Consider the following 288,358-nt stretch of genomic DNA (forward strand, 5'->3'; position numbering starts at 1 on the left):
AACTCCATATACAGCAAAATGAAAAATACCCTATAATCCTGACTACGTTGCAAATACTGTTTCAGCTTCTTAAAACCCAGTACTAATAGAACCTTTTTTATGCTTCAAAGGTTGGGTCTATTGGTTGATGTAGAACTTTGAAGAATTTGGAAAGAAAAAATAAAGGTGTACCTAATATACATTTAGATGCACATTGGGTCTTAAACATGGCCGCCAAAGCTAGCTTGAAATGAAAATAGAATGTTGTAACGAATGTTGCATTTTTAATAAGATGTTTTCAAAACTTAGATAATTTAAATGTGCTTCTCCTTTAACCATAACTTACCAAAAAAACAAAAAGATTGTTTATTCTAGAAAATCTTCTCTGTAAAATATTTTTGAGTTTAGACTCGGGGCTAAAACGAATAGCTGTCAACTCACACAAAATAAAGGGGACAGTTTAGACTAAGGGCTTAGACGAATAGCTGTCAACTCGCACAACATAAAGGTGACAGTTTAGACTAAGGGCTAAAACAAATAGCTGTCAACTCGCACAACATAAAGGTGACAGTTTAGACTAAGGGCTTAAACGAATAGCTGTCAACTCGCACAACATAAAGGTGACAGTTTAGACTAAGGGCTAAAACAAATAGCTGTCAACTCACACAACATAAAGGTGACAGTTTAGACTAAGGGCTAAAACGAATAGCTGTCAACTCGCACAACACAAAGGTGACAGTTTAGACTAAGGGCTTAAACAAATAGCTGTCAACTCGCACAACATAAAGGGGAATAAATTTAATTATTAATGCAGTTTTTCAAATATTCATTTGACAATTTAGAAAGTCAGCTTAAAAAATAATTCACTAATTAAATCATTAATGACAAACTAATATGAGATATTAATGAAGTTTTTGATATCATGCCATATTTTGTTTAATAATTTAATTATCAATACATCTATTTGTTAGACCAATGTATTAAGTTGTTTAATTTGGATTATACCAAAGTTAGTTTGCCATATTAATTTAATAATGCAAATAATCTTCCAACCTAATTTGGTAATTTAATGCCTAATTGGGTTTGAATGGAAAGCAATTTGTTTTTTTCAGATATCAATGCAAGATCACAAAAACCAAGATTATTCACTTTCATAATTAGTGCAATTTTAAATTATCAATTAAATATCAACTTAATTGCAATTTTTGCGATTGCCCTACGCTACCCCCGCTACCAACTATTGCCCTACGCTACCCCCGCTACCAACAATTGCCCTACACTACCCCCCTACCAACTATTGCACTACGCTACCCCCCTACCAACTATTGCCCTACGCTACCCCCGCTACCAACTATTGCCCTACACTACCCCCCTACCAACTATTGCACTACGCTACCCCCGCTACCAACTATTGCCCTACACTACCCCCCTACCAACTATTGCACTACGCTACCCCCCTACCAACTATTGCCCTACGCTACCCCCCTACCAACTATTGCCCTACGCTACCCCGCTACCAACTATTGCCCTACGCTACCCCTGCTACCAACTATTGCCGTACGCTACCCCCCTACCAACTATTGCCCTACGCTACCCCCCCTACCAACTATTGCCCTACACTACCCCCCTTCCAACTATTGCCCTACGCTACCCCCGCTACCAACTATTGCCCTACGCTACCCCCGCTACCAACTATTGCCCTACGCTACCCCCCTACCAACTATTGCCCTACGCTACCCCCCCCCCCCTACCAACTATTGCCCTACGCTACCCCCCTACCAACTATTGCCCTACGCTACTCCCGCTACCAACTATTGCCCTACGCTACCCCCGCTACCAACTATTGCCCTACGCTACCCCCGCTACCAACTATTGCCCTACGCTACCCCCCTACCAACTATTGCCCTACGCTACCCCCCTACCAACTATTGCCCTACGCTACCCCCGCTACCAACTATTGCCCTACGCTACCCCCCTACCAACTATTGCCCTACGCTACCCCCCCCTACCAACTATTGCCCTAAACTACCCCCCTTCCAACTATTGCCCTACGCTACCCCCGCTACCAACTATTGCCCTACGGTACCCCCGCTACCAACTATTGCCCTACGCTACCCCCCTACCAACTATTGCCCTACGCTACCCCCCCCCCTACCAACTAATGCCCTACGCTACCCCCCTACCAACTATTGCCCTACGCTACTCCCGCTACCAACTATTGCCCTACGCTACCCCCGCTACCAACTATTGCCCTACGCTACCCCCGCTACCAACTATTGCCCTACGCTACCCCCCTACCAACTATTGCCCTACGCTACTCCCGCTACCAACTATTGCCCTACGCTACCCCCCTACCAACTATTGCCCTACGCTACCCCCGCTACCAACTATTGCCCTACGCTACCCCCGCTACCAACTATTGCCCTACGCTACCCCCCTACCAACTATTGCCCTACGCTACCCCCCCCCCCCTACCAACTATTGCCCTACGCTACTCCCGCTACCAACTATTGCCCTACGCTACCCCCGCTACCAACTATTGCCTTACGCTACCCCCCCCCCTACCAACTATTGCCCTACGCTACCCCCGCTACCAACTATTGCCCTCCGCTATCCCCCCCTACCAACTATTGCCCTACGCTACCCCGCTACCAACTATTGTCAAAGTTAAAACTATCCAATATCTTAGTACACTAACAACCAAATTTTTTAAAAATTCAAGCCAACAATTTCCCTGCTCAAAAAGAAGATGCCAAATCCAATAGTGCCTCTCCGGCCTGTTATTCATCGGGCCAGAGAGTGACTATCAGGACAAACACTTTGCTTTAGACAAAACACTATTTTTACATTGAATCTCTACAACATGATTAACACTTTGAAACATTCTTTTGTATATACAAACAGGTTCTCCCTGATCCTAGACTATATTAGACTTGTATATACAAACAGGTCTCCCTGATCCTAGACTATATTAACAACTTGTATACACAAACAGGTCTCCCTGATCCTAGACTATATTAACAACTTGTATATATAAACAGGTCTCCCTGATCCCAGACTATATTAACAACTTGTATATACAAACAGGTCTCCCTGATCCTAGACTATATTAACAACTTGTATATATAAACAGGTCTCCCTGATCCTAGACTATATTAACAACTTGTATATACAAACAGGTCTCCCTGATCCCAGACTATATTAACAACTTGTATATATAAACAGGTCTCCCTGATCTTAGACTATATTAACAACTTGTATACACAAACAGGTCTCCCTGATCCTAGACTATATTAACAACTTGTATATATAAACAGGTCTCCCTGATTCTAGACTATATTAACAACTTGTATATACAAACAGGTCTCCCTGATCCCAGACTATATTAACAACTTGTATATATAAACAGGTTCTCCCTGATCCTAGACTATATTAACAACTTGTATATACAAACAGGTCTCCCTGATCCTAGACTATATTAACAACTTGTATATACAAACAGGTCTCCTTGATCCCAGACTATATTAACATCTTGTATATACAAACAGGTCTCCTTGATCCTAGACTATATTAACAACTTGTATATACAAACAGGTCTCCCTGATCCTAGACTATATTAACAACTTGTATATATAAACAGGTCTCCCTGATCCTAGACTATATTAACAACTTGTATATATAAACAGGTCTCCCTGATCCTAGACTATATTAACAACTTGTATATATAAACAGGTCTCCCTGATCCTAGACTATATTAACAACTTGTATATACAAACAGGTCTCCCTGATCCTAGACTATATTAACAACTTGTATATATAAACAGGTCTCCCTGATCCTAGACTATATTAACAACTTGTATATATAAACAGGTCTCCCTGATCCTAGACTATATAAACAACTTGTATATATAAACAGGTCTCCCTGATCCTAGACTATATTAACAACTTGTATATACAAACAGGTCTCCCTGATCCTAGACTATATTAACAACTTGTATATATAAACAGGTCTCCCTGATCCCAGACCATATTAACAACTTGTATATATAAACAGGTCTCCCTGATCCTAGACTATATTAACAACTTGTATATATAAACAGGTCTCCCTGATCCTAGACTATATTAACAACTTGTATATACAAACAGGTCTCCCTGATCCTAGACTATATTAACAACTTGTATATACAAACAGGTCTCCTTGATCCCAGACTATATTAACATCTTGTATATACAAACAGGTCTCCTTGATCCTAGACTATATTAACAACTTGTATATACAAACAGGTCTCCCTGATCCTAGACTATATTAACAACTTGTATATATAAACAGGTCTCCCTGATCCTAGACTATATTAACAACTTGTATATACAAACAGGTCTCCCTGATCCTAGACTATATTAACAACTTGTATATACAAACAGGTCTCCCTGATCCTAGACTATATTAACAACTTGTATATATAAACAGGTTCTCCCTGATCCTAGACTATATTAACAACTTGTATATACAAACAGGTCTCCCTGATCCTAGACTATATTAACAACTTGTATATACAAACAGGTCTCCCTGATCCTAGACCATATTAACAACTTGTATACACAAACAGGTCTCCCTGGTCCCAGACCATATTAACAACTTGTATATACAAACAGGTCTCCCTGATCCTAGACTATATTAACAACTTGTATATACAAACAGGTCTCCCTGATCCTAGACTATATTAACAACTTGTATATACAAACAGGTCTCCCTGATTCTAGACTATATTAACAACTTGTATATACAAACAGGTCTCCCTGATCCTAGACTATATTAACAACTTGTATATATAAACAGGTTCTCCCTGATCCTAGACTATATTAACAACTTGTATATACAAACAGGTCTCCATGATCCTAGACTATATTAACAACTTGTATATATAAACAGGTCTCCCTGATCCCAGACTATATTAACAACTTGTATATATCAACAGGTTCTCCCTGATCCTAGACTAAATTATCAACTTGTATATATAAACAGGTCTCCTTGATCCCAGACTATATTAACAACTTGTATATATAAACAGGTCTCCCTGATCCTAGACTATATTAACAACTTGTATATATAAACAGGTTCTCCCTGATCCTAGACTATATTAACAACTTGTATATATAAACAGGTCTCCCTGATCCTAGACGATATTAACAACTTGTATATATAAACAGGTCTCCCTGATCCTAGACTATATTAACAACTTGTATATATAAACAGGTCTCCTTGATCCCAGACTATATTAACAACTTGTATATATAAACAGGTCTCCCTGATCCTAGACTATATTAACAACTTGTATATATAAACAGGTCTCCCTGATCCTAGACTATATTAACAACTTGTATATACAAACAGGTCTCCCTGATCCTAGACTATATTAACAACTTGTATATATAAACAGGTTCTCCCTGATCCTAGACTATATTAACAACTTGTATATACAAACAGGTCTCCCTGATCCTAGACTATATTAACAACTTGTATATATAAACAGGTCTCCCTGATCCTAGACTATATGAACAACTTGTATATACAAACAGGTCTCCCTGATCCTAGACTATATTAACAACTTGTATATATAAACAGGTCTCCCTGATCCTAGACTATATTAACAACTTGTATATATAAACAGGTCTCCTTGATCCCAGACTATATTAACAACTTGTATATATAAACAGGTCTCCCTGATCCTAGACTATATTAACAACTTGTATATATAAACAGGTTCTCCCTGATCCTAGACTATATTAACAACTTGTATATACAAACAGGTCTCCCTGATCCTAGACCATATTAACAACTTGTATATATAAACAGGTCTCCCTGATCCTAGACTATATTAACAACTTGTATATATAAACAGGTCTCCCTGATCCTAGACTATATTAACAACTTGTATATACAAACAGGTCTCCCTGATCCTAGACTATATTAACAACTTGTATATATAAACAGGTCTCCCTGATCCTAGACTATATTAACAACTTGTATATATAAACAGGTCTCCCTGACCCTAGACTATATTAACAACTTGTATATACAAACAGGTCTCCCTGATCCTAGACTATATTAACAACTTGTATATACCAACAGGTCTCCCTGATCCTAGAATATATTAACAACTTGTATATACAAACAGGTCTCCCTGATCCTAGACTATATTAACAACTTGTATATATAAACAGGTCTCCCTGATCCTAGACTATATTAACAACTTGTATATATAAACAGGTCTCCCTGATCCTAGACTATATTAACAACTTGTATATATAAACAGGTCTCCCTGATCCTAGACTATATTAACAACTTGTATATACAAACAGGTCTCCCTGATCCTAGACTATATTAACAACTTGTATATACAAACAGGTCTCCCTGATCCTAGACTATATTAACAACTTGTATATATAAACAGGTCTCCCTGATCCTAGACTATATTAACAACTTGTATATATAAACAGGTCTCCCTGATCCTAGACTATATTAACAACTTGTATATACAAACAGGTCTCCCTGATCCCAGACTATATTAACAACTTGTATATATAAACAGGTTCTCCCTGATCCTAGACTATATTAACAACTTGTATATATAAACAGGTCTCCCTGATCCTAGACTATATTAACAACTTGTATATACAAACAGGTCTCCCTGATCCCAGACTATATTAACAACGTGTATATATAAACAGGTCTCCCTGATCCTAGCCTATATTAACAACTTGTATATATAAACAGGTCTCCCTGATCCTAGACTATATTAACAACTTGTATATATAAACAGGTCTCCCTGATCCTAGACTATATTAACAACTTGTATATATAAACAGGTCTCCCTGAGCCTAGCCTATATTAACAACTTGTATATATAAACAGGTCTCCCTGATTCTAGACTATATTAACAACTTGTATATACAAACAGGTCTCCCTGATCCCAGACTATATTAACAACTTGTATATATAAACAGGTTCTCCCTGATCCCAGACTATATTAACAACTTGTATATATAAACAGGTCTCCCTGATCCTAGACTATATTAACAACTTGTATATACAAACAGGTTCTCCCTGATCCTAGACCATATTAACAACTTGTATATATAAACAGGTTCTCCCTGATCCTAGACTATATTAACAACTTGTATATACAAACAGGTCTCCCTGATCCTAGACTATATTAACAACTTGTATATACAAACAGGTCTCCCTGATCCTAGACTATATTAACAACTTGTATATACAAACAGGTCTCCCTGATCCTAGACTATATTAACAACTTGTACATACAAACAGGTCTCCCTGATCCTAGACTATATTAACAACTTGTATATACAAACAGGTCTCCCTGATCCTAGACTATATTAACAACTTGTATATACAAACAGGTCTCCCTGATCCTAGACTATATTAACAACTTGTATATATAAACAGGTCTCCCTGATCCTAGACTATATTAACAACTTGTATATATAAACAAGTCTCCTTGATCCTAGACTATATTAACAACTTGTATATATAAACAGGTCTCCCTGATCCTAGACTATATTAACAACTTGTATATACAAACAGGTCTCCCTGATCCTAGACTATATTAACAACTTGTATATACAAACAGGTCTCCCTGATCCTAGACTATATTAACAACTTGTATATATAAACAGGTCTCCCTGATCCTAGACTATATTAACAACTTGTATATATAAACAGGTCTCCCTGATCCTAGACTATATTAACAACTTGTATATACAAACAGGTCTCCCTGATCCCAGACTATATTAACAACTTGTATATATAAACAGGTTCTCCCTGATCCTAGCCTATATTAACAACTTGTATATACAAACAGGTCTCCCTGATCCTAGACTATATTAACAACTTGTATATATAAACAGGTCTCCCTGATCCCAGACTATATTAACAACTTGTATACACAAACAGGTTCTCCCTGATCCTAGACCATATTAACAACTTGTATATATAAACAGGTCTCGCTGATCCTAGCCTATATTAACAACTAGTATATATAAACAGGTCTCCCTGATCTTAGACCATATTAACAACTTGTATATACAAACAGGTCTCCCTGATCCTAGACTATATTAACAACTTGTATATATAAACAGGTCTCCCTGATCTTAGACCATATTAACAACTTGTATATATAAACAGGTTCTCCCTGATCCTAGCCTATATTAACAACTTGTATATATAAACAGGTTCTCCCTGATCCTAGACTATATTAACAACTTGTATATACAAACAGGTCTCCCTGATCCTAGACTATATTAACAACTTGTATATATAAACAGGTCTCCCTGATCTTAGACCATATTAACAACTTGTATATATAAACAGGTTCTCCCTGATCCTAGCCTATATTAACAACTTGTATATATAAAGAGGTTCTCCCTGATCCTAGACTATATTAACAACTTGTATATACAAACAGGTCTCCCTGATCCTAGACTATATTAACAACTTGTATATATAAACAGGTCTCCCTGATCCTAGACTATATTAACAACTTGTATATATAAACAGGTCTCCCTGATCCTAGACTATATTAACAACTTGTATATACAAACAGGTCTCCCTGATCCTAGACTATATTAACAACTTGTATATATAAACAGGTCTCCCTGATCCTAGACTATATTAACAACTTGTATATATAAACAGGTCTCCCTGATCCTAGACTATATTAACAACTTGTATATACAAACAGGTCTCCCTGATCCTAGACTATATTAACAACTTGTATATATAAACAGGTCTCCCTGATCCTAGACTATATTAACAACTTGTATATACAAACAGGTCTCCCTGATCCTAGACTATATTAACAACTTGTATATATAAACAGGTCTCCCTGATCCTAGACTATATTAACAACTTGTATATATAAACAGGTCTCCCTGATCCTAGACTATATTACCAACTTGTATATACAAACAGGTCTCCCTGATCCTAGACTATATTAACAACTTGTATATACAAACAGGTCTCCCTGATCCTAGACTATATTAACAACTTGTATATATAAACAGGTCTCCCTGATCCTAGCCTATATTAACAACTTGTATATATAAACAGGTCTCCCTGATCTTAGACTATATTAACAACTTGTATATATAAACAGGTTCTCCCTTATCCTAGACTATATTAACAACTTGTATATACAAACAGCTCTCCCTGATCCTAGACTATATTAACAACTTGTATATATAAACAGGTCTCCCTGATCCTAGACTATATTAACAACTTGTATATATAAACAGGTCTCCCTGATCCTAGACTATATTAACAACTTGTATATACAAACAGGTCTCCCTTATCCTAGACTATATTAACAACTTGTATATATAAACAGGTCTCCCTGATCCTAGACTATATTAACAACTTGTATATATAAACAGGTCTCCCTGATCCTAGACTATATTCACAACTTGTATATACAAACAGGTCTCCCTGATCCTAGACTATATTAACAACTTGTATATATAAACAGGTCTCCCTGATCCTAGACTATATTAACAACTTGTATATATAAACAGGTCTCCCTGTTCCTAGACTATATTAACAACTTGTATATACAAACAGGTCTCCCTGATCCTAGACCATATTAACAACTTGTATATACAAACAGGTCTCCCTGATCCTAGACTATATTAACAACTTGTATATATAAACAGGTCTCCCTGATCTTAGACTATATTAACAACTTGTATATATAAACAGGTCTCCTTGATCCCAGACTATATTAACAACTTGTATATACAAACAGGTCTCCCTGATCCTAGACTATATTAACAACTTGTATATATAAACAGGTCTCCCTGATCCTAGACTATATTAACAACTTGTATATACAAACAGGTCTCCCTGATCCTAGACTATATTAACAACTTGTATATATAAACAGGTCTCCCTGATCCTAGACTATATTAACAACTTGTATATATAAACAGGTCTCCCTGATCCTAGACTATATTACCAACTTGTATATACAAACAGGTCTCCCTGATCCTAGACTATATTAACAACTTGTATATACAAACAGGTCTCCCTGATCCTAGACTATATTAACAACTTGTATATATAAACAGGTCTCCCTGATCCTAGCCTATATTAACAACTTGTATATATAAACAGGTCTCCCTGATTCTAGACTATATTAACAACTTGTATATACAAACAGGTCTCCCTGATCCTAGACTATATTAACAACTTGTATATACAAACAGGTCTCCCTGATCCTAGACTATATTAACAACTTGTATATACAAACAGGTCTCCCTCATCCTAGACTATATTAACAACTTGTATATATAAACAGGTCTCCCTGATCCTAGACTATATTAACAACTTGTATATACAAACAGGTCTCCCTGATCCTAGACTATATTAACAACTTGTATATATAAACAGGTCTCCCTGATCCTAGACTATATTAACAACTTGTATATACAAACAGGTCTCCCTGATCCTAGACCATATTAACAACTTGTATATATAGACAGGTCTCCCTGATCCCAGACTATATTAACAACTTGTATATACAAACAGGTCTCCCTGATCCTAGACTATATTAACAACTTGTATATACAAACAGGTCTCCCTGATCCTAGACCATATTAACAACTTGTATATATAAACAGGTCTCCTTGATCCTAGACTATATTAACAACTTGTATATATAAACAGGTTCTCCCTGATCCTAGACTATATTAACAACTTGTATATAGAAACAGGTCTCCTTGATCCTAGACTATATTAACAACTTGTATATATAAACAGGTTCTCCCTGATCCTAGACTATATTAACAACTTGTATATATAAACAGGTCTCCCTGATCCCAGCCCATATTAACAACTTGTATATATAAACAGGTCTCCCTGATCCTAGACCATATTAACAACTTGTATATACAAACAGGTTCTCCCTGATCCTAGACTATATTAACAACTTGTATATACAAACAGGTCTCCCTGATCCTAGACTATATTAACAATTTGTATATATAAACAGGTCTCCCTGATCCTAGACCATATTAACAACTTGTATATAGAAACAGGTCTCCTTGATCCTAGACTATATTAACAACTTGTATATATAAACAGGTTCTCCCTGATCCTAGACTATATTAACAACTTGTATATACAAACAGGTCTCCCTGATCCTAGACTATATTAACAACTTGTATATATAAACAGGTCTCCCTGATCCCAGACTATATTAACAACTTGTATACACAAACAGGTTCTCCCTGATCCTAGACCATATTAACAACTTGTATATATAAACAGGTCTCCTTGATCCTAGACTATATTAACAACTTGTATATATAAACAGGTTCTCCCTGATCCTAGACTATATTAACAACTTGTATATAGAAACAGGTCTCCTTGATCCTAGACTATATTAACAACTTGTATATATAAACAGGTTCTCCCTGATCCTAGACTATATTAACAACTTGTATACACAAACAGGTTCTCCCTGATCCTAGACTATATTAACAACTTGTATATATAAACAGGTCTCCTTGATCCTAGACTATATTAACAACTTGTATATATAAACAGGTCTCCCTGATCCTAGACTATATTAACAACTTGTATATATAAACAGGTCTCCCTGATCCTAGACTATATTAACAACTTGTATATATAAACAGGTCTCCCTGATCCCAGCCCATATTAACAACTTGTATATATAAACAGGTCTCCTTGATCCTAGACTATATTAACAACTTGTATATATAAACAGGTCTCCCTGATCCTAGACTATATTAACAACTTGTATATATAAACAGGTCTCCCTGATCCTAGACTATATTAACAACTTGTATATATAAACAGGTCTCCCTGATCCTAGACTATATTAACAACTTGTATATACAAACAGGTCTCCCTGATCCTAGACTATATTAACAACTTGTATATACAAACAGGTCTCCGTGATCCTAGACTATATTAACAACTTGTATATATAAACAGGTCTCCCTGATCCTAGACTATATTAACAACTTGTATATATAAACAGGTCTCCCTGATCCTAGACTATATTAACAACTTGTATATACAAACAGGTCTCCCTGATCCCAGACTATATTAACAACTTGTATATATAAACAGGTTCTCCCTGATCCTAGACTATATTAACAACTTGTATATATAAACAGGTCTCCCTGATCCTAGACTATATTAACAACTTGTATATATAAACAGGTCTTCCTGATCCTAGACTATATTAACAACTTGTATATATAAACAGGTCTCCCTGATCCTAGACTATATTAACAACTTGTATATACAAACAGGTCTCCCTGATCCTAGACTATATTAACAACTTGTATATACAAACAGGTTCTCCCTGATCCCAGACTATATTAACAACTTGTATATACAAACAGGTCTCCCTGATCCTAGACCATATTAACAACTTGTATATATAAACAGGTCTCCCTGATCCTAGACTATATTAACAACTTGTATATACAAACAGGTCTCCCTGATCCTAGACTATATTAACAACTTGTATATATAAACAGGTCTCCCTGATCCTAGACTATATTAACAACTTGTATATATAAACAGGTTCTCCCTGATCCTAGACTATATTAACAACTTGTATATACAAACAGGTCTCCCTGATCCTAGACTATATTAACAACTTGTACATACAAACAGGTCTCCCTGATCCTAGACTATATTAACAACTTGTATATACAAACAGGTCTCCCTGATCCTAGACTATATCAACAACTTGTATATACAAACAGGTCTCCCTGATCCTAGACTATATTAACAACTTGTATATATAAACAGGTCTCCCTGATCCTAGACTATATTAACAACTTGTATATATAAACAGGTCTCCTTGATCCTAGACTATATTAACAACTTGTATATATAAACAGGTCTCCCTGATCCTAGACTATATTAACAACTTGTATATACAAACAGGTCTCCCTGATCCTAGACTATATTAACAACTTGTATATACAAACAGGTCTCCCTGATCCTAGACTATATTAACATCTTGTATATATAAACAGGTCTCCCTGATCCTAGACTATATTAACAACTTGTATATATAAACAGGTCTCCCTGATCCTAGACTATATTAACAACTTGTATATATAAACAAGTCTCCCTGATCCTAGACTATATTAACAACTTGTATATATAAACAGGTCTCCCTGATCTTAGACTATATTAACAACTTGTATATACAAACAGGTCTCCCTGATCCTAGACTATATTAACAACTTGTATATATAAACAGGTCTCCCTGATCCTAGACTATATTAACAACTTGTATATATAAACAGGTCTCCCTGATCCTAGACTATATTAACAACTTGTATATACAAACAGGTCTCCCTGATCCTAGACTATATTAACAACTTGTATATATAAACAGGTCTCCCTGATCCTAGACTATATTAACAACTGGTATATATAAACAGGTCTCCCTGATCCTAGACTATATTCACAACTGGTATATACAAACAGGTCTCCCTGATCCTAGACTATATTAACAACTTGTATATATAAACAGGTCTCCCTGATCCTAGACTATATTAACAACTTGTATATATAAACAGGTCTCCCTGTTCCTAGACTATATTAACAACTTGTTTATACAAACAGGTCTCCCTGATCCTAGACTATATTAACAACTTGTATATACAAACAGGTCTCCCTGATCCTAGAATATATTAACAACTTGTATATATAAACAGGTCTCCCTGATCCTAGACTATATTAACAACTTGTATATATAAACAGGTCTCCCTGATCCTAGACTATATTAACAACTTGTATATACAAACAGGTCTCCCTGATCCTAGACTATATTAACAACTTGTATATATAAACAGGTCTCCCTGATCCTAGACTATATTAACAACTTGTATATACAAACAGGTCTCCCTGATCCTAGACTATATTAACAACTTGTATATATAAACAGGTCTCCCTCATCCTAGACTATATTAACAACTTGTATATATAAACAGGTCTCCCTGATCCTAGACTATATTAACAACTTGTATATACAAACAGGTTTCCCTGATCCTAGACTATATTAACAACTTGTATATACAAACAGGTCTCCCTGATCCTAGACTATATTAACAACTTGTATATATAAACAGGTCTCCCTGATCCTAGACTATAGTAACAACTTGTATATACAAACAGGTCTCCCTGATCCTAGACTATATTAACAACTTGTATATATAAACAGGTCTCCTTGATCCTAGACTATATTAACAACTTGTATATATAAACAGGTCTCCCTGATCCTAGACTATATTAACAACTTGTATATACAAACAGGTCTCCCTGATCCTAGACTATATTAACAACTTGTATATACAAACAGGTCTCCCTGATCCTAGACTATATTAACAACTTGTATATATAAACAGGTCTCTCTGATCCTAGCCTATATTAACAACTTGTATATATAAACAGGTCTCCCTGATTCTAGACTATATTAACAACTTGTATATACAAACAGGTCTCCCTGATCCTAGACTATATTAACAACTTGTATATAAAAACAGTTCTCCCTGATCCTAGACTATATTAACAACTTGTATATACAAACAGGTCTCCCTGATCCTAGACTATATTAACAACTTGTATATACAAACAGGTCTCCCTGATCCTAGACTATATTAACAACTTGTATATATAAACAGGTCTCCCTGATCCTATACCATATTAACAACTTGTATATACAAACAGGTCTCCCTGATCCTAGAATATATTAACAACTTGTATATATAAACAGGTCTCCCTGATCCTAGACCATATTAACAACTTGTATATAGAAACAGGTCTCCTTGATCCTAGACTATATTAACAACTTGTATATATAAACAGGTTCTCCCTGATCCTAGACTATATTAACAACTTGTATATAGAAACAGGTCTCCTTGATCCTAGACTATATTAACAACTTGTATATATAAACAGGTCTCCCTGATCCTAGACTATATTAACAACTTGTATATACAAACAGGTCTCCCTGATCCCAGACTATATTAACAACTTGTATATATAAACAGGTTCTCCCTGATCCTAGACTATATTAACAACTTGTATATATAAACAGGTCTCCCTGATCCTAGACTATATTAACAACTTGTATATACAAACTGGTCTCCCTGATCCTAGACTATATTAACAACTTGTATATACAAACAGGTCTCCCTGATCCTAGACTATATTAACAACTTGTATATACAAACAGGTCTCCCTGATCCTAGACTATATTAACAACTTGTATATATAAACAGGTCTCCCTGATCCTAGCCTATATTAACAACTTGTATATATAAACAGGTCTCCCTGATTCTAGACTATATTAACAACTTGTATATACAGACAGGTCTCCCTGATCCTAGACTATATTAACAACTTGTATATACAAACAGGTCTCCCTGATCCTAGACTATATTAACAACTTGTATATACAAACAGGTCTCCCTCATCCTAGACTATATTAACAACTTGTATATATAAACAGGTCTCCCTGATCCTAGACTATATTAACAACTTGTATATACAAACAGGTCTCCCTGACCCTAGACTATATTAACAACTTGTATATATAAACAGGTCTCCCTGATCCTAGACTATATTAACAACTTGTATATACAAACAGGTCTCCCTGATCCTAGACCATATTAACAACTTGTATATATAGACAGGTCTCCCTGATCCCAGACTATATTAACAACTTGTATATACAAACAGGTCTCCCTGATCCTAGACTATATTAACAACTTGTATATACAAACAGGTCTCCCTGATCCTAGACCATATTAACAACTTGTATATATAAACAGGTCTCCTTGATCCTAGACTATATTAACAACTTGTATATATAAACAGGTTCTCCCTGATCCTAGACTATATTAACAACTTGTATATAGAAACAGGTCTCCTTGATCCTAGACTATATTAACAACTTGTATATATAAACAGGTTCTCCCTGATCCTAGACTATATTAACAACTTGTATATATAAACAGGTCTCCCTGATCCCAGCCCATATTAACAACTTGTATATATAAACAGGTCTCCCTGATCCTAGACCATATTAACAACTTGTATATACAAACAGGTTCTCCCTGATCCTAGACTATATTAACAACTTGTATATACAAACAGGTCTCCCTGATCCTAGACTATATTAACAACTTGTATATATAAACAGGTCTCCCTGATCCTAGACTATATTAACAACTTGTATATAGAAACAGGTCTCCTTGATCCTAGACTATATTAACAACTTGTATATATAAACAGGTTCTCCCTGATCCTAGACTATATTAACAACTTGTATATACAAACAGGTCTCCCTGATCCTAGACTATATTAACAACTTGTATATATAAACAGGTCTCCCTGATCCCAGGCTATATTAACAACTTGTATACACAAACAGGTTCTCCCTGATCCTAGACCATATTAACAACTTGTATATATAAACAGGTCTCCTTGATCCTAGACTATATTAACAACTTGTATATATAAACAGGTTCTCCCTGATCCTAGACTATATTAACAACTTGTATATAGAAACAGGTCTCCTTGATCCTAGACTATATTAACAACTTGTATATATAAACAGGTTCTCCCTGATCCTAGACTATATTAACAACTTGTATACACAAACAGGTTCTCCCTGATCCTAGACTATATTAACAACTTGTATATATAAACAGGTCTCCCTGATCCCAGCCCATATTAACAACTTGTATATATAAACAGGTCTCCTTGATCCTAGACTATATTAACAACTTGTATATATAAACAGGTCTCCCTGATCCTAGACTATATTAACAACTTGTATATATAAACAGGTCTCCCTGATCCTAGACTATATTAACAACTTGTTTATATAAACAGGTCTCCCTGATCCTAGACTATATTAACAACTTGTATATACAAACAGGTCTCCCTGATCCTAGACTATATTAACAACTTGTATATACAAACAGGTCTTCCTGATCCTAGACTATATTAACAACTTGTATATATAAACAGGTCTCCCTGATCCTAGACCATATTAACAACTTGTATATAGAAACAGGTCTCCTTGATCCTAGACTATATTAACAACTTGTATATATAAACAGGTTCTCCCTGATCCTAGACTATATTAACAACTTGTATATACAAACAGGTCTCCCTGATCCTAGACTATATTAACAACTTGTATATACAAACAGGTCTCCCTGATCCTAGACTATATTAACAACTTGTATATACAAACAGGTCTCCCTGATCCTAGACCATATTAACAACTTGTATATATAAACAGGTTCTCCCTGATCCTAGACTATATTAACAACTTGTATATACAAACAGGTCTCCCTGATCCTAGACTATATTAACAACTTGTATAAATAAACAGGTCTCCCTGATCCTAGACTATATTAACAACTTGTATATACAAACAGGTCTCCCTGATCCTAGACTATATTAACAACTTGTATATACAAACAGGTCTCCCTGATCCTAGACTATATTAACAACTTGTACATACAAACAGGTCTCCCTGATCCTAGACTATATTAACAACTTGTATATACAAACAGGTCTCCCTGATCCTAGACTATATTAACAACTTGTATATACAAACAGGTCTCCTTGATCCTAGACTATATTAACAACTTGTATATATAAACAGGTCTCCCTGATCCTAGACTATATTAACAACTTGTATATACAAACAGGTCTCCCTGATCCTAGACTATATTAACAACTTGTATATATAAACAGGTCTCCCTGATCCTAGACTATATTAACAACTTGTATATATAAACAGGTCTCCCTGATCCTAGACTATATTAACAACTTGTATATACAAACAGGTCTCCCTGATCCTAGACTATATTAACAACTTGTATATATAAACAGGTCTCCCTGATCCTAGACTATATTAACAACTTGTATATACAAACAGGTCTCCCTGATCCTAGACTATATTAACAACTTGTATATATAAACAGGTCTCCCTGATCCTAGACTATATTAACAACTTGTATATATAAACAGGTCTCCTTGATCCTAGACTATATTAACAACTTGTATATATAAACAGGTCTCCCTGATCCTAGACTATATTAACAACTTGTATATACAAACAGGTCTCCCTGATCCTAGATTATATTAACAACTTGTATATACAAACAGGTCTCCCTGATCCTAGACTATATTAACAACTTGTATATATAAACAGGTCTCCCTGATCCTAGACTATATTAACAACTTGTATATACAAACAGGTCTCCCTGATCCTAGACTATATTAACAACTTGTATATATAAACAGGTCTCCCTGATCCTAGACTATATTAACAACTTGTATATACAAACAGGTCTCCCTGATCCTAGACCATATTAACAACTTGTATATATAAACAGGTCTCCCTGATCCCAGACTATATTAACAACTTGTATATACAAACAGGTCTCCCTGATCCTAGCCTATATTAACAACTTGTATATATAAACAGGTCTCCTTGATCCTAGACTATATTAACAACTTGTATATATAAACAGGTCTCCCTGATCCTAGACCATATTAACAACTTGTATATAGAAACAGGTCTCCCTGATCCTAGACTATATTAACAACTTGTATATACAAACAGGTCTCCCTGATCCTAGACTATATTAACAACTTGTATATACAAACAGGTCTCCCTGATCCTAGACTATATTAACAACTTGTATATACAAACAGGTCTCCCTGATCCTAGACTATATTAACAACTTGTATATATAAACAGGTCTCCCTGATCCTAGACCATATTAACAACTTGTATATAGAAACAGGTCTCCTTGATCCTAGACTATATTAACAACTTGTATATATAAACAGGTTCTCCCTGATCCTAGACTATATTAACAACTTGTATATACAAACAGGTCTCCTTGATCCTAGACTATATTAACAACTTGTATATATAAACAGGTCTCCCTGATCCTAGACCATATTAACAACTTGTATATAGAAACAGGTCTCCTTGATCCTAGACTATATTAACAACTTGTATATATAAACAGGTTCTCCCTGATCCTAGACTATATTAACAACTTGTATATACAAACAGGTCTCCCTGATCCTAGACTATATTAACAACTTGTATATATAAACAGGTCTCCCTGATCCCAGACTATATTAACAACTTGTATACACAAACAGGTTCTCCCTGATCCTAGACCATATTAACAACTTGTATATATAAACAGGTCTCCTTGATCCTAGACTATATTAACAACTTGTATATATAAACAGGTTCTCCCTGATCCTAGACTATATTAACAACTTGTATATAGAAACAGGTCTCCTTGATCCTAGACTATATTAACAACTTGTATATATAAACAGGTTCTCCCTGATCCTAGACTATATTAACAACTTGTATATACAAACAGGTCTCCTTGATCCTAGACTATATTAACAACTTGTATATATAAACAGGTCTCCCTGATCCTAGACCATATTAACAACTTGTATATAGAAACAGGTCTCCTTGATCCTAGACTATATTAACAACTTGTATATATAAACAGGTTCTCCCTGATCCTAGACTATATTAACAACTTGTATATACAAACAGGTCTCCCTGATCCTAGACTATATTAACAACTTGTATATATAAACAGGTCTCCCTGATCCCAGGACTATATTAACAACTTGTATACACAACAGGTTCTCCCTGATCCTAGACCATATTAACAACTTGTATATATAAACAGGTCTCCTTGATCCTAGACTATATTAACAACTTGTATATATAAACAGGTTCTCCCTGATCCTAGACTATATTAACAACTTGTATATAGAAACAGGTCTCCTTGATCCTAGACTATATTAACAACTTGTATATATAAACAGGTTCTCCCTGATCCTAGACTATATTAACAACTTGTATATAGAAACAGGTCTCCTTGATCCTAGACTATATTAACAACTTGTATATATAAACAGGTTCTCCCTGATCCTAGACTATATTAACAACTTGTATATATAAACAGGTCTCCCTGATCCCAGCCCATATTAACAACTTGTATATATAAACAGGTCTCCCGGATCCTAGACCATATTAACAACTTGTATATACAAACAGGTCTCCCTGATCCTAGACTATATTAACAACTTGTATATATAAACAGGTCTCCCTCATCCCAGACTATATTAACAACTTGTATACACAAACAGGTTCTCCCTGATCCTAGACCATATTAACAACTTGTATATACAAACAGGTCTCCCTGATCCTAGACCATATTAACAACTTGTATATACAAACAGGTTCTCCCTGATCCTAGACCATATTAACAACTTGTATATATAAACAGGTCTCCCTGATCCTAGCCTATATTAACAACTTGTATATATAAACAGGTCTCCTTGATCCTAGACTATATTAACAACTTGTATATACAAACAGGTCTCCCTGATCCTAGACTATATTAACAACTTGTATATATAAACAGGTCTCCCTGATCCTAGACTATATTAACAACTTGTATATATAAACAGGTCTCCCTGATCCTAGACTATATTAACAACTTGTATATACAAACAGGTCTCCCTGATCCTAGACTATATTAACAACTTGTATATACAAACAGGTCTCCCTGATCCTAGACTATATTAACAACTTGTATATATAAACAGGTCTCCCTGATCCTAGCCTATATTAACAACTTGTATATACAAACAGGTCTCCCTGATCCTAGCCTATATTAACAACTTGTATATACAAACAGGTTCTCCCTGATCCCAGACTATATTAACAACTTGTATATAGAAACAGGTCTCCCTGATCCTAGACCATATTAACAACTTGTATATAGAAACAGGTCTCCCTGATCCTAGACTATATTAACAACTTGTATATATAAACAGGTCTCCCTGATCCTAGCCTATATTAACAACTTGTATATACAAACAGGTCTCCCTGATCCTAGCCTATATTAACAACTTGTATATACAAACAGGTTCTCCCTGATCCTAGACTATATTAACAACTTGTATATATAAACAGGTTCTCCCTGATCCCAGACTATATTAACAACTTGTATATATAAACAGGTCTCCCTGATCCCAGACTATATTAACAACTTGTATATACAAACAGGTTCTCCCTGATCCTAGACCATATTAACAACTTGTATATATAAACAGGTTCTCCCTGATCCTAGACTATATTAACAACTTGTATATACAAACAGGTCTCCCTGATCCCAGACTATATTAACAACTTGTATATATAAACAGGTTCTCCCTGATCCTAGACTATATTAACAACTTGTATATATAAACAGGTCTCCCTGATCCTAGACTATATTAACAACTTGTATATACAAACAGGTCTCCCTGATCCTAGACTATATTAACAACTTGTATATACAAACAGGTCTCCCTGATCCTAGACTATATTAACAACTTGTATATATAAACAGGTCTCCCTGATCCCAGACTATATTAACAACTTGTATATATAAACAGGTCTCCCTGATTCTAGACTATATTAACAACTTGTATATACAAACAGGTCTCCCTGATCCTAGACTATATTAACAACTTGTATATATAAACAGGTCTCCCTGATCCTAGCCTATATTAACAACTTGTATATATAAACAGGTCTCCCTGATTCTAGACTATATTAACAACTTGTATATACAAACAGGTCTCCCTGATCCCAGACTATATTAACAACTTGTATATATAAACAGGTCTCCCTGATCCTAGACTATATTAACAACTTGTATATATAAACAGGTCTCCCTGATCCTAGACTATATTAACAACTTGTATATACAAACAGGTTCTCCCTGATCCTAGACCATATTAACAACTTGTATATATAAACAGGTTCTCCCTGATCCTAGACTATATTAACAACTTGTATATACAAACAGGTCTCCCTGATCCTAGACTATATTAACAACTTGTATATATAAACAGGTCTCCCTGATCCCAGACTATATTAACAACTTGTATATACAAACAGGTCCTCCCTGATCCCAGACTATATTAACAACTTGTATATATAAACAGGTCTCCCTGATCCTAGACTATATTAACAACTTGTATATACAAACAGGTTCTCCCTGATCCTAGACCATATTAACAACTTGTATATATAAACAGGTTCTCCCTGATCCTAGACTATATTAACAACTTGTATATACAAACAGGTCTCCCTGATCCTAGACTATATTAACAACTTGTATATACAAACAGGTCTCCCTGATCCTAGACTATATTAACAACTTGTATATACAAACAGGTCTCCCTGATCCTAGACTATATTAACAACTTGTACATACAAACAGGTCTCCCTGATCCTAGACTATATTAACAACTTGTATATACAAACAGGTCTCCCTGATCCTAGACTATATTAACAACTTGTATATACAAACAGGTCTCCCTGATCCTAAACTATATTAACAACTTGTATATATAAACAGGTCTCCCTGATCCTAGACTATATTAACAACTTGTATATGTAAACAAGTCTCTTTGATCCTAGACTATATTAACAACTTGTATATATAAACAGGTCTCCCTGATCCTAGACTATATTAACAACTTGTATATACAAACAGGTCTCCCTGATCCTAGACTATATTAACAACTTGTATATACAAACAGGTCTCCCTTATCCTAGACTATATTAACAACTTGTATATATAAACAGGTCTCCCTGATCCTAGCCTATATTAACAACTTGTATATATAAACAGGTTTTCCCTGATCCTAGCCTATATTAACAACTTGTATATACAAACAGGTCTCCCTGATCCTAGACTATATTAACAACTTGTATATATAAACAGGTCTCCCTGATCCTAGCCTATATTAACAACTTGTATATACAAACAGGTCTCCCTGATCCTAGACTATATTAACAACTTGTATATATAAACAGGTCTCCCTGATCCTAGACTATATTAACAACTTGTATATATAAACAGGTCTCCCTGATCCTAGACTATATTAACAACTTGTATATACAAACAGGTCTCCCTTATCCTAGACTATATTAACAACTTGTATATATAAACAGGTCTCCTTGATCCTAGACTATATTAACAACTTGTATATATAAACAGGTCTCCCTGATCCTAGACTATATTCACAACTTGTATATACAAACAGGTCTCCCTGATCCTAGACTATATTAACAACTTGTATATATAAACAGGTCTCCCTGATCCTAGACTATATTAACAACTTGTATATATAAACAGGTCTCCCTGATCCTAGACTATATTAACAACTTGTATATACAAACAGGTCTCCCTTATCCTAGACTATATTAACAACTTGTATATATAAACAGGTCTCCCTGATCCTAGACTATATTAACAACTTGTATATATAAACAGGTCTCCCTGATCCTAGACTATATTCACAACTTGTATATACAAACAGGTCTCCCTGATCCTAGACTATATTAACAACTTGTATATATAAACAGGTCTCCCTGATCCTAGACTATATTAACAACTTGTATATATAAACAGGTCTCCCTGTTCCTAGACTATATTAACAACTTGTATATACAAACAGGTCTCCCTGATCCTAGACTATATTAACAACTTGTATATACAAACAGGTCTCCCTGATCCTAGACTATATTAACAACTTGTATATATAAACAGGTCTCCCTGATCTTAGACTATATTAACAACTTGTATATACAAACAGGTCTCCCTGATCCTAGACTATATTAACAACTTGTATATACAAACAGGTCTCCCTGATCCTAGACTATATTAACAACTTGTATATATAAACAGGTCTCCCTGATCCTAGACTATATTAACAACTTGTATATACAAACAGGTCTCCCTGATCCTAGACTATATTAACAACTTGTATATATAAACAGGTCTCCCTGATTCTAGACTATATTAACAACTTGTATATATAAACAGGTCTCCCTGATCCTAGACTATATTACCAACTTGTATATACAAACAGGTCTCCCTGATCCTAGACTATATTAACAACTTGTATATACAAACAGGTCTCCCTGATCATAGACTATATTAACAACTTGTATATATAAACAGGTCTCCCTGATCCTAGCCTATATTAACAACTTGTATATATAAACAGGTTCTCCCTGATCCTAGACTATATTAACAACTTGTATATATAAACAGGTCTCCCTGATCCTAGACTATATTAACAACTTGTATATATAAACAGGTCTCCCTGATCCTAGCCTATATTAACAACTTGTATATACAAACAGGTCTCCCTGATCCTAGACTATATTAACAGCTTGTATATATAAACAGGTCTCCCTGATCCTAGACTATATTAACAACTTGTATATATAAACAGGTCTCCCTGATCCTAGACTATATTAACAACTTGTATATACAAACAGGTCTCCCTTATCCTAGACTATATTAGCAACTTGTATATATAAACAGGTCTCCCTGATCCTAGACTATATTAACAACTTGTATATATAAACAGGTCTCCCTGATCCTAGACTATATTCACAACTTGTATATACAAACAGGTCTCCCTGATCCTAGACTATATTAACAACTTGTATATATAAACAGGTCTCCCTGATCCTAGACTATATTAACAACTTGTATATATAAACAGGTCTCCCTGTTCCTAGACTATATTACCAACTTGTATATACAAACAGGTCTCCCTGATCCTAGACTATATTAACAACTTGTATATACAAACAGGTCTCCCTGATCCTATACTATATTAACAACTTGTATATATGAACAGGTCTCCCTGATCTTAGACTATATTAACAACTTGTATATATAAACAGGTCTCCCTGATCCTAGACTATATTAACAACTTGTATATACAAACAGGTCTCCCTGATCCTAGACTATATTAACAACTTGTATATACAAACAGGTCTCCCTGATCCTAGACTATATTAAAAACTTGTATATACAAACAGGTCTCCCTGATCCTAGACTATATTAACAACTTGTATATATAAACAGGTCTCCCTGATCCTAGACTATATTAACAACTTGTATATATAAACAGGTCTCCCTGATCATAGACTATATTACCAACTTGTATATACAAACAGGTCTCCCTGATCCTAGACTATATTAACAACTTGTATATACAAACAGGTCTCCCTGATCCTAGACTATATTAACAACTTGTATATATAAACAGGTCTCCCTGATCCTAGCCTATATTAACAACTTGTATATATAAACAGGTCTCCCTGATTCTAGACTATATTAACAACTTGTATATACAGACAGGTCTCCCTGATCCTAGACTATATTAACAACTTGTATATACAAACAGGTCTCCCTGATCCTAGACTATATTAACAACTTGTATATACAAACAGGTCTCCCTCATCCTAGACTATATTAACAACTTGTATATATAAACAGGTCTCCCTGATCCTAGACTATATTAACAACTTGTATATACAAACAGGTCTCCCTGACCCTAGACTATATTAACAACTTGTATATATAAACAGGTCTCCCTGATCCTAGACTATATTAACAACTTGTATATACAAACAGGTCTCCCTGATCCTAGACCATATTAACAACTTGTATATATAGACAGGTCTCCCTGATCCCAGACTATATTAACAACTTGTATATACAAACAGGTCTCCCTGATCCTAGACTATATTAACAACTTGTATATACAAACAGGTCTCCCTGATCCTAGACCATATTAACAACTTGTATATATAAACAGGTCTCCTTGATCCTAGACTATATTAACAACTTGTATATATAAACAGGTTCTCCCTGATCCTAGACTATATTAACAACTTGTATATAGAAACAGGTCTCCTTGATCCTAGACTATATTAACAACTTGTATATATAAACAGGTTCTCCCTGATCCTAGACTATATTAACAACTTGTATATATAAACAGGTCTCCCTGATCCCAGCCCATATTAACAACTTGTATATATAAACAGGTCTCCCTGATCCTAGACCATATTAACAACTTGTATATACAAACAGGTTCTCCCTGATCCTAGACTATATTAACAACTTGTATATACAAACAGGTCTCCCTGATCCTAGACTATATTAACAACTTGTATATATAAACAGGTCTCCCTGATCCTAGACTATATTAACAACTTGTATATAGAAACAGGTCTCCTTGATCCTAGACTATATTAACAACTTGTATATATAAACAGGTTCTCCCTGATCCTAGACTATATTAACAACTTGTATATACAAACAGGTCTCCCTGATCCTAGACTATATTAACAACTTGTATATATAAACAGGTCTCCCTGATCCCAGGCTATATTAACAACTTGTATACACAAACAGGTTCTCCCTGATCCTAGACCATATTAACAACTTGTATATATAAACAGGTCTCCTTGATCCTAGACTATATTAACAACTTGTATATATAAACAGGTTCTCCCTGATCCTAGACTATATTAACAACTTGTATATAGAAACAGGTCTCCTTGATCCTAGACTATATTAACAACTTGTATATATAAACAGGTTCTCCCTGATCCTAGACTATATTAACAACTTGTATACACAAACAGGTTCTCCCTGATCCTAGACTATATTAACAACTTGTATATATAAACAGGTCTCCCTGATCCCAGCCCATATTAACAACTTGTATATATAAACAGGTCTCCTTGATCCTAGACTATATTAACAACTTGTATATATAAACAGGTCTCCCTGATCCTAGACTATATTAACAACTTGTATATATAAACAGGTCTCCCTGATCCTAGACTATATTAACAACTTGTATATATAAACAGGTCTCCCTGATCCTAGACTATATTATCAACTTGTATATACAAACAGGTCTCCCTGATCCTAGACTATATTAACAACTTGTATATACAAACAGGTCTTCCTGATCCTAGACTATATTAACAACTTGTATATATAAACAGGTCTCCCTGATCCTAGACCATATTAACAACTTGTATATAGAAACAGGTCTCCTTGATCCTAGACTATATTAACAACTTGTATATATAAACAGGTTCTCCCTGATCCTAGACTATATTAACAACTTGTATATACCAACAGGTCTCCCTGATCCTAGACTATATTAACAACTTGTATATACAAACAGGTCTCCCTGATCCTAGACTATATTAACAACTTGTATATACAAACAGGTCTCCCTGATCCTAGACCATATTAACAACTTGTATATATAAACAGGTTCTCCCTGATCCTAGACTATATTAACAACTTGTATATACAAACAGGTCTCCCTGATCCTAGACTATATTAACAACTTGTATAAATAAACAGGTCTCCCTGATCCTAGACTATATTAACAACTTGTATATACAAACAGGTCTCCCTGATCCTAGACTATATTAACAACTTGTATATACAAACAGGTCTTCCTGATCCTAGACTATATTAACAACTTGTACATACAAACAGGTCTCCCTGATCCTAGACTATATTAACAACTTGTATATACAAACAGGTCTCCCTGATCCTAGACTATATTAACAACTTGTATATACAAACAGGTCTCCTTGATCCTAGACTATATTAACAACTTGTATATATAAACAGGTCTCCCTGATCCTAGACTATATTAACAACTTGTATATACAAACAGGTCTCCCTGATCCTAGACTATATTAACAACTTGTATATATAAACAGGTCTCCCTGATCCTAGACTATATTAACAACTTGTATATATAAACAGGTCTCCCTGATTCTAGACTATATTAACAACTTGTATATACAAACAGGTCTCCCTGATCCTAGACTATATTAACAACTTGTATATATAAACAGGTCTCCCTGATCCTAGACTATATTAACAACTTGTATATACAAACAGGTCTCCCTGATCCTAGACTATATTAACAACTTGTATATATAAACAGGTCTCCCTGATCCTAGACTATATTAACAACTTGTATATATAAACAGGTCTCCTTGATCCTAGACTATATTAACAACTTGTATATATAAACAGGTCTCCCTGATCCTAGACTATATTAACAACTTGTATATACAAACAGGTCTCCCTGATCCTAGATTATATTAACAACTTGTATATACAAACAGGTCTCCCTGATCCTAGACTATATTAACAACTTGTATATATAAACAGGTCTCCCTGATCCTAGACTATATTAACAACTCGTATATACAAACAGGTCTCCCTGATCCTAGACTATATTAACAACTTGTATATATAAACAGGTCTCCCTGATCCTAGACTATATTAACAACTTGTATATACAAACAGGTCTCCCTGATCCTAGACCATATTAACAACTTGTATATATAAACAGGTCTCCCTGATCCCAGACTATATTAACAACTTGTATATACAAACAGGTCTCCCTGATCCTAGCCTATATTAACAACTTGTATATATAAACAGGTCTCCTTGATCCTAGACTATATTAACAACTTGTATATATAAACAGGTCTCCCTGATCCTAGACCATATTAACAACTTGTATATAGAAACAGGTCTCCCTGATCCTAGACTATATTAACAACTTGTATATACAAACAGGTCTCCCTGATCCTAGACTATATTAACAACTTGTATATACAAACAGGTCTCCCTGATCCTAGACTATATTAACAACTTGTATATACAAACAGGTCTCCCTGATCCTAGACTATATTAACAACTTGTATATATAAACAGGTCTCCCTGATCCTAGACCATATTAACAACTTGTATATAGAAACAGGTCTCCTTGATCCTAGACTATATTAACAACTTGTATATATAAACAGGTTCTCCCTGATCCTAGACTATATTAACAACTTGTATATACAAACAGGTCTCCTTGATCCTAGACTATATTAACAACTTGTATATATAAACAGGTCTCCCTGATCCTAGACCATATTAACAACTTGTATATAGAAACAGGTCTCCTTGATCCTAGACTATATTAACAACTTGTATATATAAACAGGTTCTCCCTGATCCTAGACTATATTAACAACTTGTATATACAAACAGGTCTCCCTGATCCTAGACTATATTAACAACTTGTATATATAAACAGGTCTCCCTGATCCCAGACTATATTAACAACTTGTATACACAAACAGGTTCTCCCTGATCCTAGACCATATTAACAACTTGTATATATAAACAGGTCTCCTTGATCCTAGACTATATTAACAACTTGTATATATAAACAGGTTCTCCCTGATCCTAGACTATATTAACAACTTGTATATAGAAACAGGTCTCCTTGATCCTAGACTATATTAACAACTTGTATATATAAACAGGTTCTCCCTGATCCTAGACTATATTAACAACTTGTATATAGAAACAGGTCTCCTTGATCCTAGACTATATTAACAACTTGTATATATAAACAGGTTCTCCCTGATCCTAGACTATATTAACAACTTGTATATATAAACAGGTCTCCCTGATCCCAGCCCATATTAACAACTTGTATATATAAACAGGTCTCCCGGATCCTAGACCATATTAACAACTTGTATATACAAACAGGTCTCCCTGATCCTAGACTATATTAACAACTTGTATATATAAACAGGTCTCCCTCATCCCAGACTATATTAACAACTTGTATACACAAACAGGTTCTCCCTGATCCTAGACCATATTAACAACTTGTATATACAAACAGGTCTCCCTGATCCTAGACCATATTAACAACTTGTATATACAAACAGGTTCTCCCTGATCCTAGACCATATTAACAACTTGTATATATAAACAGGTCTCCCTGATCCTAGCCTATATTAACAACTTGTATATATAAACAGGTCTCCTTGATCCTAGACTATATTAACAACTTGTATATACAAACAGGTCTCCCTGATCCTAGACTATATTAACAACTTGTATATATAAACAGGTCTCCCTGATCCTAGACTATATTAACAACTTGTATATATAAACAGGTCTCCCTGATCCTAGACTATATTAACAACTTGTATATACAAACAGGTCTCCCTGATCCTAGACTATATTAACAACTTGTATATACAAACAGGTCTCCCTGATCCTAGACTATATTAACAACTTGTATATATAAACAGGTCTCCCTGATCCTAGCCTATATTAACAACTTGTATATACAAACAGGTCTCCCTGATCCTAGCCTATATTAACAACTTGTATATACAAACAGGTTCTCCCTGATCCCAGACTATATTAACAACTTGTATATAGAAACAGGTCTCCCTGATCCTAGACCATATTAACAACTTGTATATAGAAACAGGTCTCCCTGATCCTAGACTATATTAACAACTTGTATATATAAACAGGTCTCCCTGATCCTAGCCTATATTAACAACTTGTATATACAAACAGGTCTCCCTGATCCTAGCCTATATTAACAACTTGTATATACAAACAGGTTCTCCCTGATCCTAGACTATATTAACAACTTGTATATATAAACAGGTTCTCCCTGATCCCAGACTATATTAACAACTTGTATATATAAACAGGTCTCCCTGATCCCAGACTATATTAACAACTTGTATATACAAACAGGTTCTCCCTGATCCTAGACCATATTAACAACTTGTATATATAAACAGGTTCTCCCTGATCCTAGACTATATTAACAACTTGTATATACAAACAGGTCTCCCTGATCCTAGCCTATATTAACAACTTGTATATACAAACAGGTCTCCCTGATCCTAGCCTATATTAACAACTTGTATATACAAACAGGTCTCCCTGATCCTAGACTATATTAACAACTTGTATATACAAACAGGTCTCCCTGATCCTAGACTATATTAACAACTTGTATATATAAACAGGTTCTCCCTGATCCCAGACTATATTAACAACTTGTATATATAAACAGGTCTCCCTGATCCCAGACTATATTAACAACTTGTATATACAAACAGGTTCTCCCTGATCCTAGACCATATTAACAACTTGTATATATAAACAGGTTCTCCCTGATCCTAGACTATATTAACAACTTGTATATACAAACAGGTCTCCCTGATCCTAGACTATATTAACAACTTGTATATATAAACAGGTCTCCCTGACCCTAGACTATATTAACAACTTGTATATACAAACAGGTCTCCCTGATCCTAGACTATATTAACAACTTGTATATACAAACAGGTCTCCCTGATCCTAGACTATATTAACAACTTGTATATACAAACAGGTTTCCTTGATCCTAGACTATATTAACAACTTGTATATATAAACAGGTCTCCCTGATCCTAGACTATAATAACAACTTGTATATATAAACAGGTCTCCCTGATCCTAGACTATATTAACAACTTGTATATATAAACAGGTTCTCCCTGATCCTAGACCATATTAACAACTTGCATATACAAACAGGTCTCCCTGATCCTAGACTATGGTAACAACTTGTATATATAAACAGGTCTCCCTGATCCCAGACTATATTAACAACTTGTATATACAAACAGGTCTCCCTGATCCTAGACTATATTAACAACTTGTATATACAAACAGGTCTCCCTGATCCTAGACTATATTAACAACTTGTATATATAAACAGGTTCTCCCTGATCCCAGACTATATTAACAACTTGTATATATAAACAGGTCTCCCTGATCCCAGACTATATTAACAACTTGTATATACAAACAGGTTCTCCCTGATCCTAGACCATATTAACAACTTGTATATATAAACAGGTTCTCCCTGATCCTAGACTATATTAACAACTTGTATATACAAACAGGTCTCCTTGCTCCTAGACTATATTAACAACTTGTATATACAAACAGGTCTCCCTGATCCTAGACTATATTAACAACTTGTATATACAAACAGGTCTCCCTGATCCTAGACTATATTAACAACTTGTATATACAAACAGGTCTCCCTGATCCTAGACTATATTAACAACTTGTATATATAAACAGGTCTCCCTGATCCTAGACTATATTAACAACTTGTATATACAAACAGGTCTCCCTGATCCTAGACTATATTAACAACTTGTATATATAAACAGGTCTCCCTGATCCTAGACTATATTAACAACTTGTATATACAAACAGGTCTCCCTGATCCCAGACTATATTAACAACTTGTATATATAAACAGGTTCTCCCTGATCCTAGACTATATTAACAACTTGTATATATAAACAGGTCTCCCTGATCCTAGACTATATTAACAACTTGTATATACAAACAGGTCTCCCTGATCCTAGACTATTTTAACAACTTGTATATACAAACAGGTCTCCCTGATCCTAGACTATATTAACAACTTGTATATACAAACAGGTCTCCCTGATCCTAGACTATATTAACAACTTGTATATATAAACAGGTCTCCCTGATCCTAGCGTATATTAACAACTTGTATATATAAACAGGTCTCCCTGATCCTAGACTATATTAACAACTTGTATATACAAACAGGTCTTCCTGATCCCAGACTATATTAACAAGTTGTATATATAAACAGGTTCTCCCTGATCCTAGACTATATTAACAACTTGTATATGTAAACAGGTTCTCCCTGATCCCAGACTATATTAACAACTTGTATATATAAACAGGTCTCCCTGATCCTAGACTATATTAACAACTTGTATATACAAACAGGTTCTCCCTGATCCTAGACCATATTAACAACTTGTATATATAAACAGGTTCTCCCTGATCCTAGACTATATTAACAACTTGTATATACAAACAGGTCTCCCTGATCCTAGACTATATTAACAACTTGTATATATAAACAGGTCTCCTTGATCCTAGACTATATTAACAACTTGTATATATAAACAGGTCTCCCTGATCCTAGACTATATTAACAACTTGTATATACAAACAGGTCTCCCTGATCCTAGACTATATTAACAACTTGTATATATAAACAGGTCTCCCTGATCCTAGACTATATTAACAACTTGTATATATAAACAGGTCTCCCTGTTCCTAGACTATATTAACAACTTATATATACAAACAGGTCTCCCTGATCCTAGACTATATTAACAACTTGTATATACAAACAGGTCTCCCTGATCCTAGACTATATTAACAACTTGTATATATAAACAGGTCTCCCTGATCCTAGACTATATTAACAACTTGTATATATAAACAGGTTCTCCCTGATCCTAGACTATATTAACAACTTGTATATACAAACAGGTCTCCCTGATCCTAGACTATATTAACAACTTGTATATATAAACAGGTCTCCCTGATCCTAGACTATATTAACAACTTGTATATACAAACAGGTCTCCCTGATCCTAGACTATATTAACAACTTGTATATATAAACAGGTCTCCCTGATCCTAGACTATATTAACAACTTGTATATAGAAACAGGTCTCCCTGATCCTAGACTATATTAACAACTTGTATATACAAACAGGTCTCCCTGATCATAGACTATATTAACAACTTGTATATACAAACAGGTCTCCCTGATCCTAGCCTATATTAACAACTTGTATATACAAACAGGTCTCCCTGATCCTAGCCTATATTAACAACTTGTATATACAAACAGGTCTCCCTGATCCTAGACTATATTAACAACTTGTATATACAAACAGGTCTCCCTGATCCTAGACTATATTAACAACTTGTATATATAAACAGGTTCTCCCTGATCCCAGACTATATTAACAACTTGTATATATAAACAGGTCTCCCTGATCCCAGACTATATTAACAACTTGTATATACAAACAGGTTCTCCCTGATCCTAGACCATATTAACAACTTGTATATATAAACAGGTTCTCCCTGATCCTAGACTATATTAACAACTTGTATATACAAACAGGTCTCCCTGATCCTAGACTATATTAACAACTTGTATATATAAACAGGTCTCCCTGACCCTAGACTATATTACTTGTATATATAAACAGGTCTCCCTGATCCCAGACTATATTAACAAATTGTATACACAAACAGGTTCTCCCTGATCCTAGACCATATTAACAACTTGTATATATAAACAGGTCTCCCTGATCCTAGACTATATTAACAACTTGTATATACAAACAGGTCTCCCTGATCCTAGACTATATTAACAACTTGTATATATAAACAGGTCTCCTTGATCCTAGACTATATTAACAACTTGTATATACAAACAGGTCTCCCTGATCCTAGACTATATTAACAACTTGTATATACAAACAGGTCTCCTTGATCCTAGACTATATTAACAACTTGTATATATAAACAGGTTCTCCCTGATCCCAGACTATATTAACAACTTGTATACACAAACAGGTTCTCCCTGATCCTAGACCATATTAACAACTTGTATATATAAACAGGTCTCCTTGATCCTCGACTATATTAACAACTTGTATATATAAACAGGTTCTCCCTGATCCTAGACTATATTAACAACTTGTATATAGAAACAGGTCTCCCTGATCCTAGACTATATTAACAACTTGTATATACAAACAGGTCTCCCTGATCCTAGACCATATTAACAACTTGTATATACAAACAGGTCTCCCTGATCCTAGACTATATTAACAACTTGTATATATAAACAGGTCTCCCTGATCCCAGACTATATTAACAACTTGTATACACAAACAGGTTCTCCCTGATCCTAGACCATATTAACAACTTGTATATACAAACAGGTTCTCCCTGATCCTAGACCATATTAACAACTTGTATATACAAACAGGTCTCCCTGATCCTAGACCATATTAACAACTTGTATATACAAACAGGTCTCCCTGATCCTAGACTATATTAACAACTTGTATATACAAACAGGTCTCCCTGATCCTAGACTATATTAACAACTTGTATATATAAACAGGTCTCCCTGATCCCTGACCATATTAACAACTTGTATATATAAACAGGTCTCCATGATCCTAGACCATATTAACAACTTGTATATACAAACAGGTCTCCCTGATCCTAGACCATATTAACAACTTGTATATACAAACAGGTCTCCCTGATCCTAGACTATATTAACAACTTGTATATAGAAACAGGTCTCCCTGATCCTAGACTATATTAACAACTTGTATATACAAACAGGTCTCCCTGATCCTAGACCATATTAACAACTTGTATATACAAACAGGTCTCCCTGATCCTAGACCATATTAACAACTTGTATATACAAACAGGTCTCCCTGATCCTAGACTATATTAACAACTTGTATATACAAACAGGTCTCCCTGATCCTAGACTATATTAACAACTTGTATATATAAACAGGTCTCCCTGATCCCAGACCATATTAACAACTTGTATATATAAACAGGTCTCCATGATCCTAGACCATATTAACAACTTGTATATACAAACAGGTTCTCCCTGATCCTAGACCATATTAACAACTTGTATATACAAACAGGTCTCCTTGATCCTAGACCATATTAACAACTTGTATATACAAACAGGTCTCCCTGATCCTAGACTATATTAACAACTTGTATATACAAACAGGTCTCCCTGATCCTAGACTATATTAACAACTTGTATATATAAACAGGTCTCCCTGATCCCAGACCATATTAACAACTTGTATATATAAACAGGTCTCCATGATCCTAGACCATATTAACAACTTGTATATACAAACAGGTCTCCCTGATCCTAGACCATATTAACAACTTGTATATACAAACAGGTCTCCCTGATCCCAGACCATATTAACAACTTGTATATACAAACAGGTCTCCCTGATCCCAGACCATATTAACAACTTGTATATATAAACAGGTCTCCCTGATCCCAGACTATATTAACAACTTGTATATATAAACAGGTCTCCCTGATCCTAGACTATATTAACAACTTGTATATATAAACAGGTCTCCCTGATCCTAGACTATATTAACAACTTGTATATAGAAACAGGTCTCCCTGATCCTAGACTATATTAACAACTTGTATATACAAACAGGTCTCCCTGATCCTAGACTATATTAACAACTTGTATATAGAAACAGGTCTCCCTGATCCCAGACTATATTAACAACTTGTATATATAAACAGGTCTCCCTGATCCTAGACTATATTAACAACTTGTATATACAAACAGGTCTCCCTGATCCTAGACTATATTAACAACTTGTATATACAAACAGGTCTCCCTGATCCTAGACTATATTAACAACTTGTATATACAAACAGGTCTCCCTGATCCCAGACTATATTAACAACTTGTATATATAAACAGGTCTCCTTGATCCTAGACTATATTAACAACTTGTATATATAAACAGGTCTCCCTGATCATAGACTATATTAACAACTTGTATATATAAACAGGTTCTCCCTGATCCTAGACTATATTAACAACTTGTATATATAAACAGGTCTCTTTGATCCCAGACTATATTAACAACTTGTATATATAAACAGGTCTCCTTGATCCTAGACTATATTAACAACTTGTATATAGAAACAGGTCTCCCTGATCCCAGACTATATTAACAACTTGTATATATAAACAGGTCTCCCTGATCCTAGACTATATTAACAACTTGTATATACAAACAGGTCTCCCTGATCCTAGACTATATTAACAACTTGTATATATAAACAGGTCTCCCTGATCCTAGACTATATTAACAACTTGTATATATAAACAGGTTCTCCCTGATCCCAGACTATATTAACAACTTGTATATATAAACAGGTTCTCCCTGATCCCAAACTATATTAACAACTTGTATATATAAACAGGTCTCCCTGATCCCAGACTATATTAACAACTTGTATATATAAACAGGTCTCCCTGATCCTAGACTATATTAACAACTTGTATATATAAACAGGTTCTCCCTGATCCCAGATTATATCAACAGCTTGTATTTATAAACAGGTTCTCCCTGATCCCAGACTATATTAACAACTTGTATATATAAACAGGTCTCCCTGATCCTAGACTATATTAACAACTTGTATATACAAACAGGTCTCCCTGATCCCAGACTATATTAACAACTTGTATATATAAACAGGTCTCCCTGATCCTAGACTATATTAACAACTTGTATATACAAACAGGTCTCCCTGATCCTAGACTATATTAACAACTTGTATATATAAACAGGTCTCCCTGATCCTAGACTATATTAACAACTTGTATATATAAACAGGTCCTCCCTGATCCCAGGCTATATTAACAACTTGTATATATAAACAGGTTCTCCCTGATCCCAGACTATATTAACAACTTGTATATATAAACAGGTCTCCCTGATCCTAGACTATATTAACAACTTGTATATGTAAACAGGTTCTCCCTGATCCCAGACTATATTAACAACTTGTATATATAAACAGGTCTCCCTGATCCTAGACTATATTAACAACTTGTATATACAAACAGGTTCCCTGATCCTAGACCATATTAACAACTTGTATATATAAACAGGTTCTCCCTGATCCTAGACTATATTAACAACTTGTATATACAAACAGGTCTCCCTGATCCTAGACTATATTAACAACTTGTATATATAAACAGGTCTCCTTGATCCTAGACTATATTAACAACTTGTATATATAAACAGGTCTCCCTGATCCTAGACTATATTAACAACTTGTATATACAAACAGGTCTCCCTGATCCTAGACTATATTAACAACTTGTATATATAAACAGGTCTCCCTGATCCTAGACTATATTAACAACTTGTATATATAAACAGGTCTCCCTGTTCCTAGACTATATTAACAACTTGTATATACAAACAGGTCTCCCTGATCCTAGACTATATTAACAACTTGTATATACAAACAGGTCTCCCTGATCCTAGACTATATTAACAACTTGTATATATAAACAGGTCTCCCTGATCCTAGACTATATTAACAACTTGTATATATAAACAGGTCTCCCTGATCCTAGACTATATTAACAACTTGTATATACAAACAGGTCTCCCTGATCCTAGACTATATTAACAACTTGTATATATAAACAGGTCTCCCTGATCCTAGACTATATTAACAACTTGTATATACAAACAGGTCTCCCTGATCCTAGACTATATTAACAACTTGTATATATAAACAGGTCTCCCTGATCCTAGACTATATTAACAACTTGTATATAGAAACAGGTCTCCCTGATCCTAGACTATATTAACAACTTGTATATACAAACAGGTCTCCCTGATCATAGACTATATTAACAACTTGTATATACAAACAGGTCTCCCTGATCCTAGACTATATTAACAACTTGTATATAGAAACAGGTCTCCCTGATCCTAGACTATATTAACAACTTGTATATAGAAACAGGTCTCCCTGATCCTAGACTATATTAACAACTTGTATATAGAAACAGGTCTCCTTGATCCTTGACTATATTAACAACTTGTATATTTAAACAGGTTCTCCCTGATCCTAGACTATATTAACAACTTGTATATACAAACAGGTCTCCCTGATCCTAGACTATATTAACAACTTGTATATATAAACAGGTCTCCCTGATCCTAGACCATATTAACAACTTGTATATAGAAACAGGTCTCCTTGATCCTAGACTATATTAACAACTTGTATATAGAAACAGGTCTCCTTGATCCTAGACTATATTAACAACTTGTATATATAAACAGGTTCTCCCTGATCCTAGACTATATTAACAACTTGTATATATAAACAGGTCTCCCTGATCCTAGACCATATTAACAACTTGTATATAGAAACAGGTCTCCTTGATCCTTGACTATATTAACAACTTGTATATTTAAACAGGTTCTCCCTGATCCTAGACTATATTAACAACTTGTATATACAAACAGGTCTCCCTGATCCTAGACCATATTAACAACTTGTATATATAAACAGGTCTCTTTGATCCTAGACTATATTAACAACTTGTATATACAAACAGGTCTCCCTGATCCTAGACTATATTAACAACTTGTATATACAAACAGGTCTCCTTGATCCTAGACTATATTAACAACTTGTATATATAAACAGGTTCTCCCTGATCCTAGACTATATTAACAACTTGTATATACAAACAGGTCTCCCTGATCCTAGACTATATTAACAACTTGTATATATAAACAGGTTCTCCCTGATCCCAGACTATATTAACAACTTGTATACACAAACAGGTTCTCCCTGATCCTAGACCATATTAACAACTTGTATATATAAACAGGTCTCCTTGATCCTCGACTATATTAACAACTTGTATATATAAACAGGTTCTCCCTGATCCTAGACTATATTAACAACTTGTATATAGAAACAGGTCTCCCTGATCCTAGACTATATTAACAACTTGTATATACAAACAGGTCTCCCTGATCCTAGACCATATTAACAACTTGTATATACAAACAGGTCTCCCTGATCCTAGACTATATTAACAACTTGTATATATAAACAGGTCTCCCTGATCCCAGACTATATTAACAACTTGTATACACAAACAGGTTCTCCCTGATCCTAGACCATATTAACAACTTGTATATACAAACAGGTTCTCCCTGATCCTAGACCATATTAACAACTTGTATATACAAACAGGTCTCCCTGATCCTAGACCATATTAACAACTTGTATATACAAACAGGTCTCCCTGATCCCTGACCATATTAACAACTTGTATATATAAACAGGTCTCCATGATCCTAGACCATATTAACAACTTGTATATACAAACAGGTCTCCCTGATCCTAGACCATATTAACAACTTGTATATACAAACAGGTCTCCCTGATCCTAGACTATATTAACAACTTGTATATAGAAACAGGTCTCCCTGATCCTAGACTATATTAACAACTTGTATATACAAACAGGTCTCCCTGATCCTAGACCATATTAACAACTTGTATATACAAACAGGTCTCCCTGATCCTAGACCATATTAACAACTTGTATATACAAACAGGTCTCCCTGATCCTAGACTATATTAACAACTTGTATATACAAACAGGTCTCCCTGATCCTAGACTATATTAACAACTTGTATATATAAACAGGTCTCCCTGATCCCAGACCATATTAACAACTTGTATATATAAACAGGTCTCCATGATCCTAGACCATATTAACAACTTGTATATACAAACAGGTTCTCCCTGATCCTAGACCATATTAACAACTTGTATATACAAACAGGTCTCCTTGATCCTAGACCATATTAACAACTTGTATATACAAACAGGTCTCCCTGATCCTAGACTATATTAACAACTTGTATATACAAACAGGTCTCCCTGATCCTAGACTATATTAACAACTTGTATATATAAACAGGTCTCCCTGATCCCAGACCATATTAACAACTTGTATATATAAACAGGTCTCCATGATCCTAGACCATATTAACAACTTGTATATACAAACAGGTCTCCCTGATCCTAGACCATATTAACAACTTGTATATACAAACAGGTCTCCCTGATCCCAGACCATATTAACAACTTGTATATACAAACAGGTCTCCCTGATCCCAGACCATATTAACAACTTGTATATATAAACAGGTCTCCCTGATCCCAGACTATATTAACAACTTGTATATATAAACAGGTCTCCCTGATCCTAGACTATATTAACAACTTGTATATATAAACAGGTCTCCCTGATCCTAGACTATATTAACAACTTGTATATAGAAACAGGTCTCCCTGATCCTAGACTATATTAACAACTTGTATATACAAACAGGTCTCCCTGATCCTAGACTATATTAACAACTTGTATATAGAAACAGGTCTCCCTGATCCCAGACTATATTAACAACTTGTATATATAAACAGGTCTCCCTGATCCTAGACTATATTAACAACTTGTATATACAAACAGGTCTCCCTGATCCTAGACTATATTAACAACTTGTATATACAAACAGGTCTCCCTGATCCTAGACTATATTAACAACTTGTATATACAAACAGGTCTCCCTGATCCCAGACTATATTAACAACTTGTATATATAAACAGGTCTCCTTGATCCTAGACTATATTAACAACTTGTATATATAAACAGGTCTCCCTGATCATAGACTATATTAACAACTTGTATATATAAACAGGTTCTCCCTGATCCTAGACTATATTAACAACTTGTATATATAAACAGGTCTCTTTGATCCCAGACTATATTAACAACTTGTATATATAAACAGGTCTCCTTGATCCTAGACTATATTAACAACTTGTATATAGAAACAGGTCTCCCTGATCCCAGACTATATTAACAACTTGTATATATAAACAGGTCTCCCTGATCCTAGACTATATTAACAACTTGTATATACAAACAGGTCTCCCTGATCCTAGACTATATTAACAACTTGTATATATAAACAGGTCTCCCTGATCCTAGACTATATTAACAACTTGTATATATAAACAGGTTCTCCCTGATCCTAGACTATATTAACAACTTGTATATACAAACAGGTCTCCCTGATCCTAGACTATATTAACAACTTGTATATATAAACAGGTCTCCCTGATCCTAGACCATATTAACAACTTGTATATATAAACAGGTCTCCATGATCCTAGACCATATTAACAACTTGTATATACAAACAGGTCTCCCTGATCCTAGACCATATTAACAACTTGTATATACAAACAGGTCTCCCTGATCCCAGACCATATTAACAACTTGTATATACAAACAGGTCTCCCTGATCCCAGACCATATTAACAACTTGTATATATAAACAGGTCTCCCTGATCCCAGACTATATTAACAACTTGTATATATAAACAGGTCTCCCTGATCCTAGACTATATTAACAACTTGTATATATAAACAGGTCTCCCTGATCCTAGACTATATTAACAACTTGTATATAGAAACAGGTCTCCCTGATCCTAGACTATATTAACAACTTGTATATACAAACAGGTCTCCCTGATCCTAGACTATATTAACAACTTGTATATATAAACAGGTCTCCCTGATCCCAGACTATATTAACAACTTGTATATATAAACAGGTTCTCCCTGATCCCAAACTATATTAACAACTTGTATATATAAACAGGTCTCCCTGATCCCAGACTATATTAACAACTTGTATATATAAACAGGTCTCCCTGATCCTAGACTATATTAACAACTTGTATATATAAACAGGTTCTCCCTGATCCCAGACTATATCAACAGCTTGTATTTATAAACAGGTTCTCCCTGATCCCAGACTATATTAACAACTTGTATATATAAACAGGTCTCCCTGATCCTAGACTATATTAACAACTTGTATATACAAACAGGTCTCCCTGATCCCAGACTATATTAACAACTTGTATATATAAACAGGTCTCCCTGATCCTAGACTATATTAACAACTTGTATATACAAACAGGTCTCCCTGATCCTAGACTATATTAACAACTTGTATATATAAACAGGTCTCCCTGATCCTAGACTATATTAACAACTTGTATATATAAACAGGTCCTCCCTGATCCCAGGCTATATTAACAACTTGTATATATAAACAGGTTCTCCCTGATCCCAGACTATATTAACAACTTGTATATATAAACAGGTCTCCCTGATCCTAGACTATATTAACAACTTGTATATACAAACAGGTCTCCCTGATCCTAGACTATATTAACAACTTGTATATACAAACAGGTCTCCCTGATCCTAGACTATATTAACAACTTGTACATACAAACAGGTCTCCCTGATCCTAGCCTATATTAACAACTTGTATATATAAACAGGTCTCCCTGATCCTAGACTATATTAACAACTTGTATATATAAACAGGTCTCCCTGATCCTAGACTATATTAACAACTTGTATATATAAACAGGTCTCCCTGATCCTAGACTATATTAACAACTTGTATATATAAACAGGTTCTCCCTGATCCTAGACTATATTAACAACTTGTACATACAAACAGGTCTCCCTGATCCTAGCCTATATTAACAACTTGTATATATAAACAGGTCTCCCTGATCCTAGACTATATTAACAACTTGTATATATAAACAGGTCTCCCTGATCCTAGACTATATTAACAACTTGTATATACAAACAGGTCTCCCTGATCCTAGCCTATATTAACAACTTGTATATATAAACAGGTCTCCCTGATCCTAGACTATATTAACAACTTGTATATATAAACAGGTCTCCCTGATCCTAGACTATATTAACAACTTGTACATACAAACAGGTCTCCCTGATCCTAGCCTATATTAACAACTTGTATATATAAACAGGTCTCCCTGATCCTAGACTATATTAACAACTTGTATATATAAACAGGTCTCCCTGATCCTAGACTATATTAACAACTTGTATATATAAACAGGTCTCCCTGATCCTAGACTATATTAACAACTTGTATATATAAACAGGTCTCCCTGATCCTAGACTATATTAACAACTTGTATATACAAACAGGTCTCCTTGATCCTAGACTATATTAACAACTTGTATATACAAACAGGTCTCCCTGATCCTAGACTATATTAACAACTTGTATATAGAAACAGGTCTCCCTGATCCTAGACTATATTAACAACTTGTATATATAAACAGGTCTCCCTGATCCTAGACTATATTAACAACTTGTATATATAAACAGGTCTCCCTGATCCTAGACTATATTAACAACTTGTATATATAAACAGGTCTCCCTGATCCTAGACTATATTAACAACTTGTATATATAAACAGGTCTCCCTGATCCTAGCCTATATTAACAACTTGTATATACAAACAGGTCTCCTTGATCCTAGACTATATTAACAACTTGTATATATAAACAGGTCTCCCTGATCCTAGACTATATTAACAACTTGTATATACAAACAGGTCTCCTTGATCCTAGACTATATTAACAACTTGTATATACAAACAGGTCTCCCTGATCCTAGACTATATTAACAACTTGTATATATAAACAGGTCTCCCTGATCCTAGACTATATTAACAACTTGTACATACAAACAGGTCTCCCTGATCCTAGCCTATATTAACAACTTGTATATATAAACAGGTCTCCCTGATCCTAGACTATATTAACAACTTGTATATATAAACAGGTCTCCCTGATCCTAGACTATATTAACAACTTGTATATATAAACAGGTCTCCCTGATCCTAGACTATATTAACAACTTGTATATACAAACAGGTCTCCCTGATCCTAGACTATATTAACAACTTGTATATATAAACAGGTTCTCCCTGATCCCAGACTATATTAACAACTTGTATATATAAACAGGTCTCCCTGATCCTAGACTATATTAACAACTTGTATATACAAACAGGTCTCCCTGATCCTAGACTATATTAACAACTTGTATATATAAACAGGTCTCCCTGATCCTAGACTATATTAACAATTTGTACATACAAACAGGTCTCCCTGATCCTAGCCTATATTAACAACTTGTATATATAAACAGGTCTCCCTGATCCTAGACTATATTAACAACTTGTATATATAAACAGGTCTCCCTGATCCTAGACTATATTAACAACTTGTATATATAAACAGGTTCTCCCTGATCCCAGACTATATTAACAACTTGTATATATAAACAGGTTCTCCCTGATCCCAGACTATATTAACAACTTGTATATATAAACAGGTCTCCCTGATCCTAGACTATATTAACAACTTGTATATACAAACAGGTCTCCCTGATCCTAGACTATATTAACAACTTGTATATACAAACAGGTCTCCCTGATCCTAGACTATATTAACAACTTGTACATACAAACAGGTCTCCCTGATCCTAGACTATATTAACAACTTGTATATACAAACAGGTCTCCCTGATCCTAGACTATATTAACAACTTGTATATATAAACAGGTCTCCCTGATCCTAGACTATATTAACAACTTGTATATACAAACAGGTCTCCCTGATCCCAGACTATATTAACAACTTGTATATACAAACAGGTCTCCCTGATCCTAGACTATATTAACAACTTGTATATATAAACAGGTCTCCCTGATCCTAGACTATATTAACAACTTGTATATCTAAACAGGTTCTCCCTGATCCCAGACTATATTAACAACTTGTATATATAAACAGGTTCTCCCTGATCCCAGACTATATTAACAACTTGTATATATAAACAGGTCTCCCTGATCCTAGACTATATTAACAACTTGTATATACAAACAGGTCTCCCTGATCCTAGACTATATTAACAACTTGTATATATAAACAGGTTCTCCCTGATCCCAGACTATATTAACAACTTGTATATATAAACAGGTTCTCCCTGATCCCAAACTATATTAACAACTTGTATATATAAACAGGTCTCCCTGATCCCAGACTATATTAACAACTTGTATATATAAACAGGTCTCCCTGATCCTAGACTATATTAACAACTTGTATATATAAACAGGTTCTCCCTGATCCCAGACTATATCAACAGCTTGTATTTATAAACAGGTTCTCCCTGATCCCAGACTATATTAACAACTTGTATATATAAACAGGTCTCCCTGATCCTAGACTATATTAACAACTTGTATATACAAACAGGTCTCCCTGATCCCAAACTATATTAACAACTTGTATATATAAACAGGTCTCCCTGATCCTAGACTATATTAACAACTTGTATATACAAACAGGTCTCCCTGATCCTAGACTATATTAACAACTTGTATATATAAACAGGTCTCCCTGATCCTAGACTATATTAGACTTGTATATACAAAAAGAGAACTCAAGTATCAAATAGAGTAAGTAGTTTGTTCAAACCATAGATATATATATACCTAGATTGGCCAATAGGGAAAAAGCCTGTCAGACTTAAATAGCATGACGTAATGTCATTGTATTGTACCTCACGCTTGACTGCACTGCTGGTAACAATGAAGCTTATGAGGAAAATTTGACAAAATTACATTTATTTTCACATAAAAACCTTCTTGGATACTTAATCCAGTAAACTGAAGCATTTCTGTGATAATATCTGATAACCACCTTAGATTAAAACTATAAAAGTTATGAATTGTTGTGAACAAGTCATGAGCCATCAGGGCTTTATTTGCCACCCTCTCCTATCCCCATTCTCTCTTTTCCCCTTCTCCAAAGAAGAAGTGAGAAGGGGAAAAGAGAGAAGGGAGAATTGAGAGGGGGGGGCAAATAGCCCACCCACTCAAAGATCCAGACTCTGGCTAGCTGAATAAACTAATATCATGTTGAACTAAACATGACAAAATATGATGAGCCTGTGAAGTTTTGATCTGATCAGGGAAATGGAACCAACGGCTTTCTCAGCTAAAGCTGGAACAAGACCAAGGAATGCAGGGTCGGACCAGACTCGGGGTCAGCAATGACGGCCAAGATCGGGTCGGACCGGGTCAGCATGATTTTTTATTCATTTAAGGTTAAGAGATAGTTCTATTACAGCCTAATGTTGTTACATCAATAAACTGAAATAGAAGAAACTCTTATCACACCAATCATTATATTTTGTGGCTTGGTTTATAGATGCAATCTATAATTTATGGCTAGACATTGGTGGATCAATGCTATTCAATGGGTGATAGATTAATGGCATGATTAGGCTATTGTTTTTATTACAAATTTTATTTTCAACTGCAATTGTAATCAACAAGAGATTAGTTAAGAAATACTTTACAAATATAGAAATAGATAACCCAGCATAGTGGAAAACAAAAATCCATCACTTCCCTAAAACTTCTGGTATTAGTGAAAGAAACTAAAAATAAAATAAATTTGCTGGATTGAAGGTTCTTAGACGCGCTTTTAAATTCCTCAGGATGCCCTCGTTGTAAATGCCTCAATAGTATTGAGGTGGATCGTTCTTCGTAGCTTAAAGGTTGACTTGCAACAAAATTCACATTACAGTTATTTGGTATCAAAATATTCACCATGTTTTACTCTGTTGTGTTGTAGGTGCCAAATACGTGAAAAGATGATTACAAGCATTTAAAAGCTCAAAAACGAAAGGCCGCCGTAGATTGGAATCTCTTTATTACGATGACATAGACATTACAGTTTGGTTATCATTTTGTCACGTGATGTTCTCACGTGAATTGAAAAGCCAATAAAAAGCTAAATATAAAACTTATCGTAGCACTAGTTTATGACAAACACTTAGGGTTTTACCGAATACCCTGTATCAAATATAGATGCTCGCTACTTTACAGTTTTGTTTCGGCATTATTAAATCGTCAAGTCGTCATCTGATCGCGTGACTCGATATTTCAAAAATAATCTTTGCAGCATTTTTCGATTATCACAGGTGACCAAGAGGCTCGTCATGATAATCAGACAATGATATGTACTCCTTCGAGCTAAGGTTAAAAAGTTTAACGATTTTTTACGGTAAGTTATAAGATATCAGTGCTAAAAGTGACAGCATTACAATGACGATAAAACAGACGCGTAAGAACAATAGACATGGTTTTATTGAATGCGTGAAGTATATTTATAAAAATATTTTGACGAATAAGGTTGCATGAAAGTGTAAACAGAAACCATCTTGTAACAACTACGTCCTATTTGAGCCATTTGGGAAAGCGAATCCAAACTACAGCGGTCTCGTATGGCTGCGATTAACTGTTCGTTTTTTAACTTTTAAGAGCCTGTAATCACATTTCCACATATTTAGCACCTACAACACAACATAGTGAGACATGGTGAATCTTTTGATACCAAATAACTGTAATGTGAATTTTGTTGCACGTTAACCTTTAAACAATAGCATGATGTTGAACCTCAGCAACTTCTCCATGGTAGCACTTAGTGCTAGCCTGGGAAAGTTTTTCACCAATCCAGCACTACTAAGCAACACTCTCGTCGCTTTCTCACTGTGGTTGCAAACCTCAATCACCACAGGCGAAGACAAAGTCAAGCCACCACGATTCTTAACTGTGATTAGGGAATTTGTTGCTTGGTTGACATCATAGTTGGTAACATCTACGATGCTAGTGATACAATCATTACATTTCAGCTTTGGTGACCTAGCCAGCTACATAGCCAGCTGTAAAATAATCATTCTGTCTCATTTTTGACTTAAGACATACTTGCATACTCATCATATTTAGTCATGTTTAGTTCAGCATGATATTAGTCTATTTACCTAGCCAGGGTCTGGCTCTTTGAGTGGGTGAGCTATTTGCCCCCCCCCCCATTTCCTTTCTCCCTTCTCTCCTTTTCCCTTCTTCAAAGAAGAAGTGAGAAGAGGAAAAGAGAGAATAGGGATAGGAGAGGGTGGCAAATAAAGCCCTGATGGCTCATGATTTGTGTGCAACAATTCATAGCTTTTATAGTTTTAATCTAAGGTGGTTATCAGATATTATCACATACAGTAATTGCTTTAGTTTACTGGATTATGTATCCAAGAGGGTTTTTATGTGAAAATAAATGTAATTTTGTCAAATTCTCCTCATAAGCTTCATTGTTACCAGCAGTGCAGTCAAGCGTGAGGTACAATACAATGACATTACGTCAAGCTATTTAAGTCTGACAAGGCAATGGGTAGGAATAGCTATTATTGGCCAATCTAGGTTTATATATCTATGGTTCAAACTTTTTAAAGGATGTGGTGTTTTAAAGGTAACTGAAGAAACAATGATTGCTGTACACTGAGTCTGTTAGAGTGTGTATATTTTTATAAATAGCAAAACTAGTTGTAGTATAATTGAGCTGTAATTGAAAAAAAAAGATGTGTAGCTTTGTCTATCTTTGATCCAAATGGTAAAAAGAACTTCAATCAGTCTGTCATTACAAACTAATGTTCCGTCAGCAGCCATCTTTCATTTTTCAGTCGGTTAGAAGTGCCTTCCGTATTCCAGTGATATCTCAAAAACTAATATCTAAATCGACTTGAGACTTTAAAATTATATTTAAAATGTATAACACACAAAACAACAAAAAATCGTAATCCTATTTTACTCAGAAGTACAAAAAAATCAAAGTGAAACTAGGCAGCCGAGTTACTGAGGTGTGGGATCAGATGGGAATACAACTCCCCTAATTATCTCGGGCTCAAGTTTGTAAGCGTTAAGATGGCCTTAATAAAGTTGATGAGAGTCTCCGTACACTGGTTCCATTAATGTATATTTCAATAAGAATGGAAACTCTGCATAGCTGGCCAGCAAGTGCGACTGTATTATATGCATTGTCACACAAATCTTTTCCATCATATATTACTAAATGTTAGAGAAGGTGATCATCACAATTTGGAATGTACAAAGTATCGTTGTAAAATTAGAAAATAGTGCTATGAATACAGTTCATAGAAAAAGATTTTTAAATAAATAAACACAAATGTGGAATGGTCATTATCAAAAGGATGAATCATTATCAAAGCCTTGATTGGAATGTTTTAGAATGAGAGCGAATAGCATAGGTTAATGGAATGCAATTACTAGGCTATGGCACGGATATTACCAAAATAATAATATGTAGCTGTAGAAATTAAATGGATAACGTCATGAAAACAGAGCGCATGCGATGTTGGAGCCAGGGCGAGGAGGCAGTACGGAACGACGAAGTTAAAAGTCTGTTTCAACTGGAGGACCTCGCTTATTCCAATCATCGGTCATTTCACTCATGTCATCGACATCAATGTCCGTCTCACTCACTCGCCTGCTCACGAACACTGGATAGGCACCAGCGTGGCCATAATCTTCATAGTACCTTTGCTCTGGCCCCGAGGGCTCATAATACGAGGGCGCATTTCTTGCCAAAGGTGAAGGTTGGTGGAACCGAGGGTGATGCTGAGCGCCTGGGTATTGTCTATGGTAGTCAGCAGAGGCATCTGGTTTGTCATATGTGGAGTCTGAATACATCGAGTCAATATCGGTCTCAAATGGCTTTTTCTCATCGGAATGCTGTCGGTAGTGGTCATAAGGGCGATAGCCTAAAGGCAGCTTGCGAACGCTCACTTCACTATCATACGAGTCCAATGATTTGGTGTCTAATGTGCTGAAGCTATCCTGCTTAGCGACGCTGTAATCGCGCTTATAAGAATGGGGGGGAGACAGGTTTGGGCGTATCCGTGTTGAAGGTCTTGGATCGTTGCCTCTCATAGCAGTTGCATAGCTGGGGGGCTTTTGAACGGTATTTGAAGCTGGTGGGCGTGGAACAGGATTGGATGGTTGCTTCGAAACAGGAACGTCTGCTTCCACAGGGAAGGTTTGTTGTTGATTGCAAGTTGGCCTTCTTTTAGTTTCTGGCACATCAGTCACTGGCTCAGGCTGTTGCAGCGTCTGCATGTTAATGTAGGCTCGGTCAAATGGGGTGGGCTTGGGAGAACCGCTCCCTCTCGGCATTGACTGAACAGTGGTGGACTGATAGCTCTCTGCTGATGGTTCAGCTGGAGGGTGCTTTGGAGAGCTGTCAGTACTGTAACCTTCATTGTTATATTCTGCTCGCGCAGGTGCATCTAGTTTGTACCGGTTATAACTAGAAATTGGCCTACTCGGTACACGGGGTGCAGTTTGAGGCGCAATTCGAGGCTGGCTGAGTTGTGTTTCATGTTGGATGAGCGGGGCAGGGCTTTCGTACCGCACTGGCTGTGATACCTCGCTGAGGTTATCTCTGGATTCCCTCTGAGAGCTGTCCACAGAGCCTGCGTAACCTTCAGAACATAGACATAAGGATGTTGACATCTTACCTGAGAGTAATTGAATCTATAATTATTAATGTAACAGCATGCTCGCCACAATGAGAAATCCCAAATTGTTACCTGTGTAGTGTACTTGTCAGATTTCAAGTACGAAACTGACCACATTACCTGATGATATGAAGCATTACTACATAGGATATCTTACGTACTACATAGTACATCTTATGTAGTACATAGGGTATCTTACGTAGTTAATATGGTATCTTACGGACTACATAGGGTATCTTACGTACTACAGAGGATATCTTACGTAGTACATAAGATATCTTACGTACTACATAGGGTATCTTACGTAGTACAAAAGATATCTTACGTACTACAAAAGATATCTTAGGTAGTACATAGGATATCTTACGTACTACAAAGGATATCTTACTACAAAGGATATCTTATGTAGTATATAGGGTATCTTACGTACTACATAGGACATCTTACGTACTACATAGGATATCTTACGTACTACAAAGGATATCTTACGTACTACAAAGGATATCTTATGTAGTATATAGGGTATCTTACGTACTACATAGGACATCTTACGTACTACAAAGGATATCTTATGTATTACAAAGGATATCTTACGTAGTACAAAGGATATCTTATGTACTACATAGGATATCTTATGTACTACAAAGGATATCTTACGTAGTACAAAGGATATCTTACGTACTACATAGGGTATCTTACGTAGTACAAAAGATATCTTACGTACTACAAAAGATATCTTAGAGACCACATTACCTGATGATATGAAACATTACTACAGAGGATATCTTACGTAGTACATAAGATATCTTATGTACTACATAGGGTATCTTACGTAGTACAAAAGATATCTTACGTACTACAAAAGATATCTTAGGTAGTACATAGGATATCTTACGTACTACAAAGGATATCTTACGTACTACAAAGGATATCTTATGTAGTATATAGGGTATCTTACGTACTACATAGGACATCTTACGTACTACATAGGATATCTTACGTACTACAAAGGATATCTTACGTACTACAAAGGATATCTTATGTACTACAAAGGATATCTTACGTAGCACAAAGGATATCTTACGTACTACATAGGATATCTTACGTAGTACATAGGATATCTTACGTACTACATATGATATCTTACGTAGTACATAGGATATCTTACGTACTACAAAGGATATCTTACGTACTACATAGGATATCTTACGTACTACATAGGATTTCTTACGTACTACATAGGATATCTTACGTACTGCATAGGATATCTTACGTACTACATAGGATATCTTACATACTACAAAGGATATCTTACGTACCACATAGGACATCTTACGTAGTACATAGGATATCTTACGTACTACAAAGGATATCTTACGTACTACATAGGATATCTTACGTACTACAAAGGATATCTTACGTACTACATAGGTTATCTTACGTAGTACATAGGGTATCTTATGTACAAGTCTATTTGATGGCTAGCATTAAAGTCGACCGCTACTAAAGATGGCTAAAATGAAAGACGACTAGATAAGAAAAGAAGTGCAATCGGATCTAAAAATCATCTGACATGAGATTGTCTCATTACTTGATCAATATGTTAGGCAAACATGTGAGGATTAGTGTAAGGTCAGACAATCCAAGCCCGTGTGGAAAGGCTGTTGAAATCAACCAGCGAAATCAGCAGCACTGTCTTTCATCATAGGACAGACTTCAGCATCATTATTTAGCAGCAAATTTACTAGGTGTGAACTGATGATTTAACAATCATATCTTTTCTGCATGGCTGGTAAAATGCTTCTTGAAGCGATGTCTTCTTTGGTTTACAAAGATAATAAAAGTAGAATGGTTTCCAGCAATCAAGAACTAGCGTTATTAAGATATGAATGCATGTACAAAATAGCTAGCTAGGAAAAGGGCTGTAGTAATTGATAACAAACAACCTCAACAAAGTAGAAGCAAGAATGAGACAGAAGAGAAAATTAAGGTAGTAGACAAGCAGCTGAGCAAAGAAACTTGCAGTTGTCGGGAAAGGGGAAGACAATGGCCTAGCGTATGTCTAAATTGAACTCAAGACTATTGGTAGCCTCAGGCCCTCAAGTACCTTTTGCCCCACAGCCTAGTCATATGTGTATTGACTTTTGAGATGCGGATAAAGGAGTTTTCTCCCCCACATCACTATCACCCTCATCAGAGCTCCCTGTCAATCAGACATAGACCTCGCTCCAGCTATGAGATTTCATCAAGTTTAAAAAATTTACATAGAATTCATGTTTTATATACAAAATAGTCAATGCAGGAGAGGAAAACTACTTCTTCAACAAAAGGTTACAGCAAACAAAATCGAATTGTTTAGGTAGAACGATAAATCTTATCAAAAACTACACGCAAGATTGAAGCGAAGACAACCGCTAGACCCAACCTCAACATTGATTCTCTCTAGTCTGCCCACGAGCTGCATCATTAAATTCCTGTGGAATACTTAACGTTATCAGATTAGACGGGTGTAATAAATTACACTAGTATGCTGGCAGCCGTGTGCACCGCGAGAGATTATCATGTGTAATAAGTATGTTCACAATTATTCCCCAATGCAGCAAGGTGGTTGAGTGGTGCAGTTGATAGTGTAGTTGGCTGGGAAACAGAATATCCGGGTTTGATTCCCGTGCAGTACAATTTTTTCTAACACTATTAGCGTGTTTCAGATGGATGGACAAGGCGTTTGCGATAGAGCATTTCGGACGGACGGACACGACGTCTATAATTGTAAAGATTAAAACGTTAATCTTGTCTCCCTTGTCAGTTAATAACACCAAAGTTGTTCTTGCAAGCACTGAAACTTAGAGCCAGTATTTGAGCCTTGATACAATAGGCATCTATGACGTATCTATTGATACAATAGACATCTGCGACGCTTCTATTGTTACAATAGACATCTATGATATGTCTATTCATGCAAGTAAAACTTCGCTGAAGAGATAAATGTCTGATTGACAGCTCTATTGATCCTTCATGCACCGACAGCCTTTTACGACCTCTGACCTACCCGTACTGGTGTATCCATTTCTCTTCATTTGGTCAGGCCCTGTATCGTCATCTAGGTCAACATCAGTCTCTCCTATTGTAAATTCTGTCAGAGCAATGGAATGAGTTGCGTCTCTGGCACTGGCTCGCCCTCTTGCCATTGGACGATTTGCCAAAGCATCTACAACATATTAGATTCTGTGATCAAGTAATCAAGTAAATGAGGCATGCAAGTAGTACAAAAACATTTACTAGTTTACTACCACATATGATAGATAATACAGTAGACTTCCTTACAATAAAAATGATCCATTCCAAAAGGGTTTACGTTAAATGGATTTTACGTTAAAGGGATTTTACGTCAAAGGGAATTTACGCTAAACTATAACTGTCACGTACAACTTTTATTGTATTACCTAATTAAAAATTGGTCTACTAACTTTCAGAGTAATGATGGCTTGTTTACAGCGTTTTAATATTGCTCTCGAAAACAACACGATTGGCACAACAAGCTCCGCCCATAAATACGTGATGTAACCTAGTGTTTTAGGAACGGAAGTTACCAGTAAGTAGGGATGTTTAGGCCGATTTAGAATATTAGAGATGGGTGTTTTAAAATCCATTAATATCTAAATTTAGCCTTAAAAATAATATCAGTCTTCTCTGAAAGGTAGATAAGCTATTTAACATTGCATATTTAAAAAAACGCGGTAACAACGCTAGCTTGTGATAAAACCGCGCTTTTTGAGCTAATTTTTCTCAGCGTTCAGCCTATTTAAACATCATGTAACAAGCTACGAGCAATTTTAAATAGTTTATACCTTTCATAAAAGACTGAGATTATTTTTAAGGCTGAATTTAGATATTAATGGATTTTAAAACACCCATCTCTATTATTCTAAATCAGACTAAACATCTCTAACTTCCGTTCCTGAAAAAGCTAGGTTTCGTCACATATTTATGGGCGGAGCTTGTAATGCCGATTGTGTTGTTTTCGAGACGGATATTGAAATGCTTTAAAAAAGCCTTAACGACTTTGAAAGTTAGTGGACCAATCTTTATTTTGAGTAAAAAATCGGAATCAGCGTGTCTGACTTACCTAGCAAATACAATAAAAGTTGTACGCGACAGTTATGGTTTAAAATCAATTTACGTTAAAGGGATTTTACGTTATACGAAGCATAAAATGCATGTCAATAGCTAATCTGTTAATCTGTTAATCCATTCCAAGATTGTCCCAAACTCATCGCTTTGATTCTTCAAAAAGGATAAAAACTTAACTTCTTAATTTAATGTACAATAATTAGCCTATCACGTAGTTTAGAGTTCGTGATTACGATATTTTTCTATTAAGGGAGTGCCACCTTCAATTGTCAATTTAAATCTATTTTTCACTTTTTTTCTCGACAGCCAGTTCTATGCTGCAAAAAATAAAAACAATCTATATATATTTCTCAAAGTATGTCAAAGTTATGTGTGTCTGTCTAGCTATAGCGCACGCTGATTATTTATACACACAGTAGTGTATAAAACACTGTCTATGACACACGGTAGTGTATAAAACACTGTCTATGACACACGGTAGTGTATAAAACACTGTCTATGACACACGGTAGTGTATAAAACACTGTCTATGACACACGGTAGTGTATAAAACACTGTCTATGACACACGGTAGTGTATAAAACACTGTCTATGACACACGGTAGTGTATAAAACACTGTCTATGACACACGGTAGTGTATAAAACACTGTCTATGACACACGGTAGTGTATAAAACACTGTCTATGACACACGGTAGTGTATAAAACACTGTCTATGACACACGGTAGTGTATAAAACACTGTCTATGACACACGGTAGTGTATAAAACACTGTCTATGACACACGGTAGTGTATAAAACACTGTCTATGACGCATGGTAGTGTATAAAACACTGTCTATGCACATAATACTATATACACCACCATCTATCGTGCATTATATAAACCACTGCTTTTTTCTATTAAGCATTTAAATGGTAAAGCCCTAGCCACCAGGGTCCAAGCTTCTCTAAGTATGCAGATATAATATGAAATACAATGGAAAGTTACCAAAATATCCCCATTCAATTTATTATTAAACATGGCTTCTGAGAAATCATGACTTAATCAGAACTAACCTGATGATACCACAAAAAGGCAGGTCATAAAAACATGATGCGACGGCGGGCCGAAAGTGCCAGTCACTAGTCAACGATACATTGAAGTTTGTACTACTGGCCACCGACTATGCCAGTGTTTGCCACTTACTTCTGGATCCATAGAGGGAGGTAGCGAGGTTGGTCTGACTCCCTTGGGTAAGTGCGCCGTTGTTGATGGCGTACTTGTTGCTCCTGATCGACGAGCGTAGGGATGCTCGCCTCTCAAAACGTTGCTCTTTTCTCAATTTTGACTTGCGGCACCAGAAGACAACAAAAATAAGGCCAAGGAGAACAAGGAAGCCACCAATTCCGATTATAATCCACAAATAAAGCCAGTCTCTCCATGTAGACGGAAGTGCTCCAATTTGGTCTAAAATGGAAAAAGTGAGAGTTAAATCTTTTATAACGGTCAAAACAATCTCTGTTTTTATCTGAGCACCAAGTTACGCTACCAAGTTGTGCCTGCCTCACCATCATAGCACGCTACCAAGTTGTGCCTGCCTCACAATCATAGCATGCTACCAAGTTGTGCCTGCCTCACAATCATCTTACAACTATCACTTACTGTCAAAAATTTCTAAACTAGACCAAAAGAGAAAAAATAACGAGCAAAGGCGGAAAAACTAAAACAATAAAATAAAATTGCTTCAGGCAGTGCTGCCTTTGCAGCAGCATTGCCTGAAGCAGATTTACAGCAGCACTTTACTAGGATAGGAAACAAGTAAAACATTCATATGCCATGTGTGGTATATATAAATTTGTACATGCGCTTTATACCATATACACAGGCCAAGTGCTGGGACGATATCAAAAATTCGTTTCGGTACGATATGATGGCGTAGTCAACCGATATATCGAAATATCGGTTATGTTATTCGGAGTTGTCTTACCTGTTAAAAACCGCTGCCACGGAGGAACAACTCCATAATGAATCTATGTACCGGTATAATTCTTTGAAGAATCGGGTATCAATTAGAGTAGATTATCCTTCGTTTTTCGGGACGTCATTCTATCGTTGTCCGCCATATTTATGGAGAACTTCTATCGTTAAAAACACGAAGCTTCTGCAAATAATTATTTCAAGCAATGCTTTTGTTTGCAAATTTTTTATTGTAGTATCAAAACAACATCAAAAAATACTATCAATCATGTAAACATCAACGATACTTACACAGTCAGATGGTACAGACTAGTGCTGGGCACGAGTACTTCTTGGTCAACGGGTTGAGACCCGCCCCCTTCTGTTCGGGTTTTTCGAGTATCGGGTAGCTAGTAGTGCTAGGCTCGGGTATTTCTTTGCCTTCGGGTTTTGCGGGTATCGGGTTTGTTGATATGGATTTTATGTTTAAATTTTCTAAACAGATATATCTTCAAATTTACAAAGCAATTATATTTATTTTCTATTTATTTATCATTTTTCAGTTTTCATTGACTGATATTCGTACTCGCAGCGTTAACAGGTGGATTGTTAAACAGTCAAGATAGTCTGGGGCTACAGGGCATTTTCGTGTCAACAGGCGGCAGAAGATAGGGTCTATGGTAGCTTAATACTTAAGCATGTTCTATGTACCTCTCTGAATTTTGTAGATGGTGCTCCAAATATCATAAAAAACTTTACATTATCGGTTTTTTCCGTTAGTAAGACTTGTTGGCTTAGTAAAACTTGATTATAATGAATTATGTAATCCATAATAGCTAGCTGTGGTAATCAATTTAAACAGAGTTATTAAATTTTCACCGCTACTATCAACGCTGATAGCTGTTTCTAACAAGGCGATAGCGGAAACAGACTAAGGACCTATGTTTTATCGGTGATAGCGAAAGTATTAAAAATGGCATGGATTTGTTTACGAAGCCGATTTGGCTAATTGTGCAAATAAAATTTGATGTAAGTATTTCTACTCACCTTTTAATGACAAGTAATCACTGCTTGACTACAATATTTCTAGTAGGCATAGTAAATAAGGTATGATATATTTTATGCTATCTATTAAATTAAAGACTCGTTAAACCCTATTGTCATGCCTCCTTAGCAAAAATGACACAGAAATGCCCTGTGGTCCCAGACTAAGAGCGCAGGGTGCAATAGACCGAGTTTTTGTTAACACTACCCGACGGATCCGTGTACCAAAACCCGAACTTGAAAGTCAAAACCCGAACCCGAAGGACCGGAATACCCGAACCCGAAGGACCGGAATACCCGAAATCTCTATTACCCGATACTCGAGAGAAGATAAACCCGCGAGTTCAACGAGTATTACTACCCGTGCCCAGCACTAGTGCAGACCATATTATAATCATCAAATTATTAATAACAATTAATCCTGCCACAATCAATACTCATAAAAGACCTATTCTTCAAACCTGAACTCTTGTATATAGTTTCAATCAATTTATTTTTGTAAAAGTTATCCTGCATTACTTATTTGAAGTCATTATCTCATGTAAATTTTCTTTTAATTTTTACACCAATAATCTCAAACTAAACATGAATTGTTCACTACTATCTTGCATTCAGGATACTTTCACAGGTTCCATTTTATTTGATAATATGCCTGAAAATAGAGGCTTTTTGTTATCAGCAAAATTAAATATTACTAACTAACATACTATTAATCAAGAGAATGACGATAGTTTTCTACAAAGATGGCGGCTTTTTCGTGGACGAGTGCGTTTGTAAACAAGGCGATGACGTCAAAAAACCGATCGGATATGTATTATTGTCGATATTCGATATTTCGATATGGGCAGAAAGCACTCGGTACGGTCGGTATCAGAAAGTGATATCGACGATATACCGAAATATCGTAATATCGTCCCAGCACTACACAGGCCATGGGTGGTATATATACATGTGCTTCATGCCATATACACAGGCCATGGTTGGTATATATACATGTGCTTCATGCCATATACACAGGCCATGGGTGGTATATATACATGTGCTTCATGCCATATACACAGGCCATGGTTGGTATATATACATGTGCTTCATGCCATATACACAGGCCATGGTAGGTATATATACATGTGCTTCATGCCATATACACAGGCCATGGGTGGTATATATACATGTGCTTCATGCCATATACACAGGCCATGGGTGGTATATATACATGTGCTTCATGCCATATACACAGGCCATGGGTGGTATATATACATGTGCTTCATGCCATATACGCAGGCCATGGTTGGTATATATACATGTGCTTCATGCCATATACACAGGCCATGGGTGGTATATATACATGTGCTTCATGCCATATACACAGGCCATGGTTGGTATATATACATGTGCTTCATGCCATATACGCAGGCCGTTTAAAAGTTGTTAGTGCATTTTGTAAGATTTTTCCACGTAGTTTTGTAAACAACCGAACACTAGGCGTAATGATGTAATTAGTAACATCAGCGGAGGGGTAGAAAGTAGATGAAAGTAGATCAGAGGTAGAAAGTAAATGAAAGTAGATAAGAGGTAGAAAGTACATGAAAGTAGATCAGAGGTAGAAAGTACATGAAAGTAGATCAGAGGTAGAAAGTAAATGAAAGTAGATCAGAGGTAGAAAGTAGATGAAAGTAGATCAGAGGTAGAAAGTACATGAAAGTAGATCAGAGGTAGAAAGTAGATGAAAGTAGATCAGAAGTAGAAAGTAGATGAAAGTAGATCAGAGGTAGAAAGTAAATGAGCATTTTTAATATTTCATTGAAATTCACGGGGAAACAAAGAAAGACAGCAAAAGGAAAGAGGTGATCCAACCTGATTCACAGACAAATGGCAGCCTGTCTGAACAGTCCGCCTCATCATATCTGCTGTCTATAATCACTGAGCATTTGCCTGCTGGTCGCCCTTTCTCAGGCTCATTCACCCATGCCCTCACCTGCTGGCTGTAGTCCTATAAAATAGACATGTTAAAACAGGTGAATTCAAGCCACATCATAGCTATAGACAAAAAGAGTAGCAGATGCAGTTTATAAGGCTTGATTCAAGTAACAATACTGATTAACAAGAAATCTAGAAAAATGAGTCCATCTAGAGAATATCAGAAGAAGTAACACGTGTCACAGGAATGTGTCACTCCAATGTGCTTCCTCAATGTGGAAGTGCATCAACCAAAGACCACACATGGCGTACCTAGCTGAAAAGTGACTACATAAAATTCAAACACATGTTTCCCTCTTTAAGAACTGTACCAAGGTATTCACCGATGTGGATCCGCTATAGCTCTATACTCACTGATAGATACTCACTGTACTTGTATACTGAATGATAGTGACACACTCTAGCTGTATACTCACCGATAGTGACTCACTCTAGCTGTATACTCACCGATAGTGACTCACTCTAGCTGTATACTCACTGATAGTGACTCACTCTAGCTGTATACTCACCGATAGTGACTCACTCTAGCTGTATACTCACCGATAGTGACTCACTCTAGCTGTATACTCACTGATAGTGACTCACTCTAGCTGTATACTCACTGACAGTGACTCACTCTAGCTGTATACTCACCGATAGTGACTCACTCTAGCTGTATACTCACCGATAGTGACTCACTCTAGCTGTATACTCACTGATAGTGACTCACTCTAGCTGTATACTCAATGTACCTGTATACTCATCGACAGTGACTCACTCTAGCTGTATACTCATCGACAGTGACTCACTCTAGCTGTATACTCACTGTACCTGTATACTCATTGACAGTGACTCACTCTAGCTGTATACTCACTGTACCTGTATACTCATTGACAGTGACTCACTCTGGCTGTATACTCATTGACAGTGACTCACTCTAGCTGTATACTCACTGATAGTGACTCACTCTAGCTGTATACTCATTGACAGTGACTCACTCTAGCTGTATACTCAATGTACCTGTATACTCATCGACAGTGACTCACTCTAGCTGTATACTCACTGTACCTGTATACTCATTGACAGTGACTCACTCTGGCTGTATACTCACTGTACCTGTATACTAATTGACAGTGACTTACTCTGGCTGTATACTCACTGATAGAACCCACTGATAGTGACTCACTGTTCCTGTATATATTTGCATTGATAACAAAAGAGTTAGAGCTTACCAAAGCTCCCAGTAATGTGCTCCGACCAAACAATCAAAAAAGTTAGAAAATTTGAAATATTTGAAGTAGGATTGGATTTGACCACTAATCCGAAACGTCAGATTTTCCTCAGCGCATTAGAGAAGAAAGAGAAATAGGTCAGAGCTAACCTACTAACCTGTTGTGAATACGTGACAACCTGTGCTATCTCTACCCAAAACTGGTTGTTAGGTTTCACGATGGTCGAATTCTCAAGTGCACAAAGCTTCCCGGCCTCATCATATGTGGCTATTCCACCGTAGTACCTGTAGCACCTGCGACTAACTGTCAGCTTCCAGCCTACCAGGCAGTAACCTATCAATAAAACACGACAAGAATAACTAAAACTCAGCATTCACTTGCACCTCTATTCTAGAAATAGACAGGCATCAGACATGAAACAGACAAACTATTATTTGGATAATGAAACGATTTCGTCTATACATATATATATATATATATATATATATATATATATATATATATATATATATATATAATAGATAAGTGGTCAGGCCTACTGCTAACAGCACTCTACGCTCTAAAAAGTGCGGAGTGTTATAACTAACTAGGGTGTGGAATAGGTTAATTTTACTTATCTTTATTCCAGATTGATGATTTATTCTGGGGTCACGACAGGTCTGTTTCGTGCTGGTGCACTCTTCAGGTGACTTGTGTTGAATGGCGGGTGGGATTGCCTCTCCTGATGTTGTTGGTTGTGTCTGTAGCTCCAGAGGCGGAGCTACAGACACAACCAACAACATCAGGAGAGGCAATCCCACCCGCCATTCAACACAAGTCACCTGAAGAGTGCACCAGCACGAAACAGACCTGTCGTGACCCCAGAATAAATCATCAATCTGGAATAAAGATAAGTAAAATTAACCTATTCCACACCCTAGTTAGTTATATATATATATATATATATATATACCTACGCGCTGCCAGTAATAAGATATCCAGCAGGCATAATAAAGTGGACTGAGGAAGCCATCAAGGAAAAAGATATAGTGTAGCAACTCGTAAACTGCTGACCATGCATGGAGCACTCCACCCAAAATCTGTTACTGCTAGATTGTATCTCGATAGGAAAGACGGCGGTAGGGGACTCAAAAGTGTACAGCAGACAGTGAAAGAGGAAGAACAAAGCATCAAAGCCTATGCAGCCTCCATGGCCACTTCAGATAAGTTGCTAGCTGAATTTCAATCAGCTGCTCTGACAATGGAGCTTCATCCTGATGATGAGGAAATTGACTGGCACACGAAACCTCTTCATGGTGCTTACCACTGACAAATATCTAAGGGTGGCGATATTTACCAGACATATATGTGGCTGAACAAAGGAAACCTAACGGCCAATACAGCGTCGCTAATCATGGCAGCCCAGAAGCAAGTGCTCCCAACAAGGCAACTCCAAAAAAAATCTATCACACTAGAGACGATCCTAAATGCAGAATGTGCAAAGAAGCACCTGAGACCATCCAACACATCATCAGTGGATGCAAGCAGCTAGCAGGAAACGCATACACTGAGCGGCATAATCATGTCACAGATGTTGTGTATAGAAGTCTATGTGATGAGTATGGCATTACTAAACCAAAACACTGGTGGGAAGCTCTTGGTAAGGTCAATGAAAATGACCACGCTAAGATCCTCTGGGACTTCTACAAACTGTCCTAGCAAACCAACCAGATATAGTAGTGGTGGACAAGGAGAACGAGAGGGCTACTATCCTTAATTTTTTCGTGACGTAATTTTATCATTGTCGGTCATCTTTATGGACAATTTTATCATTAAAAACACGAAGCTTTTGCAATAAATGATTGAAAACGATGCTTTTGTTTGCAATTTTTTTATTATAGTGTGAAAACGACACCAAAAATTACTAATAAATAAAAGAAAATCGATCATTTCCACAAATATGGCGGCTTTTTCGTGAGAGAGCACATGTGCAAACGACTTGATGACGTAAAAAAAATAATGGATAATAGATATAGCAGTACCCAATCAGGGCCGTATCCTCCTATACTGCAGCTATTGCCATGGCAGTACCATTTTTTGAGGCTCAAAATCCCGGAATTCACGTCATTTTTGCTTGATTTTAACACTGGCTGAGGCAATGCCCAAAATGTCATTTATCGGTTGCGTGGGGAAACGGAATTTATGTCGCTTTCGGTAGACGTTTATAAGGCTGCCGTCTCGTAACGTTAAACAAAGGATATGAATTCTAGTAAGTTGTAAATATCATCAACAAGATATTAGTCGATAAATTAAGATATGAAACGATTATCCAAAAGGCGTTGCTTTGTGCTAAAGAAATCACGCCTCCTTGGAAAATAATAAATGCTGGAAATACCAGTCAACATCGGCTCGACTTCCAAAACGGTAAAATAAAATATTATTTGATCCTCCGATCGTAAGCAATTTTTGGTGTGATTAGAAAACAATAATTCAGATGATAGAAGTGATGTAAACTTTTTAGACTTTTATTATACTTGGAATATACAGAGAAAAACGATCATTATGGTAGCTCGCACGGCAACGCTATAGCGTTGGACTCTACCGAAAGGAATGCTTCCAAGCATTTCATACAGAGACAATTGTACATGGTTGTATTTTTCGTAGTAATAGATATGTAAATGAATGCTTATGTACAGAAGATTTTGTTCATAGAAATAAATTTAAGTTTGTGCTATGCATGTAACATGCATAGCACAAACTTAAATCTACTACTACTTGCTCAGTATTATAAACTATAGTGTAAGTGCATTATTTTTTAACATGGTGCTCTATTGATTTTACTTTTTAACTCTACTACAATATTATTTAATTAAATTATTTCATAGGAGACTACTCGTCTCCTACAGTATTCAGCATTGTACCCGGTGATAATTCTACCTCATGCTAACTGTGGCCAACCCCTTTAGCAGCTCTCATTCACATTATATTTTTAATAAGCATTGTTAAAGACAATCTCAATAAACAGTTTCATATTTAGAAAACCGGATTATAATGTCAAATTTGCTGTTAGAACATGCGCCCCATCAAGAGCCAAGGGTGCTATATTTGCACCATTTTGACTAGTTATACCAAAAATTTTCCCGGGGGAGAACCCCCGGACCCCCCACCGAGAGGGCGCTCGGTGCCCCTCTTGGACTTTCCCTGCAGTACCATTTTCAAACAGGTGGATACTGACCTGTACCCAATGACTACAATATAGCCAGCAAAGAAAAAGATATGTATATATATAATTTTATATGTATATACAACTAAATAGGTATATACAACTGTAATTCCAGTAGTCATTGAGGCACTGGGCGCAATAACACCGGCGCATAACATGTGGCTTGTCCAGATACCGACAGCAATCAACTCAGGTGAGTTGCAAAAAAGTGCGCTATTGGGAACAGCTAAGATCTTGAGGCGAGTGCTCAAACTCCCAGGTCTCTGTTAAGAGACTCGAGTTAGAGCAGAAATTACCACCCATATGGGTTAACCGGGGTGAGGAAACAATTTTTTTTATATATATATACATCTTATGGGTATATATATACATGTGTGTGTGTATATATATACTATATATATATATCTTGTGGGTATATATATAAATTATATACTAAGTGAATGCCCGGCATTGCTCGGGTAATAAAAAGTCTTCGGACAGAAAATTTATTTTAATTTAACATATACAACATTTACCATTCTAACTTTCAAACTTCTTATCATCGAAAAGTTTTTTTTGCAGTTTAAATGAAGAGTAAAAAGAAAACAACTGTAATAGTTTTCCAACTTTTTCAAACAACTGTAATTTTCAAACTTCATAACTTGAAAGAAATGTTTTTTTAAAAATAAATTAGGATTAAAAATAAAACTGTAAAGGTGTTTAAATGTAAATGTGAAATCATTAGCAAGTAATGGCTAAATATAATCTGTTTTGCTACGATTACAATGAAAAATTGCTTGATATACGATTATATGATTTTGGTTCATTTCATTGTTGGCATCATAAGGCGAAAATATTGTAAAGTAGTATGGAAACCCATAGTAATTATATAATGCAATCAATGCCTGGTAAAAGTCATCAAAATCATCATTAATGATGATTTTGATTTAATTAAAAGATAGTAACAAAAAATATGTTAAAATTAGTAACTATAGTTACCTACAATAACTTTAGCGCATTTTGTGGTTATGATCTGGAAGAAAATGTAACATTACAATGTACTATGTACAGACTCCTTACCTTCAACATACACTTGTAACATAAACACTGAATCTAACTTGATTGAATTTAGCTTACTAAACACATACTTGAAGGAAGTTTCAGTATGTATTTTAGAAAACTTTGAGCTAAAATTTTATCATTTATCTGTTTTTTAACCCCATTTTACCATAACGGATGATGCTGAACTGAGATACAATCGACAAATTTTAATTTCGAGAAGAATGTTTTTCAATATCGTTTTGCGGAAAACAAAATAGCCCTGTAGGAGGAATTTAAGTATTGCGCTTCATAGATTTAATAGAGTCTCAATTAATACGCCATTTATCGCGTGCAATCGAGAAAGGCGTGTATACAGTATATAATAAGAGCTATGAATCGTAAGAGCCTTGACAGACTTGTGGTTAGGCAATTGGATTGTCTATTTGCGGTTGTGATCATTGTGAGTTCAAATCCAGCAGAATGCGAGCTGCTCATTCTAAGATTTTAATAGCTATAGCTGGACATATCGAATTACATACACACAGACAGACAAACACTGAGATCTATATAGATATATATGCAGTAAACACTCCTATAGCTTATAATGTAAATTCCAGATAATGTAAAAGATTTATGAGAAGTTTTTGCTTCGTGCTACGTAAATTCAATATAATGTCAAGTCGGGCGAGTTTTGAAGTTTGATTTGATTGTTAATTTATCTCGTGGCTATTGCAAAAGTGAAAATGACGTACGTATAATGTTACATTTCTTATATATACAACTTCCGCAACAATACAGTTCATCGTGATAGATTGTCAGATGCGTCGACAAAACAGAGTAGGATAGCTGCGCAAATACAAATTGCAAAATTATACAAAATTTATACAAATTTATACAAATGTTCATACATACAAAGGCGATCAATTGGCGCAGGTGTTACATCGTTGGTACACCAATCCGAATGTCACGAGTTGCAATATTGTCGAAAGTTCTCTTTTATCCTAACCTTGACCCCTGGATACAGATAGACGACAGAGCAGGTGGTACCAAATTTTGTGAATTATTTGGGTAGACTTTGCTGTTAAGAAACAATAAGCGAATCGCTGTAAATGAACCTCAAAGGTGTGTACTCTCCATCAACTTATTGTAAAATTACTTTAATAGTCATGGTCTATAAAACCGGTGAGATTGATCATAAAAGAAGATATTTTGTCGATGCAAACTAATATTGCTGCAGTTACGGTATTAGTTACGGTATTAGTTACGGTATTAGTTACGGTATTAGTTACGGTATTAGTTACGGTATTAGTTACGGTATTAGTTACGGTATTAGTTACGGTATTAGTTACGGTATTAGTTACGGTATTAGTTACGGTATTAGTTACGGTATTAGTTACGGTATTAGTTATGGTAGCCCACAAATTAACAAAATTTAAAAACTAATACAAAAGTTTTTCCTTTTGTATGCCGAAAGGGGTAAGTTTGGAAAAATGTTGGAGCGGATTAGGCAACTTACATATATTTTACTGTTCTTATAAATGTAAAAATTCCTGTAACGAATTATTTACGTTGTAAGAGCACCTACTGTATATATATACGTATACGGTAAAACCTGTATTTGAACGCTACCTTTATTTGAAGGCCACCTCGATTTGAACGCCACTATAATAGGAGAAGGGTTGAAAAATAGAGCGCTGCTCTTTGTTTGAAAGCCACCTATATTTGAGCGACACTTTGACATTTATCAAGCTAATTAGTAGTAACCAAAAGTGCCTAACTAGACAACTAGTCAAAGACTAGACTAAAAGACTGGCGGACTTTGAGTTTTGTGGGCTAAGATTAAAGTTATTGAGCACCCATCAAACACTTGGATAAAGCCACCTAGATCATGATGCCTGGAGATTGAGCCTACTACATTGAGACCTTGGCATTCAATTAAAACACCCTTGAGTTGTATTAAACTTCTTCAGAGCACTACAAAATGTACCTAAAAGCTTTGGCAGACATGTTGAGCAGGCACGAATCCAAAGATACTAACCGTCAAGTCGTTCAACGGATGTGGACTTACCAACGCTCTAGACGGCTCTGAGGATACCAACATAGTTTAGGTCAGACGGCCCGATTAAGATTGGACCAGAATGTCTCCAGGAAGCGCCGCCGATGCTGGCATTACTAATAAAATCACATTCAACTATTCGACTCTGATGAGCAAGTTCTAGAGAATGACGAGGACTGTTGCATTAGCAACAGTTTATTGTATCATTTGATTTTAACAGTACAAATGTTTTTACTTACCAGTTATCATTGTGTTATTTGTATTATATGTCTTTTTATTATAATAACATATAATTATTGTATGTTGGTTGTTATTTTATTGTTAGTTATTCATTACATTATTTTGTGTTAGAATTTTATGTTGGATATTATGTTATCGTCCATTTTTCGCTAAATGAAATTTAACTTCCCAAAATTCTGAGCAGCTAGTTGCAAAATTGAATGCCACCCTTTTATTAGACGACACCTCTAGTTAAACGTCATCATAAAAAAACGCCATGGCGTTCAGTTAACAGTTTTATGGTGTCTATATTTCTCAAAGTTTGTGTGTGTTCGTCTGTTGTTGTGGTTGTCCAGCTATAGCTATCATTTTAGCATTGCGCCCATGCGTTACGTTTGTGTGTGTCGTCTGTTGTTGTGGTTGTCCAGCTATAGCTATCATTTTAGCATTGCGCCCATGCGTTACGATGCCTCTGTTAAAAAATATTTTGGGACCCAAGTATATACAACACGATGCTTCTTCGTCCTTTTTTCGTTAGGGCTAATTTATTCTGCCCTAATATCAACAACATTTTATCTCGAACTTAAAGTTTGGCCATTTGTGTATGATATATTTGTGTATCTTTATATATAAAGTTACAGGTATATCTATATATATAAATATATATATATATATAGGTATATCTTTATATATATATGAAGATATACCTCGCTGAATTCGCCATGGCGAGTTATCCATATCCATTTTCTAATATTTTCGGTATTCATTATGATAAAAACGATTTGCAAACGTATAAATACGTTACAAACTTCAAATTGTTACAAGTTTGAAGTTTACTAAAATACATACTAAAACTTTCTTAATGTATGTGTTTAATAAACTAAATTGATTTAAGTTAGATTCAGCGTTTATGTTACACTTCTGTCTCGAAGGTAAGAACATTCCATGTAGTACACTGTAATGTTATATTATCTTGCGGATCATAACCACAAAATGCACTTAAGTCATTGTAAGTACCTATAATTACTAAAGTTAACATAGTATTTTGGTACTATTTTCAATGAAGATGATTTTAACCAGGAGGTGATTGCATTAGATAATGACTATGGGTTTCTAGACCACTCTATGTACGTCTGAATGCCAACACTGAAACAAACTAAAATCATATAATCGTATACCAAATAATTTTTGATTGTAATCGCAGCTAAACAGATTATATTTAGCCATTACGCTCTACTTGCTAATTATTTTACAGTTAAATGCCTCGACATTCTATTTTTCCATCTAATTTATTTTAACGAAACACTTATTTCAAGTTATGAAATTTTAAACTTAGCCAACAATTGTTTAAAGATGCGGTTGCGTCAAAAAATTCGATTTAATGAAATTAAGACCCATAAAAGGCTAAAACAACAGCTACAATTTGATGCCATTTTTGTCTTTGTAGACCAACCCTGTCCAAAGATATATGCGTTTGAATGAGGCCCTCTTTTAAAAAGCTCGCGTTTCAACCGGTGCTTCTTTCGTGACGTCACAAGCAATATATCTGAAAAGAAACCGCGAGCGATAAATATGAGGTCGCTTCCTTAGCCAATCATCAGCACGAAATTTTTATATAGGCCGTAATAAATGTTATCACTCATAAAACGCGTTGTCTGTGATCTCAAATTTAGGGATTTTACTCTATTATTAATTCGCATGGACATCGATATTCACTGAATTAATTAACATCGTTACTTTAATGAACTACTCGATCGACACGCTTTATTGGCGAACAACATATATGTAATTGTAAAATTGCTGTAAAGTTACTGCGAAGGTGACTCCGAGTTTTCTTGGCATCAGGTAGTTAAAGTTCTACGGAGGAAGCTCGGAGAATGGAGGTAAATTTATCTTTTACTTTGAGTCTCCTATAGAGTTTCCTGTTGAGTTTACATTCAGATTATATTTCCCTGTTTGAGGCTAAAATGCAATTTCCTGCACCTGCGAGATACGTATGTACAGTGAGTTCTTGACGGCTTTTTTTTAATCTTCAGCATCTAGCTATACAATGGCTTAGATTGATGAATATACTAAAGGTAATATTTAGTACTCATTTATACATGTACTAATTAATAAAATTATAACTTTTTGCTATCACTAATCATCGTTCTATATTTTTTAATGGTTCACCTAGCTACATTTGCTTCAAATTTTCTGTGGCAGCTTTATCTAGTAAATTAGATTTATGATTTGACATTAGATGTTCACTTTTCACTTGTAGAAAGTGAAAAAAGTCGATTAATCAATACAAATCTTTAATTTCCAGAACCAAAGCTTCGAATCGTTGGCTTGGCGTACTTGTGCCTTTGTTAAACGTTTATTCGTTTTTAAAATTACACTCGCAATCTATTTAACTCCCAATTTGAAAGCTTTCAATAGATACGCTTTAGAATGACATATCTATGAATGACATATATTTATTGCATTTCTTTTACTGATTACAGAATGTTTATGTGGTCCCACCAGCCGAAGCAGCTTTGTCAGTGTGGAAACTGCCATAAAGGGGAAAGAGAGACTTGAATGTGTGCTGCATAAACCATTATGTTTTGTTTGAGTTTGTTGCAGTAGATGAATTTGTCTTATTGTATCAGCTAAAACTATGTGAGTGGCCACGAGTTGATGAATATTTTTAGTAAAAGCTTTATGCCGACATGAAAATATTTTTGCTTGTAAAAATTATATAATAAAATAATATTGTTGAAGATAATGCAAAACATGATTTGCAGAATATTGTAGTGAATTGGATATGGTATATGGATGTCCGCAGAACTGAAGAATGTGAGTTCAAATCCAGTTTGCAGCAGACTTCTCATCCTTAAAACTCTATCCCTATGTATATTCTTTCCAAAGACACGGCGTGCTTATTTTACTTCAGTAGTATTCGGTAAGAATACTAGTAAGAAACTAGTCGTAAGAAATGTCTAGTAGCCGGTGAGGGCAATGATATACAGCTCCGCCCAAAGGATAGGCGACGGACATAATGTGGGCGGGACTTATGGGAGGCTGTATATCATTAGTATGGGTAGCGGCGGAACTGTGATGATACAAAGACCTCGTTCTACATAGTTAGCTTGACAGAATTACCGTAGACCGGTAGAATTGGTAGTCGGTATCCAAATGTTTACACAACATTTGGAGAAAGTGAGTAGAACAAATTTTCAATTTTCGTTATTTGAGGCCTTTGAAACATTCATCATAATGCATCTGTAGCTGAATTAAAAATTTTATTCTAGCCAACATGAGCAAATACAAAATAAGATAAATGCCAATACAGCCGCGTAGGACTAGACTTTTATCGCAAATAGCCGATGTGAATACGAGAGATAGAGACAGGTTGTATAACGCGTGACATCATTTTGGGCAAGTCTGGGCACGTTTTTGTGGCCTGAGCGTTTTTACGGCGATCAGATTTTTTCGATTTTAATCTTCAAATATCGTGGCAATGAGATCGCGTAACACAACAAACAACATATCAACTAATAGAGAAAAAAAATGCTTTCTTTTAAGATCAACTCAAATTTGACGCAACCACATCTTTAAAAACCTTTATAGTTGTTTTATTTATCTTTAACTTAGTTGTCCTGCACAAAACCTTTTTCTCATGATATGAAGTTTTAAAGTTACAGTTGGTTGAAAAAGTTTGAAAACTTTTACAGTTGTTTCTATTTTCTCTGTCAATTTATTTTAACTACACTTCTCTCATAATATGTAGTTTGAAAGTTAGAGGGAGCCGCAGTGAGGGGATGAAAAAGCCATTTGCCGCTCCGGTCGAGTTACCCTAAATTGTTTTGAAACAGGATTCTCCTTCAAAGATGTGAAGTAAACGTGCCATTGCTATTTATATTTTCTTTTTCTACGATTCTTGATGTAACCATTCTGTTGCATTTCTTTGCTGTTTCATTATCAATTTCTGCAATTTTTGTCATTGTATCTTAACCTTCAATGTTTATGATGATTCAAAAGCAAAACATACGAAACGTTTACTTTTGTTTTCTTTTTCTATCATCATAAATAGACAACCTTTCATTAGAATTAAACACGATCTATATCTACCCGTTTTTATTTATAGTATGCAGTATACACTACAGTTAATGTTGTGAAATGCAAAATACTTTACCAAAGTTGTTTTCTCGCCTTGGAATGGATTAAAATTTACTTAGATTCATTCTAAAGGGAAAAATTGTTTTAGATTTCGAAAAACATTCTGGAACGGATTATGTTCAAGAACGGAGGTTCCACTGTACGTTATTAAAATACATCGCTTAAAGTTATGAAATCTCAAATTTACAGTGGTTTGAAAACCTTTATATTTGTTTTGTTTATTTTTAATTTAGTTGTCATTCACAAAACCTTTAGTTACAGTTGTTTGACAAAGTTTGAAAAGCTTTACAGTTGTTTTTATTTTCACCCCTAATTTAATTCAACTGCACAAAACATTTCTCTCATATGTAGTTTGAAAGTTAGAATGGCAAATGTTGTTATATGTTAAATACAAATCAATTTCTGCCCAAAGACCTTTTTATTATTACCTGGGCAACGCCGGGTAGAACAGCTAAAATATATATATAAAGCACAAAGTTTGTGTGTCTGTACTTCGGTATGTCTAGTTATAGCTATTGAAATTACGCGAGATTGTTGGATTCATTGGGCAATATATGTCGCTACGAGGGTGAAAACACGCTACCGCTCTCTGTTACATCGCTCTTTGTTACATCGCTCTTTGTTACATCGCTCTCTGTTACATCGCTCTCTGTTACATCGCTCTCTGTTACATCGCTCTCTGTTACATCGCTCTCTGTTACACCGCTCTCTGTTACACCGCTCTCTGTTACACCGCTCTCTGTTACATCGCTCTCTGTTACATCGCTCTCTGTTACACCGCTCTCTGTTACACCGCTCTCTGTTACACCGCTCTCTGTTACATCGCTCTCTGTTACATCGCTCTCTGTTACATCGCTCTCTGTTACATCGCTCTCTGTTACATCGCTCTCTGTTACATCGCTCTCTGTTACATCGCTCTCTGTTACATCGCTCTCTGTTACATCGCTCTCTGTTACATCGCTCTCTGTTACATCGCTCTCTGTTACATCGCTCTCTGTTACATCGCTCTCTGTTACATCGCTCTCTGTTACATCGCAATGTCATTCTGTATATTAGTAAAAGCCATAGATAAGGCCACTCATTTTTGATAATTAGGTTCACGGATCCGCCGACGCGAGATAAAAACTACCGCTGAAAGAATAAAAAGTCTATGTGTACTTATATTTGAACCGCCGAAACTTGCAATTTGTTGATTAATGTTTTTTTGAAAACGTAACAGTAGCTTTCTTGTTACAGCATTATATACACAGTACTATTAAACAGATCTACTGCATTCGGTCGAATTCAGTTAGGAAATTCCTACTGGTATTACGAGTATACATTTGGGTTTGGTCACGACGCGCAACAATCTAACCGCAGATGATTTGCAAAGGGTCAAGCTCGGTATCGGAAAAAATGACTTTCCCAGTTTGACACATATGACGACACACAATAAAAGTACCAGCACAATTCAACATAGTACAGATGATGCAGCTGCCTAACTTGCGTTACTTTTGGTTAGTGAGCACGATACTAGCAGCTTTTGCAATTTATATAGTCCAAGGGAAATAACGTGACACGCAAAAAAAAAATTACTGACAATTCGCCATAGTAAATGCGATGCATCTAACTTGATTGCGCCGACGATGGCAACTCTTTCTACTACGGGATTTTTGCTGCTAAAAAGAAATTATTATTATTCAAAAAAACTATTTGTAACCATGCTGCCAAACAATTAGGAACTAACAATAGCGCAATTAAGGCAGCTGCATCGTATGTACTATGTTGAATTGCGCTGATACTTTTATTGTGTATGATGGTACAGGTCTTGGACTATACCAATTGCAAAAGCTGCTAAACTCGTGCTCGCTAAAATAAAAAATTGTTTAGCCAATTAAAAGCGTTTCGTCGACAAATTCGGTGTGCATGCACAGCTCAGATAATTCTATCATATTCGGCCAAATAAATCTGTGAATTTCGTGATTTCGGTTAGATTGAACGAATAATTCGTTACGTGAGGTCTTACCTTTAGCTGGCTTTGGACAGACAATTGTTATAGTAAAGATTTAGACTAGCTTAATTTTTTTAATTAATTAGGTAAAGACAAGGCCAATGGCAACTACACCTGCAACTGTCTATAAGCTGTTTTAATTCTTCAACAAATGTGTAATAAAAAGCAAGAAATGTTTTCCAACAATCCATTTTAGCATTTAGCATTTTAGCTCTGCCTCGAGCATTCAAATATTTGAATTATGCATTGGCCGGAGACCCACCAAAATAAAAAAAACACCTTTATTTAAAAGTTGGAATGGTAAATGTTGTACATGCTTATTAAAAATAAATTTTCTGTACAAAATATTTCATTACCCATGCAATCCTGGGCATTCATTAGTAATGAATAGACACTCATAATGTCCAGCTTCACCCATGACAAACAGAAGTGAAATGGTAGAATTAGATCTATAGCGCTCTAGCTACATCAAATAGAAGTCATAAAGTTACACACCTTTCTCATAAGAACCTTCCATCTGAGGTAGAGATATATTGTCAGGGTAAAAGTTGGCGTAGTTGATCATGCTGAGGTTAGTATCATCTCTATAGTCATGCATACGAGCGCGTATTACCAGCTCCGTGTTATCCACCCCTATCTTATGACCCCAGTAATTATACTGCGCATCCACCTGCATACTCGGGTCTCTTGTCGGCTTTTCATTAGTACTAAAACACAGGGAATCAGAAAATAACGTGTGACAATCCAAGGCTTGAGATGGCAGTACAAGTTTTCATATGAGTACTATGGACCCTGTTATCATATTCACATTATAGTCTAGCCATAAGTACTGTCATTGTTAACATCCCTCTAGTATCCAGGAAATAGTAAAAGTTGACGGCACTGTTCCGCTCTTCTATTGTTACAGATTTCCACAAAAACATAAATAATTTTCTCTAACTGAAAGGATTAACTACTAAAAGAATTGCATTTATTTTCTTCATCTATTTTAACATATCACTAAACAATAATAATAATAATAGACACTGAAAGGTACGATATGTACTCTGTGACAGACAAGGTGGCTAACAGGATACATAGCCTCAGTATCTATGAATAGCTCCTCACCGAACAAACTAAATTTCACCAAGCTAACCTTGTCCTGTCGTGGGTGGAGACTAACCTTGTCCTGTTGTGGGTGGAGAGCTCAAAGTAGAAGCGATTTTCAAACCAGTTGTTACGAATCCTCTTGTTACTATAGTGTCCAGCAGAGTAAAGCATTGTGTTGTTGCCTCCATGCTGTGAGTCCTGTTGTAAGATAAATATTACCAATAGAGTTATTTCATCACACCATGTTATGCTACTAGAGTTATCTCACCACACTATGTTATGCTACTAGAGTTATCTCATCACACTATGTTAGGCTACTAGAGTTATCTCATCACACTATGTTATGCTACTAAAGTTATCTCATCACACCATGTTATGCTACTAGAGTTATCTCACCATACTATGTTATGCTACTAGAGTTATCTCATCACACTATGTTAGGCTACTAGAGTTATCTCATCACACTATGTTATGCTACTAGAGTTATCTCATCACACCATGTTATGCCACTAGAGTTATCTCATCACACTATGTTAGGCTACTAGAGTTATCTCATCACACTATGTTATGCTACTAGAGTTATCTCATCACACCATGTTATGCTACTAGAGTTATCTCATCACACTATGTTAGGCTACTAGAGTTATCTCATCACACTATGTTATGCTACTAGAGTTATCTCATCACACCATGTTATGCTACTAGAGTTATCTCATCACAATATGTTATGCTACTAGAGTTATCTCATCACATTATGTTAGGCTACTAGAGTTATCTCAACACACTATGTTAGGCTGCTAGAGTTATCTCATCACACTATGTTAGGCTACTAGAGTTATCTCATCACACCATGTTATGCTACTAGAGTTACCTCATCACACCATGTTATGTCTGAGTAAGCATTGTACTGTAATTTTTATTTGTCATTATTACTGCTATTAATTCTTTGAAGAGCAAATTTATTTATGGAGCTGCCCTTTTCATGGAAAAAATTTTTCCGAAAAAATTCTCGATTTGTTTTACATTCACCGTTTTGGTCATAAATAACCGGACATAACCATTTTGGTCTAAATTATAATGCTTGCAATTAACCATAGGTTAATTGCAAGCATTATAAATCAATTGGTAAGAGGTATCTCTCTTTCCAATGCATATTTATTTAGAGATCTACGTTAAGTTGAAAGTAAGTTGTAGCAAATTTCTTACATCTAAAAGGGTTAATGCCACTCTGCCCAAAAGAGAGTGCAAAATATAGTTAACATTCGCTTCATCTTTTGAAACTCGTTAAATTTATCTTCCCAAAATTCTGACGAGCTATTCAGAAATACTTTGCCACCCTCTATTTGAACATCACCTCTAATGAAATGCCACAGTAGGAGAAGGGTTAAGGAATAGAGCACCATGGCATTGAAATTAGGGTTTTACCGTAGGTTATAATGGTCAATAAAACCTATTTAGAAGATTTAAAAAAATTGAGCTGCCACCCCAACAGCATTTGGTGAAATTAAAAGTTACCGGGTCTTTATCTCAATAACTTAACTCTATACTTGTAGTTAGTACAGCTATGAAATTATTATTATCCTTATATCTGGAATAACGTAAAATAATTTAGAAATAAAAGTGTCTCAGCGATAATTACAGCTTCTCAGTAGACCAAACAGCCCTCGGTGCCGCATCATGGTATGGAGTGAGCGTCTGTGAGTCTATCTAGCTGTCAGTTAGTGACCACTAGCGCTATTAAAGGGTTTTAATGTCTTACATAAATTACTGTAATTTTATCTTAGCGTTTTTGAACCTAAAATCTAGTCATGACATCTACCATAACAATCCAATTGTGTTGGAGCTGTCTTTAAATTCTAAAAATGGTTCGATGTGATTGTGGTAAAGGACATTTTTAAATTAAAACTGTTTTGATAATGTTCTCATAATGGTAAAGTACGTTCTTTTAACTCTTACTGGATGATTAATCTTCGATGAGGGCAAGTTATAATCACTGTCTACTTATCATGTATGTACTGTAAGTTATAATTACCGTCTACTTATCATGTATCTACTTTAAGTTATAATCACTGTCTACTTATCATGTATCTGCTGTAAGTTATAATCACTGTCTACTTATCATGTATCTACTGTAAGTTATAATCACTGTCTACTTATCATGTACATATTTATACTTGCTAAAATGCTGCAACAAAAATTTAAAAGTTCCAATGGAACTTATTCTTTTGCTACTCACGTAAAAGAATGCATTACTAAATGACAGACAATGAATTTGCTATGGCCATAGGAGGGAGGGTGTGACTTACCCTCTGCAAACAAGAGAGTCAGTAATAATGGTGTCAATCTTGTTAATCAATTGTTAATCTCTCTAACTACTCATGGTGTGGTGCTAATATCTCTAGCTATTCATGATGTGGTGCTAATCTCTCTAACTACTCATGATGAGGTACTAATCTCTCCAACTACTCATGATGTGGTGCTAATCTCTCTAGCTACTGATTCAGTGTTGCTAACTCTAAAATGTTTCACAACATAATACTAGTACTCAGCCAGTCAGGCAGTTCGTCATGTGTGATGACTATCTGAACAAATATTATTATAGCGAGAGGGTGATGAGTAAAAAACAACTTATAAACAATGGCAGGTAATGTAGTTGCCTGCCATTTGCCATTAGCCTGGCACATTGCCAATGACTAATTTAAGTAAGCTACTATCCGTATTGCTAAACTTACTAATAAGAGCAGTGAGAGCAAGCTTTAGTGACATTGTGCAACGCAAAGTGTTACGCATGTTTTAACCGAGATAGCAACTTATATCGCCTAATGAATCCATTGCATTTTCGAGTAGCTTAATTGGTTCGGTAAAGTTGGTTAATTAGTTGGTTAATATTCCAGGGTTAACGGGAGGTTGAGATCAAATACAGCACGAAGCGGATCTTTCATTCTTAGATTTTAATAGCTATAGCTGGGCAGACTGAACGACGACAGACTTTGAGATATATATAGGTTGGGAACTTTCCAGATGATTGTGACATAGTGGTAATTTCACGATGCAAAACACTATACTGCAGCAGCACTAACTCGGTGATTATTAGTTGAAACAATAATAATAATAAACAATAATGAAATGGTCTGCCAACATTTTCTTTCCAAACCATAGCATAATTAAAAATGCCACTAAACCCTACAAATAGAACACTGCTCTGCTGTTACCTACAACCAGTATACAGAGATTCTACTAGCTATGAAGGAACATCGACGGGTGAACACGTTACAGGCTTCAATAATAGAAACTGGAAAAAAAAATTACAAAGAGAGCTACAGACATACCTTAAATTTATCCCCAGGATAATTGCCGTAGAACTGGTTTAACTCTACCACCTGCTTTGCAACCTCCCCTGACCAAATGTCCATGCCATGAGCCCCCTGGTTGTGGTATAACGTGTTTCCTAAAAGCAGTTGACAATGGAAGGTCATTATAATGGAATGATCTACATGTTAACAATGTTAGTAGCTTCCTGTGGGAATACGGGCATTTAAACAACATAGTCAAGTGAAAACAAAAACAGAAAAATTTCAAACGGTTGAAAACAGCTTGAATGCTATAGGTCGAGAGACTGCGATGAAACCATAGAAACGGACACACACCTGTGAAGTTGAGGGCGGTGTATCGGAGGTCGACAGTGTTGAGGTTATCAACAACATTGTCAGCTATGTAGTTGAAGAGTACAAGCACTTCCTGGTACTGATTTCCATATACTCGCAGGGCTTCACCATTAATAGTCCGATAGAATATATTGTTGGAGACGTTGGCCCTGACCACCCGAGATGCCTCTATGAATCACAGGCTATATGTGAGAAACAACTACAGAGCTGACACAAAGGGTGATACCACAATTACAAAAAAAGAAACATCTAGAGAATCCAGCGTAGTATACTAGCTTATATACTCAAAGATGTTGTACTTTTTTAATCAAGAGTTGATCATAATTAGGTGGCGTAATTTATCCACGGGACGTGAATGGTAAACTCTGTCAGACAGTCGCACCAATCGAAGATTGCAATGACTTGCAAATATAACAGTATGAGTTTGTCATAAGCTTTCAAAGCCTTTTCTATGCATAAATACAATACATACATTTATCAAAGATTTCTACTGACCTACTGATAAAAATTTCCTAATTGCACCAGTGTGTTAGTCCTATTTTTTTTTTAAGCATTGTCACCAATGACGCGCAGTGAGAAACCTTCACCTTTTTACTAGTTTATGATTTTCTTTCTACTATCGGCGCGCATGAAATATTTACATCGCATAACATAATGCAATATCATAAAATATAGTTTATAGGCCTATAAATTAAGTATTTTATATGTATAAGCTTTTATTACTCCTACCAGCAGATCGCATCAATTTGAGCTTAGCTCAGACTACAGCACGACCTATCCGTGGTTCAAAAACTTTGAAAATTGACAACTAGGGTCGTGACCTATGTATTGGTGCTACCTATATAAAAGTATATACGGTAGCTTTCTTCCCACCAGATGTACACACAGGTATCTGATGTCTGATCATTTCCAAACAGATGAACACACAGGTATATAATATCTGATTGTTCCCAAACAGATATACACACAGGTATACGATATCTGATTGTTCCCAAATAGATGTACACACAGGTATACGATATCTGATTGACAGCTTGTTCAATTTTAAAGTGAAGTAAAGATGATTTGCCTAACTTTTTTCAGAAGAAGCTGATCTTACTTACCATAAAATCTCTAAGTGAAGGCCACCTCTAATTGAAGGCCACCTCTATTTGACTACCACCACGAGAGCAGGGTTAAAAAATAGAGCGCCACCCTCTATTTGAACAAGACCTCCAATTGACCAACACTTTGACTATCTTTGATCTTTATGAAACCCATAATATCAAGTGATGTGGAAAAGTGTCCACAAATCATATTAATAATTAATCGTTTATATTAATAACACTCAATTCTCTCGTTGTGTAACACCTAAGCTTTTCACTTTTTTTTCGTTAAAACTTTGAAAGCAACACCACAGAAATAATCAATAACAGTCTCAGGCTAATAGTAAATCCTTGTTTAATGCAGTCTTTTTACTTTGAAGTACGTGTACCTATATAAAAAATGGTATAAATTTACGTTGGTAGATGAACTTTGAAAGCAACACCATGGAAATAATTAATATCCGTCTCAGACTAAGAGTAGTTCCTTGTTTAACGCAGTCTCAATACTTCGAAGAACATGCATATGAAAACCGGTTTGCAAATTTTGGGCCAAAGGTTACATTTAGCGAGCAAACTTTTACGCGTTGCATTTGGGCTAAATGCAGCGCGTGAAAGTTTTGCTTTCCCTAACAATACCCTAATATTGACTAGCTCAGCAGTGCAGAAGAAAAGTTAAGGCCAAAAGATATTGTGGAAGGTATTGGACAACTAGAAGATGTTCGTTCCATCGAAAGCAACAAGCAGAACGCAGCTATCCGAGTAAACGATGAAAATATTTTTGTTTTAAAAACGTCAATTTTTTTCTGTATGTAATATAAGTATGGTTCGTTTATGTCACTTGATCATGACTATATATTTGTATCATTTGATAGATTATCATTATATAACTTACAAATATGCAGATTTGTAGCATGTTATTTAATAGCATCCTTGCGGCTATCTTAACGCGGCTTACAATGGATAAATGCTCCTAACTCAACTTCTATTTCACATAAAAAGCTAGTTTTGGCTGCAAACTGTAGCAAACATATCAATGAATGTTATGCAACATTGTTAAATATAGTTATAAAACAAAAATATGTCTTCAAATTTAAAGAAAAGTTCATAGAAAAGTAACTATAACTATAACTGACAACCCATTGATGATGAGCTAAATTTTCACAACTAAGAAGGCTGGATAAAACGAGAATAGGCGAGATCTTTGTTGAACAGTATGAGTGAGATGCGTGGAGGCTGGATGAAACAGGAGCGGTAATAGGAATAGGCGAGATCTTTGTTGAACAGTATGAGTGAGATGCGTGGAGGCTGGATGAAACAGGAGCGGTAACAGGAATAGGTGAGACCTTTGTTGAACAGTATGAGTGAGATGCGTGGAGGCTGGATGAAACAGGAGCGGTAACACGAATAGGCGAGACCTTTGTTGAACAGTATGAGTGAGATGCGTGAAGGCTGAAAATTGAGATCACTGAGAAGTCGAAACAGACATCTTCACCGACCGGTGAAAAACCAAAATGAGTTAGAGCATATGATGATCTGTTAGAAAAACTTCTATCACTAAAGGATCAATCCTGAAAAGAAAGAGAATGCGTTTGACTTCTGTTCTGACTAGATGACCAATAGCGATGCTACTCACTGCCATCGGCGCTTAGCCACACAGTGCAGCTACCATTGTTGTCGACAAACATGTTGTTGCTGATACTAAGGGCTCCAACATTTTGTGTCTCGATGAGAACATTGGCTGTCGAGGTGAGATTGAGGACATCTAGGCCGTTCTCCCTGAACACATTTCCTGTTAGAATGAAACGAGTTTTGAGATGCCAGTTTTTTATTAAAAGAGTTTAGTAGTAAATACAAGTAGTCATCATTTGACTACACCTATGGCTCACTTAAGGACTACTCAGAGTTACGATGTCATGATAAAAGTAGTCTTGATTTGACTACACTTATGGCTTAAAGACGGCTCGGCGTTATGTCATGTTAAAAGTAGTCTTGATTTGACTACACCTATGGCTCACTTAAAGATGGCTCGGAGTTATGATGTCATGATAAAAGTAGTCATCATTTGACTACACCTATGGCTCACTTAAAGACGGCTCAGAGTTACGATGTCATGTTAAAAATTGTGCAGTGTAAAAAATGTATAAAGAGGCTAAATCTATACTATAAGAAGAGCACTGTCCATTCGTCTATCCAAAGCCATGCCAAGAGCATTAAGAACAAATTAGCCTCACACGGGAATTGAACTCGAGTACAATTTTCAATTCAGCACTCCAACCACTACACCACAAATTACTATATCATACCTGTACTTAAACGAAAGGCAATCCAACCACTACACCAAAAATTACTATATCATACCTGTACTTAAATGAAAGGCACTCCAACCACTACACCAAATTACTATATCATACCTGTACTTAAATGAAAGGCACTCCAACCACTACACCACAAATTACTATATCATACCTGTACATAAATGAAAGGAAACAATCATCTGCATGCGTTGAGCCCGTAGAACTATTGACTACTCTAACTATAGTATTATTATACTATACTATTAGGTATAGTTAACCCTTTCGCGGGCAGAGCGACGTTTTTGTCGCTTTGCGATACGGCTGCTAATGGGCAGTGCGACATTTTTGTCGTTTCGGTAACGTACTTTATTATTGCAGTTTCTGGTTAGCTAAATGCCGTTTTTTGTTTACTTTTTTTACCAATAGCAAGCTAAGATATAGTAGTTTCGGTTAGCCTCAAAAATTGACTTCAAAGTTGAAAAAAGAACGATCGTTTTTAGCAGTGATGAATAAATACACTTTCAAAAAAAATTAGAAAATTGTTCCAAATAATTTATCAACTTTTATTTTTCTTGGTTCGGCTTTAGCTTTTCTTTACCGAATTTTTCGAGAGTTTGACTTTAGTTTACCGTCATGGCGACTTCTAAAAGAACCTCCCGAGATTATTCTAATAATGCCAGTACTAGTACCGAAATTACTATGAGATTCAGAGCTGACAGTGACTTTTTGGATTTAGTAGCAAGAGATGACAATGAATCAGGTTTGGATTGTGATTGGAATAACTTTACATCTGGAAGTGACAGTGATGAAAAGGCTGGTAGCAGTAATGATGAGGATGTGAGTAGGAATGATGCCGGTGCCTGGAAGAATATAACCAACATAAACAGAGATAAATCTCCTACAATTCAGCAGTTTATAGCAGTGACAGGCCCAGTATTTACTCCAGTAGATGCTCAACCAGTAGAGTATTTTGAAAAGTTTTTTGAGCCGGTCAATCCAGGAAGTAGATCTTTGTGGGAGCTCTTTGTTACACGAATAAGTACATGGTGCAAAGACTGTGATGTGGGCCTTTGTAAAGGAGAATGCTTTAGAAAATATCATTCGTAAATAGACAATTATTATGAAAAGCATATATGTTATGTTATACATTTTTATTTGTTTATAATATATATATATGCCTATAGACATATACATGTATACATATGCACCTTTAAACATAGATATATGCACATAATAACACACAGAAAAGTGTATAAACCTTTTAAATAAATTGATTTTTTGGAAAATTAATTCGCCCATGGGAGTCTGATTTAGTTTTGAAAATTCGCCCGCGAAAGGGTTAATAGGTCTATGATTGAGCCAATAAAAATATTAGAATATTAGAAAATACTAGAAGTAAAAATATTAGATATTATTGAATTAAAAACACCAAAGGTAACGAAATGCCGCTGCTAAAAATCTACCCTAAGTTAAATCAACCTAGGACACAGACTGCTTTGACAAAACAGACGCATACCATGTGACCTACCCTCCACCGATTCACACAATTTAGTAGTTACCTGTGACAACTATGCCAGGATTTGTCTCCCCAACCGTAGAGTAATGCATAGAGCTGCCATAATTCTTGTAAAACACATTTCCAATCACCTTGTGAACACCGTCATCACCTAATACAGACACAAAACACTGAGATTGTGACACCAAATGGACAAATCAAATGAGCATGGTTGACAAACACAAACAGTGATACGTTTTATACAAAAAATCCCCTGCAATTTCCGTCAATGTGGCTCAAAAAAATTTTTTGTAAATAACATTTAGCCTGGTCTTCAAAGCTTTGATTTTACATTGTACATACTTGAATAAATGCTACACGAACCACAGAGATATAGCATATACCTGAATGATTACTTGCGTTCCTACATAAATCATTAGAGAGACAATATATACCTGAATAACTGCTTGAGCTGGATGTAATTTCAGCTATGAAGCCATGCATCCCAGAGGCAGGACTAGCATGCAGATGCAATCCCATCTGATACTGTGGTTGTGTTTGTTGAAATTCTACATTATAATACTCGGTTGTCTTGTATACACTCTTCTTTTCCTACAAAACCTGATCCCTCAGTTACCTAGACAACAATAATGCAGTAAACTAGCGAATAACTACCGTAAACCCTTTATTTTTCAGCCCTTTCCTTAAAATGCCGCTTTGTTAGAGGAGACGTTCAAATAAAGGGTGGCCATGTATTTTTCAAACAATTTGCGAGAATGTTGAGAGGATAATTTTCAATTTTCGATTCACCCTTTCACGGGCAATCGAATGTCGCCTATATTTTGCACTCTCCTTCAGGCGGTGTGACAACCATTTTGGTTGCTAACTCATCTCCAACTTGTCATACTTCAACTCCCTAAATAAATATGCACAAGGAAGCTGATACATGCCTCTGCTAGTTGATATCTATTGCTCGCGATTAATCTACGGTGATCTGATAGCCAGCGTTGCAATTCTCAGATCACCGTAGATTAATCGCGATTAATCTACGGTGATCTGATAGCCAGCGTTGCAATTCTCAGATCACCGTAGATTAATCGCGATTAATCTACGGTTAATCGCGATTAATCTACGGTGATCTGATAGCCAGTGTTGCAATTTGCGTTGCGGTTTGTTGGAGCTTTAAATTTTTTATTTCTTTCTGAATTTGAAGGCATATTTCCATTTTATAACTATACTTAACACATTGCACTCATTGATATGTTTGCTACAGTTTGCAGCTAAAACTGGCATTTATGTGCAATAAAACAGGAGTTACGAGCGTCGATCCGTTGCAAGCTGAGTTCGGATTACCGTAATAATGCTACCAAATAATATGCTATAAATCCGTAAATTTATAAGTTTCATAATAATAATAAACCATCAAACGCTAAAAATATATATTCAAGAACAAGTGACATAAACAAACCATAATTATAATACATGCAGAAACAAAAATTAGCATCTAAAAACAAACTAACATTTTTAAAACAAAAATATTAGTTTGCTCAGCCAGTTGTGTTCTGATTGTTGCCTCCGTTTGAAACTATTTCATATTCTTATGGCTGTTCAGTAACTTCTACAATGTCTTCTGGCCTCAAACCGTCTTTTGCACAGCTGAGCTAGTAGATATTACCGTCCAAGCATTTTTTAGCAAAGCAAAACTTATAAGCGATGCAATTTTGAATAGAAACTTCTAGCGCTAATAAAGAGAAAATGCGTGTACTCAAAAGAGCCTTAAAATGTTAGCCTCAAAATTCATAAGAGCAAATTTTCCATTGTAAATGCGAAAACTTTTCCCCGCATTCATCGAAGTATCAAGACCGCATTAAATAATAACTACTATTAGCCTGATACAGTTACTAAATATTTCTATAGCAATGCAATCCAAATTTTCAACAGAAAAATCTAAAACCTTGAAAGTTTGAAAACAGTCTTCGATACAAACAAAAAGAATGAACGAATTAATTGTTATCAATGTAATCGAGTCATTATTAGAACGGTTTGGTGGAAACCTTTTTACTGATTACTTGCTATTATGGGTTCGTAAGGATAAGAATTTCAAATAGTTTTAATCAAATAGAAGTGACGTTCAAATAGAAGTAGCGTTCAAATAGAAGTGGCGTTCAATTAAAGGGTGGCGCTCTATTTTTTAACCTTTCTCCCATAGCGGCGGTCAAATAGAGGGGCGGGCGTTCAAATAAAATTGGCGTTCAAATACAGGTTTTATGGTAAGTTGCAGGGAAACCTGCAAGATTCAAATATGTAAACTGACCTGAAAGCAAAGTTGATTGTCACAATTTTATAAATGCACTTGACAGGTGATGCCAGAAGATTAACCTAAATTTATAAAAGCACTTGACAGGTGATGTCAGAAGATTAGCACAAGTTGCAATGTGAAGCTCAAGATATATTTGGCAAACAGTGAGTTGGTTTGTTGCAAAAGAATTAATAGTCATTTAGTGCTCAACACCTTTATGGCTATTGTTTCATCTGTAGTGTTAAGCAATGATCATGCTCTAAGACTATATATTTTCTCTACATACGCTTGGGACAATTTGATGGATTAGATATTAACTGATGTACCTGGTCAGTTGAGTTAGCCCTAATATCCTTAAGAAGGAGATGATTTACAAAGTCGGGACCATCATATACCTCCACTGAGTTTCTGCTGAAGTCATCCGAGAAAAGGTTCACCTTTGAAAAATACAAAATACAGCCTAAGACATGTATGCTAAAACTGAAGTTTTATTTTATTTTTTAGAAACTCTGTAAAGTTGATCAATGAATAGATGAGTTAAATATGTCCACAGACCTCTAGAATGTATCTAGCCTCTCTCCTCTAATTTTATATAGATGCAAGACTCTCCCCCTAACTTTATATAGATGCTAGCCCTTCCCCCCTAACTTTATATAGATGCTAGCCTCTCTCCTCTAATTTTATATAGATACTAGCCTTTCCCTCCTAACTTTATATAGATGCAAGCCTCTCCCCCTAACTTTATATAGATGCTAGCCCCTCCCCTAACTTTATATAGAGGAGTGAAATATGTCCACAGACTTCCAGAAGGTATCTATATGTGCTAGCCCCTCTCCTCTAATTTCATATAGATGCTAGCCCTTCCCCCTAACTTTATATAGATGCTAGACCATTTCCTCTAACTTTTTATAGATACTAGCTCCTCCCCTCTAACTTTATATACATTTTGCTATAAAATTGGGTAAATAAGAGCCTGCCTCATGTGTCACCATGTGAGTCACCTGACCTACAGCTGAGTAGCAATTAACATCGTCAATAAACTTCCAGCTGTCTGCATGCCAACGATTGAATCAATTTTGCTCACCTGCAAAAACCTAATGTTGAGTCGAGTTTTACGAATATTCCGAAAGACTTTGACACAGCTAACAGAGTCAAAGTCATACTTGTAATAGACTAGGACTCTCTCCTCTATGTCTATCACTTTCTCAGAGTCACACATGTCTACCATGCCAAAAACTCTGTACGGCAGACTTGAGGAGTTGAGAGTCTTGAACTGCGATTCATCTCCTCCCATCTCCCCGCTGAGCACTAAACACACAATTCAACTGCCTCATCAACATCGCCTACCAACAATCAACTGCTTATATGGTGTCAATAACAATACTAACCTGTTGTTAGGGGTGAGATCCTCATCAACATCGCCTACCAACAATCAACTACAGTCATACTTCAACTTACGAGCTTAATGCGTTCCGAGACTGAGCTCGTATGTCAATTTACTCGCATGTTGGTGCAATTAATTTATATATAGAATAATTAAATATATATTGATTGGTTTCCATACTCTAAAAAAGCAAATAAAACACTCAAAACAAGATATTGTAACAGAAAGAACATGTTGGTTATTGTCCTTACGTACTACATGCTTTCAAAAAGCAACAAATAAAAAATAATGCAAAGAAATGTGATTAATTAAAATGTAAAATTAAATACATACAATAGCAGTTAACACTCGCATTTGCCAGGGAGGGAGATATAAGTTATCCTTCGTTACAACAATTGACTTTGATAAATTTGGAATTTATCAGTGTTAAAAGACAAACTTAGAAGCAAACCTAAAAGCAAACTTTCATTTTCAACTGAACGTAATTAAAATTTCTTCGGCGTTCATAGTTTCAAGTTTCTCGCTGGTTAGCGAGAAATTTTTCCTTCTTTTCGCTTTCACGACTAGCCGGCCGTTTTAAGATAAACCTATCTAAGGACGTTTGCCTTTGTCGCCCTTGCAACATGTTGCGATTAGGACGAACACAAGTGTCCGTCACAAATGGTTAATGCACGACCACTAGCCAACTTGTCCGAATGTCTATTAAACAGTTTGGATAGATAGCGCCGGCCTTTTCACATAGCATCGTTTCAGTTACGCTGTCACCGGCCAATTGTTTGTCCAATGCCATCAGCGGTCGTGAAGATCGCTGCACCGTTTAGAAACTATGGTTAGTCCTTTTGCGAACTAAATGCTCTGAATATAATCCTTCTGTTTGATAATTATGAATGTATTTCTGTCATATTGCCGAGCTAGCTCAATCACGCATACACATTTCACATATTTTTCAATATTTTTCCGTTTAATATCGACTGTTACCATTTGCTTTTTCTTTGTATTATCTTTCATTTTACTGGCAAACTTTCGGTCTACGCACAGTACTTTTAATTCACATAATTCTGCACAGAAAATCGTGCACAAAAACACGGTACAACAGTATAACCTGAGCAGTTGAAAAATACAGAGTGAGCCTGTTCTCATAAAACACCTCCGGCATACTTGGCAACTGACTCAAATGCTCGTAACTCAAACATGGCTCGTATGTTAGTGCTAAAACTTGCTTGAAAGCTGGCTCGTATCTCAAGTTTCTCGTAAGTCGGAGCACTCGTAAGTTGAAGTATTACTGTACTCATATGGTATCAATAACAGTACTAACCTGTTGTTAGGGATGAAATTTTCTGTAGTTAACTGAAGGACATAGAATCGGAGAAGCATTCATATTCATTTGACGAAATACAACTGTTCAATACAGAGAATTTGTACTCACTTTTCATTTTAGATTGAAACAAAAGAAAGAGCAATTCATATATTTGAGTTTTATAGATAGCAAAAACAAATGCTCATAAATTTTTTCTGACCCATCTATCATTGGATTAAATAAACTTGTTAAAATTTTGCCAAACTTTCCTGACATCATTTTATATTTTCCAAATAATAAAAGTAACATTTATCACCTACAGCTGAACTAAAATTACTGCAATGAGATGAAACTCAGCTAAAATCGAGTATTAGTAACGGTCAAGCAGCATGGCTGCATATGAAAGGCTGCATGTTAAACAGCAGTTGGACAGCGTCCATGACAAACAAGTTGATGAGATAACAACATTAAATAATAATTTTATAGTCATAAAAGTAGATGAGAAAACTTTAATTCCTTCTGGAAGACTGCCAAATATATATTGAAGTAAGTTTTTAACATTTCACTCAAACCATGGAGCCAGCCACAAGTGATGAAATTGCCTGTAGACGCATAATTGTGGTTGCTTATACCACATTTAGTAAGGAGGTGCAACTAGAATGCTCCCTCATTAGTTAGGAGGTGAGACTAGAATGCTCCCACATTTAGTTAGGAAGTGCGACTAGAATGCTCCCACATTTAGTTAGGAGGTGTGACTAGAATGCTCCCACATCTAGTTAGGAGGCGCGACTAGAATGCTCCCACATCTAGTTAGGAGGTGTGACTAGAATGCCCCCACATTTAGTTAGGAAGTGCGACTAGAATGCTCCCACATTTAGTCAGGAGGTGTGACTAGAATGCTCCCACATTTAGTTAGGAGGTGTGACTAGAATGCTCCCACATTTAGTTAGGAGGTGTGACTAGAATGCCCCCACATTTAGCTAGGAGGCGCGACTAGAATGCTCCCACATTTAGTTAGGAGGTGTGAGTAGAATGCTCCCACATTTAGTTAGGCGGTGAGACTAGAATGCCCCCACATTTAGTTAGGAAGTGCGACTAGAATGCTCCCACATTTAGTTGGGAGGTGGGACTAGAATGCTCCCACATTAAGTTAGGAGGTGCGACTAGAATTCTCCCACATTTAGTTAGGAGGTGAGACTAGAATGCTCCCACATTTAGTTAGGAGGTGTGACTAGAACGCTCCCACATTTAGTTAGGAGGCGCGACTAGAATGCTCCCTCATTAGTTAGGAGGCGCGACTAGAATGCTCCCACATTTAGTTAGGAGGTGAGACTAGAATGCTCCCACATTAAGTTAGGAGGTGGGACTAGAATGCCCCCACATTTAGTTAGGAGGCGCGACTAGAATGCTCCCACATTAAGTTAGGAGGTGTGACTAGAATGCTCCCACATTTAGTTAGGAGGCGCGACTAGAATGCCCCCACATTTAGTTAGGAGGCGCGACTAGAATGCCCCCACATTTAGTTAGGAGGTGAGACTAGAATGCTCCCACATTTAGTTAGGAGGTGAGACTAGAATGCTCCCACATTTAGTTAGGAGGTGTGACTAGAATGCTCCCACATTTAGTTAGGAGGTGAGACTAGAATGCTCCCACATTTAGTTAGGAGGTGTGACTAGAACGCTCCCACATTTAGTTAGGAGGCGCGACTAGAATGCTCCCTCATTAGTTAGGAGGCGCAACTAGAATGCTCCCACATTTAGTTAGGAGGTGAGACTAGAATGCTCCTACATTTAGTTAGGAGGTGAGACTAGAATGCCCCCACATTTAGTTAGGAGGTGAGACTAGAATGCTCCCACATTTAGTTGGGAGGCGCGACTAGAATGCCCCTACATTTAGTTAGGAGGTGAGACTAGAATGCCCCCACATTTAATTAGAAGGTGAGACTAGAATGCTCCCACATTTAGTTAGGAGGCGCGACTAGAATGCCCCCACATTTAGTTAGGAGGTGAGACTAGAATGCTCCCACATTTAGTTAGGAGGTGGGACTAGAATGCTCCCACATTTAGTTAGGAGGTGAGACTAGAATGCTCCCACATTTAGTTAGGAGGCACGACTAGAATGCCCCCACATTTAGTTAGGAGGTGAGACTAGAATGCCCCCACATTTAGTTAGGAGGTGAGACTAGAATGCTCCCAGGAAACTAACCAAGAATATTGAGAGCCGAGCCAAGATTATTTTCAACTCTGCTGTTGAGAAGGAAGACATCAGAAAGAGGGGAGATGAAATCCAGTCCTCCGGACGCACAGTTGTGAATGTTGAGATTGTATGTAGATGGAGTCTGGTAGGTGGACATGATGGCCGAAACCTTGTTACCGTGTAACACTCCTGTCAAACCATTATTCCAGTGATTACCAACAGTTACTTGGCAGTGTTAGTCTGCAGTATTAGTAGATTTATATGCAGCCTAAACTCACACATGGTATAGAAATCTCACACATGATATAGAAATCTCACACATGATATAGAAATCTCAAACATGATATAGAAATCTCACACATGATATAGAAATCTCACACATGACAAAGAAACAGTGGAAACGCAAAGCTGACATTGCATATAAGTTTCATTGTAATACAAGAGGAAATAGAGCAACTATGTTGATGTGGTTATTTGTAATGTTAGTGTGATCACCGTGTTGGTGTTCATATGATTGCCACTATTGTCGGTGAGATCATCACGTTACTGTTCAAATGAGCACAACGATTGTTGGTGTGATCACCATGTAGATGTTTACACAAGTATGATCCCAATTATTGTTAGTATGATCACCATGTTGGTGTTCATATGATCATGAATAATGTTGATGTGAACACCATGTTGTTGTTGATATGATCACAAGTATTGTTGGTAAGATCAGATGTGGAAAGTGTTATTTTTGTAAAATCTTTTTACCTATAAATATAATAATGCGGGGACCAACAATATTCTACTTATATGATAAAAAACTCGGTCAAATATAGCTTCTATTGATGAGAAATTGAACATCTTGTCTGCTACACATTTTAAAATAATTCCTCCGCAAATAACACAAGTTAAGACTAAAAAACATAGCCCTTCTCTCAGCAACAAACCGCAATGAAATCTAGCAAATGCAACTTATTCCTTCTATACTAAAAGAGACTAACATCTGTCGATGAGCAGAAATTTGTAACAAAAAGCTTACCAGCTCCCATAATTTCTACATTTCGTAATGCAGACCTGGCCAATTTATTCCCATTGACTTCAGTAGTCTCTGTAGCAAATCGAATATTTCCCCAGTAGTCGTACTTAGAGTCAAGGTTGCGATCTCCACATCGGATAAAGACATATCCACGACGCTTGGAGCACTTCTGAAGGTTGTAGTTGATCTTCTGATCACAATCATCGATGTGATTCTCATCACCTAAGAGAATAAAAAACTGTAACACTATCCATAGCATCATCACCTGAGAGAGTGAAATACTGTAACACTATCCATAGCATCATCACCTGAGAGAGTGAAATACTGTAACACTATCCATAGCATCATCACCTAAGAGAGTGAAATACTGTAACACTATCCATAGCATCATCACCTAACAGAGTGGAATACTGTAACACTATCCATAGCATCATCACCTGAGAGAGTGAAATACTGTAACACTATCCATAGCATCATCACCTGAGAGAGTGAAATACTGTAACACTATCCATAGCATCATCACCTGAGAGAGTGAAATACTGTAACACTATCCATAGCATCATCACCTAAGAGAGTGAAATACTGTAACACTATCCATAGCATCATCACCTAACAGAGTGGAATACTGTAACACTATCCATAGCATCATCACCTGAGAGAGTGAAATACTGTAACACTATCCATAGCATCATCACCTAACAGAGTGGAATACTGTAACACTATCCATAGCATCATCACCTAACAGAGTGGAATACTGTAACACTATCCATAGCACCATCACCCGGGAGCGTGAAATACTGTAACACTATGCATAGAATCATCACCTGAGAGAAAGAAATACTGTAACACTACCCATAGCAAAATCGCCTAGAAGGATAGAATACTACAAGCTAAAAATCTACCATTCCCATCGGGTGATGTAGTGTCTGCTGCGGTTTTATACATATATTAACCACTACTCCATTTTGCACAAACAAGCGCAAAGGCGGAAGAGAATCAAAATCTGACAACTCAAGCAAGCTGTTGCCGAAGAACTGCTTGAAACTGTGCCAATTCGTACATGGCTGCTTTCTGTTCTGAGATCAGAGAAAGAAAAACCATGGATATCAAATCTAAGGTCTTCATTTGTCTAAAAAGACTTCCAGTTCGGGTTATGTCCTCTCTCAATACTTGTACGGACAAGTGCAGTGAGGTAACTATAAAAACATAAGGTACTTGTATGAACTAGTGTAGTGAGGTAGCTATAGAAACATACAAGTGCAATGCTTTAGCCTCCCTTTGTCTGAGTGGAAAGCCAAAGAGAGAAATTCGAACATAGTTTTAACAGAGATGGTAAAGGAGATCTTTCACCAATGACTATCTAGAGCAATACTAATCTTATGAGATGATGCGGACAGAACAAGAATTAAGAACAGCTGATGACCAGCATAATTGTCTAAGAACAAAAACCTATTGAAGTAAATAGCGGACAGATCCAATGCCTCCAGCAGCAAACACAAACAGGAAATGTGATTCACCATTGCAGAGATAGGTCCGAGTCCAAAGATCCTTATAGAGGTCTCTGTCCCTCCCGAATGTAAAATATTCGTAGAGTTCACTGTATCTGACAGCTACATTGCCTGAGTAGTAATTCATCGTACGACAGAAAACCTGTGGAAGAAGTGACTCAAGAGTACTTGGTGATGCAGTCATCATCATAAAGGTGAGTAGTATAACAGTGAGTAGTATAACAGTGAGCAGTAAAACAGTGAGTAGTATAAAGGTGAGTAGTATAACAGTGAGTAGTATAACAGTGAGCAGTATAACAGTGAGTAGTATAACAGTGAGCAGTATAACAGTGAGTAGTATAAAGGTGAGTAATGTAACAGTGAGTAGTATAACAGTGAGTAGTATAACAGTGAGTAGTATAATAGTGAGTAGTATAATAGTGAGTAGTATAACAGTGAGTAGTATAACAGTGACTAGTATAACAGTGAGTAGTATAACAGTGAGCAGTATAACAGTGAGCAGTATAAAGGTGAGTAGTATAACAGTGAGTAGTATAACAGTGAGAAGTATAACAGTGAGTAGTATAACAGTGAGAAGTATAACAATATGTTAACCAATAAAGTACAGACTAGTAAAGAGTAATGGGCAGCATAAATCACCGTACTAACAAGCTTACCTCAGCTGTTCTATCGTTAAACTGTGGATCACAGACTAAGCTCCAAGCGTTGATGGTTGTGTTATACATTTTAATAAAACCTTCTTTCTCATTCTCCCCTCCACACAGTCTCAAGCCTCTCACCGCTGTGGCCCAACATAGTCCGTCTGCAGATGTGATGTTTGACGGGGCGAGGTAGATATCTTGTTGCCGCCTGTACCGAACTATACAGATACAAAATAGAATCAGCAATATCTTAAGATAGAGATCACAGCAAATATAAGCGAAAGTCATATTCGACAATAAAACACGAGCTTGAAGAAAAGATTTTCAAGAGAAGATTGACGTCATCAATCTTAACTATAACAAAAACAATGTCCTTCTGAAGTTGTGCCAGGAGTGTTAACAAACGAATTGCACTACATGGGGCTCAAAACTAAATATTCGGATTTCGAGTCAAGCAATCTACCTACCACCTGCGCCATTTAACAATCTTGCTGCATCATGGAATAATTGGACACATACTTACTACACAAAATGATCTCTTACAGGGCACAGAACTTCTCAAGTACTTGTAATAGTAAAATCTGTTGTGCTAGCATAGAACTTTAAAACAATTTTGGTAAATAGTTCGTTTTCAGTTTGACTCTTCGAACACAAAATTAAATCATGCTTAGATGAGTCAGAGGGAGACAAATTTCTTGTAAATCGAATGAAGTTGTGACGGAGTTTAAAGGAATGTTTATTATTTTGCTTGATATTTCTCAAAATTGTATTTTGAGAAAATCTTTGTCACATTTAAACACCACTAGAGCCACAAAAACATTAAAAGTTAACAGTAAACGTCTACAGTAAACGTCTACAGTAAACGTCTACAGTCAACGTCTACAGTAAACGTCTACAGTAAACGTCTACAGTAAACGTCTACAGTAAACGTCTACAGTAAACGTCTACAGTAAACGTCTACAGTAAACGTCTACAGTAAACGTCTACAGTAAACGTCTACAGTAAACGTCTACAGTCAACGTCTACAGTAAACGTCTACAGTAAACGTCTACAGTAAACGTCTACAGTAAACGTCTACAGTAAACGTCTACAGTCAACGTCTACAGTAAACGTCTACAGTAAACGTCTACAGTAAACGTCTACAGTAAACGTCTACAGTAAACGTCTACAGTAAACGTCTACAGTAAACGTCTACAGTAAACGTCTACAGTCAACGTCTACAGTCAACGTCTACAGTAAACGTCTACAGTAAACGTCTACAGTCAACGTCTACAGTAAACGTCTACAGTAAACGTCTACAGTAAACGTCTACAGTAAACGTCTACAGTAAACGTCTACAGTAAACGTCTACAGTAAACGTCTACAGTAAACGTCTACAGTCAACGTCTACAGTAAACGTCTACAGTAAACGTATACAGTAAACGTCTACAGTAAACGTCTACAGTAAACGTCTACAGTAAACGTCTACAGTAAACGTCTACAGTAAACGTCTACAGTAAACATCTACAGCAGGTTCCATTTTGACATGCATGTTGTGATGCACACCTGGCCAAATCAGCACTATGTTATGGTATACAATTTTTATTGGCCATTGTGATACTATAAACATGGTAAATCATATGGAGAGAAAAGCGCAGTTTATTTTGGAAGATAATATTTGCCACAACAAAGGACATTTTGTAATAAGGCAAGAGAGGATGACTCTATACAAGCTAACTGTAGGCAAGCTTTAAAGACGAGCCTAGAAAACTTGGGAAAGTATTATTAAAAACTATCGGTATCTTTCTACCATTTGCGATTGAGTTTGATGTTTGAGGTGATCTGACTGCCAGCATGTTTCAAGATTAAAATCGACAAAACTTTATCACGGTTAAAATGGTAAGTAAAGCATGAGCAAAATGACATCACTAGTCGATATCAATGCTATAGTTGATATCGACTCAAGTATCAGCGTTCTGCGTATCTATCATGACGGTCTCTTTGCTGCAATAAATGGCATAATCAGACTCTCGCTTGATCTATGCGTTTTAACCGTAATAAAGTTTAGTCGATTTCAATCTTGGAACATACTGGCGGTCAGATCACCTCAAACATAATATACAATCGCAAATGATGGAAAACTACCGATACGCTCTGATAATATCTACTAATACTTTGTGTAATTTCATCTTTAACATTTGAAGCATTTTATAATGATTGATAAAAAGAAGGTCAGCTGAAGACTAGACAGACCTAGAGGAGCTCCCGAAGGTTTCTCTACTGGAAGAAACTTGATGGTACTCTGGCTCATGCCATTGGCTAGCAGCCTGCCGAGAACGAGGAAGCCGATGTTTGGTTTGATCCGGAAGGTCACACCAGGGTCAATTTTCACTGTTACTCCTAAAAAGCCAAAGTTAAGCTCCAAAACTGGGACAGCATAGAGGAAACTTATGTCATATGAGAATGTGCTTAGCCCTGCAACATAGCCACTCGTGATATACCAACTATTAGAGATAACTGATTGGGAGTCATGTTACCTTGGTGGCGAGAGATAGCATGAAGAAAGCGCTCTAGACCCTGATTATATTACCAAATAAGCAATACTGCAACATGCTGCAAGAGGCGTCTCATCTCTTTGGTTGACACATAACAAAATCCCATCCCTTGGCTTTTATAAAAACTCAAGGCTTCTTGTTAGTCTACCATCATAATACGAGTTTAATCATTTCATTACTGAGAGACCATCAATTTGACTGGAGAAGATATCTTCATACACAAAAATGATAAAGATGTACCTAATAAATATTATGTACACAGACACACAGACATATACATGGTATTATGTACACAGATGCACAGACATGTACATGGCATTATGTACACAGACGCACAGACATGTACATGGTATTATGTACACAGACACACAGACATGTACATGGTATTATGTCCACAGACGCACAGACACACAGACATGCACATGGTATTATGTACACAGACGCACAGCCACACACATGGTATTATGTACACAGACACACAGACATGTACATGGTATTATGTATACAGACGCACAGACACGTACATGGTATTATGTACACAGACGCACAGACACACAGACATGTACATGGTATTACGTATACAGGCGTACAGACACATACATGGTATTATGTACACAGACGCGCAGACACACAGACACGTACCTGGTATTATGTCCACAGACGCACAGACATGTACATGGTATTATGTACACAGACACACAGACATGTACATGGTATTATATACACAGACGCACAGACACGCACATGGTATTATGTACACAGATGCACAGACACACAGACATGTACATGGTATTATATACACAGACGCACAGACACGCACATGGTATTATGTACACAGATGCACAGACACACAGACATGTACATGGTATTATGTACACAGACACACAGACATGTACATGGTATTATGTACACAGACGCACAGACACACAGACATGTACATGGTATTATGTACACAGACGCACAGACACACAGACACGTACATGGTATTATGTCCACAGACGCACAGACACACAGACATGTACATGGTATTATGTCCACAGACGCACAGACACACAGACGAACAGACACACAGACATGTACATGGTATTATGTCCACAGATGCACAGACGCACAGACACACAGACATGTACGTGGTATTATGTCCACAGACATAAAAAGGTGTACCTGGTCTAATGGTGATATCAGAGACAACTTCATAGGCTTCCTCTCGGTAAGGAATTGTCAGATGGGCAGAAATAATACCACCTAGCGGGCGACTCAAGTCAAATACAACTGTCTCTATCTCCTCACCAGACACCTGTATACACACATACATGTACCAACATACAACATACCATGCTGTTTTATGGTGTTTATAACTTTGCATAAAACTGATACAACCATCTCAAACAGACAACATATTTATATAAAGGTTCAGTAAAACTGAATTTATTGTTTGTAAAATGTTGCAGTTTTTGCAGCAAAAATAGATGATTCTCAACTCTTTACTTTATCTTCTATCATGAGAATATCTCTACGATATCCCTACGATGTCTCTACGATATCTCTACGATATCTCTACGATGTCTCTACAATATCCCTACGACGTCTTTACGATATCTCTACAATATTTCTACGATATATCTACAACCTCTTCACGATATCTCTACGATATACATGTACCTATGACGCTTTTATGATATCTCTATGAGGTCTTTATGATGTGGTAAGAAACTCCAAGAAGGTAGGACGATCACAATTTTAAAAGAGAAATCTCAACTTGTATTAATGACTAATGAACAATTAGTGTTCAAAACAAACTAAAAATAATTCTTTGACTTTTTCCCAAGAAATAATACATTTCTACTCAGTTCACTTTGACAAAAATATTACCAGTGTACATTACCATATTGAAATTGTCTTTTGACGACATAAGACTAACACAGCACTTAAGCAAACAAAAAGCAAAACAAATGATCCTCGATGTAAACATTATACATACTTATTTATAAGGACAAAGAGGCACGAGCTGTAATCAAAATGAATGTCTGTGTATTTGTGCTACAAGCGCCAGAGAAAAACCTTTAGTTATTGTATACATAAGAGTTATATTCCCATGCATGTATAGGGGTTTGCTTTACTGGCATGTCCTAAAAACGATGACACGGATGACTGTTTACAGACGGAGTATATATGTGTACATATACTCAGGCCATGGCCTAGTGTTCTAGAACAACCAACCTGCAAACAACAGGTTGGTTCAATTCCTAACAAAGACCACTGGTGACAGAAATGACATCTAACCTTAAATTGCTCTCTGCAACTGGGTATGTCTCTAGTTGTCAAGGTTACCATGTCACCGGACTCAGAAATGTCCGGCCAAGATCCAAGAGTCATAGTTTGTACAACAATGACTCTTGAAGACACACATAGCCTATGCTTGCAGTAAACTAAGCGGACATCAAACTCGATCTTCAAGAGACCACTCATGCAAGCATGCACACACGCACACACATCGTATGTACAGTATAAGATGTTAGATAAATGGCAAAACCTAAACTCGAAACAGGAAGTCACATTTTTCATTACTAATACAAAATGAATGCTTGTTAATATACGAAAGGCGGACACACTAACTGCTTGAAGATATAGATGACTCTCATCGTAAATACACTATTTTATTTTATTCTATAGCAAGTGACAACCACTTCCAGTATTTTTAACAGTACCTGTAACGATACTCAAGAGAAATATTATAGTGCTGACAACTCCTGCTCTTATTCATAGAGCTTACACTGCAACAGTACTCTACATAAATATTAAAGTGCTGACAACTCTTCTTCTTATTCATAAAGCTTACACAGCAACAGTACTCTATAGAAACATTATAGTGCTGACAACTTCTCTTCTTATTCATAGAGCGTTTAATATCCTTCATAAACTGATGAACATTCCATTATTACAGGGAATGCGCATACACTACAATGTGATTGGTTGTCAGAAAAACTGAGGCGATATGGTTAGCTGTCATAAGACCAGAGAAGTGATCGCCTGTCAGAAGTAAGAATATGTGATGTGCTGCCAGCGGAATAACGACATGAATGCCTGCTGGTGGCACAAAGACAATTTTTTTAATTTTTTAACTAACCTGTGAATCGAAGCTGTTAGACAACAAAAAGCCAGAATAGTTAGCAATTGCATAACTGCTCCAATCACTGAAGTCGAATATCTTCTCTCTTATTACTGATTGGTTGGTAGTGCCCCAATAGTTGTAGCGAACATTAACTTCTGTCATCAAAGATGTTGATGGCAAATCAGCGACAAATATGAATGGAAGTTCGTCGGTGAAAATATTTCTTGTGATGTTTACCTATAAATGTCGAGAGTATAATGAAATATAATATATAATAATATAATTTATAAATTTAAAGAAATCATAGCAAGAAGCCATACTGAAGAGGCAAAGGCCAAAATTTATCAAATCATAAAAATCATAATACAGCCATACCTCGACGTACGAGTATTCCAACATACAAAAAAATTGAGATACGAGGAAAATTCTGAGCAAATTTTTGTGTTGAAATACGAAAATTTAAACAAATTTGAGACATTAGCATATGAGAGAGTTCTTGATGCAGCCGCTAGTTTGCTGAGTATGTAAGAGGCAGCTTACAAGAACAGCATCGCATGGTCTCTTTCGTCAGATCAAAAAGGATTTACATAGACCAGCTAAAATTGAAGGTGAACGCAAGTCCAAATGCAAGGCAAAGGAGCCAAGCCAAACTCATTTTAAGCGTGTACATACCGTAATAAGTTAAACTCGTTTAAGTTAAATTTAAAGTGTACGTTACGTAACGTCACAAAAGTGTAGCGAACATAATGTGTTGCCATCAAGTCTCTCTCACACCCCTGTTAGCCACTACCGTCTGTCTCGAAGGTAAGAACTTTGTGTAAGAACTAAGCACCGTGCATAGTAATGTTACACATTATTGCAGGTTGTAACCCCTAAATAGGTATTTGTTACTTTGTGAGTGCAAGTGGTGAATTGGAACAACTCAAACACATTTTTCCATTGTAATACCCTGTTTTTAGGTGGTTTTTCAGAGAGTGGGTAGGAATGGACCGACTTGTATTTAGTTATCCCACGATCAAACACGAGCGAAGCGATTAGTTGGGAGATGTATGATAAATGCACACATGCACACAACTCCTGAAAATTATTCATTAACGGCCGTTGCAAACCCTTGTACTGAAATCTCATCAGCAAATTTAACAATTTTTGTGTAGAGTCGTTTAAATATAATACAATACTAAACACATACAAACCTTTTTAAATATGTTACCAAGTCTTTGAAAGGTTACTGCAAAACCGTGAAACTAACTCATCTAATCGGATTATACATAAATAGACATTAATTTGGCCTAAAATCGCCACAAAACGCTTGAAAAGCTTGGTTTAATAACAGTTATGACCGGCCTATGATACGCCAACAAAGCCGTGTGATAAATAGTAGAACTATTTAGCAGTGAGTAATTCACGAGAAAAACGAGCTCATTTCACCAGTCTATGGCATTGTTTAATTGCCGAAGATTTGTGTAATTAACGTAGACTGTTTGAGGTGTACACCGATTTACAGGTACGAAAATGTGGTACACAGTTTATCAGGCTGCGTTTTAGTCCAATTACCGAGGGTTTTTCAAATTATCTAGAACATCAGCCAGATTTCTTTACATCTTATCTACAATGTAGGGCGTTACTACAATGCCCCTTCATGACAAGAATATTTCTTTATTTCACTCCAGTTTGCATAAAACTTCCAGACGCGTGAATGCCAACGCTTGCTTTCTGTTACATATCGCTATCAAAACCATTCTACATTCACAACACAACCGACTTTCAAACTGTATATTACACGCCAGCTTGCCGTTTTACTTTTAATATTGCATTTCAGAGATATAATAAACATATTTATTTATTGTTATTGTTAGTTAAATTACGTACAGTAGGTTTAACTTGTATGTATGTATGTTTTATTTTAAAACATAAGTTCGAGATAGTTAAATATTTATTTTATTAATATTTATTTCTGGTACATATCGCTGTCAAAACCGTTTTACATTCAACACAACCAACTTTCAAACTGTATATTGCAATATATTTTACTTTAAATGTTGCATTTCAGAGATATAATAAAAATATTTCATTATTGCTGTTGTTAGTTTAATTACGTACAGTAGTTTAAGTCTACAGCTTGAATTAATATTTATTTTAACCAACAACCAACGTTCAAATTGTATATTACACGGCAGCTTGCCATTTTACTTTTAATATTGCATTTCAATATAATAAGAGATATAATAAACATATTCCATTATTGATGTTGTTAGTTAAATTACGTAAAGTAGTTTAGGTCTACAGCTTGAATTAATATTTATTTTATTATTGTAAAACATAAATTTGAGATAGTTAAATATTTATTTTCCCACGAACACACGAGCGGAGCGGAAGTGTGGGAGTTTTATGATAAATGCATGTGCACACAACTTACGAAAATTATTCATCAACAATGAGACGAACCCTCGTCAAGAAATTTCATCAAAAAATTTAAGCATTGGAATGTAAAGTCGTTAAAGTATAATAACGATACAAAACACATTTAAACCTATTTAAATATGTTACCAAGTCTTTGTAAACCGTCGGTATTATTTTAAAACTTACCCATCTGATCGGATTATACACAAATAGACAGATTAATTTGAACGAAAATTGCCACAAAAAGCTTAAAAAGCTCGGTTTAATAAAAGTTAAGACCGAAAATTTAAACGCCAATAAAGCCATGCGACCGATTGTAGAACTATTTAGCAGTGCACATTTCAGAGAAAACCATGCTCATTTCATCAGTCTATGGCCATTTTTACTTGTATTCGAATTTATTCGAAGGTTTCTGTAATAAAGGTAGACCGTTTGAGGCGTAGACCGATTTACAGGTACGAAATTGTGGTACACAGTTTATCAGCCTGTGTTTTTTGTCCAATCACCGAAGGTTTCATTATTTGAAACATTAGCCGAAATTCTTTACAACTTATGTACAAGCTAGGGCCGAACTACAACGCCCCTTCATGACGAGAACATTTTTTATTTTGCTACATTTTTATACATGTGAATGCTCCTACCCGCTTTATGTTAAAGATCGCTTATCAAAACCATTCTACATTCAACGCAACCAACTTTCAAACTGTGTATAGTACACAGTAGCTTGCCATTTTACTTCTAATTTTGCATTTCAGAGTTATAATAAACATATTTCTTTATTGTTGTTGAATTACATACATTACAGTAAATTAGGCCTACAGCTTTATAACACTTTTATAACAGCTTTTATTTTGCTGCAGTTTGCAGAAATCTTCGAGACGCATGAACGCTCATAGGTTTTCTATTATTGCTGTATTACTATATTAACAATATTGGTTATTTTAATAATATCAGTGCATTTTACTTATAATATTCGCCAACATTGCATTTCTCCTATTGCAAGGGAGAGATATAAACGTGTAATATTTTCCTTTCATTGTTGTTGTTTGTCATGACATTGTTTGTTTGTCATGTTTGTTATAACAGATACTGTATACTTATAACAGATATTGTAATATTAAAAATTAACCAATTACTCACATACCTGGTTTCAACCCAACTTTACCTCCAAAATAAATTGTTAGTTGCGCCTTTTAAGAGTCGTGCTCCCTCAAATTTATTTTATATCATCTCAAACAAGTCTCATTTACACTATACTCTGTCAATTCCTGATGAGAACTACTTTTTCAACAACCAACAGTACCCTTTCTTGTTTCCATTATTACTTTGGTCGTTGGCTGTATGACAGTGGAATTTCTAGTTTTATATAGGAAACTTAAATTTGAGATACGAGAGAATTGACAGACTAGCTCTGTGTTGGAATGCAATAAGCTCATGTGTCAAGGTATGTCAAGGTATGTCAAGGTATGTCAAAGCGTATCAAGGTGTGTCAAGGTATGTCAAGGTGTGTCAAGTTATGTCAAGATATGTCAAGGCCTGTCAAGGCCTGTCAAGGTATGTCTGTATCTAAAACCTAAATACTCTAATTGGTTCTTCGACTATTTGGAAAATTAAATTTGAAAGTGATAAAGTCAGCTAAGTTTCCTACTCTTTAGTGAACAACTTTAGAAGGGAACCATTTAAGATTAAAATCTAGTCATCTCTGAATGTGAACCACTTGCAATATGTAGAATAATACAGTATTATTCTACCTTTTGAATGCCCCTCAGAGCCAGTGTATAACCACTGACAGCAGCCTCTTCACCCCTTGTTCCTTGTGACCAACCTGACAGAAGGCTATTGTCTCTGAATAGACTTCTGCTAAGTACAGCCGGCTGGTAAACTCCAAACTCACTAAAACAACCCAAACAAACTTATCAAACAGCTTAAGGTAGAAGCAGGTGATAATTTATGAATTTATTAAGTGACAACTAAATAAAGTGATTACTTAATAGAGTGATGATTTAATAAAGTGATGATTTGATAAAGTGATGACTTAATAGAGTGATGGCTTAATAAAGTGATGACTTAATAAAGTGATGACTTAATAGAGTGATGGCTTAATAAAGTGATGACTTAATAAAATGATGATTTAATAAAGTGATGACTTAATAGAGTGATGACTTAATAAAGTGATGATTTAATAAAGTGATGACTTAATAAAGTGATGATTTAATAACGTGATGACTTAATAAAGTGATTATTTGATAAAGTGATGACTTAATAAAGTGATGGATATAATGATGATTTTAATAGCTCTAGGTAGATGAAGAAGGGATGGTTCTATGTAAATGAAGAAGGGACGGCTTTATGTAGACAAAGAAGGGATGGCTATATGGAGATGAAGAAGGGATGGCTATATGTAGATGAAGAAGGGATGGCTCTATGTAGATGAAGAAGGGATGGCTATATGGAGATGAAGAAGGGATGGCTCTATGGAGATGAGAAAAGGATGGCTCTATGGAGATGAAGAAGGGATGACTCTATGTAGATGAAGAAGGGATGGCTATATGTAGATGAAAAAGGGACGGCTCTATGGAGATGAAGAAGGGATGGCTCTATGTAGATGAAGAAGGGATGGCTATATGTAGATGAAGAAGGGACGGCTCTATGGAGATGAAGAAGGGATGGCTCTATGTAGATGAAGAAGGGATGGCTATATGGAGATGAGAAAGGGATGGCTCTATGGAGATGAGAAAAGGATGGCTCTATGGAGATGAAGAAGGAATGGCTCTATGTAGATGAAAAAGGGATGGCTCTATGTAGATGAAAAAGGGACGGCTCTATGGAGATGAAGAAGGGATGGCTCTATGTAGATGAAGAAGGGATGGCTATATGTAGATGAAGAAGGGACGGCTCTATGGAGATGAAGAAGGGATGGCTCTATGTAGATGAAGAAGGGACGGCTCTATGGAGATGAAGAAGGGTTGGCTATATGTAAATGAAGAAGGGACAGCTCTATGGAGATGAAGGAGGGATGGTTCTATGGAGATGATAAGAGAAGGCGGGGAGGGGGAAACAGAGCTGCATTGAAGTCTAAAGTCTAAAAGTCTAATATAGTAGGCTTAATTGTCGATACAAACTGACGGCAAGAGAGGACGAGAGCTAATTATGTAATATAGGGCTTGTGATATTTTATATTCATAGCATTAAGTATTAAGCATTAAGAGGAACGGGTTAACAAGGGTGTAAAGTAAGTACAGGAGTTGACTAGTGAATAAGCCTACCTTCGTTATGACATGGGCAATCAACTGGATGCAGCATTTGGTTGAATACAACCTTCTCCCATCAACAATTATCCAATCAGGCCAATAATGAATTACAAACAATCTCTTAACAGTGCAGCAGTGCATACCATATTTAATTACACAGAGGGCTGTTAATGGACTATACCTTTGGAGAGTATTATTTGGAGGGTCAACCAACTGGTACATGTATATAAATGCCTTTACAGTTACATGTTACAGTTTAGCCTGTCTTGACAAGCTGTTGTTATTGCGTAGTTGTCCCCCCGTCGAGCGGCGAGCAACAACAGCTTGTCACAAGACGTACTGCACCTGATGCATCAGCTGCACTTATAAGGAGTTGTTCTCTTCCGTCTACGCGGCTGGGCCGCGATGTTATTCAGGTCGCTCCATTGGTAATCATAACGGATTTCACGCAAAAATTTCTGTAGAAAAAAACAAGATTACAACGTTTAACCAAAGACCAGTTTCTGCAATAAACTTTAGTAGAACTTAAGAATAAAATAAACTCAAAATAAAATCCATAAGAACAAATAAAACTGACTGATACAAAAATAGAAATAAAACTGACTGAGCGCACAAATAACGACATGTTTAGTCGCTGTTGTTGCCTAAGTTCTCAAATTCTAATAAAGTTTACTGGAGAGAGGGGTCGCCAGTTAAACGTTCTTATTTTAATTTTTCTACATAAATTTTTGCGTGAAATCCGTTATGATTACCAATGGAGCGACCTGAATAACATCGCAGCCAAGCCGCGTAGACGGAAGAGAACAACTCCCTATAAGTGCAGCTGATGCATCAGGTGCAGTACGTCTTGTGACAAGCTGTTGTTGCTCGCCGGGGGGACAACTACGCAAAAACAACAGCTTGTCAAGACAGGCTAGTTACAGTTACGTGTAGATGAAACAAGAATGAAAACTAAGGATTGTTTATACCTGTGACTGCATATGTCTATGTCCATCATGAAGGCTCCAAGATTGTCTAGGATCTCATTGCCATATATGTACATACGCTTCTCCATGCCTGACAGTGAAATCAGCCCTGACAAGCATATAACGATGTCTTCACAGCGGGTCAAGGACAAGCGTATCATATAGTCATAGTCAAGAATAACATAGACAGCAAATGACAATGCACTGCATGTGCTCATAGCAAAGAACTGATAACATGGGACATGGTAGTTGCACTTAATATTGCAGATAAATAAATACATATATATATACATATATATACATATATACATATATATATATACATATATATATATACATATATACATATACATATATATATACATATATATATACATATATACATATACATATATATATATACATATACATATATACATATACATATATACATATACACATATATATATATATATATACATATATATATATATATATATATATATATATATATATATATATATATATATATATATATATATATATATATATATATATATATATATATACTAGAAATTCCCTAGTCATACAGCCCACGACCAAAGTGATATTGGAAAAAAGAAAGGGTACTGATAGTTGAGAAATGCAATATTCCCAGTCAAATGGCACTGCAGTGCAATAGGATAACTGCAATGGTAGCTGTAATGTACTGGGTGTGGGTGTTATTATATACAACAAACAGCAATAATGAAAGGAAAAGATTATATGTTTATATCTCTCCCTGCAATAGGAGAAATGCAATATTGGCCAATATTAGAAGTGAAATGCACTGATAATATTAGAATAACCAATATTATTAATATAGTAATAATAGAAAACCAATGCACAATTTTGTTTACAATTCCAAACGTCATAGCTAACAATATCAAGAAGTTCTGATATTTATATAGAGTTTTAGAAAATCGATTTAAAAAAGTGTTTGGTCATGACAAACAGCAATAATGAAAGGAAAAGATTATATGTTTATATCTCTTCCCCTGCAATAGGAGAAATGATATATTAGAAGTAAAATGCACTAATATTATTAGAATAACCAATATTATTAATATAGTAATACAGTAATAATAGAAAACCAATGCACAATTTTGTTTACATTTCAAAACTTCATAGCTAACAATATCAAGAAGTGATATTCCCACGACCAAACAAGAGTGAAATGGTTGATTGGAAGAATTATGCACATGTGCACACAACTCGCACACAACGAAATCCTATCAACAAATTTAACTAATTTCCAGTTAAGTCGTTTAAGTATAATAATGATACAAAACGCATATAAACCTATTTAAATATGTTACCAAGCCTTTGAAAGGTTACCGCAAATTCCTAAAACTAACCCATCTGATCGGATTCTACACAAATAGACAGATTTTTTTGGACGAAAGTCGCCACAAAACGCTTGAAAAGCTTGGATTAATAAAAGTTAAGACCGGAAATTGAAACGCCAGGTGACAGAGAATAGAACGATAAAGTCTTGCGCGTTTCACGAAAAAAAAAACGTGCACTTTTCACCAGTCTATAGCATTGTCGAATTGCCGAAGGTTTCGGCAATTAACATAGGAGTACAGAAATCGTTTCATTCTTGCAGATTTCAATTTTTTCATTTTCAATTTCATTTGCCGACATATTTGAATACTTTCGCATTCTAGCTGATGTCCAACGCAGTGTCAGTAAAGCAAATGACGATGATATTTTTTTAACGTTTCTTATGAGATTATTACAATAATTAATTATAAGTTTGGAAGAATACGGAACAATGACTACGTAGTACAGATTTTCTAAAAATCTATATAAATATCACAACTTCGTGATATTGTTAGCTATGCCGTTTTGAAATGTAAAAAAAATTGTGCTTTGGTTTTATATTATTACTATATAAATAATATTGGTTATTCTAATAATATCAGTGCATTTTACTTCTGATATTAGCCAATATTGCATTTCTCTTTTTGCAGGAGAGATATAAATATATAATCTTTTCTTTTCATTGTTGCTATTTGTTGTATAAAATAACACCCACACCCAGTACATTACAGCTACCATTGCAGTTATCCTATTTGACTGCTAATATTGCATTTCTCAACCATCAGTACCCTTTCTTTTTCCAATATCACTTTGGTCGTGGGCTGTATGACAGTGGAATTTCTAGTTATACAGATTTTTAGAAAATCTATTTAACAAAACTAATTAGAAAAAATAATAACAGTAACATATTGCCCATCATCGATGTTGTTAGTGTGACTATAAGACTTCAATAGTCATCCAAACTTATAATTAAATATTGTAATAATCTCATAAGAATCGTTAGAAAAAAATATCATTGTCATTTCCTTTACTTTCACTGCTTTGGACATCAGTTAAAATACCAAAGTACTCAAAATTATCCAAAATGTCAGTTACTTTGAAATCGGCAAAAAAACGATTTTGTACTTCTACGTTAATTACAGAAACCTTCGGCAATTCGACAATGCTATAGACCGGTGAAATATGCACGTTATTTTTTCGTGAAATGCGCACGACTTAATGGTTCTATTCTCTGTTGCTCGGCATTTCGTTTGCCGGTCTTAATTTTGATAAAAAGCTTGGCAAGTTTTCATAAAGATTTTTGGCCGAATTAATCTGTCTATTTATGTATAATCCAATCAGATGGGTTAGTTTTAAGATATTGCGGTAACCTTTCAAAGACTTGGTAAACATATTTGAATAGGTTTATATGCGTTTTGTATCGTCATTATACTTTAACGACTCTACAAAAAATGGTCAAATTTGTTGATGAGATTTCGATGCAAGGGTTTCCGACGTTGTTGATGAATAATTTTCGTAAGTTGTGTGCACATGCATTTATCATAAAAACTCTCAAACTTCGCTCCGCTCGTTTGGTTGTGGGATAACATGGGACTCAAAACTGAATATTCGGATTTTGAGTCAGGGAATCTACTACCTGCGCCTGCGTATATATATAATTTGTTTCACACAAATATAGATCTGATCTCATCAGGTGATAACTGGAAAAGATGGAAATCCAGATGGCTACCAGAGAATGTGATAAGGACTTAGCAATCACCTCTCAATGATCAATGGGTAATCACCACCAACCAATGAAAAGTGCCTAAAGGGTTCCCTCTGTGAAATGAATTTACAGTGTACCCTCGCCAAATGATTTAAATTCGTTCGAGTGTTATAGAAACCGATAGTAACTATCTAATGCAAACACATCCTGCTACAAATCATCAAAATTTAATATACATAATGTACATGTAAAAATTAGGAACAAAATGATATGTTAACCTTAGTAACTATAGTTACCTACAGTAACTTTAGTGTATTAACTGTATTTAGTGGTTAAGAACTGCAATAAAATGTAACGTTATCATGTACGATGTGCAGTACGCACCATAGGGAATTCCTACCTTTGAGGCAGACGTATAACATAAACGTTGCATTTAACTTAAATGAATTTAGCTTACTAAAACATACTGAAAGCCAAGTTTTAATGTGTTTTTAACTATTTTACTAAACTTCAGCTTTTTCATCGCTAATATTTTAGCACCTATCTGTTTCCGGTTACATTTTCACAACAACTAATAACCCCGAACTGTGCGAGATGGAGTATCGTATCTCTATTATTTGTTGTTAGAGGGATTTCGGGGAATACCATATTGACATATTTGAATTTCGAGACAAACTTTTGTTGAGACCGTATGGCGAAAGTATTGCTTATGGAGAGTGTGAAAAATCATCGTGTTTCACATGGTAGGGCCAAAAAATCGTATAACAGGATCTTCGTAACCTGATGGGGTACTGTACTTCATTTAGTGTCATATTTATTCCCTTGAGGACAAGCCTACAAAGAATTAACTTCTGCTGCCAAAGGTAAATCAGGAAGGGAAGGGAGCTATTATCTACATACAGTACTGTACACTATTTAACAAGTACCTGCTGAGCAGTGTCCTAATACAGTAGAAGGAGCTATCATCTACATGCAGTACTGCACACTATTAAGCAAGTACCTGCTGAGCACTGTCCTCATACAGTAGAAAGAGCTATCATCTACATACATTACTGTACACTATTTAACAAGTGCCTGCTGAGCAGTGTCTTCATACAAAGGCTCATATAATAAAACAATGGACACACAATGCTCTTGCCCTAAAATTAATGCAGCCAACAAAAAAAAACTGAGCCTTAGGTTTTTTGCTACACTTAAAATCAATCTAGTCAAAAGATAAACTGAAGAACAAGCGGCAAAACCTAGGCCATAAGTATGTATACAACCACATGAATACCCCACCTTTTCTGGCAGTATTTCTTTCAAAGGAGTTCTGGTATATGGTGAGATTTGCAAACCCTCCTTTCACTGTGAAGGCAAACAGCTGATTATCCTTAAACCTATGACAAAGAGAGCGAGCAAGTCTGATGCACCATATATAGAGAGTAATACAATAGAAAGACAGAGTAGATACAGTATGCATTGGAAAGTGATGTATCATATATAGAGAGAAATAGACGGAGTATGCATTGGAAAGTGATGTATCATATATAGAGAGTAATAGACAGAGTATGCATTGGAAAGTGATGTATCATATATAGAGTGTAATAGACAGAGTATGCATTGGAAAGTGATGTATCATATATAGAGAGTGATAGACAGAGTATGCATTGGAAAGTGATGTATTATATATAGAGAGTAATAGACAGAGTATGCATTGGAAAGTGATGTATTATATATAGAGAGTAATAGACATTTGTATTTTCAGTTTATCAACAGCAGCGTTTGGGAATACTTGGAATTTAGCGTGTTGAAAATTACTTGGTATGTAGACATAAGTATCTGCTCACATTTATGTGATACATTAATAAAATTTGCATTTAATGGTGACCACAAGCCAAGGTGTGACAGTACTATATATAGTACACGCAACAAATTACTATGCTATACTGTTATTATTATACAGTCATACTTCGACTTATGAGTGTCCTACCATAGGAGAAACTTAAGATACGAGCCAGCATTTAAGTAAGTTTTAGCACTAACATACGATCCACTTTTGAGATACGAGCATGCGAGTTAAGGTATAGGTCAGAGGTCAAGTATATCTTATGAGAACCACATCACTCTCATTTTTCAATTGCTCAGGTTATACTTTTTAATGTGTTTTGTTTCGCGTTTATCAGCACAGAATTAGGTGAATTAAAAGTACTGGGCGCTGACCAAAAGTCAATCGGTACAATGAAGGATGAGGCAAGGAAAAAGCACATGATAACAATTGATATCAGGCATGAAATTATTGAAAAATATGAGAAAGGTGTATGCATGATTGGGCTGGTTCGCCAATGTGACAGAAATACATCCCCAATATGCATAATTATCAAACAGAAAGATAATATTGAATGGCATTAAGCCTGCAAAAGGACCAACCCATAGTTTTCAAACGGCGTAGCGATCTCCACGTTGAGATGGAGAGTCTGCTCATGCTTTGGATAAAAGACAAACAATTGGCCAGCGACAGCGTAACTTAAACGATACTATGACATTCGGACAAGTTGGCTAGTGGTCGCGCATTAGCCCTTTGAGACAACACCTGTGGTCATCCTTTTCGCAACATGTTGAAAGGCAAACGTCCTCTGATACGTTTCTCTTAAAACGACCAGCTGATAGTGAGAACGAAACAAAGGAAAAATTAGCTAAGCCGCGAGAAGAAATTTAAAATATTTGCTAAAAATTTTGTAATTACATTCAGTTTAAAATAAAGGTTTGCTCTTAAGCCTTTGCATCAAAATCCAAATTTATCAAATTTTAAGTCAAATGTTGTAATAAAGAATAACTTATTTCTCCCTCCTTGACAAACGCTAGCAATAGCTGCAGCTGCTATCGTATCTATTTACTTCTACATTTTCATTGATCACATTTCCTTGCATTATTTTTTATTTGTTGATTTTTAAAAACACTTGATAAGTCAGAACAATTACCAACATGCTTGTTTTGTTCCCATATGTTGTTTTAAGTTTGGTTTGTGTTTTTAGAGTATGGAAACCAATAAATATATATTTAAGTGTTCTATATATATAAATAAACTGCAAATACATGCAAGTAAATTGACATACGGCTCGGTGCCAGAACGCATCAAGCTCGTCAGTTGAGGTATGACTGTACATGCATGTACATACATGTAGATATATTATGTATAATATTAATGTAAGAATTAGATCAATGGGTATGCAGCCCCAGCATTCGTTCCTCTAAGCAGAGACGATCATGTAAAATTAAAACATTATTAAGAACGCTGACCACAACTTGACCTTCAAATAAATACATCAACTTTTATGGCGTGAACTACACCCACAATGATCACAAACACAGTAGCAGTAGACTCATTCTACCTGCTGGTGTTGATCTCAATGCTGTGGTTTCCACTGCTATATGGATCAAGTATAAGAGGAAGCTCTATCTCCAAACCTCCTGCCAAATTGTTGGAGACGAGATTATCTTTGAACTTCCACCTCCACATGTTGGTGGAGTAGTCAACATGGTTGTGCTCCGCAACTATGCCCATGCCTAGAACGGTAGACAATAAGAACAGCCCCAAGTCACCACCTTCACTTAAGCATTTAACAAATATTTACGTAAAGGATTCAGTTTCACAGCCTGTAAAAACATTGGAAACCTGACGCTATCATGGTAAATGTGAACACGATAATTACCATTGTGAGAAAATGTGCTCTGCTGTATATAGTATGTGATGTTTGCCATTCTATAAGGAGCCTCCAGAGTCTGCACTGTCGGCATGTAGATTTCATTGTACTTGGTAACACTTGGTACTAGCATGGCCTCCTCACTGTTCCCTGTTATTGTTATGTTCTCAAGTATTACCTGCTCATATCTAAAGAATAGACTTCCATAAGTCATGCCTAAACATGCCTAAATCAGTATAAAGTAAATTAAATAAAAATTTGTTTAAAAAAAGCCATGAAGAGTTGAGTCATATCTTTAAAAAAGAGACCAATCACAAACTTACACATCAATCTACGTATATATATATTTCTCAAAGTCTGTTGGAAATCCGGCTACAGATTTCAAAATCTTGTGGGAATAAATATTTCGTACCGAAAAGGATGCGATCTCGGACCAAGCAATTAACCAGTCTTACGCCTAGCCCACAAGACTATGGAAGTCGAATTGCTAATCTGCCAATATAAGTCATTATATCAGAGCAAAACCTAATTGCTTTGCGTGTTACGCGGGTCATAACATAACGTCACGAGAAGATGTTCGCTCACATTATTAAACTGGCTAATAGCCAAACTCTCCCTACTTCTCATTGTTTATAAAACAAAAAACTTTTCTCATGATATGTAGTTTGAAAGTTAGAATGGCAAATGTTGTTATATGTTAAATACAAATTTTCTGTCCAAATACTCTTCTATTACACGGGCAACGCCGTGTGGCACAACTAGTATATATATATACATATATATATCTCAAAGTTTTTGTGCGTGTGTTTCTGTATATGTCCAGCTATAGCTATTAAAAACCTGGAATTAAAATTTCACACTCTGGTGGATTTGAACTCACAGAGAATGCAACCAAAAGTTTCAAATCCACACGCTCTACCACTGAGCTATACAAGGCATATTGATAGCCTACGCTATACGGTATAAGTTACTGTATACCATATAGTGTATGCACACGCTAAATAACATATTATTTGAAACTATGAATTCTATAACTCTATGAAACACAATGGTTTTCTCATTTACTCTTATTTTCGGTTTTTCGTAAGGTTCAATTGCTATATCGTAGTCAAAGCCAATTCTTTTCATGCGGACAATTGTATTATCTCCATAGGAAAAGCTTTGACATTCTCTCTACGTTCGGTCAGACAAAGGCAGTACGATATTCCATCTATACATTTGTACCAGTATTGAGAGGTACTAGTATCGCCATATTTAAAGTTTTGATAGATAACCATAGCTTTGTTTTTGTTATCAGCATGACGCACAGGCATGACGCACAGGCATGACGCACAGGCATGACGCACAAGCATGACGCACAGGCATGACGCACAGGCATGACGCACAAGCATGACGCACAAGCATGACGCACAAGCATGACGTACAAGCATGACGCACAAGCATGACGCACAGGCATGACGCACAGGCATAACGCACAGGCATAACGCACAAGCATGACGCACAGGCATGACGCACAAGCATGACGCATAAGCATGACGCACAAGCATGACGCACAGGCATGACGCACAAGCATGACGCACAAGCATGACGCACAGGCATGACGCACAAGCATGACGCATAAGCATGACGCAAAGGCATGACGCACAGGCATGACGCACAAGCATGACGCACAAGCATGACGCACAAGCATGACGCACAAGCATGACGCACAAGCATGACGCACAAGCATGACGCACAAGCATGACGCACAAGCATGACGCACAAGCATGACGCACAAGCATGACGCACAAGCATGACGCACAAGCATGACGCACAAGCATGACGCACAAGCATGACGCACAAGCATGACGCACAAGCATGACGCACAAGCATGACGCACAAGCATGACGCATAAGCATGACGCACAGGCATGACGCACAGGCATGACGCACAGGCATGACGCACAAGCATGACGCACAAGCATGACGCATAAGCATGACGCACAGGCATGACGCACAGGCATGACGCACAGGCATGACGCACAAGCATGACGCACAAGCATGACGCACAAGCATGACGCACAAGCATGACGCACAAGCATGACGCACAAGCATGACGCACAAGCATGCACCAAATATGTTTTCAGATATTGGTCTTCTATTGCACAAACTAAATTTGTACCGTAGTGAGAATTTTCAGTATTTCTCTCAAGAAACCACCGCACTGATATAAGCGACGTCCATGGTTTTTTCACAACCATGATAGGCATTTGAAGTGTCAATAAAAACAATATTGGTTAAGTGAAAGTTATGAGAAGGTCAAACCTACTTGATGCGAGTAAATATATCCATGCGCTCATCAGAAGGGTTGTTATAGTGAGTGAGAAGTAATCCCCTCTTGTTATTCATTGACTCACAGTTCCTCAGTCTTATTGTGGCTCTTACCCTGTGAGGGATTGCTCCCCCTGTGTCTGGCACATCACTTTCAGCATCTATGGTAATATAATGTACAGCCATTAAATTATATAGTTTAGTTTTTTAAATTATGAAAACCGAAGGGGTGAGTGTTGGAATAACCTGGAAGGAATAAATTAAGCTATGTACATGTATTTCGGCTTTGTTTAACGTAAAATCCCTAAAATTTAAACATCAGAACGAGTTAGTTACATTGCAGAGGCATTTACTGTATTTAAACATGAAAAAAGAGGTAAAGCCTCAGAATCCTATCAGAGTTGAGGATATAAACTACTAAAGGACACAGAGTTGAGGATATAAACTACTAAAGGACACAGGCTACTAAAGGCTTCATAAAATGCAACCAAAATTTAAGACGCTTACTATAACAGTAACATCTCTAACCTAAACCTAAACCTCTCTAACAACTCGTAAAGTTATATTATGATTGAATAGCAAGCTTTAGCTAGAACTACAGGAAATATAAATGCTCAATGAAAGTGAAATGTGAAAAAATAAATGACATAAACTTAAATTAATAAAACAATTATAAAAACGGTTTGTATTCTCAATTTATCATAAATACAGAAAGACAAATGTCTCAGCAGTGAGCAACTCTGGAGGTGAAGCTAGCGATGTGCAACTTGCTCTAGCTATGAACAGATAAGTTTTACACTAACTTAAACTATATATGTCATAATTAAACACTAACTTACCTTATATATGTCATAATTAAACACTAACTTACCTTATATATGTCATAATTAAACACTAACTTACCTTATATATGTCATAATTAAACATTAACCTAGCTTATATATGTCATAATTAAACACTAACCTAGCTTATATATGCCATATTAAACACTAAATTAGCTTATATATGTCACAATTAAACACTAACTTACCTTATATATGCCATAGTAAACACTAAATTAGCTTATATATGCCACAATTAAACTTACATTTTTCCCTTTTACAATTTTAAAGAATATTCTAAGTTTTTATCAGTCCTTCACTTTCATTTATAAAGCATCAATCGCTAGAGAAACATTTCACTTTGTATGTTAAAAATCATTTTGTATGTACACTTTGTATGTACACTTTGTATGTACACTTTGTATGTACACTTTGTATGTACACTTTGTATGTACACTTTGTATGTACACTTTGTATGTACACTTTGTATGTACACTTTGTATGTACACTTGAACATTTGCTCACATTGCCGTACATAAAACTATTAACTTTGATAGCCTCGCTCCATGTATCTGACATAAATTGAGATAATTAGTTAAAAGTGTCTGCTAGTATCTCTATCTAACATGTTAGAGAAAAATCTCATCAAGTTAATTTACAAGTTTACCTGAATGGAACAACCTGATGTTAGAAACATCCCTGTGACCATTTATTCCTATTTATAAATTTAGGTGATTTCCAATAGAGGTATTTTGAGTAGTCGCTATCTAACAGTAGAGTTATCTAACAGTAGAATGATCACTAATAACAACGATAATCAATAAACTGATAGAGTAACTACAGAGAGTTCTACCAGTAAAGATAGAAACTATGGAACTCTACACACGTGATGAGATGGAAAGGATTAATCTGCCAGACTTGGTTCCATTTATAGAATACTTGACGGTGAGAGAAGAACTTGAAGAAATCAGAGGGAGGTCAACATTGTCTTCATCAATAGCTATTTGTTGTGCATTGACCATGCTACAAATAAAGGTTGCACTCATATACTAGTTACAAAGTATGCTTAGGGCAACAAAACAGGTATTACAAAAGTACTAAAGTAGATTTACAAATTAAATTTTCAATTTCAAAAATGTTTACATTATGCGAATTTTATGTTATACGAACCATAAAATACAGTACATGTAAATTACTTAATCCGTTCCAAAACCGTCCAAAACTACCCTTTCAGCTCTTCAAATAACAAAAAACTAAACATAACTTTTAATTTCATGAGAGTAGAGTAACTGTGGTATTATTGGTTTGGATCGACAACTTTTCTTTTTCTTATATCTTTTACTTGATTTCAGGTTCATGATTACGAGAATTTTATGACAAGTTAAGGGAGCGCACACCCTCAATGCCAATTTAAATCGATATTTTTCTATATTTTTCTTAACAGCAAGACATGGTAAAAAAAGAAAAATAAAAATTATTGTATGTCTAAAAATGTATATTTACGATAGCGAAAGCGGTGCCGGTTTCTGTCCGTCCGTCTATCCATCGCCAGGGTTAAAGGTTATGATAAAAGATATCTTTCATTGAGACTCCAACTCATGACATTCCGATTAGAAGACCGACTCTAACACCTGCACTAATCGATTGCCCGAATAATTGCACAGCGGCTTATCCTCTGTGCTTTATTGGCACACCTGATGGTCTCTCATGGCAACCCCTGATCTAGACTACAGCAATACTTCAACTTACGAGTGCTCCAACGTATGAGAAACTTGAGATACGAGCCAGCTTTCAAGCAAGTTTTAGCACTAACATACGAGCCATGTTTGAGATACGAGCACTTGAGTCAGTTGCCAAGTATGCCGGAGGTGTTTTATGAGAACAGCATAACTCTGTATTTTTTAGCTGCTCAGGTTATACTGTTGTACCGTGTTTTTTGTGCACGATTTTCTGTGCAGAAATATGTGAATTAAACCTACTGTGCGTAGACCGAAAGTTTGCCAGTAAAATGAAAGATAATACAAAGAAAAAGCAAATGATAACAATTGATATTAAATGGAAAAATATTGAAAATATGCGAAATGTGTATGCGTGATTGAGCTAGCTCGGCAATATGACAGAAATACATTCATAGTTATCAAACAGAAGGATTATATTCAGGGCATTTAGTTCGCAAAAGGAACCATAGTTTCTAAACGGCGCAGCGATCTTCACGACCGCTGAAGGCATTGGACAAACAATTGGCCGGTGACAGCGTAACTGAAACGACGCCATGTGAAAAGGTCGGCGCTATCTATCAAAACTGTTTAATAGACATTCGGACAAGTTGGCTAGTGGTCGTGCATTAACCATTTGTGACAACACCTGTGTTCGTCCTAATCGCAACATGTTGAAAGGGCGACAAAGGCAAACGTCCTTAGATAGGTTTTATCTTAAAACGGCCGGCTAGTCGTGAAAGCGAAAAAAATGGAAAAATTTCTCGCTAACCAGCGAGAAACTTCAAACTATGAACGCCGAAGAAATTTTAATTACATTTAGTTGAAAATGAAAGTTTGCTTTTAGGTTTGCTTCTAAGTTTGTCTTTTAACACTTTGATAAAATGCAAATTTATCAAAGTCAACTGTTGTAACAAAGGATAACTTATATCTCCCTCCCTGGCAAATGCGAGCGTTAACTGCTATTGTATGTATTTAATTTTACATTTTAATTAATCACATTTCCTTGCATTATCTTTTATTTGTTGCTTTTTGAAAGCATGTAGTACGTTAGGACAATAACCAAAATGTTCTTTCTGATACAATATCTTGTTTTGAGTGTTTTATTTGCTTTTTTTAGAGTATGGAAACTAATCAATATATATTTAATTATTCTATATATAAATAAATTGCACCAACATGCGAGTAAATTGACATACGAGCTCAGTCTCGGAACGCATTAAGCTCGTAAGTGTCATTATGACTGTACTAGGTTACTAGTATATATAATAGAGACACACTAGACTGCCAGGGTGCTAGTATATATAATAGAGACACACTAGACTGCCAGGGTACTAGTATGCATTATAGAGACACACTAGACTGCCAGGGTACTAGTATGTATTATAGAGACATTAGACTGCCAGGGTACTAGTACAATTAATAGAGACACACTAGACTGCCAGGGTACTTGTATATATAATAGAGACACACTAGACTGACAGGATAGTAGTATATATAATAGAGACACACTAGACTACCAGGGTACTAGTATATATAATAGAGACACACTCTACTGCCAGGGTACTAGTATATATAATCGAGACACACTAGACTACCAGGGTACTAGTATGTATAATAGAGACACACTAGACTACCAGGGTACTTGTATGTATAATAGAGATAAACTAGACTGCCAGGGTACTAGTGTATATAATAAAGACACACTAGACTGCCAGGGTACTAGTGTATATAATAAAGACACACTAGACTGCCAGGGTACTAGTATATATAATAGAGACACATTAGACTACCAGGGTACTAGTATATATAATAGAGACACACTAGACTGCCAGGGTACTAGTATGTATAATAGAGACACACTAGACTGCCAGGGTACTAGCATATATAATAAAGACAGACTAGACTGCCAGGGTACTAGTATGTATTATAGAGACACACTAGACTGCTAGGTTACTAGTATATATAATAGAGACCCATTAGACTACCAGGTACTTGTATATATAATAGAGACACACTAGACTGCCAGGGTACTAGTATGTATTATAGATAAAACACTAGACTGCCACGGTACTAGTATATATAATAGAGACCCATTAGACTGCCAGGGTACTAGTATGTATTATAGAGACACACTAGACTGCCAGAATACAAGTATGTATTAAAGAGACACACTAAACTACCAGGGTACTAGTATATATAATAGAGATAAACTAGACTGCCAGGGTACTAGTATGTATAATAGAGACACACTAGACTGCCAGGGTACTAGTATATATAATAGAGACACACTAGACTGCCAGGGTACTAGTATATATAATAGAGACACACTAGACTGCTAGGTTACTTGTATATATAATAGAGACACACTAGACTGCCAGGGTATTAGTATATGTAATAAAGACACACTAAACTACCAGGTTACTTGTATGTACAATAGAGACACACTAGACTGCCAGGGTACTTGTATGTATTATAGAGATATGCCTATACACCATTTTCTCGCCCAAATGTGGCAAACGAGAAAACTCGATTTTCAAGACTAACGATGGGACTCTGGTTACTCAAATCAAATTGACATCTTGATCAACTTCACGCTTTATACGGAATTTATTACGTAATATGAAGCAAAAACTTTACATAAATACGTTGAACGGAATTTGCGTTATTGGAGGTCGGCGCTATCTGGAGCATCTGCTGTTTATGCAAGTTAAAATGCAACGATGACATAGATATTAGACATACATTAGATATTAGACATATATTAGATATTAGACATACATTAGATATTAGACCTGCATTAGATATTAGACATACATTAAATATTAGACATACATTAGATATTAGACCTGCATTAGATATTAGACATACAGTAGATATTAGACATACATTAGATATTACAAACAACTTCTGAACAAAATCAAGCAGCCATTATAATGTCTAAAAAAAACTGTTAGGGTTATGAAGCAATTAGGATGGCAGCCATAATCACATATTTTTATGGTTCAGGAGACTGGCAAACAACAGGAAATGACTTACTCATCTCGGTTGCTGTCGTAGATGATAAGCTTTTCTATGTACATTTCTGGAGAATAGTCTAGAAGCTGCACCGTCACTCTCTGGTTCACATCAGCTGCCTGCAGTTCGAAAATTATGCTATACTGCTCACTTTCTCCTGTGTTCTTCGCTTGCAAGTAGATCACCTCACCAACTGTATTAATCTACAATATGAATGCTTGCAAGTAGACCCCCTCACCAACTGTATTAATCTACAATATGAGTGCTTGCAAGTAGACCACCTCACCAACTGTCTTCATCTACAATATGAACTCATATATATCCATATATTGTCCTATCTACATGTCACACGTGCTAGCATTATTTATTGTCTTAAAAAGAGGCGTAACACAAAGATTTGAAAATTCTTCATATTCAGATTTTTCATACTCTTCATATTATCAGTTATTGGAAATAAAAACTGATAAATTCTTTACACTTTCATTGTAAAAACTAACTTAAGGCCTCCCTTGGTTTGGCCTCCCTTGGTTTGGCACTTCCTTGATGGTTCAAATGCTTCCAATTTGTTTGCAGATGCCTACACAATAGGCCATACAAGATTATTATGATAAAAACACCAATCTCAGGTTTTGTAAAAGCAACTTGTCAAACTTGTAATAGTATAATTAGAGATCAGAGAACTCGCATGTAGTGTGTTTACAATATTTCAGAAGGATCGATGAAAATAGAATTTAAAATTTGGAAATCAGCATGGCTGATTTTGAAATTAATGTTAACTGGTTAGGAATAGTTAAAAATCGCACATCGCTATGGCAGTCTGTCATTTCAACAATGATCGCCTTATGGTTTGCGCTTATATGCTGACTTCTATACAGGCGTGTTCTCAGCTGTTTGAAAGTCAGTTATCTGTGAATGCACTGGTTGTCTCATTGTGATAATGGGCTGTCTCTTGTGATCAATGGTAATCGATCACAATCCATCTCGTACACAATTCATCTCGTACGCAATCCATCTCGTACGCAATCCATCTCGTACACAACCCATCTCGTACACTAACCATTCTGTACACAATCCATCTCGTACACAAACCATCTCATACACAATCCATCTCGTGCACAATCCATCTCGTGCACAATCCATCTCGTACACAATCCATCTCGTGCACAATCTATCTCGAACACAATCCATCTCGTACACAGTCCATCCCGTGCACAACCCATTCCGTACACAATCCATCTCGTGCACAATCCATTTCGTACACAATACATTCCGTACACAATCCCTCTCATACACAATCCATCTCGTACACAGTCCATCCCGTGCACAACCCATTCCGTACACAATCCATCTCGCACACAATCCATCTCGTACGCAATCCATCTCGTACACAATCCATCTCGTACACAATCCATCTCGTACACAATCCATCTCGTACACAATCCATCTCATACACAATCCATTCTGTACACAATCAATCTCGTACACAATCCATCTCATACACAATCCATTCTGTACACTATCCATCTCGTACACAATCCATCTCGTACACAATCCATCTCGTGCACAATCTTTCTCGTGCACAATCGATCTCGTACACAGTCCATCCCGTGCACACCCCATTAGTAACACAACCCACCTCATACACAACCCATCTCGTACACAATCCATCTCGTGCACAATCCATCTCGTACACAATCCATTCCGTACACAATCCATCTCGTACACAATCCATTCCATACACAATCTATCTCGTACACATCCATCTCGTACACAATCCATTCCGTACACAATCCATCCCGTGCACAATCCATTCTGTACACAATCCATCTCGTACACAATCCATCTCGTACACAATCCATCTCGTACACAATCCATCTCGTACACAATTTATTTCGTACACAATCCATTCCATACACAATCCATTCCGTGCACAGCCCATTCCGCACATATGCCATCCTGTGCGCATGCCACAACCATTTTTAGCCTTCTTTGTCAGAATATCAGCCATAGATGAGAGACCTGCATGCATTCACTTCACTTGATTGCAGTACACTGTTCAAGTCTCGGCTTCATACTGAAGGGCTGTTAAAACCACAGATCTGTAGATCATGTTCAACTCAGATCAAAATATGCTTATTTCGGGCCAGAAAAACTTGCAATTCTCCAAAAGAAGCATTTGATTTTCCTCTTCTGGAACAAATTACTTTATTTAGAAGTACCGCGATTTGGGTCTCTAAAGTATGTACAGACTATCAGGATATTTGCAGGTTCTTTTGATGTGTGGAGACGTTTTACCTGTCGATATGAGCATTGTCTTCTTTACATTTAAGCTAAACTTTAATGTTGCCTAACGAAACGACTTACCAGCAGCTACATGTCTTTACTGGGCAATCAACCAGGGAAATGTCATCCCTGACCTGAACAACATATTTCTGACAATCAACTTGATTTTGCTATCATTCTTCATATTATTCGATGAGAGGCACATAATAGGTTAGGGTAGGATTAAAATTCCTAGGCAATTCTATGGAAATTAGGTGTGATGAGGCAGTCTCCGTGATAATGTGAGACACAAGTTGTGCTTTCTTCATCAGTATTAAGGCTATACTGAATAAGGTTCTATAACAATTGAACATACAACAACATAATGCTGATACTTTGGAGGTGGCGTAAAGTCTTTGGTTAACTTCGTTTCAACAATAACCCGAGGTCATCATTGACCTTTGTGGCTGCTAGTGCAGAAGCATGTCACATGATAAGTTACTTTGAATTAAACTACATGTATAGTCGTCCCTCTGGTTGATTTCTTGTCAAAGGAATTCAGTACCCAGTCTATAATTCTGGGCTATGCCACGCTGTATAGAACAAGATAAGACCATTTACAAACCTACTCCAATTATGAAGTGTGCCCAGAATCTGTTAGACATCATAATTTGTATGAAAACAATTAAAAAAGCAAACAAATGGAAGCAAATGAATAATGCATCTTCCTTGTATAGAGCTCTAGACAGACCTTGATTACTTGCCCGTCAAGATCCTCATTAATATCTTGTCTCTGGTTGGCAGGAATTGCCTTGCGGACATTAAAGGCGGTGATAAGAGGCAGCTTTGGATCATAAGCAAAACCTGATTGCATGTTTCCTGTGAACTGGCAATCGATAAGACTAAGGTAACTGCTATGCGTGTTCAATCCATCGCCTGTAGAACATTAATAATAAAGAATGAAATCCGTTCGAGGCAAAAAGTAAAACAAAATTGGTGCACATTACATATTAACTAAATTTCCATACAGCGAAAGCGTAGTTACACATCCCCATATGGCACTGCAATGCTTTTATTCTGTCGTGATTCGATCTCGCTGTTTGATAGCTAAACACCCGTGTGAAGCACCATATTTGTGCCATAGAAATAACCTTATTCACAATAGAAACAACCTTAGTGACCATAGAAACAACCTTAGTGACCATAAAAACAACCTTATTGACCAAAGAAACAATCAAGTAGTGACCATAGAAATAACCTTAGTGACCATAGAAATAACTTTAGTGATCATAGAAACCACCTTAGTGACCATAAAAACAACCTTAGTGACCATAGAAACACCCTTGGTAACCAAGGAAACAATCAAGTAGTGACCATAGAAATAACCTTAGTGATCATAGAAATAACTTTAGTGATCATAGAAACCACCTTAGTGACCATAAAAACAACCTTAGTGACCATAGAAACACCCATAGTGACCATAGAAACAACCTTAGTGACCATAGAAATAACCTTAGTGACCATAGAAACAACCTTACTGATCATAACAACAACCTTAGTGGCCATAAAAACAACCTTATTGACCATAGAAACACCCTTGGTGACCATAGAAACCACCTTAGTGACTATAGAAACACCCTTAGTGACCATAGAAACAACCTTAGTGACCATAGAAACCACCTTACTGACCATAGAAACAACCTTAGTGACCATAGAAACAACCTTAGTGACCATAGAAACAATCTTGCTGACCATAGAGCAACCTTAGTGACCAACGGCGTAGCACTTGAAACTTGTTTCATTAGTAACAAAAACTCTATGAGCTAGAGACACGTACATAACGAATAACGCCATAAATGGCAGTTTTTTTCTTTTGACCATTGCTTTGTTTTGTCCTTGACTTCCTAAAGTTACAACCTTGATATAAGGCGTCGCGCAAGCATCACTCTGCTATAGCCACCCCTATAGAAACATGATCTGCTTGTCGGCCCATCGAAGCGCTTTGGCTCTGGCACACCCAGGTGTCGGTAGACTAGCTAAACCGCCCAGGTGTCATTACACTAGCTAGACCACCCAGATGTCACTAGACTAGCTAGATGACCTAGGTGTTGCTAGACTAGCTAGACCACCCAGGTGTCGCCAGACTATCACTGGATGGAAACTTGGCAATCGAAAAAATTTATAAGAAAATAGGATCTCGAAAGTTGTGTTGTCATTACTCTTGCTGATGGTAGACAAGAGCAATGACAACAGATAAAGTGAATGACTCCATATTACCTCATAGCACACACGAAATACCGCCTTGACCCTTACCTAGATTGTAAGAGAAACTTGACCTTGTGATGACATTGATTGATGAGATATCCTGAACTCTTGAGCCGAACGGTTCACTATAGATGATGCTCATACCTGGAGTAGCAAGCAAGAATGCCATGAGCCGTGACATACTGTAGAGCTGACTATATACTGTAGAGCTGACTATATACTGTAGAGCTGACTATATACTGTAGAGCTGACTATATACTGTAGAGCTGACTATATACTGTAGAGCTGACTATATACTGTAGAGCTGACTATATACTGTAGAGCTGACTATATACTGCGAAGCCGACTATATACTGCGGAGCTGACTATATACTGTAGAGCTGACTATATACTGTAGAGCTGACTATATACTGTAGAGCTGACTATATACTGCAGAGCCGACTATATACTGCGGAGCCGACTATATACTGCGGAGCCGACTATATACTGCGAAGCTGACTATATACTGCATAGCTGACTATATACTGTAGAGCTGACTATATACTGTAGAGCTGATTATATACTGCAGAGCTGACTATATACTGTAGAGCTGACTATATACTGTAGAGCTGACTATATACTGCAGGGCTGATTATATACTGCAGAGCTGACTATATACTGCGAAGCTGACTATATACTGCATAGCTGACTATATACTGTAGAGCTGACTATATACTGTAGAGCTGACTACAAACTGTAGAGCTGACTATATACTGTAGAGCGGACAATATACTGTAGAGCTGACTATATACTGTAGAGCAGATTATATACTGCAGAGCTGACTATATACTGTAGAGCTGACTATATACTGCAGAGCTGACTACATACTGTAGAGCTGACTATATACTGCAGGGCTGACTATATACTGCAGAGCTGACTATATACTGTGGAACTAACTATATACTGCAGAGCTGAATAATCTAACAAAAACAACTTACGCAGATTATTAGTAATAAAAACAAACTGGTGCAGAAGCTGATGCTAGATTTGTATCTAGCAGACCTCTCAACTGCATTAACGTTTCAGAAAACCTGCTGCTGTAGAATATTTTGATAGCTAAGAGAAACATGCAGGAACCTGGCAGCCATTCACAAATAAACCTCTGAAGAATTGATTAGATATTCGACATTTCGATAAAATAAAAGTGAAATTACGAAAATGAACAAATTACAAAAATAAAAAGCATTAATTTAAAAATCTTAAAGGATGCTTTGCAACAAAATTCACATTACAGTTATTTGGTATCATAAGATTCACCATGTCTTACTCTGTTGTGTTGTAGGTGCAAAATATATAGGAATGTGATTACAAGCTCCTAAAAGCTAAAAAACGAACAGTTAATCGCAGCCACATGAGCCCACCGTAGTTTGGATTCGCTTTCCAAAACGGCTCAAATGGGACGTAGTTGTTACAGGATGGTTTCTGTTTACACTTTCATGCAACCTCATTCGTCAAAATATTTTCATAAATATACTTCACGCATTCAATAAAACCATGTCTATTGTTCTTACAGGTTTGTTTTACCGTCATTGTAATGCTGTCACTTTTAGCAGTGATATCTTATAACTTACCGTGAAAATTCATTTAATTTTTTAACCCTACCTCAAAGGAGTACATATCATGGTCTGATAATCATGACGAGCCTGTTGGTCACCTGTGATAATCGAAAAGTGCAGCAGAAATTATTTGCGAAGTATTGGGTCACATGATCAGATTACGACTTGATGATTAGATAATGCCGAAACAATACTGTAAAGTAGCGACCATCTATATTTGATACCGGGTCTTCGGTAAAACCCGAAGTGTTTGTCATAAACTAGTGCTATGATAAGTTTTATATTGAGCTTTTTATTGGCTTTTCAATTCACGTGAGAACATCACGGTGACAAGATGATAACCAAACTGTAATGACTACGTCAGAGAAATAAACAGATTCCAATCAACGGCAGGTTTTTGTTTTTGAGCTTTTAAGAGCTTGTAATCACATTTCCACATATTTGGCACCTACAACACAACAGAGTAAGACATGGTGAATTTTTTGATACCAAATAACTGTAATGCAAATTTTGTTGCAAGTCAACCTTTAAGTTTTTCTAAATGCTAGTGAGCGACAGCAAAACATTTCAGTGTTATTGTTTGGAAAACTCCAAACATTGACACTGAAATTCCCACTTTAAAATAGTCAGACATGTCAAATAATGAAACAGTACTAATAAAAATAGTACTAATAAACATAGTACTAATAAACATAGTACTAATAAACATTGTACTAATAAACATTGTACTAATAAATATAGTACTAATAAACATAGTACAAATAAACATAGTATTAATAAACATAGTACTAATAAAAATAGTACTAATAAATATAGTACTAATAAAAATAGTACTAATAAACATAGTACTAATAAACATAGTACTAATAAACATAGTACTAATAAACATAGTACTAATAAAAATAGCAAACTGTGTCAGATTGGTCAGACGTTTAGCAAAAATTACACGCCTGTGCCTGCAATTCCAGAAAGTTCGTAAATTAAAACTAGAAAAAAACTCATACTGTCTTCTCCATAGATAAATTTGGTTGTAGAACAATTTCTTTACAACTACATGAGTTGTGTTCCCTTGTTTATAGCAACATTCCTGCGAGAAGCACAAATACTGAAATATAATTTATCAAATATTACCGACTTGCCCATAGTGCAAGAAACGGCTTCTGATATACAACTACACAAGAATAGCGCCTGTAATTATGTGAAAAGTGTCACATTTTATGTGATGACATAAGTTGAAAAGAAAAACTGACTCATGACAATGGAAAGGCTGGCTTTAAAATGTCTACAGCTCAACAATACCTTCCACTGAATAACAGTACAATACCTGTTGACAATACCTTATACTGAATAACAGTACAATACCTGTTGACAATATCTTATACTGAATAATAGTACAATACCTGTTGACAATACCTTATACTGAATAACAGTACAATACCTGTTGACAATACCTTACACTGAATAATAGTACAATACCTGTTGACAATACCTTATACTGAACAACAGTACAATACCTGTTGACAATACCTTCCACTGAATAATAGTACAATACCTGTTGACAATACCTTATACTGAATAACAGTACAATACCTGTTGACAATATCTTATACTGAATAACAGTACAATACCTGTTGACAATACCTTCCACTGAATAACAGTACAATATCTGTGGACAATACCTTATACCGAATAACAGTACAATACCTGTTGACAATACCATATACTGAATAACAGTACAATACCTGTTGACAATACCTTATACTGAATAATAGCACAATACCTGTTGACAATACCTTATACTGAATAACAGTACAATACCTGTTGACAATACCTTATACTGAATAATAGTACAATACCTGTTGACAATACGTTATACTGAATAATAGTACAATACCTTTTGACAATACCTTATTCTGAATAACAGTACAATATCTGTTGACAATACCTTATACTGAATAACAGTACAATACCAGTTGACAATACCTTCCACAGAATAACAGTACAATACCTGTTGAAAATACCTTATACTGAACAACAGTACAATACCTGTTGACAATACCTTCCACTGAATAACAGTACAATATCTGTGGACAATACCTTATACCGAATAACAGTGAAATACCTGTTGACAATACCTTATACTGAATAACAGTACAATACCTGTTGACAATACCTTATACTGAATAATAGTACAATACCTGTTGACAATACCTTATACTGAATAACAGTACAATACCTGTTGACAATACCTTATACTGAATAATAGTACAATACCTGTTGACAATACCTTATACTGAATAACAGTACAATACCTGTTGACAATACCTTACACTGAATAATAGTACAATACCTGTTGACAATACCTTATACTGAACAACAGTACAATACCTGTTGACAATACCTTCCACTGAATAACAGTACAATATCTGTGGACAATACCTTATACCGAATAACAGTACAATACCTGTGGGCAATACCTTATACTGAATAACAGTACAATACCTGTTGACAATACCTTACACTGAATAATAGTACAATAGCTGTTGACAATACCTTATACTGAACAACAGTACAATACCTGTTGACAATACCTTCCACTGAATAACAGTACAATATCTGTGGACAATACCTTATACTGAATAACAGTACAATACCTGTTGACAATACCTTATACCGAATAATAGTACAACACCTTTTGAAAATACCTTATACTGAATAACAGTACAATATCTGTTGACAATACCTTATACTGAATAACAGTACAATACCAGTTGACAATACCTTCTACTGAATAACAGTACAATATCTGTGGACAATACCTTATACTGAATAACAGTACAATACCTGTTGACAATACCTTATACCGAATAATAGTACAACACCTTTTGAAAATACCTTACACTGAATAACAGTACAATATCTGTTGACAATACCTTATACCGAATAATAGTACAACACCTTTTGAAAATACCTTACACTGAATAACAGTACAATATCTGTTGACAATACCTTATACTGAATAACAGTACAATATCTGTGGACAATACCTTATACTGAATAACAGTACAATACCTGTTGACAATACCTTACACTGAATAATAGTACAATACCTGTTGACAATACCTTATACTGAACAACAGTACAATACCTGTTGACAATACCTTCCACTGAATAACAGTACAATATCTGTGGACAATACCTTATACCGAATAACAGTACAATACCTGTGGGCAATACCTTATACTGAATAACAGTACAATACCTGTTGACAATACCTTACACTGAATAATAGTACAATAGCTGTTGACAATACCTTATACTGAACAACAGTACAATACCTGTTGACAATACCTTCCACTGAATAACAGTACAATATCTGTGGACAATACCTTATACTGAATAACAGTACAATACCTGTTGACAATACCTTATACCGAATAATAGTACAACACCTTTTGAAAATACCTTATACTGAATAACAGTACAATATCTGTTGACAATACCTTATACTGAATAACAGTACAATACCAGTTGACAATACCTTCTACTGAATAACAGTACAATATCTGTGGACAATACCTTATACTGAATAACAGTACAATACCTGTTGACAATACCTTATACCGAATAATAGTACAACACCTTTTGAAAATACCTTACACTGAATAACAGTACAATATCTGTTGACAATACCTTATACCGAATAATAGTACAACACCTTTTGAAAATACCTTACACTGAATAACAGTACAATATCTGTTGACAATACCTTATACTGAATAACAGTACAATATCTGTGGACAATACCTTATACTGAATAACAGTACAATATCTGTTGACAATACCTTATACTGAATAACAGTACAATATCTGTGGACAATACCTTATACTGAATAACAGTACAATATCTGTTGACCATTCCTGTAACAGACCGGAGACATTGCTAGCGACAAAGAAAACCTGTGCTCCTGATGGCCCATAGTGACAAGCCCTTAGGCCTACCTGACAACTACTTGGTAAAAGTCTTCACTACAGAAGAATTGCGCAGGAACAAGAACATACCAGTGGATGATGACCTCGTAATATGAAGGTCAGAGAAAATATGATAGTTCTTGTCAACTTCGAGTGCTGGCACAAAATCATTGGTGAAGTAATCAAGTAGTCCAGCCTCCTCTATTGTAACATGCCGCAATTCGGATTTAATTGACGACGCAATCAGCTTTACACCTGCAATGGAAGAAGCTCGAGCTAGCACAATATTCGTATATCTAAGTACAAATTGGTCTAGTTATGACTGGTCTAGTTATGATTAGACTAGTTACAGTTGTGAAAAAGCAAGAGCACATGGTCAAACTTTTGTCAGCTGGTGCTTGAGCCGTTACCAGTGTGGCCTGCAAGGTACACTGGTATGGTACCCACACATTATTCTTAAAGGTTGACTTGCAACAAAATTCACATTACAGTTATTTGGTATCAAAAGATTCGCCATGTCTTACTTCGTTATGTAGTAGGTGCCAAATATGTGGGAATGTGATTAAAAGCTCTTAAAAGCTCAAAAACGAACAGAAAATCGCAGCGACGCGAGACCGCCCTAGTTTGGATTCGTTTTCCAAAACGGCTAAAATGTGACGTATGTGTGGGAGATGGTTTATGTTTACACTTTCATGCATCCTTATTCGACGAACTATTTTCACAAATATACTTCACGCTCGTGATAAAAACCATGTCTATTGTTCTTACGCGTCTATTTTATCGGCATCATAATGCTGCAACTTTGGGCACTGATATCTCAAAACATAGCATAAAAATGTGTTTAATTTTTTAAACTTAGCTTGAACGATTGCATATCATCCTCTGATAAAAATGATGAACCTTTTGGTCCGCTATGATGGTCGAAAAATGCTGTAGAAGTTGTTCGCGCCATACGGCGGGAATTGTAAGTCACATGATCAGGTAATGTTAGTTTCAGTGATCTATCGCAAATAGCAGATACGCTTTCTCGGATTAAACTTGTTAATTTCAATTCGTCATAATCTCTAACGCACCACATCGTGTTTGTGCAGCTGGTAAGCTGAGAAGCACCTTTTTTCTTAGCCAAGAGCAGAGAAAAGACCAGACCTTCACCGGGCGTGGAGCAACTGGGTGAAGCTGGATGTGACAAACTTTATTTATTCGCCTGCTTACTCTTACCTTTGTTTTCGCCATTTCAAAGACGACATGTTTTCTAACCTGTTTGCATACTCCACATGCCACCAAAGCACGTGAGTAATTTATTTTATGAGCCACTTGTATTAGTAGTAGTAACTCGGGTTATTTTCTAGTATTCTCCTAATACTACTGTATTAATCTATATTTAATATTACAATATTAATGTCATTTAATTGTAATATGATATTATTAATATTTTATCTTTTCAATTACGTGTATTATTCTTATTATAATAACAAAACTAATTCATGCTGCATATCTATCTGTAAAACGTAATATATTAATCTATAATTGATAAAATAATGTTATAAGTTTCACGATTAATTTCGCCAAATTTCTTAACCCCACTCACTTATAGATATGTTATATAAAATAGTTAGTGTCATTTTCCGGTATCATCGTTAATAGCATATTAGTATTATTAGATGATTATTATTAGTATTAGATGATGAAGAGTTTGTGCCAACCACTGAAGACTGGGAAGAGTTTGAGCGCTATGTTGGCCAGCGTCAAACACTCCAATTACATGTAAGATAGAGCTGAACTTAACCAAACTTGACAAAATATAAAGAATATCCATAGAGTTATTACTCACATTTTTATGTTTAAAATATCATGGATTCTGATAAGGTTTTGTAAAATCTGTGTCATGATTGCATGGCTATATATTTATTCTTTTTCTGATCAAGCAAATATGATATAATAACAGGAAGTGATGTTGTACAAATCTCATTGCAAGTCAACTATTGTGTTGTGATTTCAGACCCGAATTCTCCTTCAAAGAGGAGAAAATAATAGTAAGTGTGACAGCACTCCAGCGACTATTTCACTGTCACGCCTGCGCCCTCCCCTGTTCATTCATGATGGTGCGAGAAGGCGGATGGGTAGAGTTCAAGGTTACATGTGCCTCCTGTCACCAATCATACACTTGGGAAACAACTGCCAGGGTGAACAGAGCTCACGTCATCAACCCCCTGCTGGCAGCTGCATCACTCTTTTCTGGCGGATGCCTTACGCAGAACCTCCGTTTTCTGTCGCTCCTGAACATCGCGATACCATGCCACATCGTTTGCCTCTACCAACAAAGAGAATACTTACATGGTGTGAGTGTTAATATTTACCCATAAACTTGGAAAATGTTAGTAAAAGCTAGGCACACTAATTGAATAACGACATTTAGAAACAACTTTTTTTTTTTAATGAAAATATGTCATCCTTCAAGAGAAATATATTATAATTTGAAATTCTGATTCTTCATCATAATATAACACAAAAAGGGGGAAGAGGATTCTACATTCTTAGACTAATGATAATGATACAAATTAACCTTGTATAATTAAGTTTTACAATATTTTACAGTGTATTGCTGAGCAGTACACCCTGCATAACGAGGGATTGATGGCAGCAATCGATTGGGAGCTTGATTTGGCAGGTGACAGTAGATGTGATAGTCCGGGGCATTGCGCACTATACGGGGCCTACACTATGATGGATCAGAGCTGCGGTTTAATAGTCAGCAGCCATCTTGTCAAGGTAAAACTTTGACAGTTTTTACTTCACAGCCTGACAAAAACCGAAATTTTTTAGTAGTTATTAATACATAAACATGAAGTTGCTGATCTAGCTAAATAATTCATTCAAATAATGTGAAAGTGATTGTTGGTCGTAACTTTTTTACTTTGCAGTCAACGGAGACCACCAGCTCTAACGCCATGGAGCTGGAAGGCTTCAAGCGATGCCAGTCCAATCTAATTTCCCACAGCCTGAGAGTGAGGTCCATTACAACGGATGCTGTTACAAAGGTTGTGTGCATACCGCAAGCTTGTGTTTTGGCTTATGCCGCAAATTCGTCGCGGTGAGCAACGGCCTCTACTTGCCTGCTTGGTGTCTAAGATTCAGGCTCTTTTCCCACCAACGGATGATGAAGAAGAGTTTGCAGACTTGCAAACAAGATTTGCGGCATAAACCAAAACACAAGATTGCGGTATGCACACAACCTTTTCCAAGCATTTGACGATGGCTCTCCAAATGGGAATAGATTATCTACCAAAACAATTATTGAAAAACAATAATTGCTGATCATCAAAATAATCTCGATCTTTATATAATAAAATCATAAAACTAATAAACTCTCTACTGTAGTAAGTGTACAAGCCAATATAACAATTCTCCTTGTGTTCCACGAGTTCAGAATATGTGTGTTCAACCAATGCATTAAATGTGTAACACAAGAACTGTAGATAATGCATGACACATTAGCATAGCTTTGGTGTTATTGGCATTAAATGAAAATCCAACTCACTATGATATCGCAGGTAATTATTCCGCCCCAAATCAAGGGGTGCAGGCGCCACAAGTTCGTCCACACTAGGATGCATACACAGGCATTCATGCTCTCTGCGGTCATGGAGACGATGCGAAAACTCAGCATCATGGCAGCACAAACATTCAGGAAGAGATGGCATGTCTTGACAGCGCTTGCAGACACACCACTCTGTAGCCGGTGGTATTAGCTCCTAAAGAAATGAACAGATATGTCTATGCGACCATAGCTAATACATCAGGTCGATGTTATCCAACAGTTTATCAGTGCAGCACTAGATTTAAATTGTTAATGTTGTCATTCGAGAAAAATCTGTAATTATTTTTTCACAATATGAAGCGATAATTATCATCATTAAAATCATATACATGTATATAATAATAATATTCGTTCTATCACTCTCAAGCTAAAACTATTACTACTAGCTAGCTTGGCACATAAGAGCTGGCTAGTGGCGGTGCTTACTTCCTGGGAGGTTTGATTCCGTTGAGGATCTTCTTCAGATATAGCGTCAGGCTCGAAACGCCAGGGTCTTAACTCTTCAGAATTTGACATTTTTTATGATCGCAACTCGGACATGTAGTAACACGTATGTTGAATAGTCGGACGAAATGGCCAAGCTGAAACTGTAAAGTAGCGAGCATTTATATTTGATACGGGGTCTTAGGTAAAACCCGAAGTGTTTGTCATAAACTATTGCTACGATAAGTTTGATATTGAGCTTTGTATTGGCCTTTCAATTCACGCGAGAACATCACGTGACAAGACAATAACCAAAATCCGCGGATACGTCATCGAAATCAAGAGATTCCAATCTACGGCGGCTTTTTGTTTTCGAGCTTTTAAGAGCTTTTAATCACATTTCCACATATTTGGCACCTACCACACAACAGAGTAAGACATGGCGAATCTTTTGATACCAATAACTGTAATGTGAATTTTGTTGCAAGTCAACCTTTAATCGAAATATTGAAATAGATCTCTTCATAAGCCTAACTGACTCACTAACAAGATTTTACTGCTGACCACGTTCAACACATAATCAAATTTGATGCTCTTCTACTAGATTTGGCTTGAATGGTTTTCCTGCATGATCTCAAATTCAACACTGACTTCCTGACAAAAACTCCATTAAATCTGACTCCCTCTAAACAGTGATTATTCAACCTCCATTAAATCTGACTCACTCTAAACAATAATCATTCAACCTCCACTAAGTCTGACTCACTCTAATCAGTGACCATTTAACCTCCACTAAATCTGACTCCCTCTGAACAATGATCATTCAACCTCCACTAAGTCTGACTCACTCTAATCAGTGACCATTCAACCTCCACTAAGTCTGACTCACTCTAAACAATAATCATTCAACCTCCACTAAGTCTGACTCACTCTAATCAGTGACCATTTAACCTCCACTAAATCTGACTCCCTCTGAACAGTGATTATTCAACCTCCCCTAAATTTGACTCACTCTAAACAATGATTATTCAACCTCCATTAAATCTGACTCACTCTAAGCAGTGATCATTCAACTTCCATTAAATCTGACTCCCTATGAACAATGATCATTCGACCTTTATTGAATCTAACTCACCCTGAACACTGCTCAAATGATCTACTGATAAAAAGTATGAACATAGTGAATAGAGGTTAGGTTAAAAAAATGATAAAAAAGACATGCTTAGATATTTCAACGCTGCCTAATTACCTACACAGTGCTTATATCAGCTATGGCCCTACATGCAAGCTCTAGCGCAAATCATTAAAATTTTACCTTCAACCTGGTAAAACATTTCATAAGTGCTCAGTGGATTCAGTTGAAATTACTGAGTAAAAAATTGGCTAATCTTGGAGTTTCAATGATGCACCAAAGGTTGACATATAAGACTCGACTGTGGGAAATTTTGATTCTATACAATTATGAACTGTTACCACAATGTAACGACAAGCATTGCTAGGTTGAATATGCCACAGTTAAATATTCAAACAGACTTATACTTTGAGGTAGTTGCATCAGATACTGGCAGGAAGGAAAAACTGTTTCTCAATGGCAAGTTGGCGAGTGTGTGGCTGTGCAGCAGGTCTCAAATGCCACCCAATCAAGTTTAAATAACAGTAAAAAGAGGGCGAGAGCAAGTGTATAATCTATAAAAAACAGTAAAAAGAGGGCGAGAGCAAATGTATAATCTATAAATAACAGTAAACAGAGGGCGAAAGCAAGTGTATAATCTATAAATAACAGTGAAAAGAGGGCGAGAACAAGTGTATAATCTATAAAAAAAACAGTAAAAAGAGGCCGGAAGCAAGTGTATAATCTATAAATAACAGTAAACAGAGGGTGAGAGCAAGCGTATAATCTATGAATAACAGTAAACAGAGGGCGAGAGCAAGTGTATAATCTATGAATAACAGTAAACAGAGGCCGAGAGCAAGTGTATAATCTATAAATAACATATGACAAGAGAGCAAAGAACTAAATAGAATAAAGTGAGTAGACCGAGTAGACGCACAGAACCTGCAGGAAGTTGATGAGACTTCAGTGTGAATTATTTGCCTAACAGACATGCGCCTGTCGAGTAGTGCAAACAAAAAAGTTAGGCGGGGTTCAACTTTCCTGAGCTATTTGAGCAATAATGTTGACGACACCATATGATGTCCCTGTTGCCGGACCTAAATTATCTTTGCTAATTTAACGCCATACGACATTAATTCGCTCCGGTCTTGGCATCGTAAGGCAAAAATGTCGTATAAAGGGGTATAGAAACCCATAGCAATTATCTAACGCAAACACCCCCTGGTAAAAAATGTCAAAAATTATATACATACTGAACATATTAAAACTTGGTAACAAAATAGTATGTTAACCTTAGTAACTATAGTTGCCTAGAATAACTTTAGTGAATTAGTGGTTATGATTTGCGGCAAAATGTAAAATTACTATGTAGTACGTGCAGTATGTACCATAGGCATCTCTTACCTTTGAGACAGACGTATAACATGAACATTGAATATAACTTAATAAATTTATCTTACTAATCACATACTTAAAGCTAATTTTTAACATGTATTTGCTGAACTAACCTTCAATTGTGTAATCGCCTAAAATTTCATTCCCTATCTGTTTCCAGTTTCCTTTTCACTATAACTTATGAGAGGAGAGAGAGGATAGAGAGGAGAGAGAATGAGTGAACAGAATATATCTTTCAGGCATTGCGGGAGAGATTTTGGTGAATAGCATTACAGTATCTTTGTTATTCCGACATAATTAGCACACCAATTATCAAATTTGAATTTTAAGAAAAACTTTGTTGATGTCGCATAGTGAAAAAATGTCGTTTGGCAGGGGCGAAAAAACATTGTGCTTCACGTCGCAAGGCGAAAAAACTGTATGACAGGGTAATCGTAACTCGGGGGTGCGCTGTATTTGAATTTTTTTGCATTTCCTTGAATACCCTAAAAACTGTTTTATGCAGATAGTAAACTGTGGCAGGAGACTCTTGCATGCATCTGACAAATTATGCATGCAGATGTCATAAATACACCCGCAAAGGTCTCTCTGCCATTAAGTCTTAGTGTTGGATGCAGATGTCATAAATACACCTGCAAAGGTCTCTCTATCATTAAGCCTTAGTGTTGGGTGCAGATGTCATAAATACACCTGCAAAGGTCTCTCTGCCATTAAGTCTTAGTGTTGGGTGCAGATGTCATAAATACACCTGCAAAGGTCTCTCTATCATAAAGCCTTAGTGTTGGGTGCAGATGTCACAAATACACCTGCAAAGGTCTCTCTGCCATTAAGTCTTAGTGTTGGGTGCAGATGTCATAAATACACCTGCAAAGGTCTCTCTATCATTAAGCCTTAGTGTTGGGTGCAGATGTCATAAATACACCTGCAAAGGTCTCTCTGCCATTAAGCCCTAGTGATGGGTGCAGATGTCACAAATACACCTGCAAAGGTCTCTCTGCCATTAAGTCTTAGTGTTTGGTGCAGTTGTCATAAATACGCCTGCAAAGGTCTCTCTGACATTAAGCCTTAGTGTTGGGTGCATATGTCATAAATACACCTGCAAAGGTCTCTCTATCATTAAGCCTTAGTGTTGGGTGCAGATGTCACAAATACACCTGCAAAGGTCTCTCTGACATTAAGTCTTAGTGTTGGGTGCAGATGTCATAAATACACCTGCAAAGGTCTCTTTGCCATTAAGTCTTAGTGTTGGGTACAGATGTAATAAATACACCCACAAAGGTCTCTCTGACATTAAGCCTTAGTGTTGGGTGCAGATGTCATAAATACACCTGCAAAGGTCTCTCTATCATAAAGCCTTAGTGTTGGGTGCAGATGTCATAAATACACCTGCAAAGGTCTCTCTATCATTAAGCCTTAGTGTTGGGTGCAGATGTAATAAATACACCTGCAAAGGTCTCTCTGACATTAAGTCTTAGTGTTGGGTGCAAATGTCATAAATACACCTGCAAAGGTCTCTCTATCACTAAGTCTTACTGTTGGGTGCAGATGTAATAAATACACCTGCAAAGGTCTCTCTATCATGAAGTCTTAGTGTTGGGTGCAGATGTCATAAATACGCCTGCAAAGGTTTCTCTGTGATGGGCGTGCTATCCAATACTGTTGATACAACTGCATGCTCTGCCATAAGGAGAGTCCCTACCATCTACTCAATGTAATTGCACGTTGCAGCTGAAAGCCAAATTTATTAATGAGCTATTGTGATGACCTTGACCTGGGAAGATTTAGAGTTGAAACTTTTGCTTAGAAAAAATCTTATTATTGAATTAAGCTAGTAACTAACCTGCCCAGGTAGGAGGAATGCACCTCATGGCCACATCATCCTCATGTGTGCAGTCATTAAACTCTGACTCCTTGTCATGGACGCAGTTGATTATATCAGTGTCCGAGTGCAGGCAACTATTAAACAAGCAGATGTTTTCATTCTGTCAGAAGAAGTGAGCTTTTATTCAACATAAGAGTTATTTTCTCTCAACAGATGAAATGACCTCAATATTATTAGAGACAATATTATTAATTCCTTTGAACGAAAATAACGAAAAGTATAACAAAAATAGGAAGACACAAAACCTTTTCTGAATTAGCTCTGCGAATGTGCTTTCTCTCACTAAATGAAGCCGAATGATTTGACAAAAAAAACAACACTCATAGCGCTGCATCCATTCTGGTTACAAGAGTTACTAGCTGTTTGCAAAGTGAGAATTGGTGGCTGATGAGTTATGTGGTTCTTAAAATTGCATGAATATTTGTTCAAACAAATATTCATGTGTGTTAGATTCTTTATCAAATAAAATCTTTAAAATACACTCAATGACACAAAGACTTGTTTGCTCTTTTATTTGTGTCAATTATTATGAATGAGAAGACAACTTTTAGTATTTTTAGTATGTTTTCATTAATTATATTAATTACTGATCAGCAACTGCTTCTGACATATTCTGCCACATTAATTCAATAAGAAAATGTCTGCCAAGTGTTTGGCAAATGAGTCACAGATTTTCTTATCCTTATTTTCTTATTATTTATTCTATTGTACAGAATATGTGACACTTACCTCACATAGTTGTACAGGACAGAGGATATGTGACACTTAACTCACATAGTCGTACAGGACAGAGAATATGTGACACTTACCTCACATAGTCGTACAGGACAGAGGATATGTGACACTTACCTCACATAGTTGTACAGGACAGAGGATATGTGACACTTACCTCACATAGTTGTACGGGACAGAGGATATGTGACACTTACCTCACATAGTCGTAGAGGACAGAGGATATGTGACACTTACCTCACATAGTCGTACGGGACAGAGGATATGTGACACTTACCTCACATAGTCGTAGAGGACAGAGGATATGTGACACTTACCTCACATAGTCGTACGGGACAGAGGATATGTGACACTTACCTCACATAGTCGTAGAGGACAGAGGATATGTGACACTTACCTCACATAGTCGTACGGGACAGAGGATATGTGACACTTACCTCACATAGTTGTACAGAATAGGCTGATCTTCATTATAACCTGCCGGACGCTTCATGGTCCATGAGTTGGGTTGTAAAGTGTAGCCGAACTGCTGACAAACGACTGAGGCTTCTCTCATGGTCCAACCCTAAGAGAGAGATGCCAATGAAATATTCAAGTAATGCTATGAATGTAAGCGTTGACATGAGAGAAGTGAAAGTAACCAAAAATTTAATCTATTTCATCTATCAACTTCATTGTGTGACATGATTTTGTTCTTAAACGTGGGTCAAAAGGTCGGATTGTAACGTACGGCATGAGATGGCGGCGGATGAATTAACAAGTACTGTCACTGATTGAAGCTAGGTGTAGTTGAGTAAAGCATCCTTTAAACTATGGAGATGAACCAACTAAGAGAGTCTACAATTACTTGTTATTAGCCAGCTGCGTGTAGATATCATCATTCATTCAGAAAGAAACAATTGAATAGCACTCAATGTTGACCATATAAACCCTGTAAGAGGCCTCTGATAGTCACATGGCATTCTACCAATGGACTGATTGCTGAGAACTGCTGTTGACAGCAGATATGGTTTACTGTTTGAATATCAAGAGTTATGCTCTCCCTAAAATAATTTATAGAATATGCCACGAGCCTTGTTCTTACTGTTGCTAGAATGTTATATATAGCTGTTATATATAGCTATTATATATAACTGTTATATATAGCTGTTACATATAGCTATTATATATAACTGTTATATATAGTTGTTATATATAGCTGTTACATATAGCTGTTATATATAACTGTTATATATAGCTGTTATATATAGCTGTTACATATAGCTATTATATACTAGAAATTCCCCTGTCATGCAGCCCCGGAGCAAAGTGATAATGGCAAAAATAAAGGGTACTGCTGGTTGTTGAAAAAGTAGTTACAAAAGGTCAGAATTCTACAAAAGTAGAATTCTTTAGTTAGATGTTGTAGGCTTCGCCTACAACATCTACTAAAGAATTCTCTGAATCAGATGAGTTGTTATTATTATTTTGAGTAGCATGCTGTTGAACATTAGCATTTGATGTTGATGGTTGTTGTGAGGACCTATTTCTCCTCCTCTGTAATAATTGGGAGACGCGTGGTCGGCCACTGCGACGACATGGTGTTCTGGGAGGCTGTACGTCCATGGTAGTTATCAAGTTGTTTTGAAATGAAATTCAAAAGGTCAATTATGCAAAACAAAAAGTTGTATAAAAATCAGAACTAATCTACTACTATCTCAAACCTATGTTTTACAACAATGAAATAAATATTAATTCAAGCTGTAAGCCTAACCTACTGTACGTAAATTAACTAACAACAGCAATAATGAAATATGTTTATTGTATCTCTGAAATACAATACTAAAAGTAAAATGGCAAGCTGTCGTGTAATATACACAGTTTGAAAGTTGTGTTGGAAAATTGAAAGTTGGTTGTGTTGATTGTAGAATGGTTTTGACAGCGATATGTAACAGAAAGCAAGCATTAGCATTAATGCGCCTGGAAGTTTTCTGCAAACTGGAGTAAAATAAATAAATATTCTTGTCACAAAGGGGCATTGTAGTTCGACCCTAGCTTGTGGATAAGATGTAAAGAAATCTGGCTAATGTTCCAGATAATTTAATTAAACCTTTGGTAATTGGACAAAAAAAACTGGCTGATAAACTGTGTACCACATTTTCGTACCAGTAAATCGATCTACGCCTCAAACGGTCTACGTTAATTAAGCCTGGTTTCCATATGACAGCGCAAGGCGCGCAACAAAGCGCACGACGTTGTGCGTCGGCCAGCTGTGATGTGGAAACGTCAACGCACGACGATAGCGCGACGTGCGTACGCTGATCGCAGAAATTCAACAGAATGGATTCTTGCGACGGGTGCGCGCGATGATATATCCCACAATACACCGCTCGACCTTATCAACATATTCCACAAGTCAAACGGAGAGCGGGGTTTTCCGAAAAAATCAGACTCCCAAACGAAAAAGTAAGTCTGGTTTTCCTATGACATCGCAAGGTCGCAACGGAGGGCTGTTTTCCGAAGAAATCGGTCTACCGTACAAAAAAGTAAGGAAACCACCCACCTTGTCTAATGCAAGCATGGCGCCTACGCGCGCTATGGAAACACTACATCGCAGCCCAAGAAATGCATTGCGCACGATCACTGGGCCGCGCACGATCATTGCGCTATCATATGGAAAGGCTTTAAAGAAACCTTCGGCAATTAGACAATGCAATCATTAAATACTTCGATGTTGTAAATTGTAATGATTATTCTTATAATTGAATATTATAATAATTTTTTTATAAAATTAAATAATCAACTCGAATAATAAAATCGGCAAAAAATAAACGATCACTTTTCAGTACTTCTAAGGTAATTACAGAAACCTTCGGAGATTAAACAATGCCATAGACTGGTGAAGAGTGCACGTTTTTCTCGTGAAATTTGGACGTCTTAATGGTTATACTATCTGTCGCACAGCCTTATTGGCGTTCGTTGGTCCGTCTTAATTTTGATTAAAAAAGGCTTCTCAAGTTTATATTTCGTATTTAGGCCAAACTAATCTGTCTATTTATGTTTCATCCAATCAGATGGGTTAGTTTTAGGATATTGCGGTAACCTTTCAAAGACTTGGTAACATATTTAAATAGGTTTCTATGTGTTTTGTATCATTATTATACTTGAACGACTCTACACAAAAATGGTTGAATTTGTTGAAGAGATTTCGGTACAAGGGTTTGGTCACGTAGTTAATGGATAATTTTTCGGGAGTTGTGTGCACATGTGCATTTATCATAAATCTCCCGAACAATCGCTTTGTTCGTGTTTGGCCGTGGGATAACTGTTAATAATGAATAAACGCCCCGAAATTTTTTAAAAGGCATGAATTTAAAAAGTGTTGGTGTTTGTTGGCCAGATGGGGCCCCTGCGCTGCTTGGATTAATGTCAGTTTGCAAGCATTGGTAAAAAGACTGCCACCAGATAGTAAAGGGGTCCGCTATATGATTAATTATCATGCATTGCCTTCAAAAACTCTTCGAGAATCCATGCAAGCTGTATTAGACCGGGAATACAAAGCACGAACTCAAGTAGGAGTGGCGCACTCAATTCACAGCTCTTTTAAGAACTGTACTAGGATCTTGATGCAGATCGCCTCGTCCTGTTGCATCATGCAAATGTGAGATGGAAGTCTCGAGGTAATGTAATACATTCCCTTTTTGAGCTCAGAGAAAAAGTATGGTTGTTTTGGGGGAGCAGGGCAAAACCGAATACTTGTCATTGCTTGACAACAAAGAATGAATAATAAATCTTGCTTATTCAGCCGACATATTTGAACACCTGAAGAGATTACACTCACAAAAGCAAGGCAGAAACAGAGACATTGTGAAGTTGAGTGGCTCATTGAAGTGGAAGATCAACAATGGTCATATTGTCATGTGTGAATTGACACAGAATCTTCTTTAAAGCCACAATTTAACCCAGTGCCAGATGTCGTCACAGATGAGATTTTGGACTAGATGACAATTTTGAGAATTAAATTTAAAGAATATTTTCCACAAGTCAGTGAGAATGATTTGGACTTGACAAGAGAGCCATTCAAAATATCGGCTGATAAGCTGCCAAATTCAGACTTGGATGCAAAAGGTTCATGAAAAGAAATGGTAAAAGAAAAGTTTGGGCCACAAATGAGAACCTCATAACCAAGAATGTTTGAGATACCTTAATTGGAGATCTCTGTCAACAACAGAAGCGCAAGTGGTGGAATCTAACAGCACCCTTAATAATGGAGATCTCCGTCAACAACAGAGGCGTAGGTGGAGGAATCTAACAGCACCCTTAATAATGGAGATCTCTGTCAACAACAGAGGCGCAGGTGGTGGAATCTAACAGCACCCTTAATATTGGAGATCTCTGTCAACAACAGAGGCGTAGATGGAGAAATCTAACAGCACCCTTAATATTGGAGATCTCCGTCAACAACAGAGGCGCAGGTGGTGGAATCTAACAGCACCCTTAATATTGGAGATCTCTGTCAACAACAGAGGCGTAGGTGGAGGAATCCAACAGCACCCTTAATATTGGAGATCTCCGTCAACAACAGAGGCGCAGGTGGTGGAATCTAACAGCACCCTTAATATTGGAGATCTCTGTCAACAACAAAGGCGTAGGTGGAGGAATCCAACAGCACCCTTAATATTGGAGATCTCCGTCAACAACAGAGGCATAGGTGGAGGAATCTAACAGCACCCTTAATATTGGAGATCTATGTCAACAACAGAGGCGCAGGTGGTGGAATCTAACAGCACCCTTAATATTGGAGATCTCTGTCAACAACAGAGGCGTAGATGGAGGAATCTAACAGCACCCTTAATATTGGAGATCTCTGTCAACAACAGAGGCGTAGATGGAGGAATCTAATAGCACCCTTAATATTGGAGATCTCTGTCAACAACAGAGGCGCAGGTGGTGGAATCTAATAGCACCTTTAATATTGGAGATCTCTGTCAACAACAGAGGCGCAGGTGGTGGAATCTAACAGCACCCTTAATATTGGAGATCTCTGTCAACAACAAAGGCGTAGGTGGTGGAACCCAACAGCACCCTTAATATTGGAGATCTCTGTCAACAACAGAGGCGTAGGTGGAGGAATCTAACATCACCCTTAATATTGGAGATTTCTGTCAACAACAGAGGCGTAGGTGGTGGAATCTAACAGCACCCTTAATCTGTTAACAGCCACAATTAGTAATAGAGAGGCAGGACAATAGCAGAGCTAATGCAGAAAAGGTTGTGCGTCGTCCTATTTTCGTTAAACATATATATTTTAGTTCAAAGAAATTAGCAATATTTAGAAATATAGTCTGCTTATGCTATAAATCTGCGATAATATTGATTTTCATTTCATCTGTCTATCAAATTTCACCGGTTTTGATAAACAGTGAGTGAATCTTCATACTAACTTGGAACTTCCGGGAGCACATTTACCTTAGTGCAGGAAATAAACAAGCAGCTTTATTTCTCTTTAAACAACCAGCCAATCATATTACAATTCGTCAGAAATAATCAGCGAATTACCTTATTGCAAACAGTTGACCATTGGCCAGTGATATTGAGCTCGAGTACTCCCTCCAGAGCATCCTCTCCGCCTGAGAACCTCATCCAGGAGATATTAGCGTAAGGATTAAACTCTTCTCTTCTTTTCAATATGATAGGCTGCTCTTTGCTCCCCACAGCATATATCTTACCTCGTACAAGGATCCCTACTGTGTTATCGAATTGCAACACTGTGCCTGCAATAAAACGTTCAATATGACCAACATTATCGTAATGTCAAAGCAAACGGGTGTCTAAGAATGCTTATGTTATGTACAGATACGCAAAACACAAAATCAATCGCAAATAAATACAACTTTGTTCTTCTACTTTCAATCATTGTTAGCCTCGCAAAGAAACAATCCCCTTGAAAATTCCAATCTTGTGTATACATTGAAGAAAAATTTACAAGGTTTTGCTATGATTCTGTTGGCTGAGGTCATGTATATATATACCAACCTTCGCGGACAATTGTTAGAGGAAAAATTTGATACATTAAAAATATGATATACACGGAGTGGATGGTAGACTACATAAACATGATGACATCGTACATGATCTAAGAGAGACACAACTGAGCTAATAAATACATAGTCAATCAGTAGACTCGTATGAATACTAATCTTACAATATGATGCAAGAGAATTAAACTGAAAATAGAAAAGCAAAACAACAAATGGATGCGTTACAAATGGATGCGTTACAAATGGATGCGTTACAAATGGATGCGTTACAAATGGATGCGTTACAAATGGATGCATCACAAATGGATGCATTACAAATGGATGCATTACAAATGGATGCATTACAAATGGATGTACTACAAATGGATGTATTACAAATGGATGCATTACAAATGGATGCATTACAAATGGATGCATTACAAATGGATGCATTACAAATGGATGCATTACAAATGGACGCATTACAAATGGATGCATTACAAATGGATGCATTACAAATGGATGCATTACAAATGGATGCATTACAAATGGATGCATTACAAATGGATGTACTACAAATGGATGTATTACAAATGGATGCATTACAAATGGATGCATTACAAATGGATGCATTACAAATGGATGCATTACAAATGGATGCATTACAAATGGATGCATTACAAATGGATGTACTACAAATGGATGTATTACAAATGGATGCATTACAAATAGATGCATTACAAATGGATGCATTACAAATGGATGCATTACAAATAAACACACTGTATAAAGATGTTATAAATGCATGCTTAAATAATGTGAACAACAGGCATAAAGATATAAGTTAAACAGATAAATAAAACTTGAAACAGACCAATGGCACAGCAAGTTTGAAACAAATTGACTATCTTGCCGTTCGGATTTATTGGCCTGCGCTCTAGCCTACTACATACCTGGGGATAACTTGAACTCCTTTGTAGGAGCAATGATTATATCAGAGTCTACAACATATTCTGTGTTAGGTATTGTAGTGAAGTCTGCTTTCATCTGACCTCCGAGATGTCGAATGCCTACAATATAGTATGAGACAGCATAGGTAACACATGCACTGTTTCCATCACGCGCATGATGCAATTTTGGAGTTGTGTGTACATTGCATTACTGTGCGACATGCGTGTTTCAATGAACATTTGCATTATGCAGAAGAACTCTGGAACTTTGCTAAAAATGAGGAATTCTACACCATAGGTAAATAATTAGCGACGTGGTCTTGTCACGCTTAACAACATTCGAAGCATTAAAGCATTCAGATGAAAAAGCATGCAATGAGGGATATACAGTGAGTGGTATACAGTGAGTGGTATACAGTGAGTGGTATACAGTGAGTGGTATACAGTGAGTGGTATACAGTGAGGGGTATACAGTGAGTGGTATACAGTGAGTGGTATACAGTGAGTGGTATACAGTGAGGGGTATACAGTGAGTGGTATACAGTGAATGGTATACAGTGAGGGGTATACAGTGAGGGGTATACAGTGAGGGGTATACAGTGAGGGGTATACAGTAAGGGGTATGCAATGAGGGGGATACAGTAAGGGGTATACAATGAGGGGGATACAGTAAGGGGTATACAATGAGGGGGATACAGTAAGGGGTATACAGTGAGGGGTATGCAGTGCGCCCTTGCCAAACAATTCTAATCCATTCCAGAGTTGGCATCATATAGCGAAAATGCCGTATAGAGGAGCATAGAAAACCATAGTAATTATATAATGCAAACATACCCTGGTAAAAATCATCAAAATTTTAATATAACTACTGCACATATTAAAAATTAGTAATAAAATAGTATATTAACCTTAGTAACTATAGTTACCTACAGTAACTTTAGTGTATTTAGTGGTAATGACTGCAACAAAATGTAACATTACAATGTACAATGTACAACGTATGTGCAGCAGTACGTGCAGTAGGGAGTTCTAACCTTCGAGACAAATTTATAACATAAAATTGTAACTTGAATGAATTTAGCTTAATAAACACATACTTAAAGCTTAGTTTAAAGCTGCATTTTTAACTATGTCGCTGAACTTCAACTTTTTCATCGTCTAAAGTTTCATTACTTATCGGTTTCCAGCTTCATTTTCACTATAGCTTTTAGTCGACCCCATCAAAACCTTTTTCAACCTAATTCAGCATTAATATGTAATGAAGTGGATTTTGGTTAGCAGGCTAAAGGAGCAGGCTAAAGAAAGTTGTCTGAACCTTGCAACTCCAACTTTGCTACAGGTTTCAAAGGAAAAACGATGTTTTTCACACGAGTAATGCTGAACCGAGAGAAATCAATCATCGTATCTCTTTTGGGCGTTGTGAGAAGGTTTTCAGCAGACAGCATACCGACATCTTTGTTATTTCAACATATTAAGCATACCAACTGCCAAATTTCAACTTAGAGCAAAATATTTTGTTGACTTCGTATGGCAAAATAAGATTCGTATGGCAAGGATGAAAACCCATCGAGATTCGTATGGCAAGGATGAAAACCCATCGAGATTCATATGGCAAGGATGAAAACCCATCGAGATTCGTATGGCAAGGATGAAAACCCATCGAGATTCGTATGGCAAGGATGAAAACCCATCGAGATTCATATGGCAAGGATGAAAACCCATCGAGATTCGTATGGCAAGGATGAAAACCCATCGAGATTCGTATGGCAAGGATGAAAACCCATCGAGATTCATATGGCAAGGATGAAAACCCATCGAGATTCGTATGGCAAGGATGAAAACCCATCGAGATTCGTATGGCAAGGATGAAAACCCATCGAGATTCGTATGGCAAGGATGAAAACCCATCGAGATTCGTATGGCAAGGATGAAAACCCATCGAGATTCGTATGGCAAGGATGAAAACCCATCGAGATTCGTATGGCAAGGATGAAAACCCATCGAGATTCGTATGGCAAGGATGAAAACCCATCGAGATTCGTATGGCAAGGATGAAAACCCATCGAGATTCGTATGGCAAGGATGAAAACCCATCGAGATTCATATGGCAAGGATGAAAACCCATCGAGATTCGTATGGCAAGGATGAAAACCCATCGAGATTCGTATGGCAAGGATGAAAACCCATCGAGATTCATATGGCAAGGATGAAAACCCATCGAGATTCGTATGGCAAGGATGAAAACCCATCGAGATTCGTATGGCAAGGATGAAAACCCATCGAGATTCATATGGCAAGGATGAAAACCCATCGAGATTCGTATGGCAAGGATGAAAACCCATCGAGATTCGTATGGCAAGGATGAAAACCCATCGAGATTCGTATGGCAAGGATGAAAACCCATCGAGATTCGTATGGCAAGGATGAAAACCCATCGAGATTCGTATGGCAAGGATGAAAACCCATCGAGTTCGCGCAAACAGATTTATGGCAATAATGCAAGCACACACACATTCATGCAAGACGAGTGTATTGCTTGAAGTAGCCAACAAAATGCAATTTCCCCTTGCTATCATCAAACCTTCTTGTCTAGTTGAGCAGGCGAAGGTAGGACAACTCCGGAGAACCAATGAAGATGACAAAGGAATCAGTGTCATTAGTTCTCCATGTACATATTATTTCTATGATAAGTACCTCAGACTCCAAGAAATATACTATATTTTCCCAATGATATTATGTACTAGCTCTTTATTTTTAATGTGATGTTGAGGGTGACGACTGAGACTAATTAATTTCAAGCATTGCGTGATCTGATTGACATTTAGTTCAAGGGACACGCAACCGCAGGTCATAATTTAATCGATGTGATTTCATTACCTTTATCAAAGACAGAACATTTATTGAAGCATAATTAATTAAACCAGAATGTGTTTGTATTAGTCGGCGTTAGGACGATCGCGGGCATTGTTGATTATCTAGAATCTTAGTTTATTATTAGAGCTCTCCGGGTTCAACAGCACCGATTGTCACAGAAAAACGCAGCCTCAATGACAGCGAAAGAGATCAACGACCTAAGGCTAAATGAGAATTATGACGTCACATTTTGAGTACCTGAACCAAGTGTTTTTTTTGCAGGACGTACTTTTGACACCCCGTTTTTCATAGTTCTGTTAGTCTTTGTGTATTGAATACAGGCTCATTCGAAAGCCAAGACTCTGATGTATTGAAATATTTAATAAAAAAATTATGTAATTTATGTGCTTTAAAGGAATCGTGGACCACCCACATTTGCAAAACCCACCAGACCACCAATGCTGGTTGGAGAAAGCTATAAGATATTCATAATATTAGCTGTTTCAAAGGGAGGTCCACTAATAATGTTGCGCACCAAATAAGCTACAATCAACAGCCATTCTAGCCATAAACAATCCCGAAAGGCATGAAATTCAAAAATAAATAAAAATAAAAGGCACAAAAATAAACAAACTTTTAGACTGTTTTCAAGCCATGATTTGAATATTCACATTGCATAACTGACATCTAATTTACTGAGAGCCTGAAGATCAACAACTTGGTTAGTATTTACATACCATTGACATTCCTGTCAAACCTTCGCGGGTCCTCAATACCCGCTCTAGAATCAGGGATGCTGGTAAGAACATCCGAAATTAGCGCAGGAAAGTAGGCTATTGAGGCCAAATTATATCTTGTCTGCTGGTCAATAATTCGTTCTACAAAAAAGCAACAGCCCACAACAGTGTAGTCTGCGTAGACCTTAACACTTTCATAAGATAACAAAGCTATGGAACTTAGATAACTAGGGTACAGTGGAACCTCGGTTCTCGAACGCAATCCGTTCCAGAAAGTTGTCACAAATAACTCTATGATATCTAGACATTTTTGCTATGAAACAAACATCACTCTATGAAATATCTGTAGCTTTGAGGGATTACAATAGAGCAATAACATGTGAATAGCTCTATGACAGGAATATTATCAAAGCAACACGAAGATAAACAACTTAAAATAGCAAACAAATTCATAAAATGACAGACAGCAATTTTACAACAACAAAAACTTTAAACTCCAAGCAAAAGGGTTAAAGACAAAAAACTATTCCACTAGTCAAATAGTTGCATTATAGAGTAGAAATTGCAATTTTTTAAGCAAAAATCGTGAAGTTTATTAAAATTGTAGACAAGCAGACAAAAATAAACTATAGTAAATCTCACCAACTATGTATGCATAGTATGCATCCAAATTAGTGATGGCATCACTGCCCTCAGCATTGCTCCACCAGTTTATTGAGGCATTAATAGTGATGGCAGTGTCTGTGCTATGGGTGCACAACTCCAGGTGTGAGTCAGGATTGACCAGCTCATTGCGGTAAACTAATACATTGCTACAAATACACTGTCATGTGATAATACGAGATACCATGAGGTAACCAACACATTACAACACATACACTGTCATGTGATACTACCAGATACCATGAAGTAACCAACACATTACAACACATACACTGTCATGTGATACTACCAGATACCATGAAGTAACCAACACATTACAACACATACACTGTCATATGATACTAGCAGATACTATCAGTTCCAAGTTGGTATATTTCATGAGATTATTGAAAAAGTCCCCAATAAAGTTTGAGGCAACTGGTCATGAACAGCAAAGACAATCATTGATGGTATTCAATTTGTTTGTATTCAATGGCAAACAAACAGTTTTTACATATATCTCGCTCAGTTTATTATATTTTACTTTTGTTGTAAGTGCAATCATTATACAGTCAAACATGGATAACTCACCCACGGATAGCTCGAACACATGGTTAACTCGAACGGTTTCTTTGGTCCGTTCCCACGTAATGATAAATTGCTATAGATAACTCGAACTCAACACTGCCAACTCGAACTGTTTTTTTCCAACGGCTACCGAAACGGTTGTTATCGCTTTAGAAAATCACTTTATTCCAAGCCATAGAGGTAAACCTCAACTTTTCGTAGTTCATAGGCGTTGTTATTACCATCATCGGCAAAATATTTTTGTCAACGACTTGTCTAAAGGTTTGGTGAAATTAGATTTATACCAAACATCCGCGTAGCGATCGCCCTTCAGAAGTAAGGTAAAGTGAGGTAATCTTTGCATAAACTTAAAAAAAAATCGGCAAAACTGATTGTGGGTAAAACGCTCAAAAGAAAAAGATGTCTTTTCTTTTGAGCATTTCAACAACGATCAAGTTTTGCCAATGTCAATCTGAAAAACGTCCTGGCAATAACATCACCTCAAACAACAAACCAATCTCAAGTGATAGAAAAATCTCTATACTTTTTGATAAAAACGTTTTAAACTTTACATTAGAAGCATGTAATTTGAAACAAGCCATTTGTGCTTCTGATTTATATTATAGTTTGTATATGTACTGATGTATTTTCTTTTGAGCATTTCAACAACGATCAAGTTTTGCCAATGTCAATCTGAAAAACTTCCTGGCAATAACATCACCTCAAACAACAAACCAATCTCAAGTGATAGAAAAATCTCTATACTTTTTGATAAAAACGTTTTAAACTTTACATTAGAAGCATGTAATTTGAAACAAGCCATTTGTGCTTCTGATTTATATTATAGTTTGTATATGTACTGATGTCTTTTCTTTTGAGCATTTCAACAACGATCAAGTTTTGCCAATGTCAATCTAAAAAACGTCCTGGCAATAACATCACCTCAAACAACAAACCAATCTCAAGTGATGGAAAAATCTCTATACTTTTTGATAAAAACGTTTTAAACTTTACATTAGAAGCATTTAATTTGAAACAAGCCAGTTGTGCTTTTGATTTATATTATAGTTTGTATATGTACATGTATCTACTAATAAATAAGTAAATACATGGACTTGTGACAGTGCTCTGATAACTTGAACGCTCTGATAATTCGAACACTTTTGCTCGGTCCCGTGAAGTTCGAGTTAACCATGTTTGGCTGTACTCTTGTTTAGAGCTTGAAGGGGGATGTTGTATTATTAAGAGTTGTCTACCCCCATGCTTAAATTGTTGTTAACCACACCCACTGTTCTGGAAGATTCTAATGACTCATGTTCTATTGTGTGTGACTTATGAAAGACACTTATTAGATGTTGAGCATTCAGACAAGCTGTGTTCTTTATCTAATTGTAATAATCTAACAATTTTCATTTCATAACTATATTTAACCAGGTAGCATATAAGCTCATTGCACGTATTGATATGTTTGTTACTATTTGTAGCCAAAGCTGGCTATTCATTGTAATGAGAGAAGAGTTATGAGCGATGATCCATTGTGAGCTGAGTTCATATTACTACAATGATTCTATTAAATAATATGCTATAAATCTGAAAATGTTCAAGTGATATAATAATAATAATCTATCAAATGCTACAAATATATTCGAAAACAAGTGACATAAACAAACCATACTTATAATAAATTCAAAAACAAAAATTAATATTCTAAAATTAACATTATTAAAACAAAGTATTAGCATCATTTGCTCAGCCAGTTGCGTTCTGCTTTTTGTTTTCGCTTGTCATCGCTTTTCCATGCTGATGACACATGACAGGCAACCCGTCTATGGTCACCAGTAGAGAAGGGTGGAAGGGGTAATGAAAATAAGGAATGACGAGTGTTGTAATGTGCTGACAAGTTAGTTTGAGATTTAAATTGTGTGAAGGCTTAAAGATATAATGTTAGTTGGTATAGTTGCTGTATAGGCAAAACACAAGACCTTTTAAATAAAGGAGTTGATGGAAAATAAGAGTTTTTATGATATATTATTCTAAGCAATCGCTTCTGGATGACCAAAAATCTGTTTAAGTAGCTCATTGGAGCATTTCCCTATGCTTCCAAGCAATAAAATACTTTACTGTTAGTTAGAGTATTAAATAAAAGCAAAAGAGGAATTCCTGGTAAGATCAACGAGGCCTGGTAAATACGTCCCAAGCTTTGTCGCATTTGTTGCTCAATATTTCTATGTTTCTTGACCAGTTTAGTGTATTGTATTATCTATTGTAATGCCTAAAAATTTTATGCTATCCATCATCTGTATGTTTTGTCCATTCATGAAAATGTTTTTCTTAATCGAAATTTATGTTGCAGATTTTGAATCACTATGAAATTAGTCTTGTCAACATTTGATGTTAGTTTGTTTTGGTCACACCAATTTTTTATCACGTCTAATACTCTGTTTATTATAGCTACCCTAGGAAACTTATATTTCGTTAGTATTTAGTCTCGCGAGTAGCATACAGAGTAAAATTTCACTGCAACTTAATTTCGCAGCTCTGATGAGTGCGAAAATATAGTGATGTAAAAATAAATGCAGTGGAACAAACATAATTAGATTCCTCAGGTTCAGTTCACCGAAGGCTTGTATTCACTGGTTGCAAGTTGGGGCGGCTAATGTTAGGCAACTAGTTATGAACACCTGGGAGTGTTGAGGGGGGCAGTGTAAGCCCCCAACAGATTTTTCTTATGTAGGGCTTTAGCCTACATCGTGTGAAGTTTTAAAAAATTTTATCGGGAAGTATCAACATTTTTCTATTTTTTGAGATTTGTTTTGTTTTAGGTGATGTGACTGACGAGATGTTTTTAAATTAAAATAGGCAAAACTTGATCGCAGTTAAAACGCTCAGAAAAATGACATCTTTTTCTTTTGAGCGTTTTAACAAAGATCAATTTTGCCGATTTTATTTTAAGTTCATACGGAGGTTTCCACGCTTTCGATGGGACATGGCCAAGCAGATGTTTGGTAAAACTTGATACTTTGCAAACCTTTATAAAGGTCGTTAACAAGAATATTTTGCCACTGATGATGATAATAATGACGTCTAAGAACTACTAAAAGTTGATGTTTTTCTCTATGGCTTCGAATAAAGTGATATTTTACAGTGATAAAAACCGTCTCCATAGCCGTTGGGCAAATAACTTTTCGAATAAATGATGTTGAGGTCGAGTTATCTGAAGCAATTTATCATTGCGTGGGAAGGGACCAACAAATCCGTTCGAGCTAACCTTGTGTTTGAGATGAAATGTTACATTTTATCCGAGGGCGAGTTATCCGAGTTTGACTGTACTTAGCCACGGAAAGTTCCTAAAAAGTTGGGACGGCTCAGCCGGCCAGCCGCCACAGGGAATACGGGCCTGGAACTTCGCCGATAAAAAAAAATTCAATTTGGGACTAGTTTGTAATTGTGAACCGCAGGTAGAATGTGTGGGGTGAGGTCGATAATGCAATTTGATCGCTTGCTGCCATTTGTTTCTTGGACTATTAATGAACAAAGCTATTTAATTTCGCGTTTGCGCTTGTTCGTTATGATAGTTTAGTTTCGCACATGAAAGTTTCACGAGAGGATGACTCCGCGAAAACGCCAAAGTTAGATGAGGCGAATACATAATTGTCCTAGGGTATATCTTTATTCAAGTTTTAGTGGTATAAAATAAGTTAGTATCAGCAGCGAGCAAAATAGTTTTAAATTTATCAGTACTCTTTACAAGATCATTTATATATAACAAAAACAGTGTTGGTCCAAGGATGGAACCTTGTCGCACTCCACATTTAATTACTAAAGGTTGTGATATTTTCTGAGATATTATAACACTTTGAAGACGATTAGAAGATTTAATTTAATTTAGAAGAAATAATTTGAATTATTTCTTTTATTTGAATTTTTTATGTTATTATGAATTATTTTCTATCTCTTAACTCGAATTAGAAAAAATTTATTTGTTTAACAACTAAGAGTGATCTATTGTATCAAAAGCTTTTGAAAAGTCAATGAATATACATACCTAAAACAGATAGACTATTGTTTAGAGCTGCAAGCGTATTGTTTGTAAATTCTATCAATGCTTCACGAGTTCCTTTCCCTTTCTGAAATCTAAATTGAGTTTCTGGAATAAGGTTTTCTTTAATAGTGTAGTTATGAATTTATTGATTGATAAAATGCTCAAAATTTTTTGAAAAAGCCGGCAGAATAGAAATAGGTCTCCAGTTATTACATAAAAGATTGCCTTTGTTTTTAAACATACTTAAGGTAAAACTAGCGCATTTCATTTTTTGTTATTACTTTATTTCATTTTATTAGTTGTTAAATAAATTAGGAAAAAAATAAAACAACTGTAAAGGATTTCAAACCTTTTCAAACAGCTGTAACTTTTAAATTTCATATCATGAAAGAAGTGTTTTGTTGAAATAAATTAGGATTAAAAATAGAACTGTAAAGGTGTTTAAATGTAAATGTGAAATCATTAGCAAGTAATGGCTAAACATAGTCTGTTTTGCTACGATTACAATGAAAAATTATTTGGTATACAATTATATGATTTTAGTTCGTTTTAGTGTTGTCATCATAAGGCGAAACTATTGTATAGTCGTAATCATTAAAAAGTAGTAACAAAACAGTATGTTAACTTTAGTGCATTTTGTGATTATGATCTGCAAGATAATGTAACATTACAATGTAGAACGTGCAGAGTTCTTACCTTCGAGACAGACGGTGAACAGACAGACAGACGGTGAACATAAACGCTGAATCTAACTTGAATGAATTTAGCTTACTAAAACATACTTGAAGGAAGTTTCAGTATGCATTTTAGAAAACTTTTAACTAAAATTTTATTACTTATCTGTTTGCAAACTCGTTTTTACCATAACGGATGACGCTGAACTGAGATACAATCGTCAAATTTTAATTTCGAGAAAATCTTTTATTGATATTGTTTGGCGGAAAACAAATTAGCCCAAGTAAGGCGAGGACGAAAAAGCATCGTGTTTAATAGAGTTCTTAGATTTTCAATTAATACGTCATTTCACGTGTGAAATCGGGAAAAGGGTGTATACAGTACCCTAGGACACTTATGTATTCGCGGCATCTAACTTTCGCGTTTTCGCGGCAACAGCCTCTCGCGAAAATTTCATGAGCGAAACTAAACAATCATAACGAATGAGCGAAAACCCGAAAATAAATAGATTTCTTCATTGATATTCACAATAAAATCGTCATATTAGAAATGCAGGCAATTTTCGTGTGTGGTTGGCTCATTGGGCAAGTTTTGTTACACTCATTATAGCTAATACACCGACTGAGCAGCTTGGCAAAACAAATTAAGATAATAAGTTTTTTTTGGAAATGCCTAAACAAATGAAGAAGATGATGATATTAGTTTAGTCATTGAATTTGTAACTGATGAGGATGACAGTCTGGTAGGGAAAGTCATAAAATTGAATAATAATTATTGTGGTGATGAATTTTTTTACCAACCAAAAGCAATAACAACCCGGGGCTATGGCCACCGCGGCACCGCGTGCTATAAATACTTAAATTATAATATTGGCACAACATCAGTCACTGCGGGAGAGACCTTGACGTCATTGATAGTCCAGGAGACAAACTGCAGCAAGCGATCAAATTGCATTATTGATCTCGCCTACACATCTACCTGCGGTTCACAAATACAAACTACCGTACTTTTCGGACGATTAGCCGCTACTTTTTTCTGATGATTTGAGCCATGCGGCTTATAGGTAGGCCTACAAGGGTGAGGCTAATCACCGTGGCTTATTCTGTGGCTTTTTCTTTCTCCGCTAGGGCGCACTAACGCGCACTAACGGGAATCTCCAATTAGTGCACTTCTGGCTGTGAAAGAAAATACGAAACAATGCCTCACTGTACTGTCCCGTTAGGCACTAAGTTAAAAAGCGTCGGATAATACGAAACTGTGCCGTTCTGCACTGTTCCGTTTTAAATGGCAAAGTTGCTGCCACATTAAAAAGCACAGTCCTTAGTTCTGCGGCCTATAGTAAGGTGCGGCTTACATGTATGTATTGTTTTATTATCGTTTTTAGAAAATAAAGCAAATGCAGCTTATAAAGAGGTGCGGTTTATAGTCCAAACAGTACGGTAGTCCCAAATTGAAAAATATTTCGTACCAGTGAACTGGACCTGAGGAATCTAATATTTGTTCCACTGCATTTATTTTCACATCACTATCTTTTCACACTCATCAGAGCTGCGAAATTAAGTTCCAGCGAAATTTTACTCTGTGTGCTACTCACGAAACTAAATACTAGCGAAATATAAGTGTCCTAGGGTATATAGTAAAGACTGAACGATAAGAGCCTTCGTAGACTCGTAGTGAGACAATTGGATTGCAAATCTGCCGTTGCAATCTTCGCGAGTTAAAATCCAGCATGATTCGAGATTTTAATTCCAAGATTTTAATAGCTATAGCCAGACAGACAGACAGACATCCGAACAGACGACGACAAAATTTGAGATATTGTATATAAAGATGTGAATAGCTAGCTATGATTATGATTGGATGCTATATATAATTTCTGACTAATGATTATGATTGGATGCTATATATAATTGCTGACTAACGATTATGATTCGATGCTATATATAATTGCTGACTAATGATTATGATTGGATGCTATATATAATTGCTGACTAATGATTATGATTGGATGCTATATATAATTGCTGACTAATGATTATGATTGGATGCTATATATAATTGCTGACTAATGATTATGATTCGATGCTCTATATAATTGCTGACTAATGATTATGATTCGATGCTCTATATAATTGTCAAGGTAATAGTATTTATACAAAAGGAAATATTTTGTAGTTCATCAGTCGACAGCTCACCCTACACAGATAACCCATATTCGTACCTAGAAGAGATGACAATCACGGCACGTGCACGACTTCGAGGCTTGAGGATGGTCTCGCTGAGGCTAATTCGGTTACGAGTCATCCTATTCATGGTGAAGTAGAGAGTCTGCTTGCTTGACTCAGTCAGCCTCATCTTCACAACGTATGGTCCAGAGTTGTCAGTGAAACTGTAAAAGATGCAGCAATAGTCTGAGACAAACACCTATCTTATATCTTACCTTATAAGCCGACCTTGAAGAGCATTAATGAAGATGATAATTATAATTGTTATGTTTTATTTTACTTTATTTAATGGTAAAGTTTTTTCAGCTGTACAGTACGCGCTCCTACAATGTAAATAATCCGTTCCAAGAACGTTTACATTAAACAGATTTTACGTTATAACAACAGTAAATACATGTAAAATGCCTCCCACCCAGGATCTTTCCCAACTCGCTCCTCACTGAGCATACAAACAGAAAAAACTTGAGTAGACTTTTTTAATTTGTGGGCTGTACCGTAACTGCAGCATTATTAGTTTGCATCGACAATTTTTCTCCTTTTTCTGATCAGTTCTACTGGTTTGATAAAGCAGGATAGCAGTAATTTTACAAAAAGTTGATGTAGAGTGCACATCTTTAATGTGCATTTACAACAATTTGTGTAATTTTTTAAACAGCAGTCTATTCTACAAAGTAAAACTAATAACAAATACTTTCTACACCTATAATAAAGCATAATGAAAAAATAGTTTTACCATAAAAAAGGGATGTTTACCTGTTCGTCATCTATCTTTATCCAGTTGTGTATATATATATAATAGATATATTGCTATACACACACGTCATTTTTTCTCTAGCAAATGCGATGAGATAGATTACCATTTCGCAAACTCGCCCAACTTGACACTTTACGTTATATGGAATTTTTAACGTAGTACGAAGCAAAGACTTCATATAAATTCTTTATGTTATCTGGAATTTACGTTATAACGAGTGTAAGTTATATTAGCATCTACTGTACTAGCAGTACTATTAAAGAAAATAAACTGCATGTAAAGTTCTATGTGAAGTGAGGAGTGTAAACACATGAACGATCACGTGTATGACCAACCAATGACAGACTGAGATTCAAGAGACCACAATTTTTAGAGAGCCCTGGGCATTTAGAAAACCCAGCAACATTTATAAGACTCTGATATGCGTGAAGGGAATTATATCTGATGCCTTTATGCTTCTGGCAATGAAATATAGTGTAAAAATCGTGTCTTTAACAAGCAACATGAATACACTATTTACCACCCTGAGTTGACCACTATTGACTATCACGTACTACTTCTACATTGATATTACACAATACAATGTACTGTAAAACCTCTAATTGAACACCACCTTTATTTGAACATCACCTCAATTTGACCGCTACCATAGCAGAAAGGCTGAAAAGTGAAGCGCCACCCTTTAATTGAATGTCATCTCCATTTGACCACCACATTGACATTCTTTGATCTTTACAAACCCATAATAGACAGACTGGCATTGCAGCGGGCATAGTGCGCTATAGCAACCAAGCGCTGCCTCATGTATGTGTGTGCGAACACATACAAATATTGACGTCATCACGCCAACATGCCTGGCATTTACATTTAAATTCCTCGATAAGAAAGCAATCAAAGTTGCTAAGCTTAAGGTAAAGCAAAAAGAGTGATGGAATGTCCATCTGAACTGAGACCGACACAAGATGGGTGAGTTTCGGTAACTGTTGATCATTACACTGATAAATCTGTTGTCCTCCAATATTAAAAATTACGTGTTCAAAAGGAGTTGACCGTGTTAATATTCAACTTGCAAAGGTACTAAGCACAAATGAGTATATAATGTAAATACAGTCAAACATGGATAACTCGCCCTCGGATAGCTCGAACACATGGTTAACTCAAACGGTTTCTTTGGTCCGTTCCCACGTAATGATAAACTGCTTTAGATAACTCGACCTCAATTTGGTTAACTCAAACAGTTTTTTGCCCAACGGCTACTGAGACGGTTGTTTATCGCTTTAGAAAATCGCTTTATTCCAAGCCATGATAGAAGTAAACCTCAACTTTTCGTAATTCATAAGTGGCGTTATTACCACCATCGGCAAAATAACTTTTGTCAACGACTTTTCTAAAGGTTTGGTGATGTTTGATTTTTACCAAACATCCGCTTAGGGATCGCCCTTCGGAAGCAAGGAAAAGTGAGGTAACCTTCGCATAAACTTCAAAAAAAATCGGCAAAACTGATCTTGATTAAAACGCTCAAAAGAAAAAGATGTCTTTTCTTTTGAGCATTTCAACAACGATCAAGTTTTGCCAATGTCAATCTAAAAAACGTCCTGGCAATAACATCACCTCAGACAACAAACCAATCTCAAGTGATAGAAAAATCTCTACACTTTTTGATAAAAAGTTTTAAACTTTACATTAGAAGCATTTCATTTGAAACAAGACATTTATGCTTTTGATTTATTTTATAGTTTATATATGTGCATGTATTTACTAATGAATAAATAAATACATGGACTTGTGACAGTGCTCTGATAACTTGAACGCTCTGATAACTCGAATACTTTCGCTCGGTCCCGCAAAGTTCGAGTTATCCATGTTTGACTGTATCTGCAAACCTGGGTTATACAGTACAATGATACGATACGATTTTAGATGCGATTTTAATCCGTTCCAGGGTTGGCATCGTATGGTGAAAAAATCGTATGTAGAGGTATAGAAACCATAGTAATTTTATAATGCAAACATCCCCTGGTAAATATATTTTATACAGGTACTGTACATATTAAAAACCAGTAACAAAATAGTATATTAACCTTAGTAACTATAGTTACCCACAGTAACTTTAGTGTATTTAGTGTATTTATTGGTTAAGATCTGCATTAAAGTGTAACATTGCAATGTGTACATTATACATTGTACATTATAATGTACCATGTGCAGTACGTAAAGTATAGAGTTCTTACCTTCAAGACATACATACATACATACGTACGTATAACATATACTTAAAATTTACTTTAAATAAGTTTAGCTTACACACTTAAAGCATAACTGCCACGTACAACTTTTATCGTTTTTTAATAGGTAAATCAGACACGCTGATTCCGATTTTGTACTCAAAATAAAGATTGGTCCACTAATTTTTAGAGTAATGAAAGCTTTTACAGCTTTTTAATATCAGTCTTAAAAACAACACAATCGTCACAACAAGCTCCGCCCATAAATATGTGATGTAATCTAGCTTCTAAGGAATGGAAATTGGGAATATTTATTCCGATTTAGAATGATAGAGATGGGTGTCTTAAAACCCATTATTATCTAAATTCAGCCTTCAAAATAATCTCAGTCTTTTCTGAAAGGTAGATTAGCTATTTAACATTGCATATTTAAAAATGAGCATAACAAAGCGCGATAACAACGCTAGCTTGTGATAAAATCACGCTTTTTTGAACTCATTTTTTTCGGTGTTCAGCCTAGTAAACATCCTGTAGCAAGCTACAAGCAATTTTAAATCGTTTATCTACCTTTCATAAAAGAATGAGATTATTTTTAAGTAAAGCTAAGCTTTAGTATGTATTTTTAACTATTTTACTGAATTTCAACCTTTTTATTACTAAAATTTTATCACCTATTAGTTTCTGGATTCGTTTTCAATATGATTTTAGCTGATCTCATTGAAACCTTTTTTAACCTAATTCGACGAGAAAGCCCAAACACTGTTTTCATAATGAAGTGGAATTTTGTTAGCAGATTAAGAGAAGTTGTCTGACCACTGACCTTCTTGTTTGAAGAAATCCCAACTCTAACTTTGCTACTGATTTTAAAGGAAAAATATTACCATTTTACACACGAGAATCGCTGAACTGAAAGTGATCATCGTGTCGCTTTCAGGCGTTGTGAAAATGTTTTTGGCAAACATTATTTGGGCGCCATTGTTACTTTGACGTACGTAATAAGCACACCGACTGCCAAATTTGAACTCAATCACAAATTTTGTTGAAATCGTATGGTGAAATAAGATTCGTATGGAGAGGTGAAAGAATCGTTATACTTCACTTCGCAAGGTGAAAAAATTGTATACCAGGGTAATCGTGTTCTAAGGGTACATTATAGTTCGGTGTAGCCCAAAAGTTAGCAGTTTCTAGTTATAAGCAATCTATTGGTGTCATCCAAAACCATGTGGTGAGCGAATGCTGATCTCTCTTACCTGCTATCTTCAATCCTATAATTGACACGCTTGTTAAGTGCTGATCTCTCTTACCTGCTATCTTCAATCCTATAATTGACACGCTTGTTAAGTGCTGATCTCTCTTACCTGTTATCTTCTATCCTATAATTGACACGCTTGTTAAGAAAAACTCTGTTCCTCTGCAGGTCAGCCGTGTTGTGAATGAGAAGCACTCCTTTTGAGTGTTGCTGGAACATCACCTTGACGATTTGCCCAATCATACTGAGCATGGGACTGATCTTGACAGCCTGGTAACTATTTGCAACAAGTCTGCTGTCTCTCATGGTGAAGTTGGTCGATTCTGAAGAACAAGATTAACGCTATGTCCACTCATGTTATAAACAACCCTGGAAAATTGTTCGAGCAAATCCATGCAAGTGTGCCGTGTTATCATGACTTGAATGTGGCTTGAATTATGCAAAAGAACGATTTTAAATTGGACTCACTATCAGTATCGCCATAGCATGAAAGTAAGTGGATCCCCTCGGCCTCATTCCTTGAGATACTAGAAGATTGATTAATAGAGAGCAGCGAGTCCCCGCAATAGTTTCCAACTCTCAGCCCAATTCCTGCATTGTCCTACCACAAAGAACGTGAATGCAGCTATAGCTCACTGCCCAATAACTCTATTATATAGATCTATGAAATTGTGAACTAAACAAAAATGAAAAAGGCTACCAAAAAGTGATGTTTAAACAAATAACAAGCGAGGGTCAAACAAACGCAAGAAGCAACGATATAAAACCTCTTAATTAGCAGGATGAGAAAATGACAAGAAAAATTCAAGAGAGAACAACTGCAGCATGGGGCAATGAAAAAGCCCAAAAACATTAATAACACTCAGATATGTTTGAAGGGAATTATATCTTGTGTGTTTATGCTTCTGGCAATGATATATAATGCTAAAATCGGTTCTTTAACAAGCAACATGAACATATACTGTTGACAACACTAAGTTGACCACCGTTGACACCATGTACTACTTCTACGCTGATATCACATATTACATATCATAAAACCTTTGATTGTACCCTACCTTTATTTGAATGCCACCTTTATTTGAACGCCACCTTTATTTGAACGCCATATTTAATTGAATGTCACTCTATGAGGAAGGTTGAAAAATAGAGCGCCAACCTTTAATTGAACGCCGCTTCCATTTAACCGCAACTTTGACATTCTCTGATATTTGCCAACCCATAATAGCAAGTGATCAATAGAAAAGTGTCCACAAAATCGTACCAATAATTAGTTGGTTACATCAATAATAATTAATTCTTTCGTTGTCCAACTTCAGAGCTTTTCGTTTTTTCTTTATTAAAACTTTGAAAGCAACACCATAGGCATAATTAATAACTGTATGAGGCTAATTATAGTAGTTCCTTGTTTAATGTGGTCCTGATATTTCGATGTATGTGAAAAACAGTTCACATTTACGACAGTATATGAATATGAATGACTATTTTTAGGCTTGAAGTTGTGCCTAATGCCAACATGACTAAATGCTTATTATTTTTGTGTGAAATGCAATGCGTAAAAGCTTTGCTGTGCTAAAAAATCATTAAGACGCTAATATCGACTAGTTCAGAAGTGCAAAAGAAGAGTTGAGGTCAGAAGATATGATGGAAGATATCGAACAGCCAAAATATGAAGTCGTTCCAAGCTAAAGCAACAATCAGAACGCAACTGACCAAGCAAACGATGCAAAGATTTTTGTTTAATGAATGCTAATTTGTTAAGACTAACGACTGCAAAGACTACTGACTGCAAAGACTAACGACTGCAAAGGCCACTGACTGCAAAGGCCACTGACTGCAAAGGCCACTGACTGCGAAGACTCCCGACTGCAAAGACTACTGACTACAAAGACTAATGACTGCAAAAGCCACTGACTGCAAAAACTACTGACTGCAAAGACTACTGACTGTAAAGACTATTGACCGCAAAGACTACTGACCGCAAAGACTACTGACCGCAAAGACTACTGACCGCAAAGGCTACTGACCGCAAAGGCTACTGACTGTAAAGACTACTGACTGCAAAGACTACTGACTGTAAAGACTACTGACTGCAAAGACTACTGAATGCAAAGACTACTGAATGCAAAAACTACTGAATGCAAAGACTACTGAATGCAAAGGCTACTGACTGTGAAGACTACTGACTGTATATACTACTGACTGCAAAGACTACTGACTGCAAAGACTACTGAATGCAAAGACTACTGACTGTAAAGTCTACTGACTGCAAAGACTACGGACTGCATAGACTACTGACTGCAAATACTACTGACTGTAAAGACTACTGAATGCGAAGCCTACTGACTGTAAAGACTACTGACTGCAAAGACCCGTAATTATACTTTTCCAAACTAAAGAAACTAAAGAAATCATGTTAGGCATATTATAGAAAGATAAAACATATCATACAAAGATAGAACATATTATAGAAGAATACATCATATGATAGAAAGATACAACATATTATAGAAAGATACAACATATTATAGAAAGATACAACATATTATAGAAAGATACAACATATTATAGAAAGATACAACATATTATAGAAAGATACAACATATTATAGAAAGATACAACATATGTCAGGGTAAAATAGAAAGTGATCTATTATTAAATTTTATGTTCTTCATATTTTAAAACAGACGCACCTTGAAGCAATACTCTTAAAGAATCCATGATATTTCAATTGATTACTTCCGCCCAAAAAAAACTTTAAAAAAATACCTTCGATAATTGTGCATAACATTACAGAAAATGCATTACATAAAATTATATCAAACAATTAATGTAAGAAATTACGTGTAAACTTAAAAGGACCGAATAAATAAAATGATGCTAATTAATAAAGGTTTTTATTGTTATGTAATTACCGTGACACATTTACTGGGTTTCCATGCTTGGAATGGATTTGGAGTTTCTTCCACTCCAAATCATAGAAACATTAAAATCAGAACAAATTCGATGCCATTTTACTAAATTTGTGCAAAGGTATTTGCAGTGAGACTGCTACTCGACGTCACAGGAATGCTCACTGGGAATTCAAATCGATAACATCCAGTGAAGACCTCCCCTCGGGATGGAAAAATTCAGTGCATTTTATGACGCTGCGGCGCAGGTATATTTTAACTACTATTGCCAATAATAGATTTCTCATATGACGATGATAAGGTAATTACTTTTTATTTACATTCTCGAGGTCTATGGTTGCGGCACCCTGTAATATATTTTTTGTTTTGACTACATTATCCATGTTATTAGTAACATAATTTCATCTTGTCTGCAAATGGAGGCACTTTTCCTATTCAATTCAATAGAATTTGCCGTCATAAAACTGTATAGCAAGTAGCAAAATCTGTTGCTGTAAAAAGTAAAGGTGACCCTAAGTCGAATGTTTGTTATAAATGGTGAGATAAAAGAAATAGATGAACCACAGGTAATCAATCAAGGGACAATCACAGGCTGAACAACAAGACATAAGAAAAATGGAAAGTGGTGAGACAACATGGATCAATTTTGAAGAAAACTACTTGGAAGAGAAAAGTGACATTTCTGATGAAAGGTGACAAGAGGCTGAATATCATGGAGATGTAGATGACAAAAGTTAAGGGGTGGAAAGCACTGATGGAATGTATTAACTTATCAACCAGTCGACCATCACTAACACTTTCTCTATCAAACACCTGCCAAACTGTGCCAGCCTATGCGCGCATACTAGTGTTGGGTCAGTAAGGAGTTATCCGCTTTTACCGACACCGAGTGATTATCTGTATCCGGAAAACCAATCATTTTCGGTGACAGCTAGTTATCAGCGGCCGGTTTGATATGATCGGTATTTATCCATAAAAGCCTATCGGTAATTGGTTATCCGGAAAGATTTTTGTATTTGACAGGCTACAGTATTACCAGCGACGTGTGCGCGGGAGAGTCTCACGCACAATGAGCTGCTTAGGAAAGAGCTCATTTGACGTCACGCCCACAATTGCTATCTAACGGAATGAGAAAGAAATGAGAAAAATGAAAAAGAAAAATCGCGCGTCAATTGATGCTATGATTAATAGCAAAAACGCATGTTTGAGGAACACGCTAATCAAAAAGAGTCGCTCAGTGCACATTTGCAATCACAACTTTTTTTCTCAGACATTCTGAAAACACAACACATGAGAATTATATTATAACTCTTTCTTCAACGAACATTACCACGCTTACCTATAGGTATCTAGTATTATATTACGTCTTACATTGATAAAATGTAAAACGTATATACGTTTTATATTTTATCAAATATAAAACGTATATTACATTTTATATTTGATAAAACCCCCGTTTTATATTTGATACGTTTGATATATTTATACGTTTTATATTTGATTAATCCCCCGGCGTTATATAAAAATGGGCAGTAGGTAAGCTGAAGTTAACACACACTAAAAACCATATACCGAACTACAATGCCGACAATACCGAACTTTCTTAGTTGGCAAAGGATACCGAAGATGGTAAATACCAAAGATACCGACACCGGGAAAACCGATAAAAAAGTGCAAGGATATCCTATCCGGCACTAAATTATATACCGGCCCAACACTAGCGCGACCCATCAAGCACTTGCTTTACTAAGACAAGCTGCAGTGTCACCCTTTCACATGTTTGCACCACTTCTGCGGTAACATGATTCTTTATAACTATTATAGGGGTATGTAGTATAATGCATGTTTGACATAAGATGTCTCAACTTGGAGAATGAGTAACGTGATCGTAAAGTCATACCTCTATGATGACAGACATAAATTCTGTCTGTTGATGCCTTTCTTCCCTTGTTTTATACTCAGATATGTAGTCAATGTATATGCCTGAATAAGAAACATGGTAGACTATAGAGATACTACAGTCCATAGTAGACTATAATAGAGATACTACAGTCCATAGTAGACTATAATAGAGATACTACAGTCCATGGTGGACTATAGAGATACTACAGCCCATAGTAGACTATAGAAATACTACAGCCCATAGTAGACTATAATAGAGATACTACAGTCCATAGTAGACTATAGAGACTCTACACTCCATAGTAGACTATAGAGATATTACACTCCATAGTAGACTATAGAGATATTACACTCCATAGTAGACTATAATAGAGATACTACAGCCCATAGTAGACTATAGAGATACTACAGTCCATAGTAGACGATAGAGACTCTACAGTCCATAGTAGACTATAGAGATACTACAGTCCATAGTAGACTATAGAAACACTACAGTCCATAGTAGACTATAGAGATATTACACTCCATAGTAGACTATAATAGAGATACTACAGCCCATAGTAGACTATAGAGATACTACAGTCCATAGTAGACTATAGAGATACTACAGTCCATAGTAGTCTATACAGATACTACAGTCCATAGTAGACTATAGAGATACTACAGCCCATAGTAGACTATAGAGATACTACAGCCCATAGTAGACTATAGAGATACTACAGCCCATTGTAGACTATAGAGATATTACAGTACATAGTAGACTATACAGATACTGCAGACCACAGTGACCATAGAGATACTATGTTCCAAGAATACAATTAAGTTATGTTTTGATATCCAACTATCGTAAAAGCAAACTTTCTATCACTTTATCGTCAAGCGGTAGAAATTAGGACTGGTTATCAATGTGGCACATGCTTGGAGGTTATAACCTGACAAAGCTAAAGCTATATCACCCACCTATGCCTTCGTTACGCCTAGCCTTGACATTGGACATAATCCGTCGGCCACCGGAGTAGGTTATATTCATTCCAGCGTTGACATTTTCATCCATAGTGCAGTCACTCATTTCCACATCAGCCGCACCTCCTCGTATTCGAAAGCCAGCGCCGTAGTCATTCCTCGAAAACTGACTGTTTGTCACCTGTCAAATAGCAACTGATTGGCTGACACTTCCATTATTTTAAGAACAACCAACAAAATTGCGCATATTGTTCTAAGATGCCAGATAAAATCATGCAAAATTATTATAACCGACATTCGCTTTGCCAGTAAAAGGGTTGAATTCATTTTCCCAAAAATCTGACGAGCCATTTGAAGAATACAACGCCTATATTTGAACGCCACCCCTATATGACCACCACTATAGAAAAAGGGTTGAAAAATAGAGTGCCTTGGCATTCAACTAGAATTTTTACGGTATATAAATTATATTTATATATATATATATATATATAAATGGCCATATGTACTACATGCTTATTTATATATATAAACTAGCTGTGCTACCCGGCATTGCACAGGTATTAAAAATCAGCTTATAAACAATGGGAGGTAATGAGAGTTGCCTGCCACTTGCTGTTAGTCTGGCACATTTCCAATGGATAATTTGAACAAGCTTACTAATAAGAGCTACCGCTTCTTAACTCAAGTTACTGGCTTAAGTTACTCAAATTCATTGGGTAAAGAAGCTTAGCCAATGGCAGCTACATTACCTGCCACTGTTTATAACTTGCTTTAAATCTTGAGAGAATGTGTAGCATAAGAAGTGAGAAATGTTTTTCAACAAACTGTTTTAGCTATGCCTCGAGCTTTCAAATATTTGAATTATGCATTTGCGGGACACACAGAAATAAACAAATACCTTCTTTTAAAAGTTAGAATAGTAAATGTAGTATATGGTGATTAAAAATAGATTTCCTATTCAAAAACACTTCTTATTACCCGTGCAACGCTAGGCACTTAGCTATTATATTCACGATACATATACAGTAGACACTCCTATAACGTAACCTCCTATATGTAAATTCCAGAGAACGTAAAGAATTTATGTGAAGTTTTTGTTTCCTATTACGAAAAAAATTCCATATAACGTAAGGAGTAAAGTCGGGCGAGCTCTCAAATTTGATTTGAATGTTACCTAATCTCACCACACTTGCGAGAAGAAAAAAAGCGTGTAAAAAGCTATATTTATTATATATACAATTTTCGTGACATTCTAGTTCGTCATGATAGATCGTCAGATATTTCGACGAAACAGAGAACCATTGCTGCGCAATTGTTCATAAATAGAAAGACAATCGACTGGTGCAGGTGTAGACGTATAAAGTACTCGTTATTAGTTTTACTTTGCAGAACAGACTTTGCTGTTTAGAACAAAATAAGCAAATCGTTGTAAATGGTCGTCGAAGATGTGTGCACCCCATCCAGGTATTGCAAAAATTAAGCAATCATGGTCTATAAAACCTGTGAGATTAATCAGAAAAAAGTTGTCGATGCAAATTACTAATACTGCAGTTACGGTACAGTTAACAAGTTAGAAGAGATTTTCCTTTTTGTATGGACAAAGGGGTGAGTGTGAAAAGATTTCGAAATGGATTAGGCAATTTAAATGTTTTTATAATGGAAATTACCTCTAACGTAAACGTGCCTAAAACGGAATATTTATGTTGTAAAAGCACCTACTGTATTTTAATGGCAGTATGAGTCACCTACTGTATTTTAATCGCAGTATGAGTCACCTACTGCATTTTAATGGCAGTATGAGTCACCTACTGTATTTTAATGGCAGTATGAGTCACCTACTGTATTTTAATGGCAGTATGAGTCACCTACTGTATTTTAATGGCAGTATGAGTCACCTACTGTATTTTAATGGGAGTGTGAGTCACCTACTGTATTTTAATGGCAGTATGAGTCATCACTCATGAATAGCAAAATATTTCGTGATATTTCGTGATATTTTGTGATAAACTCAATAGTGAATATTGTTATCATACGCTGTCCCGATTAAGACTTCTTACAACAACTCTCATCTGCATCAGTCTAAGAATGTTCCTCTCGGTAAAAACATAAACATCAATAACGATAGCAAGTCCATGAATATAGGTAAATAGCGTGTGACGTGTATAGTGAAGGTTACTTAGTCTTGTTGGTTGTGTTTTTAATTTGTAAACTTTTGGTGTGCTGCGTATAAGAATAATTTAGTCGAGTGTTCATTGCTACAGTCTCCACAGCGATCGCCTTCACTTCCGTTCTGATATTCACTAGGAAAAAAGATCGCACCTGACAGTAATCGAGCCCATATATTCAGATGTGCGAATGTGGAGCCAAAAGTACTACCGCTAAGACAAGCAGCCATTTTGCCACACTTAGTAAATGATTGTGCATATAATCATTTTATCGCTTTCATCACATCAAGATTACTCACACACTAGACTGGTGAAGCCGTAAGAAAGAATGTGTACTTTCAGAGCGCAGAGCACTGTTAGCAATAGGCCTGACTACTTATCCATAGACAAAGAGAATAAAGCTTAGTTCCCATATATGCCGCAAGCACCGGCGACAGCACCGCAGGGCTATCAGCGGTGAAATGTGAACCTACGCGCCAACTACCGGCGGGTAGTTGCCGGCGGTCAACGCAAGAGTTCAGCACTGTTCATCTTTCGCGAAGAGCCGCAGGCGAAATCTTCCCGAAATGCACTAAAAAGGTGAAGGTCAGAATTTTCAAAATGCATCGCTAATAATTGCATAAAAAATGTTTGCTCGCCATGCCGTTTTGAAAATTCTGACCTTCACCATGGCATGGCGAGCAAACATTTTTTATGCAATTATTAGCGATGCAGCTACATGTGAACAGAAGCCATTGAGTCTAACGTCACAAATGTTTTGCTACACAAGATTACCGCTGGGGTCTCACAATTGCTATGAGAACCAGGCTCAAGGTAGACTACATGGGCATTGCGTAAAGTCATTTAGCCAGACCAGCACAGGTTAGAGGTTAGGTCAGAGGTAGACGTGCACAAGTTATTCTCTTCAATAAAAGCTTCACAGAAGTTATATTATTTATAAGAACTCCATTTAATGGTATCTTGTGAAAAGTATTTTGAAGCGAGATACTATTTCGCAAAGAATTCGCAGAGAAGCTACATGCATGTCCCATTGCTTCAAGCCAAACTTCTGCATGCTATCTATTTAACTTCAAATATCTCCTTTGACATAACTCAAGTCAAGCAGACTATCTTTTAGCTACCAGCTAAACACATGAAATTATCTTTTCAAAAAACAACTTGATAAAGCTAAAGTCAAAAAACTGTCCAAAAGTTGTATGATGTTATCTACAATAGCGTTGTGATGTTGTGATGTTGTGATGTTGTGATGTTGTGATGTTGTGATGTTGTGATGTTGTGATGTTGGAGTCTACCTTAATGAAACTTCGAGGATTCTCAATAAGTACTCCGTGTTGGTTGTTGTCTGTAGCTGTAACTCTATCTAGAATAACATCTTCTGCTGGGCTCGCTATACAACACAGATAACAAAACAGATAACAACACAGCTAACATATAACATATAACATTAGTCAATGAGAAAACATAAAAAACTTGTTTTTAGAAATGAGTGAGGCTCCATCTACCCAACCTTACTGACTTTGGTCCAAAAGGTAAGTGGTAACAATACATAACATATCTATAACTTAGGCGTACGCTGACATTGCGTGAAAAGTGGTAACGTCACGTATGTTGACGTTATGCGTAACTTCGAACTACAAGGATGGTCTGAAACTTGATGACTTGAACAAAACCAAAAAGCCAAGAAGATATATGACTATGCAGAAAGCAATATGAACTTTCAAACCACCTATAAGCCAAATTTGATTAAAGATGAAAGTTACAGTAAACCACTAGAGTCCAGGAGCTAGAGTACTCTGACGATACAAATGTCCTGACTCAACAGCGTTCTGAAACTACAGCGCCCTGAGGCTACAGCGCCCTGAGGCTACAGCGCCCTGAGGCTACAGCATCCTGAGGCTACAGTACCTTGAGGCTACAGCGTCCTGACGCTACAGCGCCCTGAGGCTACAGCGTCATGAAGCTACGGCGCCCTGAGGCTACAGTACCTTGAGGCTACAGCGTCCTGAAGCTACTGCGCCCTGAGGCTACAGTGTCCTGAGGCTACAGTGCCCTGAGGCTACAGCGTCCTAAGGCTACAGCGCCCTGAGGCTACGGTACCTTGAGGCTACAGCGTTCTGAAGCTACAGTGCCCTGAGGCTACAGTATCTTGAGGCTACAGTGCCCTGAGGCTACAGCGTTCTGAGGCTACAGCGCCCTGAGGCTACAGTATCTTGAGGCTACAGCGTCTTGAAGCTACAGCGCCCTGAGGCTACAGTGTCCTGAGGCTACAGTGCCCTGAGGCTATAGCGTCCTGAAGCTACTGTGCCCTGTGGCTACAATGTTCTGAGGCTACAGTGCCTTGATGCTACCATGCCTTGAGGTTGCAGTACCCTGAGGCTACAGCAACCTGAGGTTACAGAGCATTGAGGCTACAGCGTCCTGAAACTATCGCACCCTGAGGCTACAGTGTTCTACAGCCACAGTGTCCTGAGATTACAGCATACAGAGGCCACAGCGCCGTGAGGTTACGGTACCCTGAGGCTACAGCATCCAGAGGTTACAACACCCTGAGACTATGATGTTCTGTAGCTACAGCACCCTGTGGCTACCATGTTCTGATGCTACAAAACCTTGAGGCTAAGGTGCTGAGGCTACAGCACCCTGAGGCTTCAGCATTCTGAGGTTACAGTGTTGTGAGACTAATATTCTCAAGTCTACAGTCTACGATATGGCGAAATTACAACACTTGCCAGCTGAATTCTGCTATGCTCTAAATTACGATCAGCGTACGATACCTCCCCTTTCAATAAGGATGGCGGCTTTAAAGAGTAAAATCCTCACCTGACGAGGAGGAGATGAGGAGGACAAACCGCACACAACCTAGAACCCTGTCACACGGTCTGTTGTAGATGGAGTCCAAAGAGAAGACAATAGTGAGCACATTTTGTGTGGTTACCTCAGCCTGTGGGAGGCCGATAGTACCTGCAGAGACATGGATTGTGTGAGGCAACATCCATATGTATGTATTTGTTAACATAGAATAATCGGTTTTTTGTGGGCATAGATAGACTTTACCAACCACTTCAACTTTCAATCTTCAAAACTTATAGTGGTTTAAAAACTAGATGACGCGGGACTCTGTTGAATATTATTCGATACCTGATTAAGTTAATCGCTCTCTGTATAGCAATAAAGCTGATCCTTGCTGAATATTGGTTAAAATGTGAATAAAGTATTGTGATAATAATTTTATTGCTTGTAAAGTATTTTAGGTAACCACTTACCTATAAAATCATAGTCAGTTCTATGTGAACGGATAGATATAGTAGTAAAGATCTTATAATAACAATCCTATCAGTATCTTACAATAACTGTAGAGCAGTCACAGCCCTTGCGTGTCAACTAGACACACATGTGCAATGAAAAATGTGTGTTTATTTATTGCATCTACCTCAAACTCGTCTTTCTGATTGCGTGTAACATTTAATGTTTCCTCCTCAGCATGAAACAACAAAAAGGGAGCAAATGTTAGAAAGAATAGGAGACCAAGGATTTATCATTTCACAGCTTCAATGTGATACACCAGAGAGATGGGTGTGAAAATAGTGCAGACATTACCACAGACCGGTAGACGGACATTTCGGCTGAGAACGTTTCGGCGGCGGACGTTTCGGCTTCATATTTTTTATACCTAGAATGTTTCGGCTGATAGCTTTTTTATTTGCGTAAGTTCAAATGTATGAAAAAATTTAACAAGTGTAAGATATATAAAATATTAACAATTGTTAATATGAATACAAATACAGTCAAACATGGATAACTCGAACTTCAAGGGACCGAGCAAAAGTGTTCGAATTATCAGAGCATTCAAGTTATCAGAGCACTGTCACAAGTCCATATATTTACTTATTTATTAGTAGATACATGTACATATACAAACTATAATATAAATCAAAAGCACAAATGGCTTGTTTCAAATTAAATGCTTCTAATGTAAAGTTTAAAACGTTTTCATGAAAAAGTATAGAGATTTTTCTATCACTTGAGATTAGTTTGTTGTTTGAGGTGATGTTATTGCCAGGACGTTTTTCAGATTGACATTGGCAAAACTTGATCGTTGTTGAAATGCTCAAAAGAAAAGACATTTTTTTCTTTTGGGGTTTTACCCACGATCAATTTTGCCGTTTTTTCTTGAAGTTTATGCAGATTACCTTACTTTACCTGGGATTCGTTAAGAGCGACACTCCGAGGCAGTTCAATTAGAAGTTTTACGAGGTTTCACGGTACATTCTATATCACTCACGCTTTTTTAATAGATACTTATTGAATGTACACACGTATTCTGTGTTTAGGTCAAACGATGAATAGTTTTTTGTAGCTCAGACAACGTATACGTTTAATAACAACATTTTTTAAGACGTTTTAAACATTCAACATTCCGACGTTGATTCAACACGGAATCAATGTCAGAAAACTATTCATCACGGGCTAGCCGAGTCACGCACTCAAGGATTTTCGCCACGCACATACAAAACAACATGCGATTTTTGTTTTGTATGTGCGTGGCGAAAATTCTTGCGCGCGTGACCCGGCTAGCCCGTGCTATTCATCGTATCGCAGTGTAAATCAAATTTCACCAAACTTTTAGAAAAGTTGTTGACAAAAATATTTTGCCGATGGTGGTAATAACGACGCTTATGAATTACGAAAAGATGAAGTTCACCTCTATGGCTTTGAATAAAGTGATTTTCTAAAGCGAAACAACCGTTTCGGTAGCTGTTGGGCAAAAAAACAGTTCGAATTAACAGTGTTGAGTTCGAGTTATCTATAGCAATTTATCATTACGTGGGAACGGACCAAAGGAAATGTTCGAATTAACCATGTGTTCGAGCTATCCGTGGACGAGTTATCCATGTTTGACTGTATTAAATGTTTGGTTGTCCACCTCGTAGGTTGTGCCTCACACCTCGTAAAAATTGTGAAATTGTTTTATGTCCATGAATTTTATCTCGGCAGAGATTGAACAGTCGGCGTTGTAGCTCACGGTACACTTTCTTTGTCCTTTTCCGTGGTCGAACACCACGCTCATTCAGCAGAAGGACTCCAGAAACACGGGATGCCTCAGTTTGAAAACATTCAAACAATTTCCAAACAGAAGGATGGGTTTGTCCAACAAGCGAGGCAAACTTGTTGCTCCATCCCTCGCAAGCATTGCTTGTTCTCTAAGCACCATCCAGAGTGACCTGGGGCGGATTCCAGTTCACTGGTGGGAAGAGTGGTGGGATTCGACAAAACCTGATGGCAATGTCGTTTGCCTGATCATTTAGTTGTCGAATGCACATTTTGCCAGTCACAAAGGTCTCGTCAGAGTAAGTGAGGAGTTGTTCAGCTTCCTCGGGAACAGCGTCTTTCAGATGCTGCATGCCGTCCATCACTCCATCAGGTGGGAGGAGGGCCAATGCATCAAGTTGTCAACAGAACAGTCTGAAGTCCTCATCGTTTCAGTAAGTGGTTCAAGAAGGTAAGCCCAAGATCCTGGATTTTACGCCAGGTTGACTGTGTAAGATGGTAGAAGCAGTACTGTATTTCCACATAAGGTTCAAACACAGCATGTACTGCACACTCCACTGCAATTCGAAATCGATGCGATGATGATTGATGATGGATCACATCCTTTCTCCTCAAGAACACAAGCATTGTCTGGTAGCCTGCTTAGGTTTTCCCCTTCAGTAGAATGTAGACAAGGGGCAAAAAGACTCCTGACACTCTTCCATGAATCACGTAGGGTTGCATGAAGATGTTTGGAGTCATAGCGTAGTTGCCATCCATAGCCCATCTGGTAATTATCATGGGAATGTCTCCACACAACATAAAATGCACTTTGCATACGCTATTTAATAATTGAAGTTTATAATTTTGTCTTTGTAGAAATAAATGAGGATAGAATATATTAAATAAATGCAATAACATGAATTAATTTCCTTCTAAATACAAGTTAATCGATTTGAATATATCATTGAGGCCGAAACGTCTACAGCCGAAACATCCTAGGCCGAAACGTCTACAGCCGAAACATCCGAGGCCGAAACGTCCCACATTCCCACAGACCAAACTGGTTGATGGTGAAGAATAGCAAAAGCTAGCAGGAAAGCTATGGTTTCCCATAATTGCATTGAGCAGAGTGGCTAAGCTAGCAAAGCTATAGCTAGCACAAAAATGCTATCTAGCAGCATGAGTGTAGGTAGCAAAAGCAAGCAATTAATACCTCGCTTACCAAATTCTGTAAATTATATAGCAAACAGAGTTATCATATCATACAATGACATAGTATAAAGGTTAACCATCAAGTTTGGCATTCTATTAGCAATGGAGTCAGAGAATGGAGGAACGTTGCTTCAATTACGAATAGACAAGACAACTCAACAACTTGAAACTCTTCCCTAATACAAAATAGATGACTACATCATGAAGTGCTATGAATAGAGCAATATAATTTTTAACAATCCACTTTTCTAATCTCAAAGAGTATCAAAACAGATGGGAAAGATTACCATTCATCTCTAACTTCCTCTTATAAACGCCTGAAAACTGTTCTCTATCAGGTGTGTATTTTACCTCGGTCAGAAGTCCCAGCAGGTATTTTATAAACAAAACAATCATTAACAAACTACAGTGTAATTCACAACTGTAAAATAGCAGATATACCTTTAGACGTATGTGAACAAGAAAATTGATCTCCCTAAAGGTGCAAACACACTAGGCGATACAAAATGCGATATCGCGCCGAGTCGTGCCAATCTGCGCTGGAACTCGTCTAGCAAGTTGAAACTGAGCAATAAAACTAGACTTTCTCAATCCGTATACCGCTACGTATACTGCTACGTATCTCGATACGTAGCAGTCAACCAGCCTATGACAAATCAGCATGGTTTTTACTGAATCCAATATCTTTATAAAACAGTGTTCACCGTAAGATCATTTATGATTGCACTGTCTGTCACTAATCACCGGCTTTCAACAAAAAACAAATACGCTGGCTATTAATTCCTTACATGTATACCATTGATGATGGCTCTTGATAGCCAACAACAAATGGAAACAAATCATCTTGTAAATTGCTGTTGTAAATGAGTAAATCGCACACCAAATTACAATGCCATGTTTTCAGCGCAGCGGACTTCAAAACATACATTTCAAAATTGTGTTATGTTGACAGCAATGACTGAACAATAAATGGTCAGTCAGCTTAATCTATATATATATTTCTCAAAGTATGTCGGTTTTCCGGCTATAGATCTTAAAATGTTGGAATAAATATTCCGTACCCAAAACGATTCGATCTCAGACCCTGCCATTCGCCAGTCTGGCGCCTTGCCCACTAGACTAAAAAAATCGAATTGTTAGCTTTCCAATATAAGTCATTACAGGAGAGCAAATACCTAACTGCTTTGTGTATGACGCGGGTCATAGCATAACATCACGAGAAGCTGTTCACTCACATTATTAAACTGGCTAATAGCGAGCAACTTTCACTACTTCTCATTGTTTATAAGACAAAACACTTTTCTCGTGATATGTAGTTTGAAAGTTAGAATGGCAAATATATACAATATATAATATATGGTAAACTCAAATCAATTTTCTGACCAAAGACTCTTCTATTACACGGGCAACGCCGGGTGGCACAGCTAGTATATATATAAATTTCAAAGTCCATCATTCTATCTTTCCAGCTATAGCTTTTAAAATCTAGGAATGAAATCTCCACTTCGTGTTGGATTTGATCCCGGAACCTCCCGTTCACCAGGCGATAACCTAATCAATTAAGCTACGCGGATGCAATGGTTTCGTTAGGCAATATGAGTCGTTACGTTGGTTAAAATACACATAGCACTCCGTGTTACACAACATCCCTAAAGCTTGCTCACACGGCACTTATAAGTAAGTTTAACAATACGAATACTAGCTTACTTAAACTACCCACTGGCAATGTGCCAGGCTAATGGCAAGTGGCAGGCAACTACATTACCTGCCACTGTTTATAAGCAGTCTTTTAATACCCGTGCAACGCCAGGCATTCGGCTTGTATTATTATAAGTAAACATTATTACTTTAACAAAACAGAATATCAGTGAAGAAGTTCAAGAGCATTAGACAATTAAGAACTTCAACCTAAAGGCAGTGAATATTAGTAAAGACAGCAGCATTGCACAAAGATCTCTTTTTTTAACCCATGTTGTGTTAACAAGAGAGATTACTTTGTTAAAACAACACGAGTTAACAAACTAATCTCACTTATTAACACAGGTTGTGTTAACAAACTGACTAAAATAACAGCTGTTGCCTTACAGTATGTAGAAACAGTAGAAACAATACCTAGATCTTCAAGTTCCCAGGTTTGCAATAGCGGGGCCTGCACTTGTGACCCAGCACACACCCCTCCCGGAGCTTTCTGACAATCACCATTGTACAGCTCTAACTTGGCACTTTTCACAGCCGGGTCTTTCTCCATTTCCAACACAGCAACAGTAAGAAATTCTCCAGACACTGTCTCAAATTTCTATTAAGAAGCATTCAGCAAAACATATTACTATCGTAGGAATTGTCAGTTCATGGCTTTCCGCTAAACACACTAATTATGAATCCTTCACTCATATAAAGGATAATATCGTCACACATCTACATACGAATGCCCCAAGACGCAAGAAACTCGAGATACGAGACATTCTAGCTACACTATATGGCCGCTACACTATATGGCCGCTACACTATATGGCCGCTACACTATATGGCCGCTACACTATATGGCCGCTACACTATATGGCCGCTACACTATATGGCCGCTACACTATATGGCCGCTACACTATATGGCCGCTACACTATATGGCCGCTACACTATATGGCCGCTACACTGTATGGCCGCTACACTGTATGGCCGCTACACTGTATGACCGCTACACTGTATGACCGCTACACTGTATGACCGCTACACTATATGACCGCTACACTATATGACCGCTACACTATATGACCGCTACACTATATGACCGCTACACTATATGACCGCTACACTATATGACCGCTACACTATATGACCGCTACACTATATGACCGCTACACTATATGACCGCTACACTATATGACCGCTACACTATATGACCGCTACACTATATGACCGCTACACTATATGACCGCTACACTATATGACCGCTACACTATATGACCGCGACACTACGTGGCCGCTACACTACGTGACCGCTACACTACGTGACCGCTACACTACGTGACCGCTACACTATATGACCGCTACACTATATGACCGCTACACTATATGACCGCTACACTATATGACCGCTACACTATATGACCGCTACACTATATGACCGCTACACTATATGACCGCTACACTATATGACCGCTACACTATATGGCCGCTACACTATATGGCCGCTACACTATATGACCGCTACACTATATGACCGCTACACTATATGACCGCTACACTATATGACCGCTACACTATATGACCGCTACACTATATGACCGCTACACTATATGACCGCTACACTATATGACCGCTACACTATATGACCGCTACACTATATGACCGCTACACTATATGACCGCTACACTATATGACCGCTACACTATATGACCGCTACACTATATGACCGCTACACTATATGACCGCTACACTATATGACTACTACACTATATGACCGAGTATGCGAGAGGACGCTGTTGAGATCAGTGTCGCTCGGTCTTTATTATCAATTCGGTTTGACAAAATTGTTAAAATGTTGGCTAAAAGTTATAGTTATGCTGAGCCGGTTATGCGCGGCAAAAGCGCATAACCGGAAACAGTTACCAAAAATATGACAAAATTAAAGTAATTTTCGTGAAAAATTAAAATTTAGCTTCCAGTGTTTGTTTAGTAAGCCAAATTCATTCAAGTTAATTTCAAGTTTCTATTACTCAAGGTCATAAAAGTTTTGTGTACTGAGCGTGTTGCTCTCAAGCACCTCAGACCACCATTTTCCATAATGTTTATCTCAAACGTAAAAACTTCATTCGGTAGTGTGCGTAGTGATTTTACATTTTATTGCAAATCATAACAATCAAATGAGTATTTATTTGTCCCTTTGTTAGTGTAGGTACTGAATTATAACAATTAAAAACCTTTTTTCCATGGTAATATTTTCTTTAGGTAGGTTTTCATTATATGGTAACGGATTAATTTGTTATTGGCAATTGTATATTATAATAGATAATAGCGCCTTGAGATGCGAGTAAATTGACATACAAACTCAGTTCTAGAACTTTAAGCTCGTATGTCGAGGTATGACTGTAAAATGAAAGAGAAGTCACCCATATGAGATCTCGCCGTGATCTTTTTTTCATGCAAATTTTATGCTCGCTAGCTGAAAGCAAGAGAGTGCTACGGTGCTCACCTTAGCCAGTATTTACATGAAATACATTTACATGAAATTTACATTTACACATGAAATAACGAATTTATGTTAAGTCTTTGCTGCAAATGATGCAAATTCTCTAATTCGATTTGATTAACTCGAATTTTGTAGTTAGCCTTAAAAATAATGCTTCATCTCTTGCCATGCTTGAGAAATAAAATGATGTACATGTATAAGGGTATCTCTATTATATACACTAGTAACCATATAAGGGTATCTCTATTATATACACTAGTGCCCATATAAGGGTGTCTCTATTATATACACTAGTAACCATATGAGGGTATCTCTATTATATACACTAGAAACTCCACCGTCATACAGCCCACGACCAAAGAGATATTGGAAAAAAGAAAGGGTACTGATGGTTGAGAAATGCCATATTAGCAGTCAAATGGCACTGCAGTGCAATAGGATAACTGCCATGGTAGCTGTAATGTACTGTGTGTTATTATATACAACAAATAGCAATAATGAAAGGAAAAGATTATATGTTTATATCTCTCCCCCTGCAATAGGAGAAATGCAATATTGGCCAATATTAGAAGTAAAATGCACTGATATTAGAATAACCAATATTATTAATATAGTAATAATATAAAACCAATGCACAATGTTGTTGACATTTCAAAACGTCATTGCTAGTAATATCAAGAAGTTGTGATATTTATATAGATTTTTAGAAAATCTGTACTACGTAATCATTGTTCTGTAGTCATCCAAACTCACAATTAAATATTGTAATAACCTCATGATTGTTAGAAATAAATCATCGTCATTTCCTTTACTTACACTGCGTTGGACATCAGTTAGAATACCAAAGTACTCAAAGTGTCTAAAATGTCAGTTACTTTGAAATCGGCAAAAATGAAACGATTTCAGTACTCCTACGTTAATTACATAAACCTTCGGTAATTCCACAATGCTATAGACTGGTGAAATGCGCACGTTATTTTTCCGTGAAATGCGCACGACTTAATCGTTCTATTCTCTGTCGCTCGGCGTTTCAATTTCCGGCCTTGACTTTTATTAAACCAAGCTTGTCAAGCGTTTTGTGAAGAATTTCTGCCGTTCAGATGGGTGAGTTTTAAAAGAATTTCGACAATTCACAAAGACTTGGTAACATAATTAAATAGGTTTACATGTGTTTTGTATCGTTATTATACTTTAACGATTCTACAAAACGATGGTTAAATTTGTTGATGAGATTTCGAGACAAGGGTTCGTCTCATTGTTGATGAATAATTTTTGTAAGTTGTGTGCACATGTGCATTTATCATAAAAACTCTCAAACTTCGCATCCGCTCGTTTGGTCATGAGACTAGTAACCATATAAGGGTGTCTCTATTATATATACTAGTACCCTGGTAGTCTAGTGTGTCTCTAAAATATATACTAGTACCCTGGCAGTCTAGTGTGTCTTTATTATATATACTAGTACCCTGGTAGTCTAGTGTGTCTTCATTATACATACTAGCACTCTGGTAGTCTAGTGTGTCTCTACTATACATACTAGTACCCTGGTAGTCTAGTGTGTCTCTATTATATATACTAGTACCCTGGTAGTCTAGTGTGTCTCTAAAATATATACTAGTACCCTGGTAGTCTAGTGTGTCTTTATTATACATATTAGTGCCCTGGCAGTCTAGTGTGTCTCTATATATATACTAGTACCCTGGCAGTCTAGTGTGTCTTTATTATATATACTAGTACCCTGGTAGTCTAGTGTGTCTTTATTATACATACTAGTACTCTGGTAGTCTAGTGTGTCTCTATTATATATACTAGTACCCTGGCAGTCTAGTGTGTCTTTATTATACATACTAGTACCCTGGCAGTCGAGTGTGTCTCTATTATACATACCAGTACCCTGGTAGTCTAGTGTGTCTCTACTATATATACTAGTACCCTGGCAGTTTAGTGTGTCTCTATTATATATACAAGTACCCTGGCAGTCTAGTGTGTCTCTATTACATGTACTAGTACCCTGGTAGTCTAGTGTGTCTCTATTATACATACCAGTACCCTGGTAGTCTAGTGTGTCTCTATTATATATATTAGTACCCTGGCAGTCTAGTGTGTCTCTATTATATATACAAGTACCCTGGCAGTCTAGTGTGTCTCTATTATATATACTAGTACCCTGGCAGTCTAGTGTGTCTCTATAATATATACTAGTACCCTGGCAGTCTAGTGTGTCTCTATAATATATACTAGTACCCTGGCAGTCTAGTGTGTCTCTATTATATATACTAGTACCCTGGTAGTCTGGTGTGTCTCTATTATATATACTAGTACCCTGGCAGTCTAGTGTGTCTCTATTATATATACTAGTACCCTGGTAGTCTAGTGTGTCTCTATAATATATACTAGTACCCTGGCAGTCTAGTGTGTCTTTATTACATATACTAGTACCCTGGCAGTCTAGTGTGTCTCTATAATATATACTAGTACCCTGGCAGTCTAGTGTGTCTCTATTATATATACTAGTACCCTGGTAGTCTGGTGTGTCTCTATTATATATACTAGTACCCTGGCAGTCTAGTGTGTCTCTATTATATATACTAGTACCCTGGTAGTCTAGATCAGGGGTCGCCATGTGAGACCATCAGATGTGCCAATAAAGCACAGAGAATAAGCCGCTGTGCAATTATTCGGGCAATCGATTAGTGCAGGTGTTAGAGTCGGTCTTCTAAGCTGAATGTCATGAGTTGGATTCTCATTGAACGATATCTTTTATCATAAACTTTAACCCTGGCGATGGATAGACGGACGGACCGATAAAGACTGATTTTATTATATATAATGAAGATGTATTTTTGCTTTACTTCATTTTACGCGCAAAACATATTTTTGTTTTGCAGAATAAACCTTGCTGTCTTATAAAAAAAAATTGACGTAAATTGACATTAAAAGCTCTCATTGAATTATTGTAAAATTACCAAAATCATAGAGCCTAAACCAAGTGAAAGTGATAATTAAAAAAAAAGTATTGTCGATACAAACCAATAATACGATAACCATTAATTAATTAAGCACATCAATTAGATTAAGTACTGTTTCAGCTTATTGGAAGTTATTGAAAAAATCTTTATTTTGAGTACAAAATCGAAATCAGCGTGTTTGATTTACGATAAAAAAACAATGAGCGCTGTTTGTGGCAGTTATGGTATTACTCACATTTAAAAAAAATTAGAACTTGATAAAGGAATTTGTCATTAATGACTAAAACAGAGTTAAGGTAGGGCCACACGTATCGTGTAATTTCAACTAATCTGGGAAATTCCATTCGTACGAAATTTCTGACCTGCCACACGGAGTTTCCCCACAACGGATTCGTACGAAACTAACTTTCAACTAGCAAATCAGAACGCAGTGATAAATTGAAGCCGATTCCGTTTCAATCTTTCTGGATATGCGCCAAAGAAAACGACCTTCAACATTCAACTAACCTTTTCCACTGACCAATCAAACAACGATTCGTAGGAATTTCTGAAGTTTCGTTCAATTCAGGATTCGTTCATCATGCGCAACCAATGATGGACGAATGCGTCCAAATGTCAATTCGTACGAATCGTTTCGTCCAAATTTCGCCGATTTCGTGAGAACTTTGTCTCGTGTGGCCTTACCTTTAGCTAGAGTCTAAACCACTAAACCTGAAGATGCAGATGTGGAGTGTCAATTAAGTAAAATAATCAAATATATTTTCCGCAGTCCCAATTTACAAGTCAGAAAGCGATCTATCTATATCTGAAAGCGTCACATTTCAAATACAAATGGTATATTATTTAAAGCACATAAATTGCAGTACTGTTTCAGCTTATTCAGGTTCTTCAATATCTTGGCTTTCAAATGAGCCATTGTTTGACACGGTGAGACAGACATTGGTTGGTGTTTATAGGATTTCCCCAGAGCTCTACTGCAGAAATGTTCAATGGTATAGGCACAGAAATTATGACATCACAATTCTCATATTCGGTGTTGTGGGCTCTTACCGCTTACTTTTATCGCTTATCGCTTACCGCTTATATTTATAAACTACGAAAATGACGCTACTAGCAGGCGAAGGTAGGACAACTCCAAAGAACCAATGAAGGCAATAAAGGAATCAGCGTCATTAGCTCTCCATGTACAGATTATTTTTATGATAAATAACTCAGATTTCAAGCACCATACTATATTTGCCTGATAATATTATGCGCTAAGCGCTCTCTTTTTCTTCTGATGTTGAGGGGCACAACTGAGGCTGATTAATTTCAAGCATTGCGTGATCTCGCAAAAGTGCAATTTACATATAGCCCTAGGGCCACGCCACTGCAGGTCACAATCTAATCGATGTGATTTCATTACCTTTACCACCATTGGTGGTTAACAACCAGGTATGTTGTTAGTGGCCATTTCTGTTTTTTTTTTAATTTTGTAGAAATCAATTGAATTGAATCAATCGTTGGGGTCGACTTCACTCCAGGATTGTTCAAAATAGAAAAAAAGCCTACTGTAAATAACCTAATCGGTCTATAAGCTAGTATCTTACACAAAGTGATTAATTTAACTGTCCAATATACCTGTTTTCTATTTTCCACATAATTTATTCGAATATAATCCTACGACCAAACACGTCAAAGCGATTGTTTGGGAGCTCTATGATAAATGCATATGTGCACACAACTCCCGAAAATTATTCATCAATACCGTCGCAAACCCTTGTACCGAACTCTTGTTAACAAATTTAAACAACAACAATTTAAGCATAAACCTATGTAAATATGTTACCAAGTCTTTGAAATGTGTAGACAATATCCTAAACCTTACCCATCTGATCAGATTATACATAAATAGACAGATTAATTTGGCCTAAAATCGTTATTAAAACTTAAAGGTTGACTTGCAACAAAATCCACATTACAGTTATTTGGTATCAAAAGATTCACCATGTCTTACTCTGTTATGTTGCAGGTGCCAAATACGTGGAAATGTGATTACAAGCTCTTAAAAGCTCAAAAACAAAAAGCCGCCATAGACTGGAATCTCTTTATTTCTCTGGCATAGTCGTGAAATCTATTTAATGTCTTGTCGCGTGATGTTCTCACGTGAATTGAAAGCACAACAAAAAGCTCAATATAAAACTTATCATAGCGCTAGTTTATGACAAACACTTTGGGTTTTACCGAAGACCCCGTATCAAATATAGATGCTCGCTACTTTACAGTTTTGTTTCGGTTTGGTCTAATCGGCAAGTCGTAATCTGATCATGTGACCCAATACTTCGCAAATAATTTCTGCAGCACTTTTCGATTATCACAAGTGACCAACAGGCTCGTCATGATTATCAGACAATGACATGTACTCCTTCAAGCTAAGGCTAAAAAATTAAACGAATTTTTACGGTAAGTTATAAGATATCAGTGCTAAAAGTGACAGCATTACAATGATGATAAAATAGACGAGTAAGAACAATAGACATGGTTTTATAGAATGCGTGAAGTATATTTGTGAAAATATTTCGACGAATAAGGTTGCATGAAAGTGTAAACAGAAACCATCCTGTAACAACTACGTCCCATCTGAGCTGTTTTGGAAAGCGAATCCAAACTATGGCGGTCTCGTGTGGCTGCGATTTTCTGTTCGTTTTTGAGCTTTTAAGAGCTTGTAATCACATTTCCACATATTTTGCACCTACAACAGAGTAAGACATGGAGAATCTTTTTATATCAAATAACTGTAATGTGAATTTTGTTGCAAGCCAACCTTTAACAAGTCTTATTTTTATCAAAATGAAGACCGGCCAACGAAACGCCGAGCGACAGAGAATAGAACCATTAAGTCGTGCGCATTTCACGAAAAAAATGTGCACATTTCACCAGTCTATGGCATTGTCCAATTGCCGAAGGTTTTACGTAATTAACGTAGAAGTACTGAGAAGTAATCGTTTCTTTTTTTCGATTTCAAAGTAACTGACATTTTAGACACTTATGAGTACAGTACACTGAGATACGATTACCCCGATATACGATTTTTTCACCTTACGAAGTTGAACATTGTGAGATCTTCACCTTACTATACGAATTTTATTTTACCATACGAATTTGAGAAAGGTTTCGCCTGAGTTAAAATTTGGCAGTCGGTGTGCTCATAACGCACATCAAAATAATAAAGATGCCGAAATGCGGATTGCCGAAAACATTTAACAACGTTTAGAAGAGACACAATGACCGACTTCTCTCAGCTCAGGGTTCCACGTGAGAAATTTTGTGAAAAGCACATAATCGAGAGCGAGTATTCATTTTTAGCATTATGATCCCTCTACAATAAAAAAGGAAAAATGATTTCCATGACAACAGAGTTGTAAGTCATAAATAAATAGAAAGAAGACGCCTGTATTGTTAATATTGCCAAGGAATATGTTCGCAACCAATCAACAATTGCAATTATTAAAAATGAGAAATTCGTTAAAGCAAGCACAAGGAGGAGCTTACGACTGACGACTTAAAGGAGTTGAAAGCAATACACGGGATGTAGAAGAGACAAAAACCTATATCGGCAGAAAGGTGTTAAGCGTTAATTTACCGATGTGAACTGGTACATAAAAACAATACTGTACAATGCATATAATTATTTATCTTCTTTGTGTGGCTTTTTTTTGTGCTTTATTCAATACATTTCATGTTTTATTTATTTCATTTTGATTTTATGTTTTATTTTCTTGTTTAAAGGTTGACTTGCAACAAAATTCACATTACAGTTATTTGATATGAAAAGATTCACCATGTCTTACCCTGTTGTGTTGTAGGTGCCAAATATGTGGGAATGTGATTACAAGCTCTTAAAAGCTCAAAAACGAACAGAAAATCGCAGCCACACGAGACCACCGTAGTTTGGCTTCTCTTTTCAAAACGGCTCAAATGTGACGTAATTGTGAAAAATGGTTTCTGTTTACACTTTCATGCAACCTTATCCGTTGAAATATTTTCACAAATATACTTCACGCATTTGATAAAACCATGTCTATCGTTCTTACGCGTCTATTTTATCGTCATTGTAAATGCTGAAAATTTTAGCTGTGGTATCTTATAACTTGCCGTAAAAATTCATTTAATTTTTTAGCCTTACCTCGAAGGAGTACATATCATTGTCTGATAATCATGACGAACCTTTTGGTCACCTGTGATAATCGAAAAGTACTGCAAAAATTATTTGCGAAGTATTGGGTCACATGATCAGATTACGGCTTGCCAATTAGACTAGGCCGAAACAAAACTGTAAAATAGCGAGCATCTATATTTGATACAGGGTCTTCGGTAAAACCTGAAGTGTTTGTCATAAACTAGTGCTACGGTAAGCTTTATATTGAGCTTTTTATTGGCCTTTCAATTCACGTGAGAACATCCGTGACAAGACAACAAATAAATTTCATGGCTACGTCAGAGAAATAAAGAGATTCCAGTCTACGGCGGCTTTTCGTTTTTGAGCTTTTAAGAGCTTGTAATCACTTTTCCACATATTTGGCACCTACAACACAACAGAGTAAGACATGGTGAATCTTTTGATACCAAATAACTGTAATGTGAATTTTGTTGCAAGTCAATCTTTAACCATGTCTTTGCAGATGGACCTGTTTCTACTACATAAATACAACTCATCGTATGTATGTAACTCATATATAACTAGCTACTCAAGATAGTTGACTCAAGATATTACTTTCAAGAAGTTGCTAAAACCATACCCTTTGGGTATAAACACAAACCTCAAACCGCACAAACCTCTGTATGTATGGGCACATTGATTTTTGTGCACGTTTCTTTCAAGACAAACTACTGTACAACCTTTTCTGAATCCTTTTACAAATGTTAGCTAGCAATTTTCTGCACTGCACCAGCATTTGGACAGCATTTACATGTACAGTGCACGAGCAAGCGTCATCCTCAATAAGTGATAACCCGCACTAAGTTAGCTTATTTTCTTCGAGTACTCCCTGTACCAGCAGCAAAGTTGTGTCTTCCTGGCAATTTCTGCTTTTCACGACCCAAAAATAATAAACTAGATCAACAGCTCAAGTCACGTTACTCCAAAGGTATGTGCGTACACTACTGTATAGTAAATAAAATTTCATTTTTTGATGGCCATTATATGGTCACGTGTACGAGAGGCCGCTTTTGAGAATTGCAACGCACGGCTTTTATGGTCAAGTAATGTCTAAAAAGGTTTTAACAAGACTCGCTATAGTAAAAGCTGGGAAGCGAAAAGATTTTAGTGATGAAAAGTTAAAATTTAATAAAATATTAAAAATACAGTATAATAACTAGCTTTGAATGTGTGTTTAGTAAGCTACAAAAATTTCAAGTGAATTAAAAGCTTATGTTGTACGTATGTCTTGATAGTAAGAACTCCTTACCGGGCGTACTGCATTTCGCACACATGATGTTGCATTTTACAGTTTTGCATATCATAAACACTAGGTGCACTTAATACAATGCAGCTACTGTAGGTAACTATAGTAACTAAAGTTAACATACTATTTTGTTACTAATTTTCAATATGTACAACATTTTTATAAAATTTTGAACGATTTTTACAATTTTTTTTGCATTGTGTAATTACAATGGTTTATATACCCCTATGTACGATTTCTTCACTATACGATGCTACCCTTGGAATGGATCAATATCGTATCTCGAGGGTGCACTGTACTTTGGTATTCCAACTGATGTCTAAAGCAGTGAAAGTAAAGGAAATGACGATGATATCTTTTCTAACGATTCTTATGAGATGATTACAATATTTAATTATAAGAATAATTATTCGATTTTATAAGATTTAATTATAAGAATAAGCATTCGAATTTACAAAATCGAAGTATATAGTGACCGCTGTTGGGCAATATGTTACTGTTATTATTTTTTCTAAATAGTTTTGTTAAAAAGATTTTCTAAAAATCTATATAAATATGCCAACATCTTGATATTGTTAGCTATGATGTTTTGAAATGTAAACAAAATTGTGCATTGGTTTTCTATTATTACTGTATTACTATATTAATAATACTGGTTATTCTAATAATATCAGTGCATTTTACTTCTAATATTGCATCTCTCCTATTGCGGGGAGAGATATAAACATATAATCTTTTCCTTTCATTATTGCTATTTGTTGTATATATTAACACCCACACCCAGTACATTACAGCTACCATTGCAGTTATCCTATTGCACTACAGTGCCATTTGACTGCTAATACTGTATTTCTTAACCATCAGTACCCTTTCTTTTTCCAATATCACTTTGGTTGTGGGCTGTATGACAGGAGAATTTCTAGTATAAATATTTTAATTTTTATATTTTTTTCCTTTTTGATATTTAGTTACTAATTAGTTATTAATCATTTCTGTATAGGACAAACAATGCCATCATATAAAACGATGTGATAATAATTACTATAAATGTTTAAAATGAACGAAAGGATGAAAAAAGCAAACTAACAATCACCCGAAATCTATTAACCCAGAACATGTGTTTGTATTGGTCGAGCGTTAGCGCGATCCCCGGGCATTGTTGATTATCTATAATGCTAGTTAATCATTAGCGCTCTCTGGGTTTAAAAGCACCAATTGTCACAGAAAAGCGCACTCTCAATGGCAGCGAAAGGGATCGACGATCTAATGCTAAATGATAATCATGACATCACATTGTGGGAACAACAACCAAGTGTTTTTTTATTGCAGGACATACTTTTGACACCCTGTTTTTCATAGCTTTATTAATCTTTCTGTATTGAATATTGGCTCATTCGAAAGCCAAGACTGAAGCACTGAAATATATGATAAAAGTACTTATGTAATTGACGTGCTTTAAATAAAAAGCTCAGTTTAATTTTTCATTTTGCAGATCCAAGGGGTGAGTTTGAGAAAACTTTGAATGGATTAGGATTAGGATTAATGGATTAGGCAATATGCAAATATTTAACTGTTCGTATAATGTAAAATCCTGATAATGAAAACGTTCCCATTTGTTGGGTTGTTTACATCGTAGGAGTGTCTACTGTGTCTACTGTGCTTTCATACTGCTAGATTATAAAGCAGAACATTTCAGAGGTAGACGCCACACTTTAAAAAAATGAACTTGCTACTTAATATCTACACACAACAAGTTTTATTGTCTATTTCAACAATAAAATCATTATAAATTTGGCAGCCTCCATGTAGTGCAACTCTTAATACTTTGCGATCTGAAACAGATGCACGAACCTGCAAAGTACCTGCTCTCCGATGCCTCACCTACTCACTGGTTGGTGCATCCATTTCACCATAAATGAATTAAAAAGAATTTACTCACGCTTTTGTCTTCGAGGTTCATTAGCATTTTGTGTCACATTCTAATATTAGCCAGCAAGAAGGTAATGATTTAAAGTATGAAATTCACCAGGCTTTATCTCTGACCAATAATAAATTCACCAGGCTTTATCTCTGACTAATAATAAATTCACCAGGCTTTATCTCTGACCAATAATAAATTCACCAGGCTTTATCTCTGACCAATAATAAATTCACCAGGCTTTATCTCTGACCAATAATAAATTCTACCCAACTATTTCCTCACACGAGCATCATATCTGTAAAAGGCTATATCCAATATTTACAAAGTAAAACTAACAGTATGTTCAGTCTAACACCATCTTAGACATCTGTCACAGATAAGAACTTAGCATAACAACTGTCTCCATGCATAGTTCGCTAAATATATAGCTATGACTGAAAACAATATTTTATTAGTGAAAGTGAGATACATGCACTTGTGGCATATTAGTAGAGCACATTCTATTTAAAGTATTAGGAGCTGTCATAAAAATAGCTATGGCAAACAAAGTGAAACAACTCCCAATAAGACTAACGCTTTCCTTAAAGGTTGACTTGCAAAAAAATTCACATTACAGTTATTTGGTATCATAAGGTTCACCATGTCTTACTCTGCTGTTACAGGTGCAAAATATATGGAAACGTAATTACAAGGTCTTAAAAGCTCAAAAACAAACAGTTAATCGCAGCCATTGCGAAAAAGCCGTTGTTTGGAATCCCTTTCCAAAACGGATCAAATGGGACGTAGTTGAATATGATGGCTTCCATTTACACTTTCAACCTCATGCAACCTCATTCGTCAAAATATTTTCACAAATATACTTCACGCATTCCATAAAACCATGTCTATCGTCCTTACGCGTCTATTTCATCATCATTGTAATGCTGTCACTTTGAGCACCGATATCTCAAAACCTAGGAAGCAATACCTTGGAAGCAATATTTGCCAGAAAGTATATCAATGTTGGTATATTTGCTACATAAATTATTTTACCGCAGGACTTGGCTACATTGTAAAAACAAAAAATTGTGTTCACCTGGGTCAACCAAAATATTTTTTCATTCGGTTCTTTGTAAGTCAGAATGACTTCCTATATTTCTCTTACACTCACACTTACACTCACTCCTACACTTACTCTTACACTTACAATCCCATGGACAAATGATATACATGTAAATAAGCAGTAGCGATCATCACCTCCTATTATTTAGTCAGTAAGGAAAAATGATAAACAATGAGCATACCCGGGAACACTCCCTGCTACCCGAGGGAGCTATGGCAGTGTAGATCTGGGGGTAAGCAGAAGCTTCAGGGGCGGTACAGAAGCTGCCTGTACTCCATTCCCACCTTCTGAATATCTTGTCAACAGTTCGTATGTAGAGCCCATTGCCTTTATTGTTGTGAGAAATCGAGTCCGTGATTCTCACTCTTCCGAAACTCGTTGTAACATTTAAACCATGCCCTGTATATCGAGATCAAAGACATATAGATGTAAACCATGCCCTGTATATGAACATAAAAAACATAGATATAAACCATGCCATGTATATCCGGATAAAAGACATATAGATGTAAACCATGCCCTGTATAGGAAGATAAAAAACATACATGTAGATATAAACCATGCTCTGTATATCCAGATAAAAGACATATAGACATAAACCATGCCCTGTATATCCACATAAAAGACATAGACATAGACCATGCCCTGTATATCCAGATAAAAGACATAGATCTAAACCATGCACTGTATATCCAGATAAAAGACATATAGATATAAACCGTGTCCTGTATATCCAGAAAAAAGACATATAGATATAAACCATGCGCTATATATCGAGACAAAAGACATATAGATATAAACCATACCCTGTATATCCAGATAAAAGACATATAGATATAAACCATGCCCTATATATCGAGATAAAAGACATATAGATATAAACCATGCCCTGTATATCCAGATAAAAGACGTGAAACTGATCCTGTTTTCTAAATATAGGTCTTCTGAAGACCCAAAGAATTTACAAAAACCCGATATTAGAAGCACCAGCATTCAGGTAATAGGAAATACTAGTATACAGGGTAAGAGAAACGTTTAATATAATTGAAAAATGTGATTAAGACACAAACAAGAATCAAAAAATACCTAATTAACAGCACCAATCAGATCACAAAATAAAATACATACTCCAACTGTCGTATTGCAAGAAATTAGAAACTTTGAATGACAAAGCTGCAAATCATTGGGGTGGAGAGTGAAAATATTTGTTCGAATTTTACATCAAATGATAAGGTTGATGTACAATGAGATGATAGTGGGTACAGGTTTAACTGTACCCACAATACAGGTTTAACTGTACATCATAAAGAGCTGATAGCATTAAATACAGCTGTCACAAAATTACATGTAAACTGTTAAAAGTTGACTTGCAACAAAATTCACATTACAGTTATTTGGTATCAAAAGATTCACCATGTCTTACTCTGTTGTGTTGTAGGTGCAAAATATGTGGAAAGGTGATTACAAGCTCTTAAAAGCTCAAAAACGAACAGAAAATCGCAGCCAGACGAGACCGCCGTAGTTTGGATTCTCTTTCCAAAACAGCTCAAATGTGACGTAGTTGTTAGAGAAGGTTTCTGTTCACACTTTCATGCAACCTGATTCGTCGAAAAATTTCCACAAATATACTTCACGCATTCAATAAAACCATGCCTATTGTTCGTACACGTTGTTTTATCGTCATCGTAATGCTGCCACTTATAGCAGTGATATCCTACAACTTACAGTAAAAATTTGTTTAATTTTTTAGCCTTGGCTTTAAGGAGTACATATCATTGTCTGATAATCGTGATGAGCCTGTTGGTCACTTGTGATAATCGAAAAGTGCTGGAGAAATTATTTGCGAAGTATGGGGTCACATGATCAGATTACGACTTGCCGATTACACCAAACCGAAACATACCTGTAAAGTAGCGAGCATCTATATTTGATACGGGGTCTTCGGTAAAACCGGAAGTGTTTGTCATAAACTAGTGCTACGATAAGTTTTATATTGAGCTTTTTATTGGGCTTTAAATTCACGTGCGAACATCACGTGACAAGACAATAACCAAATTTCATGGCTACGTCATCGAAATAAAGAGATTCCAATCTACGGCGGCTTTTCGTTTTTGAGCTTTTAAGAGCTTGTAATCACATTTCCACATATTTTGCACCTACAAAACAACAGAGTAAGACATCTTTTGATACCAAATAACTGTAACGTGAATTTTATTGCAAGTCAACCTTTCAATTTAACTACAGATTTATGTTGAATAACGAAAAGACAGCATTGGTGCTGTTCAGTCTCCGAGGAATTTAAATTAATTCTGAGCACTTGGAAATAGTACTCAGCAGTAACAATTGTGCAAACGTTACATAAAAACCAAAAAGAGAGTCAACGGCAGAAAACTAGTAAGCAGACAAAAGGAATCCGATTCAATTCAGACTAAAACAAATTCTATCAAGCTATTAGAATACAATGGTCAATTGGGTGAGTTGAAACAGAAACAAATGGACATATTAAGCTGTTAGAATACAATGGTCAATTGGGTGAGTTGAAACAGAGACAAATAGAACTATCAAACTATTAGAATACAATGGTCAATTGGGTGAGTTGAAACAGAGACAAATGGAACTATCAAACTATTAGAATACAATGGTCAATTGGGTCAGTTGAAACAAAGACAAATGGGACTATCAAACTATTAGAATACAATGGTCAATTGGGTGAGTTGAAACAGAGACAAATGGGACTATCAAGCTATTAAAATACAATGGTCAATTGAGTCAGTTGAAACAGAGACAAATGGAACTATCAAGCTATTAGAATACAATGGTCAATTGGGTGAGTTGAAACAGAGACAAATGGGACTATCAAGCTATTAGAATACAATGGTCAATTGAGTCAGTTGAAACAGAGACAAATGGAACTATCAAACTATTAGAATACAATGGTAAATTGGGTGAGTTGAAACAGAGACATATGGGAACAATAAAAACAATAAAACAGTAAAACAATCAGCAAACAAGACAGTAAAAACTATGACACACCTCTATTGTGAGCGATTTCACAGTTGCTAATGAAAGTTGTGCTGTTGATGTCTGTGTAATTGATGGCATCATAAGCGCTGAACATGACCTTGACATCGTGTAACTTTGGTACGTATGGCGATGCGGAGATGGCAGCTCTGGGCATATAATCTTCAGCCACTCCTGAAGTTTAGAATAGTTTAGAATATAGTACCACCTGACTTGGTGAAGCATGAGAGGGTTTTAACCAAGCGGGAATGTATGAACACTGGAGGGTAAAGCTAGCTCATTCTATCGAGCAGACCAGTGACACGTAGTGGCAAAACACTCTAGTCTATCGTGGTGGCCAAGTTATCGAAAACAAGAGAGCACAACTCATTGCATCAGATCATTCAGTCACCCAAAATTATTCACACTTTAGTGTGTTGAACGAAAAAAACAATATCTAGTCCAGTAATTAATCATTAATCTATTCTTATAATCAATAATTATCAAGAGGTCAAGAGGTCATGCACTGCAGAAAATGAATCGCTTCATGGCGGTTATACAAACCGAATAAGGAGTGAACCCAGACACACCATCATCCACTAAGACGAAATGATACATCTCTATGGAGAATGTCCTACTGTTAGCGTGCTGCAGTAATCAAAATTGCATTTATAAAAATGACCATAGGCCAATACAGTGCACCCTCAGGACATTCACAACCACTAGTTGGTTACCCTGTCTCCGCAGGAGTCTGATTTTGTACTAAGGCTAGCTTTCTTAAGAAAGTCTCGGACCAACTTGTTGTTAAGATTGGGTTATATATTTTTGAAAAGCTTGGCAGTCGGGTAAACGTTTTCTTGTCGACATGACGTGCGCATTTACTTTATACTGTGACTCCGGTATCTTTGATTTGTATTAATTGATTTATGTGTCGTAATTCAACAGATATTTGCTGATTACGACAACAGTGGTAAGATAACCTTTATATTCTTATGGTTTTTACTAATAATTAGAGTTGTATTGATTATAATTGTGGGCTTGTTATTTGATTATTGCTACTGAATCTTTAAAGTAGACTGATAAACAATAAGATTAGTAATCACTGAGAAAAGGACCCAATTACCTAAGTGTGAATTGTCCACCCCTAACCAGGGCAAATTCCACGTTATAAGTTTAGCTTACTAAACACACACATGCTTAAAGCTGTTTTAGTATGTAATTGTAACTATGTTACTGAATTTCAACTTTTTATCATTAAGATTTTATAACTTGTCAGTTTCTGTCTTCGCTTTTACTATAACTTTCTAGCAAACTTTTTTAAAACTTGTCCAACCTAATTCGGCAAAAAAGCCCGAATAATGCAGTTTTCGTAATAAAGTGGTTTTGTTAGCAGGTTAAGAGAAGTTGCCTGACCACTAAACTTTCTGTATGAAAAGATCGCAACTCCAACTTTGGTACTGGTTTGTAGAAAAAACACCATTTTTCACACGAGAATTGCTGAACTGAAAGAAACCGGTCATCATGTCTCATCCAGGGCATTGTGAAAACAAATTCAGCGAACAGCATTCGTTGTCTTTATTTTGACAGTACGTAATTAATAAGCACACTAACTCCCAAATTTAAACTCGAGCAAAAGTTTTGTTAAATACGTATGGTAAAATAAGAGTCAGATGATGAGGTGAAAAATCATATATCAGGCCCCAGGGTAATCGTATCCTGAGGGTACACTGTAATCACTGGTTAAGTGATTTTTTACCCAATCATTGCCTTATATTTTAAACATATTTGATCCACCTTGAATTTACTATAGCACGTAATAAAGACCTTTTCTTGAGTTCGGAATTTGAGAACTCCATTACTACAAATCAATGTTTCCAAAACCAAAGACACGATAAAATACACTAAAGATGCCATAAAATGCATAAAAACATCATAAAACACATCAAAGGAGTTCAAAGTTATTTTCATGTATTCAATTATACTATCATATCTATACTATTATACATAAATCTCAATGTTCGCCTTTTGTTTTCTATCATCCATGTCTCCAGCTATAACGATTAAAACCTACAGTGCAGAGTATTTGAACCTGCAACATTCATCATCAACAAATCTTCAAACATTCATCATCAACAAATCGCAAGTGCGCCTCACCACTAGGCTAAGCCATTCTTATTGTTCTCAATCGTCTATTTATTCTTATCCTAAACTACACGTGCTAAATATGTACTTTTTATTATCAGTTAATATTACCTTTTGTGTTTGTTTTTGGTTCAAACTTATATAAAAAAGCTCATTTTTTTCTCATAACATATTGTTTTAATTTGTAATTTCCAAATGTGCCGTTACACTCCTATTTCCGGTTTTGCTAAATCTGTAAAAGCTAAATACTTTTCACATGAACAAATTGTATCATTTGGTGTTGGAATTGCCTCTACATTCTCCCTCCATTCGGTCAGACAAAGTACCAGACAAAGAAAGTTCGATATCCAATGTTTACATTAGTACCATTATCGAGAGATGCCAGTATCCTCCATCGAAACTTTGATATAACGAGCTTCTGCTGCAACAGCAACTTTTTTATACACATATTTCCATGTACTCATTGTTTATTTTTCTCTTAATTTATATGAACTGCACAAAAACACTTTTCCAATGATATGAAGTTTAAAAGATGGAATGTTAAAAGTTGTATATGTTAAATAAAAATATACTTTTTGTGCAAAGACTTTTATTACTCGGGCAACGCCGGGCATTCTCCTAGTATAAACTATTTAATGATCTTCAATAAACTACAATATAGGTGTCTAACAGATACTGCATACAGATATCTATCTACAGTGTAGGTGTCTAACAGATACTGCATACAGATATCTATCTACAGTGTAGGTGTCTAACAGATACTGCATACAGATATCTATCTACAATGTAGGTGTCTAACAGATACTGCATACAGATATCTATCTACAGTGTAGGTGTCTAACAGATACTGCATACAGATATCTATCTACAGTGTAGGTGTCTAACAGATACTGCATACAGATATCTATCTACAGTGTAGGTGTCTAACAGATACTGCATACAGATATCTATCTACAGTGTAGGTGTCTAACAGATACTGCATACAGATATCTATCTACAGTGTAGGTGTCTAACAGATACTGCATACAGATATCTATCTACAATGTAGGTGTCCAACAGATACTGCATACATATATCTATCTACAGTGTAGGTGTCTAACAGATACTGCATACAGATATCTATCTACAGTGTAGGTGTCTAACAGATACTGCATACAGATATATATCTACCATGTAGGTTTCTCACAGATACTGCATACAGATATCTATCTACAGTGTAGGTGTCTAACAGATACTGCATACAAATATCTATCTACAGTGCAGGTGTCTAACAGATACTGCATACAGATATTTATCTACAGTGTAGGTGTCTAACAGATGTTGCATACAGATATCTATTTACAGTGAAGGTGTCTAACAGATACTGCATACAGATATCTATCTACAGTGTAGGTGTCTAACAGATACGACATACGGATATCCATCTACAATGTAGGTGTCTAACAGATACTGCATACAGATATCTACAATGTAGGTGTCTAACAGATACTTCATACAGATATTCATGCTACTCCCTATTTATAAGTCGAACAGTTGAACAGACATAACTAGAACGTTAATGCATCTGATGAATAGTCATAACTATTAATATAGAGGATTTATCTTCCCACAACAAATGGGCAAATTAGCATCAATAATCAAGCGAGTAACAATCAAACAGAAAATATTATCAGAAAATATTATTTAGAAAAATATTAGATAATAATTATATAATAATAATAAATTATTTAGATAATTATTCTCTCGACTATTTTACATCCTATATTTACTCTAATCATATGAAAGCAATACATTATTAACACTTTGAATCTAACTTTACATGTGTGATACAACTTGCAGGATGTCTGTTGCCTACAAAAATTGCTCTTGGGATCATCTTCTACCATAAAATAAAGAAATGAAAGCTTTGCTAGATCTAGTAAATGACATTTCATGATAGCCTAAGACACTGATTACCTGCATAGAGTATATTCACGTAATCCAGCCTGCTGGTTGATTCATTCAAAGCATTGCTTCCAGATGAAATCCTTTCAAAAGTCGTGTTGTAAAACTCGAGGCCTTTCCAATGATTAGGCACAAGGTCAGCTCGAAGACCTTGACATTTTAGATAGAGGCTTCTTTGGTCACCTACAATACAACATTTGGTGAGACTGCAACAATTGCTTTTACCAAGGAGTCATTTGTCAGGGCAGTAGTCTACTAAACATAACAATCATATGACATCACTATCAAACAAAACATCAGTTAGTGAAACCAAGTTTAAACGATGTCATCTTCTGACACTAACCGGGTCAGATCTGACCTGCCAAGTGGGTAAGATACAAATCATAATATATGATGTATATCAAAATATGGTGTCAAGCATAACATATGGCAGTTATATCAAGGTATAGAATTAATAAGATGCAAGCACACCATGAGCTAGCCTGTCTTGACAAGCTGTTGTTTTTGCGTAGTTGTCCCCCCGTCGAGCGGCGAGCAACAACAGCTTGTCAAAAGACGTACTGCACCTGACGCATCAGCTGCACTTATAAGGAGTTGTTCTCTTCCGTCTACGCGGCTCGGCTGCGATGTTATTCCGGTCGCTCCATTGGTAATCATAACGGATTTCACGCAAAAATTTATGAAGAAAAATTAAGATAAGAACGTTTAACTGGCGACCCCTCTCTGCAGTAAACTTTATTAGAATTTGAGAACTTAGGCAACAACAGCGACTAAACATGTCGTTATTTGTGCGCTCAGTCAGTTTTATTTCTATTTTTATATCAGTCAGTTTTATTTGCTCTTATGGATTTTATTTTGAGTTTATTTTATTCTTAAGTTCTACTAAAGTTTATCACAGAAACTGTTCTTTGGTTAAACGTTGTAATCTTGTTTTTTTTTCTACATAAATTTTTGCGTGAAATCCGTTATGATTACCAATGGAGCGACCGACATAACATCGCGGCCAAGCCGCGTAGACGGAAGAGAACAACTCCCTATAAGTGCAACTGATGCATCAGGTGCAGTACGTCGTGCGACAAGCTGTTGTTGCTCGCCGCTCGACGGGGGGACAACTACGCAAAAACAACAGCTTGTCAAGACAGGCTAACCATGAGCCCATCACATGAAAATATAGACTAAAATTGGCTGTCAGATATGGCACGTGACATCAATAATGACAGGTGTCCGTGGAGCAAGATCGGGTGTCAGATATGGCATGTGTCAGGTATCTCAATAAGGGCACCTGTCAGTGGAACAAGATTGGAATATCTGGAAAGATCTCAATAATGAAACCTGAAAATAACGGATACTTACGACAGATTTGACTGCTGTACATAGGTGCTCTCGACCCATTGCAGTCCAACAGCCTATCCTCTCTACCTGTACAGTTGGGATGACTTATGGCTATATAGCTGTGGTAATCTATTGCAGTAAAGTTGTAGGTAAAGTAGTCATTTACAGGAGAAGCAAATCCCAATTGCTTGCAGACCACTTGAGCTTCCATTGCTGTCCAGCTGTAAGACAATGCGCATACCATGCGTTAGCAAATGTTCAACTACAATTTATAAACATTCACTTAGACTAGAATAAGGTTATGAAAAAGAGACAATGAAAATTCAAAACTCTCTTTTCTGTAAAAGTATGTATATACATACATGTATATATGATCTGTATATAGATATATATACATGTATATATACATACTATATATATAATTTGTAGAGTATATTTATACACATATATATACACATATAGCATAAAACCTCTAATTGAACGCCACCTCTATTTGAACGCCACCTTCAATTGAGAGAAGGATAGAAAAATAGACCGCCACTCTCCAATTGAACGTCACCTCCGTTTGACCACCACTTTGATATTATAGGATCTTTACGAGTCCATATTATCAACTGATCAGTAGAAAAGTGTTCACAAAATCGTACTAATACTGAATCGTTTATATCAATAACAATTAATTCTCTTGCTGTCCAATTCCAAAGCTTTTGGTTTTTTCCATTAAAACTTTGAAAGCAACAGTGGCAATAATCAATAACTCTCAGGTCTCAGGCGAGTAGTAGCTCATTTTTAACGCGGTTTTTCTACTTTGAAGTAGCCTACATTTACAAAAACGGCTTAAATTTACGATGGTAGATGAACTTTCAAAGCAACGCTATAGAAATAATGACTTTCTCGACTAATAGTTGTTACTTGTTTAACGCAGTCGTGATACTTCGAAGTACATGCGCATATATAAAAACGGCTCAAATTTACGATGGTATATAGGAATATTGAAAGTAAGGCCATAGAAATAACTACTAATTGTCTCAGGCTAATAAGCAGTTCCTTGTTTAACGCGGTCTTAATACTTCGAAGGACTTGCGTATAAAAACCGGTTCGCAAGTTTTGGACCAAAGGTTTTCCAAGCAAACTTTTAGCAAGCAAAGTTTTATGTGTTGCATTAGTGCTAAATGCAGCACATTAAAGTTTTGCTCCGCCAAAAAAATTGTCTGCTTGCTAATATCGACTAGTTCAGCAGTGCAGAAGAAGAGTTAAGGCCAGAAGATATTGTAGAAATTATTGGACAACTAGAAGATGTTCGTTCCAACGAAAGCAACAATCAGAACGCAGCTATCCAAGCAAACGATGGAAATATTTTGGTTTTAAAAACGTAACTTTTTGTTTCTGCATGTAATATAAGTATGGTTCGTTTATTTCACTTGTTCATGAATATATGTTGTATCATTTGATAGATTATTGTTGTATAATTTTAAATATGCAGATTTATAGCAGACTATTTAATAGCATCCTTGCAGCCATGTTAAAACAGCTTACGATGGATCAATGCTCATAACTTCCCTTCTATTGCATATAAAAAGTTAGTTTTGGCTGCAAACTGTAGCAAACCTATCAGTGAGTGCAATGAGCTTTTATTCAACAATATTAAATATATATATAAAATAAAAATATGTTTTCAAATTTAGAATGAAACAAAATTTGAAAATTCCAACAAATTGCAAAGAAGGACACAGGCTATAATATCATCACAGGTCAATTGCAAGCAATAGATATCAACTGGTAGAGATATTTCTCAGTTTCTCGACATACATTTATTAAAATATCTTTGACAAGTAAGAGGCAAGTTAGCAGATTTATTGCATTCAAAATGTTTAATATCAGTCCACCGGAAAAAGAGAGCAAAATATAGGCAACATCCGATTCGCCCGCAATAGGGTTAAAACCATCTTCCGAAAATTCTGACGAGCCATTTGAAAAATAGACCGCCAGCCTCCATCTGAACGCCGTCTCCAATTGACCACCACCATAGAAAAGAGGTTGAAAAATAAAGCGTCATGGCGTTTAATTAGAGGTTTTACGGTACATACACAATATATACACATATATATACACATATATTTCTCAAAGTATGTCCGTTTTCTGTTTTCGGTATGTCCAGCTATGGCTATTATTAGAATAGTTGTAGCTGGACAATGCTGACGCAACGTAATGGCGTACCGCCATTAGAAGCCTAGCGCTTATTGCAAGCGTACTGGAATATTTGATTGGCAATGTGCCTGGCCACTTGGCTATGACCTGCCACTTGCTAGAGAGTTGTCTGCCAGCAAGTGGCAGGCAACTTTTATTACTTCTTCTTGTTTATAAGTTGATATTTAATACCATTTTCCATTGGAAATGTGCCAGGCTAATAGCAAGTGGTAGACAACTTTCATCAATTCTCATTGTTTATAAGCTGATTTTTAATACCCGGGCAACACCAAGAGGCACAGCTAGTAGGCCTACACATATATATACACCCTAGCTGTGCTGCCCGGCGTTGCCCGGGTAACAAAAAAAGTATTTGAACAAAAAATTGATTTGTATTTAACATATGAAAACATTTGTCTTTCTAACTTTCACACTAAATATGAGAAAAGTGTTTGTGTAATTGAAATAAATTAGGAAAAAATAAAATCTACTGTCAAGGTTTCAAACTTTGTCAAACAACTTAAAATTAACAACAAATTAAACTTAATATCATGAGGAAAATGTTTCGTGCAGGTCAAATAAATTGAAAAAAAATAAAATGACTATAAAAAGGTTTAAATGTAGATGTGAACTAATTAACAATAGATATATTAAGTCGGTTTTGCTACGGTTACAATAAAAGATGAATTAGTAATGATACAATTAATACGAACTGAGAAAACAAAATAAAAATTCTGAATAAGTTGAATTAATAACAATAATTCGTCTAACAGGTCTTTGTCTGACCGAACAGTGAGAAAATGTAGAAGCCATTCCTACCTGAGATAATACAATTGTTCGCGTGAGAAGAATTGGCCTTGACCCCAGATATAGTGATGAAACCTTATGAAAAATATTTCTTAACAGGGGCATCATAACGCGTTGCCGTAAAATAATCATCGTGCGCTATAGCCGGAGAGAGACACATACGGACGAACACACCAACTTTGAAAAATACACTATATATATAGATATGTATACACACATATGTATACACATATATACACACATGTACATACACATATATACATACATATACATATATATACATATATTTACACATACATTTACACATATATCTATATACCGCAAAATCTCTAATTTAACACCATGACACTCCATTTTTCATTCCTTCCTCTATAGTGGTGGTCAATTGGAGGCTAACATTAGCCTGAGACAATTAATAAGTATTTCTATGGTGTTGCTTTCAAAGTTTTAACAAAAAAGCGAAAAGCTTTGGAGTTGGACAACGAGAGAATTAATTGTTATTGATATAAACGATTCATTATTAATCCGATTTTGTGGACACTTTTCTACTGATCATTTGATATTATGGGCTAATAAAAATCAAAGATTGTCAAAGTGGTGGTTAAACGAAAGTGGTGTTCAAATAGAGGGTGGCCCTCTATTTTTTAACCTTTTTCTCATAGTGGCGGTCAAATAAAAGGCATTCAAATAGAGGTAGCGTTCAATGAGATCTTTTAAGGTATATACATATGTATCTATATATATAACTTCATTAAAATAGAGATACAATTCAATTTCCACATACAGAATCAAATCAGCAAAATTAGTGCTTCTTAGGTCGCAATGTTCATGTTAGAGCAAGTATGTGTATAATAATACACATACGCATTGTTTAATTCGTTCAGAGCAACAAACAATGATAAAAATCTTAAGTAAAACAATGATAGATATGTTAAGTTATCAAGTACAGCAGTAAAGCAATGACAAATATGTTAAGTTATCAAGTACAGCAGTAAAACAATGATAAATATGTTAAGTTATCAAGTACAGCAGTAAAACAATGACAAATATGTTAAGTTATCAAGTACAGCAGTAAAACAATGATAAATATGTTAAGTTATCAAGTACAGCAGTAAAACAATGATAAATATGTTAAGTTATCAAGTACAGCAGTAAAACAATGATAAATATGTTAAGTTATCAAGTACAGCAGTAAAACAATGATAAATATGTTAAGTTATCAAGTACAGCAGTAAAACAAATGCATTATAAACAAATTATGCACAAAACCTTGCGCAAAATTTCCAAGAAAGCGACTTGATTTATCGCTATATATATAAATAAACTAGCAATAATGCAGCAAAAAATGGCTGATATAGTGGAGTTTGGTGTATTACAACTATAATCTGTGTACAAAACTTAGTTTTTAGTTTCAGCAAACTGTCCCGTCAAAATGATACGGGGGATAGTGAAACTTTTCATCTTATTACTATCAGTAAGATCCAAAGTACGGCGACATCAATTACTGGTTATGTTTGATAGCATGTTGACCGACATCTGTGTATAAAGGCTTGTCATGGTGGCCAATGCGCCATTGCATGATCAAATGTTGAATGTACCAACAGCTAATAGGAACTCATTTGGCTGTGAAATAGTCAACCAAATCTTTAATAATTCTGCTCATCCAGAAATTTACTAATTTGTGGATAAAAGAGTAAGTGAACATGCTAGTTTAGTAGAACATAGATATAGAACTATATAGAATAGAATATAGAACAAAGATATAGAACTATATAGAACAGAATATAGAACAAAGATATAGAACTACATAGATTAGTTTAGTAGAACATAGATATAGAACTATATAGAATAGAATATAGATATAGAACTATATAGAATAGAATATAGAACATAGATATAGAACTATATAGAATAGAATATAGAACATAGATATAGAACTATAAAGAATAGAATATAGATATAGAACTATATAGAATAGAGTATAGAACATAGATATAAACTATATAGAATAGAATATAGAACATAGATATAGAACTATATAGAATAGAATATAGAACATAGATATAGAACTATATAGAATAGAGTATAGAACATAGATATAAACTATATAGAATAGAATATAGAACATAGATATAGAACTATATAGAATAGAATATAGAACATAGATATAGAACTATATAGAATAGAATATAGAACATAGATATAGAACTATAAAGAATAGAATATAGAACATAGATATAGAACTATATAGAATAGAATATAGAACATAGATATAGAACTATAAAGAATAGAATATAGATATAGAACTATATAGAATAGAGTATAGAACATAGATATAAACTATATAGAATAGAATATAGAACATAGATATAGAACTATATAGAATAGAATATAGAACATAGATATAGAACTATATAGAATAGAATATAGAACATAGATATAGAACTATAAAGAATAGAATATAGATATAAACTATATAGAATAGAATATAGAACATAGATATAGAACTATATAGAATAGAATATAGAACATAGATATAGAACTATATAGACTAGTTTAGTAGAACATAGATATAGAACGCCAATGTGTTGTTTGAAATATATATACACGGAATATACTTACATATAAACTCAGGGTATTCACTTTTATTTATTGCAGGGAGCTCAGTATCATACTATTCACTTACATTTTAGTTGGCAACAATTTAAAGATTAAAAAACTTACTAGTCATTTATTACATAACATGAAAAATGTAGCTTGATGTACACATGGCCAATGGCACAGGGCATCTTACACAAATAAATTGAAAATGCAAAGAGAAAACTTCAGTCATTACCTTTTCGACTCTTTTCTGTAAATTATTCTATAAATAAATCTAACAGCATTTATAAAGTTTCTGTTTGCTTTTACTATTGCTCTTATGATAGGTTTTGGCACATATATAGTTATATCAGCAAAGTCGGATAATCAACACAAATGCAGTCACATTCAGATTTAGTCTTTAATCGCGAGGATGTAGTTAGTATGTTCAGACCCAGGACTGACACTCCCCCAAGAGGCCCATTAGGTGTGGCCCAAAATCACGTTTTAGGGAGGGTTTCAGACCATGGGGCACTGTCAGTCAATTTGCTACTTTAGGGGGAGGGTGTTCCACAGCCAAGCCAGTGAAAGGGCCCATGCCCATTATAGATGGCTGTTATGACTGTGAACCCAAAATAAAATTTATCAAGTTTTGCTGAGCAATTTCTTTCATTGATTGACCTGATTAGGTGTTCCCTTAGATACATAGGGGATACATATGCTAAAGGCCTAGTGGAAATTACTTTTATAGTTTCTGAATCATATTGGATGTTTAGCGGGGCATGGAACCTGGGTGCCCCTAAGGAACTCCTAGTGTTTAGGGGGTGTATTTCAAATCGACCAACCAGGTGATTGGGGGTACAATTATCAAGCCTGGGCCTAACCAGGTGGGTGTTTCTTTCAGAGTATCAACCCTGGGGCTTCACATAGCCACAGCGCGCAGTAAAAAATCACACAGTACCTCTATAATCCCACGACCAAACAAGAGTGAAACGATTGATTGGGAGAATTATGATAAATGCACATGTGCACACAACTCCCGAAAAATTATCCGTTAACGGCCGTCACCAAACCCTTGCAACGAAATCCTATCAAAAAATTTCACTATTTGTCAGTAAAGTCGTTCAAGTATAATAATGATACAAAACGCATATAAACCTATTTAAATATGTTACCAAGCCTTTGAAAGGCTACCGCAAATTCCTAAAACTAACCCATCTGATCGGATTATACACAAATAGACAGATTTTTTGGACGAAAGTCGCCACAAAACGCTTGGATTAATAAAAGTTAATACCGGAAATTGAAACGCCAGGCGACAGAGAATAGAACGATAAAGTCTTGCGCGTTTCACGAAAAAAAACGTGCACTTTTCACCAGTCTATAGCATTGTCGAATTGCCGAAGGTTTCGGCAATTAACATAGGAGTACAGAAATCGTTTCATTCTTGCAGATTTCAATTTTTTCATTTTCAATTTCATTTGCCGACATATTTGAATACTTTCACATTCTAGCTGATGTCCAATGCAGTGTCAGTAAAGCAAATAACGATGATATTTTTTTAACGTTTCTTATGAGATTATTACAATAATTAATTATAAGTTTGGAAGGATACAGAACAATGACTACGTAGTACAGATTTTCTAAAAATCTATATAAATATCACAACTTCGTGATATTGTTAGCTATGCCGTTTTGAAATGTAAAAAAATTGTGCTTTGGTTTTATATTATTACTATATAAATAATACTGGTTATCCTAATAATATCAGTGCATTTTACTTTTAATATTGGCCAATATTGCATTTCTCTTTTTGCAGGAGGAGAGATATAAACATATAATCTTTTCCTTTCATTACTGCTATTTGTTGTATATAATAACACCCACACCCAGTACATTACAGCTACCATTGCAGTTATCCTATTTGACTGCTAATATTGCATTTCTCAACCATCAGTACCCTTTTCTTTTTTCCAATATCACTTTGGTCGTGGGCTGTATGACAGTAGAATTTCTGTATTTCAAATCGACCAACCAGGTGATTGGGGGTACAATAGTCAAGCCTGGGCCTAACCAGGTGGGTGTTTCTTTCAGATTATCAACTCTGGGGCTTCACATAGCCACAGCACGCAGTAAAAAAATCACACAGTACCTCTATAATACATGGAAAAATTGTGTAACTAGTTGGAGTGTTTGAGCTACTTACTTGGCAGAATTGGCACAAATGCTCCTCCATTTCCCATTGAACAACACCTGTACCACCCCTTCATGTAAATTGCTACCATTGGCAAGCCTGATTTCTGCCGGCCAAAAAGGAGGAGTGTCCAATGTAGATCCACCATCAGATTTTGTAAAGGTTATTCTTTCCGAGGCAGTACCCTAAACATATATAAAGGATAGACAAAAACGAAAGCAACGTACAACAATTAACATTGTTTGCTCGTCAGGTTTTACATACTCAAGTAATATACTTCAAAATACGCATACGCTTTATTAATTTCTCGATTAAAAAAGTGTGAAGCCTGAAGTGGTTATACATTATTAAACATGCACACAATCACGATTAAAGGAAGACACGGCCAGTCACTTAATTTCTTTGACCTAAAAATTGGCAATCATTTCTTTGAAAACGACGTTACTTACCACTGCAATCAGCTCTCCGTGAACTCGAAGACCTACTCTAGGAGCAAATCTGAGCTCCGTGCCAGGCTCAATTTGAACTGTTGCCTCTGGTTTCACAATTACATCTGTTATGACATTGTACGGACTTTGACTTTTAGTTAAAATTGTTTGACCAGATATTACGCCTCCCAACTCGCTAGCAGTAACACACGAACGATGATCAGTAATGACTTGCTTGAACCAAAATAATACTAAATAGGTCAGGAACATAGTGTATATATGTATAGATCGAGTTGTGTCAAGTCAAAAGTATTGCTACGACTGTGTGATTTTCAGAAACGAAGTAGTCACAATACACCAAAGATTTGTCACCAAATCGCGAAACAAAACATTTTATGTACACGCTAATATTGTTAATGATGATTTTTTTATTAAATTATATGCTGAGTGTCGGAAATTACATGTATTTCGCCGTTTCTTTAGTAAAATCTAAAGTTGGCTCGCCAAAATTACTCACACGTGACGAAGTGTTACTGCGGTCTCAAGCCTGTTTCCGGTTGAAACATGGCAGATTTTGTTATGATAGTAGACAATATTCTCAACTCGGCTTACCTATGTTTCGCAATAGATTAGGTGTGAAAAGAACTGTTGGCTGTTTTGTTAATTGTTGTTTCTGTTCTATGTTTAATGCTTCTAGATATATTGGGCTGAGGATTGTTTATTAAAAGCAACACACGAAAAACTTTTCACAGGTTTTTGATTAAATAGTAGCAATGGTGCGACGTCTGGATTCCTACTTTAAATTGATGACGTTTACAAAATGAATTATAATACAAAATAAGCTCTGTGTTTGGATTTTTATTTACTTAAGGATTAGTTTTATCTTCCTAAAGCTGCAATAAATAGCAGCAGAATACATGTATCTACCCTGAACAAGTGTGTCGTCGATAGTTTCAGAATTTAGGTTTAGTGAGACAAAATTGTTGTATACTTTTTATGGCTTGAAAATTGTAAAAAGATACGCCATAAATCTAAAAATCCTGAATCTTTTATGCCATCCAAATGATACTCCATTTAACCCTATTATTGAGGTTAGGTAAAATTCAAATTTGCTAACAGAATGCAATGGTTGTCCATAGACAGGAATGTGCTTGTGATGGAACTCTATTGAGCGTGCTTTAGGGATCTGTGCTTTTTTCCCATTATGATTTGTTTTTGAGATATGATGTAAATGCTGATATATGCTTGTTGTTGTTCATAATTTACAGGCTAACCAGGTAAACCATAAAATAAGTCAACCACTTTGCATAGGTACAATCAGACTTGTTCAGACTGACTATTTGTTATCCTTCGATAATCAACACATATGTATGCCATCATTAGTAGTAACTGATGTTTCTTTTATCTAGCACATAATGTTCCATGAGCGCATCATGGGTTACATCTGATGTTATTGTAGTTGTGTAATCCTATCTATATTACCCAGACACCATAACTACAGTATTTACTATTCAGGAATATTCTAATAAAAATTTTAGAAGGTTGATTTTTAATTATTGTTATACATAAGTATACAAATTGCACTAACAACAATTTCTGTATGGGGCAGTTATCAAAAGAGCAATCTTCATGCAGTTCTGCATTCCTTGTATTGTTTTAACCTTTTGATTTGCTTTTACCCTTTACTGGGATATATTAACAGAAATAAAATCACTGACACCTTAGAGGTAAATAATTTTCTTTCCTTTCTATGCAAAACAGGGTTGGCGTTTTTCCCAGAGCAGTGGGAAAAACTGGTGAAAAGCTGAAAACCGGGAACAACTAGGAAATATTATTACGCCAAAATTTTTTATCCAGATATTTTGCTAAACAATGATAAATTGGATAAGAATTGAGAATTCGACTATACAATTAGTTGTGTAGCTCCATATTTATATCATTCAATAGCAATGGAAATAAAATAGTGTTTAAAAGTGGGAAAATTGGAAAAAATCAACTCCAAAGATACGGGCCAACGTTAAATAACACTGAGCCTTATGCAGTCCAATAATAGAACTGTTTTGACGAGTATTGGCTATTTGTCATTGAAGAGAATGGGTATTTATCAAATTCCTCTACTCAATAAATCTCGGTTTATTTAACTTGTTTCAATTTTTTCGGACATCGGAGTGGTAAACTTATAATCTCTTAATTGGAAATAGTGAAACTTTCAGACAGTCCGGAGCAATTTTGGTTTTATTATTCTTGGTATAAAAGGCAAGTGAGTAGAGTTGAGATAAGTGATGCCCAGTTATTTAACAATCAGTGGGTAAATCTCTATAAAAGTGCATGTAGATGAGAGTTTGGGTCTTGGAGTGCAGTGCGTTTGCATGTTAATATAAGACCGATGTAATTGATTCCTCATCATATAGACCAAACTTGTGTCGATAGCTACTAAAAATTTTATTAGTCAGTATGTCAGGAGGGCGTCCTGTAGATCCTATATGGTGCGATTCTGAAAAACTTTATGAGAATAACAAAGCCTGTGGAGCTAAGTGTAAGATATGCGGTGATAAGGTTAGTGCTAAGTCAGATAGGCTGCTCAGCCATATTAAAAAGCATAAGACTAGAGATGGAGCAAGCTCCACTGCTGCAATTGAACCTTCCAACAAAAACACATAGGTAAGTTTTTTTCCTAATGTTATGTTTTGTTTGGTCAATTATAATTAAAAGGAAAAGTTTAACAGTGTCATTTGTACATATATAAACCTGTTAAGGTGGTTAGTAATAAAATGCTTCTCTGCTCTCATAATTGTAATTTTTAAAGCCATAAGTTTTGAGTCCAAGCGGTTCTTACAAAGTTTAATGTGAACTGCGCCGTGTGTGCAATTTTTAAAAATTATCATTTTTTACAAAAATTATTTTTGAATATTTTAGTGCAATCGTTAACAGCCAGCTTTTGTTGCATCAATTTTGTTACAAAGTTGTGCATCGAAGTTCCATTAATTCCCAACAATACACTTTGCATTGTAAACTTGTTTTCGTTTTTATCTAATAGTCCAGTAATACAGCTAATAATAATTTGTCTGATTTCGCTAATTATATTACTTTATCATTTAGACTTCTACTGATGAGCTGGAGGATATTATTTGCGTTGGGAGCTATAAACCGATGCAGCAAACATCAGTTAATGCTTATGTTGTTAAAACCAATGAAGGAAAAGCGACTGAATTGGACAAGCTCGTTGCAAAAGTGTTCTATGGGTGCAATCTGCCATTTTCTCAAGCAGAAAATCCTTTGTGGAAAAACATGATCGAAAACCTTTGACCTGAATACGAGGCGCCATCTAGAAAAGCTTTGGCAAGCTCGCTGCTCGACACTGCACACAAGCAAGTTGACAATAATATTAAAAGCCGTTTGTCAGGAAAAGAGGTAACCCTTTTTCAAGACGGGTGGAGTGATATTCACAACTTTCCAGTCATTGCTACTGCTGTTCATGATGGTGAGAAGTCTCATTTTATTTCAAGCATAGACACTGACAGCAACATTAAAACTGCAAAATTCTGCACTCAATTTGCAAATGACACCATCGTCAACCTGGAAAAGAATTACTCCGCCAATGTGGTAGCAGTGGCTACTGACAATGAAAGCAAAATGAAAGTAATTAGGAACAACTTAAAAAAGGACAATGGTATCATTATGTATGGCTGTTCTAGCCACTATTTAAATATGTTTGATCAAGACCAAACAGTTTCAGCAATCATAGCTAACGTCGTCAAAATCCAAGAGTTCTTTAGAAATCACCATACACCAAATGTTTTGTTGAGTCAGCAAGTAGGTACTATAAAACCGCAGCTGCCGTGTAAAGCACGATGGAATAGTCAAAGCACATACCTCAAAACGTACATTCGTAACCGGCCATTCATGTCGACAGTGTGCAATGGAGATGATAATGTGGAAAAAAGAATAACCGCTTGGTGAACAATCGAAATCTGTATCAGCAAGCAAAAGATATGGTTGCCCTTCTCGAGCCAATTAGTTTTGCTTCGGACAGGTGCCAATCTGACAACTGCAATCGAATGTCAATTATGGTTCACCATTCTGAAAAACTAACAGCTCAGACCACGTGACGCAAGGAAGAAAAAATCAGTGCAATCACTTTTTGCTGATGCTGTCATGCCAGCTCACTTTTTAGCAAACCTGCTAGACCCGCGATACTTTGGTCCTGATCTGGAACAAAGCCAGGAAGAAGTGGCAGAGAATTATTTGAGAGCGAAAGTACCAAACTCTGTACCTACGCTATTCATGTTTACCATCCATGCAGCCCCATTCGTAGAAACATTAATTGATGAACATAAGCGTAAGAGCTTGTTGCCACTTGTGTGGTGGAATAGCATGATTCGAAAGTCTAAACACGAATCTTTGCGTGTGTTAGGTGAGTTGGGAAAACCGTTTTCTATATTGCCCGCATCTTGAGCTGCTATAAATAGAGCGTTTAGCACTTTTTCTTTTGTGCTGACCAAGCTGTGCAACAGGCTTGGAATGGAGAAAGCGTCCAAACCGTTAGCTTGCTACTAAATCTAAAAACAATCTTTTTAGAGTATGATTTGGCCGAAGACAAGGATTAACTTTTATTAGACAATCGATTCTCAATACGTACTCTAATCTGTTTGTTCAATTCACCGGTCTCGACTACTTGGCATTATCTTCGTTTGTTTTCGTTTTGCAATTATTTTCTAATTGTTGTATTATGCTTGCTGCCATGTTTCACACGTATCAATTTGGCTTTTTATTCAATATTAGTATTTATTATATATGTAAATAAACGAATATTATCTTGTAATCTGATCTTTTCATTCAATATTTAGTAAACAAACCAATTATAAAGATTATCTGCTTTCTTAGCCTGTTTACTGTTGACGAGACATTAAGAAGCTCTATAACAGCTAATGCTATAAGTGTATTGTTATTCTTTGCTTAAGCATTAATCAGCTTGTCAAAAAAAAGATTTTTTAGTTTTTTCCCGCTTTTTCCCATTTTTAAACAAAAATGAATTTTTCCTGGGCGGTAAAAACTGGTACCTATAAACTGGCGGTAATAACCACCATGGGAAATACTGATGCCAACCCTGATGCAAAACAGTACTTTCTGCAGAAGCCAACAATAGAACGACAAGCTCTCCTGCGGTGGTCTTTGTCGGTAGCGAGCTGGAATGAGTAGTGGTGCCAGGAACCGCTTCACCGGATCCAGTGGATTGTCAGCACCTGTTATAATTGAGAGCAACAGTCGCAGCAGTTCCCCAACTCCACTTACTGCCCTTCCTAACAAGATGTCAGGTCGAGACAGAACATCAGAATTTATGTCAGTTGTTCACAGTCTCCACTCTCCTCAGGTACCATATAATGCTCCATAATCCTTATAATAATAATACTCGTAGAGTTCTTATTTTTATCACATTTTTTCTTTGTATTATGTCATTATCTGTAATAGTTATTTAGGAATACAGACAGATTTTGAGCTGTCAGCGAATAAAAAAACATGCATTTTATCGTAAAATGTTATTCAATTTGCGCTAGTTTCATCACAGGAATCAGATCTCAGTACAGTAGATGCTCCTATAGTGTATACCTCGTATAACGTAAATTCCAGATAACATAAAAAACTTGTGTGAAGTTTTAGCTTCCTATTATGTAAGAATTCCATATAATCTAAAGTGCCAAGTCAGGCGAGTTCTCAAATTCGATTTGAACGTTAATCTATCTCGCCACACTAGCAAAAGAAAAACAACGTGCATATAGCATTATACCTACATATTAGTGTATATCCGTATACAACAATCTTTCGCAACAATCTAGTTCGTCATGATATATCGTCAGATGTGTCAACAACACATAGAATAGGGTACATGCGCAACTGTTCATAAATACAAAGGTGATCGATTGGTGCAGGCGTTACAGCGTCGGTCTACCAATCTTAATGTCACCAGTTGGAGTATCGTTGAAAGTTCTCTCTGATCCTAACCTTGACCCCTGGAAAGTGGCTACAGATAGACTACAACAGGTAGTACCGCTTTTTATAATAACAATATTATTTTGTTTTGTAGGCGTATGAAATATTTGTTGTTAGTTTTAGATAAATAAGCAAATCATTGTAAATGAACGTCGAAGATGTGCATCCCCATCAGCTTATTGTAGAATTACCGCAACCATGGTCTAAAAAACCAGTGAAATTGACCATAAAAAGGAGAAAAGTTGGCTGTGCAAACTAATAATGCTGCAGTTACGGTGCAGCCCACAAATTAAAAAATTCAAGTTTTTCCTTTTTGTGCGCCCAAAGTGGTGAGTTTGGAAAGATCTTGGAACGGATTAGGCCATTTATATGTATTTCACTTTTCGTATAACTTAAAATCCCTATAACATAAATGTTCCTGGAACGGATTATTTACATTGTAGGAGCACCTGCTGTATATAGAACTTGACCTGTATTTTAAACACGGCCATTAAAATATCTAAGCATTAGATTTCAAATGCAGTTATAGATTTACATAGTAGTTTTTGCGGTTGTCTTCTGCTTCTTGAGCACTGTTCTTGCTCTCTTATTTGTTGCACAAATTGATATTTAAAGGTTGACTCGCAACAAAATTCACATTACAGCTATTTGGTATCAAAAGGTTCACCATGTCTTACTCTGCTGTGTTGTAGGTGCAAAAGATATGGAAATGTGATTGAAAGCTTAAAAATGGATAGTTAATCGCCGCCATCACGAAATCGCTGTTGTTTGAAATCTCTTTATTTCAATGGCGTACTCAAAAATTGTGGTTATCATTTTGACACGGTATGTTATTACGTGAAATAAAAGGCTCAATATAAAACATCTCGTAGCACTAGTTTATGACAAACACTTCGGGTTCTACCAGAAAGCCTGTATTACATGTAGATGCTCGCTACTTTACTTTTGTTTCGGCTTGTAGTAATCATCTAGTCATAATCTGATCATGTGACCCATACTTCCTGCCAAATGGCGCGAACAATTTCTGCAGCATTTTTCACAAGTGACCAACAGACTCCTCATGTTTATCAGAGGATGATATGCACTCCTTCGAATAAGGGTTAAAAATTTAAAGGAATTTTTACGGTAGGTTCTGAGATATCAGTGCTCAAAGTGACAGCATTACAATGATGATGAAACGGACGCGTAAAGGCAATAGACATGGTTTTATTGAATGCGTGAAGTATATTTGTGAAAATATTTCAACGAATGTGGTTGCATGAAAGTGTAAACAGAAGCCACCTTGTTCAACTATGTTCTATTTGCGTCATTTTGGAAAGGGATCCCAATCTGCGGCGTTTTCGTGATGGCTGCAAGTAACTTTTCATTTTTTAGCTTTTAAGAGCTTGTAATCACGTTTCCACATCATATTTCGCACCTACAACACAGCAGAGTAAGACATGGCGAATATTTTGATACCAAATAACTGTAATGTGAATTTTGTTGCAAGTCAACCTTTAAGGCCCTTAAACACTATTGCTCAAGTCAACGTTTAGCTGTTCGATGGACTACAACAATTAGCTATTTTTACGTTGTCACCAATGATTGAAATTGTTGAAATTGCATTGTTGATATCTGGTCTTTTTGTTATCTGTTAGTTATCTGATTATGCAATTCATGACGAGTGTAGTTCTTCGCCATGCTTGCGAGTATGAATTGATACCAACCTTCATACCTGTTTAAATTGGATCAGATGCTGTCAACAAACAGCCAATCAAAAAGCTAATAGTTGCGATCATACTTGCAAAGTCTCCCAATCTGGCCGGGACCCTCCAGTTTTTTAAGTCAGTTTCCCTTTTGCACAAAATCTCCCGTTTTCCTCCAGCTTTTTAAATAAAAGTAGTGGTTTAATTTTTTTACTTGCCGTTTTCCCTTTGTTTACTAGTTGCGAGCCCTCATCATCACGCAAAGTTAGCAACGATAAAACAGAACGCTATTAAGCCGTATGTTTGCCATAAAACCTTGGCTATTTAGATTTACCAACATTGATGTCTAACGATTTGCTCTGCAGTTTTTCATCAATAAACAAAGAATATACACAGAGCTGTGACATATCGTTGGCAAATGACCATGGCCTCAAATTGATAGTAGAGTACCTGAGCATTAAAAAAAATCGTGGAAGGGCCTTCTATGTAGGTACCAATGAAGAAAAAATACTTCACAAAGAAAGCTAGGCTTCAGATTCGACTACTACATTTGCCGTCACTCTCACGCTTGTTTTTCTCAACTACTTGGCAAGTATGGTTGCGATCATCGGTGTTAAACTTCAGCATGTTGAAAGTCCATCGCATTTTCATTTGCGATGTTTCATTCAGTCTCATTTTGCGATGAAAATCCATCGCATCGTTGCTAGCAACGATTACTTTTGCCACTCATCGCAAAATGATGTCATAGCGATACACCGCTGCGGTCAATCCCACAGCTAATCGTCAATTTGAGCGAAAGTATGTGCGAGCCTTTCAGCAACAGCATGTTAATACAGCTCTTTAAGCAACAGCATGTTAATACAGTTCTTTAAGCAACAGCATGTTAATACAGTTCTTAAAACAACAGCATGTTAATACAGTTCTTTAAGCAACAGCATGTTAATACAGTTCTTAAAGCAACAGCATATTAATACAGTTCTTTAAGCAACAGCATGTTAATACAGTTCTTTAAGCAACAGCATGTTAATACAGTTCTTTAAGCAACAGCATGTTAATACAGTTCTTAAAGCAACAGCATGTTAATACAGTTCTTTAAGCAACAGCATGTTAATACAGTTCTTTAAGCAATAGCATGTTAATACAGTTCTTTAAGCAACAGCATGTTAATACAGTTCTTAAAGCAACAGCATGTTAATACAGTTCTTTAAGCAACAGCATGTTAATACAGTTACACACCACACAACTTGTTAACCATGATTTGAATTTCATAATTTACCAATTCAGTGTATTTAAAACTCACCATGAATTAATTCAATATAGTGCGAAATTCTCACAAGATTCAGAATCAAAAGCCAATATCTTAGCTCATGGATTGTCATTATAATATGTTATTATGTTTGTTATGGTACATGTACATCGATTATAGTCGATATTCATGTATATTCGATTGTTATTATGTAATGGAAGTTCAGTTGTTTTCCTAAAAGCTATTTTAATGTTTAAACAATTAATAGGAAAATTAAAATATTGTGAACTTGTTTAGTGAGATGTTTACTGTATTCTCAGCTAGCCATTTTTCTGTTATATTGCAGAGCAATGGAGCTATTACCACACGGAGCGCTGCCTTACATCAGAATTCAAAGTTTATGAAAATTGCTAGGTAAGGATATTTTTTGTTGAAATTTTTTTTTAAGTTCAGTTTTCAGGTGTAAACACACCTTTATAAACCATAAAATTAAAACCATTTTCTGGTTTATAAAGGCATGTTCACACCAAGCTGATTTATTACAGTTGTGTTTACATCAGGCTGATTTATTAGAGTTATGTTCACTGCGGTAGAGTTGAGAGTTGGAATGTATAGTTTTTTTGGTTCGTTTTTTTATGTGAAATATATTGTTGCAAAGACTACAGCAAACCAATTCCTACCATACAAAATGTTTCACCGCTTTTAGCCAATGAAATACAATATCGTTATCCATTGCCTTTGGACTATTTATCAACATGAACACAAAAAAGTCACTCCATTACTATATGTCATGTACATGTATGCCTAATAATTATAGTAATTACTAGTTAGTGTGATTTTTAAGCATCCTGGTGTAAAAACAGCTATTTCTAACTGATTCATTGGGAGAACATATTTATATACCACCATTGTTTTTCTGGTGCTATTACCGAGATATGGTAAAGTCCTTGTTGTACTTCATCAATGACGGCCATCAAAGTTGGACAAACATAGTGTCTGCTGTCACTATGTGTCCGGTGTCACTATGTGTCCGGTGTCACTATGTGTCTGGTGTTATTATGTGTCCGGTGTTACTATGTGTCCGATGTCACTATGTGTCCGATGTTACTATGTGTCCGGTGTCACTATGTGTCCGATGTCACTATGTGTCCGGTGTCAATATGTGTCCGGTGTCACTATGTGTCCGATGTTACTATGTGTCTGGTGTTACTGTGTGTCCGGTGTCGCTATGTGTCCGGTGTCACTATGTGTCCGGTGTCACTATGTGTCCGATGTTACTATGTGTCTGGTGTTACTGTGTGTCTGGTGTTACTGTGTGTCCGGTGTTACTGTGTGTCCGGTGTCACTATGTGTCCGATGTCACTATGTGTCCGATGTTACTACGTGTCTGGTGTTACTGTGTGTCCGGTGTCGCTATGTGTCCGGTGTCGCTATGTGTCCGGTGTCGCTATGTGTCCGGTGTCGCTATGTGTCCAGTGCCACTATGTGTCCAGTGTCACTATGGGTCTGGTGTCACTGTGTGTCCGGTGTCACTATGTGTCCGGTGTTACTATGTGTCCGGTGTTACTATGTCTCCGGTGTTACTGTGTCCGGTGCCACTATGTGTCCGGTGTCACTATGTGTCCGCTGCCATTATGTGTCCGGTGTCACAATGTTTCTGGTGTCACTGTGTGTCTGGTGTTACTATGTGTCCGGTGTCACTATGTGTCCGGTGTCACTATGTGTTTGGTGTCACTATGTGTCCGGTGTCACTATGTGTCCGGTGTTACTATGTGCCCGGTGTTACTATGTGTCCGGTGTTACTATGTGTTCGGTGTTACTATGTGTCCAGTGTCGCTATGTGTTCGGTGTCGCTATGTGTCCGGTGTTACTATGTGTCCGGTGCCACTATGTCTCCGGTATCACTATGTGTCCGGTGTTACTATGTGTCTGGTGTCACTATGTGTCTGGCGTTACTATGTGTCTGGCGTTACTGTGTCTGGTGTCACTGTGTGTCTGGTGACACTGTGTATCTGGTGTCACCGTATATCTGGTGTCACTATGTGTCTGTTGTTCACCGATCTGATGTTGGAGACTGGGACCAAGCTATTTTTATAACCGTTTTTCATTTTACATCAAACCATTTCCATCAGCGAGGAAGCAACTCCGATAAATCGGCCTGGTGTAAACGCACCTTTACTCATTGCAGGATTTTTGCTCAAATGCAAAAAAATATTCTTTGTCTAATCATTGGGAAAATACCACAAAAGATATGCAAAGATATGCTTCTGATCGAAGCATATTAGAATTTGAAGTGCTAATATCAAAACTAGCACTAAACTATTATTTGTTCTTGGATCACTAAAGCATTTACAAACAGGAATGGGTTCTAGAAGTTGATTCAATAGATTCTTTTTTGAAGGCTTCAAATACACCCGAAAGGCTTTCATGGAACCAAGCAGGCACAGTTTTAAAAATACAGACAATGGATTCTGTACCAATTTAAACCAGGAAATAGCAAGAGTGCTCTCGCCGTTTGCTCATGTGTTCTTATTATAAATGCTAACTCTTGTTACAAGTTGGTTAGCACTTATTCATCTCGATCATTTTACTTGCAGACACATTGGTAAGGACCTTGGCAACACCTTCACCAAGCTCGATGCCCTCACGGCGCGTAAGTACATGGATGTTTTTTACAAAACTGGTTGTCGTTAATAATCTGCTCAGGTTGGTAACATACAATAAAAGGTTGCTTATTATTAAATACTTTACTCATCTCCTAAGCTTGTTGATGTGTCATAAATGTGTTGCTTGCTACTGTCTGTTTTACACAATTCATTTGAATTTAGTGTTTATCATCCTATGCAATAATACCTTGAGATACGAGTCTCTTAACATTCGAAAAGTTTGAGGTACAAGGAAATTCTAAGCAAGATTTTTTTCCTGGAGACAAGATAAATTAGAGATACGAGATAAATTTGAGATACGAGCATACGATATGGGTCCCGATGTGGCTGCCAGGTGGCCGAGTATGTGAGATGCCGTTAATAGAAACAGCAAAGCTCAGTCTTTTCCGTTGGATGAAAAAGAATTTTACAAGGCTGGTTAAAAGTGACGATCTTGTTGTAAGTGGTTTTTCCAGGGGTGAGAGCAGATCTATTTGTAGTTAGTTATTTATATGGGTCATGATCTCAGAAACCATGGTTAAAGATCTAGTTGCGTCAAATTTGAGTTGATTTTAAAAGGAAGTATTTTTCTTTGTCTATCAGTTGATATGTGGTTTGTTGTGTTAGGCGATCTCATTGTCAAGATATTTGACGATTAAAATCAAAAAAATTTAATCGCGGTAAAAACGCTCAGGCCAAAAAACATGCCCAGACTTGCCCAAAATGATGTAACGCGTGATACAACCTACCTCCATCTTTTGTATTCACATCGGCTATTGCAATAAAAGTCTAGTCCTACGCTGCTCTATTGGCATGTATTTTATCTTCTACTTGCTCGTGTTGGCTCAAATAAAATTTCAAATCCAGCTACAGATACATTATTGCCAATGTCTCAAGGCCCCAAACAAGGAATATTAAAAACTTGTCATATCAGCTTCTTCTTAATGCTGTGTAAACATCTTAGTACCGACTACCAATTCTACCGGTCTACGGTAATTCTGTCAAGCAGACTATGTAGAATAAAACCTGGTTCCCATATACGTCGCAATGCACCGGCGACAGCACCGTAGGCTATTAGCGGTGAAATGGGAACGTTCGCGTCGGGTACCGCCGGTAGTTGCCGGCGGCATTGCAATAGTTTAGCACTGTTCAAATTTTGCAAACGGCCGCAGGCAAAACCTTCCCGAAATGCACTGTACGGGTAAAGGTCACCATTATAGGAACGGCATGGCGAGTGACCATTTTATATGATTACGCAATTATGTTTACGATATTTGTAACAATGTGGCTTTTATGTGAACAGATGCCGCCTAGCGCCCGCAAGCGTTTTGCTGCACGTGTTACCGCCGGAGTCTCGCAATCGATATGGGAACCAAGCTTTAGGTCAATGTATCGGCATAGTTCCTTCGTTACCCACACTAACGATATACAGCCTTCCAAAAGCCCCGTCCACAATATGCCCGTCGTCTATCCTCGGGATGGGGCTGTATACCATTGCCCACACCGAAAACTAGTTTCTTACTACCGTAAGTAAAATAAGCACAAAATAAGTATTTCAATAAATGCGTCTTTGAAAAGAGTATGTGGCGAAACCAACTTCATCCCTAAGTCATGTACATTGTATAGTCGACTGTCAACGTTATCGAGTCATTATTGGTATAAATGTGTAAAAAACAATTCACTGGTCACATTTGAGTAATTGATTCAAGTACTAAACAAATGGTCGAGCTATGCAAAAGTGCCTGTCCATTCAGCTCTGATTGCACCTCATAAATTCATCCATCAGAAAGGATTTGCACACAGGTGTCAACAGGGCTATGATGCATTCAATGTTCTGCAAATCATGTTTTGCATTATCTTTAACAATATAATTTTATTGCATAATTTTTAATAGCGAAATAATTGTCATCTTGGCATAAAGCTTTTATTAAAATCATCCATCAAGTCGTGGCCACTCACATAGTTTCAGCTGATGCAATAAGAGAAATTCATCTACTGCAGCAAACTCAAACAAAACATGGTTTATGCAGCACACACTCAAGTCTCTTGTTCCCATTTATGGCAGTTTCCACACTGACAAAGCTGCTTCGGCTGGTGGGACCACATAAATATCCGGTAATCAGTAAAACAAATGGCATAAATATATGTCATTCATAGATATGCCATTCTAACGCGTATCTATTGAAAGCTTTCAAATTGGGAGTTAAATAGATTGTGAGTGTAATTTTTAAAAATGAATAAATGTTTAGCAAAAGCATAAGTACGCCAAGCCAACGATTCGAAGCTTTGGTTCTGGAAATTAAAGATTTACATTGATCAATCGGTTTTCTTCCCTTTCTACAAGTGAGAAATGAACATCTAGAGTCAAATTATAAATCTAATTTACTACTAGATAAAACTGCCACAGAAAATTTAAAGCAGATATAGCTCGGTGAAACGATAAAAAATTATAAAACAATAATTAGGGAAAGCAAAAAGTTATAATTTTATTAATTAGTACATGTACTAAAAATATTACCTTTAGTATATTCATCAATCTAAGCCATTGTATTGCTAGATGCTATGGATTAAAAAGAAACCATCAAGAACTCACTGTACATACATATCTCGCACGCGCAGGAAATTACATTATAATATCAAACAGGAAAATATAATCTGAATGTAAACTCAACAGTATATGGGTCGCGGTCACAGAAACCATGGTTAAGTCGCAAATCACGAAGTTGAGTTATCTGACTTTAAAGTTGCACTAACTCAATTTATAATATTGGTAACGATTTTTGTAACATGTGCATCTGGACCAATCAAAGAGTGATCTTTCAGAATCTGAAGTCAGTTTAGCCAGTAGAAGTCTTTAACACTCGGAAAAAAACCTCTTAAAACCGTTGCTATGCTAAACAGGAAGTACTGAAAAATGGCGTCCGATAAATATAATCGTTTCTTTTTGCCGATTTTAAAGATAACTTTGACATTTTTGACACTTATATGAGTACTTTAGTATTCCAACTGATGTCAAAAGCAGTGAAAGCAAAGGGAATTACGATGCTATTTTTCTAACGGTTCTTCAAGATTATTACAATATTTAATTGTAAGAATAATTGTTTGATTTTATAAGAATATTATAAGATTAAATTATAAGAATGAGTATTTGAATTTACAAGATCAAAGCATATAGCGACTGATTGTGTGCAATATGTTTCTGTTGTTATTTTTCTAAAGATTTTGTTGACGATTTGGCTGTGCCCAATATCACGATACTGGCAAGCCGTTTTTAAAATCTGCAAAATTAAGTAATACATTTTCTAATAAATATACAGTTATTTCTATGACAACCAGCTAAAATCTGTTTAGATTTTTAAATTCACCATAACTTTTTGATAAAAATACAGTAATCTAGATAAATATCACAACTTCTTGATATTGGTTGCTATGACGTTTTGAAATGTAAACAAAACTGTGCATTGGTTTTCGTTTCTCAAACTTTAACGCCAGTTCTCTCGGAACTTTGTTTTCGCACTAATGGTAAACGTGCATTCAGTTTTTTGGCCATAAAATCTGCTGTAATTAAGCTAGAATCAAATTTTTTTGCAAAATTACTGTGAGAACTTTCTCCTTCTGCTATTTTTGATAACTCTGAATCTGATAAATCCGACCTAACCATGATTTCTGTGATCATGACATATATCTATAGGAGACTCAAAGTAAAAGATAAATTTACCTCCATTCTCCTATCTTCCTCCGTAGCAATTTAATCACCTGATGCACAGAAAACTCGGAGTCACCTTCACAGTAACTTTACAGCAATTTTTGCAATTCTGTTGTTCGTCAATAAAACGTGTCGATCGAGTAATTCATTAAAGTGTCCATGCGATTTAATAATAGAGTAAAATCCTTAAATTTGAGATCACGAACAACGCGTTTTACGAGTGATAACATTAATTTTATTACAACCTATATAAAAATTTCGTGCTGATGATTGGTTAATGAAGCCACCTTACTTTTATCGCTTGTGGACTCTTTTCAGATGTATCACTAGTTATGTCACGAATGAAGCACCCGCTGGAATGTGAGCTTTGTAAAAAATGGCCTCATTCAAACGCATATATCTCTGGACATGATTGGTCTACAAAGACAAAAATGACATCAAATTGTAGCTCATGTTTTAGTCTTTTATTGATCTTGATTTCATTAAATCGACTTTTTGACGCAACCACATCTTCAAGTCGGAGGTGTGGGATTTGGAGTTATCTACACTAGTAGAAGGAGAAACTTCTGTTATTTTGCAAAAAAAATTTGATTTTAGCTTAATTACAGCAGATTTTATGGTCAATAAACCGAATGCACGTTCACCATCAGTGCGAAAACATAGTTCTGAATAAACTGGTGTTAAAATTTGAGAAACGAAAACCAATGCACAATTTTGTTTACATTTCAAAACGTCATAGCGACCGATATCAAGAAGATTTGATATTTATCTAGATTTCTGTATTTACATACAAAAGTTTGTGCTAAATTTAAAAATCTAAACATATTTTAGCTGGCTATCATAGAAATAGCTGTATATCTATCAGAAAATGTATTAGCCTACTTATTCTTAATTTCGTGGATATTAAAAACGGCTTGGCAGTGTTGCGATTTTGGGCACAGCCATAGTATCCCCAACAAAACCTTAAACAAATATTAACAGTAACATATTGAGCACCATTAGACACTAAATACTCCAATCTTGTAAATTCGTATAGTAATTCTTGTAATTAAATCTTATAGTAATAAAATCGAACAATTATTCTTATAATTAAATATTATAATAATATAAGAATTGTTAAGAAATTATCATCATCATTCTTTTTACTTTCACTGTTTTTGACATCAGTTGGAATACCAAAGTACTCATTAAAAGTCTCCAAAATGTCAGAATTATTTTTAAAATCGGCAAAAACGAGTCGATTTCTTTTATCGGACGCCATTTTTAGTACTTCCTGTTTAGCATAGCGACGGCTTTAAGGTTGTTTTTTCGATGGTTGAAGATTTTTATTGGCTAAACCGACTTCAGATTTGGAAAAATCACTCTGATTGGTCTGGATGCACGTGTTGCAAATATCATTACTAGTATTATAAATTCAGTTAGTGCAGCTTCAAAGTCGGATAACTCAACTTCGTGGTTTGTGACTTTACCATGGTTTCTGAGATCGCGACCCATATAGAAAAAATTGGTTTGTGAATCGACAAATAAGCTTGGTCCCGGAATGCATTAAGCTTGTATCTCCAAGTATTATCATGTATAAAATCTATGAGATTTTTTCTAGTCGTTCTCATCCACCTGATATGGTTAAATGTCAAAATTGTGTTTTAATGTTAAAGATTGAATGTCAAATGTTTCAATGACGGATTCTAGTCACTGTCAGTTATATAAAACATCTATTGAAGAATAAAATTCATAGTAAATTTCCTCTCTTGGATTTCCTATTACATACTTAATTTGGGGTAAGACCCAATAAACTTACATAATTGCAAAACAAACGTTTAAATATAGCAACTCTAAAATAAAATATCGTAGTCTGTTTTGTAATCATCATTTAGTAAATTATAATGCACATGAGCGAATCTGTTTAGAGATTTGTAGGCCTATTCGCTTTTATCCAGCACCAGTTCATTTTGTTTAACACTAGAGATAGTAGCTAATAATAATAATAACCAGTCATATTAGTAGCTGTCTAATAGTTCACTAATAGCTGTCTTATTACAGTTTGCCGAAAAAAATCACTTTTTGACGACAAGCAAGCCGAGATACAGGAGTTGACCTACATAATAAAACAGGACATCAACAGTCTAAATGGACAGATAGCACAGCTGCAGGATTTGGCTCGGGATCAACGGGGTACTTCTGGCAAACACCAGCAATCTCACTCTAACAGCGTCGTGTTGTCATTGCAGGTAGGCCTAGTGGATTGCCTAAGATGTTGCTTATAAAATGAAGGATGTGACAATCTTCATTTGTATACATTCTACATACAAGTTACATCAGTTCGCTATGGGGTACCTGGTTGAGGGCTGATGTAATTTGATGGAACAGACAGAAATTTCGCATTAGGCTTCAACTCATTTTCAAATATTTGCCAAGGTTCTTGTGACGTCTTCATTACAATAACATTTCATCTGGTAACTGATCACATTATAGCTGGGTATTGTTGACAGCAAACTGCAGCGTTCTTGTTGCAGTCATAGTTTTTTGCCTGTGAGAATATTAATATATAGACCATATGCTGCCTGTAATCGTGTAATAATGTTGATATATAGACCATAGGCTGCATGTACTTATGTGAGAGTATTAATATATAATATTTCGGCCTCCTATAGACCATAGGCTGCGTTTACTTATGTGAGAGTGTTGATATATAGACCATAGGCTGCATGTACTCATGTAAGATTGTTGATATATAGACCATAGGCTGCATGTACTCATGTAAGATTGTTGATATATAAACCATAGACTGCATGTACTCATGTAAAAGTATTAATATATAATATTTAGGCCTCCTATAGACCATAGGCTGCATTTAAGGGGTCGTCACACGAGCGCCGAACCGAACTAAATGACGCAAAACGACGTTGCTTTCAGCTCTAAAAAGTTCGGCCGAGGACATTTCTGGCCGAAACGAACCTTTTCGGTCCTGCTCGAAATTTTGTGCCGAACCCTTGCTCTTATTGGCTGGTTAAAATTCTAGAATTCTCGCGAGCACGCGTCACATTTCTACTTAGGTTCGCTTGAGTAATGTTAAAAAAGAAATGGGATGATACTTTTATTTCGTTAAATAAACCACATGAAGCAATTTACGACAAGGTTCACCCGGACTTATGATTGTGTTGCATAAATGTAAGATGTTGCACTTAAGTTTTGCATAAATGTAAGAGAATTGTGATTTTATTTCGAGTAGAATATAAGTAATGTGTCATATTCATCCTGATGAAGTATCGTTGACTGATTTATTTATGTAAAACCACAGTACTATGATAAAGACTGTTTTTGTTTGTTATGTACTCAGCATAGAAAAACATTCATATGTTAATAAAAAAAATATAATTATGTTGATGGGAAGGGTTGGCAAAATCTTTGTATCGAGTGATTTATTTTGAGCAGCTGAACGATCTTCTGATAAATCTGTTGTGTAATTATAATTTATAATTGTTCCTCAAAGTTTTTTGTTTACAATAGAAATATTTAACTCAAATACATAAAAACTACTAATGAAACCGTGTCCTGTCTCTGTACGTATGGTATCTAGGAAGCGAAGTTACTTCGGTGGCCGTGTGACATGTGCCACGAACCGAACCAGCCTCCGAACCGATCCTACGTCGGTTCGGTGCTCGTGTGACCACGCCTTTACTCTCACATGAGTAAATGCAGCTTATGGTCTATATATTAATACTCTCACATAAGTAAATGCAGCTTATGGTCTATATATTAATATTCTCACATGAGTAAATGCAGCCTATGGTCTATATATTAATACTCTCACATGAGTAAATGTAGCCTATGGTCTATATATGAACACTCTCACATGAGTAAATGCAGCCTATGGTCTATATATTAATACTCTCACATGAGTAAATGCAGCCTATGGTCTATATATTAATACTCTCACATGAGTAAATGTAGCCTATTATTTATATATTAATACTCTCACATGAGTAAATGCAGCCTATGGTCTATATATTAATACTCTCACATGAGTAAATGCAGCCTATGGTCCTATGGAGTGCACACCCTGCTCTAGTGATAGCAACATTTGTTCAACATGTATGAGCATCATATGACCCTGTTGGTCGGGTGAGTCGACTGTTCCCTGAACTATTAGACTATTCGTAGGATCTAAGCCAATAACATGCTCTCTGTATCTCATCTCTCTAGTCACAGCTCGCTAGCATGTCTAATAACTTCAAGACTGTACTCGAAGAAAGAACGCAGAATATGAAGCACGAGAAGTCGAGGAGGGAACAGTTTACAGACACTCAACTTCACGCCTCACCTCCCTCAGGTAATCCTTGTTAAGCTTTGATAACTTCTCTAGGACACTTATGTATTTCGTGGTGTCATCCTCCCACGAAAATTTCATGGGTAAAACTAAACTTTCATAACGAACGAGCGAAAACTCGAAGTTAAATAGCTTTGTTCATTGATATCCACAATAAAATCGTCATATTAGAAATGCAGGCAATTTTCGTCTGTGGTTGGGCTCAATAGGAAATTTCTGGTAAACTCATTATAGCTAATATACCGACTGAGCAGCATGGCAAAGCAAATTAAGATGATAACAGTTTAGTCACCGAATTTGTAACTGATGTGGATGAAAGTCTGGTAGATGAAGTCATAAAATTGAAGAATAATTATTGTAATGAATTTTATTACCAACCAAAAACAATATCAACCCTCATCAGGTCCAATCACATTATCTCTTTCACTGCCAACCATGTACAAATTCGCTATCAGCCTAGTGCCAGCCATTTTACCAAAATTGCCGATATTGTTTCATGATATGTATACAGTATTTTATTTTTCCAATATTTTAACCAATATTGCTATGCAAAAATTCAATGTATCTATACTTGTGCGCGATGATAAAGCTATGTGAAGCTTCAATCGATCCGAAGCTAAAACGATCCTCCACAATGTTCCTTACTCTTACAAAACTATTACTTTCACCACTGTCAGAGACAGTGCTGCTACTTTAATTATTTGTATAATCACGTAAATCTAAATCATAATAGGCTATAATGTCATCAACAACTAATCACCTGTTTTATGACTCGCGCGCGGTAGTTAATGAACTCACAGAAAAATGTTTGTTTTTAGATTATAAATTCTCAAACAAAAGTTTAAAATTGCTTCGTTGTTTAGGCTGATTTTATAAAGAAATCTTCGGACGACACAGTCAATTTCATAAAACTCTTAAAGACCGTGGGTTATGTGGTCAACGAATAATAAAATCAGGTTACCACGCAATTGCTGAGAAAGTCCAAAAATACGTTTATGGCAGTGGCCCTAGAAAACGCATAAATTCGTTTATGACAGCGAAAGGGTTATAAAGTTTTGGTTGTGAAGCTTTTAAGAAGAATAAGAAAAAATCGAATTTTTTTCTTGTTAGTGAACTGGACCTGAGGAATGTAATCTGCTTTTTCCACTGCATTTATTTTTACATCACTATATTTTCGCACTCATCAGAGCTGCGAAATTAAGTTGCAGCGAAATTTTACTCTGTGTGCTACTCACGAAACTAAATACTAGCGAAATAAAAGTGTCTTAGGGTTTATCAAATAATTTTCATAATGGATTTTATAACAGGTTTCTTTACAATTGTAATAAATTTTAATCACATAACCTTGCCTATATTAGTGTTGGGCCGGTATTGGGTTATCCGCTCTTACCGAGGGGTTCTCGGTATCTGAGGAAACCAATCATTTTCGTTGACAGCTAGTTATCCGCGGCCGGTTTGATATGATCGGTATTTATCCGTAAAAGCCTATTAGTAAATGGTTATACGGATACTCGGATAGATTTTAAAACGCTTCGTTGACGAACATGCTAATCTCAGCGTGCGTTGACGAACAAATTCAACAAAAATTTCCACGCGATGGGAGGATATATAAAGACTCTAACAGGACTGGACTCTAATTGGACTCAGTAGAATTATGTGAATACATTACCTGATTACAATATGGGATAGTAAGATTTATGTAAACTGTTTCAGTATATTTAACAAAGAGAGTCCCTTGCCATTATCTATTTGTTCTCTATTATACATAGCATTTGTATCAATAACTATATTTTAAATAGAATAAACAATAAAAACATCTATCATGAAACTTATATTTCCGTCTTTCTTTTCGTTTTTGGCTTGCTAAAACAAGGAGTCTCCTTGCCGTAACAATATAGTGCTGACTAAAGAATGTTTTTTGCACAGGCTAGTTTTTGCACTACGATAAAAGTTGTTCGAGACAGTTATGGTTTAAAGTTTAAACCATTAAACTTTGAACCATTTAAAGACACACACTGATAACCACATACCGAACAATAATACCGACAATACCGAACTTTCTTAGTTGGCAAAGGATACCGAAGATGGTAAATACCGATACCGGGAAAACCGATAAAAAGAGCAAGGATATCCGATCCGGCACTAAATTAAATACCGGCCCAACACTAGCCTATATACATGCCTGTGCTGTATTGTGATGTCTTTTGCGCAGTTGTTATGTATGAACTTTACCTACACAGAGAAATGTTATATGTTTAGGGACGAAAAATGGCGTGAAATCCTTAATTATTTGTAGAAAGAGGGGCAGTTTCTGTTCTTTGGCAGGACGAGATGAATGCGAGGGGAAGCAGTGATGTTAGCATAGACATTGGTGGTGCAGGGGCTCATTTTCAGCAAGACCAGCTGCAGCTCATAGAGGACCAGGTGTGTCTATACATCCGTGTCTTGAGTTTTATATGTTTACTAGCTGCATTACCCGCTTACAGGAACAGATTGACGCACAGCATAAGGTTTATTGAGAGTTGTCTTTCATACTGTATAACAATTCCAAATATGCAGTCTACTGAAATTGTTGCCCTGATGTATTATTATGTAAATTGTTTACTGAAATTATTGCCCTGAATATGCATACACATACTACATGTCAATAATGTTGAGGAAAATAACGGAAATCTGCAATGTTTTTTACAGCTAGATGCGTGTAAAATCTCGTAAATATTCAAGATTCATGCGTCCGTCCATACCCGTCTATATTTGCAGTTGACGATCGCGCACTTCTGCCGCCGAGCCCCCGCCTTGGCTGACCAGTCTTTACTTGCCTCGCAGTCTCGCCTCGCAGTTGACAATCGTGCTCTTGCACTCGCCTCGAGGGTGTCAGGGTGGTTTAGTGGTATCATCTTTGATTGTCAACCATGGGTTTGGTGGTTCGAGCCCTTTATAATGCCAATCTGACAAAAAGCTCTCAGCAAGCTTTCAACCCTAAATTGCTGGGTCTTTCGGATCTAGACCTTAACTTGGAGGCCCCATGTACCACACTGACAACGTGGGCACGTTAAAGATCCACACTCTGTCCTTCGCACATTGGACAAGTGAAATGGCTACCTGGCTCTGTCAGACTGGAGGCGTTGCAAAATGTATTCCTTCAGGTTAATCTGACAGTTCCAGAAGAAGCCCTTGATAAGTGTTGGGACCACCCAAGGTAGCTTCTAAAAACCTAGTCCTGGCGGTATGTTTCTTTACTAGAGAACACTACTAAGCATTGTCACTACATGACAGAAGCATGCCATTATTATACTCACCTCGCAATCAATCGGCCCACCTCGCAATCAATCGCCTCGCAATCAATTGCCTCGCACTCGCTTTGCGATCGCCTCGCACTCGCAACCAATCGCCTCGCGCTCGCAACCAATCGCCTCGCACTCGCAACCAATCGCCTCGCACTCGCAACCAATCGCCTCACACTCACAACCAATCGCCTCGCACTCGCAACCAATCGCTTCGCAATCAATCGCCTCGCACTTGCCAACTCATTCATCCAAAAAGCCGCACCTGGATACTCTCGCTGCGCTCGGGGCGAAAAAGGTCTCCCGCGCATCCCCGAGTGACGCCACGTCCCCAAACCTCTAGCTGCATTACCCGTCCATGGGAACAGATTCATGTACAGCAAGAGGTTTATTGAGAGTTGTCTTTCATACTGTAAAACAACTCCAAATATGCAGTCTACTGAAATTTTTTGCTTCGATCACACTATGCATACACATATGCAGTCATATATGTCAACAATGTTGGGAAAACAATGGAAATCTGCAATACGTTTTACAGCTAGTCTACAATGCATCAGTCTCAAACCACTCAAAGCGGCATTGCCCTATTTGTGTACAGAGAACTGATAATGAAATTGACATTGCTCGACAAATTGAATTTTTTCAAACTGGCAGTATTGAAAAGTTTTGCATCTTCTTAAAAATTATACAAAATATTTTGCTATCGCCAGCATTTATTGAATGGAGACTACATGCTTAAAACACTAATCATGGCTCACCAGTTAGTCTATAGTCTGTGTTTTGACATGGTATATACAAACAGTAATGAGGTTGTGTCGATAAAATTTATATGTATTACAGCACAGACAGTATGATGTCAAGGCAGATACAGCAATAGCACCTTACAACAATAAAAACATAACGCCAACATGATACACCTTTTTATGAGATACACTAAGGATAACGAATGCATGAAAATATATATATACTGAAAAATATGTTAGAAAATGCTGCATGTGGTATAGCAGAACATGAAGAACATAACATGACATAACAATAACACAATGTTAGTTCAACGTAACACTTGCGGATAGACAACATCTTTTGTTTTTCTGTCGGGTGTATGAACAAACAGTTTTCGGCTTGTGCCTATTTTTTAGCAGGCGACGTTCAGCTGGTCATGGCTAAAGCAGGGTGACAGTCAGTCGATACCAGCTGCTCTCTTTCTTTTCACCATCGCCTATCGCAACCCTCGGAGTACTCGTGCAAGTTCTGTAGTACTTGTAGTTCTGTAGTACTCGTAGCTTGAAAAAAAGCAAAAGTAACTCAGAAGGAAATGAATATGTTTACTATCACAAACAGTGGCAAATGAAACGTTTTAAACCCTTTCACCGAAATAGATTCATTTATGCGTTTTCTATGGTCGACCGCCGTAGACACATTCTTGTGACTTTTCCAGCAATTGCTAGTAACTGAATTTTATTATTCGTTGATAACATAACCAACGATCATTAGGACTTTTATGGTAGTGACAGTGTTGTCCTAAGATTTCTCTATAAAATTAGCCTAAAGTTTAGTATTTTAATCTTTGTTTGGGGATTTCCAACTTAAAAATGAACATTTTTGTGTAAGTTCATCAAAGGCGTCCGAATTAGAAAACAAATAACTACTTATGTTGATGACATTATACCCGATTCAGATTTTTGTGATTACACAGATTATTAAAATAGCAATATCAGCACTGACTCTGATGGCGATGAAAGTAATGGTTTTTGTAAAAATAAGGAACATTGTAGAGGATCGTTTTGCTTTGTAGCTTCACATCGCTTTATCAATGCACAAAGTATAGATACAACGAATTTTTTGTATAGCAGTGCTTGTTAACATGTTGGCAAAATGAAATATATAACCAAAACAAACGTTTTAGATGGAGTTTGAAATTGAAGAAATATTGTATACATATTAGGCAATATCGGCAAAATGGCTTGCAGTAGGCCGATAGCTAAATTTGTACATGGACGCAAGTGAAAGGGTTATTTAGTGGAAATGTTGCAATTCATAGACAAAACAACATTGAATAAGAAGTACTTACCTTTTTTATGTAGAAATTTAGTAGGTGTGAACTGCGTTTTTCCCAGTGACCGCAGGAAACCAACGTTTGCGTGACCTTTTCGGTACACGTTAGCAGTAAATATTAATCGCATGTAAATTACTATTCATTAATTTATTTAATTTAATGATTAGTACATTTGCATAGCTGTATAGGCAACTTTGTATAGGCCGCAGAACTCAGGACGGTGCTTTTTAACACGGCAGCAACTTTGCTGTTTCAAACGAACCAGTGTCGTTGGCACCGTAAAGATGACGTGATTTTGTGTAAAAATGATGAATAGGTTATGTATAGAGGCGTGTACTAACCGGAGATTCCCGTTAATGCGCCCTAGATACCTAGTAGTGGCTAATAGTCCGAAAAGTACTGTACTCTATAAGGCGGACAGACAGACAACGATTGCCGTTTATATAGTAGATATCTGAGTTATATACATTTGTGTCTATGACTTCTATACATTTGTGTCTATGACTTCTATACATCTGTGTATATGACTTCTATACATCTTTGTATTTGACTTCTATACATTTGTGTATATGACTTCTATACATCTGTGTATATGACTTCAATACATCTGTGTATATGACCTCTATACATCTGTCTATATGACTTCTATACATCTGTGTCTATGGCTTCTATACATCTGTGTATATGACTTCTATACATATGTGTCTATGACTTCAATACATATGTGTCTATGACTTCAATACATCTGTGTATATGACTTCTATACATCTGTGTATATAGGTTTTACACATTGTATAGTTCAAAAGCGTGTGGTAAAGTCTGATTAGCTGAATGAATGTCTAAACCTGTCTATAGAGCTATTTTGCCAGGAGACAGCTCTGTTTAGTAGCAAGTTTAAAACCAATGGCTTTACATTCCCATAATGCATAGTTTATAAGCGTAGTCCGCTAATGGATTCAATGTGGTCCGTAAGGCTATTTCGTGTATCATACTTGTGCCAATATTCAAATGTATGTAGATGTCCTCCATATCACATTCCTGATATAAGCTGTTTGTGGTTGCCTATCAAAATCATACTCTTTCTAGGATACATATATACAAAGTCGTGCAGACACGATGAAGAATATAGAGAGTACGATAGTAGAGCTTGGTGGAATATTCAGCAAGCTCGCGCACATGGTCAAGGAGCAGGAGGAAATGGTGCAGAGGTTAGTTTATGTTTCACAACATTCCTTTTAGGTCTACGCGGCTCTTTAGTCTATTGGTCTGTGACGCAGTTTGCTATTGAAGTTCGTGTGTGGGCTTTTTGATGTATATGTATGATAGTTTGCTATTCAAGTTTATGTGGGGGCTTTTTGATGTCTATGTATGACATTTGTTCTTTAGATTTCAGTGATGCTGTTTGTTTTCAACCTTTGTGTGGCTATCTTACTTTTAGCCTTATGTGAAAGCATTTGATCTTTAGGTATATGTTACCACAGATTGTTGGGGTGTTTCATTATGTGTACTTGCTTACTTGCTGATAGGTCGACTAGTTGTGAAAAAAATTTTAACTCATATGGCAGGTGCCCTTTTTTTTGTCTTCATCATTGATTCTTGCACCCCTAATTGAAAAGCGCTGTTCTAAATGTATACTATATATACCCATTTTAATCACAGTTCTCATATTAGAGGTGTATAAATATAACAACATGAATCAGAGCTGATGAATAGCTGTGATTACAGAAAGATATTAAAGAAATATTTTTGTAGCGCATGTTGTATTTGTTATCCAATCAAACAAAATGTCACTGCATAAAATGGTAAGAATTAATGTTCAAGTGGCGATGTAGCAAAAGGTACCACCGACCCTGTGGTAGTGTCAGAGTGGAAGGATAGGTGACAGCGCAACTTCCATGTAGAGTACTTTTTGATTGAGTGCATTTCAAGGAAAATTTGTGTCGATGTTTTAGGATTGACGCGAACGTAGAAGATGCTCATTTGAATGTCGAGGCTGCACACTCACAGATCCTTCAATACTTCCAGTCGGTGACCAGTAATAGGTGGCTTATGGTGAAAATATTTGGTGTTCTTATCCTATTTTTTATTATTTTTGTTGTTTTTCTTGCATAAGTTATTTTAGAGTTTTATTTTTATATAAAATAAAATAGTTAATTGAAATGATTTCTGTTTGGTATTACTTAGTTGTTTCATCACCTTGCTTTTAAAATGGTCAAGTGTAAATTTTGTCACGGATCACCTGACTGTACAACAGTTCATCTCATCTGAGAGACTTGTAATTAATAATATCCGACTGTACAACTGCTTATCACATCTGAGGGACTTGTAATGGATAATATTTCACTTTACAACTGTTCATCACATTTGAGGGACTTGTAATTGGTCAGATCTGACTGTGCAACTGTTCATCACATATGAGGGACTTGTAATTGGTCAGATCTGACTGTACAACTGTTCATCACATCTGAGAGACTTGTAATTGGTCAGATCTGACTGTACAACTGTTCATCACATCTGAGAGACTTGTAATTAATAATATCTGACTGTACAACTGTTCATCACATCTGATGGACTTGTAATTGGTAAGATCTGACTGTACAACTGTTCATCACATCTGAGAGACTTGCAATTAATAATATCTGACTGTACAACTGTTCATCACATCTGATGGACTTGTAATTGGTAAGATCTGACTGTACAACTGTTCATCACATCTGATGGACTTGTAATTAATAATATCTGACCTTACAACTGTTCATCACATCTGAGAGACTTGTAATTAATAATATCTGACTGTACAACTGCTTATCACATCTGATGGACTTGTAATTGATAATAATTGACAACATAATTTTTATGAATGAAACACCTTTGCATTTTATGATTGATTTTGAAACAAAGATTAGATTATGTCTTCGTGCAACAGTATGTACCAGAACTGTTAGCTATGCATTTGCCAGATTCCTATGTTAATGTTTAGCTTAGCTGAAATGGCGCAATAATAAAAAATAATTCATATTTATGGATTAACAAAACCTAAGGTACGTATTTGTCTACACAGTAGGTGCTCCTTCGACGTAAATAATTTGTTCCAGGAATGTTTAATGTTATAGGGAGTTTACGTTATAAGAACAGTAAAATACAGGTAAATTACTAAATTTGTTCCAAGATCTTTCCAAACTCACCTTTTTGGCCATGCAAAAAGGAAACCCTCGACTGGACTCTTTTAATTTTCGGCTTGTACCGTAACTGCAGTATTATTGGTTTACAACGTCAACTTTTCTCATTTTATAATCAATCTGTCAGGTGAGAAAAATAAAGTAAATAGTTTAATATATTTAGATAAAATATTATAGAGATATAAAAATTGTATAACGACTTATACAATTTATATATCTATTCTAGTCACAGCCTACTCATGCGATGAACAAAGTTTGTTTCAAAAAAATGTACATGGGAGTTCAGTAAGAGAGGATGGAGTCTTATTTTTCCTCTGTTATACACAACAGTAGCATGTTTAAATTTTTGTGATATTCTCTTGAAACATGTTACTAAGTCTATAACATATACCTTATCTTACCTTCTGAATGTTCCACTTTCAACTTATTAATTCACTTATATTTTTTCTAAACAGCAAAAGTCTATTCTGCAAAGTAAAACTACTAGCCGAATATTTTAATATTTTGTACGTCTACAATAAGGCAAAAACAAAACGTTTTATTATAAAAAGCGGTTCTACCTGTTCGTCATCTATCTGCACCCAGGGGTCAAGGTTAGGATAAAAGACAACTTTCGACGATCCTCCAACTCGTGTCATTCAGACTGGTAGACCGCCGCTGTAACACTTGCACCACTCGATAGCCTGTATGTACCCGTATGTACCTGTGAACAACTGCATAGCTATCCTATGCTCAGTTTTGTTGTTACACTTGACAATATTTTAAGACGAACTAGAATGTCGCAAAAGTTATATATAATAGATATAACGCTGTACTCACGTCGCTTTGCTTTCCGCAAGTACGGCTAGATAAATTAACATTCAAATCAAGTTTGAAAACTCGCCCAACTTGACACTTAACCTTATATGGAATTTCTTACTTAGTACAAAGCAGAAACTTCACATAGACTTTTTACGTTATTTTGATTTTACGTTATATGAGGTATACGTTACCGGAGCGTCTACTGTACATCGAAATGTGACAAGGAAGCGAGTAGCAGCTATTACGAAGGGCCAATCCTTTGACAATACGTAATTGAATACATGTAGCTGGACAAGTGACCTCCATTTTGTTCATGGTTAATAAGCTCTCTCCAACCGTCATACAACCCCACACTGGTTGCCTTTTATGTCTAGTCTGCTATTGGAAATCCCTCAGTAAAAACAAGGAGTTGACTGCTGACTTAATTTTTGTAAGCCTAACTCAGTTGTTTGCCTTGACTTTGTATGTAGGCTGCTAATGGATAGGTTTGACTCCTTGGGGCCGCTGCTCCTTAGGAGGTTGTTGTACACGTAAGCTTTATAATAAGGGGTTTGACTGTAATGGGTTTGACTGTGATGGGTTTGACTGTAGCTGTAAGCTACTCATAAGCAGGAAAAAATTTCACTCCTGTAGGCTGCACATCAAAAAGTTATTTGTACTTTTCAGCTGATCATCAGAAGGTTTATTACATCTACAAGCATTTGGTGCATTGAGAGGCGTATAAGCACTAGGGCTTTATGGTACATAAAGCCCTAGTGTACCTGGTTTGCTGTAGGTTTAAAATGTGCGTGCGCGCAAGAAATCTCTTGAAGATCGAGAGTGATGTCCGCTTAGCTTACTGCAAGCAGAGGCTGTGCGTGTTTTTAAGAGCCAGTGTTGGCCAAGTATTGGCTCTGCAATCTTGGCTGGACATTTCTGAGTACCTTGGCAAGAAAACTTCAGCAGCCGGAGACATGCCCAGTTGCAGATCGATTTACAGTTGGACTCCATTCCTGTCATCACCAGTGACCTTTTTGGAAACTGAACCACAAGCCAGGTGCATGTTAGAGGTCAGGTATTTTAGATCACTAGACCACGGCTGCTCTCAATGTCTGGTCGCAGAATGTGTGGCTTACTAGTAAAAATTGAATTATACGCTTTGAAGTGTATTTCAGTTTACTATAGTTTGTATAGCACTATGAAACTTCAACCATGCATGTTCCATTCTTTTATATAATTTGCGTAGCTAGTTTTTTGTGCGGACTCACAAATATTCAGTGCTTTAAAATTATTTGCATTCTATATTTTACCTCAGAAAATGCTTTGTCATATGCTCATTGTTGCTACTATGCAGGGAATGTCAAGCATTAGAAACATTTAGATTTAGTTTGTCCTCTTGTTTCATCATGGCAGACACACTCAGTATTTCCAGTAGCAGTGATCATGCTCAAATCATTGATTTACCATGTAAAAGTGCTCTTTCTCCGAATCACCTTCGGGTAAATCTTCGTAAGGAGCCTAAGGGTATGTATGTTTTTCATCTTGCTAAGTGTATGAGCATTATGTGGTGTAATACCATATAATGGTACGATGGCACCACGATGGCTTATCATGGTGTCGATTAGAGTGACATGGAGATGAAGTGGCTGTATCTATGTGGCAAGGCAATATGACATAACTGAATGACGGAGTGTCACAGTGTGATTGTGTGTGGCCTAGTGAAATGATTGAATGACACAGTGTGATTGTGTGTGGCCAAGTTATAAGACTTCACTTATAAAATGCTGAAGCTTGAGATTATTACCAACACATTTTCATTCCTAAATTTTTCGTAGCTTTGTATCTGTTACAGGCATTCTTGGTTTAACATTGCGAGGTGGTTGGGATCATCCTTTACTAGAGATGGACAATGGCATATTCATCACAAACATAAGAAATAACAGCATCGGCTCTAAGGCTAATCTATCTGTTGGTGATAAAATATTAGAGGTGAGGTTAGCACGCTGGCTATATACAGCCTTTCTTTACTTTAGGGTTATACTCTCCTTTCACGGGTATTCAGATAGCTTCTACCTTAGGGTTATAGTCTCCTGTCACGGATATTCAGGTAGTGTTACCTTAGGGTTATACTCTCCTGCCACGAGTATTCAGATAGTTTCTACCTAAGGGTTATAGTCTCCTGTCATGCTAAGACTCATGAAGATTTTAGCTTAGAAACATTTCTAACCTGTATTGCTTAGTGGCATGTGTCAACTGGAGCTTAAGAAATACGTAATGCACAACTCTCAGTCACGGTAATCAGAGCTTCTAATGAATTGCCAATTGACTTCGAATTATACTTCGCCTATAGCATTTTATGTATTTCAATTTTTTTGCTTTTTATTTTCATTAAGTTTTAATTTTTTAAGCAATATTTTTTACCTCGCGAATCAATGAAGCTGTGAAGGTGAACCGCAAAGTAATGAGGAGAAGTAACTCCTTTACTATAATAACAAAGGATTAACGGATATCATTTGATTTACTGTTTTACTCTAGTATGACACTGGAGTGGATAGTGCATTTGTTAATATAATGTTGTTCAATCAAATAGGAGCTTTGATTACGCCAAACGGAGCTGCTCAGTTTTAATTACTTCAGCTGATCTTTTCAACCAAAGCTTCCATCATTGAAAACTTCGCTTTGACTGTCTGGTTGCCACCCGTAGGTCTATGAAATAGTGTTTACATCAGCGTATAGTCTACGACATAGTGTTTACATCAGCGTATAGTCCATGACATAGTGCTTACATCAGCGTATAGTCCATGACATAGTGTTTACATCAGCGTATAGTCCATGACATAGTGTTTACATCAGGGTATAGTCTATGACATAGTGTTTACATCAGCGTATAGTCCATGACATAGTGTTTACATCAGCGTATAGTCCATGACATAGTGTTTACATCAGTGTGTAGTCTATGACATAGTGTTTACATCAGCGTATGGTCCGTGACATAGTGCTTACATCAGTGTATAGTCCATGACATAGTGTTAACATCGGTGTACAGTCCATGACATAGTGTTTACATCAGTGTATAGTCCATGACAAAGTGTTTACATCAGTGTATAGTCCATGACATAGTGTTTACATCAGCGTATGGTCCATGACATAGTCTGTACATCAGCGTATAGTCCATGACATATTGTTTACATCTGCGTATAGTCCATGACATAGTGTTAACATCAGTGTACAGTCCATGACATAGTGTTTACATCAGTGTATAGTCCATGACATAGTGTTCACATCAGCGTATAGTCCATGACATAGTGTTCACATCAGCGTATAGTCCATGACATAGTGTTTACATCAGTGTATGGTCCATGACATAGTGCTTACATCAGTGTATAGTCCATGACATAGTGCTTACACAGTGTATAGTCCATGACATATTGCGTACACCAGTGTATAGTCCATGACATAGTGTTTACATCAGTGTATAGTCCATGACATAGTGTTTACATCAGCGTATAGTCCATGACATAATCTGTACATCAGCGTATAGTCTATGACATAGTGTTCACATCAGTGTATAGTCCATGACATAGTGTTTACATCAGCGTATAGTCCATGACATAGTCTTTACATCAGCGTATAGTCCATGACATAGTGTTTACATCAGTGTATAGTCCATGACATAGTGTTTACATCAGCGTATAGTCCATGACATAGTGTTTACATCAGCGTATAGTCCATGACATAGTGTTTATATCAGGGTGTAGTCTATGACATAGTGTTTACATCAGCGTATAGTCCATGACATAGTGTTTACATCAGCGTATAGTCCATGACATAGTGTTTACATCAGGGTATAGTCTATGACATAGTGTTTACATCAGCGTATAGTCCATGACATAGTGTTTACATCAGCGTATAGTCCATGACATAGTGTTTACATCAGTGTGTAGTCTATGACATAGTGTTTACATCAGCGTATGGTCCGTGACATAGTGCTTACATCAGTGTATAGTCCATGACATAGTGTTAACATCAGTGTACAGTCCATGACATAGTGTTTACATCAGTGTATAGTCCATGACAAAGTGTTTACATCAGTGTATAGTCCATGACATAGTGTTTACATCAGCGTATGGTCCATGACATAGTCTGTACATCAGCGTATAGTCCATGACATATTGTTTACATCTGCGTATAGTCCATGACATAGTGTTTACATCAGTGTATAGTCCATGACATAGTGTTCACATCAGCGTATAGTCCATGACATAGTGTTCACATCAGCGTATAGTCCATGACATAGTGTTTACATCAGTGTATGGTCCATGACATAGTGCTTACATCAGTGTATAGTCCATGACATAGTGCTTACACAGTGTATAGTCCATGACATATTGCGTACACCAGTGTATAGTCCATGACATAGTGTTTACATCAGTGTATAGTCCATGACATAGTGTTTACATCAGCGTATAGTCCATGACATAATCTGTACATCAGCGTATAGTCTATGACATAGTGTTCACATCAGTGTATAGTCCATGACATAGTGTTTACATCAGCGTATAGTCCATGACATAGTCTTTACATCAGCGTATAGTCCATGACATAGTGTTTACATCAGTGTATAGTCCATGACATAGTGTTTACATCAGCGTATAGTCCATGACATAGTCTGTACATCAGCGTATAGTCCATGACATAGTGTTTACATCAGTGTATGGTCCATGACATAGTGCTTACATCAGTGTATAGTCCATGACATAGTGTTTTGTGTTTTGTTTTGTGAACCGTTTTTCCCTAAACAGATGAGGCTGAACTGAGATATAGCCGCCAGATTGTAGTTTCGAGAAAAATTAATCCTGATACCATTTTGCCGAAAACAAATTAATAGCTCTAGTATGGCGAAGACAAAAAAGCGCCGTGTTTCATAGAGTTAATAGAATTCATAGTCTCAATTAACATATGATTAATTAATGTGTTATCATCAGAATTAAGGAAACGTAGTGTGGCTAGAAAAAAGTCTTCGGAGCAGCGGAAATAAATTAGGAGAGCAAATAATGTAGATGTGAAATAAATAGCAAGTATGTATGATAGAAACTGAGAAAACCTAATAAAAATCGTTAATTCATCGTACTCAGTGCAACAATCACCAAATGTTAATTTTGGGAGAATCTATTGTTGATATTGTTTTTTCCTGAAGAAACTTAGCCTTAGTACGGCGAGGACAAAAAAGCATCGCAATTCATAGAGCTAAAAGAGTTCATAGAGTTTCAATTAATACGTCATTTTTGGTGTGAAAACAAAAAAAGCTGTATACGCTATCTTGTAAGAGTTATGAATCGTAAGAGCTTTTATAGTCTCGAGATTAAAGGACTGGATTGGAAAACTTTGCGATCTTTGCGAGTTCAAGTCCAGCGTACCGTGAAATTTTAATTCCAAAATTTCAAAAGAAGACAGAAAACAGACGACAAACTTTGAGAAATATACATATAAATTAATTGTAACTATTTATAATTATATATCAACTTATAATATAAGTTATCATTATGCATAATTTACAGTTTAATAATTTTCTGTACTGTTCACAGGTAAATGGTATACCACTCATAAACCTTTCTCATCAAACAGTGGTTAGTCTGTTTGAAAGCGCCAAGACTGAGGTTACGCTACTGATAGAAAAGGGGGCCCTTGATAAACTCTCTGTAAGTTGAAATGCTTGAACTTGGTTCCTAGTCACAAGACTATATGTACATAACTGAGCTAATCACTAGACCTATCAAAGGAGGTACAATATTTTTTTGAATATCGAATAATCAGGCAAAAAGGTGAAGGTGATGTAAGACACTGAGCTGACACTTCAAATATTTAGCTTTGAGAATTGGGCAGAGCTGATAAGTCATCCCTTCTTGCTGCCTTGCTGTTATAATTATCACGCTGTATATCCAACTCGAGTTGTTACTGTCATTATTTGTTGCCACTTAGGTTTTTGCTTTACTGTATCTTCCTCCTAAGTTCTCGCTTTATGCATATCTTAGTATCATTTAGTTCTTTCTTTGTTTTTCTCTGTTCAGGGGCTGACAGACATAAACTTATTTTATCACATGATGCCTTTTACCCGACAACGTTGTCACGAATATTATTATTAACATTTATTATTTTCAGTATTATTTCTATAATTATTATTATTGAATCTCACTTCTGTTGGTACGATAAACACTTTTTATTTTTTATGAAAAGCACAGAGTTGATGAATGTTAGACATCATGCATACTTTTTATTGTCAGTTATATTTTTTTTAATAGCTATCATTGGCAATTTGCGCAGTATTCTTGGCCATTGTTATTTACCAGTGAAACTCAGCAGTTTTACTGACAGAGGACAAATTCTAATCTCCTGAATATAACCTAAGGTCCATACTGGACATCTGCTTTTCTCGAAATTTCATTCCTGAGATTCACACTAGAATGTACTAGCTTCCTAGCCAATAAATATCGCTCTAGATTCACAATTATCTTTTGTGGATTTTCCCAAGGGTTGATACTCCCCTAAAATGCCCATTAGACTTGGCCCAAAATCACGTTTTAGGTAGGGTTTTTATACCATGGGGCACTGTCAGTTAATTTGCTACTTTAGGAGGTTTCCACAGCCAAGCTAGTGAAAGGGCCCATGTTTCTCATAGCTTTCTTCACACTGTTCAATGGTGATTTTGAGGTCAAAAACTTTTGAGGTCAAAAACTTTTGAGGTCAGTTTTTGAGCTAAATTCACCAGCAGGAAATTATTTTTATAGCTTCTGAATCATATTGGATTGCCTTGGATAGCTAGTTGCCTTTTCTTGTTTAATTTTTTTACGAATAGTAAACTACAGTATATTGGTCTTTGTTAGCAACAAAATTAAGCCATTTGCAGAAGAAAAAACGATGTTTTTTGCAATACTAAACAACGAAAAATCCGAAATAAAAACGTATTTAAATAAAATTGGGAATTTTGTTTGTAGGTTTTTCTGCTTTATTTATGCATGAATCATATTGGATGTTCAGCGGGGCGTGAAACCTGGGCTGCTCCCCAGGGAACTCCCAGTGTTTAGGGGGTGTATTTAAAATTGACCAACCGGGTAATTGGGGGTACAATATCCAAGTCTGGGCCTAGCCAGGTGGGTGTTTCTTTCAGAGTATCAGTCCCGGGTGAATTTCAACTGTTCATTCAACAATACAGCTTAAAATCTCCCCAGTCTACTGTAGGTTTACTGGCATCCACCAACTTCTTACGCAATGAATATAGCCTGAGATTCGCACAACTCCACATTGTTTGCATCTGCTTGCAGAATTCTCAAAAGTCCGATAAGTCATCCTCCCTCAAATACAAGCTTTTAATTGGTGCAGGAATTGTTGGAGTAGCGGCTATAGCCTATGCAGTGTACAGATCGGGACCCTCTAAGCTATTGTCTCGCTTATCAAGCTTGAGGTTCTCCAGCGTATGATAATGATACGTGGTATTCATGGCGTGCTGACTTGTAAATAGCTTTATCTATTTTAATAACGCGATATTATGCTGAGGGTTGTTTGTTTCGCAGCTGTGTGAACACTTGATAACCACGCACAGCCATTTTCTGCTGAGCTTTTGCATGCTGTTTGCGTATTGGTTAATAGCTTTTTTATGTTGGTTGGTCCGTAGAAGATCTTGTTCAGCAGGGATATATCATGTTTTATTTGAATTACCTTTTTTCTTACGTGTTGCGCATATAATATGTTTCCTGCTACGTAATGTGTTTGAATATACCTTCTATATACATTCCTGTGATATATTATCATCATTAGGGCTCAAAGGGCATAATTTAGTGATGCTTGTATACGAGAATATTTCCATTTTGCCAATTAAGTGCAACTAGCTAAATCAGTACCAAGTTTTGAGGCGGTAAAAGGCAATATTTCAGTGCAATAAGTTATCCTGAGATTAAATGTTGTGGAGCACAACAAAACCAAGAATATTCGTTTCATGTTGGACTGTATGGTCTCTCTGTGAACTGATAACAGGCTCTGTAGACTCTGTGAACTGATAACAGGCTCTGTAGACTCTGTGAACTGATAACAGGCTCTGTAGACTCTGTGAACTGATAACAGGCTATAGACTCTGTGAACTGATAGCAGGCTATAGACTCTGTGAACTGATAACAGGCTCTGTAGACTCTGTGAACTGATAACAGGCTCTGTAGACTCTGTGAACTGATAACAGGCTCTGTAGACTCTGTGAACTGATAACAGGCTCTGTAGACTCTGTGAACTGATAACAGGCTCTGTAGACTCTGTGAACTGATAACAGGCTCTGTAGACTCTGTGAACTGATAACAGGCTCTGTAGACTCTGTGAACTGATAACAGGCTCTGTAGACTCTGTGAACTGATAACAGGCTCTGTAGACTCTGTGAACTGATAACAGGCTCTGTAGACTCTGTGAACTGATAACAGGCTCTGTAGACTCTGTGAACTGATAACAGGCTCTGTAGACTCTGTGAACTGATAACAGTGGACTCACACAATCATTAAAACGTAATTCCACTAGAAACCCAAACCAGAGACTGGTTCCAGATACAAAACCAATCAGAACTTGAGCTATATGCCAATGTAGGTAAGACGTGTTTTATTTTGAGCCTTAAAAGGGTTATATTTTCTTAAATTAAAAGATTATTGGTAGCTTTTTGTAGGCATTTTAGTTCTCTTTCAAATGGTGTATAATACAACTGTCAATTTCAGAGCGACTGCAAATGGGAGCAATTTTTGTTAGTTAATGTTGCGGCCTCTCCATTGTACCTTATATAAAAATTACGGGCGTGGCCTGTTTGTTTGGAAACGAGCGAGCTCCCATACACGCTTCCATTGGTCGCGGGACTTTGAAGCTATACGGCTCTGGGTTTTCATACCACTCTGTACATCCATACGATATTTTCGTCTTCATATCCCAATACTAAAATTAACTAAAATCGTATAACTGTATACCAAATAATTTTGCATTGTAATCGTAGTTAAACAGATTAACCATTACTTGCTAATGAATTTACATTTACATTTAAACTCATTTACAGTTTCGTTTTTCCTTGTAGTTTATTTTAACAGAACACTTCTTTCATGATAAGAAATTTAAAATTTACAGTTGTTTGAAAAGGTTTAAAAACCTTGACAGTTGTATATTTTTTTCTTTCTTCATTTGAACTGCACAAAAAAGCGATATGAAGTTTAAAAGTTAGAATGGTAAATATATGTATATATGTTTATCATTCTAACTTTTAAATACTTTTATTTATATACAGTATATATATATAGGAAGTATACAGGAAGTCAACTTTCATTGGTAATGGGATTTGTGTCCCTTGCCTAAGCTCTGAGCTGCACTGATGAGGCTTCAATAGCCGAAACAGTACTGTCTGTAGCATGAGTATATGCTCCCTCATTCCGGTTTAGTTGAGCACTCTGTGAGAGGTGCGGCACTATTAGCCTTTGTGCAAAGTTCATCACTTTTGCGATTTGAGCACTCTGGTGTCAGCACATTGACTTTCTTAAAGTATGTGAAGCAACTTAGTTGTTTTATGGCAGGAAGCCAACTCTCATTAGTAATGGGATATGTGTCTCTTGCATAAGCTCTGAGCTGCACTGATGAGGCTTCAATTATAGCCGATACAGTACTCTCTGTAGCATGAGTATATATATATATATATATATATATATATATATATATATATATATATATATATATATATATATATATATATATATACATATATATATATATATATATATATATATATATATATATATATATATATATATATATATACATACATATATATATACATATATATATATACATATATTTAAAAGTTAGAATGGTATTTAAATGGTAAGTATTTAAAAGTTAGACACACAGATGAAAACAAGAAGACAAACACTGAGATATATATTATATAATATATAATATAATATATATCTCAGTGTTTGTCTTCTTGTTTTCATCTGTGTCTTAGTTATAGCAATTAAAAGCCATCAATAAAGTTTCTGCATCCTAAAAAAAAGATTTTCTCTCAAGGTGACAAGTTAATCCATTAAGCTAAACTGGAATATAATAGTCCGAAAGCCATTCTCTTTGTGTGAAGGAAACTGCTAGTTCTATTTACTCTCCGCAAGACAGTCAAACAAAAATGCCGAGTGTTAAGTGCCAATAAAATCTTTATTCACTAAATTAATGTAAAATTTACATGCATGACAGGCAATAAACCACATTCAAAGCATGCTGATAGGGTGTGCGTGCCGCTCTGATAGGGTGCGCGTACCGCTCTGATAGGGTGCGCGTACCGCTCTGACAGAGTGCGCGTACCGCTCTGATAGGGTGCGCGTACCGCTCTGACAGAGTGCGCGTACCGCTCTGATAGGGTGCGCGTACCGCTCTGATAGGGTGCGCGTACCGCTCTGATAGGGTGCGCGGAGATAGCCGGGCTCGCGTCCTGACACAGTATAGCAAACCCACCAGCAACTCCTCCTTTCTGATAAAGTCGAAAGCCTTCCAAAAGTGTTCCGAGCTGGCCGGGGTTATACCTAATGACCCCTGGTGCCTTTATCTCTGGGCTAGTGTTAGGAAGCTGAACTAGTGCTGGGCTCGCGGGCCTAACTGGCTCTTATCAAATTTCTCTTTCTTTCTGTTCCAGTTTCTCTAGTTCTCTAGTTCTTGGCTCCTTTAGAGCTCCTGCTGGCGGCATTCTAGCTCTTTGCTAAATGCAGAGGAAGTGTAAGTTTCTGTCCTAAGCTATGTCAGCTCAACTCGGCTGTTGTTTTACCCTGTAAAACAATCCTTTTGTATTACTAGGCTCGTATGATTTGGCCAAACCTTTTTCATTAAGAATGGCTTACGAACTTTGCCTGTAGTTTGGGGTTGTCCCCTCGTTTTCTTCTTTTATTCAGCAGTTAGACCCAGTCTCCCTGTGCATATAGGTGAGGCTGCTTTTGTCGGATGGCCATCTGCTAATTTTTGAGGGTCGTGCGTGCTTCCTTTAGCCTTTTCAACGTCTCCACCATGTATTCATGAGAGGGTTGAGCCTCCGTTAATGGAGGAATAAATCCAGCTGGTCAGGAAGTCGCAGTTCTCATCTGAGCATCAGCAAGTTGGCCATCCCTCCAGTAGCTGATTGTGGCGTTTCACTGAGGATTTTTCACTCGCATCAGCTGAGGGAGGAACCTGTCTAATCCTTTGACTCTGGGTCAGCAGTAGGGCTCGCAGGAAGTCGCCCAGCTGTCGATTGTCGAGCTGTGCACTCTGGTTGGTTTGATTCTGCTCTGGCAAACCTCTGTAGCAAAACATGCATTTGTTTAACGCGCTCGCTACCATTGGAGCTGTGGCTTCTGAGAGGGTTATAGCATCCTACCACCTCGTAAAGTGGTTCATTAGCACCAGGATCCACTTATTTCCTCTCGGGTTTCCGGCATCGGTCTCACTAGGACCCCGGTCACCTTCGGCAAGGGACTTCTGGCATAAAGTTTATGTCTGCCATCGGCCGTTTTGGTACCACTATGCGTTGCCACCTGACAGACCTCGCAGCTCTTGGTTAGTCTTCTCATTGTGGCTGTCATCAATGGCCAGTACCAGTTCATTCGCAGCCGGCTGATTGTCCTACCCACCCCAGAGTGAACAAGGTTGTTAGTCTACCAGATGGCCATCTATCTGATGGCTGGTGGACACACCGTACACCATCGTGGCTGGCCATGGGGGAGGTCCAGGCTTCCAGTACACCGTTGGTTAAAATACGCATAACAACGCTGTGTTACACTCAACATCTCTAAAGCTTGTTCTCACGGCTTTTATTAGTAAGTTTAGCAATACGAATACTAGCTTACTCATATTAGCCTATAGCAACTACATTACTTGCCACTGTTTATAAGCTGTGTTTTATTACTTGCGCAACGCCGGACATTCATTAGTTCCGTACATAAGGCAAGTGAAATGCCCAGACATCATCTGGCAATTGCCAACTGGGTTTAGTACTATAACCCCTTAGCCCCATAGGTAAACCTACCATTGGTAAACCTGTTTTTCCAAACAGGTTTACCTATGACAGTGAAATCTTTGCTCCTGTTTGATTTTAGTAATTGAGTTTTAGTAACCAAAACCTTACATTAAAAATTAGTAGTTATAATTAGTAAGGAGCACAAAATTCCAAATGAGGTAGTAAAAATTTTTTATCATTCAAAAAGTGCTGTTAAAACGTAAGAGGGCGCTCCATTGATTTTAACCATTTTTAATAAAATTTTGTGATCCTTTCTAATTATAACTATTAATTTTTAATCTAATGATCTAGGTTTTGGTTACTCAATTACTAAAACCAATAAGGAGCCAAGATTTAACTGCCATAGGTAAATATGTTTATAAACATCAACGATACTTACCACAGACAGATGGTACAGACCATATTATAGTCATCCAATTATTAATAACAATCGATCTTGCCACAATCAATACTCATAGAGGATCTATTCTTCAGACCTGAACCCTTGTACATATGTAGTATCAACCAATTTATTTTTTTATAAGTTATCCTGCATTACTTATTTGAAGTCATCCTCTCATGTAAATTTTCTTTTGATTTTCACACAAATAATCTCAAACTAAACATGAATTGTTCACTACTATCATGCATTCAGGATACTTTTACAGTTTCCATTTTATTTGATAATATGCACGCAAATAGAGGCTTTTTTTATTTTGTTATCAGCAAAATAAAAGATTACCAACATGCTTGGGAAAAAAATCTTCCCCCTACACGCCGACTTCAGCCAGTTCTATTTACACGCAGTATGAAACGTTTAATACAATTGAGAACTGTCTTCCCCAAGCATTGTATGGAAGACCGGCGCGCCATTAGTTAGTATTTGCCATTTGCCAATAGCAGGGGAGATAATGAGGTATAGAAGAGTATAATAGTTCCTAATGGAAAAAGCTCGTTTTCTATTACAACGGTTCCTTAGTTGACTTGCTGGTCATCCTAGTTATTATAGATACATGTAAACGCTATCACCGCAAAAATGTTAGCTGAACTGAAATTCATCGTTACTAATATTGTCTTATGGTGTTAATTGATTGTTGTTTTTCTTATAGCGAATTCTTGTTACGACTTCTAATTTTAGAAAAAATATGTTTGAAAATTAAACCAAAAATGTGTGCCTGGCCCCATGTACTGAGCAAAACAATAAGTTTAACAGGTTTCTGAAAGTAAAGGAGCTCCCTTTATTTTGTAACACAAAACTACTATGTATGTTGTACTTACTCCAGCAGTTGGTAACTTATTACTAAACAGTAGGAGGTGTAAAACAATACACAGTATGTGATAACTATTCACAATTTGGTTTCAACACACAAAAGCAAAATTTTGTAACGCAAAAAGACTATGTGATACTCATTAATAACAATAGGCGTACAACAAAAAGAGTATGTAATATAATTATGTTCATTGTCCGTATACAATGCAAAGTAACAATGTATGTGTAACGAAAAGTAATACTTGTAGCAATTTACAGTATGTCTACAACACAGGGTATCTGTTACCTATTTACAATAGGTTTGCATTCACAACACAGAGTATGCCATCATCATTTACAGTAGACATAGAGCACAATGGAAACCTATTATCAGTGGGTATATAAGAGTGAGTATATGCAATCTGTTTCAACAAGAAGACGGGCATAAAAGTATATATTAAAAATAACGGCAAGAAATCTGCCAAATGAAATGAAAACAGCTACTGCAAGAACCTGTCCTTTCAATATGGGGCTACGGAAATAGTAATAAGTTAATTTGTTAGTGAAAAGGTGATGATATCTGATGGCTCTAGAGTTATACATCTTCTGTGGTATCACTTGTCACAAGTACTGCACTGAACCATAGATATGCTATTCTATGATAGTCATTCTCAAGCTGATGCTTGTTGTATGGCCAGTGATACACAGTAAACCTACAACAAACCAGGCATAAAATCTATGAACCACAATCAATATTCTCCCCATCCAGGTGTTTCCAAATGGATGTCATTGTGAGCTATACGACAGGCACACAATGGAAAAAACTGAGCAAGGGCAAACTTGTTAACAAAAATCTAGCCTCTTACAGTAAAGAAGTAGTAAGGAAAAATCTTGTAAAATAGATAGTCCTTTCAGTCGCTATTTTTATTTTATGAAGTGTGTCACTTTGACCGAGGGCTGTGCTTATGTCATCAAAAGCATGCTGTGATTATTTACTATGATCGCATTTGCGCATATTATATATAATTTAATAATTAACTAATAATAATAGTTTAAATATATATACATACTTAAATTATATAGTTAGTTATAAAGTTAACAACCATCTATCACAGCCATAGCGAAAGATACTTTTACAGCTTCCATTTTATTTGATAATATGCCTGCAAATAGAAGCTTTTTCTTATTTTTTAATCAGCAAAATAAAAGATTACTAACTAACTATCACAGCCAAAACAATGTGAAATAAGACTGCCACAAGGAAGCATCTTATCTCCTATATTTTTTTTACTTTACACAAGAGACACGCTGAACTCATGCAATGGAACCCCGCTTCAATATCCAGATGATTGTTCAGTTATCTGCTCAAGGCCAAATGAAAAACTACTGCATATATGTATATGTAGTATTTCATGTTCTGTATATGAAACAATGGAAAGCAACTGCATGGAGCTCACACACTGGCTAGAACAATGGCGCGTGAAAGCAAACTGTTTCAAGACAGATACTATTTGGTTCAATTGCAACCCAAAACAACTTCAAGTCAGCGGAGAAAACATAAACATTACGAATTCTACTAAAGTTTTAGGTTTAACCCTAGACTCTAAGTTAGCATTCAACACACAAAGAGAAGAATCAAAAGCGATATTGGCCAACAAATGGAGAATACTTCTCCCGTTCATCAATGCAGGGTTAAAGCCATACTATTCTAAAAAGATACTAGAATCAACCATAATACCGAAAGTGTTTTACAATAGTTTTATATGGGATCAAAAAGCTGACATCTCTCTCCATAGTTGTTTGAAAGACGTACTAGGAGAAAAGACTAATCCCTCAACGGAAGTACTCCACCATATCACAAACATACTTACAGCTGAGTCTTTATGCTCCAGAGACATATACACATACTGTAGAATGGCAATAGGACAAAGTTATTTCGTAAAAACTTTGTTATCTACAAAAAGAAAACTTCAGAAAAAAATACATTCCCACATTGTAAGTCTAAATGGTAGAAACACAACTATAGCAGATATGTCAGCAAGTCATTTTAGAAAATCCACTATTCAAAAGCAACTAATTTATGATTGACAACGTCGATGGAAAACTCATCTCATAACAGGACACTGTTTCGCCGGTTTCTTAAATGACCTAGAAACAGATCATCTGGAGAAAAATCCTATTTCACTTATATTACCAAGGAGACAAATATCAATTTTACAGGCTAAACAACTTTACAATATCACTTATACAAACTCAGTTTAACATTTACACCAACATACACATGCCTGGATGAGGACGAAACAGCAGACCATTACCTATACAGATGCAGCAATTACACCAATCTAAGAAAGAAAATATTTCCTAACCCTCACAACTATCAACACCTGCTAGAATTTATACATGAAAGCGCCGATTCGATTGAAAACATAATTAACCCATTGCAAATAAACCATAGAAGTAAACATCAACGATACTTACACACACAGATGATACAGACCATATTATAGTCATCCAATTATTAATTGCCAATCTATCTTGCCACAATCAATTATTTCATAGAGGTTCTATTCTTCAAACCTGAACCCTTGTATATACTATCAATCAATTTATTTTTGTATAAGTTATCCTGCATTACTTATTTGAAGTCATCCTCTCATGTAATTTTTTTATTAATTTTCACACAAATAATCTCAAACTAAACATGAATTGTTCACTACTATCTTGCATTCAGGATACTCTTACAGTTTCCATTTTATTTGATAATATGCCTGCAAATGGAGGCTTTTTGTTATTTTGTTCTCAGCAAAATAAAAGATTACTAACTAACTAAATTATGTATATTGGCGATATTTACGCATATCTATTTACTATGTATGTATATAGATATAAAGAGACACAAATGAATGTAGAATGTAAAAAGCAAACTAAAAACAATCTATGTGGAGGCCAGGCCACTTCTTTTTCAAATGGAAAAAGAGTTTTCTTTCTAGAACCTTACAAGAAACTGAATGAACACCAGAATTGAACAAACATAAAAATTACCGTATATCGAATACTTTAATGATGCACCAAAATAAATTCTATATATAAAATAAAGCTACAGAAAATCATTAAAAAAAGATGATGAGATTTTCCCGGTTTGCAGAAGCCGAGTTCTTCAAAATGGGTTTATAACTAATGTGTTGTAAACTCGAGTTCTTGGTAAAAGCAATACGTTCTAGTGTTACAGTATATACATAGTTTATTTCTATTAGCTAACAGGTGCTTGTCGGTGTACCATTGTTAATACAACCAAATCTACGGTTACGCCACTGTAATACCAGTATATTGCACTAATGGTATACAGCCCCCAAGGATAGGCGACCATAGAGTTATCTCCCCCCTAAAGTGATAACAGTGCCTTCAACAACACAAGCGTTTCCGGTGCCAACAAGGAGCGTTTGGGCCGCGCCTCTTTTTTGTGCTAGTCAATCGTAGTGATTAACTAGATCAATAACATCAGCCATGAGAATGGTTAAACAATGATCATGAATTTACACAGTTAAGATATTAATTATTGCTCATATTAAAGAAATGATGATTATAGTTTATTACTCTAATATATGCTTATTATTTAAAGCAATTCAAAACCTACGTGACTTGCAAAGGCACTGAATAAATAGTGTTAAGTGAGTTAATGCAATCAGTTACTCACAGATAAGATAGTCATACTGGGGTTGTATTACATTGGTGTGATAGGAAGCTAATCGACTGTCATCAACTGAAAGTATTGACAGTGTATGGTGATAGAGTGATTCATTGACACCACAGTCCACAAACAGCCCTTGCATATAATATTAGATTTCAATACATATCAATCAAATACATAGACTAGCTTGAAGCAAAGATGTCCACTAGTTAGTGGGCATTCTTGCTTGATGTAAACAAGCAAAAAGTTTGAAAGATAGAGTGGCAAATGTTGTTATATGTTAAACAAAAATAAAGTATACTTAATTGTACTAAATTATAATCATATAAAAATAAAATAGTCTTTTTTATTTATTAAATCATTTTTTATTGTAATCACAGCTAAACAGATTATATTATTAAGCCATTACTTGCTAATTATTTCATATTTACATTTGAACAGAGTTTGCAGTTTCATTTTTCTTCCTAATTTATTTCAACCAAAAACTTCATTCATGATATGAAATTTAAAAGTTGTAGTTGTTTGAAAAAGCTTGAAAACCCTTACAGTTGTTTTTATTTTCTCTCTTCTCTTCATTTATTTCAATTACGCAAAACACTTCTCATGATATATAGTTTGAAAGTTAGAGTGGCAAATGTTGCTATATGTAAAATAAAAACAAATTATACTTAATTATACAAAATTATAATTATATGAAAATAAAATAGACTTTTATATTACCTTTATTAAATGATTTTTCATTGTAATCATAGCTAAACAGATTATATTTAGCCATTACTTGCTAATTATTTTATATTTAAACACATTTATAGTTTTATTTTTCTTTCTAATTTATTTCAACAAAACACTTCTTTCATGATATGAAATTTAAAAGTTGTAGCTGTTTGAAAAAGCTTGAAAACCTTTACAGTTGTTTTCTTTTTTCTCTTTATTCATTTGAACTGCTTAAAAATATTTTCTCATGATATGGACTTTAAAAGTTAGAATGGTAAATGTTATATAAAAATAAATTTTTTGTCCAAAGACTTTTTTATTACTCGGGCAACGCCGGGTAGTACAGCTCATAGTTGATGGCAGTCGATTAGCTTCCCATCACACTAATTTAATACAACCCCAGTATGACTATCTATCTTATCTATGAGCAACTGATTGCATTAACTCACTTAACACTATCTATTCAGTGCCTTTGCAAGTCATGTAGGTATAGAATTGCTTTAAATAATAAGCCTATATTAGAGTAAAAAACTATAATCATCATTTCTTTAATATGAGCATTAATTACTATCATAACTGTGGAAATTCATTATCCTTGTTTAACCATTCTCATGGCTGATGTTATTGATCTAGTTAATCACTACGATTGACTAGATCAGTCGTAGTGATTGACTAGAAGTTGAAGTTTATAAACAATCTATTTCAGCAGCCAATCACAGGGCGCTGTCAATTTCGCAGCCAATACCAAATTACCGCAGCTTAATCAAGCCAATGTCATTTGTCATCCTAACAATAAATGACCCAATATCATGGGCCAAAAGTCTGACATCACTGTTACAACTGATAATCAATAATATGGTAACATAATATATAATAACAGTATGCAGATTAATCAGTAAACATGATCTAACATTTAACTTATGATATTGCATTTTAGTATTACTTGATAAAAAATCAACACTGCTTTTCATTATTTCAATTGTATTATTCTTTCTATAACTTTTTTATTTCACAACACCAAAGGAATGAAAAATCAATAAATCAAAAAATCATATTGAGACACCTTCCCATCAGTAACAAGCTCAAAACATGACTGTTTTCGGGTTAACAATAGGCGGTCCAAGCGTCATTTATGCTAAAATAGATTGTTTATAAACTTCACCTCTCGGTTAGGATTGTGCTAGTCTGGGTTTCGGAGCAAACACAACTCTCACGGGGGTGGGGAGAGGGGGGTTCAAGTTGCTTTGTTAGGTTTGGGAAAACACGACTCGCTGTTATCGTTTCATTAGCTCATTCAGTCAGTAAACCCTGCGGTTCACAATATCAAACCTTGAATTTCTACAATGTAGGGGTAATACCTAACCAAAATAATAGATCCATGCAAAATAAAACATTTTAAATTACCTACCTTTCTTAGTTTTAAATTGGTAAAGGTCGTAGTATATGCTTAAAGTTAAATATAATTTACCCAAAATTACCCAAACAACGGACTTTTTTCCTAGTTTTTGATTAATATTTTGCCACCCCTAATGTAAAATGACAAAATATTTCATTGTTGTCACATTGTTTTACCTGGCCAATAAGATGGGACAGCAGGCAAAGCTGTGCAGTGTAGTTTTCATACTCAACATATTAAACCGAATTTGGGCTATTTTGCCATTGTGACTATTAATATCACGAATGCTTGTGAATGGCAACTGGTTGATCATAACGGTGACGATATTGGGATACTATATTTATTTGATAACAAAATGAATTCAACAGATCAGTAAAATAACCACTATAGCTCATAATATTTGTAGCTCGTAATATTTGTATTTGTATACAGGGGCTTTATTCAGCATATTTGTTTGTTCTGGTGCCGTGTTCGGGTTCGTCCTACGGTAGATACGAAAAGCCGAACGCACTGAATGACTGAACAGACCGAATATCTTTTGGGAGTTGCCCTCCCTCAACTATTATCTATAAATCAATTATTATCAATAAATAATATTGGTTTCCTGTTTATATAATTATAATAAATATTACTATATATAGAAATAAATGTATTCATTTCCAATTGAATAAAGAAACAATTTTGGCTAGTTATTTAGCTACTAGTTCACCAATGGTTAACGGTCCTACTGAACAAATAAAACCTTTTGCTTCTACTAGACATTTCCCTTTTATCTGTCAAAGGTAATGCAAGTAGTGATTGGACAATAGTGACAGCAAAAATACTTCGATTGAATATGTAATATTTTTATTCACAGCGTGCTTCACTGGCGCGAAAATGAACAACAGCCTCTAAAATGTTTCTACGGAATTCATTGAACTCTTTCTTTATAGAAGTTTGAGTTACGCACCCTTATCCTTAAATAGTCACACGAGAGTGGAACTCCCAAAATATTCGGTTTGTTCAGTCATTCAGCTTTTCGTATCTAGGCGTACTACGTCAGAAAGTCTACATTCGGCGTATTCTCTTGCACGATGCACTGTGTCACAAGACGCACTGCACCTGATGCATCAGCTGCACTGAAAAGGAGTTGTTCTCTTCCGTCTATCCAGCTTGGCTGCGATGTTGTCAGTCGCTCCCCCGTCAATCATAACGGATTTCACGCACAAATTTATGTAGAAAAATTAAGATAAGAACGTTTAATCAGAGACCAGTCTCTGCAGTAAACATTAGTAAAAAGTTTGCCTATTTCGTTATAAATGACTAAATTGAAATTTCATTAATCTAGTTAGTTGTAATCAAATCACCAAATGCGTATTGAACATTAGCTTGGATATATCGCGGATATGACTGATTTCTAACTTTTAGTGCATTTATCTGGCCGGATATATTCCAGCAGCAAAAATTGATTGTCAAACCTGTTGTATTCAGATTTGAGTCACACTTAGTGTCATACGAATGGGCCAATTTCTATCTCTACCATTCGCAGCTAACGGCTGGTAGTTTCGATGCGTATAGATATTTTGCCTACTGTGTATAAAACAAGTGAAGCTACAATTTGAATTGCGTTATTCAATTAGCTGATGACTTTTAATAAAATTAAATGATGTTTAAACTAATTTATATTTGATTCGTTTAAGATTTTCAGTTTGTCGAATTTTCATTGAACAGAAAACTGTAAATAACGTTATACAGGGGAGACAAATGACAATATGCGATGCTTGTTTTACTATTGCTTCCTCTGGCTTCGCTAGTATTATGAAGGCTGAACCATTACATAACACTACGTATTGACATACATGTAGATCGGGCCAGATCGATATGATAGCAAAGATATGATCATCGCAGTTCTTTTACGTGGTAACGCTTACAAATCTGTATCAGGTTTTAGAAACTTGTCAAGCATCAGCCCCATCACAAACATAGCTATGAGCAATGAAGGCATTAATGACCATCTCTAGTAAACCAACTCTGTTTATGTGAAAAGTGTTTTTTAAGAAGTGTGCAATAATTATTATAATATAGTAGTATATTACAATAACTAAGCATATTATAATGATAAATGAAACGAAATGATAAACTCTTAAAATAACCAAGTGATATCATAGCACACCTGTATCTTTTATTACTCTATTATTCTATTAGTTTGAACTAGCAATTAAAAAAAAAGCAATACCATATCCTCAGCTGCCACACCGCGACTCCAACTACCTTTGAGAACAACGATCAAATAAGTTAAGAACATCACTAACAACCGAGTGTTAAAACTCATAACTTTCTTCCCTATATCTAGCCATAAGTGTCTGCTAGAGGTGTCTGCAAGCATCAGCTACTAAAATATACTTTTCAACACTACGTAATCAAGTCATGTTTTCAGGAACATCTCCAATCTTCATCTTGGCATTCTTATTTCTCAAGGTTTCTGGGTTCACTCTTACTGCTACAACCAGAGAACAAAAGAGTTAATCATACAGCCATGGTACAGTACATATGGTAGTGAAACAAAAGAGTTAATCATACAGCCATGGTACAGTACAGTACATATGGTAGTGGAACAAAAGAGTTAATCATACAGCCATGGTACAGTACAGTACATATGGTAGTGGAACAAAAGAGTTGATCATACAGCCATGGTACAGTACATATGGTAGTGGAACAAAAGAGTTAATCATACAGCCATGGTACAGTACATATGGTAGTGGAACAAAAGAGTTAATCATACAGCCATGGTACAGTACAGTACATATGGTAGTGGAACAAAAGAGTTAATCATACAGCCATGGTACAGTACAGTACATATGGTAGTGGAACAAAAGAGTTAATCATACAGCCATGGTACAGTACAGTACATATAGTAGTGGAACAAAAGAGTTGATCATACAGCCATGGTACATCGTGTTACATTATATTATCGTCATTGTAATGCTGTCACTTTCAGCACTGATATCTGAACCTGTCGTGAAAATTTGTTTAATTTTTTAACCTTAGCTCAAAGGAGTAGATATCATTGTCTGATAATCATGATGAGCCTGTTGGTCACCTGTGATAATCGAAAAATGCTGCAGAAATTAACCACGAAGTATGAGTCACATGATCAGATTACGACTAAACAATTAGACCAAGCCGAAACAAAACTGTAAAGTAGCGAGTATCTATATTTGATACGGGGTTTTTGGTAAAACCCAACGTATTTGTCATAAACTAGTGCTAGGAGAAGTTTTATATTGAGCCTTTTATTGGCCTTTCAATTTACGTGAGAACAACACGTGACAAAACAATAACCAAATGTAATGACGACGTCAGAGAAATAAACTGATTTCAATCTACGGCGGCTTTTCGTTTTTGAGCTTTTAAGAGCTTGTAATCACATTTCCACATATTTTGCACCAACAACACAACAGAGTAAGACATGGTGAATCTTTTGATACCAGATAACTGTAATGTGAATTTTGCTGCAAGTCAACCTTTAAATAAAGTGCTCTAAAAGTTGCAGATTGACATTGCAATTGATTGAAGTTACAATAGATTTAGACTCAGATTCATAGGGTAAAAAAACTTGGTCAATGGCGACTAAATTACCTGCTTGAGCTATTATATATTGGTATTTGATTTATGTATTGGTTGGAAACACACAGAAATAAATAAATACCTTCATTAAAAAATTGGAATGGTAAATGTTGTATATGTTAATTAAAAATAAATTTTCTGTACAAAAACTTTTTTATTACCCGTGCATTCAGATAGTTTATATATATTGTATATGTAATATAATGTATATATATAATATATATTTATATATACTAGTTAAATGCCCGACATTGCCCGGGTAATAAAAATCTTTGCACAGAAAATTAATTTGTATTTAACATAACAATAGTTATCATTCTAACTTTCAAACTTCATATAATGAGGAAAATGTTTTGTGCAGGTCAAAGAAATTAAAAAACAAAATCAAATAGCTATAAGTGTTTTTTAAAAATGTAATGTAAATGCCAAATAATTAGCAAGTAATAGCTAAATTAAGTCTGTTTTGCTACGATTACAATAAAAGAGGATTTGGCAATAATGCCATTAATACGAACTGAGAAAACAAAATAAAAATCCTGAATATGTTGAATTAATAATAACAATTTGTTGCATGGAAGTGTGTGTATAAAAAAGGTTACTGTTCCAGCAGAAGCTAATCATCAAATTTTTGAACATGATGATACTGGTACTTCTCAATACTGGTACAAATGTAAAAATGAGATACTGGACTGCCTTTGTCTGGTACTTTGTCTGACCAAACGAAGAGAGAATGTAGAGGCTATTCTTAGTTGAGATAATACAATTGTCCACATGAAAAGCCTTGACCGCGGATTCAGCAATTAAACCTTACGATAAACCGGAAATAGAAGTTCATGAAAAAACGGAAAAACATCGCGTTTCATAGAATTAAAAGAGTTTCAATCAATACGTCATTCAGCGCGTGCAATCGAGAAAAGGGTGTAAACAGTATATAGTAAGAGCTATGAATCGTAAGAGCCTTGACAGACTCGTGGTTAGGCAATTGGATTACCAACCTGCGGTTGGGGTCCTCATGAGTTCAAATCCAGCACAATGTGAGATTCTAACTCCAAGACTTAAATAGTTATAGCTGGACACACTTTGCGCACGCATGCACAAACCGGACCACAAACTTTGTAATTTATACTGATATATATATATACTCGGTATATATATATACTAGCTGTACCACCCGGCGTTGCCCTGGTAATAGAAGAGTCTTTGGACAGAAAATTTATTTGTATTTAACATATAACAACATTTGCCATTCTGACTTTCCAACTACCTAGGCCTATCATGAGAAAGTGTTTTGTTTTATAAACAACTAGCTGCATTACCCGTGTTAGGGAACAGATTTACGTAAAGCATAGACCTATTAACTATACAGTATAGTTAATAGGTCTATGACGTAAAGCAATAGTTTTATTGAGAGTAGTCTTTCATACTGTAAAACAACTCCAAATATGCAATCTACTGAAGTCTTTGGACAGAGAATTGATTTGTATTTAACATATAACAACATTTTCCATTCTAACTTTCAAAGTACATATCATGAGAGAAGTGTGTCGTGTGGTTGAAATAAATTAAGAGAAAAATAAAAACAACTGTAAAGGTTTTAAAACTTTGTCAAACAACTGTACCTTTCAAGCTAGTAGCCTGGCATATTGCCAATGGAAAACTCCACTAAGCTAGTTAAAGGTTGACTTGCAACAAAATTCACATTACAGTTATTTGGTATCAAAGATTCGCCATGTCTTACTCTGTTGTGTAGTAGGTGCCAAATATGTGGGAATGTGATTAAAAGCTCTTAAAAGCTCAAAAACGAACAGAAAATCGCAGCGACACGAGACCGCCCTAGTTTGGATTCGTTTTCCAAAACGGCTAAAATGTGACGTATGTGTGGGAGATGGTTTATGTTTACACTTTCATGCATCCTTATTCTTCGAACTATTTTCACAAATATACTTCACGCTCGCGATAAAAACCATGTTTATTGTTCTTACGCCTCTATTTTATCGACATCGTAATGCTGCAACTTTGAGCACTGACATCTCAAAACATAGCATAAAAATATGTTTAGTTTTTTAAACTTAGCTTGAATGATTGCATATCATCCTCTGATAAAAATGATGAACCTTTTGGTCCGCTGTAATGGTCGAAAAATGCTGTAGAAGTTGTTCGCGCCATATGGCGGGAATTGTAAGTCACATGATCAGGTAATGTTAGTTTCAGTTCAAGTTTGATCTATCGCAAATAGCAGATACGCTTTCTCGTATTAAACTTGTTAATTTCAATTCATCATAATCTCTAACGCGCCACATCGTGTTTGTGCAGCTAGCAAGCTGAGAAGCACCTTTTTTCTTAGCCAAGAGCAGAGAAAAGACCAGACCTTCACCGGGCGTGGAGCAACTGGGTGAAGCTGGATGTGACAAACTTTATTTATTCGCCTGCTTACTCTTACCTTTGTTTTCGCTATTTCAAAGACGACATGTTTTCTAACCTGTTTGCATACTCCACATGCCACCAAAGCACGTGAGTAATTTATTTTATGAACCACTTGTATTAGTAGTAGTAACTCAGATTATTTTCTAGTATACTCCTAATACTACTGTATTAATCTATATTTAATATTACAATATTAATGTCATTTAATTGTAATATGATATTATTAGTATTTTATTTTTTTAATTACGTGTATTATTCTTATTATAATAACAAAACTAATTCATACTGCATATCTATCTGTAAAACGTAATATATTAATCTATAATTGATAAAATGTTATAAGTTTCACGATTAATTTCGCCAAATTTCTTAACCCCACTCACTTATAGATATGTTATATAAAATAGTTATTGTCATTTTCCGGTATCATCGTTAATAGCATATTAGTATTATTAGATGATTATTATTATTAGTATTAGATGATGAAGAGTTTGTGCCAACCACTGAAGACTGGGAAGAGTTTGAGCGCTATGTTGGCCAGCGTCAAACACTCCAATTACATGTAAGATAAAGCTGAACTTAACCAAACTTGACAAAATATAAAGAATATCCATAGAATTATTACTCACATTTTTATGTTTACAATATCATGGATTCTGATAAGGTTTTGTAAAATCTGTGTCATGATTGCATGACTATATATTTATTCTTTTTCTGATCAAGCAAATATGATATAATAACAGGAAATGATGTTGTACAAATCTCATTGCAAGTCAACTATTGTGTTGTGATTTCAGACCCGAATCCTCCTTCAAAGAGGAGAAAATAATAGTAAGTGTGACAGCACTCCAGCGACTATTTCACTGTCACGCCTGCGCCCTCCCCTGCTCATTCACGATGGTGCGAGAAGGCGGATGGGTAGAGTTCAAGGTTACATGTGCCTCCTGTCACCAATCGTACACTTGGGAAACAACTGCCAGGGTGAACAGAGCTCACGTCATCAACCCCCTGCTGGCAGCTGCATCACTCTTTTCTGGCGGATGCCTTACGCAGAACCTCCGTTTTCTGTCGCCCCTGAACATCGCGATACCAAGCCACAGCGTTTGCCTCTACCAACAAAGAGAATACTTACATGGTGTGAGTGTTAATATTTACCCATAAACTTGGAAAATGTGAGTAAAAGCTAGGCCACTAATTGAATAACGACATTTAGAAACAACTTTTTTCTTGAAATGAAAATATGCCATCCTTCAAGTGAAATATATTATAATTTGAAATTCTGATTCTTCATCATAATATAACACAAAAAGGGGGAAGAGGATTCTACATTCTTAGACTAATGATAATGATACAAATTAATCTTGTATAATTAAGTTTTACAATATTTTACAGTGTATTGCTGAGCAGTACACCTTGCATAACGAGGGACTGATGGCAGCAATCGATTGGGAGCTTGATTTCGCAGGTGACAGTAGATGTGATAGTCCGGGGCATTGCGCACTATACGGGGCCTACACTATGATGGATCAGAGCTGCGGTTTAATAGTCAGCAGCCATCTTGTCAAGGTAAAACTTTGACAGTTTTTACTTCACAGCCTGACAAAAACCGAAATTTTTTAGTAGTTATTAATACATAAACATGAAGTTGCTGATCTAGCTAAATAATTCATTCAAATAATGTGAAAGTGATTGTTGGTCGTAACTTTTTTACTTTGCAGTCAACGGAGACCACCAGCTCTAACGCCATGGAGCTGGAAGGCTTCAAGCGATGCCAGTCCGATCTAATTTCCCACGGCCTGAGAGTGAGGTCCATTACAACGGATGTTGTTACAAAGGTTGTGTGCATACCGCAAGCTTGTGTTTTGGCTTATGCCGCAAATTCGTCGCGGTGAGCGACGGCCTCTACCTGCCTGCTTGGTGTCTAAGATTCGGGCTCTTTTCCCACCAACGGATGATGAAGAAGAGTTTGCAAACTTGCAAACAAGATTTGCGGCATAAACCATAACACAAGATTGCGGTATGCACACAACCTGTTCCGAGAATTTGGCGATGGCTCTCCAAATGGGAATAGATTATCTACCAAAACAATTATTGAAAAACAATAATTGCTGATCATCAAAATAATCTCGATCTTTATATAATAAAAGCATAAAACTAATACACTTTCTACTGTAATAAGTGTACAAGCCAAATATAACAGTTCTCCTTGTGTTCCACTAGTTCAGAATATGTGTGTTCAACCGATGCATTAAATGTGTAACACAAGAATTGTAGATAATGCATGACACATTAGCATAGCTTTGGTGTTATTGGCATTAAATGAAAATCCAACTCACTATGATATCGCAGGTAATTATTCCACCCCAACTCAAGGGGTGGACGCCACAAGTTCGTCCACACCAGGATGCATACACAGGCATTCATGCTCCCGCGGTCATGGAGACGATGCACAAACTCAGCATCATGGCAGCACAAACATTCAAAAAGAGATGGCATGTCTTGACAGCGCTTGCAGACACACCACTCTGTAGCCGGTGGTATTAGCTCCTAAAGAAATGAACAGATATGTCTATGCAACCATAGCTAATACATCAGGTCGATGTTATCCAACAGTATATCAGTGCAGCACTAGATTTAAATAATAAAATTGTTAATGTTGTCATTCGAGAAAAATCTGTAATTATTTTTTCGCAATATGAAGCGATCATTATTAAAATCATATACGTGTATATAATAATAATAATATTCGTTCTATCACTCTCAAGCTAAAACTATTACTACTAGCTAGCTTGGCGCATAAGAGCTGGCTAGTGGCGGTGCTTACTTGCTGGGAGGTTTGATTCCGTTGAGGATCTTCTTCAGATAGAGCGCCAGGCTCGAAACGCCAGGGTCTTAACTCTTCAGAATTTGACATTTTTTATGATCGCAACTCGGACATGTACACGTATGTTGAATAGTCGGACAAAATGGCCAAGCTGAAACTGTAAAGTAGCGAGCATCTATATTTGATACGGGGTCTTAGGTAAAACCCGAAGTGTTTGTCATAAACTATTGCTACGATAAGTTTGATATTTAGCTTTGTATTGGATTTTCAATTCACGCGAGAACATCACGTGACAAGACAATAACCAAAATCCGCGGATACGTCATCGAAATCAAGAGATTCCAATCTACGGCGGCTTTTTGTTTTTGAGCTTTTAAGAGCTTTTAATCACATTTCCACATATTTGGCACCTACCACACAACAGAGTAAGACATGGCGAATCTTTTGATACCAAATAACTGTAATGTGAATTTTGTTGCAAGTCAACCTTTAATATAGTTAGGTTTCCAATGACGGTAAGCCATGACTTTGAGTCTGCATTGTTGTCCAGTTCAGCTGTTCTAATAATAGATATAGCCGGAAAAACTACAGACGGATCCACAGACGGACTTTGAGAAATATATATATAGATACAGTCAAACATGGATAACTCGAACTTCACGGGACCGAGCGAAAGTGTTCGAGTTATCAGAGCGTTCAAGTTATCAGAGCACTGTCACAATTCCACTTATTTATTAGTAGATACATGTACATATAAAAACTATAACATAAATCAAAAGCACAAATGGCTTGTTTCAAATTAAATGCTTCTAATGTAAAGTTTAAAACTTTTTTATCAAAAAGTATAGAGATTTTACTATCACTTGAGATTGGTTTGTTGTTTGAGGTGATGTTAATGCCAGGACGTTTTTTAGATTAAAATTGGCAAAACTTGATCGTTGTTGAAACGCTCAGAAGAAAAGACATCTTTTTCTTTTGAGCGTTTTAACCAAGATCAATTTTGCTGATTTTTCTTGAAGTTTATGCGAAGGTTACCTCACTTTTCCTTGCTTCCGAAGGGCCATCGCCAAGCGGATGTTTGTTAAAAATCAAATTTCACCAAACCTTTAGAAAAGTCTTTGACAAAAATATTTTGCCGATGGTGGTAATAACGACGCCTATGGAATACGAAAAGTTGAGGTTTACCTCTATGGCTTGGAAAAAGTGCTTTTCTAAAGCGATAACAACCGTCTCGGTAGACTTTGGGCAAAAAACTGTTCGAGTTAACAGAGTTGAGGTCGAGTTATCTAAAGCAATTTATCATTACGTGGGAACGGACCAAAGAAACCGTTCGAGCTAACCGTGTGTTCGAGCTATCCGAGGGCGAGTTATCCATGTTTGACTGTATAATGTTTATCGAGAGTTGTTTTTCATACTGTAAAACAACTCCAAATATGCAGTCTACTGAAATTACACACACAGGCAACGATTGCCGTTTATATAGCAGATATATATTTTTTCTTTGGAAAATAGACCTTCCTGTTCAAAAAAATGTGGAAAAACCGATTCAAATTGACATTGACGGTGTGCCCCCGTTACCTTGACGTAAAGTTACCAAAATCATGGACTCTAAGCCAAGAAAAAAATATAACGGAAAAGTTGTTGGTACAAGTCAATAATATCACAGTTACTGTATACAACCAATAATACCACAGTTACTGTAAACAACAAATAATACAACAGTTACTGTATACAACCAATAATACCACAGTTACTGTATACAACCACTAATACCACAGTTACTATATACAACCAATAATACAACAGTTACAGTATGCAACCAATAATACCACAGTTACTGTATACAACCAATAATACCACAGTTACTGTATACAATCAATAAAATACCATAGATGCTGTACAGTCATTAAATTAAAAAGTTGATTTTTTAAGGGCCAAAGGACTGAGTTTCAAAAGATCTTGGAATGGATTAGGCAGTTTACATGTATTTTGCGCTTTGTATACATGTAATTTACAATCCCGATAATCATTATTGAGATTGTACAAATTATTCAAGTTGTAAGGGCTTCCACTGTAATTATTTAAGGTCAGAGGAGTGATGTCAAGCGAAGACAACTCCCTATGCATTGTACAATGGACTCTTCGCCATACAATTTTAATTCATGCCAGTGTTAGCGTCGCAAGGCCAAAGTCTTGTGTTGGGTTTAGAAATCCTTAGTAATTATCTAATGCAACCCACCCCCTAGTAAAAACATCAAAATTTTATATACATATTGTACATGTTAAAAATTCGAAACAAAACAATATGTTAACCTTAATATGTTATCTTCAATTTTCTTTCACACACATGAGATATACATGTATATATATTTCTCAAAGTTTGTTTTTGTATGTGTATTCGTAGGTTTGATCATCCGGCTATAGATCTTAAAATCGTAGAATAAGTATTCCGCACGAAAGAAGATTTGATCTTGGACCCTGCCATTCACCAGTCTGGCGTCGTACCCACCTAGACTACAGAAATCGAATTGCTAGCCTGCCAATATACCGTAAGTCATTATATCAGAGCAATACCGAACTGCTTTGCGTACGACGCGGGTCATAGCATAGCGTCACGAGAAGCAGTTCGCTCACATTATTAACTGGCTAATAGCGAGCAACTCTCACTACTTCTCATCTACTATATAAACGGCAACCGTTGTCTGTCTATCTGTCTGTGTATGTGTCCGCCTTACAGAGTACCGTGCTTTTCGCACTATTAGCCGAAATTATTGAATTAGCCGAATTATCGCTACTAGGTATCTAGGGCGCATTAACGAGAATCTCCGGTTAGTACACGCCTCTATACACCTATTCATCGTTTTTACACAAAACGCGTCATATCTGGTTAGCACGCCTCTTTACGGCGCCCAACGACACTGGTTCGTTTGAAACAGCAAAATTGCTGCTGTGTTAATAAGCACCGTCCTGAGTTCGGCGGCCTATACAGCTATACAAATGTACTAATCATTAAATAAAATAAATTACATTAATGAATAGTAATTTACATGCGATTTATATTTACTGCCAACGTGTACCGAGAAGGTCACGCAAACGTTGGTTTCTTGCGACCACTGGAAAACGCAGTTCTCTCCTACTAAATTTCTACATAAAAAAGGTAAGTATTTCTTAATCAATGTTGTATTGTCTATGAATTGCCACACTTCCACTACATAACCCTTTCACTTGCGTCCGTGTACAAATTTAGCTATCGGCCTACTACCAGCAGTTTTGCCGATATTGCTTAATATGTATACAATATTTTTTCAATTTCAAAATCCATCTATAACGTTTGTTTTGGTTATATATTTCATTTTGCCAACATGTTAACAAGCACTGCTATGCAAAAGATTCGGTGCATCTATACTTTGTGCATTTTAATTATCTGTGTAATCACAAAAATCTGAATTGGCTATAATGTCATCAACATAAGTAGTTATTTGTTTTTTAACTTGGACGCATTTAATGAACTCGCACAAAAAATCTTCGTTTTTAAGTTGGAACTTCTCAAACGAAGATTTAAAATTAAATTTTAGGCTAATTTTATAGAGAAATCTTTGGACAACACTGTCACTACTATAAAAGTCTTAAAGATCGTTGGTTATGTTATCGACGAATAATAAAATTCGGTTGCTAGCAATTGCTGGGAAAGTCGCAAAAATGTGTTTACGGCTGTCGACCATAGAAAGCGCATGAATGAGTCTACTTCAGTGAAAGGGTTGAAAACGTTGGATTTGCCACTGTTTGTGATAGTAAACATGTTCATTTCCTTCCGCAGCTGAGTTACTTTTACTTTTTTCCAGCTACGAGTACTACAGAACTACAGCTACTACATAACTTGCACGGGCACTCCGAGCGTTGCGATAGGCAACGGTGAGAAGAAAGCGAGCGGTGTATATTACAAAAAAAGCACACCATCTCATTCATTTTTAGAAATGCTTGAAGCAGTGCAATGCCTTCCAAAAAGCCTACTGCCCAAACGTAAGAACAGATTGATTCCCGTAGAGAAAGAGACCGAATTCGCAAAGGAGCCGCTAGACGAGCAGAAACTGCAGAGCAAACACAGCTACGCCCACAACGAAGCGGAACTGCTACTGCATCTGCTAGAAGTGCAGAAACTGCAGAGCAAACACAGCTACGCCTACAACGAAACAGAATAGCAGCTGCTAGAAGAGCAGAAACTGCAGAGCAAACACAGCTATGCCCACAACGAAACAGAATAGCAGCTGCTAGAAGAGCAGAAACTGCAGAGCAAACACAGCTACGCCTACAACGAAACAGAATAGCAGCTGCTAGAAGAGCAGAAACTGCAGAGCAAACACAGCTACGCCTACAACGAAACAGAATAGCAGCTGCTAGAAGAGCAGAAACTGCAGAGCAAACACAGCTACGCCCACAACGAAGCGGAACTGCTACTGCATCTGCTAGAAGTGCAGAAACTGCAGAGCAAACACAGCTACGCCTACAACGAAACAGAATAGCAGCTGCTAGAAGAGCAGAAACTGCAGAGCAAACACAGCTACGCCTACAACGAAACAGAATAGCAGCTGCTAGAAGTGCAGAAACTGCAGAGCAAACACAGCTAAGCCTACAACGAAACAGAATAGCAGCTGCTAGAAGTGCAGAAACTGCAGAGCAAACACAGCTAAGCCTACAACGAAACAGAATAGCAGCTGCTAGAAGTGCAGAAACTGCAGAGCAAACACAGCTAAGCCTACAACGAAACAGAATAGCAGCTGCTAGAAGTGCAGAAACTGCAGAGCAAACACAGCTAAGCCTACAACGAAACAGAATAGCAGCTGCTAGAAGTGCAGAAACTGCAGAGCAAACACAGCTAAGCCTACAACGAAACAGAATAGCAGCTGCTAGAAGTGCAGAAACTGCAGAGCAAACACAGCTAAGCCTACAACGAAACAGAATAGCAGCTGCTAGAAGTACAGAAACTGCAGAGCAAACACAGCTACGCCTACAACGAAACAGAATAGCAGCTGCTAGAAGTGCAGAAACTGCAGAGCAAACACAGCTAAGCCTACAACGAAACAGAATAGCAGCTGCTAGAAGAGCAGAAACTGCAGAGCAAACACAGCTATGCCTACAACGAAACAGAATAGCAGCTGCTAGAAGTACAGAAACTGCAGAGCAAACACAGCTACGCCTACAACGAAACAGAATAGCAGCTGCTAGAAGTGCAGAAACTGCAGAGCAAACACAGCTAAGCCTACAACGAAACAGAATAGCAGCTGCTAGAAGTACAGAAACTGCAGAGCAAACACAGCTACGCCTACAACGAAACAGAATAGCAGCTGCTAGAAGTGCAGAAACTGCAGAGCAAACACAGGTGCACCTACAACGAAACAGAATAGCAGCTGCTGGAAGACCAGAAACCGCTGAACAAACACAGGTATATCGAGAGCAGGCCAAAATAGATGCTGCAGCCGCTAGAAGTGCAGAGACTACTGAACCGACCCAGCAGCGACTCAAACGGCTCAGAGCAGCCGCTACATCGGCCAGACATGCAGAAACCTCCGAGCAGATGCAGCGGTGACAAGAACATGATGCACTAGCTACAACAGCTGCTTGGCAAGCTGAATTTTCTGAGCAGATGAAACGGCGACAACAGCGAGATGCACTTACAGCAGCTGCTACCAGGCACCGTGTATGGACAGAAAACTTCGCACTTGACTACAGTCCTGCAATACAGTATAGGGCCGAATTTTTCTATGGGACGAATGTCCACAAATGCTCCCGATGTAATGCCTTACGTTGGAAAGGCGAGAGGCCATATATGTAGTTTATATAGTAGATTTTATTGATAATAAATTTTATCAACACGACCACATTACTGCTGCACAGTTTGTATATACCATGTCAAAACACAGGCTATAGACGAAGAACTGGTGAGTCATGATTAGTGTTTCAAGCATGTAAAAGTCTCAATTCAATAAATGCTGGTGATAGCTAAGCAGTGCAATAGCAAAATATTTCCTAGAGTTTCTTAAAATATGTAATTTAAAACATGTAAAACTTTTCAATACTGCCAGTTTGAAGAACTTCAGTTTGCCTAGCAATGTCAATTCCATTATCAGTTCTGTGTGCAAAATTAGGACAATTCCGATTTGAGCGGTTCGAGACTGATGCATTGTAGACTAGCTGTAAAACACATTGCATATTTCTATTGGTCTCTCAAATATTATTGACATGTACAACTGCATATGTGGATGCAGTCAGATCAGCATATTACACGACGCCGGGTGGCACAGCTAGTTATATCTATATATATTTCTCAAACTCCGTCGGAAATCCGGCTATAGATCTTAAAATCTTGGAATAAATATTCCGTACTGAGGAGGATTGGATCTCGGACCTAGTCATTCACCAGTCTTACGCCTAGCCCACTGGACTACGGAAGTCGAATTGCTAGCCTGCCAATATAAGTCATTATATCAGAGCAATACCGAGCTGCTTTACGTATGACGCGGGTCATAGCATAACATCACTAGAAGCTGTTCGCTCACATTATTAAACTGCCTAATAGCAAAACTCTCTCTACTTCTCATTGTTTATAAGACAAAAAACTTTTCTCATGATATGTAGTTTGAAAGTTAGAACGGCAAATGTTGTTATATGTTAAATACAAATAAATTTTCTGTCCAAATACTCTTCTATTACAAGGGCAACGCCGGGTGGCACAGCTAGTTATATTATATAAGCTTATCTACTATATAAACGGCAATCGTTGTCTGTGTATCTGTGTATGTGTCCGCCTTATAGAGTACCGTAATTTTCGGACTATTAGCCGCTACTAGGTATCTAGGGCGCATTAACGGGAATCTCCGGTTGGTGCGCCTCTATACATCACCTATTCATCGTTTGCCGTTTTCACAAAAAAATGACGTAATAATTACAACTATATGGCTTTCTTTTAGCTTCATGACACGCGATGATTTTTTGTCCTTGACGTATTAGGGCTAATTTTTTTTCGGCAAAACGATATCGACAATAGACTCTCTCAATATTAGAATTTGGCGATTAAATTTTATTAACTCTATCAAACACGATGCCGTTTTTGTGAACTTCTATTTCTGACTTTTCTTAAAGGTTGACTTGCAATAAAATTCATATTACAGTCATTTTGTATCAAAAGATTCACTATGTCTTACTCTGTTGTGTTGTAGGTGCCAAATATGTGGAAATGAGATTACAAGCTCTTAAAAGCTCAAAAATCTGGAATCTCTTTATTTCGATGACGTAGCCATGAAATTTGGTTATCTTGTCACGTGATGTTCTCACGTGAATTAAAAGGCCAATAAAAAGCTCAATATAAAACTTATCGTAGCACTAGTTTATGACAAACGCTTCGGGTTTTACCGAAGACCTTGTATCAAATATAGATGCTCGCTACTTTACAGTTTAGTTTCGGCATTATCTAATCGTCAAGTCGTAATCTGATCATGTGACCCAATACTTCACAAATAATTTCTGCTGCACTTTTCGATTATCACAAGTGACCAACAGGCTCGTCATGATTATTAGACAATGACATGTACTCCTCCAAGCTAAGGCTAAAAAATTAAACAAATTTTTACGGTAAGTTATAGGACATCACTGCTAAAAGTGACAGCATTACGATGACGATAAAACAGACGCGTAAGAACAATAGACATGGTTTTATTGAATGCGTGAAGTAAATTTGTGAAACTATTTCGACGAATAAGGTTGCATGAAAGTGTAAACAGAAACCACCTCTCACAACTACGTCACATTTGAGTCGTTTTAGAAAGAGAATCCAAACTACGGCAGTCTCGTGTGGCTGCGATTAACTGTTGGGTTTTGAGCTTTTAAGAGCTTGTAATCACCTTTCCACATATTTTGCACCTACAACACAACAGAGTAAAACATGGTGAATCTTTTCATATCAAATAACTGTAATGTGAATTTTGTTGCAAGTCAACCTTTAAGGTTCAATTGCTAAATCGCTATTAAGGTCACTACTTTTGACGCGGACAATTGTATTATCTCGAGTAGGAATAGCATCTAGATTCTCTCACCTTCGATAAGACAAAGACACTACAATATTTTATTTTTACATAACATATCGTCGTATCAGTATCGTCGTATTCAGAGTTTTGATGGATAGCTGTTGGTGAAACAATAACTTTTTTATACATACACTTCTATGCAAGAATTGTTATTATTAATTCAACATATTCATGAATTTTATTTGTTTTCTCAGTTCGTATTAATTGTATGATTACCGAATCATCTCATATTGTAATCGTAACAAAACAGACTTACTTTAGCTATTACTTGCTAATTATTTCACTGTTACATCTAAACCCTTTTATAGTTGTTTTATTTTTAAAAAGTTATTTGACCTGCACAAAGCATTTTTCTCATGATATGAAGTTTACAAGTTGTTTGACAAAGTAAGTTTGAAAACCTTTACAGTTGTTTTAGGTAGAATGGCAAATGTTATATAATGTTAAATACAAATCAATTTTTGGTTCAGTTTTTTTATTACCCGGGCAACGCTGGGTTGTACAACTAGATGTATTAGCTTACACATCTTTCCTTTTAAACCTAACCATTTAGTTTTTCGTAATTAATTTCACATTTTACCGCAAACATTTGCAAGATTACTGTAAGATTTATTGTGTAAGATTGCAAGTATCAGTTATTCTCCACTCTCTTATATTTACATACATTTACATACTTTGAGAAATATATACTATATAGATATATAAGTTTAAATTCTCTTATTACATTTAAAAACTTCTTATGACTTTTGAAGTTTATAATATAAGTTTTTTAGAGTTTGTTTCATCGTTGTTATTATTTCAACTTGCATTCTCTTAAACATAAATTGAGTATCGTGTTTGAAGGTTAAACATTATTCATTTTCCTATCACTGTTATTATTACTTGATTAGTTTTCAATCCTTATTATTAATATTATTCTTTTATTCAACCATTTTTGGCAGAACTTGTTCTAATAAAATTTCAACTACAAAATACTATGATATTCCGTCATATTTTTCAGTATCGTCATATTCAAAGAATTGATGGATAGTTTCTGGTGGGACAGTAACCTTTTTATACCCACACACTTTTATGCAAGAATTGCTACTATTAATTCAACATATTCATGAATTTTATTTTGTTTTCTTAGTTTGTAATAATTGTATCATTACCATATCATCTTTTATTGTAATTGTTGCAAAACAGACTTAATTTAGCTATTACTTGCTAATTATTTGAAATTTACATCTAATCCCTTTTACATTTATTTTATTTTTTTTATCTATCTAATCTACTGGCGGAAAACCTTTTCCTCATTATATGAAGTTTGAAAGTTACATTTGTTTGACAAAGTTTGATAAACTTTGCAGTTTTTTTTTATTTTCTCTCAAAATATTTCAACTGCACAAAAAACTTTTCTCATGATAGGTTACCTATCATGTTTTCTCATGTTACCTATGTAGTTTGAATGTTGAAATGGCAAATGTTGTTATATATGTTAAATACAAATAGATTTTCTGTGCAAAGACGTTTTTATTACCAGGGTACAAGTACAGCTTATGGTGTAAAATGTTGAAAAAGTACTTTACCAAAGTTGTTTTCTCGCCTTGAAGCGGATTAAAATTTACATTATTATATTTTAATGGGAAAAATTGTTTCGGATCTCGAAGTTCTGGAACTGAATATGTTCAAGAACTGAGGTTCCACTATACGTTATTAGAAGATATAGGTCGCTGAAAATTATGAAATTTTAAATTTACATTGTTTTGAAAACCTTTACAGTTGTTTTATTTATTTTTAAATCAGTTGTCCTGCACAAAACCTTTGCCTCATGATATGAAGTTTGAAAGTTGTAGTTGTTTTAAAAAGTTTGAAAACCTTTACAGTTGTTTTATTTTCTCTCTTAATTTATTTCAACTACAAAAAACACTTATTTCATGATATGTTGTTTGAAAGTTAGAATGGCAAATGTTGTTATATGTTAAATACAAATCAAATTTTCTGTGCAAAGACCTTTTTTACTACCCGGGCAATGCTGGGTAGCATAGCTAGGCTTGGGGCCGTGGCGTCACTCGGGGATGCGCGAGAGACCTTTTTCGCCCCGAGTACAGCGAGTGTCTCCAGGCGCAGCTTTCCGAATGAATGAGTTCGCGAGTGCGAGGCGATTGAGTGCGAGGCGATTGAGTGCTAGGCGATTGATTGCGAGTGCAAGGCGATTGGTTGCGAGTGAAAGGTGATTGATTGGAAGGCGAGTGCGAGGTGACTGATTGCAAGGCGAGTGCGAGGCGATTGATTGCGAGGAGAGTGCAAGGCGATTGATTGCAAGGCAAGTGCGAGGCGATTGATTGCGAGGAGAGTGCAAGGCGATTGATTGCGAGTGCGAGGCGATTGAGTGCGAGGCGATTGATTGCGAGGCGATTGATTGCGAGGCGATTGATTGCGAGGCGATTGATTGCGAGGCGATTGATTGCGAGGCGATTGATTGCGAGGCGAGTGGGAGGTGATTGCAAGGCGAGTGCGAGGCGATTGATTGCGAGACGGGTGCGAGCCGATTGATTGCAAGTGCGAAGCGATTGATTGCGAGGCAAGAGCGCGGTTGTCAACTGCTCGGCGGGTAAAGACTGGTCAGCGGAGGCTCAGCGGCAGAAGTGCGCGATCGTCAACTGCAAATATAGACGGGTATGAACGGATGCATGAATCTAGACACATGAATCTAGAATATTTACTAGATTTTACATGCATCTAGCTGTAAAACACATTGTAGATTTCCATTGTTCTCCCCAACATTGACATGTATATGTGCATGCATACTCTGATCAGGATAACAATGTCAGTAGACTGCTTATTTGGAGTTGTTTTACAGTATGAAAGATAACTCTCAATAAACCTTATGCTGCACGTGAATCTGTTTCCGTAGACGGGTAATGCAGCTATGTCTATATAAAAGTATATATGAAAAATGTATAGAAAAATAGGATATGAGCAGTGTCTGTCTATCCATTTGTCCAGGGCGAGGGCTATTATTATGAGTTATCTTTATTCTGGTCAATAGTCATATTTTACAATGAATTCCACAAGGTAGCACAGCAAGGAAAAAAGGGATATGTTCAAGGTCAACTACGGGTCAAATAACTCTCGTTATTCAAATGTAAGAATGTGCCACTTGATGTTTTACGTTTTATACAATTTCTTAATTAATACAAAGCAAAAACTTTACATGAATTTATTATTTTAAGTGTAATTTACGTAAAAAAGTTACGTTATAGTGGCATTTACCATATATCAGTAAAACTGCTAAATACAGTTAATTAGCAATAGCAAATACAAATCTCGGAACGCATGTTATCCCATTTTTTAGACTTAATGCATTTTGCTTCAAAAAACAAATAATATCAACTAAGATATGATTTTGGTTTGATATCAACTATTGACTAAATATGAGGGCAAATTGAAGCAATGATATAAATATCATGTGATCAAGTGGACAAAGTGGAGGTATTGCGAGTTTGATTGTGAAGGATATCATGATCTAGTAGTTACTTACTAAATCTATAGATCTACTAATAAGTTACTTACTAAATCTATAGATCTACTAATAAGTTACTTACTAAATCTATAGATCTACTAATAAGTTACTTACTAAATCTATAGATCTACTAATAAGTTACTTACTAAATATGTCACTATCCGGTTCTTTCTGCATCGCTTGAACAACTGACTTCCTCAAGACTAGCTCTGCCTCCACACCCATTTCTATAGACTACAGGCAAATTTGTGTTATTATATAGCCTTCCTACACTAGCTCCGCCTCCACACCATCTCTATCCTTCGTTTTTTCGAAACGTCATTCTACCGTTGTCTGCCATCTTTATGGACAATTTTTATCGTTAAAAACGCGAAGCTTCTGCAACTAATTATTGCAAACAATGTTTTAATTTGCCAATTTTTTTATTTTAGTATCAAAACAACACCGAAAAACACTATTAATCAAGAGAATGAAGATTGTTTTCTACAAAGATGGCGGCTTTTTCATGGACAAGCGAATGTGCAAACAGGGTGCTGATGTGAAAAAATGATGGATAGACTACAGGCAAATGTGTTACATAACGCAAAGTTATTATATAACTTTGCAAAACTACACGCAGCTTTGCCTTCATATGATATCCTCTATGATAGCGTAAATATATTTATGAGGGCCTATGTTCCTCACTCCATGATAGCACAAATGTAATCATGGGGGCGGATGTTCCTCACTCAAAGATATTATGAACATAATTAACGGGGATATGTTCCTTACTCTATCTTAATATACTGTAAATATAATCACAAGGGCGTATGCTGTTCACTACATAATATTAAACAAATATGGTAATCAATTCTTGAAAGTAATGCCGAGAGCTCACTTCTGAATTTGAGGATGTGAATGCCAATTGGTCATCACAGTCACCCAGTTGATGACAGATATAATTAAATAAGCCTAGTGTTAAATGAATGCTAATTGGTCATCACAGTAACCCAGTTGATGACAGATATAATTAAACAAGCCTAGTGTTAAATGAATGCCAATTGGTAATCACAGTCACCCAGTTGATGAGAGATATAATTAAACAAGCCTAGTGTTAAATGAATGCTAATTGGTCATCACAGTCACCCAGTTGATGACAGATATAATTAAATAAGCCTAGTGTTAAATGAATGCTAATTGGTCATCACAGTCACCCAGTTGATGACAGATATAATTAAATAAGCCTAGTGTTAAATGAATGCCAATTGGTCATCACAGTCACCCAGTTGATGACAGATATAATTAAACAAGCCTAGTGTTAAATGAATGCTAATTGGTCAACACAGTCACCCAGTTGATGACAGATATAATTAAACAAGCCTAGTGTTAAATGAATGCCAATTGGTCATCACAGTCACCCAGTTGATGACAGATATAATTAAACAAGCCTAGTGTTAAATGAATGCCAATTGGTCATCACAGTCACCCAGTTGATGGCAGATATAATTAAACAAGCCTAGTGTTAAATGAATGCTAATTGGTCATCACAGTCACCCAGTTGATGACAGATATAATTAAACAAGCCTAGTGTTAAATGAATGCTAATTGGTCAACACAGTCACCCAGTTGATGACAGATATAATTAAACAAGCCTAGTGTTAAATGAATGCCAATTGGTCATCACAGTCACCCAGTTGATGACAGATATAATTAAACAAGCCTAGTGTTAAATGAATGCCAATTGGTCATCACAGTCACCCAGTTGATGGCAGATATAATTAAACAAGCCTAGTGTTAAATGAATGCTAATTGGTCATCACAGTCACCCAGTTGGTGAGAGATATAATTAAACAAGCCTAGTGTTAAATGAATGCCAATTGGTCATCACAGTCACCCAGTTGATGAGAGATATAATTAAACAAGCCTAGTGTGAAATGAATGCTAATTGGTCATCACAGTCACCCAGTTGGTGAGAGATATAATTAAACAAGCCTAGTGTTATATGAATGCTAATTGGTCATCACAGTCACCCAGTTGATGAGAGATATAATTAAACAAGCCTAGTGATAAGTGAATGCCAATTGGTCATTACAGTCACCCAGTTGACAGACATAACTAACAGAAAGCACCTGTTTAATCTCTTCAGCATTGACAAGAGCTGCCCTTTCTCGAAACTCTGAGTTGATCTTGTGACGCGCTTCCCGTAGAGTTCCATTGTCTCCCTTGAATATCATTTGACGTGTACGGTGCAGCTGCTTGAACAGAGAAAGCACCTGCCAAAAGATGATGAAAAGCTGTAAGAGTTGAAGAGTTGCTATATCTTTGTTCATGTAGATAAGATTTATATGCATTCTCAGAAATTTTGGTAACCATGGTAACCAATGTGAGCATCATATTTGGATGTCTGAGAAAGGAAACCAGTGAAGTTACCTGAAGCTACATATTTTTAGCCATGGAGAAGTCTTGAAAGGAAATCTAAACAGAAATCAGTGCCTGATCAAGTAAAGTAGCAACCGAGTTTGAGTTGTCTATAGATGACAACATATACAGGTTTTTCACTAGCTGTCATATATAGGTTGTTATCTCTTATTCACTAGCTGTCATATATAGGTTATTATCTCTTATTCACTAGCTGTCATATATAGGTTATTATCTCTTATTCACTAGCTGTCATATATAGGTTATTATCTCTTATTCACTAGCTGTCATATATAGGTTATTATCTCTTATTCACTAGCTGTCATATATAGGTTATTATCTCTTATTCACTAGCTGTCATATATAGGTTATTATCTCTTATTCACTAGCTGTCATATATAGGTTATTATCTCTTATTCACTAGCTGTCATATATAGGTTATTATCTCTTATTCACTAGCTGTCATATATAGGTTATTATCTCTTATTCACTAGCTGTCATATATAGGTTATTATCTCTTATTCACTAGCTGTCATATATAGGTTATTATCTCTTATTCACTAGCTGTCATATATAGGTTATTATCTCTTATTCACTAGCTGTCATATATAGGTTATTATCTCTTATTCACTAGCTGTCATATATAGGTTGTTATCTCTTATTCACTAGCTGTCATATATAGGTTATTATCTCTTATTCACTAGCTGTCATATATAGGTTATTATCTCTTATTCACTAGCTGTCATATATAGGTTGTTATCTCTTATTCACTAGCTGTCATATATAGGTTATTATCTCTTATTCACTAGCTGTCATATATAGGTTGTTATCTCTTATTCACTAGCTGTCATATATAGGTTATTATCACTTATTCACTAGCTGTCATATATAGGTTGTTATCTCTTATTCACTAGCTGTCATATATAGGTTATTATCACTTATTCACTAGCTGTCATATATAGGTTGTTATCTCTTATTCACTAGCTGTCATATATAGGTTATTATCTCTTATTCACTAGCTGTCATATATAGGTTGTTATCTCTTATTCACTAGCTGTCATATATAGGTTGTTATCTCTTATTCACTAGCTGTCATATATAGGTTATTATCACTTATTCACTAGCTGTCATACAAATGAAGTCAGTAACATTTTCAGGCATAAAACCTAGCTAAATCCTGATTTAACTGGTTATATTTTGTGGAATAAAAATTCGCTGACTACATGACTACACAACATTTGATTGTATACCAATAATTATTCCATTTAAATGCAAAAGATTTAGCATAGCGAGTCAAAATTTTCATGGCTCAGTTCCGGTTCTCTGAATACAGTCAAACCCGATTCTTAGGACTTCGCTTCCAGAGACTTTCAATCGTCTGGATGATTGTCTGTTGTAGCTGTGTCTGTCCAAGTATGGAAACTTTGATAAATAGGTCGCTCTCGCAACAGTTTCTTCCACCAGTTTTCGACACACCTTGCCAGTGCTTACAAGTGATTTTGGTAGAATTTGTACCATTATTTTGTATTCAACTATTGTACAGAACTCAATTTTCAATGTCTGGGTATGGCCCAGTCTGTACTAGTCCGAACAAACGAGAATTTAGAAAACATTTCTTTCACAACTGAAAGAATATTCCAGAAATCCTAGTTAGTAATCCTACCCAAGGACAAATGGCTTTCAAGACCTCTCAACTAGTCAATACATAGCCTACTTTCATTCAGAAGTTGTCAATGGTCACATTTGCTAATGCACTAATATAATAAGCTAACAATAAATGGTAACACGATACCTGGGTACGGTGTGATGACATTTTTAAGAAGATGCCTACAACGAAAAAACAGACCAATTGCACAAGACAATATTGCTTTGGCATTTGAAAACAACAATGTAGCTCGTATAGTCATATAAATAGCAATGCATTAATTCTTTGCACAATTCATAAGAAGTTTGTGTTTGGGCAACACATTACCATAAATTCTCTTGTATCTGCAGTCAAAATTTTGAAAGTTGTTTTTTGAGTTACAGGTGTACAGCGTTGTATAAGCAGCATCTATCATTTTATCCATTCATTTAGCACACTTAATTTAACATTGCCACACGAGCAATTTGCCAAGTTGACCGTCTGTATCTGTTGTGACGCGTGCTAGTTGACGAGGTAACAATCAACAATGGGTGTTTGATCAATGCAGAGAATGCGTTTTGCCTTCAGCAATCTATGGTAAACAAGTACTCAATCAGCGAGCACATTTATAACATGTCATTTTGAAAGGCAAAATACGACGTCGCATTTAAATTTAAAATTGTGAACGCAACTTTGGAAACTCCCAATCAAACTGCTGTGGTAGATTTTTGCGCCTACGGAAACAAACCCCATGAATGGAATCAAGTGCCAGAGAATCGCAATACATGGACAATGACTAATACTTGTGCAAGTATTATTTGTACAAGTACAGTGTGACCTTAGGATACGATTTTAATCCATTTTAGGGTTGGCATCGTATGGTGAAAAAATCGTATATCAGGGAAATCATATGCTGACGGTGCACTGTATATCAGGGTAATCATATGCTGAGGTTGCACTGTATATCAGTGTAATCATATGCTGAGGATGCACTGTATATCAGGGTAATTATATGCTGAGGGTGCACTGTAATCTAATTGTTGAGCTGGCTAAATGCCCGGTGTAACGATGTAACGGTGCTCCTGGATTGACAGTAAATAAGTCTCGTATGGGTGAATTTGGTTATCTTGCATATGTATTTATTTAGCAGCGTAAAATTACAAACAATAAAACAATTTATTACAATATGGAGATAGTAAAAGGCTACACACAGGTTTTTAATAATTGATAAAAAAGTGATTAATAATTGACAGAAAAAGAATGAGAAACACGAACAAGCTGTAAGAGGTTGTAAAATTAAACAACCTCTCTTCTAATTTCCAAAAGTACTTTTTGAGTCATCTAAGGATTGTTGCACATTTTAGATAAACCTATCGAGACCTTTTGTAGAAAAGCAATATTATTGAATGCTGTAGTAATGGTATCAAGAAATTTTGCATAGCAGCATCAACAACAATATAACAAGTTGCTCCAGTCTACAGACCCGAATTCACTTTGTAATGCATTACGAGTATGATTGGACGCCTAAACATTGTCAGAAGTTTACAGGTATAATTTTTAGACCGCGTGTATAAGCCGCACTGAAAAATTTCAAACAAAATTTTAGGTTCACAGGTGCGCCTTATAAATGAGGATTCCCGGTACACTACATTGCTCTACAACCCTTGGTTTTAGGCCAATTGGATATTATACCAGCAGTCTGATTGGATAATATACCAGCTGTCTGATTGGATAATATATGAGCAGTCTGATTGAATAATATACCAGCCGTCTGATTGGATATTATACCAGCCGTCTGATTGGATAATATACCAGCCGTCTGATTGAATATTATACCAGCCATCTGATTGGATAATATACCAGCTGTCTGATCGGATAATATATGAGCAGTCTGATTGAATAATATACCAGCCGTTTGATTGAATAATATACCAGCCGTCTGATTGGATAATATACCAGCCATCTGATTGGATAATACATCAGCAGTCTGATTGGATAATATACCCGCCGTCTGATTGGATAATATATGAGCAGTCTGATTGAATAATATACCAGCCATTTGATTGAATATTATACCAGCAGTCTGATTGAATATTAAACTAGCCGTCTGATTGAGAAAACCTGCGGTCTAATCGGGTAATATACCTGCAACCTAATTGAATAATATACCTGAAGTCTGATTGGATAGCATACTAGCAGTCTGATTGGATAATGTTCAATGTTTTAATGAAAAATACATTTCTCCGTAACTCAGTATGATTATGATTTTCTAAGTTGTTTGAAATTCGATTACAAGTAGAAATATATAAAAGAGGGAGATAAAGAATTTATGTTGAGGTTTCATAACTCTCAAGTCTAGATTTATTGTCTTTATGCTCCTATGAATTGTCATTTATCATGGTGTGTAAAACATGCCTCTACCATTGAACATAACCATCCAACATAACTGATATTTGAGCACAGCTCTTTCAGAATTATTCATCAAACTCATTTCTATAAGGTGTGGAAATCTTTTCAATATACACGTAGCTTCAATTACATTGGGTGAGCTTTTGCAAATTACTCCATCTCTAGCCTCTACACTATCAATACTAAAGATCCACCATATCTGTGAGATACATAATTAGAATGCACTCCAACTGTCATTTCAAACTTAAAGAAAGAAATTGCCCCTCTTTGTAAGCAACAAAAAAGTACGCATTCTGCATCATTGCATGCTAATTCCATATGTTAGATGACCTCCTTATTCTCTTGTGGGGCAGCATTAGTTGGATTGAAAAGAACTTAAATCCAAGGGACTCTGTTAAATGGAGTATTCTTTATTTGATTCACTACCATCTAAACACAAAATTTGTGTACTTGAATAGGCTATATAGCTACATAGTAGGCTATATAGTGAATCTATACAGTAGGCTATATAGCTATATAGTAGGAAATATAGTGAGTCTATATAGTAAGCTATATAGATATATACCCTACTATATAAACTCACTATATAGCCTAATATATATACTCACTGCATGTGATTATTATTGGGTTACTCTGAGTCTTGCATTCAAGAAGGTGGACAGAGCGAGAACTAATCTGTGGACAGAATGAGAACTAATCTATGGACAGAATGAGAACTAATCTGTGGACAGAACGAGGACTAATTTGTGGACAGAGCGAGAACTAATCTGTGGACAGAATGAGAACTAATCTGTAGACAGAACGAGAACTAATCTGTGGACAGAATGAGAACTAATCTGTGGACAGAATGAGAACTAATCTGTGGACAGAACGAGAACTAATCTGTGGACAGAATGAGAACTAATCTGTGGACAGAACGAGAACTAATCTGTAGACAGAATGAGAACTAACCTGTAGACGGAACGAGGACTGATCGGAGGACAGAATGATAACTAATCTGTGGACAGAATGAGAACTAATCTGTAGACTGAATGAGAACTAATCTGTAGACAGAATGAGAACTAATCTGTAGACAGAATGAGAACTAATCTGTGGACAGAATGAGAACTAATCTGTGGACAGAATGAGAACTAATCTGTGGACAGAACGAGAACTAATCTGTTAATAGAATGAGAACTAATCTGTGAACCAAATGAGAACTAATCTGTGGACAGAATGAGAACTAATCTGTGAATAGATTGAGAACTAATCTGTGAACCGAATGAGAACTAATCTGTGGACAGAATGAGAACTAATCTGTGGACAGAACGAAAACTAATCTGTTAATAGAATGAGAACTAATCTGTGAACCGAATGAGAACTAATCTGTGGACAGAATGAAAACTAATCTGTGAATAGATTGAGAACTAATCTGTGAACCGAATGAGAACTAATCTGTGGACAGAATGATAACTAATCTGTGGACAGAATGAGAACTAATCTGTGGACAGAAAGAGAACTAATCTGTGAATAGAATGAGAACTAATCTGTGAACCAAATGAGACCCTAATCTGTGGACAGAATGATAACTAATCTGTGACCCGAATGAGAACTAATCTGTGGACAGAATGAGAACTACTCTGTGGACAGAATGAGAACTAATCTGTGGACAGAACGAGAACTAATCTGTTAATAGAATGAGAACTAATCTGTGAACCGAATGAGAACTAATCTGTGGACAGAATGAGAACTAATCTGTGAATAGATTGAGAACTAATCTGTGAACCGAATGAGAACTAATCTGTGGACAGAATGAGAACTAATCTGTGGACAGAGTGAGAACTAATCTGTGACCCGAATGAGAACTAATCTGTGGACAGAATGAGAACTAATCTGTGGACAGAATGATAACTAATCTGTGGACAGAAAGAGAACTAATCTGTGGACAGAACGAGAACTAATCTGTGAATAGAATGAGAACTAATCTGTGAACCGAATGATAACTAATCTGTAGATAGAATGAGAACTAATCTGTGACTTGAATGAGAACTAATCTGTGGACAGAATGAGAACTAATCTGTGGACAGAATGAGAACTAATCTGTGGACAGAGTGAGAACTAATATGTGGAGAGAATGAGAACTACTCTGTGGGGAGAATGAAAACCAGCTCATTCATTTGCTAAAATACTATTGCTGTTGTACATGAAGACTAATTTTATTTAAGGTCAAAAAACATGTAAGAAGGACTGAATTGTGCTTCATTTGCTCTCAACAAATAAAACAGTGGCAGCGGTGGTTTAGTATGACCACCGCTGGTTTAAAGTGACAAAAGGGAGTAAACCACAAAAACTATTTGTAATTCTTGCAATCAGCAAATTATCTGGTACATCAACGATGCTTAGGAAAACTAATCAAAAGTGAATCATTGACAAGCAGATTAAAAGCAGATTGTCCAAGTGAAAAAATCAATCAAAGTAGATGCATCAACCATCCAGCCAAGAAACTGCCAAAGGAAATTAGAGGTAAGGACACGCATACAGCTCTGCCAGCCTCCACCAGACACAGCCAAAATTAGAGGTAAGGACACACATACAGCTTTGCCAGCCTCCACCAGACACAACCAAAATTAGAGGTAACGACACGCATACAGCTCTGCCAGCCTCCACCAGACTCAGTCAAAATAACAAGAGTCAATCATCATTTTCAATCGGTACATTCCCCTGACATACTCATGACACGATACTGAAGTCCACTCATGTACCAACACAACATAGCAACATAAAGTACAGAACTTGAGCACCCAAACACTTGATCACAGGCTAACAACTTTTTGACCCCACCTTTTTATCTAATGTTTTTTAGGCTCTTACTCTTTTAACTATTGGCCACTATTGAAAATCTTTCTCTTCAGACTATCACTTCATGACTATCAAACTTCATGACTACCACTTCGTGACTATCAGACTTCATGATTATCACTTCGTGACTATCAGACTTCATGACTATCTTTTAACTATTGAAAATCTTTCTCTTCGGACTATCACTTCATGACTATCAAACTTCATGACTATCACTTCGTGCCTATCAGACTTCATGACTATCACTTCATGCCTATCAGACTTCATGACTATCACTTCGTGATTATCAGACTTCATGACTATCTTCTGACTGTTGAGAGCAAAAATACATAAACAATTGTCACATAAGGGGGTAACTTTCATTGGCTAATTTTGACCTTTTGCCACAGTTATTATTTCAGAATTTTGTTAGTTAATATATTTAAAATTTTGGGCCTATAGAAATAAAGATGTAACCTTCACTGATAAATATTGGTATTGTTTATAGCTTAGCGTGTTCACTAGTGTCTGAATCAATAATAATCAAATTTGTTTACACAAGCTAAGCAGAAGCATGCTGTTGTATAAAGACATCAGGAAAATTGAATACCTAAACGGAGTAAAGCTTAAACAACAAAAAATACACACCATACCTGTTATCAGCAAAGCACCTGTTACATCAAGGAACCTTAGAGAGATCAATTAAAAAAATGCCTCAACAGATTAGAAACTTTGAAGATCAGAGCTGTGTACACACCTTCCCTGATTGATTTGCTCCTTTTTAAAAAATCAATCAGGGCAGGTGTGTACAGCTTTGCCAACCTCTAGCAAACATGACCAAAGTAATAAGAGTTAGTCACTATTCTCAGCCAGTACATTTCCATGATGCACACAGTACCATTAAAATGCCAAACTTCTAAATGATAAAGAGAAGAATCTGAGCAACTAAACATCTTTTCACCGGCTAATAGAAACATAGATCTATGAAAGAGCACAGCTGAAATGACTCAGCCTCTTTTTATTTTGATTGCTTTTCTTTCTGTTTCAACTTTCACGATTCTATTTTAACTGGTGTGTCTCATAGACGTATGGAACTGAGCAACAATTCGCGTAGTGGTGTAAAGCTCGTTGGCTATTTTTAATCTTTTGTCATTAGTATTACTGTTTTGGAATTTTGTTAGTCATGTCTGTCAAGTGTTGGACAAGAATGAAGTAGTATCACGTAATGGTAAATATTCGTACTGCTTAAATAGCTTAGCACCCCCCCTAGTGTCTGGACCAGTAATAATCAAATTAAATCACATAACCTAAGCAAAAGTGCACAAGGCAAATTCAACATTGATGTATGTGTGGCTGCAAAATAATTATGTATAACATAATCCTTCAATTTTACACATAGCAACATATACCGCTGTTGATGAATAATTGGCCCTAAAATGAAACGAAAAGTTAGTCAAGTTTTTCAGATCTACTTTTGCGAATTTATCATCAAAACCAATTCGGGCAATATGCCTGTTTTAAAACAATAAGCTCTAGCATAATTTTAAAGATTGTGCTCTGTCGATGATAATGCGATGAATTTGTCAAGCTCAGTTTCCCTAATAGCCATATGCATCAAGCTTTCCAGATAG

At 36.2% G+C, this 288,358-nt stretch overlaps 3 protein-coding genes across 3 annotated transcripts; 1 reads left to right on the plus strand and 2 right to left on the minus strand.

The window, feature by feature from the left end:
• Positions 1 to 49,047: 49,047 nt before the first annotated feature.
• Positions 49,048 to 212,986, minus strand: LOC137397289 (protein bark beetle-like). Its single transcript, XM_068083579.1, is given in 54 exon segments — positions 49,048 to 50,701; positions 52,845 to 52,940; positions 53,787 to 53,945; positions 56,057 to 56,317; positions 59,705 to 59,840; positions 61,196 to 61,371; positions 74,164 to 74,375; positions 74,831 to 74,955; positions 78,087 to 78,205; positions 78,405 to 78,590; positions 81,141 to 81,296; positions 83,361 to 83,468; positions 83,752 to 83,902; positions 85,922 to 86,032; positions 86,680 to 86,903; positions 90,482 to 90,661; positions 91,500 to 91,718; positions 93,014 to 93,146; positions 93,661 to 93,863; positions 95,869 to 96,024; positions 97,344 to 97,476; positions 99,307 to 99,528; positions 103,443 to 103,584; positions 105,911 to 106,016; positions 110,238 to 110,335; positions 112,328 to 112,502; positions 112,649 to 112,827; positions 114,947 to 115,109; positions 116,656 to 116,792; positions 120,524 to 120,705; positions 123,516 to 123,700; positions 125,078 to 125,173; positions 130,687 to 130,851; positions 138,967 to 139,082; positions 140,178 to 140,305; positions 145,279 to 145,493; positions 146,693 to 146,809; positions 150,280 to 150,420; positions 150,922 to 151,091; positions 158,427 to 158,594; positions 162,768 to 162,981; positions 163,127 to 163,259; positions 167,471 to 167,553; positions 168,433 to 168,616; positions 171,896 to 171,990; positions 173,424 to 173,564; positions 178,959 to 179,142; positions 192,649 to 192,866; positions 195,501 to 195,662; positions 199,566 to 199,736; positions 200,907 to 201,106; positions 208,666 to 208,838; positions 209,103 to 209,277; positions 212,955 to 212,986. Coding segments are annotated over 54 exon segments (9,402 nt in total). The 3' UTR covers positions 49,048 to 49,613.
• Positions 209,634 to 236,178, plus strand: LOC137397612 (syntaxin-5-like). The gene is made up of 9 exons (XM_068083906.1): positions 209,634 to 209,714; positions 214,215 to 214,452; positions 218,347 to 218,414; positions 220,598 to 220,653; positions 226,392 to 226,579; positions 228,555 to 228,681; positions 230,975 to 231,102; positions 235,105 to 235,226; positions 235,971 to 236,178. Exons 2-9 carry the CDS (start codon positions 214,273 to 214,275, stop codon positions 236,128 to 236,130), a joined length of 1,029 nt encoding a protein of 342 aa, XP_067940007.1. The 5' UTR covers positions 209,634 to 209,714; positions 214,215 to 214,272; the 3' UTR covers positions 236,131 to 236,178.
• A 23,006-nt stretch (positions 236,179 to 259,184) lies between these two features.
• LOC137396812 (complex III assembly factor LYRM7-like) lies at positions 259,185 to 281,700 on the minus strand. Its single transcript, XM_068083123.1, has 4 exons — positions 281,670 to 281,700; positions 279,589 to 279,732; positions 277,627 to 277,714; positions 259,185 to 259,522 (listed from the first exon to the last, which is right to left on the minus strand). The coding sequence occupies exons 1-4, from the start codon at positions 281,688 to 281,690 to the stop codon at positions 259,443 to 259,445; spliced, it is 333 nt and encodes a 110-aa protein (XP_067939224.1). The 5' UTR covers positions 281,691 to 281,700; the 3' UTR covers positions 259,185 to 259,442.
• Positions 281,701 to 288,358: the final 6,658 nt, after the last annotated feature.

The sequence above is a fragment of the Watersipora subatra genome, chromosome 5 (assembly GCF_963576615.1).
Source record: "Watersipora subatra chromosome 5, tzWatSuba1.1, whole genome shotgun sequence".
In the NCBI taxonomy this organism is placed as follows: domain Eukaryota; kingdom Metazoa; phylum Bryozoa; class Gymnolaemata; order Cheilostomatida; family Watersiporidae; genus Watersipora; species Watersipora subatra.

Coding starts and splice junctions, on each gene's coding strand:
- LOC137397612 (XM_068083906.1), top strand. CDS start 214,273: ATGAGTAGTGGTGCCAGGAACCGCTTCACCGGATCCAGTGGATTGTCA. Junction 218,415..220,597: donor AAGTTTATGAAAATTGCTAG/GTAAGGATATTT, acceptor TTTTACTTGCAG/ACACATTGGTAAGGACCTTG. Junction 231,103..235,104: donor TGCAGCTCATAGAGGACCAG/GTGTGTCTATAC, acceptor TACTCTTTCTAG/GATACATATATACAAAGTCG.
- LOC137396812 (XM_068083123.1), bottom strand. CDS start 281,690: ATGTCATCACACCGTACCCAG. Junction 279,733..281,669: donor TGTCATCACACCGTACCCAG/GTATCGTGTTAC, acceptor ATCTTTTGGCAG/GTGCTTTCTCTGTTCAAGCA. Junction 259,523..277,626: donor ACCGGATAGTGACATATTTA/GTAAGTAACTTA, acceptor CTCTGGTTGTAG/CAGTAAGAGTGAACCCAGAA.